Source organism: Trachinotus anak, unplaced genomic scaffold, assembly GCF_046630095.1.
Source record: "Trachinotus anak isolate AG129_WGS33_773 ecotype Australia unplaced genomic scaffold, CSIRO_AGI_Tana_v1 ptg000002l, whole genome shotgun sequence".
NCBI classification, from domain to species: domain Eukaryota; kingdom Metazoa; phylum Chordata; class Actinopteri; order Carangiformes; family Carangidae; genus Trachinotus; species Trachinotus anak.
Window position 1 is genome coordinate 22,251,166 of NW_027273853.1, and position 288,358 is coordinate 22,539,523.

The 288,358-nt window shown below is 39.8% G+C and overlaps 5 protein-coding genes and 1 long non-coding RNA gene across 9 annotated transcripts; 4 read left to right on the top strand and 2 right to left on the bottom strand.

Moving 5' to 3' along the window:
* The first annotated feature begins 26,544 nt into the window (after window positions 1-26,544).
* On the top strand, window positions 26,545-119,217 carry spon1b (spondin 1b). Of its 2 annotated transcripts, none has more exons than XM_071506282.1 (16): window positions 26,545-27,096; window positions 28,330-28,436; window positions 44,402-44,535; window positions 60,166-60,239; window positions 61,226-61,348; window positions 62,382-62,530; window positions 99,546-99,610; window positions 102,528-102,729; window positions 107,286-107,426; window positions 107,832-107,907; window positions 110,192-110,374; window positions 114,190-114,360; window positions 115,262-115,429; window positions 115,513-115,671; window positions 116,249-116,506; window positions 116,598-119,217. In XM_071506282.1, exons 1-16 carry the CDS (start codon window positions 26,871-26,873, stop codon window positions 116,762-116,764), a joined length of 2,403 nt encoding a protein of 800 aa, XP_071362383.1. In that variant the 5' UTR covers window positions 26,545-26,870; the 3' UTR covers window positions 116,765-119,217. The 2 variants fall into 2 exon arrangements, with proteins under 2 accessions (XP_071362383.1, XP_071362395.1); XM_071506294.1 differs by having other exon boundaries at window positions 26,727-27,096; window positions 116,601-116,868.
* A 17,160-nt stretch (window positions 119,218-136,377) lies between these two features.
* Window positions 136,378-185,764, bottom strand: syt9b (synaptotagmin IXb). Its single transcript, XM_071506328.1, has 8 exons — window positions 185,033-185,764; window positions 169,934-170,109; window positions 168,722-168,939; window positions 167,946-168,486; window positions 156,341-156,461; window positions 155,999-156,170; window positions 155,775-155,904; window positions 136,378-137,615 (listed from the first exon to the last, which is right to left on the bottom strand). The coding sequence occupies exons 1-8, from the start codon at window positions 185,178-185,180 to the stop codon at window positions 137,538-137,540; spliced, it is 1,584 nt and encodes a 527-aa protein (XP_071362429.1). The 5' UTR covers window positions 185,181-185,764; the 3' UTR covers window positions 136,378-137,537.
* LOC139637526 (uncharacterized) lies at window positions 144,719-151,489 on the top strand. 2 transcript variants are annotated; one of them, XM_071506308.1, is made up of 10 exons: window positions 144,719-144,837; window positions 145,591-145,696; window positions 146,498-146,611; window positions 146,882-148,175; window positions 148,257-148,395; window positions 148,484-148,564; window positions 148,772-148,834; window positions 149,211-149,273; window positions 149,773-149,835; window positions 150,926-151,489. In XM_071506308.1, the coding sequence occupies exons 4-10, from the start codon at window positions 147,105-147,107 to the stop codon at window positions 151,147-151,149; spliced, it is 1,704 nt and encodes a 567-aa protein (XP_071362409.1). In that variant the 5' UTR covers window positions 144,719-144,837; window positions 145,591-145,696; window positions 146,498-146,611; window positions 146,882-147,104; the 3' UTR covers window positions 151,150-151,489. The 2 variants fall into 2 exon arrangements, with proteins under 2 accessions (XP_071362409.1, XP_071362417.1); XM_071506316.1 differs by having other exon boundaries at window positions 148,484-148,569; window positions 150,926-151,062.
* A 24,853-nt stretch (window positions 185,765-210,617) lies between the features above and the next one.
* Window positions 210,618-216,074, top strand: olfml1 (olfactomedin-like 1). The gene is made up of 8 exons (XM_071506364.1): window positions 210,618-211,102; window positions 212,197-212,300; window positions 212,456-212,646; window positions 212,906-213,009; window positions 214,127-214,318; window positions 215,037-215,217; window positions 215,303-215,462; window positions 215,658-216,074. The coding sequence occupies exons 1-8, from the start codon at window positions 210,974-210,976 to the stop codon at window positions 215,812-215,814; spliced, it is 1,218 nt and encodes a 405-aa protein (XP_071362465.1). The 5' UTR covers window positions 210,618-210,973; the 3' UTR covers window positions 215,815-216,074.
* LOC139637560 (uncharacterized) lies at window positions 215,881-216,789 on the bottom strand. Its single transcript, XR_011694622.1, has 2 exons — window positions 216,680-216,789; window positions 215,881-216,329 (listed from the first exon to the last, which is right to left on the bottom strand). It is a non-coding gene; the product is annotated as an uncharacterized lncRNA (long non-coding RNA).
* Window positions 216,790-216,811: 22 nt separating this feature from the next.
* On the top strand, window positions 216,812-268,198 carry LOC139637541 (carabin). 2 transcript variants are annotated; one of them, XM_071506341.1, is made up of 15 exons: window positions 216,813-217,066; window positions 218,165-218,252; window positions 218,339-218,446; window positions 218,825-219,017; window positions 219,489-219,614; window positions 220,861-220,984; window positions 221,451-221,520; window positions 223,560-223,674; window positions 223,986-224,103; window positions 227,508-227,620; window positions 248,260-248,364; window positions 250,005-250,189; window positions 251,198-251,310; window positions 255,238-255,519; window positions 267,913-268,198. In XM_071506341.1, exons 1-15 carry the CDS (start codon window positions 216,921-216,923, stop codon window positions 267,977-267,979), a joined length of 1,953 nt encoding a protein of 650 aa, XP_071362442.1. In that variant the 5' UTR covers window positions 216,813-216,920; the 3' UTR covers window positions 267,980-268,198. The 2 variants fall into 2 exon arrangements, with proteins under 2 accessions (XP_071362451.1, XP_071362442.1); XM_071506350.1 differs by lacking the exon at window positions 267,913-268,198 and having other exon boundaries at window positions 216,812-217,066; window positions 251,163-251,310; window positions 255,238-255,375.
* Window positions 268,199-288,358: the final 20,160 nt, after the last annotated feature.

Sequence of the window (288,358 nt, forward strand, 5' to 3'; positions counted from 1 at the left end):
AAGATATGACATAGGAAACAGGAAATGTACTGCAAGGGGTTGGCTTGGAGTATATTGTGAACAAATGTTAATACCTGCTGGCTTAAAACACAAAAAAAGGACAAAACCCATTATGGCTACAGCAAAACCCACCAGTTCTCCATAGCAGTGATAACGACTTCAACACTGATGACAGGATGTACGAGTGAAAACAGAGAAAAAGAGAGTGTGAGCTTTGCTAACGACTGCCTTCTCCCTGACAACACCACCACCTGTGTTGGGTATTTTCATCTTGGCCAACCATTTTTAGCTCATTACATTAATGTGCCTCCATATTGCAACATGCTAAGAGAATAAACACCTTGAACAAAGCACAAAACTCACCACCTGTTCTCAGCACAGTGGTGGTTCCACCGCAGGGTCACATTGACTTGTCTTATTATTATTTGTTAATTACCCTCACTAGCTCCGTCTATTCCTGGAACACTTTCTTTTTAATGCTCAGTTGCTGGGTCCTTAACTCATTCAACCAGTTTCTTCTGTAACAGTATCTGACAGTGTCCAGGTTGCTGATACTGGGAGCTCGTGTTTATTGATTTCATTATTTCTAAGTATTACTTTGCTCATGTAAGATAGATGCCAGTTGAAGATGTACACACTCAACTTAATTTACCAGTGAATTTACTGCTTCGTTTGCTGTCGCAACTGTTGCAGGCAGGGTAACGACCCAAATGCAGATGCTTATTCAGTCAAAAGGACCAAAGGCTTTGGTGGTGCAGTGGTCAGCGCTGTCACTTCCCAGCAAGAAGGTTCTGGGTTCGAGGCCTGGGGCCTTTCTGTGACATTCACGTGAGGTTGAATATCAGTGTGTGGTTGTTTGTCTCTATGTGTCAGCCCTGTGATAGACTGGTGCCCTCGCCCAGTGGCAGCTGGGTTTGGCTCAAGCCCCCCCGCGACCCAGTTCGGATAAACGGTATAGTAAATGGATGGATGATCATTACCAAGATATAAATGATCATAAAGACTGGTTCAGTGAGTGCAGTTCAGGATACTGAAAGCTTTATGGCACTCAAAGAATTCCAGATGAGTGTTTTTTTGGGTAAAGTTTTATCCACTTTATTCATGTTTTTGAAGTCAATAAATATCTTTATTTAATGGCCCATTAATCTTTATGAAAACTACTTATTTTAAATCCAAAATGGATAGTTAATTGGTACTGTTTTGTATTTTTAACAAGTACTTTTTAACATGTTCCATGAAAAAAACAAGCCAACAATTGACAGTTAGTTCAGACAGGCCACAAAGTTGACCTCAGTCTGATCCCAGTACATCAGCTGATAGCAGCTGATCTTCTGCCAGCCCACATCAGCTGATGGCTCGGCCGAATCCCTTATCTGAATCCCATTGGCTGATCTCATACAGGGCATCCTGCCTTGACTTGCCTACACCTTCCTCTGCAACCTGCCTCCATCCAAGCTCATCCTCTTCATGCTGCGTCTGACTTCACCAGTGACATGTCTGCTGCCATTGATACCTGCTCTGTTCTGTACCTGAGGGCAGGGCTCTCTGCTGCTGCTCTCCCTGCCTCAGGCTTTCCACGTGTGCACTTGGATGGCAGGGAGATCTGAGAATGGAGCCATTTGCCTTTGACCAAAGTGGTCGTGGCTGTAATTAGCTTGCCATGCTTTCCATCTTCACTGTTCTGCCTGTGGCTTTCAATTTTTAAAAATGACTAAATAATTTCCTAAAACAGCCGAGTACTGAAGTTGTTAGCGAAACTTAGTATAACAGGAGAAAATCGTGCATTTGTTGGTGTTTTCAGCTGTGGATTATCCACATTTTGTGTGCCAGTGATTACTTCCTGTGTGTGTATTTATTTGCTCAAAAAAGATAAACACAAAATCATATGATGGTTGACAAATTTACCATGTCCTCCAGCCTGTTCCTGAGGAGGTGCTGTGGTGCTAAAAACATCAGGCACTTTTCTTACTTTGCTTCTGACGTACAGAAGTCATACATCACATGACCACAAGAGGTCTGCAAAAATAGATCATTCTGGATTTGAACATTTTTTTCTGAGGAGATCAGTCTCCAAGATGACGTGTACTTTTAGTGGAGGCCAATGTAAATCCAGCCACAGCGATGCTACAGCTTATTTTAATGACTCCATCTTAGTTTCAGCAGAAGCCTTCCTTGTGTAAAGTTAAGGAGCAGCATGAAGCTGCTGATGTCTTAGAGACTGTTCAGTTCTTGTCAACACATGAGTAGCAGCCAGGGAAGGTGAGAATAACAACCTGCTGGCAAATACAAGATGCATGACATCTCCAATTTGTTTCTTGTCCTCCATGTCTCTATGAGAGTGTGTGTTTGGGTTCACAATATGTTTACAGCATGCTCTTATAGAAATCCAATTCCTGACTGAAACAACATGATGAAGAGAAGAGAACAACAAAATCCTGAAGGGTTTGTGGAGGACTGAGTGTTGCATTATTGAGTCCTGCGCCTGGATTTGTTCCAGACAGGCATCACCCATATGTGGTTTGTACTTTGCATTAACATGCATGCACGTCTGTTTTGTGTGTGTGTGTGTACTGTATGTGTCAGAGCATGTTGTGGAAGACCTGGTTTCCTGGCAACCAGCTGACTCCGCCCTGATTGCGTCATGAGTTTCTACTCACCTGCTGCTCATCTCCAATCAAGCCTTCCTGTATATATACCCTGGACCTACTCACCACTTCTTCCCAGATTGTTGTCTCTGCTATGTTGTTAGAATTAATCTGGGCCTCTGAAGAGAACTTGTGTTTTTGTTTTTCTGCCTGTGATTTTTTTTTTTTTCTTTCCCAGTGTAATTTTACTCTGCTTCTGCCTCAGGTCCAAACTCACTCACCACACCGTTCCTGATCTGCCTGCATGTTCTTCCTCTGTCCTCCAGTCTCCTGCTCGCACTCACCTGAACACCTCCACTTCTGTCTTGATGCCTTGGACAACATCTGGATTCCCAGGCGAACTCTGAGAACGCACGTGCCCCTCACCTCTATTGGATTTGTTTGGACTTGGTCTCCTCTAGGAATATTTCTCTGCAGCCTTTTGACTGTACACAATAAACTCTGCTCACTTTATCCTGCTAGCCACTGCCTGTTTACTGCATTTGGGTCCAGTAGTATTCACATTATCCTTCACACAGTATCAGCAATGAAAACCGGTTGCTCTTCCCCCAGCAAATGCACAAAAGTACTTTGAGCATAGCAGACTTCTCTCACCTCTGATGTTAATTTTCACTTTCATCAAGCTTTTTGAAAGATCTTGTAATCATTGGATGGATGGGACACTACAAGCAGCTTTCCTTAAACTTGTGTCACTGATCAGTACACTTCAGGTACTGCGATAAACTGGTCACTCAGCCTGAGCTTTTTTCTTGTTATGCTAAAGAAAACACTAAAATTAGCACACCACTCAATCTGACATGCTGAATCTGGGGAATAACAAAGCTTGAGCTCAACGTTTGAAAAATATCATGAATGAAAATAAATCTTTCCAACAAAACACAAACTGTCTTACAACGATGACACTTTGAATCATGACACAGCAAGGTAGGTTGATCAGTGGAAGAGGAAGCATTCAGATCCTCAGCCACTTATCAACACACCACTACACCTCTACCTCTACCACATACTATATTTCTTGTTGCCTAGGAGCAATGACTTGCCATATGGGTACGAGGAAAGAAAGAAGAAAAAAATGTGAAAATACTGAAAGTAATGTGCAAAGCGACCATCCTCCGAGCATCAGTTATTTCAACGAATGTCTGCAAACAGCCGATGGTTACATTCAAATGACTACGTCCTTTAGAGGTTGTAGGAATGATGGCTGTAGAGACCTAAGTCTTCGTCTTCTTATCTTTCTGTGTGGAAGCTCAGAAAACAGTTGCTCTTTATCATGAAAATGAGGCAGGCATCACATTTTCTGTCCTGTCTTTTGCACAAGTTTGTGTGGCTACATGCAAGTCTCCTTTTCTCGATACCTCCAGTCTATTCCACCCTGCACTTCACCACACACAGTTTGTACTGTGATAAGGTGAATGTCAAATATGGATGTTTCTCGGTTTGATAAATATCTAATTTTAAAAGGAACAAACGTGTGTATTCTTTGTGTTGGTTGTAGAGAGGTGGAGCTGATGTCCCCCACCATCACATCAGAAAAGAGGCATCATGATTATGTTGTTCTCTTTCCACAGCTGAAACATTTTACATAATAATTCCCATCACCGAGTAAAGTTACTTTGAGGCAATGAATAGAAGTGCGGGTTGTGAACAGATGTAAAAATAAGATTATAAATTATCCTTCTTCAGAGATTTATGCACATGCTTGTATTTTCTTCCACTTTTAATAGTGTTAAATCATCATTCATCCAGTGGATCTTTCTCATTTCTGGCTCTGTGCCACATGTGGCTCTGCTTCTCACCCCAAAGTGCAACATTAAACCTACTTCAGCTTCTTAATTGGATCATCAGAAACATAAAGTATATAATGGTACAACCTGTGCCAATTAAAATATTTATAAACAGGAAGGTGCGATGGTCCAAAAGACTTTCTGATGCCTCAGGGCGATGATATGAAGAAGAGGGTTAAATTGTTAAATTTATATATGAATTCTACTCATACTCATACATCTCTGTGTGCTTAAGGAAATCTTCACAAGGAAAGACACACACACATACACACACACACACAGTTCCCAGTGAGGCCGCTGGCTACTGTCATACATGGTTCATTATCTTGAAGGATCATCATTCCTCTCCCTGTGGTTACCGTACAGGCTGCAGACCTCAGCAGATGTAGAGTATGTGCATGTGTTAACACAAGTGTGTTTTTGCGGGCATGTGTGAGGAGCAGGTTTGTAATTTTGACCTGATTCATCAGACCTCTCATTCACTCTTTTGTTTCTGGAGGTGCTGTTTGCTCCTGCAGAACCTAATGCAAACGCCTGCTCAGTGAAATTACAGCGCACACACAGAGGACTTCACCACCTCAAAAGGCCCCAATGATACGAGGAACACAATGCGCTTTTACCCTGTCAGCACTCTGTGATGCTATAAAAATCGTTTTGAATAGAGAGGAGCACCGAGGTAGTCATTCATAATGGATAATGAACCTTCCCATTTATCTCTCTTTCACTGTCCCATGCCCATCTTCTGCCTTTCTTTCTCTCTCCCTTCTTTTTCCGTAATGGATAAAATACTGTTGGGATGAATATTTGTAGTGTTATTCTTGTTTTATTGAGCAGAAACGGTGGAGTTGGGCAAGAATTGTGCTGCCTCAGCTCTCTGCAACACGGTGTGTAAATCAGAGCTTACAGCAGGAGGAGCTCATTAATGGGGATGAAGCAGGACAGATACACTACATGAGGCCTGGAAGAGTGTGGAGACAGAGACAGAGCATGAGAACTTGTTAACGGAGGCTGTAACTAAGCAAGAAAATGCAATTTGGTGAGCTGGAAGGAAATAAATGATTACTTCCTGAAAGTGGACAAAGATTCCTCAAGAGGTTCAGCCACAAATCAGTACAGTGATATAGTTTTGCTTATGTATACTTTACCAGCAAGCTTTAAGTGCATGTTACAAGCAAGGAATAATCCACGCAGTGGAGTGTACACCCCCACCTTGTCTATTCTTTTGCATCTGCAGGCAACTTTTACTGTGTTACACAGTGCATGTGGAGCTCCAACCAGGCTCAGAGGAATTTGAGCCACTAACAACATGAAATGGGAGGCTGTGTTGAAATTGTCATTACAATATTAATATTACAAAGTATGTTTGCAGTTTCATGGTCACACTAACTTCAATAGTGAGTTAAGTAAGCTTTAATAAAAAAAGACAATGTCCTGATAAATGAAAGTAATGGATAGCATGCCCATTTTATAGTTCAAATGATCACATATATAAAAATGTTTTAATGCATTTTAACAATTTCTGGGGGCCACTTGGAGTCACACTGTAAACAGTGCTAACATATTGTTATCACCATATACAGTTGTTATGGCGAATGTTAGCAAATAATTTCCTACTAGCACATCCAGCAGTGGAGTTGTGAATCTGCCCACAGGACAAATGTCAAGTCTAATATTTACACTCCTTCTAGTTTTGTTATGTGCAGTGGGTTTATCAGGGCTTCTTCAGTGGAAACAGCTGGAAATGAGTGGTGTGAGTAGGCCGGCGAACCAATAAGCTGAAAGAAGCTCTCATGGACATTAAGAGTTGGGCGGTTAATCTCTGAAGATCTGTCACTATGAGTGAGCCCTGTCACTTTACACATTGTTATTCAATTTGATGCAAACACAACTGATGCAGATTGAACTTTTAGATTTGTTTCACTGGTGAAAGTGAACTGTTGTATGAAGCAGAGTTTTGGTTGCTATGGTTACCTGCAGCGTATTGCACCTTGTGCACTGATGTCGAATGTGGCTAAACTTGTCCAGGTATGTTTGAGACGCCCTCAGTGAACACAGTCAGGTTTATAAATCAGGTTGAAGTAAACTCAACAGGAAACTGTTATTGAGATGAAAAAAAGAAATGAGCACATGGAAAGAGACAAGCTTCAGAGGAGAACATGCTCTGGCTGTTGGCTTCATACATTGTCAGATGTCAATATTCAAGCTCATCATTAGCACCAGTTTCCAAGTGATGCGAAGTGATGATGAATCTCTTTTTTTTAGCCCACAGTCATAGCAACCATGTGGCTGTAGTGGAGCTCTTTTTCCCACATATGCCTCTGTCCTATAAGCATATTTCTGCAGTTACAGAACTTTGACGTGACAGACCCTTTACAGGAAGTGACCACTGGATGTCCACTTAACTCCCAGCATCTGAGTGCTGTAACCTAGCAACACCTCGCTTGACCGAATGCTGTTCAGGGAAAATTTTAGGAGTGCTGTGAAACTTTGCCAAATTTCCATTTGAGTTTTCGCAAGAGTGCTCGGAGAGAGCTTCAACGACACTAAAAACTGAGAACGGTTGGATGATAGCTGACATTATCCCACATTCAAAAAGATATTCAAGCTATGCTGCTTTTTCGTTGAGTATCCGGGAAATGAGTGAGTGGTTTGACACCAGCTTCTCTAAAAAAGCCCACTGTTACAGAGACCTTAAATTAGCACCAGGAGCAGCACTATAGTAACAATAGAATCTCATTTCTGGACTGTAACTATAAGGAATACACTCAAACATAGCAATAAAACGCTGCTGCTTCCTAATATAATAACGCTGGATTAACAAGGCAAGCCAAATTACTTGCAGCCCGTTTATTGTGTTTCTGCTGCACCCTAAGAAGCATCATTACAGACGGGCAGAAAATACCCCTGGAGAGGAGGCGTATACACATGTACTGTGCGTCAGTTTGTCTTATTATTCCACTGACAGACCACTGATTGGGGATTAGGCTGATGCTGGTTTCCTCTGTGTGTGTTTGTGTGTGTGTGTGTGTGTGTGTGTTCATGGCTGCTTTTATGAGAAACAAATATAATGGCAGCTGTAATTGGTTTTTTGGTTTACTTTGATTTGAGTACATGGCCACTTTGGGTCAGATATGAGCCAGTTACAAACAGCAGCCTCTACAATGTGCTTTCTAGAGAAAAAGAAACATGAATAGACCTTTGAGGGAACTGAAATTCAGATTGTCATTGTGATTCCTGGGGCAACTGAGTCACCTCATTTACTTATTTAAACACACACGTCCAGATACAGTGTCAGCTGCTGAGGTTCAAACTGCAGGGACTTTGAGAGAGAGAGTTTGAGATTGAGCTAATGAGAGTGACCCACTGTGACTTCCACATATGTAGCTATGTGGTATTATTAACTCACTGTATGGCTGTGGAACTAATTAAAAATATGACTCTTCACATCATTAAAGACTCCTTACTTTTCATTTCTCTGTAATCTTGGTGTTTCTCATATGCTCTGTATCCTTTCTCAGCCTCTGTCTCTCTCTGCAGTAATCGTGAATCCTCCCTTGTGATTTAACACCCATCATTTGCCCAGCCTTTGGGAAAGGTGAGGTAACACCGACAGTATGTTCTTGTTGTCACAGTATGTGGTTGGCTTTCATTCCAGCTTGTGAATGTAGATGTTAAGCTTTTGTGAAGTTATGTTCTCTTACAGAGAAAGTTATATATATATATATATATGTGTGTGTGTGTATATATATATATATATATATATATAGAATAAAGATTTTTTATGTGTATATAGTTTCAATACATTTACATATCTAAATTCAATTACTATCATTAACCTATATGGTTGCGACATTATACCATATAAAAATTAATAATATTTTACTATGGGTTTTTCATATATATTATAAACTTATATCGTCATATACCCAGAGGATGTATATATGTGATAATAATATATCCCTTTGTAGGTGACATACAGTATATGGCAACATCACTCTTGATATTGGGACATATACGTCATATGGTACATTTCTGTATGGGACAGATGATACACATGTTACACACCATTCAGTGGCCAAACCGCTTCATATCCCCACTGACTTTTTTTTCCCATGGTGTTATTGAGTTTTGCCCTGCGGATGTTTACGGACAAGAGTCAAGGTATTGGCTGAACTTCATAAGTAACATCCATCACTTTCACCTCACAACCCTGGGGGGATCTTTACTACTGACAGACCCGGTTTATGTCCACCTCACCTCAGACCCCATGTGACTCTCTGACATCATGTCTGCCTTAGTTTATTTCACTGTTTTTTACAGTCACTGTCCTGTCTTTCTGTTTGCTGTTTTATGCTGTTTCTCTCTCTGTCTTGCCTTTTCAACTACCACTTCTGGCTACTATATTCTCTTCATAAACACTATCACAATTGTTTCATCACTTCTAATTGACTTGTTTACTTTTCTTTAGTACAAATATAATGGCCATAATGATGATGAGGCACTGTGAAAAATCTGCCTATTTCCTGCAGATTGAGACACACCCACAATGTAATGAAGCTCTTGAGTTTAAGGCCCAAGTCACATTCGCATACATGTCATGTAAAATATAATATGCACAGTGCTACAGCCCTCCTTTAACAAGAAAAAAAAATTTAAATAGCATAAAGCAGCACTGACGTTCTTTCATTCCCTGATATTACACGTGATGAATGGATGACGGAACAGAAGAGGGCCATTAATAATCCCTCACCAGATTACGTTGTGGTGGACAGTGAAGGAACAGAAGTAGCCAGAGAAAAGTCCTTTGTTAGCTTGTTTTTCATTACCATTCACAAAAAAGCCTTGATAGTGATTCCCTCTATTGGTGTCATCCACAAGACAAACATGAGCATCATCAGGATGCAATACTCGAATCAAGTCTTTTTGTCTTGGGATAAAAAAATGTGCATATCCATCTGCAGCAATGTATACCCAAATCTTAGGCAAACAGCTGCTTAATTTGATGCTTTTGAATTGGCGGACAACCAACAGCTGTACTGCAGCAGATGAAGCAATGCATAAAGACAAGAGCTTTCACAAGGGATTGTGGGTAGATAACATTCTATTCAATGGTTCTGGTTGCTCATAAACAATCACTTAATCAACCTCAAGTAATTTCCTGCCTTGCGCTCCTTTTCTCTTGCCCTCTCCTTTTCTCCTCGTTTTTCCTGCTGTGTTTATCACTAATTAAAAAGTAATCAGTAGTATGAAGCTCCTGCATTTAAAACATCCCAAACTTTATCTATTTCCTTGAAGGGATCAATGAATCAATCTTAAAGGATTAGTTGTTTATTAGGACTGGGAATACGACTACAACACTGCCAGGACAAGACAAGCAAGCCACTATATTTAAACCACTTTATTTGGAGGTCATTTAAAAGGAGAACTGTTTGTCTGGGTACTTCTTAACATTTACCTGAGTTTGTGTGGGTTTGTTGAAAGTGTGTATGATTGTTCGAACCCTCGTGGTCGCATTCCCCTGTGTGACTATTCTTCAGTGCAGTGATGATGCCACATTCCCAGATCTCAATTGTTAACTTAACGAGTAGAATGACGGCCAATGGACACAGCATCCGGCTCCATCGTGTTCCAGCTTCGTCCCAGACAATCTGCTGCTATTCTAGCTTCTGTTGGTTTTTGTCCAGCTGGATCCATTTTTGACATGTGGCTCTTTTCCCCCGCTCTGCTTCCTTTACATGTTGAGTCTATTTTCGCCACACATCTCTGAGATTCACTTGTGAATGAAAATGGAGGCCTATATTTATGGGCAGTTGACTTAAAATTAATTAATCTTCAATGGTACACTTCATTTTATCTTCTCACATACACAAATATAAAATTTTCCTGTGTTTTTGGTAAGTTAGCAGTGTCCTGCTCTCTGTCACCAACTACAATGCTTTTCAGTGCAGCGGAATTCACATTACATTTGGTCTCGTTTACATATTTTTCTGTTGTCACACAACTGAACAACAATAAAATTTGATCACAGTTCATAGTTCTGGGGACTTTTCCACTGACCAGAAGTCATTACTGTGACATTGATAAAATCATTATTTTATGGTCACTGCACTTATAAAGCACTTTTCTAGTCTTATGAACCACTCAAAGCATTTTACAATTCACACACACTCACAATTTCCTTAAACTTTACTCTTTTCTAGACGTACATTTGCACACGGATGATACAGGGGGCAGTTTTGACTTCAGTATCTTGCCTTGGACATGCAGACTGGAGGAGCCAGGAATTTAATTTTCGTTCTAACTCCTGGGTGCCCCATGATTTATGATCATGACAATATCAGACAAAGTAAACATAAATGCAAGTTAATGATAGCAGCTGATGACACTGAATGTGACATCAACTGAATGAACCAACCAAAGGCTGTAATGCTCAGTAGAGCCAAAAAGCATCTGTTACCATCAGCAATTATAGATTTTATGCTTGTGAAACACAAAAAAATCTAAGCAAACCTACTCTATACTGTATATATTGTAAAATTCAGCAGCTAAAGAACAGAAGCTCTACTTTTGAAATGTTGGTTTAAATTTAAAATCAAACCAAACCTAAGAGCTAATGGGTCACAAAACACTCCACAGAACAGGTCATAAGAGTCAGGTCATAATTTACATTAAACAAGGTCATTTGAACCAATGCTAATATATAATATTGCTTAGTGATGCTTTAATACACTCAATTAACACACTCTTCAACCTGTGACATATGGAACATGTTCAGTTTAGAGCAATTGCACCAGACCTTTAAATTAATTTGTGTCTGCGGTCCCTGAGTCACTTCCAGGTGTGAGAGAGAGGCTGGGACTGCAGTTTGTAGCCAGAGGATGCTATTGAAAAGTATCACTAAATGTCTTACTGTCTGCATCCATATGAATGAGTGAAATCTCAAAGACGTTGCTGTATTTCTGCCTGATAACAAGTTTCCCTCAAAACTTTTCTTCACTGAATGATAAGATGAAAATGTGCTTAGCTGGCATTATGCAGAATCTGCTGCTCATGGGGTCAGGTGTCAGTCACATTGAAGACAAAGCTCACACACCAACAAGCATATGATAATCTGCATCCATTCACTTACAGTTACAAAATACACATTGCCTTGGGCTGATGCTGTGGACAAAGCCCGTTGTTGCAAATGCTGACTTGAGGAATGAAACCGTCCGTCTTAAAATTACATCAACATCAGACCGGTACAGAAAGGGGAGACATGTCTTGGAAGGGGAATCTCTTGGGGCAGTGAGATTCATTCAGAGCCTCTGGTCTTTAAACTCTGCTACTGCTGAGGGTGGGTTTTGCTGAGACAGTGATTCATTTACATACATATGAGGGGTGTCTGCTCACCAGAGAATTTGGAAGATTTGACTTTAGGACTCTATAAGGCTTCAGCAGGTCTGTGCATGTGTGTGTATGTGTGTATGAGCATGCGTATATGTGTTTTTGAGGCTTTACTGGGAGTGTTCACAGAAATTAGATGAGGGGGGTTCCTGTTTGTCCTTGATGCCTCATTTCCAGAGAAAGTGGTCTATTAGTTCCGAAAGTGTATCAGATGGATTTAGAAATATGATAATACATGCAGCAAAATGGATGAGTTTGCTCAGGGATGCCGCCAGGCAATTTAGGGCTGAGCAGCTATTGCAACTGCAATGCAACTGCTGGTACTTGTGAGCAGGGATCTTAAAAGATTTCACTGCTCCTACAATATTTAAAAAACAATGGTATCTGACTGTGTTACTGTCTTTACACATTAGGAATGATGTGAATAAATGATACAAAATGGGAATTTTTTCTAATTTTATTGCATCACATCAAATGCAATGTGAGATTAGCTTCTAAAAAATGTGAAAATCAAGCGATAATGACATCCATGCTGATATATTAACAACATAACTTGTCTTCATGCTCATTGTCTTCTTGATTTACCTCCATTTTATTGTAAAAATAACAATTTGATTTTTTTTGTTTAACAAAAACAATCAGATTATCTGTCATGTTGAATGTTTTTGTGTGATGTCCAAGCTGCGTCGTGAATGGTCAGATGCTTGGGACAAAAAACATAAATGCAATTTTTATGCAAAGCAAAATTCTGTGTTGAGATTTTAAATGAGCTATAGTAAGTTTAGCTATTGTTACATAACCAGTGTTAGCATTAACAGCTGTTAACATACCAGTCTAGAGGAAATGTTGCGAGTTCAGCATCAAACTTAATTCCTTTTCTGACCAAGAACTGTCTCCAGCAGTGGAGTCCAACGCCAATGTCAACTTTTGCCTTTATCACTCCTTTTCTTTTACTGAAGCACATGCTGACCAGCTAGCCGATAGTGACTCACTGTAGCCTCCAATCTGCCCTGAAGACGAAATGCTGCTCAGACGGCATATTTTATCCTCTTGTTTGTAAATGCAACGATGGCCAAAGTTCTTGTCAAGTGACAAACACCACCACACATCCCCAGCAAAAAAATCAAGTTCAGTGGCAGAGAAAACTTAAAAGGAACCCCATTAAGGCTATGGAAGTGGCTTTGTGAGGCTGTACCAAGGTAAATATATTCTTTGAGCTAAATGCTAATGGTAGAATACTAACATACTCAATGTTAGTACCATCTTTGGTGAGCATGTTAAACTGCTAAATGTTAAACTGCTAAATGACAAAAATGACTTTACAAGATATTGTGGCAATGCATAAAGTAGGTGGTAAGTTATTCACTGGGTAAGTGAAACATTTTACCTGCTGGTGGTGAATCATGACTATCTGCACCAAATCCCAGGGCAATTCAGCTAATAGTTGTCACCATGGTCCAAAGCAGTGGACAGACTGACCAACAGACAATCAAACGACACTGTTTTCCTTAGAGCCACACTGTTAAAGCAACTAAAAACGAGTTAAAAATCCAAACAACCTAAAGCAACAACTTTTACATGTGAAGTAATATAAAGATGTTGTCGGGCCATGGATAAACTGATTTGGAGTTTGTTAGCAAAACAAAGCTTTTGAAATTTGGTAATAATAGAAAAAGGGTAAAAGTCAAAAATAAAAATGACAAAGGCTTGCAGTGGAGTTGATAATACAGTAGTGCAAGTTTGGTTTAAGCTGACCCGCCCAATTCATTAGCCAAGACAACAGCAGGAGCGAAGCCAACATGCAACCATCTGCTGCAACCATGAGCACATCACCTGTAGGCAATGCTGTGCTGTCAGTGGCAAATAGTTGTCCTTTAATCAAGGTGAAGGACTGCCAATTAAAAGCCTTGTGAGACTATAATGGCCGACAGCAAGAGGGGCAACAGCTGGTGTGACAGCAAGATGAGGCTAAACCCCAGCTAGCTTCTCCTACGAACCATGTTCATTACAGAAAAGTGAACAAACAACATACTGATGATTTTTTTAAATTCTTATCTTTGATAAAGTTATGCAATCCTTAAAACCACAGGGGTTTATATCATCAAGTTTCACTGCAATACATCAGTTTAATTATGGGACATCTTGTGTGCAAAGATGGCGTTTTGACCTGATGGAGTGTCTATAATGAAGGCAAGGTTTATACTATGGGAAGCACCAATGTGCTCAGTAAATGCACATGATAATCTGCTCATTTCATTTAGATATTTCTTGCGTACAAGTGAAAAACGTGGTGGCACAAGAAGAAAGACAAGGAGGTCACCCAATATGTCATGTAATCGGATTCATCATCTGGTGATCATGAATCTCCACAGTAAATATAATTTAAGTTCCAACATCATTTGTACCAAGTTGTTGATAAAAAAAAGAACCTTTGATCTAATGACAAAAGATCAAGAGGACAACAAGAATTAGAAATAGTTTTAGGGCTAACGTGTACCAGGAAACTTGGATTCATGAACTCAGTATTTCTAAAATCCGGGCTACGACTCTGTGAGCATCCTCAGTTTTACATCTCCTCTCTCAGGCTCCTCTCTGGACCTCAATGAGCCAATCAGAAAAGAGGCCACGAATCTCTCTTCTGATTGGCATTTTTAATTAAACATATTTCAGGTAAACACTTAAAGAAGCCAAATCCTATAAGGCTGGAGGGTGGGCTGGGCTCAGCATGACTGAGAGCAGTGACTGCTTTGATGTGACATCACAAAGTTACAGAAATCCTGATGGCTTGTTTTAAGGCTCAGTTTCTGAATACAGGCTGTGTGCATTTCTTTGTTGACTAAGCGCTTTAATACTTTAACAGTATTAATATAGAACCTAGACCTGGTTTATAATCAAAAAAGACAGGGAAATTTCACTTAATACAATATTGGACCTTTAACTAATACAAGGATCACCTTTCAAGACATGATAGCATCATCTTGCATAGTCCATTCTGATTGTTATTGTTTTCTGTTTTTCCCAAATCATCATGGTGCATACAACCTGCTATCACTCATTCTTCACACACATTATTTTCAAATTGCAAAAAGAGTTTCCATCCCATAAAAACCAAAACCTATGTTGTTCTGCCACTTTAGTGAGGTTTTGTCCCATGCATAGAACTTCACTGGACTGATTCATATGATTCACATATTTTGTAAATTGTCAAATCCAAAAATTTAAGTCCTCCTCCTTTCAAAAATGTGTTTTACTTATTGTTACTTCACTTGGATGTTTGAGCTTCACTGTGCAGAATGATGTCTGTGCAGTTTGATACTAGAAGACTGTTTTCATTTTATCTGCTGAAAGGGGAAAGTTTCTCTGTGCTCAACTTAAATCTGAGTTTAATGTCTACGCACAAGCAGGATTTTGTGACATCATTAGTAGCTTAGAAGCCAATTGTTGTCCAACACACAATTTACCCTAGTGTGAGGTGGAGATGTGAAACCTCCTGTGCACATACGCTGAGAATGACTGAAAATGGACTCAGTCAAGTATGACAGAGCAGTTATTAAACTCCAAGTGGTTAGTGCACATACCATGTGGTTTCCCTGAGCAGCAAGTTCCTGGTTTAACTCTTGACTGGCTAGACTCTGCCATTCCTCTGCTCTTTGCCCCACATTTTTGTCTGTCTTCACTCTCCTATCAAATGAAGGCCTTAAAATGCCCAAAACAGAAGTTTTTGTGTTAAATAATATCAGCCCTAAATTATTTTTCAAAGAACAGTCTAAAAAATATCAGGAGAGCAACTTTAATGTCTTTAACGGGTGTCGTTTTGAACTTGAGAGCACTTGAGATCTACTCAAACTGACCAGTTTCGGATATACAGTAAGTATCCTTTTGCTTCACACAGCATACCAGCCACAGTAATAATGTTACTTGACCCAGCGACCCAACAGAATCTCTGCCAAAGCTGCTGCCAGTTGCCTCTTTCTGCCCCTTTCCAGTTAGTGTTTTTGTCAAACAAGAGATAAGGCAGAAAAAGCCAACGTGGGAAAGTTTCCTTCTTCTTACAGATTGCTGACCCGGTCCTTCTCTGAATTATTTTCAAGCATCGCTCTCCAGAATCTGTCCCCCTCGGGATGATGCTGCTGCAACATTTGTCTGATAGAGAGGCTCAGCCTGGCTAACAAATCAAGAGATATTAAAGGATACATACAGCTGTTTCCTTTGAAGCTTAGTTTTTTTGATAACACATATTAATCCATGATGAGACAAGCAAAGTTTATTGTTTTATAAGCGACTCTCATGGACTCCTGACAGCCTGAAACATCAGCTTGCAAAATTGCAAACTTCTGCAGATGACTTCCACAGTTTTAGTACAAAATGCAACTGCAGCATATTTGCAATATGTTCTTCAGACACCCCCAACAATGTTTACTTTTGATGTTTCTACTTCTATATGTTAGCAACTTTTCTGTTTTTGTAAGAGGTAATTTTCCCCCCCATTCATCATGTAATGATCCCAAGGAACTTTCTCCAATTCCTGCAACAATGGTTTGTGAAACCTTTAACTGAACTGCGACAAACATGACCTTGAATCCCATAAACTTATTATGTGCTGTTAGTAGTAAAATCTTTACGTGCACTCTTGCAGGAAACGTATATTATAAACTCATGACCAAGCAGAAAGAAATGCAACTTCGCATTACATTTTTAAATGAGACATGCAACAAGAATTGTAAATCTAAATGTGGGTGTGTATGTGTTTTGTTAGTGTGTGAGAGAGGAAATGTGCTATAAATGTGTGTGTCCACATGTCCAGATCTGGATGTGTGTGTATTGGCCTGCTGATGAGAGACACAAAAAATTTGTTCTGGACTCAGAAACTGTGCTGTGAACTTTCCAGTTTTATATTCATATCAGTTCCCACTGGATGGACTCAGCCGCACTTTGCTACCCAGACAAACCCATGGTGAAAAGTACTCGAGAGACACTGACCCACCTGTTGAACAGCATCATTTCCCCCTGACCATTTTCAATCATTCATTACATCACTTCGTGAGGCACAAAGATCAAAAGTCCATCCAATATTCTGAAGCATGCTGACGGCATGAAAGATGTAATCTGAAAAACTCACTGTGGTCATGGGCTGCAGGCCGTTTTAATGTCATTAATGTCATGTTAATGGCTTTTTTAAAGGATTTTCTTTTTAGTCCATTGTCTCAGCTTTCTTTCCAGGTCAGTAAAGACACAACAGTGTGAAGAATACAAAAAAGTAATGAATGAACAGCCTGCTGACACTGGGAAAACTGAGGTGCAGAAAATTTGATTTTGAAACTTTAATGTTTAGTTGCTAAAACCATTGAAAACATTTAGGGTGTATGGTGACCATGGGAAGCCCAGCATAACAAATAAAGCATTAGCATTAACTCGGGCAGAGAACTAAAGTTGAACTTGAATCTGATTTTCATTATCAGGTTTCACTATAAGTCACTGGCTCAGTTGTCCAGCTAATTACCAACATTTAACCATACTCATACAGATGTGCAACATAGTGTTACATCTGGAACAGGATTTTTGCTTCTTGACTTCCTGTACATTTCCAACTCATGTCAACACCATGCATCTCAAATTCTGTAAAGTAGCATATTGCTGCATTTCAGTGTTTCATTCAGAGTTTTCTTTTCCCTACTTGCCTGCATGTACATTTTTGGAAAAATACAGCTTTGAATAGATCTCAGAAGATCTCATTAGGTCTAACTAACAAGGCGAAAAACATCCTTTTTTAAACCTTATCATGTCCTTAAAGTAGGGTGAGAATGAAGAGAAAAGGGGGGGAGGCTTACAAAAAGAAGAAAATGAGAAAGAAAAGTGGAAAATAAGGAAGAGAAGGATCAAAAGAATCAGAATAACATTTTCATGGGCTCTGATTCATTCGGCCGGCTGTCTGTTATGATGTAAAGTCTCAGTACAACCACTGAATGAAAAAGTCTAAGCGATGTTCCAGACATGGCTGTGCTAAAATCAAAGTTGTATTCAGAGTTGAGCAGCAGTGAAGTCACTGATACTCAGTCCTAAAGAAACTGACACAGTGGAGCAACTAACGATAATGATGTTTTTCAATTAGGTGATGCAATGTTTGCAGAAAGATGGCACATTTCTCAATCAGCCAGGCAGACGATTTTTGCTCTGAATGGCTTTACTGGAGCCAAAGTGTAATCAGGATGTTAACAGGCCAAAATTGCTTCCAGGGTGTTGCTTCTCCAAAATGTCATCTAATGTACAATTATGTGATACTGAGATTAGCTGTGGTCCTAAACACAAGCAGGATTAGCCCACCCCTTTGGTCCAGACTGAAATATCTCAGCAACTATTGGATGGCTTGCCATGAAATTTTGTATAGACATCATGGTCCCTATAGGATGAGTCCTACAGACTTTGATGATGCCCTACTTTTCCTCTAGGGCCATTACAAGGTTTTTGAGTTAAATGTCTCAACCACTACTTAATGGACTGCTTTGAGATTTGAAACAGACTCTCATGCTCTTGTCAGGATGAATTGCAACAACTCAGACAATCCCGTAATGTTTCCCCTAGCACCTTTTCTAAAGATGTTTAGTTAGCAAATATCTAGGGCTTAGGAGAAATGATTTTTGTTTAATACCACTAAAAACATTAACACAAGATAAACAATGATAGTAGATTGTTTTTCAAAGAATTCCTTGTTCTTATCCAGACATACGAGGGAAGCCACACAACCTGCTCTTAAGAAAGGTTCTGTATTTCAAGTTATTAGCAGAGTTACAACACTTAGTGGGATTTTAATGAGAACTCTTTAGGAATAGAACCAGGAAGTTCCAGTTTCAATTCAGCTCTATATACCTCCTAAACATTAGCATGTAAGCGTGCTGAAATTTCTCATAAAAGATTAGCTCTGTGAGGCTTACTTTAGCCACAGTAGTCCTTCAAACTAAATGATAAAGAGAATGACAAAGCTGACATGTAGCAACATGCTACATATCAGCACAGCTAACATGTGCTGATATGTAGCACGTTCTCAGTCATGTTGTGTGTTGTTAACATGCAAACATTTTCCAATTAGCACTAAATGCAATGTACAGCTGAGGCCGACAGGAATTTCATTAGTTTCTCAGGTATTCAGAAAAAATTGGACCAAATAAATTAAACCACAGGTGTATCAACCTCATAGCGGCACTAGAGGAAAATCTCATGTGAAAAGTCATTAGGCTTCATCCTCCCACGCTCCTCTGAATGTCAGTACAAAATGCCATGACGATCTATCTAATAGATGTTGAGATATTTCTGTCTGGACCAAAAAAGTGGACGTACAGATCGACCCACCGCTCAACGTTGCCATCCCAATAGCCACACTGCTAGCATGGCTGATAAGAACATTTAGACAGAAGTGTGAGGTGAGACAAAAGGATGAGAATATGGAGGAGCAAAGAAAGAACCACCTGCAGCCAGAATACATTAAATACAAGTGTAGATTAGTTGGACGTCAGACACAGCGGATAGAACAGAGCCAAGCTGATCACCTCCTCCCTATCCAAATGTCAGCTCAATTATTCTGTCCTGTGGTGTGGATATACAGGGCTGATACTGATTCAGTATTTGAAATATAGTTTTTTCTTCTCTTTAGAACAGTGATTATTTTTTCTCCACCCCCTCTCAACATTTATTACCATACTATAAAATGACTCCTGGCTGTCCTTAATTGGCAATCAGAAGGACTGGGCAACTTGAAGTGAAACAATTGGTGGTACGAACAAACAATGAATGCAGCCTACTGTCAATATACACTGCTCTACCTGTGGTTACTTAAATTCAGTTTCCTGTCAACCTCGCCAACCGCCCCACCCCCACCCCCATCCCCAACACAGCCTCCCCCCATCTATAGCTTGTTAAATTTGATTGACAGAACCAGATATTTGTGGTGAGTGTCAGGGCAGCGAGGGTTTGGAAATGGGACAGAAATGTCCCTACACTGGGACAGCATGAAAGTAATATCCATATACGTGCGTTCACATTATTATATCTTGACCAATTTGTCATGAATGATTTATTTAGCTTCAGGAGGTACGAGTGCATGCAAATTATGCTTCATGCTCTAAAATTATTTTGGATAAGTGTGGTAGACTGACACTCTGTAATAGATGTTTAGACCCTATAATTTGTTGGCAGACACTCTTTTGCATGGCCATCAGTCATTATGGGGTGGTGATTTCCACTGGGCCCGAACTGCAGTGAGAAAAGAAAGCGAATAGCAAAGAGGCTCACTGTGTGTGAGACTGTGGGACTGTGTGCGTCTGGTCTTTTCAGTGGAACAGACTTGTATGTCATTAGCATGCTATCATCTTCCACCATTCCACCATCAGTCAGCTCCAAATCATTTCCATTTTATTTTCTTTCAATCTTATTCATGAAACCCATTGCAGCACACAGCAGCTCATGGAGATATACATGAGACTAAATAACAATGGCAAACTTTGCTTCAAAAGTGAGTCCAGTTAGGTTGCACGAGAGCAGTATCTTCTAGCCTCCACGGAGTTAGTTTTGGGACAGTGAAATAAGCAGTAAGAGGCACCTACTTACAGTTGGAGGCTTTACTTACAGTCACTGGGTTTTGATGTCCAGTATTCAGTCTCATTTACAGTGCATTTAGAAAGTATTTAGTAAGCCCTGGTAAACTGTAGATAACTGGTCAGTTTGAATCCTTGCAAACCTAAGGGTGAAGATAATTTAGATCCTTCCCTCCTTTGCCTCAGAGCTGATTTAATTGCAGCACCTCTAGCTTACATTTTCAACTTATCAATTGCGAAAGATTTTGAAAATGAGGAATTTTGCACACTGGGACTAATCCATTTCATAAAGATGGTGATCCTAGCAACTTAAATGTTTATTGATCCCAATTTCTAACTGTATTTTCCCGCTAAACAAAAATCCTAGAGTCAAATAACATATTACTGCCTGAGCAGTTAGGAGTTAGATCATGTCCTAGTGCAGCAACAGCTGCATTATTGGTACCTAACAGCATTATTAAAGCCCTGCAGAGTCATCAACCTTGTGCAACACTTTTCACAGAGCTATCTAAAGCATTTGATCCAATTAATCATGGGATTCTAATGGTGTAGATGAACACTCATAGAACTCAGACAGTTGTGGCCAAAAATTCCAGTCCTCTTAGCGTTAACATAGGTGTTCCACAAGGGTCCATTCTTAGTCCTCATTTATTCACAGTGTACATTAACAATAAAATTTCTGCTACTCCAAACTGTTATGGGCATTTTTATGCAGATGACACCATTTTATACATCACTGGCTCTTCTCTACAATTCTACAGTCTGCTACATTTCACATTTCTCTAATCAAAAATAAGCTTTTAATAAGTTTTAAATTCTGGTAGAACTTAATGTATGCTATTATATCTAGGTCCCTAAGAATATCCACCTTACTCCCAACATCCAAACCCTTCACAGTTATGAAACCGAATCTGTCAAATGTTATAAATACTTACGACTCTGGCTGGATTCCAGACTCACTTTTAAGACCCATGTGGAAAACATTGGATTTTTGCGTAGTAACAAATAATGTTTATCCTTTGCTAGTTAGCCTCTTGACTTTGGATATCACAGTGCCCTGCGCTTCATCACAGCTAATACTTTTCTCACACACCATTGCATCTCATGTGAAAAGGTGGGATGGTATTCTGTTATTTCAATGAAACATTTTTAAAAGGACGTATTGACAATCACACTTGCACATTCTTTTTTAAATGATTTAAATGAAAAGTAAAAAAATAAAAAATCCTGATCTCAATGACACCTTTTTTAACAAAAATAAGACTCCTGAGAGAAATATCTGGCTCTAGCTGCTAGACTATGCTCACCAGCTAGCTGCTAGCTTTGTCAGTGTGCTGGGCAGGTAGGGTACCTACAAAACAGCTGTAAAACAGCTGTAAAACAGCTGCCTGCTGCGACGATAATGGTGATTCTAGACCAAAACAGAGACCATAAAACCAAACGATGAGGTAAAAGATGGTAAAAAGCTCTGTAGAGCTGAGAAAAACTGCTGTGTCTGGTGATAATTGCAGGTACGCTATAATGAGCAGTGATTTTCAGGTTATATTGAAAAAACTGTGTGGATTTGCCACTATGAATGACATATTTTACATTGTACATAGTCATCTGATCCACGGTTTTTACAAAAATATTGGTTAGAGCAGCTTTAAGTTGTTTTTTTTCGTGAGTGTTAAGATATTTTTGTCCATGCTGTATAAATTGCAACAAAGCTACTTTATGTCTGTAGAGTACAGAATAATTACAGCACAGCTGCACTTGTTTACATGTGCAGATAGTCACACAGAGACACACTCATACATGCGCAACAACAGAACACGTGTTTTACACACACACACACACAGTCTGTTGAAATTTATTTTTGGTGATCAGTGTTGATTGCACTTCTTGGATGTTCTCTCATTAGTGATCCTTTGCCAGTGTGATGGTGGTGTTAGTGGTGAAATAGTGTGTACTGTATGTGTGTGCCTGCACTCCTCAGCTTGCTGTCTTTAACAAAGACATGATGACACGCCTGATGGATGTCTCCTTAATTTAACACAGATAACAAAGTTTGCCGCTTGGCCTTGCGGCCAAAAGGTTACAAATCACTACTTTACACTAACTAACTTTACAAGAAAGCCAATATACGTACACATTCCTGAACTTTCAGTTTTTTATTTTTATTTTTGGGTTTTTTTTTTTTTACTTAATTCAGTGTTTGTTTGCATTTAGTGTCACATACAGTGGATCTCATTAAATGCTTTTATTTGATATATAGATCTAATTTGTCTCTGGTTGCTACCTGGCTCTGAGGAGTCCACTGTTAAATGGATAATGTAGAAAGCTGATATCCCATATTACAGTAGGAAAAATCATTAAAAAAATTCAAGTTTAAATAGCAACCAGCCTCCTACACTGCTTTAACAGCTTCCTACTTTGATATGAGTGCTTATGCATGTGACTAGATTTTATTTTTAGATATGATGGTTTAAACACTTAAGATCCTACATTGCTGCCCAGTGAAAGTCATTTGTAGCCTATGTAAGACCCTTAAAGAGCATTTATTTTCCTTCAGGTTATCTTCAGTTCTAAAAGTTACCAATTATGAAGATGTTTTTCTGGTTGGCAATTATTGATATGCCTTATAAAGAATTTTAACCATGATATGTCAGAATCATCTCCTTGCTGTCTTGTGCACATCCAAAAACTAAAATACATTATATACAACATCAACCTATCATTAATCAAGTGTCTAGCATTGTCTAAAGTTATTTTACAGACAACCAACAGAACAGTGTGGCTGTGAAAATCAAGCAGACCATTTCCCACAAGATACATATTATTTGGCCTTATTGTGGCAGGAGAAGCCCAGGTGTACCTAGTTATATTAATGACGGTTCTGTTACATTTAGATGTGCCAGTAAGCCTTGTCAGTGAGCCAGTATGCAAAATAGCAGTAGCACTGGCACACCTAAATGGGATGCATTAATTATAAAAGCTATTAGATACACCTGTGTTTAACAAGTCAAAATATCTGCTGTGAGACCTGTCTATTATGTGTGAGGTATTGCATGTAAGAGATGCATTCATTATGTTGGGAACCCATTGTCAAGTCTGTCAATTTGAGTTGCGGTGATTAAAACTAACTCTCATTCAGCCTTAGAGCTGCCAAAATTCATATTTTCTCATGTTTAGGTCCTCACTGCGGGCAGCTGGTGCTCCTATAATAGTGCTAATTGTGTACAGCCAGGTTTACTTGGCAAGTTTGTGGATATTCATTGGAGGGACATGGTAGTGTTTTGGAAGAGGAGGAAGAGTTTGAAGAGATAAGGCTAAAATGCAGGTCTGTGCAAGCAGCTCAGCACACTAGGGGAGGTAAGCTAGATAAATATCACAACTTTGAAGTTAGTGGAGGGCATATTTCTCTTCTGTTGGTGGAGACTCCAGCTCCTGCACCAAGCTAACTTGTACCGGGCTAGCCTTTGTACCGAACATGCACAGACTTGACATTGACCCACCCAACACCTGGTGGGACAACAAACAAGCTTTGTGTTTCCCCTACACTTCTCACTAAAGTGTTAGCATGGACACTGAACATGAGAGATGACTGCATTTTTGTACCAGTCATCTAGTCACACAAGTGCACAATTGACCTCAATGCAATTAACCTTTATTTGAAGCCTCTCCTGTTGTGTTTATCTTCCAGACTCACACTCTTACTTGAGTCAAACTGTAAAAAAAATATGTAGTGGTGGCACTTCTACCTCAGTGAAATATGTCTCCTTCACCATTTATGGAAATACAAGACAAAATGAAGAATATGTTCTTTCAACAATGAGCACTTAGCCTATACAATTTGATACATTCAATCCATCTTCATTACTTGAGAAAGAAAAAAAGGACCTAAATGAAGAAAATGCCTTCTATGAACAGAATAAAAAAAAAAAAAAAAAAACCCTTGTAAAATGATTAAAAATTCTATTACACACTTGAGCACAGTATCTCAGGCTTTTTTCAAACTCTTATAGCCCATTAGAGGAAATGACTTCCACACACTAAGATCGGAGCAATTTTCATATTTAATACACCCTTTTGGCCCATGCTTCCTGCATCAGAACCTTATTACTCTCATGAAAGTCTTATTTAAACAGGCAAGTTGACTAAAGACAAATGCATTTATTACGAGAATGGCTGCATTTTGCACTTTGAAAAAGGAAGGATCTTTTATACAAAGACATCAATGTCATACTGGTACTCTAGTCAATTCTTTTAACATGTATGTATAAGAGTATAACAGAAAGCCCGAGCCTGCAAGATGAATGCAAATGTAAAAACAAATTCAACACATGAAGTTCAAGAGGACAGACTTGAAGATTTCACACCAACACTGATTTCCTCAAGCTGGAGAAAATAGCTGGATGTTTTAATGCAGGAATGTTACTGGCTGGTGTGCAAACAGGTTGTTTTCATTTTGAAAGGTCAGTGGGTTGTTCCTGAATCCAAGTCTTGGTCAAGGGTACGCTCCAGACGTCAGCCATCCGTCAGACCGTTTATAGTGCAGAGTCACTCCAGATGGGATCTATCATGCTGTGACATCCAGCCTGATGTTGTTTAGCTTAACCATCTCCAGCCCTAAGAAGTGCTTTCAGCTAACACACAGGTAACACTCCCCTGCTTAGGCACCCACACACACACACACACACACACACACACACATAAATTTGGCATGTGGACACAAACCCATGAAATCTCGAACAAATCTGTTTGCTGCAAACTCATTTGATTAAGCTTATTTCAGTGAGGTTTTATTATTTGCACACATTTGTAACCTAAAGGCAGACAGTGATCATAATTGTAGTGTTTTAGATAAACAAGGAAAGCTGGTTAATTGCAGTTGTGCATGTTTCTTTTCGTAATTCAGCCAGAATAACAGGAAGATTACAAAATTTTGTAAAGGAACAAGATAAATAAAAAAAAAAGAAAAGGAAATGGATCAAAATATCATCAAATCTCAATTTATTGCTTCAGCTGAGTCCAAACTACACATTTAATATGAGACCTTAAACCTCTGCATTTCCATAATCCCCCATACTTTCCTCTACACTATAATAAAACACGAGGAGATGGAAGAGTAAAGGGGCGCAGTGATTAGAAGAGTGACAAATTTACCAAGTAGCTGTTGAGAACCTGAATGCGCAAACATACTCTGGCGACACCTGCTGGTTAAGAAACACCTTCTCCTTTAGTGTCTTGTAGAAGCATTTACAAGGGATGATGGTCTGTGTGTGAGGAGATGTGAGGAAAACTGAGGGCGCCTCACATACAACAGATCTCTATATAGAAAAGTCTATCAATGAAAATGACAGGAGGATGTAATAGAGCAAAAATGATCACACTGTTTAGTATGTGTAAAGTTTATTAAGTTTGAAATTATTCATCCTTAAGAAAGCAATTCAGTTAATTAAACTTTAATCATCATTCGGGGTTGCTTGTTGTCCCTATCAGAGGTGCTGGTAGCAGAGAGTGTATCTGCTTAGCTGTACTTGAATGTGTTGTATCCGGAAAACACACCAAATGCTTTATATTCCTAACATCAAATATTTCTCTGTGCTTGTGCCTGAGTGATACTTACTGAGGTTCATTACTGGTTTTCTTTAATCTTGCACCAGAAAGTGCCTGAATATGCACAGGAAAGGACAAATGAATAACATTTTAGTCAAACTATTTGTGTCATTGAGTTCAAACTGATGTTATCTTACTTCACTGTGTCATTCGGTTAAATGAAATGATTGTTTTTGTTGATTTGTGCATGAAACGTGGAAATTTAACGTAAACTTGGAGCAAATATGCGTAAATGCGCACAGGAGATGAGGATGAATAAAGTCAATTTTGTTCCTTATTTACTTTGTAAATGTAACTATGCGACTCCCTGATGAATTTCTAATGCATTTCCCATGCAGCCAGCAGTGCATAGAGAGTCTGAAATGTGTTGTCGTATTTGAACAGAAGGCACAACATTTGTATTTTTCCCCCAAAAGGCGGCTCCATGTGTGACATTCCCATAGACAGCGTGTGCACCGTATGCTTGTGAGTGTGACGCTGTGTATGCGTGTGTTAGTGGAGGGCTGGCTCTTATTAAAGTGCGGGGCTCCAGGCTGGACCTTCCCTCGCTTCAAGTCAAGGAGACAGCTGCGTGCACCCTGCTGCTTCCAGGCTCTGTCAACACCACGGACTGATCCGGAAACAGCAGCAGCAGTTCCTCTCTCTGCTTCACCGTGGTGCGCTCCAGACGCGCTTTTTCTAGTTCGGGATGGACTCGTCTCCGTCTCCTTGTCTTCACCTTTAGCACCGACTGTGACGCTGCTGTAGTTTGGTGGGAGTTTGGTGTGGAAGGAGCTGATCCTCTCTCAGCTGCTTCGCCTTTCCACTACTGTCTTTTTCTTTTTGATTGGACTGCCACTGTACTCTCATCTCTGGGCTGCAGTTCCGAGATGGGGATGTATTTGCATCTGCTGCTTTTGCAGTACTATTTCGTCACGAGTTTTGTGTGCAACGCCGTCGCCTTCGTGGAGGAGCCCTCCGGAGGCAGGTCGGACGGGTACTGCGGGCGGATCCTCCGGGCGCCGACCCATGGGACCCGGAAGGATGGACACCATGAGTTCAGGCTCAGAGTCGAGGGGGACCCGGAAACCTACCAACCTGGCAAGACCTACAGAGGTAGAGTTTGTTTTCGGAGTTCATTTGCGCGCGTAAACCTGCTCAAAATTTGTGTGAACTGTTTATTTTAGTTGCAAAAAAGTGTACTCTAAAATTTCTTCCCTCTGTCTTTATTTTACTTAGTCTTTCCAGCCACCATGTACTCACTAACAGTACAAGTAGTGGGCATAATAAACCAAAATTTTTATGAGAGATTGCAGCCTGGAGAACGCAATTTCCAAATATCCAGTCTTCCTACTCTGCAGGGAGAAAAGTGGTTTGATAGGCTACTTAATGTTATAATGTCTGACCTATATTCACTCTCCTCCTTATCCTGCAAGCAAGTGGACACACACGCGCACACACACACACACACACACACATATATATATATATATATATGGCTCCAATTAAGCTGACCCCTATCCTGTCAGGTGGATTTGGCCACTTAAAAAAAGTAAAAACCTTTGGACTACTCATGGAGATTCTTGATGAGTTTAGAAATGAGCGCTCAAAATCAAAAAAGTTTGACCCTTTCTGTGTTTTAAATCCAAAGTTTATCCATAAAGACTGAAATAAATCCATCGGGAGGATGGTGGGATTTTACAGTAATAGAATACAAAGCACCTGGTGTGCTACACTTTTGATACAGGCATCAAAAACAAGGATTAAAATCAAAGGTCACCTTGTCTTAAAGTCTTCCCACTGAGATCATACTCCTGATCTTGCAATTTTTTTTTGGCTGTGACACAATATTTTAGCAATCCAGGGCTAAATTTGAATCAGCTACCATGGACCTGTGAAGGACAAGTTATTTTCCCAAGCGTTCACTGCCTTTATGTGACGAATAAGTTAAGTTTTTAGAACCAGATGAGATTGAAAATATTGACATCTTTCTTCTCAGCACTGAGGGCAAGTTTTAAGATAAATGGGCTGGTATGATAATTTGCCAGGTTAGGGCATGAAGGTGAGTCGAATGAAATCTCACCCACATCTCATTATGTGGCTCCCATTCCTGGCCTGTTCCCAGCACTAAACTCCCTGCGTGAGATTTATAGCATCTTTTTAATTTTTAGTGTTGTAGATGCTAAGCCTTTGTTTACAGCTCTCACTCTTCCACATAACGCTGAAAAACGCTCGCAGCTTTCATGAGTTTCTCTAACATCGTCTTAGGTGACCCTGTGTCAGTGTAAAGCCTCTTTACTGCTCGTTTTCTCCGTGGAGTGAATACACACACTCTCTCCTCCTTTACAGTGGTCCTCCTGGCAGCCAGTCCGGCTTATTTCAGAGGATTCACCCTCATCGCGCTGAAGGAGGGCAGAGAGGGCACCACAGATGACGACTACGCCGGCCAGTTCCAGGTAAGGTTCAGCAGGTGTGGAGCGGGGGGAAAAAGACAGATACTTTGCATACTGAATGTGCTCTGAGCTTTCTGGGAAAGTTCGCAAAAGATGAGCTCATTTGCATGCTTTAATGCACATGGGAGTCGACGTAGCTGCTCCCTCGCCGTCTTCTGATATGGAGGTTAAAGGAGGTGTTGCTGACAGATGCAACACGGCTCCCCTGGATGAAGCTGGGAAACAGAGCTCTGGTGTTGTTCTGGAGAAGAAAAGAGAATCCAGTTGCCTCTTTGGTGCAGCTCTTCCAGGGGGAGGCTGACATGGCATCCCTCCTGCTAAGCAGCAGTTATTTTCTCCCGCGTATGAAGGAGTGAGGGAAGGAGGAGGCAGAGGAGGAGAGAGAGAAAAGAGATAAACACAGGGAGTTCGGGAGAAAGCAGGAGAGAGATGTGAGATGTTAAGTTCAGTGGTAACGCAACTCCTGCTGAGCAACAGAGAGCTCCTGAGGAGAGAGCCAGACTTCCTCAATTACCTCCCGCTCCGTGTAAACAGGAACACACATCTGTAGGTGTGTTTCCGCATGCTCACCTTAACTAGGCTCTTACTGAACAGAGCAGGAGGCTGATTTATTGTAGCCAACACTGAGAGGACTGAGAGGATTTTTCTACGTGGGATCCACCAGACCTCTGATTGCAGAGATTTTGTAGCAATGCTGCTTTCCCTACATGCAGCCTGAACAGTGAGTGTGAGGTATCTACCCGACTCTTTATCCTAAACTGTGCCTTGAACCTCTTTTTTCATGATGATGACATCTGTCTTTGCCGACACTCCTACTCTTAAGTCAGTCAGTGATATTGTGACTTGAAACAGTCTCTCATGAGTGGGATAAATGTCATCATTTCTACCACCACAAGAGGGCTTTTTCACTTGAAGGTTACCGTGTTGTTTTAGGGCTAGATGTCGCTTAACAAAAACACCAACCTATGAGTTGGAATAAGCTAATTTAGGTTCGAATGAGCGCAAGGTTAAATCAACACCTCTCCAAAACTGTGTGGACAAGCTAAACATTATAACCTTCATTGATCCAGGATTTTTTGCAGAACTGTATGACATGAATTAACCTGCATTAGTCGGAGTGTAATTAACACCATATGTCCACTTGAACATTACACCCACTCCTAAACCATAGGCATTGATCTGCTGCTTTAACAACCTCAACTCCTCATTCAGCCACTGGAGCATTAGTTCGATCGGCCTCTCAGTCTGGGAGATAAGGCCTGTGTCACTGTAGCTGTTTCCATCCTGAAAGCCAGTCAAGTTCGGTCACACTGAAGGACTGGGCATACAGTGCCTGGTGGACCTGGCTTTGTGCAGGGAGGGTCTATCATGTTGAAATAGAAACTTTTCCAAACTGTTGCCACAAAGTTGGAAGCATACTATGGTCTAAAATATCGTATCGAGTATCCCTTAGACCTGGAACTTTGGCAGATGCTTTTATCCAGTGTGACTTACAAGGGAGGCGCAACACTAAAGCTTCAGTAGAAGACATAGGTGGAAGTACTAATAAGTGCAAGGAGATAAAGTAAAGGAGTGCAGCAAAAGTGCTTCCACATCTCAGCCACAGTGCTCAGCATCAGTTTTAGATGAAAAGTATGTAATGAATCCTAAAGGTAACTAAGTCCTTCACCATTGATGTTTTCAGCTGCAGTTCTTTTTTTTCCCTTTTAAATAAAAGTTCGACCACATTTCAATGAAGTTTGATAGAAAATTCAGCCACATGCAAAAGACTTTGTGAATCTGAAAATATTGGTAATTTTGCTTTATTTTCATAGTGACAGTAGAGATAGACAGGAAAGCCAAGGGAGAGAGCGAGAGAGAGGGAATGACATGCAGCGAAGGGCCCCGGCCAGACTCGAACCAGGGTCAGTCTAACCACATGGTGTGTGCTCTACCAAGTGAGCCACCGGATGCCCTGAATCTGACATTTTTTTTAATTTCTGAAAAACCTTGAACAATTTTTGCAGTTTTCTCAAATACAGCTGCACATTTTCACTGGAAGAATCAGCCATGCATGTCCCGTGATCGTTTCCCTACACTGCATGTTTACACAAATTCAAATTCAGATTTTATTTATGGCAAAAATCACAAACGGAGAGGACCATGCAGGAGGTGTCGGCTATCTCATTTATTCATTCGCTGTCAGTCCTTCAGCTCCATAGTAATCAGACATGTAACCAGAAGTTTTACTTCCTCTTGTCTAAAGTGAAGCCAATTAGTGGAGTGAGCTTTGTGTCTAACACTCACACTATATGTCCTCTTGAAAATGCATCACTTCTTTTGTTGTTAAAGCTTTTGGTCACACATCTATTCGGTTATTTTGCTCCTCTCGCTGGTGTATTTCTTTTTTAGGTGGTGTAAAGTCTGACCTCTGCATCTCACAGCAGCCTTGCCTGTGGGTCGACTTGCGACTTTTCCAACCATTAAATTATACTGAGCATCCTTTGTGTGTTTACACCCAGCTTTATGATAAAACAAATAACAATCATGGGATAAAGAATAAAAAAATTAGGCATCAATTAACCATAATGACACAGGAGAATAAACACCAATAATTAAAACAAATTGCGCAGCCGTCTGTAAAAATGCATTTTCATAAGTTGAGAGTGATTTTGTATGAGATCCTCAGGCAGATTAAAGAAAGTTGAGAAGTCTGGACTTTTTTTTTATTTTTTTGGAGTTTAGTGCAAAGAGTGTGATCCTGCCTGAAGATACAATAGGTTCTCACAGCAGGTGTGTTGCATGAAAACAAAGATACCAGAGAAACCTTATTGTTTTGTAGCTCACAGTAGGACTTTGGTTTTCCGGATCAAGGAAATTTTGAGACATCTGAGTCGGTGGAAATCAGCTGGGCAATCACGCAGTGCGGCTAACTTGCTTTTGGTTTTAACAGTTCAAACACAAACGTCTCAGCTCGCTCTCCTCTATTCGATTTCTGCTCCCTGCACAATAAACACCTTGCAGTCTCAACCTCAGTGTCCCAGCAGCGTCTGGAGTGAGACTGAAACCAGGGAGCAGAAACTGGAACAGTGTGTGCTGAGCCTGAACAAAATCAAATTTGACAATCTGGCTCTGAAATCTGTTAACGCATATTATATATATATAATATATATTGGCAAATCTATCAAGCACATTTTGTTCTGTAATTTACAGTTGTAATTGACATGTGTATCTGCACTGAGATGTCAAAACACTGTCAACTGTTGAAAGAATATATCTGAAAAGTTGACTGTTAAAGATTCAGTGGGGTCCAAACGTCCAGGGCCACATTCCCATTGTGTTCTCAGACTGTTGGACACCACATGTCCTGCATAATGTTACATTCAAACCACGCTATGTTATCTAAATGAAAACTTTACTTTGGATTCATTTAGTAGCAGAAATTAGCTTTAGAATGATTTCATTTATTAAATACGCCATCCTTTGAGTCCCATATTATATTAGTGGGTTGATAAGAGAAGATGCAGCATGACATTGATTCAGGCTTTTTATCTAAACGACCTCAATCCATCAAACTCAGCTTCTCTTTATCAGAGGGGTTTACATAATAAAGCTTATTTAAAATTAAGTTGAATACAACGATTCATGTCCCTGACAGTTTACTTTCCACAAGTTAATTATGCAGCCAGTTTTGCAATGTCACGATTGTTATTGTGCAGTGGAAGACGAGCCAAATGAACACAGTTGTGTTTCCCCGTACGGCTGTTCTCTCTGCTTGCTCTCTGGTACTCGGTTGTTTCTGGCAGCTGTCCTGGAATGTGCCCGCCTGCTGCTTTACTAAAACACCACAACGGAGAGTCGCTGCTCTTTGCTTTTTCCTTAAACAATAATCTGCTGTTTGTCCCTGTTACCGCCATTAAAAGACTTCTGTCTTAATGTGTCAGACCTTAGAGAGTATATCTGTGAGTGTGCATCATGTGGATGTGAGATGCTCGGTGTCCCACTGTGTCTGCAGCCATTGTCTGCTTGGAAATGTGTGTCTTTGTGCTTGTATATGCACCAAATGGGCATGTGGGTATACATGTGGGTCTACGTGTGTGTTTTTCCCAGCCCTCCTTGCATTAGTGTGGGACGTGGGTCATATTTATCTAGGCCAGCAGTGTGTTATTGCTCAGGGAGACAAACGGAGCTTGTTTGGATAAGGGGAGAGATGAGCAGACAAGAGATATTATCTTCTTTTTTTCTGCACAGATTATCAAGGGTTCTGAGTTTAGCCGGGGATAAACAAACCCAATCAGTTTAAAGTGCCATAGCTAAGTCATAGGTTTTAGATAGAGACAATTATGTAAGTCAAGCAGAGCTTAGAGGGCTTTAAAGAAAAGGACATATAGGATGTGTGCAGGGCTGTAATTATAGTGACCGGATATGCAGTATAATCACACTGAAATGTGATCCTAAAGTAATTATTGCCTCTCTAAGTATCAAAAGATAGATACATGGTGCAGGAGCAGGAGTTTTGCACCCCTCCCTGTTTTGTAATTAACAGGAGTTTGCAAGGACAACTGGACGCTTGTTTACTTCCAGTTGTGCCAGAGAATAGTATACACAACTTTTTTATTTATTATGCTTGACAAGCTGGTTGGTGCAGATGCTTGAGGTTTGCATAAGTAATGTTGTACTCTGCACTGATTACAACTTATTAAATACATAATGCATCAAGACTATGAGAGAGAGGCCAATTTTTTTCACTTCGTACTTACTGCACTCTATGATTCTCAAGGGATTCAGTTGTAATTCTTCAAGTGTCGGAGAAAATGATGTTCTCACACAGAGGACAAATCTTTTTGGTTAGTATTGTGAACTGATGTAAAATGGATGTTGACAGTCATCCAAAACATTTTTATGTAGATAAGTGCTCATTATGCTAATCTGTTTATTCAAGCTTTACTTTTACTGTAATAAAAGCAAAAAGTGTTTGTTTAATTTGTTAAAACCAGTAATGACTGACCATCGCTGAAAAAACTTAAACGCTAATTATGTAACTTCTTGCGTTGGGGATCTCTCAATGAAAACAATGACAAAAGATGGCTCTGGGTGACATCATGAAGTAGCTTGGGCTCATAGGAGTTACAGTCCACCAGTTATTGTTATTGTAGACCACGTGATTATAACCAGTAAAAACACTGAATGAAGCAGTTTCACATTCAAAGTCAGTGATTCCCTGATGTTGTTTAGCGAACACAGGACGTCTCGGAGAGGCTCGGAGCTGAGCTGCTTAACATTTGTTTGGCTTTTTTCTCTGATAACTTAAGATCCAGACGTCTGATGACTAAAATCCCTCATCTGGTTTAAACACATAGTTGAAAATGAGCGAGGTGTAAAAAGTGTATTTTAAAGATGTGTCTTAAAACAGGATAAAAGTCCATTTTTAGTCTGTGGGAGGCGCCCATGACGCTGACACTTGTGTATAGGTGATAGGACGTCATAGACAGGTGACCAAATGAAACGGACTGTTATCATAATTAAAATCACGTATTTTGATAGATTAGAGAATTGCTGGAAACATTTGGGATAATGTACACCGATCAGCCATAACGTTATGACCAACCAGCTGATATTGAGTAGGTCCCCCTTTTGCAGGTAAAATAGCCCTGAACCATCGAGGCATGGACTCCACGAGACCTCTGAAGGAATGCTGTGGTATCTGACACCAAGCTGTCAGTAGCAGATCCTTTAAGCCCTGCCTCCATGGATCAGACCTGTTTTTCCAGCACATCCCACAGATGCTCGATGCTTGATTGGATCGAGATCTGGAGAACTTGGAGGCCAAGTCAACACCTTGAACTCGTTGCTGTGTTCCTCAAACCATTCTTGAACCTTTTTTGCAATGTGGCAGGACGTAAGGTTTCCCAGCAGAACATTGCCCAAAGCATCACACTGCCTTCTTCCCATAGTGCATCCTGGTGCCAAGTCTTCCCCAGGTAAGGAACGCACCTGGCCGGCAACATGATGTAAAAGAAAACATGATTCATCAGACCAGGTCACCTTCTTCCATTGCTCCCTTGGTCTAGTTCTGATGCACACATGTCCATTGTAGGTGCTTTTTTGCAGTGGACACGGGTCAGCATGGGCACCTTGACCGGTCTGCGGCTACGAAGCCCCATACGCAACAAACTGCGATGCACTGTGTGTTCTGACACCTTTCTACCACAACCAGCATTAACTTGTTCAGCAATTTGAGCTACAGTAGCTCTTCTAGTGGATTGGACAACATGGGCCAGCCTTTGCTCTCAGCATACATCAATGACCCTTGGCTGCCCATGACCCTGTCGTCGGTCAGTTGATTTTCCTTCCTTGGAACACTTTTGGTAGGTCCTGACCACTGCAGACTGGGAACATCCCACAAGAACTACAGTTTTGGAGATGCTCTGACCCAGTCGTCTAGCCATCACAATTTGGCCCTTGTCAAAGGCGCTCAAATCCTTTCTCTTGCCCATTTTTTCTTCCTCCAACTCATCATCTTCAAGGACAAAATGTTCACTTGCTGCCTAATATATCCCACCCACTGCCAGGTGCCATTGTAATGAGATAATAAATGTTATTCACTTCACCTGTCAGTGGTCATAATGTTATGGCTGATCGGTGTAAGTGCAAATGCCAGCAGGGCCTGACACCTTCATGTAGTCCCAGAGAAAAATCACAAATGCAGCAACAAGGACTGATCCCTGACTGGCTTCCCACCCATGAACATTCATTTTTAGAACACAAGCGTAGAGGAGCGAGGATAGCTCTATCGATAATTGATGGGTTTCTGTATTGGACAAAAATATTACCCCTGTAGGACTCATCCGCATTATTAACCACACTGTTTGACTGACAGCTGATCTGTGGGAAGTCGAGTGCAAAAATGCCACAATTTAAACTTTTCAACAGCAGCAAATAGTGGTAGTTTGATATAATTGGGATGATAGCCACCATTTCCATCTGAATACAAACATCATTATGAAGCATGCTTAATTATATTGTGTAAATGGTGTAATGTGCGCTACCGGAATAAAAGGTCGAGCAAAACTACCATTGTTTGGTGTCATAGAAAATGTTACCACTTATGTTTTAGTGTTTGGAAGCCAATAGCGATGGCTGCAGCTCTGTGACTCAGCTCTGGTCTGAGCTGGAGCCTGTCTAGTTTATTCATGCTGTTTCTCATTGACAATAGCCTAAACAAACTGAGTAGGCAAGAGTGTGGAAAACAGACACACATGCACACACAAAGTCAACCATTTTCATACGCTCATGTAGCCTCATACACAATAGCCATGTTTATTTATTCAGAAGAATATTAGTTATGGTTAAACAGTTAACATGAACCCATGATACCCTCTGAGTGAGGTTTCCTGATACTCCTCAAAAATGTATAAAACTGTTTGCTTTGAGCTACTGCATTTGTTTTTGATTAGCCACACTAGCAAGTCAAAACAAGGTCAACCACCCAGTAACTGACAGGGGCAACTAATTTACTGATTTAAAAAAGAACTCTATTTGTACAAAACCTGGGTCTGGGAGAAAGTCCGGAGTTGTGTTTTGCAATTGGACATATTTTATATCCATTTGTCCCAACCCTCTGATACAATCCAGAGGAGCATCAGGAGATATGCCACAGATAAACTATTAAAACTACTGTTGAAAAATAAATAATTAACCCTTTTATGATGTGACGAAGCTATGGCAAAGGTTTGGTTAGGTGCAGGAAAAATATTGCTATATTGCTACATAGAAAACGTTTTTTGCTAGCACAGTCTGTGATAGCGGTTGGAAATAAGAAACAGGTCAGGTAAAAACACAGGTGCTTGTAGATGGCTAGTCTGTGTCATAGAAAGTCTTTCTCTTTAATACATTGCCTTTGTATATCTCTGTGTAGTCTGAGTGCGCTCTTAAGTCAAGGTGACAGACTTGTCTGTTGTTGTCAGAGCTTTTCACACCTTAGCTCCGATAATGTCACAGCTTTCGCACAAGAAAAACAGAGATGAGAAAAGAACATGACAGACTTAAAAAAAGGGCGAGAAAGAATGATTTAAGCTCCATTTACAAGTAGGACACACTGTCACACATTTACGTATTTAGCCTGCATGAACACAGACAACACCCAAACGCTCCTTGGCTTGGCAGCTATGACGGCAATACAGCTTATAGAAATGTTTCGAATTTCCTTTAAATTGACCTCTACAAAGCAATGCGACACTGAAAATGTAGCTATAACTGAAAAAAGTGGAAGAGCTTTGGGGTCATTTTATATTAAACAGACCCAATGATAAATATGGTCCCACTTCTCCAATTTTGTTTTGTGTAATTGAATGCCAAAAGCCACAGAATCAGCTCCATTTGCTAGGAAATAACCTAAACACACACACACACAGTCAGTTTTTACAGAGTAGCTGAGTCTGTGACACTGCTGCTATGGTTGGGTGGCTCAGACACAAAATGTAATATGATGCAATGCTGTTGATACCCCCAAGATCCAAGCGGTATTCTGCAGTAATAGTACAGCTTTGATTGATGGAAAGCTCAAGGCTAAATGTCGGCGCCTCCAAGGTCTTCATCGAGACAAGAGAACTCTGTTACTCCCTGAAATAAGCTCATCTTCAAGAGCTGACGTGACATTTCAATCTATCCATCTGTCTGTCTGTGTTTTTCACCCGAAAAAGTTTCATCTCTGCACGCAAATCCCAAAGGTTTTAACTGTATGCACTCTTTCGTAACTGCTTTGCATTTCATTACAAACCTGCAATCCGTGTGTACACACTGACCAACAAACACACACACGCACACTAATATCACTCTTATTGTCAGTTTTCTCCAGGGATCCTGGCTGTTTGTTAAATCCTGGGTTTGCCTTGTCTGTCTCCTGCTCTGTCTCTTTGTGTGTGTTTGTGTGTGTGTGTGTGTGTGTGTGTGTGTGTGCGTGCGCGTTTGTTTGAATAGAGCTATGCATTTGCTTGTGCAGGCACTCTGAAGCATCTGTGTTTACCGTCTCAACAGAGAGCGAGAGATGGAGAGAGAGAGAGATTGAGATAGACAAACCGTGGACACACACAGACATGCCAGCCTCTGCAATGAAAACAAACGCTCCTTTGCCAGTCTTCCCACACTCGCTCCCTTCCTCTCTCTGTCTGTCTCTCTTTCCATCTGTCCTTCCATCTCTCACATGTTCCCCTGTTAGAAGTGATGCCCTTAAACTTTAATATGCCCAACTTGTTCCTAGTTTGATTGTTTAAATAGAAATCAGAACTTGGGACTTGCTGTCTTCAGATTGAACTTGGCTGCTTTGACGTTGAACCCAGTTTTCAGACTTTTGGACTCACCTGTCCTGACTTGACTGTCTTACTTTCAAACATGCATGACTTAGCTTGGCTCTTGACTTGTAACTTGTCTGTCTTGAATGTAACCATTAAAAAATAGTAAATTTGGATTTAAAAAAAGGGGGAAACAAGGACAAAAGTTTGGGACTTGGGACTTGTCTTTCTTGTTGTAGGGCTTGACTTTCTGGACATGTGAGATAACTGCTGGGTTGTAGGACTGTAAGGCACCAGTCGTATCTATCACTGCTCTCGACCTGGAGTTGCAGCTAGAACACTACCTGAGGCTGGGATGCACTTTCTGTAGCACAAGCACAGGCATAGACTTCACACAGGGAAGGGGAATAAAAGGCGGAGATGAAAAATGGCTCAATGTGATTGTATTCAGAGTGAATGTGTGTGTGGTTTTCTGCCAAAAAACAAAGAAATTAAAGCAATAAATTACAATACTGTTCAAATATTGTTGCAAACACACACCATGCAGCACAGGATTACGCAGCCTAACATACAACTTAAAGTGGGAGCAAATATAAACAGCACACCTTCGGCTAATGCTTCACTTAGCAGCTTAGCATACATTTAGTTAGTTGTTTGCTATAGCCCCAACATAAATCTCAAGGGAACTACACAGTGGACACACACACTTGTACACAGGTATACAACCAAACATATCCAGCTTGAGGCATACCTGATAACTAGGAATAAATGTTCTTTGGCTGGCTTAATACAGAGCAACAGATTTACTCATAGCATTTGAGTTACATCCAGCATTTGGCCACGCTTGAGAACATAATTAACGCACAAATTAACATGAACTTACTTCTGTCACTGACGCATAATTTTCAAGGAGAACAACACGTTGTCCGTAGTGGGTAATATCATGACTGGCCAGCATAACGAGCGCACATCTTAACGAGGACAATCCAGACTTTTAAAGGAAATTCCGTGTTGATTACGTCAACCCGACCACCACTGCCCTGCATCAACTAAGGAACACAAAGGTGCAAAACAAACTTAAAATTGATGTCTATCTTGTATAAGTACAGAACATTAACAAGTCATTGGCTGTCTTCATGCTGGACTGTCATGAATCTGGTCTTTATTTAGGACTTTGTTTTATTATGGTTTTAATTAAAGGGACTGCGGTACTGTTCGGTAGACAGATGTAGCCTGATAGAACATAATGATCGACACAGACTCTGCCCCTGTTGTGTGATTGCTCTAGATGTGAAGTGTGTACGTATACATCTGAGCTGACAGCATCATTGTAGAAAATAAGCTGTGTTTTTCATGTCTAGACAGCAGCTCTGTGTATAAGTATTATTATTGTGCAATTTCTTTAAATGTATCGTTTTAGTCCTAATCTATATACATATTCTTCTCTCTCACAAAACTGTCTTTTCCTCTTTTACTTATGTCTTTGCTTTCCTGTTCTTTTATATTTCTCTTTCTTATTTTTTCCTTTATCTATTTTTTGCCTCCCTCCCTGCTCTGTCTCCCTTTCTCTTCCTGTCTTTTAGCCAGTTGTTTGTGTCTGCTTTTGACTGACAGACCTTCAGTCTCAGTGACACAAAGTAAACCAAACTGTGCGTAAGACGGAAACAGCTAAAGAATTTCAAAAAAAATAAAAGAAAGAAAGAAAAAAAGAAAGAAATGAAAGGGCTGTCTGTGACTTTGGCGCCCATCGTAATGTCCTATCAAGAGTTTGGGACTCATTGTTATTGTTGAGCTGAGGCAGCTGGAGAACACTAGCTACAAGGTCATAGGCCGTGGGTTCATGTGTGTGTCTGTCTCTGTGTGTGTTTAGTCTTAAAAATTTCTGACAAGGGCCAAGTACTGAGGAGACTGGGCTAGACATGTCGTGAAAACACAAGACTGTTATTATCCGGAGCCCCACTTAGGGACTTTGAGAGTTGCCCTCTTTCACACAACTTTGCCTTCAGATGTGTTTTTAAAAAAAAAAAAAAAAAAAAAAAAAAAAAAAAACCCAAAAAACCAAAACAATTATTTGCAACATCATCAAATCAGAATCAAAGATCATTCATGTTTCTCTTACTCCTGGTCTTAAGAGTTTATTTAATGAGTCCAATATATGCCATATATGTCATCTGTAAAGGGAAATGTTATTATCACATATAAACATCCTGAAGATATAACTTCATAACATATATGAAATACCTATAGTAAAAGTGTATGTGTACACTTATTAAAAATATATTTATGATGGTTTTGGTTTATATTACTGTATAATATGTTTTGACCATGCATGTTAAAGGTATATAACTTATATACGTGACTTGATTGCATATATAAGTTGCATGTGCGATTTAATTAAAACTAAACTAAAACAAACTGTATATATTGACATATGTCAATATATGAAATTGTTCCAATTTCTGATAGGTTTCATGTATAAATTTTACAAATATGTTTTTATTTTATAAGTAGACATATTTCATGTATTGAAAGTCAGCATATGTACATATATTTACATATACATTTGCGTATGGGTGCAATCTGCAGCTCCCACCCTAGCACAGAGGACAAAACTCTGAACACTGATGAAGACTACTTCCTCTGTGCAACCATGACACATTAATGAGGACATTTCTCCTACAGGGTATTATATGTTTAGTTTAGTCATTTTTAATAAAGATTGGATTAGCTCAGGTGTTTGGAGCAGAAATGTTCAACACAGTGAATTAATATTAAATGTGCAGCTAGGTGCAGTACATAGGCCCTGTTCAGACCTGGCATTGACCTGGTGTGTGGACAAGTACGTCAGTTCACACCGGAAATTAGAATGCGTCTCGAGTCTCGAGTGACATTTGTGATTGGATCTCATTTCCCTGCTCTGTATGAAAATAGACAAGTACATTATTTCTGTTTGCAAAGACAAAGTTTTTTTGTCAGTTTGACTGTGACAGACAGGTCTGCTGTCAATGTGTTTGTGTGTGTGTGTGTGTGAGAGAGAGAGAGCAGGACATGGAAGGATTGAGGGAATCAATACACTGCGCACAGCTCTACAGTGAAATAAGATTCTACGCATTTGAAATAGTAAAAGAAAATAGAAAGTCAATATGTGGAGGTCAATGCTGAAATTGTGGCAGGTTGCCACAGTATATGTATGGGAAACAGTGTAGAAATACAAATCAGACTGTGGCAGAGGACGTCTGTTCAGTAGGTTGTCCTTCAGTGTGGCCCAGGACACATTTGCTTTCACACTCCTAAAAGAATGCAGCCACAGCTGTGCTTTTGTGATTGGATCAATGAAGACAGATGTTAAAGCCAGGTCTGAGCAGCGCCAAAGGGAGAAATGACAGTGGACTTGCAGTAGTGTTCTACAAAATTGCATAAACCCAGTTGTAAACCCAGTCTAAACCTTTGTCGGTTGGTCAGTCCTAACTTTTAGTCCAGCTTGAGATTTCTCAATTACTATTCAGTTGATTGCCTTTGGCATTCCAGGGTCCCAGTGGCTGAGTCTCAGTTACATTTGTGATCCCTCGATTTTCCCCCTAGTGCCAACAGCAGTTTTACAATTACAGTTTGGAGTAAAATATCTTGGCAAATATTATTTGAAATTTGCCACATACGTTCATGGTCCCTACAAGAGGTATTCTAATGATTTTTTTCTTTAGCGCCACCAGCAGGTTTGGGTTTTACGCAGTGAAACTAGAAGAGAATGTTGAAGTGAAGAGCTACTTGATGGATGGGCACCAAATTTTGTATTCATGGTTGACATTCATGGTTTCCATAAAGATGTCTCCTAAAGACTTTTGGGATCCCGTCACTTTTAGCACTTTTAGACCACAACTGTGTGAAGAATACAGATGTTTCATATGCTACTTGAAATAACATCTGTCTCAAGCAAATAATATTGAGCCCTGGTAGCCTCCTGAGACCCTGCGTCATCATATGGGGGACATTGCATTTTGGCTTCCCTGCACCATGATATTTTATTCTGTTCAACTTGGACCTGTTGTCCTCATTCAGGGACACTTGCTTTGCCAGCTAGTGGTCAGAAAAGTACAATACACAAAATAATAAGAAAACAAGATGGTTGCAATATCAACAAAATGCTTCTATGGTGCGTCCAGAAACAAAAGTAGACAAGGTACTAATCCTCATCCAGTTTTGTGGTTGAAACTTGTGTATTTATACTTATAAGTTTCTGTAGCTTGAAATGGCATAAGAATTTGACGGGTATTAGCAATAGTAACAAGCTAAGATGCTACTAAAGTTGAAGTACTCATATGAGGACATTGGGACTTAGTAATTAACATTACTGCTAATCAGGAAGTATTTGTATGAGGACATTGGGACTTTGTTCATGCAAACTGAACCTTTGTAAAAGTAAGGAAACAGCTTGTGAAGATTTGGGAAGAAACCAGTTAGAGTATAAATAACTATCACTTGTGGTTCAAATTAGTCTACATTGTTGTTTAGTTTTTATTCTTATGTAATTCATTTATTATTTGAATGCAATAGTAGGAGACATCTCTGAGGTGGAGGATTTGTCTGATGTCTGAGATCCAGAAGATGTGGGCATACACGCCAGTGTGCTAAAAGTGTTGTTGATTATGAGGTAGGAGCTAGTGGACGACACTGTGTGGGATCAAGAGGACATGGGCGTAAATTCCAGCAAGTTAAAAGTTTTGATGTTGAGCCAGGCACAAGTGGAGGTAATGCTGTGGGATCCAAAGGACGTGGGCATAAACATCAGCGTGGTAATCCTGATGTGCAACAGCCAAGTCATGAGGAGCCAGAACCTGATCTTGATTATGATCCTGATGTGGAACAACTAAGTGATGAGGAACTAAGTGATGAGGATTACTATCCATCTGATACACCAAAATATGATCAGCAGAGCAGGGATGATGAGCCATCACTCCATCCACATACGTCTGAACCCAGGGCAAAACCAAGCAAACTTGGACGTGGAGATGGCTGGAAACGGAGTGTATTTTCTCCAGACTTGGTTCAATTTGAGGCTTAAAATGAATGGCGAGAAGAGTGAGATGACTGGCAGCCACTGGACTATGTGGAGCAGTACATCGACACAGAGTTGATGAAACTCATTGCTGACTGTACAAACGCTATGTCACTAACCACCAATGGTACATCTCTTAATACTTCCACTGATGAGATTTATCATTTTTTTGGGGCATCAAATTTGTTGTCTTGCGTGCCTTACCCACATGTGAGGCAGTTCTGGTCCAGTGCCTTCCGAATTCCTGCCATTAGCGACAGAATCACACTTGACAGATTCTTCAAACTCAGGCAATATCTGAAAGTAGTCATTGATTATGACATTTCAGAAGAAATGAGAAGAGCTGACAGGATCTGGAAGACAAGGCCTTTCATGGATCGCATTCTCAATGGCTGCTTGTGTCAGACTCGACGCGAATGTGTGTCAATCAATGAACAGATGATCCCATTCACAGGAGCTTGTCCATTCTGACAGTATGCACCAGCAAAGCCTAACCCAGTTGGCATGAAGAAACCTCAGCGTCAGTTACCAGAGTGGAGGGTAAGGTATGTGTTGTGAAGTGGTATGACAACAAACCAGTTTTGATGTTTTCCGCTGTTCATACTGAAGAGCCATTAGACACCTGCTGGTGATGGTGCAAGGAGGAGAAGCGATATGTGGCAGTCACATGACCAGACATTGTGTGCGAGTACAACTCCAAGATGGGTGGGGTTGACTTGAATGACAGGATGATGAGTTACTAGTGAATGAGCATCCGAACCAGGTAGTGGACAGTGATGCACTTCACTGATCTCGCTTTAGCCAACAGCTGGTTATTGTATCGCCAGGACAATCATGAACGAGGTACAGCAAGAAAGGACGTGATGCAGTTCCTTGAGTTTCGCATGACAGTGGCTCAGGCATACTTGACCGGCAAGTGAGACACTGATGTCCAACATGTACAGGAAGAGGATGCACACCCTTCACAAGAAGGCCACAAACGTCAGGTCACTCCAGTACCCCCTGTCTCAGTCTGCACAACCTCTGCTGCACATCTTTTGGAGATGGTCAACCTGAAAAACCCAATGCGTTGCAGTGAAAAAGGCTGCTCTGGGAAATCTTGTGTGCAGTGTTTGACATGCAATGTGTTCCTCTGCTGTTTTGCAGCATTTTACACAAGTAAATAGGTATGGCAGACTGTGCCTACTAATAAAAAGTTCAAAAGTCAAAAGAAACCACACCGTAGAATCCACACAGGAATATAAGGAGTGAATGACTTATTCTTAAGAATCCACATAGGAGAGAGGCCATGTAAGTGTTAGGAATGTAGAGAAATGTTTTGCAGTATTTGCAATTTGTTTGGAAATTTCTTTGATCAGTTTAGGCATTGAAATATACAGTTTTATACTTTGTTACACAATGGTGACCTTATTGTGTTTTATAGTAAACTAAGTCCTCATATAAGGACATAATTTTTTGTGAATACCACTAATTGTTCAAAAACAATGTTTGTTTTTTATGTTTATGAGGTCTTGGGATGGTTTGGACACTCATTATCAGGGAAAACTAGGAAGACATTCTGTTTTTGAATTCAATAACCATTTTTAAAATCAGTGTCATTTGTTTCTCATATGTTAATTCAAAATATTCCATTCTTTTGTTTATAGATCATTGATGAGGACGACACGCAGTTCATGACCAACTGTCCCCCTGCAGTGACGGAGAGCACACCTCGCAGACGCACCAGGATACAGGTTTTCTGGACAGCGCCGCCGACTGGTACTGGCTGTGTTATACTGAAGTGAGTGAACTGACTTTTGTCTAATTATGTACCTACATTTAAATAAGATTATACTTCTGACATCACAGTGAGGGTTTAACACATTTGGTGTTATTTCTTTACATCATGGTATTACAGTTGCAAGCAGGAGCAGTTCTGAAAAGTGGACAGTTTCAAAGGCTTTTAAAGTCACTTACTAAAAATCCTGATATTAACGAGCTACACTCATGAACGGAGGGAAAATAAGAAGCTGCCTAAAAGAAAGATCTAAATCCATATGGTGTGCTTCAACTAATTGATAATATTATAAACCACAGGTATAATTTGTGCAGTTATATATGTTTTTTTTTCAACAGCACAAACACTTGATCTACAATTTTTACTTTTTTACTTGCACAAAGCAAAACACCTGAAATCTGGACTTCTACACCACCCACGAAAACTGCACCCTGGCGCGGTCATTGTTGTTTTTACAGATAGTCATTACTGGTTATGGGGAACACAATAAGTAAGCTATTGCCAGGTGTTTCTCAAGAAGCTATGACACACTGTGTGGCTGGTTTGAAGGGACCGACCCTACGAGAAAGAGACAGATGACAATTACAGGGGGGCAATTTGTGGTCTGAAGCAGGTGTGACTCAAAACCTGCACTGTGTTATTTCAAGAGTGGTGTGTGTTTGTGTTCTTGTGCGTGTGTGTGTGTGTCTGTGTTTGTGTTTGTGTGTGAGACATTAGTTTTTTGTCACTGTGTGAAATGGCAGCGACAACTCCAAGAAAACTGTGAAACTCTGAATTCCTGAAAAATGTCGATCAGACTGTATGGGATGAGAAAGCTGTGTTATCTAATTCGGACATATTTAGAGCATTTTCAGTGATTTTCAGTGTTGAGTCACAAAGAAGGATAGAAGGAAGGGTGATGGTGTTACAAGCGGTGGAGTGGTAACTGAGGATATATGTAAGCTATAAACATTAATAATAGGAAGGACATGAGCCTGACCAATGATTCTGCCAGGCTGATACATCAAAAAAGAAAGACATGTTTGAAGTTATTAAGAATGTATCCTTATTACATAAGGGTTTGTCCACCTGAGAGAACTAATAAGGTTATTTAACTGTAATAGTAATATCATATTGTGTACATATTATATGCACATTTAAAGTATCCTTATCAAAATGTTTATGTTATGGGTTTCCAATAAAAAAAGAAGAAGCAGAAATTACAGATTTTTTTGCAACTTAGTGGCATGTTGTAAACAGAACATTCACACCTTAAAACACCTTATGAAGCTGATATGGCAAACGTGTTAGCAAACAGTAGCCACATTCAATAATAATTATAATAATAAACTTTGTTTGTGTAGCACTTTTCATACATAGAATGCAGCTCAAAGTGCTTTGACAAATAGAAAAAAGACAGGGAGTTAAAACAGGGAAATCATTAAAGAAAAAGAATAAAAAATAAAATGAACAACTCTAAGAGCTAATTAAAAGCTAAATTGAACAGGTATGTTTTCAGTCATCGTTTTAAACTGTCCACTGAGCCTGCCTCTCTAATATTTCTTGGTAGGGTGTTCCACCGTTGATGTGTATTAAGGAATGAAGGCCCCTTTCCCAGTTCTGTTATCGGCGACACAGCATTTATTTGGAGTTATGTTTGTGTCCACCTGTTACTTCTGTGTTTGTCTCCATTAATTCCTGAGAAAAATATTTGTCTATTTAGCTGGTAAATGAGCCACTATGTTCCCCAGCTAGTTGCTAACTGTGTCTGCATTGTGCTGGGCATGAAGTGCACAAAGCTGAAAAACAAGCTTGATGAGAGCAAGGCGGTGAATTCAAATAAACGGTATAGCTGTGGGCTGTCAAACCAAAACAGTGAGCTGTAAGACATTAAAATGTGGCACAGAGGTGACGGAAACTCTAGAGTTAGGTGTGTTGCAGTCTTTTGTCACATTATTGATAAAAAAATATTGATTAGTACAGCTTTAAATATGTATGTCAGTATCTGCCTCCTGGTTGGGCCAATGATTACCAAGTAGACACTGACACGATCACTCCATGGTAGAGGGCCAGTAGTCATCTGTCCCACATGTTAAGAGGATATTCTTTTATTCCAGACATCAAAGCATATGTCATTTTGTCTTTTAGTGTTGGTTATGCTCCACACTTCCAATACACACTGCCAACTTGTTCCTGAAATTGGTTAAACGGTAAGGGGAGAACCTGCACACCTGCAGGAATGTGAGAGAATTGCACAATGGATAGAACTTTACTTTAAATGGCCAAGAATAGCAACAAGATGCATTAGAGAAAAAAAGGTCATATATTTTAAAAATGCATGTAACAAGATACCTATAGTTCATCATATATGGTAAATATGAATAGAACACATTACTACCAGAGATGCAAAAAAGTACAATTGGCTTCTGAGGTAAATGTGCTAATTATCACTTCTATGAGTCTAATGAACAACATGTAGTCAACAGAAGAGATGTGAAGCTATTCGGGAGTTGGTGCGAGACAAGTTGGATGATTATCTGGTGACTTTAATGATGTTTTGCTTCATCTCTAATTGCCCTCACAGACTCAAAGACTTTGAAAAGTTGAATATCCCTCCAGTAAGAAACAAAACTTTAAACAAGACAAAACTACATTTTTTAATTTTAATCAAAAAGGCACTTTCACAATGAATCATAATTAGAAGTTGTTTCTGCTGCTACACCTCTACCAGACTTTCTGATTAATATATTTACAGTAGCTATAATGTCATCCAGAGTTGCATATTTCTGTTTGTGGCATCGCTTCAACCATGCTTGGTTTATAAAAGTTTATAAAAGTGTTTAGCCCCTGGACTAAAACACTTTGATGCTAATGTTATGATGAACACATTAATTGGTAATGCTGTTCTTACAAAAGCCATAGGTTGCTGTGGAATTACGAGAAAATGGTTAGATAGAAAGCCAAAGAGGGCTGGAAGACAGGAGACTGAGTTAAGTGAAAGAAATAAAGGAATCGTTTTTACTCATGACTATGATTTATGCCTCTACAAAATGATAACAAATAGCTCTGACAATTAATACATGACGAGAGTAAAGTTTAATTCACGCCAGCTGCGTGAGCACAAACACATTTTATGTGGGCTCGTACAGCTACAGTGAGTTGTGACAGCTATGTTATGTAGCTGTGAGCTACTTTCTGACAAATGGAGAACACAAATGATAAACAGCTGATAACTCAGAGTGAACATGGCTCCGAAAATGTTTCTCCCTCTGTCTGCTTACCTCCCTGTTTTTCTACAGTTCTACCTTTTCCCTCTCTCTCTCTCTCTCTGTCTCTCTCTCTCTCGTGCCCATCTCCTCCCTGACATGCATCTCTTCCTCCTTTGCTGTAACTTGCCCTTACCTCATCAGTATACTCACAGCTGTTACTTTTAATTTATCTGCGGCTGCTGTATGACAGATGGCACGTAGCCATCCCAATGTTTGTTAGTTCAATAAATCTAGCCCTGCGTAGGGGAACATCTGCTATGCAAATTCACCTCGTATTACTGTCACTTTTGTCTGTCAGCAGTGAGATAGTAATTTAGCATTACTTCATCTAACGTGTATGCCTTTGTGTCTTCTCCCTTAACTGCCCACTCTTCTCTGTTCTAACTTGCCCTTCACCTAATCTTTGTTCAGACTGATTTTCTGCTTTTCCAATTGTACTACTGGCATTGTCGTCAGAAGCAAATTCATAACAGTCAGTGAGACACTTAGCAGTAGGTCTTTGCTGTAAAATATCACTTTAATGGACAACAACAGCGACGGTCTCAAGTGACTCATTTCTCTTTGTACTAGCCAGTGTTAAGACAAAAGAAAAAAGATGGAACTTTAACAATGAATCTTCACAACAAATTGCACGTTTTCCCTCACCGTAGGAATATTCTTCGTCCTCTCCTCTCTTTATCTTGCAGTCTCTTTACTACCCAGTGCTCTGTTATATACTGTATGTTGCCAGTCTGGGACGTCAAGCACATGTCTCTCAGCTCATTCCAAGAAGCTTCAAAAACAACTCCTCACAGTTGGGAGTGTTCCAGTACTTTTCCTGCTTTATGGGAATCTCACTGGTCCTTTCAATAGTGAAGCAGGCCTCTGGGATTGGTGTTTCAATTTGATGCCAACTTCAACACCTGCTATTTTAAAATCAGTGCAATTATATTTTGGTTGGATGGGTGACAAAGCTCTTAGTGACAGCTGTACCGCTTAAACAGAGGGACTAGTTTTTAATTACAACATTAGCTAGAGTTTTTTTTTTTAATAGTTTTGATTTTTATATTCGTTAATGCTTTTATTATACTTATTCACTTTCTTGCTGAGAATGAGATCAGAGTGATATCACTCCCATACCTCTATGTAAAAGGCTACAACCAGCAGCTAGTTATCTTAGCTTGTCATAAAGAGTGGAAACAGGGATAAGCATCTAGCTCAGACTTGCTTGCAGGCTAATAAATCTTCCAATTATTGCTACAGGGTATGAGAGTGAAAGACTGGACTGTTACTAGTTAGTTGTTGCACTGAGTAGCAGGGAGAGAGTGTTTGACAAATTGTTTTGCTGTGTGCCCGTTGCATCTTGGTTTGTGGTAGGTCTATGCCCAGTTTTTTGGGTAAGGTGATAGCTTATTCAAGCCTGTCATTGATATCAGTGACTTTAGTCTCTATTGGCCATGAGACGTTTTCCCAACTGAGACATCTGTTTGTAAATCCTGCAGAATGCTGCTAACCTGATATTTCCTGCATAGCCTTCTTCAAAGTATCTCAAATCCCACTTGGCCAGTGGCCCATCAATTTTTCAGTTGTTAAATTCTTTACCAGCTCCATCAGTATTTTTGCCTGCTCCTTCAGTGTCATTCGTGTGACCGTGGTCCCACTGGATAAGTCCAAGGCTGAATTTCTTTCCCAGCCAATACTGGTCTGGCTTTACCAAGATGGAGAACCCTACGAGCTGGTAAAGGGCTCCATCTTGACTCACACTGGCTTTTCTTTCACCCCATGTGTAACTCAAAGGCAACATAATGTTACATGTCTGTTTTCATTAGTGACTGCCTACAGAAAGCGCGATACTGTTAGCTAACTTTCTGTTACTCATCTCAGTAATACTGTCAGTATTGCCATGGAGCATGTCATGGAAGAGCAGACGTCAAAGGTGTGGTTGATGAAGCGTTTGTTTTGGTCTCAGATGCTGGTGGTCTAGTGCAACATCTAGTGGCAGTGATGATCTATACAGAACCTTTAAATAGGTGAAAGCAACAAACAAGGCCTGTTATACAATAGGTAGCATCAATAGGGGTGTAACAAGATTTGACAGGATGTTCCTGGTAGCCAGCTGTCATTGACAATGGTCCCCAAATGAAAACAGTTTAATAATTGATTGTTTAAATAATTATTTAAGCGAAAATACTAAAATTCCAGCATTTTTTAGTGTTTTAGGATAGTAAATCTGGTATCTTTACATTTTGGGTTGGTTGAACAAAACATGCAATTTTATCAAGTTATCATGAGCTTGGAGAATTTCATAGGCATTTTCCCTATTTTCTGACATTTTATAAAATAAGCAATTAATTGATATGCAGATTAATCCTTAAGGAACTGTAGTTAGCTGTAGCTGTAGTAAAGACTATACTTTTTTATGATCTCATACTGTGAAAATCCACTGAACTTCTTTTGCTTTTAAAAGTTCACACAGTGAAGTGATGTGAAAGCTGAACACCTGAAAGAAGTCAGCTGTTAAACACACTCATCAGTTTCTTGGCAAGCAGAACATGTCAGCAGCTTTTAAATAGCACTCGCAAACATGTGCTATCTCTGCTCGTCTCAGCCGTTACTGGCACTGGAACTAACAACACCTTCAAGATACAATGTGCAACTTCTCTCCTCGAGGCAGGAAGTGTACTGTCAGGCCTGTCCTCCTCCTCCCCCTCACTTAGTCAAGTTTTCACCCCAACTCTTGTCATTCAACCTGTAGAGCTGTCTGCCTTGAAACAACATGTAGCCTGAGGCTGAGGGAAACAGCAACTGTAAAGCCTCCACAGGCACTGAAGATGTCCACTCTGATGTTGACCATGTTTTAACTTTTCTGACACATATTTAGCTTTGCTGCATTTATTTCTGATACTGTGTTTCTCCATTCTTGCTATTGTTGTACCATACTGAAGTTTGAGTTTGTATCTAAAGCAATGGATGGAAACTTGTACATACTATTTACTTATTGTTTAATACAACAGTCTTTTATGATATATTAGTGTATTATCTTTTATTAGAGTTTTATAGAGTTGTTTAGAGTCTGTTCAACTTATCTATCCATCCATGTGCTTATCTGCGGTCGGGCCGCAGTGGCAGCAGGCTAAGCAGGGAGTTCAAGACATCCCTCTCTCCAGCAACACTCTCCAGCTCCTCCTGGGGGATGCCAAGGCGTTTCCAGGCCAGATGTAATATATAATCCCTCCAGCGATTTCTGGGGCTACCACAGGGCCTCCTCCTAGGGGGACAGGCCCAGAAAACCTCCAAGGGTAGCCACCTGGGAGGCATCCTTCATATGCCCAAACCACCTCAATTGGCTCCTTTTGACGTGAAGGAGCAATGATTCTACTCAGAGCTTCCTCTGGATGTCCGAGCTTCTCACCCTATCTCTGAGGTTGAGCCCAGCCACCCTACGGAGGAAGCCCATTTCAGGTGCTTGTATCAGTGATCTAATTCTTTCGGTAACTACCCAGAGCTCATGATCATAGGTGAGAAGGTTAGAGGGAAGATTGACTGGTAAATCGAGAGCTTTGTCTTCCTGTGATTGGGTTAATGTTGCCAGTGAATAAGGTTGGTTTAGATTAGCCTTTCGCAAACAGTGGTCTGTGGCTCATCAGTGGCTCATGAGTGTCTACAAAATATGTTTTAAATTAAGTGTTTCTCAAACTGTCTGTGAGTTACCACAAAGCCTTGCGAGTACTGTATATATGTTGTTTTCAACATCAAATCAACCTGTATGTCATTTCAGACATGATTATCTGAATTCACTCTGCTGCAGTTTTGTTGGACTTCACTCTGACTGTTTTGCAACACTGCTTACATTCGTAGATACTTTAACTATACTTTAACTTTAACTCAAAGTTTCAAAGAGTAAAAAACATAGTTGTCTGAACAAGCAGAAACACTGCAGTTTTTAATGACAGCCTGATCAGTGTTCACTGCCTGAAATGAGCAGCAGAAAATATGAAATGCTGGTAAAATATATGATGTATAGGGAAAAAACAGGTGTAGCAGACACTAGTTTTACACTTTATTTTTCATACTTGATGCAATAAGTCATTTTTCTATTGCTAACCTTTCAGCAGTGGATGGTCAATTGAGCAGGACTATGTTTTTTTATAGAATATCAAAAGACTTCTTGTCAGCCAGTGAGAAACAACAATTTTCTGTAGATTTCAAAATATATTGTGTCTTCTTTTAGTAGTAAATTAACCTCTTAATAAAGCAAAAAGCAAAGTTGTTTATATGCAAACACTGATATGTGATTCTGTCTATAGACATTATCACAGTATCAAGAGAAAACAACTGACACTCACACAAACACAGATCTTTTATATTATCTTCCAATCTCAGGTTTGACAACCTCTGTAGATGAAAACAGTTGATATTAGAAAATTGAGATGATATAGTAAAAACTCCTTGATTACATTTATGTTTTCATGGGAAAACTATCAAATTGTTGCTTTAATAACGGTGAGTCACCAACACAACTTCCCTCCGTCCTCCATCTTCAAAGCATCGTTCAGTTTCAACTGCCACACGCCAGAGGAGGATTTTCAGCAGAAAGGCTTTTATATTTCTGCCTTGTTTTGACTTTTATCTTGGGCGAGCGTGACGTGTCTGTATACGCGAACTCTTCGGCTGTGACGGTGTGTTCGTCCATGTGAGATTGTGTTCGTGTCAGTGTGAAAGATTCTGTGTTTGTGTGTTTTCCACCTCAGGTCACCAAGGTCCTTGTGGTTGTTGTGATGAGCTCAGCCCAAATCTGTTCTTTAATCTCCAGAAACTCCTGAAAAGTCTTTTGGTGTCTGGAAACGTTTGCACCCGAAGCTAGAACTTACACAGAGAGATGAGAGAAGAGTGAGCAGAAAGAGGGCGAGGCAGACTGTTTTACAATCCAAGTTTTGCTGTCCTCGTGATCACTTCTCATCTCGTTATCAAGTTTACTCTTACATTTCTCCTTTCACTGCCCTTTGGCTGTCTGTTCATCACATTTTCACCTCACATCGACCTCCCACTCAATCTTCCCATCAATATTCTGGTGCTGTAACTAGGAGGAAGAGGGGGGGCGGCGCACGTCGTCTGCTCGCTCAGTGACAACACAGATCTGACTGTGAGGACTCTGAAGCTTTGTGAGAGCTGGATCGAAGCTCTTATGTCTTGATATAGTCACAGACAAAAACAAGCCTTGTAACCTAATCCTTTATTAGGTTTTATTTATTTTTCAGGTGAGAAAACAATCATTTACATTTGGAATATGTGGTCAGTTAATTGTTACTGTTTGGAAATTAGCTCTGACATTTGTATGAGATGTGAGGACCTGCCAGTTGAGGGAGATCATCTCAGCAACTTGCAGTCCGGCTCCTAAGGTGACTGGCTGGTCAAAGTGTGGGAATTAGCAGCTGGCTCTGTTGTCTGGGGAATTTTTAATATGTTAGGCAAAATCATATCCACTGACAAAACCAAGAATTGCAGGTGGTGGTGCTTCATACAAACTATGATTAAAGGAAACAGCATGTTTTAAAAACGTGTTTATCCCCTGGCTTGTGTTTCATTTATGCATCATTTAGGCAGTGCTCCTGTTGGTCTTCCTTTTTTTCCAGCTCAGATTCCAATTCAATCATAAAATGGCAGCGGCTGTTGAAGCAGAATGTGAATGTAAAATACCAGGAAAGCCTGGAGGGAATTTCATTACACCTGGCACAAATGTTCACTTGGACTCAAGAGCTGTGTCTTAAGTCAGGGGCTGCATCCTTCAAAGGACACAGTCTATGAAGGCGTAGCATTTGTAGTCATTGAACTGAAATGAGATGGTCTGGCCTAAGAAGGATTTCCTATTTATCTTCGGCCGCTATTTTATTTGTGGAGCCCACTATATTCTCTTTTTGAAAAGTAATTCCAAAGTGATTCATCACCAGCACGTGATGGGTTTTGAAGAAGGACGCATTTCTCTGCTGCATTTCAAGGAGCCTATGAAATGGTCCTCAAATGCAGCCTTCGAAAGGATCGAAAGGTAAACCAGGAGGAGGAGGAGGCCACTAGTGGTCTCAGTCCTCGCTCAGTGACAACACAATTCTTCTGTGTGAGAGCTGGATCTAAACTCTTATATCCTAATAACCTCAGTAAATATGGCCACAACTCCAGACTTCATATGCTCATTTTGACTAAATTTAACACAAATATCTAATAAATGAAAATAAAAAAAATATGAAGTGATAACATTTTACATCCAAACTTCACTGTGACATCATAATGTTCATAATGCCATTACTCAACACGGTAGCTCAGGAACAGAAAAACAGTAGTTCTGGTTTAAGATGGCACTGTGCGTGTTTATTGAAGAGCAACATTGAATAGTTTGTACAAACAATCATGTTGTAAACATAAAATTCTCAGAGAGCAGTTGTTAAAGGAAGAACCAGACATATCCTCTCATACTTGTTGCAGCTGAATATATCTTTGTGTCACTTTCATGTGTCGGCATTTACTCCTCAAACCCTTAAGCAAACTTTGGTAAAACACAATTTACTTATTTGTTTATGCTTTCAATTTTTAACATAAATAACCAACTGATTTGCACTTTAATTGGTCAGTATTGATTCCTGCTTTCTTTTGTACCTAAGACAGTTTCTGCTTGGTTTATTACAAACTCTAGTATTTATTCTCTTTCTACAAACTCTCCTGGATGATTTGGTCAAATTCTCTTTTAGATACAAAGGAAATATTTTATGGAGTGAATGTCCATTCTTGTCAATCAATGAACAGTCAATTAATGAACAGTTGTTGGAGGTCCTCCAAAGTGACAACCCCACTAAGGCTAAATACCTCGGATTCCCCCATCAGCTTTTAGAACTGAAGAAGCCTTACGGATGAGAAGTGAAACATCTTCAAGGAACCTCGAAGAAGTCCAGTTGCCTTCGACTCTAGCACTTTAGCCTACTATGACTACTATGAGAACCTACACAGACAATTAATGAGCAGTCTACCATTTGTAATCATCAATATCCCTTTGCACGTGTTCAGTTTTGTTACTGGCCGGTCCTGCTGGCTTATGCATGTATCATATTTTTCCTCAAAAGGCTCAGTACATGTGTAAATAAACAAACAAAATAAAAGTAAATTGCATAATCTGGTTTGGTTATTCCGGGAACCTTGCGTTGGATTTCCTCCACTTACCTCTGTGATGTTTATTATTGCAGTCAAGAACACCTGTCTTAGAGTGGAAACATTATGAACAGTCACACAGTTGTGTGTTAGGAGCAGCTCTCTGGGGAGCTCCCCGCAGGAATCCAAACATCATGCTGGAGTCTCAGCAGGGAGCAGCGTCCAATCCTCCAGGGTACACAGACGAGATGTCAACAGACGTGTCGCTGAGATGTGGAATATATATAATGCATGAGGCATGAGATGCCATTGGAAGTATGATTAATAAGAAAGCTGAGCAAAAAGATGAGTGAGCAGAGGGGGAAAAAAATCAGTCAGTAGCTGTATGGAAGGTTGGAAACATTAAAAAAAAAATTTATTTGTAAACATTAATATGCTCAATAAATGCAGTTTATTGATATTGGACTAATTAGTTTGTAAAATAACAGTAATGTACAGTAACAGCTCAGCTTTGCCATGGTCCTTGTGGATTTTTTGGAGTGGATTCATATTTTTTGAAGTGGACTAAGACGTGGAGACTCATTAGCTAAGGCTTAATTCATTGCAAACCTACACTCTGTTTGCAGTGTAGTCAGACATGGTTTTGTTGTTTAGTTTAGTGTCAGAGGCACAGTTTTGTAGCCACAGCAGCTAAAGGGGAGTGCTATTTGACAGAAGAGTCAAAGAGAGAGGGTATCTGCAGAGAGACGCTGGATGTGGGAGGCCAGCACTAAAGGGAGAAAGCTCAGTGCTGGATCCCACAGTCAGAGCGGCTGTAGCAAATCAAGTCTTACTGTTTGATGGGGTGTTAGGGGGAAATGTTGTAGATTAGATGGCAGTCCCATTACTTACCTCACAACTCCTCAAACTGTGATTTATCTCATGATCCAGTTTATAAAGAGTTTAGGATATTATAATATGCATACTAACAAAGCGGCAGAGGGAGAGCGTATGCTTGCCACAAACCGGCATGCACCAAAGTCTTTTCACCCATTTTTTCGATTAGCTGGGAGTAGCCGTGACAGAGGCTTCATCCATGATCTATGATACTGACTACTTCTCTTAATGAGTTGCTGCTCAGCTGCTAATAACAGCTAGTCTCATTTTTTTAATCATAAGGTGTAACGGGTTAAATTGTAGCCTTTGATTTACATATTCAGGAACTACTCAGTAGCTGTTATTTCAAGAAGTTATTTCCTGACTTGTTACTTTCTTTTTCCAACTTATTCAGGAGTTTTAGGAGTTATGGTTATTTGAAATGCCATGATGTGAGTTCAGAACTGAACTCTAGTTGCAGAACTTCAAGGTAAATGTACAGAAGATATTTATTTTTCACGCCTCCACTTATTCACTACCGGAAATTATATACTAAGCACTCTCTTCGGGCCAGAGGGAAATGCAGCAACAGTGTTTGAACTTGTTTCCTCCTACATATCTCTAGAGCACTCACTCTTCTTGGAGGTGCAGCGGCCCGTAATTGACAAATTTTCAAAATAGAGATGAGTAAACTGATGCACAGATTGAACAGATACATATAGCAAAGAGGAGATATCTCAAAGGAAGACAGGAAGTACATGTAACTGTAGGCATGAATACAGAAAGATGACAGTGGAAAGATGTAAGAACCAACCTTTCCAAATGATCAGATTTATAGTTGGATTGACTGATGAAGTCATTTGATCAATAATCCAATTGACCGTTATCATCATTGAAACTATTAGAGAATTAACGTAAAAACTATGAAGGACAGCTCAGTAATAGTCTGTATATTTCACTTTTGTTTTTCAATTTCATGCCCAAGCAGTCAACCCATGTTGCAGGGTATATTGCACCATTCAGTCTGTGTAAGATTTATAGGAGCAATATAACCACTAACTCCTACTTAATGTCACCAGTCCCTCCTCTGTCTGCACACTCAGTATCATTCAGCTCACTTTCATATCTCGGTTTTATGTACCTCCACTGTATTAGGTGACACACAAGGTGAGCACCTTGCTGCTGCGACTGCTTTTCGAAAAGTAGTTTTATTATTGATTGATTTATTTCCATGTATATAATATAATTACGTAATAAATTTTGGGGGTATTTTCTTAAACAAAAATCTGAGGTGGGTTATTTGCTGTCCAAAAACTTTGCTTCTACTAAACTCTGAAACATAACATGGGGACAGGTCATTAATTTCTTTGAAAATGATACAGTGAAAATTAAGATTATCTGAATGTCTATGGTAATATCTATCGTGAACAGGGCTGAACAATTAATCGAATTATTGTTGAAATCACAATGTGGCCAAATGCAGTCTATATCGCATACCATAAATGAAGCACTGTGGTGCTACAGGTATAAAAGAACATACCCCAACAAAAATCGCATCATCATCGTTTATGTATATTTTTTTCAGTGAGAGTCGAATGATAAAATGACCAGTCTAGCTGAAATTGTGACTCATACCACAATTGCAATATCTTCCAAAGTAATTGCAATTAGATTTTTTTTTTTCTTATCGTTCAGCTGTACTTATCAACCGCCCAGCAGCAGCAGCGACTGGGACACGCAGCCCTTTAAAGCAATTAATGTACTTTAAGACCCAGTTGCTGCAATTTGCCTCAAAATCATACTCCTTCTCCGAGTCATAACTCAGTCAAATCTGAATATATGGTCATAACACACATAATGTTTCATTCAAAGTGTCACACTTTCTGAGGAAGTCGTTCACTCCACGTTCATCACAAATAGCTGGCAATAGATCTGCCTAGAAATTGAAGAAAAAAAAGACACTCCGTATAACATCAGAATCTGGTTGACAGCCATGAAATTTAAAAGTTTTCTTCAATATCACAGTAATAAATGATAATCAGCAGGAACTGCTAATAGTTAATTCAGTGTGAGCAAATGTGAGCAAATATAGGCAAAAAAGTTTTTTTTCTTTTCTTTTTTTTTCTTAGATTTATTTTTGATTTATAATCATGTATTTCTCTTTGCATGCATTCTTGCCTGTCAATCACTCGCCTGATTGACATCTGTTGATTCACCGTCAGTGTGAGTTACATTCAAATGCCCAAATGTTCACATTTGTTCCTGTTCTTGCACCACGACAGCTTCTTTTCCTGGTATACGGAACAACGACACAACAATTTATGAGAATAATCAAACATAACAGATTTTATACATATTCATAATGATATTCACATACATACATAAACAAATGAATACGACAAATTGCAGTAACAGCCTGTAATATAATCGGCAGTACTGAAGCAAGCAATCCACAATCCAATGCCCGTGACTACACAATCCAGTACACTACACTTCCCCTTCATATCCTATAACAAACTATATAAACCCTATATCAGTCCGAATTGCTTTAAATCTGTGAAAATCAAACTTAACCACAGCACTTTGATAACGTCATTGTGATTTTTATTTTGAGTGAACAACGCGTTTCACCTGTGGCTTCTTCATTTTCACTCAGTAGAATTACAATAGCGTTCACAGTTGTGATAAACAATACACATAGGCCACATGACCAATTATCATCGTCTTCATATAAATGCAGTCCATTTACAGCGTTATTAATATTACTTAGAGATACAAAAGTTACACTATTTTACACAATATTAACAAGAACAAGGGAAATAACTGCTATATACACAACTGATAAAGAAAAGTCAAATTTCTTTATAGAGGTAGACTGTGGTTCCTGTTCCTCCCACCTGAGATTGAGCTTTGTTTAAAGCTTTAAATCTATATTTAAATCTGTATCTATATAGCTATATAAATCCATGTATGACTAGAAATCTCTTTAGCTGTTTCTTAGAAGAAAATTTTCAGTTAGATTATGGTAAACTATTCCAATTGATGGATGTCCTTTTGATTGCACTAACTGTCTATTTCTGTAATAATACTTATTTCCAATGAAGGTTTTTCTTGAGAAAGTACAGTTTTTCTCTTTAATAACACATATTTCTCAGATGAAGGCTAGAAACCTACACATCAGCCTTTGCTCCACCTTCAGCCGGGACAGACCAGTGTTCATCCCCTCAACCTCCTGTCTAGTCCAGGACCACATGTGTTGCTTGAGTGTGTACAATCTAAAGCTTCTGCAGATCCTTTTCTTGCTGCAGTGCATCATATCACAGTAGTCGACATGTATCAAAACCAAGCATTGTACAACCAGTTTAATGTGTTGAAGTTATGTCAGAATGTAAATATAAAAGATGTAATGTGAAATGATTTATTCCAGGTCTGTTAATTAAAGCATCTCTGTGAATATTTCTAGGCTTAATAGAAATGATGCATTCATGAGCCTGGGTCCATGTGGCACAGTAATCTTCAGTTTCAGGTCCTTAGTTAAAAAAAGTTGAAGAATCCCTTTCTATCAGTCACATTGGTGTAAACTATACTTGGTTTCTATGGGTTGACAGTGTATTTAAGACAAAAAAAATCACATAATCTTCAAGTTTGTAGCAAAATTTAAATCATCCAATATTTTATGATGGCATAGTAGTAAAAGTACAGGAAGGGAATTCAAAGGGAATGTATTCCCTTAATGTAAAAGTATTGGGAGTTTATGCAACTCTTTTGCTATGGAATATAAAACCACTGCAAATCTGTTTTAAGTGTTGCATGGCCAACACACTTTATTGTATCTCTGACATTTTTTTTGCCCTATTTGTCACCCTGGACTATAAAGGCACCTTACAGAAAGTTACAGCTTTATATGTGCAATATGAGGAATGCATTTCATTTTGACTAAAGGGGGAATGCAAATGGCTCTGGTAAAGCAACTTATTTTCATTGGGACAGTTTCATTTTCAGCCAGTATTAAGTCATAAGTTAGGTCCTGGCTCTGTCCATGGCCTGTGTAAAGATCTATATTCTTACCTTCCGACTGTAATTCCAGCTCTCTCTTCTTCATGTCCGTGGGCATGATTGCTCTGTTATATTTCACATTGCAGCAGTGTGATTGTGTTGTGATGTTTAGAGAGTACAGCGCTGTTTCTGTGAAAAGATGTGTACTCTGTCTATCCATTAGGAAACCTTGGGGTACCCATTACCTTCCCCGACTCATGAGGATTACACAGATCAGATGCTGAAAAAAAACCACTATAGTATTATTCGTATAATGCCCCTTTTGCACCCTTTACTATCCAACTTTTTCTCCCTTTTCTTTCTCTCATGTCTCAGTTTTATGTCCCTTTTTTTTATCATTTCTCTGTCTTTGTGTACTCAGGGCCAGTATTGTCCAGAAGAAAATCATCTATTTCCAGGAAGAGGGCTCTCTCACCATTCGGCTTTGTGAGAAAGGTAATGACAGCTGCCCATCATCTCCTCCTCTCCCTCGTTGGCAGCTCATCTTTTCATCCTCGACCGCTCATCATGGTGCCATTATCCCTTGTTTTATCTGCTTTTTTTTCCCGCCCCTTTTGGAGCAGAACAGCTCCCAGTCTTTTATACCATGTTAAAAAAATATGAAGCCAGCAGAGACAGCACGGAGAACTGTGAGGACAGTGATTTGTAGATCTCATGGGAGTCTGCGTGGAATTTAAATATTCCTTTGTATGTCACCGCAGAGCAGCGCCATAGCTTTTATGTTACCTGTCATTTCACTGCAGAGAAAAACAGCAAGCCAGTTTTGGAAATCTGTCAGCACCCTAAATAAACACTAAACCCTTGTGAGATAGTGAGGCGACAGGACTCTCTTAGCTCTGATGCACACGTTTATTGTGCAATAAAAATCAGAGTCTGAACAAATAGTTTCTCAAACTTTATCTCAGGGGAATTTCACTTTCATGAAATCTTCCCCTCCTCAACAAAATCTAATTTTCCAGGCTATTATGCAAGCCAATCAAGCCACACCGTTTCCATTTGCTGACATACGTAAGGCTTCTTCGATGTTTGACTTATCCTGCTATAACTTAGATGTCAAGTGAGGATTTCTTCCGAATAATTTGGCAGCTCATACATATTCAAGTGCTCCCCTTGACCTATCTTTGCAAAACATTGGTCCAGTGCAATATCTGAATATTTATGAGTCTGTATCAAGGCTAATGTGTTATTTAAATACCAGTTTATTCCATGGATGTAATTTTGTGACATTCTTCCTGTTCAAATTGTAGTCATTCATCTGGTAATTTATGCAGGTGTGCATTTGTGTCAAAGTTTACACACCAGCTGGTCTCTGTTTGTGTGTTAAATCCTGAACTGTGTATAATTTATAAGGTGTGAGCATCTGTTCTACCCTTAAATCTTGACATATGAGTGTATGTGTATCACGTCCTGTCTTCCTGCAGAGCGTGTGTTTGGTGAAGCCACAGGAGCTCCTGCCATGGAGTGCTGCGCCTGTGGAACAGCCAAGTACAGACTCACCTTCTATGGCAACTGGTCGGAGAAAGTGCATCCTAAAGACTATCCGAGTGAGTTCAAAGCGTGGGCCTGCACTAATGCCATCATGTACACTGCGCTCAAGTAGAGAGCACACTGCAGATCAGCATGAAATTTTATAAACACTCAAGCATGTGTATATCCATCATGATAATGGTTAGACTAAAAGAGTTTTGGTGGAAAATTATCCTGAAATAGAGAAGAAATACTGAGATAAAAAAATTGTGACAAGTGTGTATCAGATCAACGCAGCTGCACAGTTTAAGGGTCAACTTACTGACAAAATAGTTTGTCATTCTGTTTGTTCACTTTCTTGGCGGGAGTTAGCACAATATCTCTTTCAAGTAATAAATAAATAAAGAGCTACAGTCAGCAGCCAGTTAGCTTAGCTTAGCGTAATGACTAGAAACAGAAAAAGCTGCTAGCCTGACCCTGTCTAATGCTGCCAAATAAACATATTGTATCTCTTCTGTTTAAGCTGTACAAAAACCAAAGTGTAAAAACAGCAGGTGGTGGTTTGATGGGGCGTTATATCCTGGCCTATTTCTTAGCCAGAAGCATCCTTCAAATTTCCACTCGTTGCCTGGCAACATCACAGTAATGAGATGTTTCTGCACCCCGCCATTCAATAGCCCCACAGATAACTCCCCAAAACACAATAAGGTAACTCCCCCAAGCAGCCACGACTTCTGTGTCACCTGAATCTGAAGCCGGTGGGATGGTTATGTCACTCGCTACTGATAGTAGCAATGAATGGGCTAATAACATTAGCACAATGTCAGGCTAATTATCTATAATCAGTGTTATAGGCTTTAATGTATTATCTAATTACATGGAGTGTTCTGTGTATAAGCTGTAACAGTGCTCGGTAAATCAAGAACATCTATAATAGCCACAGAAAAAACACGACACGCCAAGTGGAAAATACAGTTTATATCTGAAAACAATGAAAAAGTCAGTCAGTCAGCCTGCTGCTACTACTACTACTACGACTACTACTACTACTACAGTCAGCTAGTGTTCATTTAAGCCACACTCCTTTTTTCTCCTGCTCCTGTCTTCCAGGACGAGCCAACCACTGGTCCGCTCTGATTGGTGCGTCCCACTCCAGAGGCTACGTGCTGTGGGAGTACGGGGGCTACGCCAGCGAGGGAGTCCGTCAGGTTGCTGAGCTCGGATCTCCGATCAAGATGGAGGAAGAGATTCGACAGAAGGTAGAATTGACATCAGATGGAGGCTCTGTGGGTCTCTTGTCAGTCTTTTTCTGATGTAACAGCACTTTTTCCATGTCTTTCCATTTGTTTGCCTGACCTTAGTGTTGGACTAAACCTACACAAAAAATGGGATCTATCCATGAGTATCCAAAAAAAATCCAAGTACACTCAAACTGCAACATTCACCAGTGCATATACAGTAGAGTGAAGATTCACCCTTGCATTTGATGGGGCCTATTACAGGGTCGGGTAATAAGAATCCGAAGTGACATAAACAAACACACAAACAAATTTTCCTGTGTCACAATGGCAGCTGATGAATGTGCAGTATAGTGAAAGTCCCATTTCCACATCAGACAAAGCATTAACATAGCAACACTATGCTTACCCTCTCATCATGCTGGACTGGAAAACTTCAGCACACTGCTTCTGAGTGAACTATGCCTTTAGGGGATCAGATATTTTTGGAAGGCATCCATTGGACAGTACCCCAAGAGGACAGGCTGTTGCGTTAGCTCTTCAAGATTGTGTGCGTGTGTGTGTGTGTGTGTGTTGTTGAGTGATCCGGGAAATTGAAACGGCACAGACAGGGAGGAGTGCATGACTGGACACAGCTGAGAGGTGTGCTTGAGCATACTTGTGAGTGTGTGTGTATTTGTAGGTGAGTCAAATGGCTATTCACATCCATACATGGCTGGTTAATGTGACAATATAGTATACTGCATTTTGTGAGATCATAGAAATTGGCCAACTGTTCTACATAGCTTTTCCTTTAAACTGTTTAACTGTTTCAGCTTCATCAAACCTTCACCTATATCCCACGTCCACTGACAGTCCCACCCCCTCACAACTCTGTCTCAGGCTAAGTTTAAACAAATGAAAAGGAACAAGCTAAGTTTTCATTATGAAGAGAATTTAAGTGTCACAGTATAAAGCCCTACATGTTACATGTATGATGCTCCTGTGTGGTGTTGGACTCAGGCCTACAGTATATGGCTGTCTCTGTGCATCCTCTTTGTGCCACTCTCTCTCTCTCTCTGGGCATGAAAGGTGTGTCCTGGCCATTTGCGGGGGAACAATAGTGTGTTGTTAGTGGGCTGTCATTGTGGTTTGTGCCTGTCAGTTTAGGTTTGGCTGTTGTGTGGAGACATTAGAGGCTGACGGACAGCCCTAACTCCTCTCTTGGCTGGCTCTGTCTGTCTCTGGGGCTAATAACTACCCTGACACAATGGAAACTTCAGCCTGTTTCATAGCGGAATGAGATGGCTTGATTGTGTACTGTAGACTGGAATGTTAGCTATTGAGCTGTAGAATGAAACAGCTTGATTGTACAATGTACTCTGGAATGTCAGCTATTGAGTTTTTGGACTTTGTAACAGGGAGTCTTCAAACTTTTTTCTAATCCACGAATCAAATGAAAGTTTTGTGGCCTGCCCTATGTCTCAACAATTCAATGAAAGCTGCGCTTTTCATTTCAAATCATAGTTGGTGGTACGGTGGGCTTTATTTTCTATTTTAGTGGCAATATTAACCCACAAGTACAAAAATAAAACAAAGTAAAATAAAATGATAGATACTGGCATTAAAAGAAAATCCACTGTAACACATTACACGTATTGAGAATGGTCCAAAGTCTTAACAGAATTACCAATTACTCAAATGAAAAGGTCTCAGCAGTGGCACAGTGACTGTCAACACCCTCAAGGCGGTGTAACTTTCATGATACCTGCTGGAGCTTCTTGATGGCAGCTGAGTCCAGAGTATATACAAGAATTAGTTCAGATCTTTTTTGCGGCAGACAAGCTACATGAGAAAATTACTAAGTGAAAATCACTGCTCTTTCACTTAACATGGTTTACTTTTGATTATTTGATTAATTGCTAATAGTCTACATAGTCTAAGGCATGTCTAAAAATAGTAAAAAAGAAACATCCATTGATTTTTCTCAGTGCCCAATTACAATTTCTAGTTTTGTCTGAGCAACAGTACAAAATTTTAAATAATATAAAACACCACATCGTCAGCAAATTGTAACATTTGAGAAGCTGGAACAGTTGAATATTTTTACAAAATTTACTTAACAATCATTTTTTTATCAAAACTGATCAACTGAATAATAGTTTTTGCCCTCAAGGACATTAATTGAACTTTATTGGACTACGTTGAAAGTGTGAAAATCAGCCAGCAACTTTGTCTCTAGCATAGTCTTATTTAATAGTGTAACAAATAGGGCTTGGCAATGACTAAAATCAAATCAATATCATGATATATCCATCCAAGTTTTCAAACTAAAACAGGTTCAGCAGTGTTTCCAAAAGTCTCCATTTAATTTGTTATGTGTGCGTTATAAAGCAGATTACAGACATAGGATTAACTAGTGTACCACAGCTGTAAAATTCTCATTGTTTGATATCTTGAGAACATTGAATTCATGTTAAATACTGCAGTTGAGATGTAATTGTGTGATAAATAAATTCGGCAAAAGTGAGATGACACTGTGCCAGATGGCCTGTAAAAGATCAGCAGCAGTCAGTTACATAAATGGAACCAAGCTAAGTGTATTCATCAGCATACTAGAGTGACTAATGACATTATATTTTCCTTCAGGTTCGTGTCAGTGTTTGTAAGTACTTGTACACACACTTTACCTTGTAGATGAAACAGCTTTCTGTTGTTGTTGAAAAAAAAAAGATATTAAGGTTATCTTTTCAAGGTTTTAGATACAAACTAAAGCACACAAATACACGCTCTTTTCAGTTCTCTGGGGAATCCAAGTTCAGACTGGGTGAACATCGAAGTGGCTGCTGTAAAGGTGGGAAGCTGACATGGGTCAGTAATCCCTGTCTTAGCTGAGAATCCCAACCATCCAGAGGAGCAATCAGCTGTGGTGATGTGTGGACAAAGACTTAAGACCAACCTCTCCAGCCCAGTGCTGACCTACGCTCCCCTAACTAACACAGGACAGGCAGACTGGCAGACAGAGACAGAGACAGATGGGCAGGGAAGACGAGACCTGAGAGCTCTCACTGTGATGATTTGAGTACAAGCCAGAACATCTCTGTCAGAACCTGTGCACTGCAGGAAGACATCATGTTGCTCAGAAAGCCATGAGGCAGCATTTAATAACCGATCAGAAATTACAGACAAGTTTGCTCTGTTAGCAAATATTGAGTGTAGATGTTGACACAACAGCCTGCTCTGTCTTACTAGTTTAAACCTTCCAAGCCGAAGTTGAGAATTGCTGCTACATACATTACACAATCTCGACCTAAATTTGAATCTCTCCTGCTTGTTTGTTGAAGTTGAACTTGGCCATCATGTCGTCCATCAGATGCTCCCTGCTAAGCATGTGAGCACAAAGGCTTGCTGGACAGGACCTGACATGCGTGAGTCTGTGGAAAATATGTGTGATAAAGCTCATTTTGAAAAGCTTCAGGCACATAAAAGCTCACACCGCAGCTCCAACAACACACACCAGCTGAGAGCCCCAGCTACCTTTTGAAAATGGGTCTCTCTAAATGCAATTAGCAACAGGTTAAAACGTGCAAAGATCCTAAAGCGATTTTTGTCACTTCACTGAAGCTGTCTGAGTAAGGTACGCATCCTTCCTAGACAAACAGAGCTGCACTGTGAGGAAAGTTTAAGATTCATTTCACTTAACCCAAGAAAATGCGTGCATTTAATCCTAAACCTGTCTTACTTTTTGGATGACACTTGCTCATACAAGTGCTCCAGGTCGGCTTTAGCATTCCGTCTCTACTGAACAAAAAACTAGCTGTGAATTGCTTGTTTGAACTTGGTTTCAGCTCATCTGTGCACGAGTACAAATAAGTGATAACAGTTATGATTAGCATTATTAATGCCCCTAAGTTGTGAGCAAGGTTCGTTGTTAAAAATGGCACCCAGGAGTTGAGAGTGCTTAATATGGTCACATTTTTGAAAATCAGCAGAGGAAAAATAAGAAATGTAAAGCTGTGGTAGTATTTGAGGACCCAAAAAAAAACTTTTTTAGCAGGTCAAAGTTCTGGTTTTAAAGGGAGTTGAGAAATAAAACAGAATGTAAGCTGTAACTACCCAGAAGACCACAAGTTCATTATTCATGAACTAACTAAACATGCATGTACAATATTATATATGAGATCTATTGGAAATTGGAACAATGCCATATATTGACATATATGTCTAGCCCATACAAATATGTACTGTATGTTTATGTATGTATGCTTATATTGTACACATATGTTATCCATCCCAAAGCCTGTTAATATATGTTGATATTATATACAGTGGGGTCCAAAAGTCTGAGCTATCCCAGAATGGGAAGATAAACATGTTTAAAATGATTGTTATATAATTATATAGACTTGTTATATGCAAGCTCTTTTAATAAACGTACATATTTTAATTGATTATACTGTATAATGTTAACATATATGCTTGCAACATGTAATACCATATAAAAGTTCATCATAGATCATTTTAATTATATGTATATATACAAATTTTTTCTATGGGTATTTCATATATGTTATAAGCTAATATCCTCTTACATCCAGAGAACTTATATATGTGATAATAATATAGGTGTCATACAGTATATGGCAACATCACTCTTGATATAGGGACATATATGTCATATATGAGAGAGCCAGGCTAGCTGCTTCCCCCCGTTTCCAGTCTTTATGCTAGGCTAAGCTAACCAGCTAGTGGTTGTGGCTGCATATTCAGAGAATGTTATCAAACTTCTCATCAAAAAAAGAAAAAGTCCCAGAACTTTGGTAATTTCTAAATTTGGAATATATACACACCCCGCACACAATCCGTCTGGTCTTCATTAAGTGATTAAAAGTTGACTGATTTTGAACTAGTGTCAGAAGGGCAAGATCAGACATGAACTAAAAGCATCCCTTTAATGCCACCACTCTCTTACTACAGAAACTAAATTACACGGCACATCTAATAAGTGATTTCTTGGAAATGTCACATGCAGCTTAGAGTGTATAACAATCACACAAGTGGAGGTTGTAAAATGTGAAAAGCTACTGGCCAAGGAGTAAATCCTCAACCTTTTCAATGCCACAGTGCGCCAATATGGGACCAAAAAATAAAAAATAAATCTGCAGCTACCTAATTATAACTCGCTGTGAAATGCCACACGCTCTATGCCAGGTGTGATCACACAGCAAAATGTCAAGAGCTGCTGGCCAACAAGCCATTTGTATCAAATTTAAAGAGGATACTGTGATCACAGGCCCAGTCAATTACATTTTAATTAAGTTAATACAATTCTCTGCCTCCTTAGTGATTCCCACATCCGAAATCTCAAGGTCCACCGCAGCCAGCTTGGCTCCGCGGTGCACTCTTGCTCACCTCTAAAAGGATTTGTCAGTTGGGTTCCCTCTCTCTCTGCATGCATTGCTCAGCAGTCACTTGGAGGCATTGCTTGTCAGGGCTACATCTGTTGTGAAAAGCTATTTGATGTGTGATTCTTTTATGTGGAAGCTTTGCGTGTTTTTTAAAGACTGTTTCAGACCTTAGCACTGTAGGGAGCAGTCAGCAGCTCACCTTCTCCTTTTAAAGCAGAGAGACACAAAGGATTCAGGAGAATAAAGGCAGGTGGACACACAGCCTCAGAGTTTCCCTCCAAACGGTGTCTTGAGCCAAAGGCCTGGCCATATATTGCCCTGGGCTAGCACCTATCAGGCCTCCCTGGGGAAAGCTGCAGCTGATATTTCTTCTGTACAAAGTGAAACTTCTTTACATTACAAAGTCTCAGTCTGACAAAAAGTTTGACTCTCAGAAATGTGGAATGTGTCACCGTGACTTTCTGTGTGCCCGGAGAGATCGGTCATGGCGGGAGGTGCATTCACAGGTTTCTGCTGTTGGTCTGACGCTGCTTCACTTACACAACCTTCTTCTCTGCAGATGCTATTAAAGTCATTTTGTATTTATTCACATGTCTTTATTAATGTTCCTTACTGATATCGTCTCTCTTTCCCTCCCTCCTTGCTTTAAGATTTTTTTTGTCATCCTTTTTTGACATCATCTGTCTCAGTAGTTGTTTTTCCATGCATAATTTTCTCTCTCTTCCTGTTTCCTGTCTATTCCACTCTGCCCTCATGGCTCCTTCCTTTCTTTGTAACTGATTTTATTCAGTTATAATTTAATGTATTTATTTCCTTTCTCTCATCCTTCCTTCCTCTTCCATGAGAATCCATCAATTTGAATGAAAAAAACTCTATTTTTAGATACAGGAAACTTTTTTCCATTCTCGTTTCCACTATTCCAGCTGTCTTTCTTCCGTTGCCTGGTACATATTTCCTTTCCTTATTCCTTTCTTCCATAGTTGAATCATTTTTCTTCCATCCATCCATGCTTTCTCTCCTATTTCTGAATTTTCTCCAAACACCTCACTGACTAACTGATTGACATCTCTTCATGAACATTCCCAAGACGCCTATTTTTCTCTTCTCTTGCTGTTATGAGCATATCAGTTTCCCTCTTTTCTTGACTGTCTCATCTTTCAGTTATCATTTTCTCTCTCTATCCTTTCTTTCTCTGTTTTCTCATCATGTTTTTTTTTTTGGTTCACAATTTTCTCTCTGTTTTGAAAAGCCTCATTTCAGATAAATTGTCAGAGAAGGTCGGAGGGGTGAGATGAAAGAGAGGAGACAGGGTAGGAGCAGAGACCCAAGAGAACTATCCTTCACTTTCATCTGTCTACTCAAAACACCGCACAGGAAATTGCTGCACAGATAGACATAAAGGCCAACTGGCAAACACACACACACACACACACACACACACACACAAACTAACTCCCTATATCTTTATTGCTCATCGTAGATGTCCGGATTGCACCACTAAATAGAGCGCTCCAAAGTTTCCCTCCAGTTCTTTTCTTACAGCTGACACCTGTCAGATTAAGAGCGAAGGAAGTAATGCTAAGTGATTTACTTTCTCTTTCTGAGTATATGTCTGTGTGCGTGTACACAAACCGTCACTGCTTTCTGATATGTTTAGTCAAGCCGTCACAGCATCTCCTCTCAGAGAGAAATGTTCTTGTGCTGCTGCTCAGAATCCCTCAGCAGGGAAATTCTCTCTGCGTCGGTTTGGTGGTTAGCCAGAATTGCTGTTCGACATGCGTGCTGTGAAGGGGAGCAGTCAGCTCCAGACTCCGCAGCTCTTTTTCTCCCTCTCTCTGTGATCGTAGTGAAAGTCATTCTGGCTACAGAGAATCTGTAGTTTTTGTTATACCATGCAAAGCTCTGCAAACACCAAAATATATATGTAAAATCAGATTTTTCATTTATTTGACATAGTCTTTTCGATGGCAAAGATATTAGTTTAAGTGACCTTATAGTCTTTTGATCTTTGTTAGTTTTAGTCAAGTTTTAGCAACACAACTAAAAGTGATAAATCTTGAGACAAACTTGAAGACCATTAACTAGCCTAATTGTAATGCTAACACTTGCATCCTTTGCTAATCTTATGTCAGCAATAGCTCACTGTTTTATAAATAATTTCAGTGGTTTTTCCTGGCTATTTTATTGTCATTTCATGCTTTCAGTCCATAAATTTGTTACTGTTTCTGTAACTCAATGCTATCTCTAATTTAGCATTTTTTTCATTTGTCTTTTTGAAAAAAATTAACATGTACGTGAGGTTTACTTCCCATATACTAAGACCAATTAGCATTCACTGCAGGAGTTATAAGAAATCTTGATGTAACTAAACAACAAATACTTTGAGAGCACAGAAAAAAAACTCCTAAAAAAAACTACAAGTGCAGTAGTGTGGGTGCATATGTAAATGTCACTTGGTTTCATCCACATCCATAAAATACTGCAGTTTTCTTACTGGAACCTGGAGCCACTTTGGCTCTCTATATGTGATTCTGCAAATACATGGAGGGCATTTAATAAAGGCTTTGCATTAAAACATTAATTGATTTATTTGTCCAGTTTTCTATCTTTCACATATTTTTATAGTTTTTATTCCTTGTTGAAAATTGTAATGCACTTCGTCGTAAATTACTTTTTATTTCGTCATGGAAAACAGATTGTCAACAAATAGGTTTTTTTCATAAACTTTACACACAAACACCTCCAGCAGTTCTCACTTTTAGAGGAATAAAAAGAAAAAAAGGTGAAGGTGGGTGTCTGCAGTAATACAATGTTTATGAATCTCTTCCCTGAAAACACTCGCTCACTCACGGGTGGACATAATTACTTTGTGTGACTAGATAGTTACTGTGTCACATCATGTTGTCCCCTTGGGAAACAGTAATAATGACACACTGACGCCAACAGCGTTTCTTGATGGAAACATGGAGAATCATTTGTTTTTCATTTGTGTGCTTGTTATTCATCATATCTTGATTCTTATTGGTTGGAGGTGTCTTGATGAATTCACGCGGCTGCCTTACATCAGCCTGACACCTTGCACTTCTCTGCCTCCAGGCATCTCCTTTTTAATCAGATACATGTCGTCTTCGATACACACTGAAGAGAATATATTACCCTTCTAACCCCACTTCTGCTGTTGTATTGAAGACATTGCTTTGCTTGTTTGCTTGCATAGTTCACATATTTTGTTTGTACATTTCATGCATTTAATGCAGCATGTCTACACTGTGCATACATTTGATCAGGCCTTGGTTTGATTTGACAGCATTTGTCAAGCTGGTCATACAGTAAGTAATATGAGGGTGTTGTCTGCGACACTATATTTGGACTTCACTTGTCTCCGAGAGCGAGAGGTGGGTGGAAAATGAAAGACAGCTCAGCCCAGAACTGGTTTTTGTGTGTGTGTGTGTGTGTGTGTGTGTCTGAGTGTGTTCGTGTTTTTTCCTCTTTGTGTACTTTGTGATTTGTGCACACGTAGGAGTAGTATTATGCAGCGCTATCTTGAGTTCTCACTGTGAGAGAGTGAGAGGTAGTTAAGTCAGGGAGCAGCTGATGACAATGGGACACACTCATTCTCTCTCAGACACACACACACACACACACACACACACACACACACACTCCTGGGGGATTTTTAGAAAGCTTTTGGCGGCTGACAGAAGGACAGCATCTCACAACTGACTCTAATTGGCTGAGAGTTTCAGGAGGAAGACAACTGGACGAATGAAGCAGAGGATGGAGACAGTGACAGCCGAGATATATCCTCCCTACTTTTAACGATTATTTCATTTCATTTTCCCCTCACACCTCAGCTTTCTATTACCAATTATTGACTACATCTCCTGCTACTGTGAAAAAAAAAATCCAGGTAAAAAAAAATCTGGTGATCATTTAATGGAGACCTTTTATGTTGTAACATGAAAGATATTGTTGAGGTGCTATCTGAAAGCTTCTTCAGGCTGAGTGTGAATTTTTGAGGCTGCATGACTGCAGATGCATTCAATGGAAAGATGCAAGTGGATGGGAACGAATGTGTGACTGGTCTCAGTCGCATAAATTTAGGCGAAGACACATTTGTGCAAGTGCAGAATGTTTCAGTGTGAGAGGAAAAATATCACTTATCCCAAAAGCTGTTAGAGTGTAAATTGAAGTAAATGGCAAGACAGAGTTATGGTGTGAAAAAGCTTTGCCTAATTTTACACACAGCCCTGTTTACCAACAATAGCAGATCTTTTGTGTTAAAATCAGTAATTTTAGTCCAGTATTTCAACTTGTTGAGGATGTGCAGTTGAATTTCTGCTCCACATGGCTCTGATCGAAAAAGGGATTGTAGACTTCATCTACAAATTAATTATAACATCTCTGATATTGTACATGCTGATTATACTAATTACTGCCTGACCCATCACTGATGTGAAGTGTGGTGAAGATGTGGGTTTTTATAGTTCTATCTGCGATCATCACAGATAAGTGAGAGTGAGAACAGGTGTGCATGACTAGAAGTGGCGTTCTTTAGTAAATGATGTACTGTTGTAGTTGGTGTACTCAAGGGTGGTGGTGATATGTGAATTGGAGACTGTCCTGTAAATAATGAGGCTGAAGGCGAAGGCTGAGAAGGTAAAATGCTAGTCGCTGATTAGAGAAAGAGGAAAAAATATCTTCTTATAATTTAAAGCAGTGTACACTTTTTTGTCACATGGGCACATAAAGACTCAATACCCATCCTCTTGAAAAAAAAAAAGCCTTTAGCTGGTATGTTAGACTTTCTCTAACAGCTGGCAGCTAACATTAGCTTTGTCTGTCTACCATGTGGTGTTGAGCAGGAAGTGCACAGTTTTTTTGAGCTTTTTAGATAATAATGGATCCTCTAGATTTTATAAAGGGGGTTTAGTGAGAACATAAGGACTCAACCAGGTAGTCTCGAGAAGTACAAAACAGTCGACTAAGCTGTGGAGTTGGATCATTCTCAGTAGGTTCAGACCTACAACAGTTCCACTAGAGACATATATAAAAACTTTCTCTCAGTGGTTTCTAAGACAGACCTGGAAGCGATAATTATACAGGTGATGTTCTCACTGAGTATAGGACTCAAAGCTGGGAGATCTCTGAATGGGGATATCAATTCTATCAGCACCATGGGGAAACACTGGAAACTGAGGTTTTCCCTTGAAATCTCTCTCTTCATCTTCTTCCCTGTAAAACACTCTGGGCAATTTACAGATTATCATGAAGAGATCTATAATATTTATGGTAAAAGGCCTTCAAGGATATATAGGAGTTAAGATAAAAGTGGTTTATTGTGTGTATTTATCGTGATTGTTTCCCTAAGAATCACATTTAGCAGCCAGAATCAATACTGCATTTGTTTTAGAGAACAACATAATATCTTCACATTAATATATTAGCAGTTATAATCAATGTGAGATTGGCTGAGGAGAAAATGTCATTTCAATGCTGTCTTGTTTGTTGTTTGTTGTTTGCATGAAAGGAAAGGGAGGTACACAAAAGATAAAATGTTTTTACCAGAGCTTTCTTTATTATTCAGTGACCTTACATGTGTAAGACTGAGAACATAAACATTACATGGCCATGAGAATTTATTAGATGTAGCAGGGAAATTATTCCTCCTTTTAAATTGCAACGTGATGGCTCCAGTAAATGTGTAGGTGTGTTATCAGGTCGACAATCTGCACTCTCGCTAATGCAGCTTCCCTATGAAGCAGAAATAATGTTTTCCCTGCAGTATTCAGCTGCTATACTTCTATTGGTCATTATACAAAGAGGATAACACCCTTGGCCTGGTACCATTATTACCGTCTGCTGCTGATGACGTTTGTGTCGTGATTCTCAGAAAAGGATCCCAAGAGCACGACTCAGGAGCCAGATGTTAAAAGAAAAGAGTTAAGAGTTAAAAAGTCTTTACTCATAGAAAAATAATGTAATATAAAATAAAATATGAAGGGTCAGTCTGAGGGGGAAAAAAAAAAGGCAAGGTCAAAAACACGGGAAACAAGAAACGGACTGGTGTGGATACTGGGGTGCTATTGAGGGACTGGAGAACAGGTGAGCAGGTGAGTGAGGAGCAGCACTACTCAGTGGTGGGAGGCAGGGTCTGATATGAAAGCAGAAGGAGGAGGGAGGCATCAGAAGTACTGGTTTATAGAGACATCTTAATGAATGATAGCTGTAGTCGTAGTGATGGCAAGTCTGAATATGACAGGTGAAAGCTTTTTCTTGATCTTGAAGAATAAATGAAGTTGTTTTCACACAGAAAATTGAAAAAAATGATTTGCTGAAGGTGATGAGTGAGCTGCCCACAACAAGTTGCAGAATGTCAGTTTTTTTTTTCTGTGTAGTAGTAGTGCATTTGTCACACAACAGCAGGATTGATGTGTGTGTTTCATCTACGGTGTTTGAAGGGAGTGTGTATAATTTTACACATGGATGACACAGCTGCGACACGACAACAAGACCAGTCAGTATCTAATAGCGGATAATGTTCTGTTTTTCCAAATATCAGACTAGAAAGCTTTTACTCCCAAGTTCAACACTGAAATGATCACAGCTGTCATCAGGGTGAGTCCTGAACATCAAATCTGTCGGGACATTTTTGTTAAAAGCAAACTCAGGAGAGAAATATTTTTTCTGTCACGTGAAAAGGATTATCTGCAGTGTTATGCTTAGAGAAGTATATCCATATAATCAATATAATCAGTAATCTAAATGATCCTTCATGCTGTGAAGAAATGAAACATGTTATAAAGGGGGTTTAAAACTATTTTTACACACGTGAGGTTGGTTTTTTTGCAATGGTCCAGTTTGCAAATCTGTTCCAACAGCGAAGCTCAACCCCACCCAGTGTGGTACCTGCAGTGCCCCTGACTCAACCCATTAATATAAGACCTGAAGACCAGAATTAAATACATGTATCTGGACAGTGAACGCAAAAGCTCAGGGCACATGATATTGTCAGGATACACAATGTTAAAAGGCATAAATGATAAGGATAAACGCACTGATAATGCAGGTTGAGGAGGCAGAAACAACCTGTGTTAACTTTTTTTCCCTTTTGCTCAGAGCCAACTCAGTGGCACAAGTGCACACTCACACCTCTCTAAAATCCTAAAAATCAAAATCATACGTTTCACACTGCTGGCACAGCGTGAATACCAGATGAATTCAATGTTTTTATGAGACACTGGGATCTAATATTACCTGACCTTGTGAAATTGTCTAATCACTAAATAGCAAATCTCCAAACCCTTACTGTGTGTTCGAAGATGGAAGGACTGGGATCCACAAATAAGGACTCATATGTTTGACTGTTTTTCAAGTTTGCAGAGGAGGTAAAGAGCAGCACAGTTTAAATTCATTCACCTGTAACATAATTGCCATCTTCCAGCAGCTGCCTGTTAATTCGACCATATTGGAGGCAACATATAGTAAATGCTTTTTTCTTTTTTTTTGGGGGGGGGGGGGGGGGGGGGCAACACTTGGAGCTTCATTTTTAGTCGTTCAGGGAGAATCTTTTTTTTTTTCTCTCTCTCTCTCAGAGACCTCAGCCAGCCTCCCTGCTGCTTTTAAAGGGGATGAGAGGAGCTTGTGCGGTTGGTCATTATGAAGTCCATCCGCTGATTCTGTATTCCTGTTAACCATGCTCCAAAACATGCTCTGTGTGCACAAATTGAATCCTGGTGTCTGGGATGTTTCTGCCTCAGGAAGAAGTGACAAATCCAAACTTGAAAAGTGAAATGCAACCTGTCATAAACAGCAGTGAGCAGCTGGACTCACCAACGTGAGATATTTCTTTCCTTTATCCTCCTTCGGTTTGAAACAGCCACGCATCAGCTAGGTTGGCAAACATTCATGTGCAGCTTATGGATATCACCACGGTTTTTGAGGTACTGGAATTCAAACTTGCTAGTTATCAGTTTCCTTACAGCCACACAAAGCTTCCAACATGAAAAGTTGCCAGTAAAGCTTTTAAAATGCTTTCAGTGCAGAATCCTGAGACTACCTGAGACAAATATATTTATTTTTCAGCATATAACCCAAATAAGTCTTCACAGCATGTGCTTTTTCCAGGGGGCTGAGAGGGTTTACAAGTCAATTATATTCTAGTGTTAAACAGGATGATGACATCTCTCATTGCACGTCTCAGGCCTCGTCTGTCTTTCAGCCTGTGTTGAAAGACTTCACTTTGTAGTGAGACTTCATTTAAGCTCAGTGCTCAGATGCTTTCACAAGTTGTATCATATCCTCTTTACTGTGGAGATGACTGCTGGCTTTATTCCTTAATGACATATGTGTCTGTTGAATTATGTGCTGTCAAATATTATAATGTTGTCTTTGACTGCATGTGATCCAATGATCTTATTGAGTGTGTTTTTTAAAAGGCCACAGTGAAACTCTGTGTGTAAAGAGAATGTGACAGCAGAGCTAAATGGATAAACCGGTATAAGTGATGAATTAGATTAACAGAATTGTGGTTGTAATAACTCTTGCCCAGTCATAAATATTTAATAAGGTTTTTCAAAATGCACAGCGCTGACAGAAAGTGGTGTCAAGTATGGATCGTTTTTACTCAGGGCTAAAGATCCCCTGTCAGCAAATCAATGGAGGAGATTGAAGCTGTAGCGAGACAGTTTGTTTGGCTGGCTGGCACCGCAGGGCCTGTCTTGTCCTTGGCATGTCTTACTTTGTTTTATTTTGTGTGGTTATTTTACTTCTCTGTCAGGATTTCCTTTTCCTTTTTTGGGGGGAAAGGGTGGTAAGAGGATCTTGCCTAAGCCCAACTGAAAAGGGAAAAAGTTGAAAACGGGAGAGTAGGAGAACAAAGGACACTGAATTCTGAGTTGCCAGCTTGATAATGAAGTGAGCACAATCCTGTTTGACAGGAGTGTAAACCTAAAGCAGAGCTTTACCCTAATTCCCCAAGGACACTGACTGGACACATCATTTTCACTGGCACATCCCCCTCACTTTTCCAAACCCCTGATTTGTCTCTCCAAGTTTCTGCTCGATTTACTTGATTTATTTCTCTAGGTCTTCTTCTTCAGCTGTCATAACCAAGATGTAAGAATCTCAGAGTTTTTCAAAAGTTGAAACACTTATCTGTATCTCATTCAGTAGTTCTTCTTTCAATTAATTCAATTCAGAAACCCAACAGTTCTTACAAAGAGCAAGCACTTGGTGACAGGAGGGAGGAAATACTCAGTTTTCAGTTAGACAACATGAAGGTGTTTTCAGATTGAATGTTGCTCTGCCTCTCTGGAAAAGTGTATGGCAGGCTGCTGGAAGATATTGGATCCATGCACGTCAGAGCAACGCAGATTCCATCTTGGTCATGGAGCAGTAAAGCAGCTGTCTGCCTGTGCAAGGAGACTGCAGGGATTGTGGGAGTTTGTCCATCCATATGTGTATGACCATAACTGGTGGGCAATCTGGCAAACAGATCATATCACAATCTCTTTGGGTAGAATCACAATCCACAATCAGAGTCACGATCTGCATCCTGTTTCCGCCATGATTTTATTGTGAAAGTCCTGACTGGAATTTGTGATTTGTATCTTTCTGTTGCTTTGTTGGCTCTTTTGAATGATTCTTCTCCCACAAGGTTGTCTTTTGTTTTCCCACTGTGTCACAACCAATCACACATTTTGCTTAGTTCATTTGGAGTATTTGTTTTTACAGCACTATTAATTATTTATGAGGTGCTATATATAAGTGTTGCTTCCACAGCTCGTCCCGCCACAGGTTGTCCTGCCGACAGGCAGATCTCTTGTTACTTGGACGGACTGTAACTCCACTGTGCAGCTGCAGTCACGGGCTCGCTGCTCAACAGTTGACGGTGGGCAGGATAAAAATATAATATATTAAATATCTAATATGGCGGCTGTTAAAAATGCAATCTGTATGCAGTCTTGTCCAAGATATAAGATCATCACATCGCACAACCCTAACGAACATGTGTATTTGGATACAGTGTGTGGGGTCCTGTTAGAGGCTGAAAATTCTCCGAAGCAGCGCTGTCACATCCCTAAATGTTTTGACTGACACATAACAAACCCACATCGTTTAATCCATATGCGACTTGGAGACTGTTGCTGGTTGATGCTACAGAACCTAGCATGAATTAAATTATTCAGATTAATTAATACGGTAATATATGGTAATAAGATAGTAATAACTACGGTAACAAATGGTTATTGTGATAATTAAAATTTAACCTGTAATACTAACTGTTGGGTTAGCTGTGATTTAGCTTGAAACCAGAAACTGTTTCATCTCAAACAAACTGGAATATATTTATTAGCCTCTATTTACACACACTACCGAGTGTTGTCCAATCAGAACCAACACACCAAGGTAACGTTACCCTCAGAACAAAGCAAACCTTTTAATATTAAACTACATCAATAATATGTGTTGTGGAGTAGAACTGGATGAGTCCTAATAACTTCTGATTAGTATTGCTAAACTGCGATGTGGGCGCAGGCCAGCGTGAGAGGACACTTCAGCAGGACATAAGGCAACCGTGCTTATAATGTCCGCCTGCCCTAATCCTGAAACAGTGGTGGCAATAATTGTGTGGCAGCCACCAGCTGTGATCTAAAAACGTACCAGGAAGTCCTGTTCTCTTGTCTCTTTGTTTCCTTCTTGTGGCAGTGCATAATGAATTGAAGTGATAAGTCCAAATATTGTGCTCTATTTGAAAAGCTGTTAATTTTTGTGAACATTTCTTCAGTCCAGGGCTAATTTTGTGTGTTTCCATTGACTGTGTTTGTGTTATGACCCGGCTCAAGTGACCGCAACAAAAGTGAGACACACCATGATTGGTTAATTAAGAATATTTTTATTAAACCAAGATGCCAAATTAAATGTTCACAGCATGAGGTGTGGTGATCAGTAAAGTCAGCAGTGTGTGGTGTGCATGAATGAGGGATGTGAGTGCGCATGTTGTAACTATAACTATAACTATACATCAAGACTGGACTAAGGCAACGTAACCAAACCCAAAATGTGGAGTGCCTGCAGAGAAGAGCAGGGAGAGAGAGAGAGAGAAAGATTCATTTTCAGCCAGGACGTATATATCCTGGAACATACTGGGCGCCACAGGTGTTCCAGAATGACCAATCAGCTACCTGAGAGACAGAGACAGATTAGTATGGGACAACCAAACCAAGAGGACCCCAGGGGTCGTGACAGTATGGAATTGCGCTCTCTCTAAAAGTTGCATAAGTCTGAATGTGTCTTTAGAGGAAGATCTGCAAATACAATTCAGGATGAAAAAAAAGACCTCCTCTGCATGTAAGTAGAAAAATATAGAGTATTCTACATCTACGTTGTAGTAGCTGGCAGTAGCAGTCGTAGTTGTCCAGTATAATATATATTATATACAGTATATAATACTCTCCCACATCTGTCAGCCAAATGAAATGCTTTTTAACATAGATATTGTGCTTTCATAATTAAGTAGTTCACAGAACATTTCTAATGTTTTGTCGGGTGACAACCAAATGGATGAGTGGAAACATGGATATCTCCAGCTCCATGACAAATGTGCATATGACTGAAAGACACAATTGACAGCTCCAGAGAAGCTACTTCCTGTAGTATGATTGTTTTCTGAAGAGTTTTCTTCCAAGGTCAAGAATGAAACGTTCAATCTCAGCATTCATATAGTCTCATTGTGTCCACTTGTGACATCATTTCTACATTTTCCATAGTCAATATTGAACCTGTGGGAATGTGTAGAGAAATGATTGCATACCTTCACTCCCCCTTTGTTACTCAAGCACATCGCTCTGTGTTCCTTTTCCACAGGGAACACTATTGCAATTCTCCATCTGTGTGTGTGTGTGTGTGTGTGTGTGTGTGAGACTCCATCCTTTCCTAATTGGGAATTTGTATTCATTAAAAGCTCTGGATGAGCACTAAGATGCGAGTCCACACCTGTTGTTTATGTCAGTGGCGGCTCTGTTGGAGGCGGATCAGGATTAACAGCGGCCAACCATCCCATCCTTTCTCTCATCAATAATCACAATCACATCATGAATCCCCAATTATCTCCCGAGCTGCTGCCCTCAGGCCAGATCTGACTCTGTCTTCCAGTTTCAAAATAATGAAAGGATTTTTTTTTTCTTAAGGTATTGTTGTGTTTCCTGCCATCCTGATTATTCTTTTTCTTTGCATCTCATTAGAGTGGAGAGAAGAGATTAAGTGTTGATCAAAAGTGGGTTTTCGGGTGTGTGGGCTTTCACATGAATGAGAGACAGAGAAGGAAAGATTAGTTCTCTTGGAGTTAGTTGGTAACAGAAATGCACAGATGCGTGACAGAAAACAGGGCATGTACAGTAGCTTGTTAGCTTCAGACGCCTACCAGGTAGCAATGTGTTCCTTTATAATGAGGCTGCTTCTTTCATGTGGACCTTTAATCCCCAACACATCAGCATTGTCACATGCTGTATGGTGAACAGTGCATGGTTTGTCGCTTACACACCTTTTTTTTTTTGGTACATTTCATTCTTATTTCCTTCACTTTCCTCTGCTCCTTTCCTCCTTACTCAGCACCTGCACCTCTCTTCTCTCTTTTGTTCCCTCCTTTTCCTTCCTTCACCAAGATTTTTTCTCCATCTTGCTTTCCCTTCTTTTTTTCTAACTAATGCAGCCATCATCATTATTTTGTCTTTCTTTCCTCATTCTTTCTTTGGTTTGGAGATAAACTCCAAATGAAAGGTATGATGAGCTGCATTCGGTTTCGATTGCTGCTGTGTGTGTGGGCTGCTCAGCAGAACTTCTCAACATTTTCTTACAGCCTTGTTCGTCGCCCTCGTGAATACCCTCACCTACCAGTTGTTTGCTTTCTTTTCAGAGTTGTTTCAGTGTAAATGAGTGTCCACCCGTCTTTCAGGAAGCTTGCATGTTGTGTCTAACTAGAGTAAGGGACAGATTTACTGAGACTTTTGCACCTGTTTTTCAGCTGCAGATGTCTAACACACACGTGGTGTATTTTTTCAAACAGGTAACTTCCTCGAGTGATTAAGAGATGCCTCTCTGGTTGTTGTATTCCACCCTTTCCACTAAACATACCATGGGCGGGATTAATTAATTTAAATCCTTTTGTGTTGAAGATTGTTGTAGGAAAATAAAAGTGAATAAAACTTAGGTCTGTATGTAACTAAAGACTGATTCTTAGAAAAGAAATTGATCAGTGAAGATTAATTAAAACAATATTTCATTACTGTCACAGTAATTGAATAGGGGGCAGGGTTTGTTTTCAATTAATTAAAACTTGATCAGCAATAAACTGTGAAAACACTACAGATTAGCAACTGTACATTTCTTTCTCCTGATAAGGTATTAACATTATGTGTTAATATATGTGCATATATGTTATTATTAACATTTATATCACCATCACCATCTGCTTCTGCCTGAGCTGCTGCCACATCCTTGTTTCTCTCTCTCCACCAATGAATTGTGGGTGGTGTCTTGTGCGTTTTGTGCATCTGAAATTATTCTTTTTATATCACTGCATCCCCTCTTGTTTGCCATGAACATGTTTAATGCCTCCTACTGCTTTGCTTTCATTAGTAATATTTTGAGTAATTGTACATCTTTTCTCAGATGGAGTTAAAAATGGGGCTGAAGCAAATATTTTGCAGTCAAGATCACTATATTATAGTTTAGTTTCAGTGCTTGCTATAGAAATTCCACCAATGAACTGAGCCTGTGGGCTCCCCTTCACTGCCAGCGTGTGTTCCAGACACAGGCCAAAGGCTGACCACATAATGAGCTGCTAAATACATTGAGATTGCAATTACACAGTGCACTACACAATTTTCTTGACCTGAAGAGTCTGTAGCTCTGTGAGGCACAGGAATGCCATCCATCCATTTAGATGCCAGTTGTCTTGTGGCTAAGCAAGGTAGTGTAGATGTTCCAGTCCCCAGCATGGGATCCCAAGGAATTAACAATCCAGATGAGATACAGTCCAGACTGTGAGTATTTGGATCCATTTTTGGCCTTCAGGTTATGTGCTTCAGCCTATTTAATTTGAAATTAAATAATGAATGCTACATTAACATGCTCAAGGTTTAGGGGTTCAAAATTAATTGTGCAGATACACATGTAGTGGAACAAAATCATCATATTAAATGTTTTGTGGAAGATCTTTTGCAGTCAATGACTGCCTGAAGTCTTCTTCCCATAGATATCACCGTATGCTTTGTATCTTCCCTGCTGATGCTCTCTCAGATCTTCACTGCAGCCACCTTCTGCTCTTGATTGTTGTGGGGTCTCTCAGCCTTTAGTCTGGTCTGTAGCAAGAAAAATGTATCCTCACTTGGATTGTGATCAGGGGAATGACATGGCCAGTCAAGTATATGATCCTGACTTGAACCCAATCAAACATGGCCATTGAAAGCTTGAGAGGTTCTACAGAGAAGAATGTCAGAAAATCAACTTGTATCTCATTCTTTTGGTCACTACAAAGGTCATGACAATAGGTGAGGGTTGGAATATAGATCAACCGATATATCAAAAGCTATGCCTTACAGTTCAGCTTCCTCTTCACCACTACAGCTGGTACAGTGGCCACATTAGTGCTGACACTGCACCAATCCTTCTGTTGACCTCACTTCATTTTACAGGAGCCTGAAATAACTGGACCTCTTCACTCAGTGCATGAAGTCACTCCCAACCTTGAGAGAGCAGTCCACCTATTCACAGTTTTGCTTTGAGTTGGTGACCATATTTTCAAACCCCCAAACTTGGGACCGTTAAGTGTACCGCACATTCATGCATGCGCATCTGTATCCACTTACGCACTCAACGTAAGTGCTTTCCTCTGGATGGGGGGCAATTGTTTCAGCACTTAACACATGGATGCTATGGACGCCATGAAAGCAGCATTTTTGTTGCCGGGAGTGAGCCTCCTGAAGCTCTTTAGAAAATACCAAATGTCTCCTTGGCATGATGCTTCTGTCAGGAAGAGCTGCCAGCGTCATAGGCTATGGTGCTTGCCTATGAGTCATAAGTCCCTTTTCCACTGCTGAAAAAGCTGCTAAGACTTGCTAACATCAGGCTCTTGTCAGCTGTGGAAAACAGTACAATAACCATTCACACCCAGGTCAAATGACTGCAGTAGATGTAGGTATTTATTGGCTCCAGCTCCGATCAGCAATAATGTAAACAAAACACCCTTGTGAACAACCCCTATCGCCCCTATTCTTGTTGTAACGTCATTCCAAGCACACAGACACTGTAGACCGACCTGTGATCTGCCCAGCACAGTGCTGTCAAACCTGCAGTTACACTGCAGTTGAGGATGAAAGAGTGAGCTGCAGCCCTGAAATAAGTTTTAAAAAAATACCATCACCAATTAAAGCGTCTCACACGGAGGCTTCAACACTTGGATGGGACTTGACAGATGCTACCAGCTCACTCTTTCTCCCCTGCATCTTTGTGTGTGCTCTGTGGGTGCATGTGATGACATCACTCCATGCAATTGAGTGTGTCTTCAGTCCAAATAGAAAGGCAAACTCGACTGGCAGTGGAAAATTTGTCAATTGGCAGGTTTACCAGCATTTCAGAAACCTGATTATATGTGCTAATTTTGGTGGAATAAGGGTGATAAGCTAGCAACAGCCTTGACGATGACACATTGATTGATTGACACACATACAGTCCAATGAGTGTTAAATGCAGACACATGGTGCATTGTTTATGTTTTTATTTTGGGTTAGGTAATAATGAGTTGGACTGAAGGGGACATCTATTTAACCACTGAAAAAATGTATAAAATTACAATTATCATTTTAACTGTGGTGAATCATTTTAACTGTGGTGAAGACTGGGAAATTTTAGTGTTTTACAAATATTTATCAGGACTCAGCAGCTTGAAACTGGGACAATCCTTCAACGAAGTCATCATTGTAACATCAGGATATATCCTCTGGGGACCATTGTGATATGTCTACATTGTTGACAGAAAAAAAGTGTCTCATAAACCTCATAAGGCACCAGAGGAATCAAGGGATCAGTCAGAGGATCACCAAAATCTGCAGGATTCATCATTTGTGGATCCAAATGTCCACATCCAATAGCTGTTATAATTTTTCAGTCTTGACCAAAGTTGTGGGCCAACTCAATGACATTGACATCAGTAGCTGCCCTCCACTACAGTGAGCAAAAACTTTGGCAAACTCCATAATATGAGGTAGAATCAATTAAACAAACAGACCAGGGGTTGACATGAGTGGTATTTGCTTCGATGCACCATACACAGTCTCAGAAAATGCCAAATTCAGTTTTGTTTACTTCTCTGTCTGTCTTCACTCACAAACATTTTGTCATTATCTCTCCATGCTGCACTTTGTCCCTGCTGTCCTTTATTTCTCCTTTCATTCCCCCCACAGTTTCCACAGCTCTGTTATTCTTGTCACTCCACTGCTGTTTAACACTTACCAGTCGGATATTGGATGATAAGGCGCAATCAGTGCCCCCCAACTCAACCTCAATGCCTGTGTCAGCGCTGACATGTGGGTTGGCATTTACTGTGCGACAGCAGCTTGACACCAGTTCACATCCCTCTTCATCAGGGACGCTAGAGCCAGTTATTTTTTGCGCCAATCAGCCTTGGTGTAATCAGTTGTGTTCAACACACCAATCTAGCCCAATGACAAGATAATTACCATGGGTTCCCGAGGGAGGCGTGTAGTGGGGAGCACCACAGAACTCAAGTGAAAGTTGTAGCTGCAGTTGCACCATTAGGATTAGTTTAATTAGGGGTTTTTCTGTTGCTGTTTTTAGAAATGCCTGTTGTCCACAATCTGCCGCCCCTAGCTGCTTTATACTATGTAAAAAGTTTCTTCATCAGCTCATTAAAACTCTACAGCCGTCTGAAGGCAGCAGAACACATATGGTGATAAGTCTGCACCCTCTGATTTGAGAAGTGCTGCTTCAATATCAAGTGCCATTACGCACAACCGTCCACAGTGTTTACCTTTTCCCTTGAACATTTTTCCATTATCTAGAAATAAAAATAAAGTTGGATTCACATGGTCATAAAAATTCCTTCATCAACCTTTTTTTAAAATATTTATTTTCTAATGTCTTTACAAGTCAAATATCAAATAAAATTCACAAATAAAATCCACACCATCTGCCTCTGGTTGCAGATACAAGGTGCTTTGTGTTCAGGTCGCACCCCTCCTATTTTCCTGGAGAAGCCTAGTATATAATGCTGTGATTGGCACAGCTGCTTCAGAGCAATAAGACTAGTGATGTGACTGAATTAATTAATCACCACTCCCTCCGATTTGTATTCTACCCAAGCCAGTCCTTGAGCACTTTGCACCACTGCAGCTACATGAACCAAAATAGCAGATTAGCTTTCATCCACTGCTTTGCACTTGTCATTGTACTCTGGCAATTACAACGATTCTAATTGAATAAATGACATTTCAAATTTTTAAGTTCAAAGGATCTCAACCCTTCCTCTACCCCTGAAAAAATATGTGACATGTTTTGGGTGCCCAAAACAGCATGACAAAAATAAAATGCAAGGCTCATAAAAGATCATTTTCTATAGAGTGGGTTACATGGTGAAAGCCATTTCAGAATATGACATATTTTCCTGTAGCTGCTACAAGCCTTATGAAAGTTTAATGAGCAGGAAAAACCTGTTAATGTATTCTTAGCTGGAAAACTGAGCTGCTGCAACCTAATAGAGAGGAGCACAAAGAAAAGCAGTGTGAGTGCTTCTCTGTCCAAGTCCGTCTCCAGTTTTCAGTCTATCAGTGGTCATAAATATCTTCCGGCTGACAGGACACACAGACCACAATCCATCTGCCTCAGCTGTGTTACAAATATTTCTACTGCGGTCTCTCTTGTTCCTCCAGCCTTTAAGGATCCCCTCCAGTCCACCTTTTCTATTTAACAGTTTCCCCAGGAGGCTGTGAAACCCGCCTGTCTCAGTCTCTCCTTTAGCCAATCTTCTGTCCACCCTCTATGTTTTTTCCGAATGGTCATAAACAAAAATCCCTGCGAGCAGTGACTTTATTCCTGCGACTGGGCCGAGGGCATGGAATTCATCACTCGCTTTGACTGAGTTACACCTCAGCTCTGCTCAAGGTCAAAGCAATTACTGGACTTTCACTCCCATTCTGACCTTTCGCCTTCCCCTTTTCTCTGCTCTTCTCTTCACAAAACCCTACTTTCTCTTACTCCCTCCTGACCCCACTTCCCTCTCCCTCACCACCCTGCCCGGTCCGTCTCTCTGACACCCATGCTTTCTTGTGTTTTTTTCTTTCTTTTTACTTAACTTTGTGAACTTACTTGCCTTTCTTCCTCCCTTTGTAATGTCTTTCTATTTGACATGTTGCTCAATTTATTCTGATTTTTCTTTCTTTCTTTCTTTCTTTTGAACATTATTGTCCATTAATGTGTAACGTGCTTTAAATAGTAGACTCTCTGAGATTGCTTAAAGTAAGTACAACAGCAGTAACCCAGTGTCCTGAGTGTAAATCAGTCCCTGATTTGATACCTACCATTAGAGCCCAGCAGACTGGTTTGGTTGGGGATCACTGCAATACAGGATTTCCAAGTGCCTGATCTCACAGACTTAGTGGTGGTTACAAAGTAAGTCTGCAGCTCTGATTATCTTCATATCAAAGTAGTCATTCATTTTGTTTTCAATAAGGAAGAGATCTGAGCACCACAAATTGATATTGAATTTGTATAATGCTGCATTGGTAACCTGCTACACTCTAGTTATTAGACTTTATTGAACTGATAAATTCATTCATGGATTCTGCATGAAGGATGCTGAAGACCTTTCTTAAAAAGCACAACACAACCACAGACAGGAATATACTTTTAAGGAGGGAAAGATAAACCACAACTTGTGCTTAGTCAACAACATGATTTGGGACTTTTGCAACAATGCATTGTTCTTTATCAAGACACTTTATCACACTTTATCAATAAAAGGAAATGTGACATAAGACAGAGGGGCAACAGACAATAGAAAGACACATGAAGAGGTTTATAAAACGTTTCTATAATACATTGTTGTCTTTGACAACAGTCTGGGCTTTTTTGTTTCTCTTAGATGTAAGTCCCTCAAGTGTGCCCCTGAAGATGAAAGGCCCTGTGTACTGTTCTTTATTAGAGGTGTGGAAGTAACTTCATATACTTCAAGTTTCACTTTTGTGGGTTTTCAAGTCTTGAGTCCCCTTTGCCTCATTTAAGCTTACCAAACTGGAGTCGTCTGATTATTTCCCCCCTGTTATTGATGAGGGGAAAACACCCTAGGGAAGCGCAGTATCTCCCTTACAGTGAGTGAATGTTAATTAACATAATCACAAAGGGTTGACTGCATTATCCCAGATGCAGCTGAGACTAATGGAAATGCCAATTTGGTCATAAACCAAATTACTGGACAAAGTGAAAACTTGACCTGATGGTGGTGATTGATGAAAAATCTGTGATATTCTCTGGAAACCATATATACCATCTATACAAGGTTTAATGTCAATCCATTCATTAATTGTGAATATATTTACCTAAATGCTAAAAATATCAACCTGCAGGTGTCGCTAGATGAAAAGTCAGGGGATCACCCAAGTTTGAAGAATTCATCCTCTGGGAACCACGATTCTCTGTATAAAATTCAAGGCAATCAACCCAGCAGGCGTTGAGATATTTGAATCTGGACCAGTGTGGTCGACCAACTGACAGACGGACAGTCCGAACAACATTGCCATTCCCTAGAGCCATGCCATGCCGAGCATGGCTAAAAGGGTTTTTTCTTCCTATTTAAAGAGCCATTTTAGCATAAAGTGATTAGATCTGTTTATTTGGTTTTTATTTTTTCACAAAGAGGTTTTCTTAGGCCAGCCTATCTAGTACAATATAATACAAAATGAAACTGCCTGGGGTAATTTCAAAATCATCACCTCAGCTCCCAGAGGCAAAGATCCAGTCCTCAGTTGAGCACATAATGACCTTTGCCTTCTTCCAAAATTACAGCTAAAGAAAGGTTCAAGACTACAGTTTTATCAATTATCTGTAGAAAAGGCTACATTCATAACCCCAGAAAAAGGTGTCAGAACCTTTCTTTTCCCAAATGCCTAAATAACAGAGGCAGTTATGGTTTACTTGACCTGAGTGGAAATGGACAGATAGGACACAGGAGGGGATGAGTACCCCGTCTAATGGTACAAGAACCTCATAATATTAGACAAGGCATTAAATTACACAGATTAATAAGATTAAATTATCCATTCTTCTCTTCTCTTCTCTTCTCTTCTCTTCTCTTCTCTTCTCTTCTCTTCTCTTCTCTTCTCTTCTCTTCTCTTCTCTTCTCTTCTCTCACATCCTCAGGAAGATTTCAGTGATAATGATGTTTTAGACTTAAACCCAAGCACTTGGTCCAAAAGCCTTTGAGGTGTCTTGGATGAGAGGCTGCAGTCTGCTGGGTAGCAGTCTGTAAAACATCATCTACATTTCCAGATCCACTTCAAACACGAACTCGAAAGGCTTACCGCCGAAGCTTCCACATGTCTTCTATAGCGAAACCTTGGTTTTCAAAAGAGCTTTCATGCCAGTTGATTTATTTTCATTGTAATGACACCGTATAATTTCTTATCACAGCTTTATTTTTCTGTTTTTTCATCTGTCATAACATGATTTTATATTTTCCTCTTTTCTTTTTTTTTTTTTTGATGAAATTACTTACTTCTTTGCTCAATCATTAATAAAATCTTCCATTTATACCAGTAAGAAGTATAAAGAGGATTTAATATAGTTTAATCTGTGGTTTTGCTGTCACTCACAATTTTCTCATGTAAATACAAATAATTTTGCACATCCTGGCCTGTATGGCATAGTCTTGTGACCTGATGTATTCACTGTATAAAAGCCCATATCTCTGCATCATTCCTCTGCCTTTATTGATCGCAGCTGTTTGGTTCTAAGTAACAAACAGAGAAGTTTGCCAAGATAAACGCAACAGAGTGATCCATGCTGACTAATGTGTCAGTGTTTTCCTCAGGTGACTGTGCCACATGTTATACCTGAACCTGGTCTGATGGATTACATGTCCCTCAGGTTATAATATCTTTGAGGCAATGCACACATGAATGGACAGACACGTACACAAACACACACACATACACACACAAAAAAAGAATCATTTTGGTACTGAGTGTGTGTGTGTGTGTGTCTACTTTTTCACTGAGTGTCTTACTTGGAGCATCTGTGATGTTAAGTATGATGATAGTTGTTGGTTGTTTATTTCAGGGCCAGTACAGTACAGTGATGTTTGCCAGGGTTTGCCTTTCTATTTTCTTAGACCCAAGACAAAAATCCTCAAGTGGTTACAAAAACCGTGCTCTGTGTTTGATCTCATTGTAGCCAGACACAAGTTGCACTTACAGTCAGGGCACAATCAGTCTCCAATCAGAGCGCACAAGGAAACATGGGGCTCTGAGCTGTCCAAAACAAAACAAATGGATGAATACAGAGAGAAAGAAAATGGGAACTAGTGTCCTTGTGTAAACACAAGACCTGGAGGGGAAGGTCACTGAATGCTGGCCCTCCTCAAACTCCATCACTAGATGGACATAAACAAATTGGATATCTTTTCCTGGGAGACACTCATCAGTGATTTTGGGTGCTTTGAGTCTTTCCATATCAGACACCCTGGCCAGGAGATCCAGTCAGGGTTAATCAGGCCCCAGCTTGTGCCCAAGTAGTGTGTGGTCTTTGGGTCAGTCCACTTGATCCACAGCCGTCCTGATGCCTTTCACTGATGATCACGATGACTCTCTTCCTGTGCAGTCCTGTTATGTCAATAGCTTGAGGGCCCTGCATAGCAACTGGCTGGCAAAGCCTCTGCAGTCTCCTTCCTCGATGGGCACTAACCGTGCACGCCATGCTCACCTTCGGAATTCGGCTATCAGGTCCTTCTTTTGCCTTCCTACAGGACATTCAATGCTGGCCGGACAACCTGCCCTGCTGTTTCAACCTTTAGTTGCCTGTCCCAAGTGGTGACAAGAAGCCCACTTGATGATCTTGGATGCTGCTGCGTCCTCTTCCCTTTCTTTACAAAGCCATGCATTTTACTTGTTGGGTGTCAGTGTTTGTTGCCGACAATCCCTGTGCAGATGACATCTGTTATTCCTCGCAGCACCTGAGGGACTCAGATAGTACCCCTTTCCCAGGGCCCAGGGCCCCAGGACAACAACATGGGTTATGCTCCTGGGATCCCTTTCCTCTGACACAGTGAGCGCAACAATGTTACTGACATCAAGAGGTTGAATGAGCTGTGGAGGATGTCATAGAGTGACTCAGACTTCCACAGATCTGTAATGATGTCAGTCTCTTACTCCAGTTAGGTACACATGGTTCGTTTGCACATCCCCACCATCCTGCTGGCATGTATCCTCCGGCCCTGCTTATACCTCTTCTTGAACCACACGATACCTCTCCACCCTTTGGGTTGTATTGAGGTTTTGGAATCCTACCCATCTAATGGCACACTGTCCCAAAGCAGAGATTCATCCTTCTTGTCTCCTCTGCATTCACTTCCTCACAGTCCTGACCCATGAATACTTGTTGTAAAGAAATATTGATACCAGATACCAGATACTTTAATAAGAATTGGGTTCAGAAATAGTGGGTGTATTTTTTGCTGTTGCAGCAGATATGATAAGTATAACTCCTAAACCATCAAGGAAATATTCTTCTACACAAACACCAGGACTTCAATTGGTTGCATTCAATAAAACAGCTTGTTTTTATACCCTGATATTACTACCTTTGCCAGTAGCATCATTGCTGCCATCATTATAATAGGAAGCACAGTAGTGAAAGTCTCATAAAAACGTGGTCCTAAATGTTGTGGTGTGTATTGTTTTGAACACTGGAGCTCTAAGTGTGTGTTTAATGTGAAATATTACAATTTAACACAACTTCCTGTAATGTGAGCTATCATGGGCCACACTGAGACAAGAACAAACACCATATCTCCTGTAAACACATTATTGAATATTGATTGAATTTGATTTGAAACTAGCAAGCTTTCAGGGGAAAGAAGATATGGGCTGTTGAACCTGTTTTGCTTTAAGGGAACACAGGTTCCTATTTTGTACAGTGCAATTACAGCAGCAAGCTTGAGGGACAAGTAAATTACAATGTAATTGGACAGATGATAGTAGCATGGCTCTTGGCTTCATATTCATGTCACAGGTGGTTGATAAATAACCTGCTGAGCTGAAATTGTTGTGTGCGTGTGTCTCTATGAAATAATACTTGACAAATGATCCAAGACATCTTGCTAGATGTGGGAAATTGCAGTTTATTTCCAAGAGGGCAGATTGTTTCATCATGTGTTACCTTTGGATAAAGCCTTATGGGTTTATCTGTGTGGCATGTTTCTAAGTCCATACTTACATGTGTCAGTGGATATGTGTGTGTGTGTGTGTGTTCCCACAGTTTGACCCAAGCTGAGAATTTTATCTGACTGAGTTACAACTTATTGGCCCAGTCATCCATCTGTTCCATGGCCCCTATGCAATTGTAATTGCATTAGTGCAGTGTTGATTTTTTATTAGACACCTTTTCCCAAAGTCCCCCGGCTCATTTTCCTTTATTAGACTGAGTCTGGAAAGACAATACAGAGCCTCACGCCACCACGCGCAGAGTCCCTCCAGGCAAAACTTCATTCCAAACTGAGCAAGTGATAAGTGGGCAGAACTGAGGCCACTGAGGGGATTTGGGTATGAGTGGTGCAGACTGTCTGTGTCTGGATCCTGTTCACACAAGTATGTTTCTATCCAGCTGTTAAGAAAAATCTTCTCCAAATTCTAGAAATGTCACACAAAAAGCAACATGGGAAATTTTCCAGTATGCAAATAAGTGGGCTTTCTGATTTGGCAGGTTTATGCTGATGTTGAGCATGCTCGTATCTAAAGACAAAGAAATGTCAAATTTTGAAACTTTACAATGCTACAAAAGCATACAGTACTGTGCATCTTAAAAATGGAAGCCAAAGTGTGTTTTTGAGCATGAAAGTTGAATATAAATCGCTGTTTAAAGTGCCAATAATCAATATTTTCTTTAATCAGAATGGAACAACCAATTATTGGTAATGTGAAAGAGGTCGCTTGTAATGATGAAAGAGAATTAGAGAATTATGACCAACTCTGCAGTTCCCCTCTGTGCTTTATAACATCTTTGAACTTATTGTTTGTTTTTCCGGGCTGCAAATTAAGTCTTTCAGTTCACTCTCACTTCTCCCATAGCAATGTCTTGGCCACACGATGTGCTGGATTCTACAGGCGGACACAAACATGACTCCAAATGAACGGGCAACTGTTTGCTAACAAGTTTGCCATATAAACCTTCACAGCTTGATTCTGCTGCTGAAGTTGCCTAATTCTCAGCTTTTGCAAATTTCACAAAGTTAATTTTAATAGCTTTTTCAAGGGATTTCAAACAGCCATTTTTTTGCAATATCTCAATTTCCAACTCCAACCACCACTTACAACATAAAAGCATGATGTAGAGGACCCTCCTACACAAGTACCAAGAGTGGATGATGGGAATCTGACCAGAATCATCTTGACTAACTCAACTGATATGACCAAAAGCATCCCAGTGGGTCTCCCTTACATGCACCTGGACTGTCTACTATTTAGCACTTAACCGCAAACCTTTTAAAACCTTTAAATAGCATCATTGTGACATCACATGGCAGTTGTATGGAGCACCACATACAGTGAAACAGTAAGGCCCCATCCAAAACAGAGCAGAGACAGAGGCTAACACCCTGCATGTACCCCCACATATACCAACTCCTGTTACCACATGACTGAAGATCTTTACTTAGGGCATGTGCACAATTAAGCAAACTCCATACACTGAAGAAGACCATGATATGAGGTCGAAGGCTAAAAAAAAAAACTAGTAAGTCTGCACTGTGACATTACACTGTCAAACATGTTTTATATTCACAAAAGGACCTCAAAGATCCCCAAACCTTTTGTACAGTGAGACTGACGGAATAATTCAATTGCAATTAGCAGAACAGGCAGATTAAAATATAGCTGATGTTTGGGTGTGTTTCAATCTCTCGTCTTCTGTGCATCACTCTCTGTATCTCTCTCACACACTGTGTCACCATCTTCCTATCCATCAGCCTGATGGTCTAGAAATAGATTTCACATTTGTTGTCATGGCTCATATGCTGTTAGGAGTAATGGCAGCAGAAGTGAGTCACTCCACAGTTTTACAGGCCCTAACATCAGCACCATTTACCTGAGTTTTGGCCAGCAGAGTCACTTACTAATTTTTGTCATTTCTCTCCTCTTTATTTTCACTTCTGTCTCACATGCTGCTGTAAAGTCTGACAGAACATGAATGGCAGCAGATCTCTGACAGAAAGTCACTCAGATAAGAGACAAGTCTCTGTAGCAGGAGCTCAAACACATTCGGTGGTAAATAAATGTATAAATAAAATTAGTCATACAGTTAAATATAATTTTATTTATGGTTATTTAAAGGACCCATATTTTACAGTTTTTACTGTGTTTTTTTCAAAGTTTATAGATATATTTGTGGCTTTAAGAACTTAATGTAGTTTTACATCTCCTCTCTCAGGCTTCTCTCTGGAGCTCTAGCAGCGACAGGTTGATGAGCCAAACAGAGGAGATGGTCTGAACCTCTGATCTGATTGGCTGACTGTTTTCTGAGTGATCAAATACAAGCACAGCAAATTTCTAAAAAAACACTCAGAGAAACCAAATCCTGCAAGGCTGGACAGTTGGCCCAGGTGGGATGGGCTTGGGGCATGGCTGAGGGTGGTGACTGCTTTGTTGTGACATCATAAAGTTACAGAAGTCCTGATGACTCGTTTTATGGCTCAGTTTCTGAGTACAGGCTGTGTGCATTTGTCTGTGGACTGAGCACTTTGATACTTTTACAGTATTAATATAGAACCTAGATCTGCTTTATAATAAAAGAACACATGGATAACTCACTTTATACAATATCGGACCTTTAATTAAATTGAATTATCATTAATGTGAAGTTTTTTAATCATGCTAACACCTTGCTTCTATAGGGATGACTGTCAGTTTGTGGGTCTGTCAGTTGGTCCACTACTTTAGTTCATCTATTGGATAGATTGTCATGGAATTTAGTACACATATCCACAGTGCCCAGATAATGACCTCCAATGATTGTGGTGACTCCATCACATTTCTTGATGAGCAGCAGTTTATCCATTCACCCAGCACTTTTGCCCCTGGCAACATCAATATGAAGAAGATTCTGGGAATTCAGTTAACCCTGATGTTCTCCAACAAATAGTAAAAAAGTTCACATTGTTCAAGCAATTTCAAATTTGAGAATTTGAAAAGTTGGAACCAGGAAATGTTTTAATTTATTTTTCTCCTTAAATGAAGCTACAAATGAAGAGCACAATTGTTCAATCAATTGCTTTTTGTATATAACTGGACTAAATCAATTGATTACCTAATAATTAGAAATTGTCTTGGTGTGGATATTGATTATGTGCACTTGAGGGGAAAGGAAAAGGAGGTAGGGAAAGATGGAACAAGAGGCCAAGTGAGGGTATGAAGGAAGTATTATCATGCTAGGAAGTCTGGACTGAATGTTATCAGTGTCAGCAGGTTATTTTAACTGGAAGTGTGAGTGTGTGAGTGTGTGTGTGTGTGTGTGTGTGTGTGTGTGTGTGGGGGGGGGGGGGGGGGGGGTTTGTGAGGGTTTGTGTGTGTGTCTTCTAACCCCTGCTCTTTTATCTGCTCCTTTTTTAACCTCCATCCTTCCACATATTGTTACACTCTCTTTCCATTAAGTGCAATGTTGTCATTTTTTGTGGTCTCGTCTGTTCCCACCTCTTATTGAGTGGTCTCTTTCTCAGTCCTTATTTTAACGTTTTATTCCTTTTGTCTTCATGCCACCCACATCTTTTCTTGCTATCCCCTCCCACTGTCACATATCACTTTCCCTGTTCAACCTCACCGCTCCTCCTAGTTTCACTTTGTTTCTCTTCTTCTGTCTGTCCTTCACACTCTCCTCTTCCGTTTTGGCTGGACCAGCGTGAGTGAGTGAGTGAGTGAGTAATGAAGTTATTGGTTTGCAGATTGTTGGACTTTTCAGATTGGCCATTGCTCTTTCAAAATGATTTGGTGCAGTTTCTACTTATTAATTTTTTTCTGTATTTTCATCAATAGTGATTAAGTGATTTAATTCTCTCAGCTGTTAAAGGTAACAGGCCTTTATTTGAAGCAGGCTTCTATTAGAGGCAGATCTTAATTTCTACTTCCCTCTGTTTGACATGTATCAGCAACAGCTTGGGTCACATCGGTGAGGGTTGATAACATATGTGAGCCCAAAATGTGCATGCAGCACGCTCTCAACGAATGAATAACAGGCACAAAAAATCCATAGAGTTTTTTTTTCCATAGTCGCACTGGCCATCGGGGTTACCACAAGGAAGGTGCCCTGATGGCCAGTGCGACTATGGAACAGTCTGTTGTGCAAACAACAATAAAATCTGAAATAGACTTTCACTGTTAGTGCTTGTGCTCCTGTGACAATAGACAATATTTATTTTCATGTTGGCAGCACATTGTGCTATTGGATTTTGAGATTATATTCTATAAATAATGAAGTTTATAAATAAGTGTTTTGGCTGAGTGGTGGTATCATGGCACTGAAAGGGGGATTTAATTCTCACAAATTGTTCACTGCATACACCCATACACCGTCCAGCCATTTGTACCTATTGTTGTTGTTCTTACCTGACCAGCTTCTCTCATTCCATCTCCTTCTCCCTCTCTTCTGTTCTTTCTCTCCTTAAAATCATTCATGAAAATGTAATGTGCCCGTAAACATTAGTAAATCACAGTCATTGCCATGTGCCATTACAATAATTACCATAAACAAACAAACCCATTACAGGAAGATTTGCATCTCCTACTGGCCTCCATGAAGCATTGTGCATTGGCTGTGGGCTGCCATAAAACGTGCAGGGTTGTTTCACAGGAATAAGATGCTTCTTCTTCTGTCTAAATTGAACCAAAGCACTGAGAGTTGCTGTTGATGGCAGATGGTGAATGGAGTGAAAGAATGATTGAGAAAATTACCTCTAACATGTTTATCCTTTCAACATGTTTATCTGGAAACGTTTAACAATGGCCTTCGGTGTATTTGAGCTATCGAGGTTGGAAAAACAAGAGCTATTGTGTGTTGTGTTTCGTCGTCTCTAACTGCGATTTGAGTATGTAGCGCATCACTGTGACAAAATTAAGTGGCCTACATGAGCAAAATTACTCAATTTTCACTGATCTGCAGTGTTCTGTGTGAAATGTTGTATTGCTGTGGCACAATGTATAAGAGACTTCTTTCATTGAAGTGATTATACCGGATTAAAGGGCCGTCCACACAAAGAACAATAACTACGTCAACAACCATAACGATAACGATGTGAACATCCACACGAATTAACAATAACGTTCTGTAAACAGTAGAGCCAGAGACACGCTGCGCACTCCAGCTGTGTTGGAGCAGAACACAAAACACTTGATCATTGATTCTGAGGATGAGCTTTATGATTGCATCGCAGATCTCCTTCTTCTCGTTAGTGTCTTTATAAATACTGTTTGGGTGGGTCAGAGGCATATTGTTTTCAGTACTTCAGTCTCATTCTCATGGACACAATATCTTGGTAACGCCCCAACAGGACCTCTTGAAATTTGGCGCAAACATTCACCCGGACTCAAGGATGAACTGATTAGATTTTGGTGGCTAAAGGTCAAAGGTCAAGATCACGGTGACCTCACAAACACGTTTTTGGCCTTGTGAACGCAATATCTCAAGAGCTCCTCAAGGTAATTCTTTCAAACTTGGCACAAATGTCCACTTGCACTGAAGGATGAACTGATTCGATTTTGGTGGTCAAAGGTCAAAGGTCAGTGTCACCTTTTTGCAATAACCCAACACTTCACACAGCTCTGCTGCTAGGATATAATTTCACACAAACGGTTAATATTTTATATGACTGGGATGTAATCTGAAATAAGTCTGAGTCGCGGAGGCATACAGCCACGAGGTGGTAATTCTACTTTGAACCTCCCTCTCCAGTGTCGTCTGCCATGGTGTATGTGACGTGTTGAATTGTCAGGCTGAAGCGGCTCCGGTAGGTTCAGCAGGCTGGCAGAAATGATCCAATAACATTATCATTAAAGAGCAGAACATACCCTTTAATAATAATTAAAGAGTATGTAATAATAATGATCTGTGTGGGTGAGAGAGTGGGGTGGGTCTGCCTGTGCATTCATATGTATTTTGTTTTGCTGTCAGTGTCGTTCATCAAATCGTGATTCCAACGCCATCATTCACCAGTCGTTGTTGTTGTAGTTGTGGTGTGGACTCCGCCATCCCCCTCAGTTAAAATGATTTTTAAAGTTATGTATTCATAGTTGTTGTTCTTGGTGTGGACGGACCTTTAGTTTAATGGAGTAAATCAACATCGGATACTTGTTGACACTTCCAATATTAATTACCTTTTCAAATCTTATTATCTTATTATTTCCCTGTTTTTCTTCATGTGCTTAGATTTCCTGCCCAGGATTTCCATTATCTGCTGACAAAGCTTGTGCTGCAGTGGGAACCATTGCAGATGTTGGCCTGTAAAGCCCAATGAGTCAATGTGGCATGTGATGGGTTATAAAGTTCACTTGGCATGACTTTTAACATCTGTAAATCTTGTTTGTTATTACTTTCCAGAATGAGCCATATGTGCGTTTTCTGATCTGATGCCCCTTCTGGCAGAACCCCGTTTAGAATTCATCCATCTCGGGCAGATTGTATGGCTATTTGTTCTCAGAAAAGCCATTTAAATGTATCCGTAAGCGTTCAAGATGGTTTGAAATCTGATCACTCGAACCGCCTGTGGAGGAAATTTGAGCTGCATGCCAGCCAGATGTTGAAAAGGCATAAATGAATAATTACCTCCAAGACAAATACATAATCTTGTCACCTCCCATAGTGTAACTATATCAGTCAGCAGTCTGTGGACATGTCCTCTCACTGTTGGATTTTCTCAACACATCCATGTTCTGTCTCCTCTATCTGTGTGATAACAGCAACTAAAGTTACAGTAGAATTACAATGAAATGAGCCGTTGCTCTCTGTCTCATTAAAGCAACGAGGAAAAACGGCTCCAGCAATTTCTATACAAGCACTACTGTGGCGTTTATCTGATCTCTGATCAGTTTACCCGCTGAATGATCTGTGTGCATGAGAGTATTGATCTGTGTGGGTGAGAGAGTGGGGTGAGTTAGAGCCCATGAAAACTTATGTCTCACTTGTAGTTCATGAATACATTAAGTACAGGCAATGCAAGATGCATTTGTTTGCATTTCACATTGTTGCTGTTTGTCATAATTTTGAATAATAGTGACTTTGTGTAGCAGTTTGTGTTGGTTGGTGTGCGATTCCACATTTTTTTCTGTTTCAATAAAGAAACATTATAATTTCTCGACTCCATGCCAGCTTGTGTGTTTCTATCCCTTTGGCTGTCTACATTCAAATACAAATTTGTCTGCATGCGTTGACCTTTGTCCATCTGTGTGTGTCTGTGGGTTTATGTGTGCATGTGTGGGTTTGTTTGTGTATATGAGAGGATGGCGTGCGGTCTGAGGCCAGAGACGCTGCAGAACCCCAGGCTGCTCTGAAGAGAAGATGGACACTGACTTGTAAACACACACACACATACACACACAAACGCACAAATACACATGCAGACACCCACCCAACCACCCACCAACGCACACACTTGTGTTTCTCCACACTGCCCCAGGGAAGAGAGGAGGCTTTCAAGGCAACTCAGGAATCTTCAGTCAACCAGAAAAAAATGATTTTTTTTCAGCATATCCCAAACTGAGGCTGTTGTTTGTGGTTGTGTGTGTATGAATTTATAGGGGTGTGTGTGTGTGTGTGTGTGTGTGTGTGTGTGTGTGCGTGTGTGTTTAAAAGAGAAAGAGACAAAAAGAAGAAGCTCTTATTAAACCAGAAAAGGCACATTTGAACTTTCCACTTCAGTTCTAATCAACTGCTGCACCAAACTAAATCCATCATTTGTTCCCCTGCTTTTGGCTGGAATAATTACATCCGATGCACTGTGATAGATAATGCGTTGGTCAGTCCATAAAGTGGCTGTAATGCTACAGAGAGACTATAGAGAGTGCTGGGTGCTGTGCGGAGTGCTGAATGAGGCTCCCCACTAAAGTGAGAGACGGCTTTTATAAAACAGCACAGAGCCTATTTGTCCTGATAAGAGACACTTTGTCCAGGTTCTTAAGCCTTTGAAAAGTGGAATACACTTTACTCTCCCTGGATGAGAGCACTCACCCTTAGTCATGTCAATTTGTCAATTTTGGTCTTTTCTCTGTAAATGTTTCTTTTTTCTCTCTTTATTAGTGACAGATTACTTCTTCTATCTCCATGTTCCTCTCTCTCTCTCTCGCTCTCTCTCTCACTCTCTCTCTGCCTCTGTCTCTCTACAGGGAGATGAGGTACTGACTGTCATTAAAACTAAGGCTCAGTGGCCAGCGTGGCAGCCGCTCAACCTGTAAGTATCATTCAGTGTCAGTTTTACTAAATGGAAAAGGCACCTCTGTGAGAGATATGATTGAAAATTTATAGAATGTGAAACAGCACTAGTGGAATGGAAATTAAAATACATTTTTGCCTGGTATATATATTCTTGTTTGTTTGTATTTATTTGGTTGCAACTGTAATAATGAAAAGGTAGAAATGTAAGTTTTATTTATTTTTCAACCATCTCCAGGTTTTTAAATAATTTTGTTGGTACTGGTAATTTGATTGAGTCAGTATAAGTGTGTGTGGGCAGACATATTCATATCACTTCAATTTCAATGGCTGCACAGAGTTAGCCAGTTTGGAATCACTGCTAACATTAGCAACTTTGGCTAACAAGCTTCACTTTCCAATACAAGCATAGCAGTATGAGGGGTCCTCCATAATGTTTAATTGAGAATGGCCTGCACTTATATAGCGCTTTTCTACCACTGACCTGATTAGTGAACAACCTGCTCTAAAACCTGAGCCACAGCTGCCAATGTTGTAGGCAGCTTAAATAACTAATACAAATACTGTATAATATAAGCAGAGTCAGGTTGTCATAGAATTTGACTGATAGAAATAACACGATCGGACAGAAAAGAGTGGACGCGAGGGAGAAATAAAAACAGATTTAATTTTTCAAAATATAATCTATAGCCTAATTAGTTTGTGAAAGCCCACAGGTATTATAAGCCTGATTTACATTTCAGGCTCTGTATTATAGAAGTAATAATAATAACATTCACAGTGCATCTGTATCGGGCTGTAAATCTGTAGCCTATGTTTTTCCTGAATGAGCTTAGAATTTGGCAAGTGGCAGAAAACACTTGTAGTGGAGAAGGAGGGGATATACAAGTAACCTTAAAAAATCTGAGAGAAGGCCTTTAAAAGCAGTGGGAGAGATAAATGGCCAATTTTAGTGATTTTTGTAACAAAATGAATGAGAATGGAGATTAAGAAAAGAGGTGAGCTGACCAATCACAGAATTTGAAGGGATGTTGCCATCTGGTAAAAATCTTCTATATAGGAGACACCTGTGGGTCCTCCTCTCTCTCCTCTCTTTCTCTCCTCTGAGATAGCATCTCAGACAGTCATCACGATGTTGAGCCCAGCATCGTGAACTGTAGACATTGTCAAATGCCAGTTCGGTAGACATCGAGGGATTTGAGCATCCTTGATGCTGGTGGACTTTGATCAGTTTCCGAGTAACAGGCCGGAGGATGGAGGAGCGAGGAAGGAAGGAAGCGTAATTAGTAGAGTGGAAAGCCCCCCCGTATCCCTTAGTGCACCACAGAAGTTGACAGCGCATCTCCTAGCAACGCCAGCGCTCAGATGTCAGTCAGATGCTCCGATTGGAGACAAACACAGAGGCCTGAAGTTTAGAGCGTATTTCCAGAAATTTGGTCTTCTTTTGAAAAAGATGAACTTAAGATGCAATATCATATAATTTACATTTTCCACCAGAAGAAAAGACAATTCAAATTTCAATTTCACTTAAAATCATTTCTCTCTAGATGTGTTACATTTTACCTCAAGTTCAAGTGTATTATACTGTATTTTCTTACTGGATGAAAACCTTCTATTTTGGTTGAGGAAATAAGTTCAGGCAACTGTACAACCTTGGATTTATAAAGAGTTTTGGTCTGATGGCCAAGCTAAAAACAAGGCTGTTTTTCTCTCTTCATGAAAAGTTAATATTTTGGATGCCCAAAGAACAATATGCCATTATTTTCTCTCTGTTGAGAAGCTGCATGAGCATTTCTTCAAGCCAAGATTATAATAGATTTTTTTTTCTAAAGCATAATGTTTGTCATGAAGTAAACAAAGATATATAAAACTGTATATTACAATATAAGATATAAAAAACACCACATTTACATAATTTAAGACATACAAGATTATCCACAGAAACAATAAGAGATGCATACTGGTTTCTTTATAGCCGCTATCTTTGATAATGCAAACTCCACATCAATCACTACGTCTACAACCTCATTATGCAGTATCAAATTCTTGACTAGCAGGAAAAGTTAGAAAAAAAGTTTCATTTCTGACCTGATGAGGGAATTGTAAATTATAATTAAAATTCTGATAGTATTGTATGAATTTTAATGAGCTAATTCTTAATTGTTTCAGGATTCCTTCCCATATACACCTCTTAAAAGCCAGGCTGACTTGTCTGAATAGTCACACGCTCTGGCATCGTGTGCACTCTTTGGAATTAGTTCAAGAGCAATTAGAAACTTATCACAATTCTAGCCCTCAGCACGGCATAGCCACACACACACACACACACACACACACACACACACTAATGTACTGTATCTTTCACCAAACATCTGTTTAATTAGCCCTCCTAGCATTGTCTGTCATTTGCAATATATTGTGCCACTATTATTTTTACTAATGAGAACATTCATACACACATGTGCGCACCCGCACAGTCACACACTCACACTGTGGGTATGAAATACTAGCTCCATTTTGTTTTGTCCATTTTTGAATGCAAAGTTGTCAAGTTGTTCTAAAAGAGTTGTTTTTGCATTTATGGTTTGGTTAAGACATGATAATTAAGACCCCAAACACAGTTTTCTGCAAAGAAACTTCAAATTAGCTTATTATTATGTTCACAATGCACTATTATATTCAGTGGGTTTTAGACATGCAAAAAGAATATCTCATTATGAGCCATTGTCTGCCTCTAATTGGATATTTTGGAGCTTCAATTATCCAGTAATTAATAGAGTGTGACACAGGTCAGAGGTCCTGACATCAGAAGTGAACTGTAAAATATTTCTAGTGAGATGATTATGTTAAAAACACACTCTGTCTCATTAAATCAATATTTAGGATTCTTCTCCTTTGCTCTTTTTTTTCATTATATTCCCCATCACTGTTACCAGGCGAGCAGCTCCATCAGCAGAGTTTTCTGTGGACCGGACGCGTCACCTGATGTCCTTCCTCACCATGCTCGGGCCCAGTCCGGATTGGAACGTGGGGCTGTCAGGAGAGGACCTCTGTACCAAGGAGTGTGGCTGGGTGCAGAGGCTGGTGACAGACCTCATCCCCTGGGATGCAGGCACTGATGGTGGTGTCACATATGAGGTAGTCTGCCCTAATTTACCTAATGTTTGCTGACAGTGGCAGAAAGCTAGGAGGTGTAACAGCTAGTCAAGGCATTGCAGTTGTGCCAGTTTTCTAAAGTTGTTGCCATCATGGAGGATCATAGGGACATGATGGCCAAATAAGCTATAAGAAAAATAGTTTGTGGCCATAGGTCACATCATATGTTGGCAGTGTCTCGTCAGCAGCTCTTGTAGTGAAAGCAGCTCGTCAGGTGAACAGCAGGAGCAAGTTCAGTGCCATCTTTGAGAGTAAAACATGAGATGTTACACGTCCTGTGCTGACAGCTGTATAATTCAAATAGAAACGTATCTGTTCTGTCAGATGTGCATGATAAGGATGACTGAAAAAGCCTGAGATTGTCCAACAACCGACCTCAGAGTGGAAATCCCTGGTCTGCGAGCCAATGGGAAGAGAGTAGAGTCCCCACACAAGCTGTGTCACATGAGAGGGTGGTGCATAACATAAACATAAAACCAGTTCAGCAAAGTGGTTCGAGAAAAGGTTAATTTATTGATGATTCATATTACCAGAGCAACCTCTACTGGCCACAATGTAAAAATGGGGAATACAATGTTTGTACATTAAGTTGGTTTCCCTTATACATCAGTAAAAGGGAAACCATGATTGTGTTTTTTTTATCTTAGCATAACTTGTTGTCTTAAGTTACGCATTTGTAGAGAAGTTTACCAGCTTAAGATAGCTCAAGATAGTTAGCTAACCAGCTACAAAAGATCTTTGAGTTGGTCACACTTTGTCATTCACTGCTAATAATTAAAGACCTCCAAAATAGCTGCCATTGTTACATCAATATTGTAGGCTACTGTGTGCGAGACACTTGTGTTACCTATGCCTCATTTGAGAATGATGATCTGTGATGAATGATGAATCTGTTGCTTTGGTGACAGTTGACTGTTAAAGTAGATTGCATATTATTATAAGGTTTATAGCTCACTAGCTGTTGGCAGGAAGCAGCATTTATATTAAATTGCAGCACACTCGACTTCCACCTGTCTCTGACTGTGTTTCACTCCTCTGAATTAAAGGTGCTCATCCATATTCACCCACTGTTTGGAGACTACAGCAATTTATTTATAGTTTACAAGCTCATGAATAAACAAGGAGCTTATCCCACTGAGGAGAGGTGGTAAATATCTTTCAAACACCTTATATAATACGAGATCTCTCTCAGCTTCTGTTACTTCTTAGATGTGGAATTGAGTGTTTTGGGCCTATGTCAAAAAGTCTCTTTATTGAGTCTCCTTAGCTGTACATTATGTCCAGATTTTGTATGTGTATTCTAAATTATTGAATGTATTGTAAAAGGGGACAATAATTAAGGCAGTCAGCGGTGTATTGAGCATGTTTAATAGAAACATAGATTAGACAGTGGCATTTATTTTCCCTATGTAAATGTTCCCATATGCAAATATAGTATATTGTTCGAATGTTGAATTCCCATGTATGAGGCATATGTACATATGAAGCAAAAGTGTATATGTGCATATATTGTAGACATATGTTACATTAATATATATCAATCCCAAAGCCTGCCAGTATATGTTGATTTTACAACCTATATGTAAATACAAAAGACAGACATTATAACATAAAACCTATTCAAAACTTATTTAAAATGAATGATAAATTGAAAAAAAAAACATTGAGTTTTATATGCATGTTGTTTAATAAACTTATGTATCATTAACAAGTATGGTTGCAACATGTTATACCATACAACTTTTACTATGGGCATTTCATATGTTACAAATATATTCAGAGGATGTGTATATATGATAATATATCCCCTTATAGGAAACATATATGGCAAGATCACTTTATATATTGGGGCATATAGGTCATATAATACATTTCTGCATGGGTTGTTTCATGTGTATTGTTTTCTATGTGTGAATTATGTGTATAAAATCTGGAATATAACATAATTAACTCTGCACTGCCTTAATGTTCCTGTTGCCTTGGGAGATATTTAAAGTACTGTCTCTAAGCTTACGCTGTGCTTCCACTCCTTTTACTCTGGAAAGTGTCCCCCTAAAAATACAATATATAGTTATCTAAAGTTCACCACCAGATCTCGTATTCATTCTACTGCACAGGTGGCATTGCCACCTACAGGCACAGACATGACATTACACATCTTCCAGACGCTCTCATTTTTACTGCATGAAAAGTAAAATCTTTAGAGATTCTTTTTGTTTGCAGACAAAGTTTTCATTTCTAATTGTCTCCAACAAGCGAAAGATGTCTTCTGTCTGGTCTCACACAAGATCTGTTCCACCAAAAAGTCAGACAAGAAAACTTTAAATGAACTTGCAAACTACAAAGAGAATTGTTGACATTGTTAGAGCACTATAGATGAGGATACAACTTCAGTGCTGCTGCATGTATTAAATCAAAAGTTGGTTTAAAATTTTAAACAACAAAGTTGATTTAACCTGAAAGAAGAAAGAGAATGATTCATTTTTGTCACATTTTTCTGTTCTCACTCTCTGGAGGGTTTTTGAATGATATGGTATCACACACACTGAGAAACAATGCCTCGAAATCTCTTATTAAAGAGGTGTTTAAACAGATAAAATAATGCATACTGAGATCAAAGAGAAAAGAGGCTCCAGACCAGATGGCTGATGGGAGAAATGGCCACTGTAGGTGCCTCTGTCAGGCCCATGACAGCTACCCACCTCTCCATTTTTGGTAAGAATGGAGAATAAAACCAGTGAAGCTATTGTAGAACTTTTACTTTTTATTAGTTCTGCTTTGAATTACTGCTGCTCTGCTGTTCCTTGCCTCAAGAGAAATTATGTTGTTCTTGTTTTAAAAGCCTGTTTCACAGACATGCATACGCTATATGCTGCTATTGGATTAGTATTCTCTGTCCCACAAATAAATCCCATGCCCTAAATTTCGGCTGTTTAACTTTCATTATTCTAACCATCCCTCAGTGGAAGACTCAGACTCTGTCCCCTCAGGCATATTTGATAACCAATATTAGAGGTCGACCAATTAGTCGGTTTGGAAGTCAATTGGAAGTTAATGTCATTGTGTAGTTGAGATAATAAAGAAATAAAGAAAGTTAACTTTATATAAAATGGCTGTATGAGCACGATGAGGTTGCTGGTTATAGTGTGGCATTATTAATGCATTAGACTGAAGATTACTGCTGAAAGCATCCTATCTCTGTTTGGCTAGCAAGCATGGTTCGCCATAAGTGTTAGCCGAGCACAACTATGGGCCAAAACAAATGTATGCATCAGCCGATTGATCCACTATTGGCTTTTTCCTGCGCCAAACTATCATTATTATATCAGCCTTTTAAAAAAAATAATGGTCGACCTCTTGCCAATAAAAGAGCAGATGTTTTCCTCCAGGACACCAACCAGTTCACCACAGACTGCTTGATGATTTGCACAACGCCTAAAGTGGGAGGGTGGGAATATTTCCCCTTCTAATCTTGACCTGATCTTCACCTGTAGCATCTTATTTGCTCATGTACATTTTCCCTGATTGTTAAAGAGCCGTCAGAACTAATTCACCTTTATATTCACATTGAGAACTTAAGGAGGCATCTACCTGGGGAGATGCCTCCTTAAAAGCCCTTGTAATGCTAAAAAAAATCCTGATGTGACGTTCAGTACAGCAGGGGCCTGCCCTCTGCTGGGAGTTAAATTCATGCCCACCTGATGTCCCCATTTTACTGGGGGCTCAAAGTGTTCCAGAGGCATCATCTTTTATGTATAAGATATGTAAAGCTGCATTGATTGACTTTTTGGGCTACCTGGGGGCAACACAACTAGCTGTAAACAAAGCATTGACATATTAACACCTCACTATCTCTTCTGCACATCAAGCAGACATGGAGCAACATTAGCATCCATTTGGAGACGTGTTTGTGTCCAATATTCCCTCTTCGTTTTAGCTTTGTTTTGGTCTCCACTAAGTCCAATGAAAAATATTTGGTTGCTTAGTACTAGTAAGTTAGTGGGTTTAAAGGACAATTGTGTTGCAGAAGTGAATATCTTCCCCTCACCCTTCCCTTTCCAATTGTGTAGGGGAACCTACAGTGGCCTTCAGGTAGCCTTTTTACTGTAAAAACATGGTGGTAGCACATGGCGTCTCTGTGGAATAGAATCTATATAGATATGAAGGGCTTGTTCTAACCTAACAGAAACACTTAGTTTCAGGTGATTATGCACTAATGAAAAAAAAATTATTATTGTATTCAATTTCTGCAAATAGATCCAGCTAAATCCTACACACTGGGCCCTTAAAAAACCTATTGCAGCTGGAAGATTATGCAAATGAGAATAGTTGGACTGAACCAAAACAGTCAAGTTGTGGGCCATGAAACCAAAACAACCAACTGAAAGATGCTAAAAGACTTCAAAGAGCTGAGGGGAATTGCAGAGTCAGATTATGATTTTCTGTGGTATAAACAACACCTTTCATATTAAACATCATCATTTCTATTGCTGTTGTCATATTTGCTCACTTTGCCCCCTTATTTCACCCTCTTTCAGTCACCAAACAAGCCCACCATCCCTCAGGAGAAGATCCGACCACTGACCAGTTTGGACCACCCACAGAGCCCTTTCTATGACCCTGAGGGAGGGGCAATTACCCCTGTGGCAAGGGTGATTGTGGAGCGCATCGCTAGGAAGGTAAAATATAACCTATACTATGTGAGAGTGTAAATAATAATGTAAAGTTTCTCATTATTTTGAGATCCTAAGTCATTACTTTGAGATGCTGGGCTAAAGTGCAGGCGCAAAAAAAAAACAGTCTGTGTGCCAGGCTCATCATGGTTCAAAAGGGTTGTAAGAGGTTGTTCCTCCACTGATGAAGACCATAAGATTTGGTTGAAAGTTCCGGAAAAAGCTCTTAACTGCACCTTGAGATTGTATTTTTGTTTTCTGGTCTGGGTTGTTTTTTTACTACTATTTTCAAGGTCAGGAATGAAGTCTCACTTTCAAAGATTGCTTCATCTTGTAAGAAGCCTTTGGATACTTTTTGAGTGTGTGTTAGTGAATGCTGGTGTGTGACCCCAGTTTTCTTCGTGTGCACAGGGAGAGCAATGTAATGTGGTCCCAGACAACATAGATGACATCGTAGCTGATATTGGGCAGGAGGAGAAGGAGGAAGGTACAGTACACGCACTACCACATCATCTTTTCCTGATTACAGACTCCAGCCACGATACGGCAGATTAACTTGAAGGGCTTGATCAGTATTTAACTAATTATTCAGTCCCTGTCATTACCTGATATAGCATTCTTTCATGTTCTTTGAACTTTGGCCAGTTCTTCAGTTCGCTGTTTGCTAAACATTCACTTAAACTATCAAGTCATGTAGCCCACAGACTGAGCAGACTGTGGAGGGATTCAGTGTCCACTGATGCTCAAGGACACACACTAAGCTCATTAAAGACACAGCTGGTTTAAGTTGAGTCTCAGATGGGAGGTCAAATAGTCAGAAAACACATCTGGCAGGGCCTTGTCGTCAGCCTGCTGTGAGAAAGTGGTCGCCTCACTGCTGCAGAGCAACACGAGTTCGTCTGGAGCAGCTCCTGTCTTTATCAAACATACTTAATATTCTGTGATGCACCTCAGATGCTGTCACTCTGGGCAACTATATTTCAGGAGTACTGCACATGAAATCTCGTCGTGGCCAATAGTTTTCTCTTTCTATGTAATTTTATTTTTCGTTTTTTTCACATAAATGTTTAAGATTTAAGTTTTTTTCAAGCCCTTCTGGAAAATGTTCTCCGTCATTTCTTTAGTTTCCCCACAGTTTCTACATCTGGAAACTAAAGCATGATTTTGTGTTCAGGAAATTCCAAGCAATTCATTAAAGAAATAGTTTGACATTTTTTGATTGTGTGTTTAGTGACTTTATCGCTGATTGAGATGAAAAGATCAAAGTCATTCTTGTATATGTTCATTATGTAACTAGAGCCAGGAGGCAGTTAGCTTAGCATAAAGACAGAAAGCAAGAGGAAGGAACTAACCTGGGTATCCCCAGAGTAAAAAAATATGCCAATATCTCTAAGGCTCACAGATTATAATATTGTGTCTCATTTGCTTTGTGCTGTAACTATTTCTTGGTGAGTGTAGTGACTTCCTAGAGTCTCCACAGTGAGGTTGGAGATCAGGAACTCACTCTATCCAGTGGCTGTTCACCAAGAAATAGTTCTAGCATTTAACCAACATGGACAAACAATATACAACACATTACTTGTAGAGCTTTAAAGGTGTTTTGATAGGTATATTTTTTCACCTTTGGACAGAACCAGACTATTCATTTCCCCATGTTTCCAGTCTTCATGCTAAGCTAAGCTGCATTAGCTGCACCATGACACAAACATTTCTGTGTAACACTATGACTGCCCTCACAGACAGACTGCCTGAAAATGTTTGTCCGTGTGGCCATTCTGATCAGGTATAAACACTTCTGATGTGACATGTCTCACAAACCAGTTCTTTTCTGGTATAACCCAGCCCTTACACAGATCAGTGCTGTGACCTTAGTTAGACAGGCTAAATGGGCAGACCGGTGCATGACAGTGCTGGTGCTGTACATGGCTGCTCTGTGCCTCTTCTTACTCTGAGTGGCCCTGGGGAGATTGCAGGATTTTGCCCAAGCAGCAGAATTCTTAACAAGGATCTCCTGCCGCCTAATAAATGTCTTCCTCAGTCAGTCATGAACATTTGCTTCTTTCCCTCCTCCCTACTCCTCCTCCCTTAACTCCACTTGTCCTCTCCTTCTCCGTCTTCGCTGTGTGAGATCACACACCTGCAGCTTCATTGCTTTCACTTACACATCAACCTAACGCTCCTCTTCCCTTCGTCTCTACTTTTCCAGGTTCTCTTCTTCCCTCAGTCTCCTCCTCTGTCATTACATGTTATCCCAGAGAATTGGACCCGCTCAGGTTCCTCCCTGAGGCCTGATTGTATATTCTTTCTCTCCTCTCCTCTCCTCTCATCTCCTCTCCTCTCATTTTCTCTGCCTCTCTGAACTCCCAAGAGAGCATTATTAATTGAAGCCAGCACCCTTGCTACTTCGTGTAGTTGTGCTACCACTGATAATTGGACAAGACATTCACAAATCACACTCTTCTCATTCCCTCCAACTCCATCCCTCAACTCCTACCTCTCCCCCTCAGATGTCACTCTGTGGCCACTTGAGGTACTCTACCTGCGGTGATAACCTTTGGGTACGATGTTGGATAATCAATGTTAGCCTAGTCCCCAATCCTTCACCCCTCCCCCTCCATCTGACAAATGAGTTCACCTGCTTTAGAGAAATTAAGTTGAAAAGTAAGTTTTGCAAAACAGCGATCTCTCCAAATCACTGAATTAGCAGAATAATTAAATTAAATTAGTCTTCTCCGTCACCCACATACCATTCCTCTGTTTTTCTCTCTCAGATGACACTCCGGAGACATGTATCTACTCAGGCTGGTCTCCCTGGTCGGCGTGTAGCAGTGCTACATGTGAAAAAGGCCGCAGGATGAGGCAGAGGATGCTGAAGGCCCAGCTGGACCTCAGTGTGCCATGTCCCCACACTCAGGATTTCCAGCCCTGCATGGGCCCAGGATGCAGTATGGAGGGTAAGCACTCACAAACAAACACAGATATATGTTATTAGACTGGAATCTAGAAAATCCCAATCCCTGCACTCACTGGAGAAATACAGGTTTAGAAAGTGAATAGCGCTTTCAGTTAGTAGTTATCTGTGATTGCAGAGGTTCATTTATAGTACCACATATAGCCTGTATAAATAATGGAGGATTTGGAAGAGAACAAGCATTCTCAGCCAGTTTCCCTTCAATAAATAACATTTATTTGGTTGTGTGGAAGCACTTCCAGTCGCATCACCAAAGTGCAAATGCAGATAATTCTCTATTTCCCTCATTACATTGAAAGTAACAGCTCTTTAATTTCCCCTGAACTGGGCCAAAAAGGGAAGCCCTATTTCTCTAAAGACTATCAACACTATGAAAACCTGGAACATCATTTGTTAGATGTAAATCTTAGGTGTTAATCCAGCAGCTAGCGAAGTGACTCCCAGCTGCTGTCAACAACAGCAGAGATACTTTCAAAGTACTGCAAAGCATTCTGCAAGTATGCGTGGTTTATGTGTAACAGTCGTGCCAGTTTTGCATGTTAACATGCTAAATTAAGATGGTGAACATGTTAAACATCACACCTACTAAGCATTAGCATGCTAACATTGTGTGCATGTACAAGTGTGCATGGTTGTGGGAGTGAATGTTAGCGTGCTGAGATTGGCCTATATGTATTTTCTACCGATGATTTTAACTTTCTGTGACTTTATTACACAAAAAGCATCAAAAACAACAGTTTTCATTTCTTACAGAGTTTAAGAGTTTGGGGCGTTCATGTCCCATCAACATGAGGGTGAACGTTCAAAATAAGCAGATTAAAGCTTAGTTATTCATCTCATGCTGACTTAGACTCAGTGAATGTGGGTGGTTCGTTTTGGCTTAAACCGATGGAATCTGGTGAAAACACAAGCTGCTGTCTCATTTATGTTTCACAGCCTCGTGGTATTATTTTATTCAGAACTTTAATTGTGCAGCCATTCGATGACAATTGGGGTTATTGTTGTGACGGATTAGGCTGCTGTGTGTGAAAAGAAACAGGTGAATCAGAAGGAAACAGGTGGCAACTCATCAGATCAGAATGTGGAACCAGGAGCTGATTGTGGAAGCAGCTGCTGGCTGCTAAAGACAGTGACGCCCACACATATCTGAAGTTGATATGGTTACATCAACAGAGTATGTCAGAAAATACAGTTAATCCCTAATTACACAGAGTAAACATTGATGATTGGATACCCTAATTACTTCACTGAAACATAAAAGATTATGTGGATTAGCCGTTAATGCTGAGCAGCCTCCTGCTTCCAGGATGCTTACACCAGGATTTGACTGTGTTTATCTTTGACTAAAAGAAATCAACTCACCATGCTCTCATTGTTGTGTTAAAGATAATAGGAATGACAGGAGGATTGTGTACGTAAAGGATCCTAATTAGGATTCAGAGACTCGTAGATGCAAAGACACAAACATATTCACGGTTCACAGTAATCCAAGCATCAGAGCTGATGACAGATGTCTTTTAAGTAAATTGGCATCGACTTTTTCCTACGCCTCTCTGTTGTTGTCAAAGGAGAAACTTTTCTCACTGATTTCCATCAGAGTTGTCAATTTGTTGCTCTTTTACTGCAAAGTGACAACACACCCATCCTGCTACAAACACACACATAAGCACAAAAATCCCAGGACTCTGCTTTTGTCCAATTCCCAGTGAAGTTGTCAGCTTGGAACAAATGCTGAGAGGCAGCACAGTCGGCATCTGTCTCCTCCTTCCTCACTCTTCCTCCCTCGCTCCCAGGATGTCTACCAGTCATCAGACAAGTGAAGCTCAGGCTGTTCAAGGCTAAAGGAGCTTCTCTCTCTCTCTCTCACACACACACACACACTGGCACCATTCGCTGCTCCTCTTATCGATTGTCAGACAGCAACACAGATAGCTTTTTGTTCCTAAGCACCTCTCCTTTGTTTTCATTTAGCGCTCCGTTAGTGTGCGGTGGGAGATTGATAATTGTGAGGTTCATGCTGGGGCTGGACCGGGGCTGACGCCAAGGGTGATTAATATTCCCAGGAAACACTTTGGTTCTCTGGGGACCCCAACTGAGCCAGACATACCTGTATCTTTTATTAATGATTCACTTAGCTCTGCTTTATTAGGCCACAGCCAGCAAGCAATGCTGCTCTCAGTTTGTTGGAAGGTGGGGAGTGTACGAGAGTCAAGTGTTGCAAGTCAAAGAAAAATCCATGCTAAGTTGTTTAAAGTTCATTCGTCATTTTTAGAAAACATCCTGTTTACAAGGTCTGTTCTCATATAATCGTTTCTTCTCGACAGACTTTTTATCACTTTTAATACACTACTGCACCACGGCCTCTCTCAGAAGAGGGGTTTCAAGGAGACGTCAGTAAAGGGAAGGCGAATCGTACAGAGACTCTCTGTAATTGAAGAATAGGAGGAACTTGAACCGCCATGCTGGCTATTAGTGACAAAACACCCCAGAGTGGACCTTGTTAAGCCAGACACGCTGCTGTTCACTTTTCAGCCGATGCAGGCCGGGATCACTTCTACTGACTTTCGCTCCCTCAGGCCCAAGCTTTGAAAAGGACTGTCCCTCAGGCTACTTGACTTATTAAAAGAGAGTTGAAGCAGTTTGTGAGGAAGAGCTTTTTGAGAATGGCACCTTCAACTTTGAGACAGAGAGAATCCTGGTTTAGTGTGAGGGGAGAGTGTCTGGGTTCACATATTCCTGTCAAGTATCACTGCTCGACTCTGAAGCTGAAATATCTCAGCTGGGAGAGAATTAGACTGAAGATCTGAAGGCCTGTGGTTCGATCGTGGCTGGGGGCACAAGTCCTCGACAGCTCTGCTGTTGTTTCAAAGTTACCTGTGTGTGCCTGTAGAGCCTCGTTTGGAGCTTCCTGTGTGGAGGTTGAAAGTCGTCCTACATATCTCCTCATGGGTTTCCTTCCACACTTCATGCATAGTCGCTCTATAATTAATTTAATTACCTCTAATTAATTACTTCTAGTTTTTCCTGCAGATACAGGTCAGTTCACATTCACTTAAAACATCAGGATGGGTAAGAATCCGATCTCAGTGACTTTGACTGGCAGGATTGTTGGTGCCAGACAGGCCGGTTTGAGTGTTTCTGAAACTGCTGCTCTCCTGGGATTTTCACTCACATCAGACTCTTGAGTTTTTACTCAGAAAAAAACAAAAAAACATCCAGTGAGCAGCAGCTCTGTGTTGATGAAAGAGGTCAGAGGAGAATGGTCAGACTGGTTGGAGCTGACAGAAAGGCTATGGTGATTCAGATAACCACTCTTTGCCACAGTGGTGAGCAGGAGTGCACAGGTCAAACCCTGAGGTGGGTCGGCTACAACTTTTTGTCTCATATTAAGACTTATCACTGTGATAAGTCAATAATAGGAACCATTATGTTGTCGCCAGCTGGACCACATCATGTACTTTTGCTATCACAACTTTTTGCTGTGGCAGCCAGAATTATTATAATTTGACCAAAGCTATCTTGTTGATATTACTCACTGAAATAAATGCTCAACTCCAGCAGCGGACCTACTATTGGACTGGTTGTGATGAGGAATGGCAACAAAGCTAATGCACCTGCAAATTTTTCAGAAACAAGGCATTTTTAAAATAGCTCAAGTATAAACACAGAACTTTTCCTAATAATAACCTGGGAGAGAGAAATGTAAAAAAAATAAAACATAAAATGCTGAGATGTCCTTCTAATTCTATCTGTTGCTAAGTAGCCCTTGTTGTATTTTTTTCCTCTCCTGGTGGACAGAAACTTCAACGTGCATGATGTCGGAGTGGATCAGTTGGTCAGCCTGCAGTGTGTCCTGTGGGATGGGGATGAGGTCCAGAGAGCGATATGTCAAACAGTATCCTGAGGACGGCTCGCTCTGCCAGCTCCACACTGAGGAGACCGAGAAGTGTGTTGTCAACGATGAATGCTGTGAGTCTTTGTTAATTAATGCTGGAGTTCTGTACATGTGTGAATGTGTGTTGTTGTTTTTTCTGTTAAGAAATTAAAATTAAAAAGGTCAACAAATCAAAGACGCACTCACAAAAATTTACAGTTTTCTAAATTACATGAATTTCTCTCTGTGATGTGGCCAAATCAACAGTCCTTTCATTTCATTCAGCTTTATAAAAAAAAGAGCAAAATGAATCAACTGTCTAATTAGTTCTAGTTCCATACAGAGTTGTGTTTACTTCCACAGGTGTTAGGGGTGAAGTGCATTTTTAATTTTCCTCTGAACTACAATATTGAAGCTTCCATTTATTTGGAGCCTTTTGATCCAGAAGCTATTAGAATATTTATAATTGCAAGTCACCATGTGTTTCAATGTGAATATTAGCTTTAATAATCATAATAATTTTTATGTTAATAGAATTAATATGTGGGTTTATAATAAAATAATTAATTAATATGACTACTAATAATAATTGTATATGTATAAAAGATATATATATATATATATACATATACATATAATCTAATAAAAACTGCATTTAAAAGAATGTAGGAACTACATTTAAAAATAACAAATAAACACAATCTGCCTCTTTTCTGCAGATCTAATATGTGACTGATGACGTGTGGTTTTGAGTTAAATGATTGCAGTGAAATCTGATCCATGATATTTGCTCTGTTCTGTTTGAGGGTTTGTATGGTGAGAAACGAGTCATTTGATATCATTAACTCTGTGATGTAAAAGAGAAAAAAATGACAAAACAGATGATGATGTTGTCGACCATTCTCCCAAAATCAAACAATCAGTTTGACAGTGACAGTCAAACCAGATCTTTTGTTGGGGAAATTTGCATTAATTGACATATTGACTGTCCCACAGCACCCAGCAGCTGTGTGGTGACTGAGTGGGGGGAGTGGGACCCCTGCAGCGTCACCTGTGGGATGGGCATGAGAAGACGCGAGCGCATGGTGAAGATGCCTCCAATAGATGGATCAATGTGTAAAACTGAGGTGGCTGAAGTGGAGAAATGCATGATGCCAGAATGCCGTGAGTTAACAATTACTTATTTATTTATGTTTATATTATCTATAGTTCACATAACAAAGTTGTACTTGTGTGTGTGTCTGCAGATACCATCCCATGCATGCTGTCTCCCTGGTCGGACTGGAGTGAGTGTAGTGTGACGTGTGGGCGTGGTGTGCGAATGCGTCAGAGGATGCTGAAGTCAGATCCTGCAGAGTGCAGCGAGGAGCTGGAGCAGACGGAGAAGTGCATGCTGCCCGAGTGCCGTAAGTGACTCAAGAAAAAACTTCACTTTCTGTTTAACACAAACTCTGTTTTTCACTGCCTGGATCTGATGTTAATAGTTTTGGCCATCATTTCTTACTGTTTCAGTAACATTTCAGATGACCTGCCAGTCTCCATTTGACCTTTTTTAAAAGAGAGTGGACAATTATAACTGCTGCTGAGTCCTGCTGCTGAGTCCCGCTCCACACAAGTGTCCTCCTGGAATATGTATTAGTTTGTGCGTTGTGGCAATATGCCTCTATTTGTTTTCTGCTCCTGTCTGATTTTCTGATCTAGCTATTAATAAAGTAATCTAGTGTAATCTAATTGAATGTAATCAAATGTAAGATAAAATAATCTCATCCCTTCAAATCTAATCAAATCTAATCAAATCTGATCAAATCAAATCTTGTCTAATGTAATGTAATCTGATCTGATCTGATCTGATAAATGTGGACTTAAATATCTACTGAAATCAGTGATAAACATTAAGTCTATCAGCCAATAGTTTCCCTGGATTTTCACCATTTTCCTTTGCTGCTCCTTCCATCTTTCCTTCCTTCACCTCCCTCCATCCAGCTGTCGACTGCATGGTCTCAGAGTGGTCGGAGTGGTCAGAGTGCAACAAGTCCTGCGGTAAAGGACACACCATCCGAACCCGCATGGTCAAGCTGGAGCCGCAGTTCGGAGGCAGCACTTGTCCAGAGACCATCCAGAGGAAGAAATGCAAGATCAGGAAGTGCCGGACTAAAGCGAAGGAGGAGAGAGGGGGAGGTGGAGGAAAGAGGAGGAGGCGGGGTAAACAAGGTAGAGATGCAGCGTTGGAGGAACAGCCAGGTTAGTGGACACAATCTGTGTGAATGTCATTATTATTAAAGCAGCTATATGAGACTACTGTTGAAATGCTGCCGTCTTTCATCTGTTCCAGCAGGTTGCAGGATGCAGCCGTGGACCAGCTGGACAGACTGTACCAAACCGTGCGGTGGGGGGATCCAAGAGCGTTTCATGATGGTAAAGAAAAGACCAAAGGGCGCTCAGGTGGCCAGCTGTAAGGAGCGGAAAGAGATCCGTGCCTGTAATGTTCATCCTTGCTAGGGGGACCTACTGAGCTGCAGAGGAGGGGAGGGGAAGTGAGTGGTAAATACATGAGATATGAAAATATGGGATTATTTGATAAAGATAATGGGGCGGGGGGCGGGGGTTGGATTTTTTTTGTGTGCAGAGAGGTGAGGTGAGGGTGAGATGATGGGTTTGACACCGAGGACAAAGAATGGTTTGAGCAAGTAGAAGAGAGAAGGAAAAGAGAGAGACGGAGATGATGCGCTGTTTAGTGAAGCCATTGTAGACATTTAGTTAACAGGGCTGACTTTTACTTTAGACCACAATGGAAGTATTAGAGAGTCATTTATCTGTGTCCTGCAAAAAAAAAAAAAAGTCGTCTTTCCAGGAATTTGTAGTTTTGCAATTGACACAAACTTTTCTTTCTGGCCCCTGGGACATGAAACAAGTTTGAATTCTGGTCAAAATCAGCTCCTGTTTTCAGAAATAAACGTAACGGGATCAGCGTATTAGTTTCAGCAGGTCCTTCTGATTCAAATTCATGCTAAACTTGCAGCCTGCTGTGTGAGAGAAGCTGAATAATCTGTAAATGAAAATTATGCAGACATTTCATCTGTCTTAATCAGATGTGCAAGTTTTAGGCTCCCAGAGGTGTAGTGGTGTGTATAAATCATACACCCACCTCTGCGCAGGGGGATTTGCAACATACCTGCTTAAAAATAGCAATAGGAAAATCATCTTATAATCTTTCATGTGATCCATGGTGTTTACTGCGCTTGCCACACTTTCGTTCCCTGACTTTACCCTTTAAAGCAGAAAAACATCCTTAAAACAGCACCGACCCTGGGGAGAAACACCATTAAGGTTAAGGTCAGACTGGAGGAGCAAATGTCTCTTTCTCCGGTGCTGTTCCATAACCTGCAAGCTTCGTGGTGGCGTGTGAGATGGATGAATATTGTTAAAACCAAAGTAAGAAGCGAGCAGACAAATGTGACGTCAACATGAAGACAAAAAATATTAAACATTAGGGTGAAAAAAAAATGGACAGAGGTCTATTCAAGTCCTTCACATCAGTAAAAGTAGCAATACTGCAATATAAAATGACCTATAGACCTATTGTGATCTATTATAAAATGATCTTTTACAAGTAGAAGTTCTGCATTGAAAAAGTTGCTCATTGGCAAAATGTTCTTAACACTACTAATGCATCAGTATGTAAAGTCTTTTAGTAGAGCTACTTTTAACTATTCTATATACTGCTGGGTGATTTAAACTCAGCATATGTCACCATGTTTAACTCTGAATTGTAGCAGATGTTAAGTACAAAGAGGCTTGAAACGGGACTATTCAAATAAAGCAGCCACGGTGTACCCACTCACCAAAACACCACCACACCACCACCAGCTCCGTGCCCAAATCAGACTGCAGCATATTCCTCAATATGCTTTTTGTCCACCGTAAAGATAGTTCACCTCTAAGAGGACTTGCTGTTCTACTACCACATAAACTGACAATGGTCTGACATCAGAAACATTTAATAAAAACCTCCTTCTTGATGAATTTTCTGCAGTTTTCTGTGTTTAAAATTAAACTTCATGTATGGCAAGAGGTCCATGGAAAAGTGTAATATATTCCCAGGAAGTTGTCATTTTAAAATCACAGACAAACTTTCACCCCTAGTTTTAAATACTTAAAGTTGGCAACTGTCATTTAATTGAGAAAAAAACATAAAGAAACTAAACCAAACCGATTTTTTTCCCTTTTTTTTTGCAAGACATAGATGCTCATGTCTCTAACGTCTTATGGATGTACTGTATACCTACTATCTAACCAACACTACTATGTAATTACTAAAAACACTTTCCCTGGTAAACAGATACATTTAAATGGAGATGTTTTATACTGTTAAAATTAGTCTTTATATACTGTACTGCTGTTTCTCTGTTGTTTCAGCTGATGTAGCATTAAACCTGCGATAGCTCTCAGTCTGTCAGAGGATTTCACTTTAGCATGTGTACAAATAATTTTTTTTTTGGTTGGACATGATGCTTTATCGGCTGTAGGTGTTGTCTTAAAACAGATGAATGACTGTATCTGCCTTTGCTGGTTCCTGGTGGAGCCTTAGTCTTGCAGCCTGCAGTATTTAAATCTGTAGGACAGCTCAGCAAACAGAAGACTGTTTCTGGGGGCCTTGGTTAAAACATACATTATTTCAATGTATTGTTTTTTATTGCGCTTTTCTCTTGTATTGCCATGATGACAGTGGTGGGTAAAATGTTTTTTTATTATTACTTAGCAGATCATGTCGCAGTTTGATTCTGTTTTAATGAGAATATCATCACCAAAGTTCTCTGTAGAATTTCTGTAGATGTTTTCTTGTCCTCACTCTTTTCTGTTTTCAGGCTTCCTTCTTTTATTTCTTTGCCTCTGTATCATGTGACTATTTTGTAAGAAACCACCTTTACAATAAAAAACTGTTAATGTGAAAACCATGAAATGGTTTTGATAAAGCTTAATGTCCTGTAGTTCCCTTTTCACAGCAAAACACCACACTTGACATTGCTTTTTCTACTTTTATGAGAATCAGTCCTCAGTCCTCTTTGTTTGGAATATAATTTCCAAACATAATGAATTATCTCATGCTTCATGCAAAGCCTATAACAGAGCATATGACAGAGGAGATTATAATACAACAAATTAACAATCATCTCCTCTGTCATCATCATCAAATGTCAAACGGATGGTTTACCACCTTAATACTCCTCATATTGGTCTTTAATAAGGTCAGAAGAAAAGAATAATATTTTATGTGAAAACACTGGTTGATTTTGTAATTAAAAATAATATTATTTTTATTTATACCACATTGGAGTCTGTGGGATCCTGAACAATGAGGAATTGAAGCCAATGACAATAAAATATGAGGGTGAATTTAAGACAGATAAAAGGATTTTAATGTTCATGATGCTCTTTATCAACTATAACTTAAGCATTTACATTATTTGCTTGATAAAAAAATTGTAACCATTAACCAATAATTAATTAGCATTGATTCCTGTAGTAACTGCTTCCTCACATCTGGGAATGTACTGACAAATTCACTCCACTAGATGGTGATAGAAGAATGGAAAATCTTTTAACTTGTGAGCTGTTCTGGTCAATATGATACTGAGAGTAGAATTCACTTTGTATTTTAATCATCAACATAATGTAATTGAACACAGTTTTTGCTTAGTAGCACATCTTATTATTACTTTTTTTGGACTAGACTTAAATTATTTATTCAGTTTTGCTTGATATACTTGATTTAACTCTTACAGATATGAACACAACCACACATCAAAACCAGAGGCAGGATAAAAACACATGATTCATTATGCATAAAGAGCATCATGTACATGCATTTAAAGGGTCTATTCAGCAATTAAGTCTTGCAGGTCAATAAACTTGACAACCTTGTAAGTGACAAATCACTTAGAACAGTCAAAATCAGTGCAGCAGACAGAGGTTTCTTCACTCAGTTGTGCAGTTGAACTTTCCTTGTATAGCATCTCTCATACATCCCTGATGACATCATTACGACATTGTTGGGGTCTTTATTTCAGACTTGATGAACCTCCTGCAGAGAGGAGCCATTACACAACTGTTCTCAAAGCCACTCACCAGTGGAGCTCCTCATTAACAATACAGATGATTCAAAAGTCCAACTTTCAAGCTGCATTCACTGCATTTATCCTGTAAATCTAATGATCTGAAGTTGTGCGTTGCACCTCTGCCAACTGTATAACACAATTAGACTTTAGGTGTTATGAAGTAAGCCCACATATCAAGAGTAAAGGGTGCTCATGAATTATAAACACTAGATGAAGCACAATAGCTTTTTATCTACTAATGATCAATATTGAATGATGTTTTGCTGCAGTTGGTTTGTAGCCTTGGTGTCTCTCATACAGTGAGAGCAGCGATTAGATGTGCTCTCAGCTTCAAACAGGGCAGAAGCACTTTGTGACAGTCCCCATGACAATGACTACACTCCATTTCTCTTAAAACCTCCGACCCAGACAAATCTATCTGAGGATGTGTAGCAGTGGAGAAAATATTGTTCAGACATTCAATAATTTATCCCCCAAGACTCACGTTGCCCAGACTTTAAGTCTTGTTTTTAAAGTCTCAGCAAGATTCCTGTTTCCAAGTATGATTTGTTGTACAAGAGTATTTGAAAATGTGAAAAAAGAAAAAAACAAAACAAAACAAAACAATGCATAAGATGTTTATGGTGCTCATGAAATGTGACTTCTTCAATGTGAATGTTTTGTTGGACATTGATGTCATGTATTCTCAGTGAAGCAACAAGCTGACACAGTACAAGTTATTTTTTATGCCTCTTCCATATCAATCCTTAAGCAGAAATACCATAAAAACAAAGTTTGCTTTCCAAAAAAAATACCAGGCGTTCAGTGGCATGTTCACCCAGGAAAGTTTTATTAATTACTAGTTTTTGCTGAATCTTTGTACCAATTTCTGAAACACACTTTACAAATGATTTGTGGTTTCATAAAATGCAACAATAAGTATTAATGGTTAATCAATTATTCATTGAAGCTTCATGTATGAGTAATGTACCATTAATCAGAACACATTCTGGGTTGCCAGGCTCGTATTTCATCACAAAAAACCTCCCAGTGACCACCTACTGGAAAGAACAGCGGAAGCAAAAGCTATTTGTGTACATCAACATGATGGATTATTAGAATGTGAGTGAGTCATATTATTAAAGGCCAATTTGCACTTAAATAAACATCATAAATATATATTATAAATATCTGACTTATATATCAGCAATCCACTTACAAAGGATCCTCTCACAACCACAATCCTTCCAGATCTGCAACTCAGAAACTCATCAGACCCTACTTTGAGTCTGAATATGACTGATATCTCCATCAGGACCCATCATGTTCCTGTAATGGTACATCTGAGAAAGTACAAAATGTTCCTCTATACCTCTGTTTTGAGTCCGCTGGAGTAGCACACACACACACACGCAAACAAAAGCACAAGTTTGACACCTTTAAATATTTGTTTTTTGTTCTGTTTTGTTTCCAGTTTTCCAATTCCAGTTGTTTGAGGTGTTTAGTCCTGCTCTGCCCTCAGGTAGTGCAGGACCGCTGTGAACTCTGGGAGACCCCACCTCCATCTCACTCTACTCAAAATGTTACCTGCAGAGATTTGACGTGGTGGTAAAAGGTTTGGAATATACTCTTTCACCAAGAATAGAGGCTGTGGTGAGCATGGATTAAGAGTAGTTACACTGGATTTCTGTAATGCTGCAATCTCGTGTCAAGTAAACGTCTGAAACCTGCAGTGTGATCCACTTCTTCTTTGAATGTTCGGTGTGTTAGAGGAGTTTAGGACATGAAAGAGTAGCTCTTAAAAGGGAATAGTCTGACTTTTCAGGAAATATGCTTATCCACTGTCTAGCCACGAGTTAGATGAAGAGAGTGACGCTATTCTCAAATATGCAGCTATCTCCAGCAGCCAATTATCTCAGCTCAGCACAAAGACTGGAGACGGGGAAATGGCTTAAAATCAGTAAATGGCAGCAAATGTGTAGATCTCAGTAATTCGAAGCAACATTATAATCCCAACAAATATCAGAAACAATTGGAGAATAATTACAGATGTAACTGTTAACTCAGTGTGGATGTATACGATATCTATGATAGGATAGGCCTCAAGAAATTCATAAAAATCTGGTTATTAGTTTGTGCAATGTTAAATATTAGAATCAGGCATCACTTTAGTGACAATCAGCTGGTCGGAGTGCGGGTGTGAGTCTGGTTGTGTTTGTAAATATCACAGAGATCTTAGTGAAAAAAATGTTCATCATATCAGCAAAATCTTTACACCTCCACCACTGCAAGACCTTGCTTCACACATCTGTGTTGTAGTGTTCCCAGAGTCAAAAATGTGGAAAATTGAGCAAGTTTATGAATAAAGTGTTTTCAGTTTTTCTTAAAAAATCTGCTTCTCAGTTTGTACTGCAGTCTATCGGTCAGTTTGATGGTACTCCTGTTACTCAGAGGCCCTTAGTTCAAATTCTCTAAGTCTCTGTGCCCTCTAGTCACATAGTGTGAAAGACAATAAATTTGCCTACGTTCTAGCAAAAAATGGTGCGTGAAGAGTGAAACTTGTGGCTGTGAAGACGAGTTAAACAGAAGTTTTACTGGACATTTTATCAACTTTTCCCTACTCTGTTGATGATGTCTTCCTCTCTAACCTCTGAACATTGCAGCCATAGAAATCCACTATAAACTGAAACACTGTCTGAAAACAGTGCTGCTTGACTAAATGCTTAATCAGCATTCACACATAATGAAGATTTGGATGACAATAGTGTTAATGATGATTCAGTTCATGGTGCTCAGATTGTTGCTGAAATTGTAGAAGAGTCTCACCACTGAGCTTCAGCTCAAGGCCGCTGAGACGCAGAAGATGCTGCTGAATCTACAGGAGGAAAACTCCAAACGCTGAATAGAGAACAGATCATGTCCGGAGGAGATGGAGGTCGACAAGCAGGAGGTGGGTGATGAGAAGACGGAGGCGGAAGAAGTCAGGGCTGAAGCAGCACCACAGCTTCCTGCCATACCCATTAACTTCTTCATGCCCGGCACCACAGCACAAGTCAGACAAGTGTCAGCTCACTGTGACCTCACGGTCATGTCAATGTGACATCACGGTGACGTGACACCAACCCTCCTCCCCCATTTCTCTCCCCAAACCCCCACCCCCTCATCCAACACCCTGCCCCTCCCCCCAGTCTTTCTCTCTCTTCACTTTGCAGGTGTGTTAGACTGTAGAGCTGCAGAATCTAGTTCTGACACCCCCCCATTTCTCTCCCTTCAACCCATCCTAACATCCCATCCTCTTTCCCTCTCCCTCTTCATTATGTTATGTTATGTTATGTTATGTTATGTTATGTCTTGCTATGTCTTGCTATTTTATCATTTTCTTTGTCTTTATCTTGTTTCACCAAAAAAAAAAAACAAACAAAACAAAAAACAGAAGAGGCACTGGAAATCCAGACATTAGTTTTAAAGCAATTGACAAACTCTGGGGCTAAATAATAAAGCCAACATGAAAGTGCCAAGAACTGCCATTCCTTGAATGCCTTTGTGACAAGGCTGCGTCCATCTTTATATGCTTTGAACATACGTCAACCTTACCAAAAATAGTGTGTTGGGGAAATTTTTCACTGATGGTGTAAGACTAATTGTTGAGGGAATCAACAAGAACATTAATTATATTTTAGGGAATCCTGTAATATATGTTATCCAATATCTGTCTCCTTCTAGCTGCTATAGACTCCGCTTTTATATGGCACAGAATGAGATTACATAACATGTCATGTTCGCTACACTGCACACCTTTTCTTGTCTTTCTCCATTGGTGTATGTACACTTCTTCCGGGTGTGTCTCTCTTTCCTCTCTATTACGATAATTCCATCACATGCTTATGGTCCTGGAGCTAATGCATTGCTGCCCCTGCATCCTAAACTGCATTACCAGGAAGTTTTCCAGGGAATACAGAGGGCAGTGCCAGGAAAATGACCCATGGGATAAGAACCCTTCCTGAGAGGTGAGGGGGCTTACGAGATGTGGGCATGTAGGATAAGTATAGTGTCAGTATTCCTATACATGAGTGTGTGTAGAGAAGGGGAGCGGCCGAGCTCACAGGTGTTCTGCGCTGTGAGAAGCTCTAACCATGCACAAGTGAAAAACACCTGTGTACTCATAGGTGTACATTGGTCAGGTTCAACCCTTAATTCTACACAGGTGCTATGGAGAATGACCTGATAGGAGCCCATCACACTTTTTGAGTCACAGTCTTCTATATTTCTATTGTCCTTATGAAATGTTCAAAAATTGCATGTTTTATGAAAAATAAATGTTATTTCACTCTACCAATTATTTAATTTAGTGAATTTCAATATCAAATAAAGGCACACAAGCCCAAAAAAAAAAAAAAAAAAAATCCTACTCTGACCAAAGAGCTTGCTCCATGTCGTTTCTAATAACTTGCCTGAGTTGTTTTTTTTCTCAACCTTTTAGCAGGATGGGAGTTCTTCAAATGTGCGATTCCGTCAGCGGCAAAATATTTAACAAGCGGCGCTCAGAAGAGGAAGAATAGAAGAGAACAGGAGGAGTTTACTGCTAAACTGACCGCATTAAGTTTTTACTCATGCTACAAGTTCATCGAAAGTTAGCATCGTTGTCGAGCAGCTAACGGCTAAAGTTAGCAAGATTGTCTACACTGAATAGAGAAAAGCAGAGCAGGAATCTGGACTGGAGCTAACGGCTAAAGTTAGCAAGATTGTCTACACTGAATAGAGAAAAGCAGAGCAGGAATCTGGACTGGAGCTAACGGCTAACGTTAGCAAGATTGTCTACACTGAATAGAGAAAAGCAGAACAGGAATCTGGACTGGAGCTAACGGCTAACGTTAGCAAGATTGTCTACACTGAATAGAGAAAAGCAGAACAGGAATCTGGACTGGAGCAGTGTCGTTAATGAGGGGTGAACTTCCAACAGGTGAGTACACGTTTCTCTTTATGGAGCGGGATCAGGGATTTAAATCTAAAGCTACGTGATTGTTACCTCATATGTTGGACAGCTACACTCTCTGTGTGTCTGACAACTTGTGGCCGCTGTGTCATTAATGGTGAATGATATAAATGCAGTGATTGCGTGAACAGGTGTTATCATCCATCCATTCATCCATCCATTCATCCATTCATTCATTCATGTGTGGACCAATAAAGAGTTGTTGTGTTGGAGTAGAGTTGATAAGGTTGGCACTAAGGCTGCTGTCTGATTTGCTGATCAAAGACTTGTTGGCAGGATGAGAGTAAAGTGGTGAGCATCTCCATGGTGACAAGGCCTGCAGTGGTTGTACGCACACAAACATATTTGCAAACGCAATTATGTTGTGCGACTGGGATGAAATAGTGATTACTGTCAGGTGGAAGAAAAATGTCCTGCCCGGGTACATCAGGTTTGCAGGAAACCAAATATTCATCAGAAATAATTGGCCGAGTTCAGAGATGTGGTGGTGTAGTAGAGGGTAAGCACCTTGCCAGCGACTGAGAGCGTTTGAGGCTCCATTCACCAAGTCAAGGTAATGTCATTGCTACTTTTATATAAATGAAAATTAACTCCATATAAAACTGATTTGTTTGTAAATCATGAGCGTGATGAGGTTGTTTATTATGGTGTGGCATTATTGATGCATTAGACTGAAGATAATCTGATGAAAGCATATTGCCTCTGTTTTGCTAGCTAGCTTGGTCAATTGAATTTGGCCAACCATGAGTGCCGGCCTACATCAGAGACAATTTTTTCAGAAAGCAAGAAACAAACTTTTAAACACACTATTGGTTTTCTCTGCCAGGAGAGGGTGGCGGTTGTTGGTTGACAAGAGCTTCAGCCATTGTTGCGTTTACAAAAGAGAGGTTATAATACTTCCTCTGAGCAACGCTAGGTCTTCAGAGCAGATTGGAGGCTACAGCGAGTTGATATTGCAAAGTATCAAGATGGGCCGGGTTGAGTTGTGTCTTTAGAATTATATTGTGTTTTTTCATTTTTCTCCAAATATAGGCCTAATGACCTAGAAAACTTCTTGTGATGGCTATCTGATTTTTTTTTTCTGCTCCCAACTATTGCTTTATTGACCTATAAGAATCCACTATCAGTTGACCTTTAATAAGTTTATCATGATATAAGTTGGATGTTAGGTAAGGATGGTTATTTAAAGACTGTTATCAGTGTACACAATAAGGGTCAGAATTACTTTATTAGGTGCAGATTTATAGACAAATGTATCAAATAATATTCATGCATATATAGCCGGACTAATATATAAAATTCTTGCTATTATCAGCCAAACTTAGGTCATAACGGATATATTGATATTGGTGTATATGCTGAACAATAAGTAATGAGAAATTGTAGTAGAGAATGGTCAACATTACATTGCTGTAAAATGTCTGACTCAGTACATATTTTATTTATTTTTAAAAAATTATAGTGGTAGATGTATTGTTATAAGATTGTTTTTTTTCCTTCTAATCTAGAATGGGTTGGGTGTTTGTTCTCTACTATCTAATGAAAGAAATATTGGTATTTGCATTACTCGTTTCCTTCGCTACTGCATTTGCTTGAATCACCTGTTTCTTTGCTCTTCTACTCCCACTTTGGCTCCATGTGTACTTGCGCTGGGCATGACAACACTGAAGGGACAGACAAGAGGTGATAGACGAATAAATGAATGGACAGATGGAGGACAGTGCTACAGCCATGTAACAACACGTCACTTCCTGACTCATGCTCTGATTTAATAGTGTCCCCTAATAGTGTGCCTGCTTAGTGTTTCCCTGTTTTGCCTGTGAAGAGAAGAGGAAACTTGTGTGGTGCTCATGGAGAAACTGGGACATTGCAGCATCAATAGTAAGATGATACAGCAAAGAAAAAAATAGAACACAAACTTAAAAATAGCATGTACACATCTGAGGTTATACAAGCTGATGCAACGGATTCAACGCTCAACTTGTGAGAACCTACTGACAAATGATGGTAATGTTGTGCTGAGAGCCAGTAACATATCACTGAAGACACTTTCAATGAGTTTGTCACTCAAACAAGTCAAGTTAAAGTAACAGTATAAATGGATTCTAGTTGAGATACACCAGTCCAATAGATACTGGCTTTACTATGTGAAGTGGATTGAGATTCAGCCATGACCTGTCACATTAAATAGCCTGCAGCTTCTTCGTCAAAATTTGGTGTTTCTGCTATCAGTTACCTTTATTAATTTACAGCACAGCAGTTTACAGTTCTACAGCAATCCAATCCGAAGCTTCATGTTTCCGTTGATAAAAAGACTTTGAGTCCACAGCCACGTGTGAGGCTTTACTACCATATACACTCACTGAGCACTTTATCAGGAACACCTCTACACCTGCTTTTTCATAATATTATTCAATCAGCCAATCATATGACTGCAGTGCATAAAATGATGCAGATACAAGTCAGAAGTCATTTTAATCCTTTAGTGTTAGTTCTTTTAAAAACATCACAGCTTCAGAAAATGTATCTTAAACTTTGTTGGGTAATTTTGCACAGCACCCTCCTGTAGAAGTGGGACGTGACTGTTTCAGTTGTTTAAGGTTTAGAGCATTTGCAATCTAGTGCCGTTTTCAACCCATTACTAATAGGGTTATTGGTTGCAGCTGAAGGAACATACAAATCAAAACCACAGTTCCCTGAGTAGACCATGTTCAATCAATTGATCTGTACATGCACATACTGTAAAGCACATTCATGTAAATATGTAGGTCATATAACCTCCTGTGTTGCCTCCTGCAGATAATTTCTTGAAGTCCCTGCTTTATTCTGGGGTTCCTTCCCAGCATACTCTCTGTTGTCAGTCAGCCTGTCCCTGGGGGTTCAGCTGTATCTAGTTAAGTTTCCCAGCTCTGGTGGACAGCTGAAAGCCAACTGGGAGCTCAAAGTCCAGAGCAGCGCTCCAGTTTGCCAGCAGATGTGAAATATTCAGGATCTCATCTACATAAGTAAATTTATTCTCAACACCAGTCATAGCATGTTCTAAAAATACACATACATGTCTCCATGCTCCTTTTTGGTGCTAAAACATCCATGAATCAATGATGAATGAATCAATGCATAGACTGGTGAATGTGTAAATTATTTGTTTGGTAAATCACAGTTTGCCTCCGTCATTGTCAGTACATATTTGAACTGGAGAGTGTCACTCTGCAAAGATAGAAACAGAAGAAAGCAGGGTCCAGTGTCCACTTGATTGACATTGCTTCGTGACAGGAACTGTTGGTGGAGTACAGAGATGAGGTGGGTGCAGGTAAAAGGCTCCATCTCCTATTGATTCCTTCATTAAATCAATACAAAGGAGGAGAGGGTGATGATGTGGATTTCTTTGTCTTGAGAAAACTGAGAATTGCTAATGATTCCTAATATTTAGTGCATTGATTAAGGAATTTTTGGCGACACTTTCGAAAAGGACATGAAAGACAGATAAAATCCAGCTGATGTGTTGACTGGAGTTACTCTTGTACTTGAACTCATACAGTCAGAGCAAAACTGCTAATGCAAACAAGCAGGCTAAAACACAGTTAATACTATGGACAGGGCACATTTCTATTTTGGCCTAAAACTCAGACCTGAATCTTGCCTGTATCTGGATCTTTAAAGGGACAATGTTTAAGTTTTCTCAGCTGCCAAATGTGGTTTCTTGCTGGGAGCTGATGGTGGTGATTGTCGCTTGACAAGAGCTTTAGCCACCATTGTCTTTTTGATAGAAGAGGTTATAATACACCCTCTGAGCAGTGCTACGTCTTCAGGGCAGTTTGGAGGCTGCAGTGAGTCGCTATCTGTAACTAACAAGGCTAGCTAACTTCAGTAGGAGAAAAGACGTGATAGAGACAAGCGTTAACATTGGCGTTGGTTTCCTCCGCTGTAGACAACCAGTCAAACTTTACAAGCTATTTTGTCTCACACTATGATGCTGCCACATTTGTCGAATGCGCATTTTTCCATGCACTTGATATTTGATATTGTTCCATAACAATGTCTGTGTGTCTGTGTTTGGGTGTGTTCTCATTGGTGGTGGTGGTGGTGTAGTGACCTCATTTACTAAGTGATTCTTAGTGATGGGATGATCTCAGTACCACCTTCCGAACCCCCTTTTTCTCTCTCTCTTTTTCCTTGTTCTTTCTGAGATCAAACACACACACGCATGCACGCAGGCACACACATGCACATTGGGAGCAGTGTCTCCATTTAGATAAGATGGTGAAAATTGAGCAGCATTTCCCCCATCCTCTGATAACGAGCCTGTGATTGAAAATACAATGTTCGTTCATTCATTAATTCATTCATTTATTCATTCATTCATTCAATCCCTGCTTAACAGTCTCACACAAAAAGCTAATTATGTTTTGGTTTTAGAGGTTTTTGAGGTTAATTTAAACTCTTATTTGAGCAACCAAGCACAGTGGTAGCCAGGGGGACCACTTGGGAAAGGGTCTGACACACACACACACACACACACACACACACACACACACTCTTTTAAAAAAAAAGAAAAAAGGCAGTAGTTTCATTAAATGTTTTGTGCATTCAAAGTTTGAGTGAAACAGTCTCTTAGATAATTAAAGTTTTAAATAAAGAGTTTTTTTCGTCATCAGATATTTGCCTCCAAATGTTTGACTGAATGAATTGCAGCTCTCTCACGGTTTGAACCTGGTATCCTTAGTGATCTGTTAAAATGGTTAAAATGGGAACAGGGAGATAAACAGCACAAAGCACCAGTGTGTGGGAGGGTATTCAAATTAAGCTGTAGCTCAACACCTACACGTCTGCATAAGCAGAATTAACAACAAGCCTAACTGTAACTGACAGCATGTATGATGCATCCAAATACTTCTCGATCAAACTCCAATACACTCATACATTTTAATTTGAGATGCATTTTTGGTTAATGTTAGAAATATATTTCATCTTGCATTTTCAAAAACACCTTAAAGAGGAAAGGTCCATGTTCTTACAGAGCAAAAAGCTCATGAGGAAACTAGATGACCAGAGGGCTGAAGCGAGCGCTCATATTTACTCGTGTATTTACTTAACATCTACTGAACTGCAGGGGTCTGCTGAGATTGAAATCTGCTCTGAGAGAGTCCTGGGCAAAACGGGCAACACAGTGAATTACATGAGCCAAATTACAACCAAGATTTAGAGAGGGAAGAAGAGTAAGGAAAGGAGAAGATGAGTCTAAAGCCAGGCTGGTAGCTCTGTCAGGCTGGAACATCAATGCTTTGAGCTTGCTGATTAGACTAATGCTGCATTAGCACAGAATGAGCAGAACTGAAAGAAAATAAAAACCTCCCTTATTCCCACTAAGGACTGTTCACGTTGACCACCATTTCCAGTCTGTTGTAGTCACACCATAAAACTGGCCTTTTCTGGGTTCTTTAAAATGTGTCTGTTTTCACCAAGTTACAGAAAAAAAGCTATTGGAGCAGGCAGGAATTCCTGTCATCTTTACAATCAAAACTAGGAAGGTTGACATGAAGGTTTTTTCCAACTTGGCTGCTCTTCACTTAAGTGTTGCCAGAACCTGCGCAATTATCATAAAAGTAGCTTAATTTTTAATTTTCATTTAGGAGACAGGTTTTTCATCAATCCCATCATATTATGCTGCCGTGGATTCAGTGAGTTATAATGTGGGCTGCAACTTGACCCCCATTTCTTTTAGCCTATATTTGTTTACATTTAGGAAGATTCAGCATGCCAAAGTCTCTGTTAACAGTTCCTCTTTTCTATGTGCAGCTGGATGTCTTGCTGGTTGTGTTCAATCAAATAGCTTCAAACTAACTAAGACACATATTGAATATAACATCCGAAACTACAATAAAATATCTCTGCGAATCATTAGCAGTTGTACTTGTTTCCACTGCCACCAAAAATATTTTAGAGAGACCAATAAGCAATATGACACAATTAACTCAGCAAGTTTAGCTAACTAATGTCTGGAAGTTTTCACTGGTCTGGATATTCAAACTGGGGTGGATGTTGCTCCAAGACTGTTTTTAAATGAATGTTTGTTCACTGCTGGTGAGGAGGTTTTCTGCTGATTTCTGTGGTTGCCATGGTCACACTGCGAGCTGTGATGGCAAGTCAAAAACCATTCAATCATGATCAACCATCATGTGATGGCAACGGCTAATAGCTGTGTGATTTCAATCGAGCAGTATCTACCCTCTCTCTTCTTGCCGCTTCAGTGTGGCCTAGGCGAGTAACGTGTCTCTGGGTTCTTGGTTTCCTTTTCAGTAGCTCACTGATGAACCAAATTTCAACTGACAAAATACAGAACAGCCTGTGGCAAAGCTGCACCACCCTGTCTTGGGACATTTTTGGGATGTTTTCATGAGGCTCATCTTGCTCTGAGCATCCACAGCAGCCATCAAAAGAAGAGTACAAAATATCCACGGAGCAATACACACCTCTTCAAAAGGGCTTTGCAGCAGCTTTGCAGCAGAGTCCAAGAGGGATAAATTAGGTGGACAAATACGCACCATATGCAGCCTGAAGGTGCCTCAGTGTTGAATTACTGCTACTGCCTGTTGATAAGTTGGGTTACATCCAAGATGTACTTTATCTTCCCATAATAATAATGATAATAATAATGATAATAATAATGGTAGTGTCCCAGATTCCTCAGTGATCTGTGCCCTGGAATTGTGAATCAGTAAATGACTGAATGTTGTTTCCATCAGCATGAATAGTGTCAGCATTCTGCCTAGTTGGTTTTATCTGTAGCAGACTCATCATGGAAGCACTTTTAACTTCCCCTTGTGCCTTCGTAGATTCTGAAATTGAAGTGTCATCCCATTGTATTTGTATCACAGGAAGCCTCAGACAGAATATTATCCCAAACATCACTCAGACCACACATCACTGCTGCTGCTGCTTCATACTCCCGCTGTTTTCTCAGCTATCTCCCACCTAGAGATTCATGTTCCTGTCCTCCCTGCATTTTCATACTTTCAACCACAAGACAATGAGGGAAATCTTGTGGAATGGCTTAATATATATTTTTCAGAATATTTTCTTCTCATTTTTGGCAAAGGTATTCCATAGGGACAAAATGACAGACAGTGAGAGGGTTATTACAAGTCAAACAGCAAAATGCCTCTTCAGCACAGCTGTAGGAGGCTGTGAAGATAAACTCAAGGTGATTCACACCAAAAAAAATTGTTAAAATGTATAGGAACCACCTTTTAGTGTGTGTAAAATTAATGATTTGGTACACATCACTATATATGTTCCGTCCCTCCTCTATCTGCAGCAGCCTTTTCTGGAATCTGTGGTTCACTGATGTCATGCAGCAACTTCTCAGCATGCCACTTGTCTTATTAAACTCAGTAAATGAGATGAAGAGCTCACTAGTGTTGCAGTGTGCCTTTCTTTATCATACTGCACATATCTTAGCAACAGAACATCTTGTTCTCTATGAGAAATACTTTATATGTGACAAAGATACATCTGACTGTGTTGACCAAACAGCAGGCAGAAGCATGATTGAGTAAATGTGTATTTAAAGGTCCTGTAAACGAGATTTTAAACAATAATATACCAGCAAACAAATATTAACTAACATAATTTGTATGCACTTCAGCCTTGTGTAATATTGTCTTCAACGACACCATCACCTCAAGTAAACACAGATATTGAGTGAAAGTCCAGTCATCCCAGAAATGAGCTGAGTCTAAGTGTGAGGGGCGTCACAGGAAACTCGTGTGCTGCACTAACAAGCTGTAACTCAGTTACTTCAGGTTGTTCTTGCCTGCAGCCGTTTGTGAAGCACAGGCGGTTAATCACATTGGGCTGAAAAGAAATGGCTGCCATTGGTCAGACCACGCAGTTTATCTTTAAGAGGGGACTTTTGGTTTGATGTACCACAGTAGACAGGTTACGTCCACACTGTTACGTTTTTGTTTTAAAAACAGTGTTTTAAAATGAAAGTGAACTCCTTCCAGACAAGTGTTTTAGCTTTGTATCAGAAACGATCTGCGTCCATACAACACACCTGAAAACGCAAACATACATCACCATTCACAGACACTGGGCAAGTGTGAGCTGGTAAACAGGAAGCAGATTGTTTACTCTTCCTTTGATTAGTCGCAAAAAATACTACGAACGAGAAACAGAAAAGTCAGTTGTGACATTGAAATGCAAGACAACGTCAGTAATGCTTGTTATTCATTACTCATGTTCCTTTACCACTGGTAATCGATAAGAGCCAATCAGGGAGCGATTGGGTGTGACTACATATTCATTTCCAAAGGTCTTCGTTTTTGCATGTCCAGTAATACTAAAACATTCCAAATTGCTCTAAATTGTCTGATCCATCGCAATCTGATGATAAGTTGATAATACTGGTTATTTATTCACAAGTTTGAAACCTAATATTATATATTTGGCAATATTTTTACTCATTCAAATATGGCCAGGGGTTTGATGGCCCATTTTTCTGTAGTGTGGCAAACTCCAAACTCATATGTTTTTCTGCTTTACAGAATCTTTAACTTAAGTTATAGTTAAAATACACAGTAGTTAAAATGATGTCATGTGACCACTTCAAAGGGCAAGAGTGTTTGTGGCTGTTCCCAATGGCCACATTGTGAGGTGGGGCAAAAAGGTGGAGATGCAATCATACTTGTGCCGATTACGGCAAACATTTGGACAATCTTTCCTTGAAGGTATTCGTAGTGTTGCATTTGTTTGTACATACAAAATGTGACAGAAGTAGTTGTGCAAGGAATGAGCTTTTCTCTCACCTTGACACTCATTGCTTATTGCTGTTTCAAACGGATGTGCTGTTTGAATGTTTGGTTTCAGAAAGTTACATCAGTTCTGACATTGGAAAGGTGTGGGAGGAGGGGGCCTGGGAGCCTTTACAGAACCTGAGGTCAAAATAGGAAACAGGAGTTTTGATGGACTTGCCTCTTAGATTCACACTTAAGAGGGTAGCAGACGGCAGCATAAATCAGCCTGGCTTTGGAGAACACATTCATAACCATCCCCACCCTAAAATTAGAATGAACTCACCTTGAGTTATTGTGGAAAACAGATTACTTTTGCAGAAAATGTGAATGCAGATCGAGAATCTTGATACTATTATGATTGTAGGGAGCTGCAGAAGTTTGCAGACACGAGCCGTGTGTTTTGAAAAAGAAGAGCCATCACAAGCGGAATACTGAAAAATAGTTTTTGTGTGTTTTAGTTAACTGTTTTGGTTTTATGACCCATAGCTTCATTTATTTATTATCGCTCTCATCCTCCTTGTTTCTGGACACAGCAGGCAGGTGTTACATAATAATAATAATAACAATAAACTCACCTTATACCATCTGCCTATAATCAAATGCCAGATGATAAAATGCCAGATGATAAAATTTGCAATTTGATGGTGAATGTAGAGACTTAATGGTATATTGGCACTATATTTGGTAGGTGGACAGAAACATGACTGCAAAAAAAGAAAAACAAACAAAAGAAGACTTAAAGTTCCTGTGTGTAGGATAGAATTATATTCATAATTATGTTTTCATTAATGTAAAATCCCCTAATAACTAAGAATCGTGTTTTCATTAGCTTAAAATGAGCCCTTCAGGGAGCGGATCCATTTCCATGAAGCTGCCACAGCCATGTTTCTACAGTAGCCCATAACAGACAAGCACTGGGACAGGAGGTGTTTATATGTGTCTGTCTCATTCTGAAACATTTTCTCTCTGTATCTCACTAGCCCCCCCCCAAAAAAAAATAAAAATAAATAAATCCATGCTATATATAGAAATATTTATTAATAACATCTGAACAATTAACATAGTCTGCCTTAGGTTTATCATACATCTTGTGTTTACAATATGATTAGTATCTCACAACAAAAGAGAGATTTAAAAATGACACACAGAAAAAATGATGCATGCATTGTACCTACAAACACAGAAGAAAATTGTCATTGTTATTTGTGACAGTGTCCAATACAAAGACATAAACAATACTGGTATTAATCCGAATTTCAAAAAACAAACACTGATTTATTAAAACAACTACAGGGTGTGGTCCCAATTAAAGAAGAGAACATGAGGTCCCATTGCAGTAGAGGGCAATTGTGTTTTCAGAGTGGATACAATCCAGTCGCTCATTTCCTGGTAACAGAAAGACTAATCGCTTTGATTTGACAACATGATTCTGAGTGATCAACTTCAATATTTGTTGCACTTGTTTTTTAAATGGGAGCCCTTCTATGATGACAAAGCCCCCATCAAAAAGGCACAAGGGATTTCCCACTGGTTTTATAAGAGGAATGCTAGTGATACAAGGCTCTTGTAGGAATATGGAACTGCAGCTAAGACATCGTTGTGAAAAGATACTTCTGGTTTATTACAACTCCTGTATTATTTTTGTACATCTGGCCAATATTTCTATTGGTTATGATAACCAACTGACCCCCCACCCCATGGACCTGTGCAATAACCATAGACTGTATATAAAAATGGATGAAAAGGGAAGCCAATATGGAAGTGCCTTAAACCTGCATTCTATCTAATGACCATCAGGGGGTGACTCCACTGGTTGCAAAAAGAGGTCCTGATTCTACTGAAGTCAATGGGAAAACGTCTCTACTTCTCATGGGATTTATTACCTCGGTAAACGTTTTCCTAATGAGTTTATGGTCTCAATCTCTATTTTCAAGTCTTCTTCAATACAACATGATGTTCATGTTTTAAATTATGGTCAGGGTATGCATTACCATTGTGTGATTGACACACTGTACCACACACAGCGACCTGCCTGACAATCAGGATAGAGTACAGAGCGGATGAGATCTACCATCTCCTCAATATTAGTTTTTTCTGGTTTCAAGAAACCAAGACGGCGACGGCTAAATTGCAAACTCAAAAGTTTCAAAATGGTAGTTCAAACCAGTGGGTGATGTCATGGTGGGTTGCCACTTGGCAATAACACATCATTGTTTTGTTTACAACTTCTACAACTTCTACAACTGCCCTAAAGTGGCCAAAAAAAACTGTAAGACCTTCAGTATTTTAGCTTATATTATGTTTACATGGGTAAATATTCCTAAGTGAAGATGTGTTCAATCAAAACACTTCCAGCATAAGAGCACTGGTTGGTTTCATAACGTGAATATGGTCAGATGATTACTATAGATATAATGGCCAAAACTACAGAAATAATAAACATGCTCTAACAAACCTGAAGGCCCAGAATATCACTGAGAAACATTTACAGTCATACATAGAGATTAGCAATGATGCTACCTTGGAGGAGGTCAGTGGACTGCCCCTTTTTAACAGGAGATCAGGTCTATTTCATGGCCGCCACCAACACTGATAACTGTTAAGCTTCTGTTTCCTTTATTTTGACCACACCCCGTTAACAAAGTATGACAATTTAACATGCAGTAAATAAAACTCTGTATGTTCCATCTGTCAACTGCTTTACACATTGTGCACAAGCAGATCCTCTTCAGTTTACATCATTACAGGAAGAGCTCTGCAAGAAAGTCACCCATAGCAGTAAAACTAAGGTTTACACTAAGGCAGTCTCATTCTTCATGCCTGCCCTGGCTTTAGGCCACATTCAGAAGTTTCAATGTCCAACACAACTAAGAGCTGAAACTTGGGAACAGGAATACGCTCTCATTTCTAATGCCTGTCTAACTCTTACTGTATCAATGATAGCTGATCAAACACAAATCAATAGTCACAGCTTCACACATTCACCTAAAAAATGAATGATATTGGTCCACAAACTGCAAATTTGCTATAAAAGCTTGACCTGTAAGATAATCTCAACCTGTTAATACTGTCAATAACAACTCAAAATGATGAATGAAAGTACTGTAGTAGCTCAGTTGGAATGTAGTTAAGTGTTTTTTGGTTGTGAAGACACATGAGGAAGTAAGAGGTGGGGATTAGCCTTTGTAGCAGCACATGAAAGCCTAGTTCAATCTAATGACACATCAGTTTGAGTAATGGCTTATAGCTGTTGCTACTACTGTAGTCACTTGTTAGTCATACCTTGAACATTATGTCCTAGCATTTTAGTAGGACTATCTGCAGATCCATCATCCATCATTCTACCACCCTGAGGCTCCGTGTGTGTGTGAGTGTGTTTGTGTGTGTGGTCACGGTGATGGTGGTGTCTTCAGTGAATTGGTGGATCCTCCTTGGCTTCCGCTCCCTGTCGCTCCCTGTCCGACCCACTGGACAACAACAAGGAACGAGAAAGAGCGAGGATGATACAGTTGGTTACAGACAGAAGTGAGACAAAAGTGAACTGAGAGAAAACCCTGCTGATGTTTACCAGGCGTGACAGCGGGGCTGGTATTGTTTTCACCTCGTGTGTGTGTGTGTGTGTGTGTGATCCTAGCAAAATGTGCTCCTGGAGACACCTGTTATGGGAACTACCACAGAGTCAGTTTGGAGTACTTTATATGTCTGTCTGTAAGTGGACAGAATGATGGTGTGATAGTGTCACAACAACACGTCTGGATTACCAGATGGGCAAACCAGTGACCACTGGACCCTAAAAGCCCGAGCTTCACTGCATGTTAATCAGTTACACATCATTTGTATAGGAATTTGCACCACTGAAAGCTGTACTAATATGTATTTTTATATTAGCAATGGGTCAAATGACTATATTTGATGTCAAAGAGGTCATTTAAAGTGGCACACTCACACTGAGTGACCATGCGACTGTGCTGCTCCCTTCAGCTCTACAGAGCCTTGTAGTGTCTTTCAGCTGATGTTGAGCCCTGTTTTGGTTTTACAGTTCAAAACTTCATTCTTTTTCATTCACTCTCATTATCTAGCTGCAGCAGGAAGCTGTTTTTAGAGAAAAAAAGATATTTCAGTCCATGTTTGCTACATTCCTAGCACCAAACAGCCGACAAAGCTGCGACTAGAGCTGTGTTCACAGTTTCTTTGGCTGCATCCTAGTGGCAAAAAAAATAAATAAATAAGTGAATACAGCTTTAAGTACAATATCAAGTGATGCTGGCACTAATCAGTCATAATAGCTCCCTCAGCTACCATCCATTTTTTCTGCACTGGGCTGTTTATTACCATCTTGCATTTTCTTTTTAGGATTATACACTATTTCATTAAGTAAAGAGTTTTATCAGAAGAAGCTCTTTAAAGTAATGAGCTTACTGAGTGTCAGTTTGCAGTAAGTAAGTTCAAACATTTTATTACAACATTTAGATTTACGTTTACTCATTTGGTGGAAGCTTTCATCCTAAGTGACTTACAAGTGATTACAAATTCATACGTGTACTATCCACTCCTGTCTTGGTAACTGTCTGCAAACCATTCTGCTTTTGTGGAGCAGTTTTTATTCCAACAGAGGAGATTAAATAAATGTTTATGGAGCATCATGGCTGTTAAGCTAAGATATCTGCCTCAATCGTAGATGGTCCTCCTTTCCCTTTAATGTTTAGATTTTGCTATCAGTCAGTATTGCACATTTTCAGGTCAAAGTTCACGAAAGTTGAACTGGATGCAAAAAGTACACAGATTTATTATGAATTTTAATAGAATATTAACAAATACCTGACTGTTTTAAATGTAGTTATGACCAGGCCTTAAGACAAGTTAGATTGTCTGTGAAAAAGCTATACTGAATCTGTGGAGCAGAAAAGATTCAGTGCAACCAAGATGACAGTAAACACAGTGACCTGCTATTTTTTTTCTTTTATCAGGATTCTGTTGAAAAGTTTTGATCTGATCTGAACTGAACCCACCCTGCAGTGGGTTGACCGTGCAGGTTACCGTGACGACATGTTTGAATGTGAGCCAGCCCCGCGAGAGTGACAAGCCAGAGATATAAACTCGGAGATGGCTTTGGATCACACTAACCTTGCTTCATGAGAGCGGCCCCTGTGGTGGGCCTCTCTGTTATTCACTCATTCATTCATGTGACAAAGTGGAGCCAACTGAGTTATTCCTTTACTTTCCACTCAATAGCACCAAAACTGGCTTCACACGACTCTGGAGAATTCAAGAGCAATTCTGTTGCTGGTCTTTGTGTGTGTGTGTGTGTGTGTGTGTGTGTGTGTGTTTGTTTTTCTATCCTGGTGAGGACCCTGACCTGACATATCACTCACCCCGTGGGGACCAGTTTTACCCGTGGGGACCAAATCTCGGTCCCCACAGGCACGAGCATTGCAACCAATAGAAAACAGCCTCCTGATATGCCTGGTGCAGTTTTTTTGAAAAAAAAAAATGGACCCCACGAAGTCAATTTTCAAGACATGGTGTGTGTCGGACTTGACCCCCGGAGGCCACTGATGGTATTGCAGTGTGTAAATTTGCACCCGTGGGGACATTTTCCTGAGAGTGTGTAAAAGTGTGTATATCAGTAAAATTCATATTTCATGAAGAAATATGTGATCAAACTTTAATTTTATCAAATGACTATGTCTAAAATCAACAGGGGAACCCTTTCAATCACTATAACTTCTTTCAAAGCTTTTTTATTTTTGAAAAAAAAATAGATAATATAAATTGTGGTCACCAGAAGTATACAAAATGTAAATTAATACTTATGAAAAAATAATAAATAAAAAAAAATTATATTCATGTAATAATAAAACTAGTCGACCTTGTAAATACAATATCTCAGGAACTCCTCAAAGGAATCCCTTACAATTTACAACTCGGACTGATAGATTAACTGATTTAGATTTTGGTGGTCAAAGGTCAAAGGTCAAGGTCACTGTGATCTCACAGACCACATTTTTGTCCTATTGAATGTGATATCTTAAGACTGTCTTGAGGGATTTTTTAAAGATTAAAGATTCACTTGGACTTAAACATTAACTGATTAGGTTTTGGCGGTCAAAGGTCAAAGTTCAAGGTCATGGTGAACTCTCATTCTTGTGAATGTGATATATCAGGAACGCTCAAAAGGAATTTCACTACATTACAGCACAAATATTCGCTTGGATTCAAGGATGAAGGGATCAGATTTTGGTGGTCAAAGGTCAAAGATCACTGTGACCTTATAAAACACAATTTTGGCCATAACTCAAGAATGCATGTGCTAATTATGATAAAATTTAACACAAATGTCCAATAGGATGAAATGATAAAGTGATGACATTTTATATCCAAAAGGTCAAAGGTCATCTTCACTGTGCCATGATAATGTTCTATGAAAACAACCGTAACCCTAATCATATTTTGTAATACTTGGCTAGCTGGTTGCCATGGCCGCGGGCATTATATTTTCAGCTTGTCTGTCTCTCTCATTCTTGTGAATTCAATATTTCAGGAACACACAGAGGGAATTTCACTACATTTGGCACAAACATTCATTTGCACTCAAAGATGAACTGATCAGTATTAGGTGGTCAAAGGTTATTGTAACTTCATAAAACACGTTTGTGGCCATAGCTCAAGAATACTTATGATCAAATTGAACATAAATGCAGAGTATGATTGTATGATAATGATGAAATGATGACAATAATGATAGTATATTCAAAAGGTCAGTCACATTCTCATGAACACAATATATCAGGAACACCTAACACCTTCAAAGTTGGTATGAATGTCCACTTGGACCAACGGATGAACTCATTAAATCTTTGTGCTCAAAGGTCAAGGTCACTGTGACCTCACAAAAAATATTTTTGGCCATAATTTGGAATTGATTGGATTAGGACAGAATTTAACAAAAATGTCTAATAGGATAAAACATGACATGGAGCCTGAATACCTCACACTTGGTCAAGAAGGCCTGGTAGCACCTTTCTTTATCTGAGGACCCTGAAGTGCATCGGACATCCCAAACCGCTACCAATGCACAATAGAGAACATCCTTATGTATGGCTGTACAAGTCATGTACTCCAGTCGCACCACAACAGACAAGAAAGACCTGCAGTGACCTGAAATTTGACTTGAGTTTTTTGTTTCTCTTGAACTTACATACTGTTACTGAAGACATACAGCAGAACAAGAACAGCAAAGCTGAACAAAGGTAAGGTCAGGTAAAATAAATTTTATTTCTATATTCCTATATCACAAATTTTCCTCAGAGATATTTGAAGTCAGTTATATATTTTAGTTTGTGTATTCTGTTTGCAGTCAATTCTTGGTAAATTTTCATTGTCAGTCTGGAATCCAAAGGGACTGTTTGATGTGAGGAAATGTTTTAACTCAACAAATATTTAAAGACTGTCCAATTAAAACAAGTGTTTCACCTTGTTAACATGTTCATATGATATTTTTATATGATACTAGACATATGATGGGTGAAACACCATGACTGAGTGTTTCAACCTTGAACTGCAGTGAACCAATGACAGTCTCATAAAAACAGATTCAGACAGCTTACTTCCACGTCATAGAACCTAAGGAACCAATCCTGTCAACTTGTGGGGACGGGGGCTAAATACACCTTAAACCTTGTCAGTACAGAGAGCCAGAGTTAGCATTAGCACAACCGCAAACACTATGTCAGCCACTGCTAACAAACAAATAAAAGATGCTACCTATGCTAACCATTCTGATGTGTCTGCTAGTCTCTGATTCTGGTCTCAACAGACTCCTCATCTGAGTCTGCTCTAACACTGACAATCTTGATACGCACTGCTCCTTCAGCATGTATCCTTGTCAGTACAGAGAGCTAGAGTTAGCATTAGCACAGCCACTAACACTAAGTCAGCCACTGCCAGCTGCAAGCTAACAAACAACATAACCAATTACCTATGCTTACCGTTCTGATATGTCTTCTAGCCGCTGATTTCAGTGCACATTAAACTCCTCAAAAACTCTTGAGTCTGGGTCTGACTGAGGCTCAAACATGTGGCTGAGTCTCTTTGATGTGGGCGGGGCCAAGGCCTGATAGAGATTTTTTAAAATGAGAAAATCAGAGTAGATGAACTTATAGCACAATCCTTTTATTTATTTTTTTTACTTTTCATGTGGGAAAACCATCTTCAACAAAATATTTATCATAGCAGACTATTTTTACAGAGTTTAAAACATATCTGGAGGATGCTTAACTATTTATATTGTGATATACTGTACAAAGAGGAAGTCCAGAGGGGACTGGCAGACCAGTCAGGACAATGCCAGTCGTCCCTCAGCCATGCCACTCCAGCAGTATGGGACAATGATGTTAACCCGGCCTACATTAAAGCACAATTTATAGCCAGCCCAATGTAATCAGACTGATCCACGACACAACACAATGTGCAAATATGTGATGCACAAATTGACTGACTAATTTAGTTGCAAGGTGTACTGATTCAAGCAGTGATTCACTTATGATAACCAATATCAGGAAAAGGCTACAAGCTGGCAGGGTGTGCGGTGGGTGTTAAACAATGAATTTCTAAGTTAAATTAATTTAAAATCAACTCTTCTCAAGCCCATGGGAACACATACATCCCGAAATATCATGTATGTGATATACATAGAGTATCCTTACTCCTCAATGGTTTAAGCTAGAGACTTACTGTTTTTCCTGTTAAACTAGAGAATACTTTCCAACAAGCCTGTTAGTCTGTGCGAGTCATTTATGTCCATCGATAAACTAATGTATCAAGTTGGAAAAGATTTGGATAGCCTGACCTTTCGCCTGATGCATAACTGGTTTCAACATGTATATTGAAAATAGTGCATGGTGGACATAAATACAGTAGTATGTGAAATAAACCAAATACAAGGTTCATGCATACTTCAACACAAGGCTTTGTTTAAAATGAGGCCCCAGGTCTATAATTTATAGAGGCTGGATCTGGATAAAATTAGGTGATTGTTGCAAATAGGCTTAGTCTAAACTGGTTCCTGGTTTTAAAAAACAACAGAGTTACTATTGTATTAGGTGTTCTAGAAACTTGAGTTTTATTAAATATGCATGTACCAACTAGCTAGCTAGCTAGCTAGCTTATCATCTGACAGTACACTGTTGTTTAAGTGGCAGTTAGCTGTTATAATTTAGCGTAATTAGCCTTTGTCCGCAAACTGTGGTTGTGATGCTAACTTTGCTAATGTTTGCAGGAAGCTGGTATGAAAGTGGTACTGAGATGTCAATGCTACACCTTATTCACTCCATCAAAATTGAACGGCTGAGGAAAACTGATGAAACATATTTGAAATGGCTGTGTATATGTTGTGTTAGAGAAATTTAGTGTTATGCACTTGCATTGTGCAGCTCTGATTTACAACAGGAGCTTTAACAGTCATTTAGACCTAGATTTAGATTTAAAGTGTCTCATTATGCCTGATAAGAGAAGAGAATGGGTGGGGGGTGCGAATGACTTGGTTTTTTCCAACTGTGAAGCAAATGGATCTAGCCTGCTGATCTTCCTTCTGAGGTTTATATTGAGCAACCAGAAAATAGGTTTTCAAAATAATCAAACAGATCTTGATTCAAACTGATCTGCAGAACAAACAACGTATTAAGTCCATATCTGGTTAATTGGACCTGTTTTTATTGAAGAAATGCACCACTAATAATCTCTGCTAACTTTGTGACAAACATATTACATTTCCTATTGTCTTCTTCACAATAAAAGCATCATGCACATTTGCCGATGCAATACTTTTAATGTGAAGGAGCGCAAACAGGAAATGTTGGGTTTTCATCCACAGAAACTTGGAACAGCTCAACCAGGAACAGGAGGGAAATGCGCTGCTACCTGCAGCTTCAGGTAGAGGCTTCCACTTTGAACTCAGTTAGTAATCTTTATTAGTTAGATAAATAAATAAATAATAATCTTCCAGTCATACAGTCAAACACCTGTTAAATCCATGTCACCACAGGCATGCTTGTTTATTTATAAATAATATGCATGATAATTAACATGAATTAAGCATTTAGAATTGAATAAAAACCCATATTTATAAAATATTTTACTTTCGTATGTCTTTTATTTTAGTAAAACAGTTTCCGCAGTGCAATAAACTGGCTGCACTGACCTGAGCAGGTGAGGAGGTGAGGGAGGAACACACCTCTCCTGACTTTGGCGGTCCCCAGCGCTACCTCGCCCCCCCACCCTGTGATGTTAGGGGCCCCTCCCTCGGTCAGTGGCAGCAGGTGAGGGCGGAACACACCTCTCCTGACTTTGGCGGTCCCCAGCGCTACCTCGCCCCCCCCCTGTGACGTTAGGGGCCCCTCCCTCGGTCAGTGGCAGCAGGTGAGGGCGGAACACACCTCTCCTGACTTTGGCGGTCCCCAGCGCTACCTCGCCCCCCCACCCTGTGACGTTAGGGGCCCCTCCCTCGGTCAGTGGCAGCAGGTGATGGAGGAACACACCTCTCCTGACTTTGGCGGTCCCCAGCGCTACCTCGCCCCCCCCCCCCTGTGACGGACCTTATCGAGCCGCTGCGGGTGTGAGGGGGAAACAAGACGGCGACGGACGGCGACGAGAGGAGTCATGGCCGCGGAAGGAAAACTTGATGGAAACTGAGTGAGTACATCAAACTAAAGCTTTAATGAGCGTTAATGTTCGGAGGCTTGAGTTTTATCGTGTTTTATCGTGTTTTATCGTGTTTGCAGCCTCCTTCTCCGCCACTTTTTACTGATTTAATGCTGTTATTAGCATCGCACGGGTCGCGGATGCTAACGCTACCTAGCTTGTCACTGGCGGCTGTTGAACGATATTATTTTTAGCAAACTACGACTTTGAGCTGTCGTTTCACTGTGTTTTTTGCAACGGGCTGTCGTTTGTCTCGGTGTTTACTGTGTACCTGCCTCAGGTTCAGTTTGAAGGCAGGTAGCTAGTCTGATATTCAGGTGTGAGAGCATCTGAACCCGCTACGGTGCTCCTGACTGCGGCCTCCTCACATGTTCATGAACTTACAGCGAAGTTTAAGGTCTTGATTCAGCTACAGGCCCGGAGGCTTTACACAGCTAAATGAGTGAGAACATCTTAATAAAGAATGAGCTAATTAGTCTTCCCTTTGCCATTTGAAGGTCATGTAAGAGCTTCTGGAAAGTTTGAGTTTGTTAATTTTTTCTTTTCTCAGTTTAAGCATGGATTTGATTTCTTTTATCTCCATATGATGTAGAAATAATAAAGTTTTATTGGCTAACCTATAACTAAGTTAACTGTTAAGTAACTCCTAAAATTATAAATATTTTCATCAGATTTTTTTAATGTTGTATTTCCGGGTCCGATGTTACATCAAGTAGATGAACCTTTATGTTTAACCTCCTGCAGATGCAGTGAGCAGCTCACTGGGTTCAGGGCACGCCTGGATCACCTGAGGAAGCATCATAGTAAATCCTTATCCAGGCACATGGAATGCATAAAATCCCAAACACAGGTAATGTTGCTGGGGCCACTGTCGTTATTTGACAGCACAATTTTCAGTTATGATACAATATTCAAACTGCAATATTCTAATATGATTTTAGTGAAACACTGGAGATTATGTGAATAGCTGGAATATGGAATGCCCAAATCTTAGCTCTCTGGATAAAAGGAAATTGTAGATATTTTGATGGAAATAGATTTATGTTAAATTTTACCTTATGTACTGAATAAACTGTTTTATAGGATTATTTATTTCATTTGTCTGTTTAGGTAATTATTTAGATCATCAAATAAATCTGGAAAAGCATAGCCAAACCTTACTTGTGTTACTGTATTGCAAAACTACATAAACCATACATAGACTATGATTTGCTGCTTCTTATACATTAAGTTTTAATTTTTGATTAAGAAAAGATGTGTGAGGAGGCACAGGTTTGGTCTTTTAAAAGTGTCTAAAACACATTTTTCCTGCTGACCCTGAACACAGCAGTTGATCACTCTGCTTCTGTCCCAGTGCTTCTGCTGCTTTACTAAACTGGCAGCACGGTGATCTGAATCTACTGCTTGTAACACACTGACTATCCACGACTACCTCACAGAACCGCACATCACATAATCACAACTATCACTTTAAGATTTTAGCTAAGTCATCAATCCAACACACACAGAAAAACTACCAAACATTGGTCCCAACTGTACATTCACCACAGAGTTCTTTACACCACCTCATAGGCCCAGGCTGCTTTTAAAACAGTGGCAGTGTAGAAAATTGGTCCTGACGTCACAAATGTGCTTGTGTTTTTTACCACAGGAGTCAAGCCCAGATTGTGACAGCTGCGCAGGTACATGCATGCCTGCTAGCTCACTTTCCGATGTTGGTGATGACCCAGATGTACCACAGCTGAGAAGATTTGACACCATAATTGTAAGTTTGCACTCTGAAATCAGGACCCTTTACTCTTATAAGAGGAAACAAAGTTCACACTAATTTCAGATTAATCCTTCTGTAAATAAAATAGTCAGTAGAAGTAAGCTCTGTGGCTCTCTATTAAACTTGTAGCTCTTAACACAACTCTGACAGTGTTCAGTTACCCAGGTTTTAAAGGTGTCTCATAGGCAACTTAACATTTCCACATATAGTTAATGTTTCCTGCAGATAATTTAGCTATAAGCTTCTTGTATATGCCATTTTCAGATTACCAAAGCATACCTCGAACAGATCTCCAGGGTGTCTGATGGATCAGAAGCTTCTTTAAGCTGCACTGAAAGCTGTAGTTTTGAATATGTTCCATCAAAAGACTCAGTACATGAAAGCACTTCAGAGAAACCTGATGGTCTTATGAGCGAAGTTCCACTGGTGAAACACAAGACATCACAGAAGACTTGCAGGAGAGGGAGACGGTCCAGAACCTATCCAGATGAAGACAGCAAAAATAACTCCTGTCTGTGCTGTCCTATCTGTTAAAAGAAAGGTTTGGGAGCTGGCGAATGCTATGCACCAAGATGAAGTCACAAACATTATCAAACAGGAGAAAAGCATTTTGAGACTTGGAGAACATTTGTATGCTAAGCATGGACATGACAAGACCAAACATGAGTACATAAGACAGAAGATGCGAGAAATAGGACGATTAATTGAACTGTCACAGAAAGCTGGCAGACTGAAACAAATTGAGGATTTCTATGTACCTTCCAACTTCAACTTTGTGGTTGAAGCAGTTAAGGGTGTTGCTGGTTTTGATGAAGAAAAAAACCTCTACAAAACTCCATCCTTGGCTCTGAAGCTGGGCCATGCACTTAAGAAGATTGCAGATATTCTTGAAGGTGTAGCACAGATGGCCGAGTCTGATAATGAGGAATTTCTCAAGAACGTGAAGACAACCCGGAATCTTGATGAGAAAAAGTGGGATGTGTGTGTGTCATCACGTGCCCTACAGACTCTAAAAGAGGGGAAATGGAACACTCCTCAGCTCCTTCCTTTCACAGAAGATGTGAAAAAAATGCACATGCACCTTGACAAGTGCAGGGAGGAATACAAGGGCAAGCTGGAGAATCTTCCAAATAAGAAGAACTTGTCTAAGCTGGCCAACGTGACTCTCTGTGAGGTGATCTTGTTTAATCGCAGAAGAGAGGGTGAAGTTTCAAAGATGCCGCTCAGTGCATTTACCCTAAGAGACACTTCAGGAGTCCATTCAGATGTTGCACTAGGACTGTCTGAGTTAGAGCAAAAACATTTTCAGCGCATTGAAATAAGGGGGAAAAGAAACAGGAAAGTTCCCATCCTTCTTACACCAGACATGATGTCCTCAATGGAGACCTTGGTTGCACATCGGCGGACCTGTGGTGTGCCTGATGACAGTCCCTTTTTCTTCGCCAGACCTGAAGCAGAGACTCATTTGAGGGGATCAGATGCCATCAGACAGCTTGCAAGGCAATGTGGGGCCAAGCATCCTGAAACTCTCAACTCCTCAACCAAACTGAGAAAGCAGGTATCATCACTGTCCACAGTCCTCAACCTGAGAGATAATGAGATGGACACACTGGTAAATTTTCTTGGTCACAACATCCAGGTCCATAGACAGTACTACAGACTGCCTGAAGGAACATTGGAGTTAGCCAAAGTCAGCAAAGTGCTGCTTGCCCTCGAACAAGGACGGCTATCAGACTTCCAGGGAATGAGCCTGGACCAAATCCAAATTGATGCCAATGGTAAAGACAACTTACACTTAAGTAAGTTTGGTTTATTTAAGAGTAAATATCTGTTTACATCATATTAAGCTTTGTTATCCATGTCCAGAGGACGTCCCAGAAGCTATGGACAGGGACCTCTCAGAGACGGAAGGAGAGAGGGACTCATCTCTCTGCTCTCAGTCATCAGGTGGGGTACATGTCAGTTGTTTTTACCTTCCAACACCAATAGTGAGTGCACGTAAAGATCATCCATATGCCAGTTTCCTTGATTTTACAAATATTGACAAATTAGACAGATAATAACTGACTTATTATTTTAACTTTCATTCAGATAGTGAGGTGTGTTGCTGTAGCTGTCACTTTCATGTATTAATGTACTCATTCATTATAACAGGACCTTCAGGGTCTAACAAAGGACAACAACCTGTTGAGTCTGACATTGATGACCCTAAACCAGGTATTTCACACAATATATATTCACTCTGAGCTCTTTGTTAGTAACCTGTCTTTACAAAAATAATGGAATTAAAACACAATTTGCAGAATTTTCCTGCTCAGTGAAGAGCAGGAAAATTTGCCCCCTCTTTATTTTCGTAAAGAGGAAGAGAAATGAGATGAGACCTTCAATAACAGTCATGTTTTGGGTCCAAACACAGATTTACAGCAGTCCCTAAATTTAGTTTGTCTTTAACATATCACATCAGTGATAGATTAGGATCCTACATCCACTCTGTTCTTACAGAAGAGCCACTCTCTTATACCTTGTACTGCATAACCTTTAATAGGCCCTGGGCCGTTGGTTACAATGCACTCATCATTTCTTATTCTAACAGAATCCTCAAGATCTAAGAAAAGACGGCAGCCTGATGAGTCTGACAGTGATGACCCTAAAACAGGTATTTCACACCTTTCATGCAATATTTAACCACCTATGGAATATGTTGGCCCACACATTAGTTTAATTTCATTTCATGAAATGGTTTCAGTTGTATAAATGTCAATTGTTTGCTTTAATTTTATGAACATCTATTTGCATGACTGTCATTCTCAATGACAATACACCACCAGTCTTCATACTGGAACAAAAACATATATAAATAATTGTCACAAAGCAGCTAATAAGTACTAATCTTTGAATCAGTTTAACTGTGGACACATTAGTACAGAAATTAATATGTTATATGAAAGTCACTGCTTCTTTCTGTGGATTATTGATTATTGGATATGATTGGATTCATCAAGGAGCACCAGTGTTGAAGAAACTAGGGTGGAGCCCTGCTTTACTCTGATCTGTTTTTAGTGGTAATATTTGTCTTACTATAGATGCCTTTCATTCAGACAGTGAGGGTGTCTTGTCAATTAGCTACCATTTTATATCTTTCATTATTTTAACAGGATCCTCAAGAGCTAAGATAAGACAGCATTCTGTTGAGACTGACATCAATGACCCCAAAACAGGTATATCTGATCACTGGAGACACATATCAAAGCAGATGTGAACTGACTTACTCAGAGCTGACCACTTGTGATCATATCAGTGAAGATGCATATTAATACCAGGTCTGAGCAGGGCCAGAGAGAGAGCGGTGGTGCTGGCAACTGGAGCAGAGAGTTAACTAGTTAGTTAGAAGTTAGCAGTTTAGTATATGCAGACAGCCAATCCAAGATGCAAGGACTGCTACAGAGACACTTTCAAAGCAACCTGAGATTTTGACAGCAGCATGAGTAAAAAGGCCATGGTGGCCATAGGGCGTACATTTTTGGGGGGGGGCATAATGCCCAGAGGGAGGGGGCCACTGTGAAATTTGTACTCTGCCTCTTACTGAGACTCTAAAAAAATCCTGATCTGACCTGCAGTTGCTATAGACGTCTCTTTTTTCTGCAGCCTACCATATATGGTTATTTCCAGCTCAGCCTTTTTTTAAGCAAACTCAAGTTGATGTGTTATTTCCATACATATAAATGCTTTCACTTGAAGATCATTGTTCTGCCAGGTTATGAATGGACTGCACAGCGCCTGAGGTTTTGATCCTTACAAATTTCATATGTGTAGCTACAGGGAAATAAATACATCTTGGTCGGGTAAAGTTAAGACTGATAAGTTTATTTGACCACTTAGCTGCACTCCACTTGCTCACTGACAAAAAGCCTCCACCATACCTAGTCACTGGTTTTAGTGAAACAAGGTTTATGAATAAAAACAAATGGTTCAGCAAGAACCTGCTGACCTCAACTGATCTGCTGGGCTCTCAGTATATAAACTCAGGTGGGACAAGGCCTCAATAGGACAGTAATCAGGAAAATCACTAAATGGGTAAATTACAAATCATATTAAATACATCCAATGCTAACCTTAGGAGTTCAGCTGAGAAAAAGCAGAACCTAATAATAACATAATCTCTGTTTATTTTTAAAATAAGTATCTCTGTCTCAAATTACACGTGAACAATAAAGGGTAAAGCTGATTACTGAAGAATGAATTAACTGGTAATCAAATTGTTAGTATCCAACTCTGATTTTCTTTTTTTCCCTGTCTTTCCATTCACAGACACCTCAAAGAAGAGAGGCTGGTCCACGCTAGAAGTCCGTGCTGTGGAAAAGACACTGAGCACTTTCATAGATTGTGGTAAAGTACCTGGAAAAGTGGACTGTGATGGCTGTATTGAGGCTTCACCAGAGGCTCTTAAAAACAGAACTTGGAAAGCAGTAAAGGTCTGTGTTAAAAATCGCATCACTGCCATACGTCGTGGAAGTGCAAAGAGAAACTACTGAAAAAGTTGCAATTGTTCTTACATGTGTTGATACACATTAGTCTTTGCACTTGTTCCAATTGTGCATGTTTTGTTGATACATGCATTGATCTTACAGGCCAAGTATACAGTTACGGTCTTTACAATAATATGCATTCTTACACATGTATTGAATACTTGTATTTCCGTACGGGTTACATTCAGTTGAGCTGGTCATATAACCAGCTGTCTAAGTGTACATAACGTCATGTATTCTGAGAGCAGGAGCTCTTATTGTATAATGACTGGATATGTCTCGGTCATCATGATAGTTACACATGGGTTACATGTGAGATGTTAATAAAACAGTTGACGAATAATAACAGTGAGATGCGATGCTGTTCTTTCTGGTTCTGTCAGTGTTGCAGACCTGCCAGCCTCTATGCATTTTGACATTTAAGTACACTGGTACGACTTGTCACTCTAAAGACTGCAAAAACTAGTGCTGCCCTGCGAGTTTGTCCAGTTCTACAGTATGAAGGCTATGCCAACATGTGTCTACATGAATGACAGACCTTTGACTTTTAGTTCTCCCAATTCATGGCTGACTTTTGTGTTGTACCCTACTGGCATGACTTTGTTGTTGTGTTGTGTTTAAGTAAAAGAGCATCAATGAATACAGAAAAGCAGCAGCAGCAAGAGAAAAGGTCCAAAATTCCATTTGGGCATCATGCTCAACTTCTTTTATGTTGAAATATGTGAGTCTGCAGGAGAAGCATCAAGACTAATGTTCTTAAAGAGGCCAAATATATTATCCATTATATTAACTGTATATATATCACTGTTCAATCCTATATTTGCTTAATAACTAGATTTTAGAATCAGAATCTGATGTTTTTCAGTGCACAATGTATCCCTGGTACTCTAGATTATTGTATTTATTCCTTATACAATGTAATATTAATATATATATTTCATTAACACCACTCAGCAGTGCTGTTTACCATATGCCAATAGACATAGCATCACAGACCCCAGGAGGGGGTGGTGAGTCAGGACTGGTCCCCATCTGGAGAAAAATTCAGGTTTAAAATTTATGTAAGAGTGTTTGATGTTTCAAGTCATTTTCATCTAAACAAAAAATTATAATGAATTTAGCAGTTAAAATCATGTCTCTAGACCATTCAGAAAGGGTGGATCCCACCAGTACCCTCTCAGTCATTGGTCCCTACGGGGAAATAAAAACGGGTATGTGTGTGTGTGTGTGTGTGTGTGTGTGTGTGTTTACAGCACTAGCTGAAGAGATCATGTGAATTATTAATGCTCTCCGTCTGTGGTCACAGGGTCAGCGAGGTTTACTCCAACACTTCAGAAAAGCCAGAAAAGCGGATAAGAAACTTGTGAGTGTGTGTGTGTCAGAGAGAGTATGTGCATTTTCTTAAAATGTCCTATGTCCTATGTCTTTTGTCTTTTTTATGTTGGAATGCATCACTTTGAGGGTCACAACCAATTTACTTGCTAAATTTAATCAGTTTTTTATGTGTGAATACTTGTGTGCATATCCCTGTAGATACATACAGTATATGTGCATTACTGCCTGTGTTGTGAGACATGTCCTCTTGACTGGGTCTCCTCAGGGCTTCTGCGTAGACCTTTTTAAAGAAACACAGATAAGCCATTAGCCTGGATCTCAGGCCCTGCTGCTGTAGTCCACTGCTGTGGCTAATGGCCTCAGATATGACACTGTTACTGGAAACTGTCTGACGGAGCCTCAGTGTGTGTGTGTGTGTGTGTGTGTGTGTGTGTGTGTGCGTGCGTGCGTGCGTGTGCGTGTGTTTTAGTGCTATACAAATGGCACTTGAGACAGTAAGAGAGCTCCTCTAGCTTCACCACAGTTGCATGGTCACTGACCTCCAACAAGTCATGCAAATCCTCTAGTAAACACAGTGTGACTACTAGTACTTTATTTCCTTCAGTTAGATATTCAGTGGTTAACTGGGAGAAGTGGGAGGAATCCTGGTGTTAAAATGCAACTAAATGCAATATGATGGTGAAGAGCTGTAACAGTCTGAACACTTTTCAAAATCACAGCAACAGCCATAAAGGCCTTCTGTTGCTCCTTGCACTAACTCAGTCACATGCAGACAAAGTGGAGGTAGAGCATTCACAAGTAACATCTACTCTGGCTCAATCTTAGCCAACTACATGAGGAGAAAACATTCGCAACTTAAACTGCCCTCAAAAGCTCAGTTCACTTGTGTTGTTGACATATGATCAAAATGAAACAGCGTCTCTGATGAAAAGCACCTGAAAGTGGAGGTAAGTGCTGCACAGCTCCACAAGATTCAGATCTGCAGTTTAGATTCAGCCCTGCCAATAAGAAAAGTAACCTGCAGCAGTTTGACCAGCTTTCAGTTTACGACTGTAGTTTTTTACCTCCAGATGAATTATCTGTGTGTATGTTTGTTTACACTTACCATACACTTAAAAATCTGCTGGTCACAAATTGAGGCAGGTCTGATTTTGTCAAAATCAGACAAAATGTTATTCACTAACTTTTAAATATTAAATGATATTCATGTTTTCTGGATTTTTCATGGCGTGAGTTGAATTTTCTCTGGTAAATAAAACACTTGTAGCAGCCATTTTTGTCGAAGCAGCACACGTAACTGAAGTCAGTGAAATAATCTACTCAGATGCTCATTATACATTAGTTGACCTGATTTCAGATGGAAATATTATTTGGGTAGCCGAAAAAATCATTGATATGTTCATTCGAGATGAATAACAATCCTATGCTCTCATAATGAGCATCACCTGAATAAAAAATAATGATGTCCAGAGAAGGCATGTCAGCAGTCCCTGTGATGACCAGTGTTAATCGCTAACAATTTAGCTTTCAGCTAGCTGCTGTCCATTATATTTTAGGAATGCTGAAAATACCAAGACATGTCTAAGTAAAGCAGAAGTGAATATTTAAATTCTTTCAAAGAGAGAAAAAGATAAAGATGCTAATGTGTGTCATAGCTGATGCTAGGCGTAACATTTACCCGGACAGCAATCCATTTTGAAGCGTTTTATCTTCTGACCCCTTCCAGCTGAATACCAGTAGATTTAGCTTTGACAACTCCGTATGAATTTGCATGAATCAGTCCAGCATCTGTTTTAACATGCTCTGTTTTTTTAATGAGTGTGGGCTGGGAATTCAGAAATAGAAACAGCTCAGTGAATTTAGCCGCCTCTGTCTGTGTCTCTCTCTCTCTGTAAGCTAGGTGCCTCTGTTGTGGCAATCAAAGCAAAACAAGTCAAGTACACATGAGGGTTATGCAGTCTTTTTTGTTATGTAATTGTTTTCTTTATTTTTTTTTTTTTTACTGTACCTCAAAATGGAATACACAAAATGCTAGCATGGCATATGAAAACTCATTTAGATTCAATTTATGTATATTTCTGGAGTTAGTTCTTTACTGAGTTAAGCCGAACACAGATACAGTATGGTTTCACTTAAATATTCTGATTTCTTGGCCTGATGATCAGTGTGAGTTGTCGTTTTGTTTCATTTCACTCATCTGTTTGAATGGCTGAACAAATGGGGCATGTGGGTGCCGATTCAGAGGTCAGGAACCGTGTTACTGCTGTCTTACATTTGAAATTAAAGCCATTACAGCTAGCACATTATGGACTTAAGCTGGAGAAAACAATCCTGCTGTCATGTTGATTATGTCCCTAAGTTTTCGTGGCAGTGCAAGTCGATCAGTCAACCACATCGGTCTAGACTAAAATATCTCAACAACTACTGGATAGTTGTCATGAAATCATGTACAGACACTGATGATCACCATAAAATCCTCAATTCACATTTGCCATTTTGAGTGAAATCTCTTAACCATTCGCTGGATTGCCACGGAATTGGGTTGAAATTAATGAATTTATGATTAATGGTGCACAAAGGATTTTGTGCAGTACAGGGTTAGGGTTATCCCTTACTCATGAGATTCCCATCAGCCGTACTTGTATCAGTTTGCATCATCGGCAAACAAAGTAACTCTCTATGTTTTGAAAGTCTTACATATATAATTCATGTGCAAATTTCACAATAATGGGCCTAACACTAAGCCTTGAGGAATCCTACAAGAATTAATAAAATTATCTAAATTAAGTAATTCACAAATTACTTAAAAAAAATTGAATTAATTGTATTTACCTGAACATAGCTTACCCAGCTGGCACTAGTCGTCAGCTGACTCTGACAACTCTAGCATCTGATGGACATTCAATTTTAGACAGAAATGAAAATCAGGTTGACGTCAATACCCAGCGTTGACCATTGTGGCATTTAGCAGATGGTTTGCGTGGACTTCGGATTGGGGTTAGTATGTGTGTTTAGTACTAATTGTCAGATGTTAGCATCCTAACACCATTAATATGGTAACCGTGTGAAATATTACCTGCTAATCATCAGCATGTAACATTGTCACTGTGATCATAGCATGTTGACATTAGCATTTAGCTCAAAGCACCACTGTGCATAAGTGTAGCCTCACAAAAATTGTTAGCATGGCTGGAGATTGTCTTGTTTTCTCAATGAGTCTGGTGTCACCTCTTATAGTTACTTAGTTTAAAACATTTGTAGACAAATCCTGTACCAATGCACAAATTTGCACATACCTCCATGAGTGGGTGCCAGTGTGCAATGGGTTTCCGTGGATACGTCAGCATTTCATTCCAGTGGTCCCGTCCCAGACTCTCGGCCTCATTGCCCACCCTGCAGACTCCGATCACTTCATTATGTCCAACCCTGTAGGACAGCCAAGAACAACACAAGGAGATGCCAAAAAGTTGCATCAGTTAATGTTACAGATGAAATTAATATATTAATGTAACTTACTAACCGATCATAGTCCATGACGGCTATGAGCAAGCTGATCTGGTCGATGTTCTCAGGAGGAACATCAAACACAATGGCTTCATTGTACACCGGGTTCAAAGTGTTGCGCTTGGTTGACGTCTTCCTCTTCTTCAGCCTCCGGCCTTCACACATCAGGGACACTTTCACATATGGATCTGGGGACAGGTAACGTGGCTTTCAACGACTTCAAAATGTATTCACACAAAGAGCCATTCAAAAAACACTGACTAACTGTTTAACAATAATAAGGCACTTAAACACCTTCTGTGCACATTTGACTACCCGATCTCAGAGCAGAAACTCTACGTTGTCAGTCAGCACTCACCCGAGGCTCCAGTGATGTCCATGGCTTTGAGATTTCTGGCTTTGATCATAGTGATGGTAAGCCTCCCAGCCGTGGGGAGATAGCACAATGAGAACATCAGCTCTCCCAGGTCCACGTTGTCCTGCAAATCAAGATATTGCATTTTCTTATTAGTACTATTTATTGTTCTTTCATTTTAATAACAAACTTTAACTCAGAGTTAAATCCTCATTTGAATGAACCCCTCTCTTGCAAGAGTGGGGAGACACATCTGAGGTCTGAGAAATCCTCATTCTAGGCACCATATGAAAAAGATCAATTTCACCAGGGTAAATATTTAATAAATAACGATACAGTCATTAGTAGCAAATTACGCGCTGAAATCTGTGTTGTACATACAGACAGGTGACAAATTAAAGGAAAAACCAATAGTGTCTTAGTATCTCCCATAAGTTGAGATCTGGTGACTGTGAAGGCCATAGCATACAATATGATTCACGTCATTTCAGTGACCCCTTGTGTTTCTGTGTGGAGGTAACTGCATTTGCTATGTTAATCCACTCATTTATGAAGTTTTTCCCTTTTATTTGTCACCTGTCTGTATATGTTGTCTCAGCTTTTCCCACCAAATTGAGAAGGTTTAGGGCCTTTTGGAGTTTTTATGGTGTAACATCATAAGATTAGAAGGCTGAGTGATTAAAAAATTGAAAACTAGATCATGAAATGCATGACTCTGGTACATGACCATGGCCAGAGAGAAAACAAAAGAATACAAGCCAAAACAATGGTGCAGTACTGTGGCCGGCCACAACAGAACATTGGTCCCTGGTTTTAATCCATTTTGGTGAGCAAGTAGTTTTCCTCCCTGTAGTTTGTTGGCACATTGCTACACATCTCGGTGCACGATCCCCAGTGGGTGTAGATCAGATGAATAGTCTGAAACTGATGGCAGTAAAGTGTATTCCGTGGATCTGCTCTCATGCGCAGACTTGCACGTGTTGCAAAAAAAATGACTATAGTGCTACTAGTAGACAAACTAGGGTACACAGGGTACCTTTTAAGTAGCATTGAACTCAAGAACTTTATTGCAAGCTACAACATATATTGCTTGTATTTGCTGAAGAAAATTCAGAAAATTGTTTACAAAAATCTCAGCTGATGCCAAATCCACACAAAAAGATATGTATGGATGGAACATATGTAGTTTGTTAAATGACTGATACAAGTCTTTGCACCTCAGGTGAGGATCAAACCTACGACTCCTTCGGTTAATAAAAATCATGGAAATCTGTCTAATCACATCTGCAATGTGCAGCAATGGTGTGACTCACGATGAATCATGAATCGGCATATTTCATATTTCATAATAAAGGAATGTCATGCCCTGAGCATTTAAATGATATGTAACCTGGTTTTGGATGTTAGTTTCATCTCAGTGTTTTTTGGAACCTGTTGAATCTGCCATCACATTTAACTACGTCTGTTTTCCCATGAAAATACCCCTGCTTTCACAGTGTGTCTACATTCATGCACATGCCAAGCTCTTTTTCCAATTAACACATCTAAAAATAACATATGAAGGTGAAAATAACATGTGAGAGTGACTGCTATGTTTATAAGACACAAGCACATTAGGTTCCTTACAGGGAAAACTCTGATTTCAAGTTCTGTCTTTAACACACTGGGCTGACATTTAGCTCCCTGTTACAAATCTTAATCAGTTAATTTGTACTTAACTTTGGTTTTATGTTTCACCGGACACAAAGCAGGTTAACACAGCCATCTGTTGTGTCTTAATGCCTTCTGTCCAATCAGGGATTAATACACAGGATGTTAATGATTTTGTACTTTGTCTTTGCCTATTAGCTATAAAGCCTAGTTAAAGGTCAGAGGCAGTGGTTATACTGGAAAATCATTATTTCATTCAAACATCAATAACCGCCCTGCCTCATGCTGATTAAGATTAATTGGAGTCAGGTTATGAAGGCAACACACACACACACACACACACATACACACATACACATACACATTAAAACGCTGCTGCTCTGGGTCTTCTGCTCAAAATCACTGAAAATCAAATTGAACAAAATGAGATGATTCATCATGGAAGACAGCATCTACACACCCGCAAGCATGTAAACACACCTACCCTCACGCATATGCACACATGCACACACGCAAAGAGTGTTGTCTGGGATCCATGACATTCTGTGCGATGAGTCACCTCTTGACACTGCATCATCACCGCTGCTCTGAGCCCCGGGTGTTAATGATGTACAGCTTGTGATGTCTCCGTGGTGTAACGCACGCAAAGACACGCACATGCTGACACACACAAACAGGCAGGCATATACACAGACTGTAGCCCTCCAGCTCTCTGCAGATAATGTGATAACCTTCTCCCATGATACACACACACACACACACACACACACACACACACACACACACACACACAGAGTCATGAAGCACTCTTAAGTTTTCAGAGTATAGAGTGCTGGTCACTACTCTTATGAGCACTCAAATCAAGCCTGCGGTCAGGATTATGGTCACTTGTTCTCAGTCAATGAAATTAGACTGGTGCTCTAAAGCGCTCCAATAAAGCAGGGAGAGAGTGTGGACAGTCCATCTTCTCCAATTATAAAACTAGCACCTTCTCTCCCTCAGGATCAGCCAGGCTTTCTCTACAAGCCTTTCTACTGCTGTGTCTTTAACAATCACTGGCTCCGTCTAAATCCATCTCTCCTCTTTTTTCTCCCTCTGTCTTTTTTTTTTTTTTTTCCTGCAGAGGGCTTCTTAAAAGTGTTATATTTAGCATGTGTCACTATGAAATGAACTGCTTTATTAAACATTCATCATTCATTAGACCATTGAAGACAGTGACTGCTGTTTTCCAATAAATCTTGATGATTCCACTCTTGTGTGACAGAAAAGGAAACTTGTGTTGTTTAATGTAAACGCAGTGATTCACAAGTTTTGGAGCACCCAAATTATTATACTTATTTGTACAAATGTATGCACTGGTAAGGTGGCGTTTGTGGTCAAAATGAAACTGCAAACAGTTGTAATGTTTTGGTAAAGTTTTTTTTTCTATGTTAATAATGCAGTTTGATTTACAGTAGAACTGAAATGTGTTGACTCAGTTCAAGGACAAAAAACACGCATGACAATTTGTTCAGCTCACTTAAACATCGGAGATCCTGTTATAACACAGCCAATCAACAGTATAATATATCAGCCTGGATGAACATGGTGGAAGTAAATAAATCACTGCCTAGGCTGAACTTCAGCTGTATAGATGAATATACCCTGGCAGAATCAGGTTAGGCTGAAGGATCCTTCATAACTCTCAGTAAAGAATAGTGAGACAGTGCAGATACTGCCTGGGTAGAGCTGATTTACTGAAGTACAGAGGAGATTGAATAGGTTGCAGCCTTGAAAAAAAATGTTTCAAGACTGCAAATTTAGAAGTCTGTCTCATATGTCTCCTGCATGGGCCAGTAATTTAGGTGTGTTTTACCAAAGAAAAAGAGTCTGATGTATCCTACATTTAGCATCTCAATGAATAAACATTTTGTCAGTGGTCATAGATCTTTACTAAAACGACATAACATGTTAAAAAGTGTTTTCAGATTTAGCAGGTTTAGCATAGATGTAGCTAAAGAGCTTACAAACGGGCGACTTGCTAGTGCTCGCTGACATTAACTACCAGTAACTTCAGTACTATAAACATTGTAACGTGATTTCCAGATTCGATTACAGCAAAGTTCAGTTCACACAGATTAAATTTAACTAATTTGTTAATAGCTCACAATTTTAAAATAAATTCATGGCTCCAAAAAATGAACTAGTTCAACTTTATTTCTTCAGTTTTTTGTTTTTTTGTTTTTTTTAAATGAGCCGCTCTGAGTTCTTGTTTTTCAGTATAACCTCCTGTTACCCATATATGTTTGATTGAAAATAGTTTTGGGTTGCAGTTTATGTTGGTTGGTCCACATTTCTTTGTGTTTTTATGAATGGACAAACCTTGGTTACCTTTTTCTTGAAACTATAAAAAGAGCCAGGTTACCTGTTTGCCCAAGGCCTCCAGTCTTTGTACTAAGCTACCTGCCTCAGCTCCAGCGTCTTGGTAGCACAGACATGAGAGTAGTATCATCTTCTTCTATCTCTTGACAAGAATTTAAACCAATTGTCAAATGTTTTTTTTTTTTAAAAAGAAGAAATGTACAGTTGGGTCCCAAAGTCTGACACCACTTTTGGTCCCCACTGTGCATGTTTACCCCTGTAATATATTCAGGATCCTTCAGTGACTCAATTGACCATAAGCATCTAGAGAATCAAATTTCGCACTTGTCAATAAGGGCAAATGGGAGTGCTTGTTATATGGTTCCATTTATCAATGCTGGGAAATGGGAACCTCCTTTACTGAATTAACCACACACACACATAAACACTCGCACTGTGTATGCACATGCTGACCCCATTTATCAAGGTCCTAATTACAGGCCAACCAGACTGCAGTCAATAGTATTGACTGGCCCTGCAGGAGCTGCAGGTTACAGTGTCTTTAACGTCGTCATTGTCTTTGTCTTCAAAAGATCTTCACCTGAGGAGAAAGAAGGCAGGGACGCACATGTACCAACGTGATAGATTTCCAAAAGCAAATTGAATCTTGTGACTTATAAACAAGCTTCTCCTGCTGCTTAATTGGTACAAAGGCCTTGTGACCCTGGAGGGGGAAATTCATTTTTGTGTCTTGGTGAAATATGAGATTCAAGACCCTTTGTTGACGTAGTTACTACTCCTGGGGCTAGTTGTTTAACTACTATAGCTGTTCAGAACTAACCACTAACAACGGCTTAGACATAGCACTTGGTCATTGGGAGGAGGGGTCATCATCATCGAGAGTAGAAGTTGTTCAGTGCATCAGGAAGGAAGGCTGTGTTTTTTGGGCATGTTTGGGCTTTGCCGCTCTGATGGTCCAGAACCGGAAGGGTCTTGCTGTCCTTAGAGCTGCCTTGTTACCTGTTCTTCAGGTGGTGTCTCAGATCCTCAGCAGCACACCCACCTTTGCAGTCATCCACAGCCTCCAATACAGAGCATGTAGTTATGGTTTTGGAGACAGTGATGTTATTGATGCGCTTGCTGATGTAGCTGATCACTGATGCCGTGAATTGCCCCAAGTTGGTGGAGTCACCTTCAGTTGAATATGTGCCAGCCACTGAGCTCAAACAGTCCTGAAGGAGAGATGGCTCCTGCTGACAGTGTTGGACGAGCGGTCTGTGTGCTGGGATCAGCATCACAGAGATGTTTGCGTAAACAAGATCTAGAATGTTTTCGATATGCTGATGGAATTCAGGGAGCATTGACTTGAAATTTGCATGCTTGAAATCTCCAGTGACAAAAAGCAGTCCACGAGGGTTAGTGTTCTGCATTTTGCAAATATCCCTGAGCAGTTCACAGAGCACCAGTCAGTGTTGACTTATACATACAGCCTCACTGCACACAGCTGTGTTCCCTGTCAGCGTGAGTTGGATGTTGTTTGTTCTTAGCCTAGCATGGACCCCAGCCCTCTTGACGTGCTTCCTCTTCCTTGCACACACCTTATCTAGAGGCTTGAACCCGACAGACAGCTGCATGTTAATTCCCCTTCTTTATCGTGTCCCCTTGACAACACAGTACCGCATATCGAAGGTTCCTACCCATTTATTTCACCTAATACAACACTTTCTCTTTACTTTGTCAGTTATTGTCACTTGGCATTTGGCTCTGATGACTTTACATTATTTCATTCAATAAAGAGTCATTGAAGACAGACTGATAAGCTTGTTATCTGCTGTAAGTTAGCAACCTCCTTAGCTTGGTCACTTACTGGACAATAATGCAAAAGTTTACATTTGCCATTTCAAATGGTTCTATTGTTTACATCTTTTATGCGTCTTTGACTGTGGGACAACACACATGCTAAAGGAATATGAAAAGGCTGTGGGGATCCAGAGAGCTAAGATCATATTCATACAGAATGATCATTTTATATGTATTTTTTTAATGTCACAGAAGACATTATGGTACTGAGGAGCGAAGGACACACACAGGGCAGAGACAAGCCAGATTGATTCTGAGCCAGCAGAGGTATGGTTTCCAGAGAAGGAAATTCATTTTTGTTTCAGTAATTAATGGTGTGTGGATTAACAGTGAGACACTATAGCATCAACATGAATCCACGCTGTAGAGGACTCTTGCTATGGCAATCTTGAATTTAATTAAAACTCACAAAAGGGATGAGCCAGTTTTAAAACTACAAACACTAATCAACTTCCCTAATTACATAAAAAGTAACAGGTTCAAGCCCCCAGATTATACTGGGACTGTGTGAGTGCTCCCATGGCTGACCCTATAATATAGACCTTGCAGGATGAACCTCATTTATTTTTCTGTAAGCTCAGAAATATGTGTATGTTATAGTCCAGTGCATATGGCCAGGGATGGTTAGAAGCCTGTTCTGTGCCTGCAGCCATGATTAATGCACACGGACTGGAGACTGGACCAGCGCACGGTCCCTCCCCATAATCCCAAGGGAGGTAACCTAGTTCTGCTGGGGCCAATGAGGGAGAGAGAGAAAGTAGAAATTTCACATCTCTATATTTCTTTAGACCTCCCTCACTGATGCAAAACACTGGGACATAAACACAGACACTCACACACAAATGCACAGACAAATCAAGGGAAAGAAACACAAACGGCAAATGTTCACTTTTGTATGGGCACATATGGTAAATGCCTTAGTCAAACATTGTAAACAATGATATCACTGTATAACTCAATTATCTATAGATTTTTATCATATCTTTTAATGCATTTGCACATGTAAAGACTAGTCTGATTTTATTTAGAGTTTTGCAACAGAAACCAACCACATAAACAACTACAAAATGCACTTAGTAGAGCCAATGTCAAACAACATATTCCAGGGGAGGAGTGGGAATAAAATTAATTCCTGGGCTTTTGGCCCACCAAAGCCCATCTGGAGACACATCACATCTGGGCTGTGTCAAACTTTACAAGAATCATATAATAAACACAGGATGAATTCATTAGGATGACAATATATGAAATAGAAACACCTGCACCTTCAGCTGTAGTTCTTTTTCTAACTTTCCCATGTGTGTTAGTTGTTATACAGAGTGTGAGACTGGACAGGATGAATTTATGCTGAAACAACAGCAGAAAACAAAGTTATACGACATTATCCTGCTAAATAAATTCAGACTAGATTCCTGTTGTCTTCTGTCTACAGCTTATTCTGTAAAACTGGACTCCTGGTGGTCCTGAACTCACTCTGCTGCTCTGCTCCTATCTGTTGCCTCGCATACCTGAACTGAACGTACTTTGCTTAGGGGGAGACAGACATGAGGGAGACGACGGCCACACAGAACCACTGCTCTGCTGGGCTGATTACCACACACAGCTCTATAAATCTCTCTCCCTCTTTCTGTCTCTCACGCTTGCAGCCCAACAACCAGCACAGCCCAACAGGAATCTTCCTGCGCGTCCCAATTAGACACTCCATGCCAGACATACACCAGACTTCATAGAAAGATCCAGATTTGCCCCAAAATTCAGTGCAGATCAGTTCAATTCTTTGTTCATAATCCTGCTGACAAATAAACAGACACAGATGAAACCATAACCTACTTGGTAAGAAAACAAAGGTTGCTTATGAGTCCCAAGTCTGAGTCGAGTTATCAAATTATCAAACACTTTAAGGAAATAACTTTATCACATTATATTATATATTCACTGTAAATGTAAATGTATGATATGAAAATGTTGGTGAAGGGGACAGGTGGGGAGGGATGAGGACTGGCATCCAGAGCCCCTCCTGGAGTTAGGGTCTTTGGTTAAGGATTCTGGTTTTGCTCTAGACTTGTGTCTCAACTCACTATGAACATTTTCTGTAATAAAACAGAATCACAATCTTTCTTTTAATTATTTTTTGGGCATTTTACACCTTTATTAGATAGGAGATTGTAGAGTGACAGGAAACAAGGGGAGGCCAGTCAGGAGTTGAAACGGCGACTCGACTGCTCAGCGCACATACACGTGTGTTGTGCACCCCAACCATTCAGCTATCAGCTCATCTTTCCCTAACTCACAAAGCACTGCCTAAACATAACCATATAACAGTTAAATAATGCTGTGGTCACTACACGTCTTGTTCACTAAGTTCAGCATCAACACATTTGTGACTTGCAGAATTTATAAATGACCAACATTTCCTCAATATGCTCATAGAAATCGTAATCTGGTCATAATTAAGTTTCTTGAAAAACATATTTACTTTTGCAAATTTGCAAATTAGGAGACAGGGTTGGTACAAATTCTCAATCAGCTACAATTACGAAAAAAAAAAAATCGGCAAAGGAAAATACCTATTCACATCATTCAGAAACATTCCTAACCAAAGGCTATAATATTTATTAAAATAAATTATCTTGTCCTGTAAGATATGTCATTCATTCAAGTTACAAAAGTGAATTTGTGATAACTATATTTTCTTGCTTTGGGAGAAAAAGTTTTTCAGAGTTGCTTAAGATAAACCCATTATATCCCAAGCTAGAAAAGGCCTGTTGTTTGTTGTAGTCAGTGTTGGGTAAATGGATGATTAATAAGGGATTATATTTAGAAAGTGGACCCCTCTGTCTTGGACGCAGGAGACAGGACAGCTATAGTTCACAAGTTGGATGCCACAGAGGAGGTTCTAACCCATTTATCCTGACCTTATTTAGCTGGGTTACTGTTAGAGCCTGAAAGGTGATAAAACAATATTTGTGAACCAACAAGATTAGTGTGTGTTTGTGTGTATATGTGCGTGTTAATAGGTGGAAGAGGCATCCCGCTGGGTCTTGGCACTACCGTAGTTAGCAGTGCAATAACAGGCCAGAACTGGGTTTGTGCTGACCCAGCTAAAGATCAGTTTCTGGTTTTGAACTTAATTACATGATGAGGAGCAGCTGTGTCGTTCAAAGCGTCTCAAAATATGAGGCTGAGCGGTGGCTTCACTCCAGACACCAGGGGTAGGTTCCTGAAACACTCTGAGACGCTGAATGTCTGGTCCTTTTGTGCAATTTTTCTGTTTCCTAGCAGAGACAACTGACAAAGCCTCCTACATACTGTATATATAGTTTAATAGTTCAACTACTACAACTTAAGTTTTATACTGAGTATGTAAAGCCTATATACACTATTGATAATCTACAGTAGATGTTAATATCAATAGAAAGTGATAAAAATGATGCATCTGTGAGAAACTATGAGACTTCGCCATCAGCAACTAAACACCCACAAAATTCATTGGGAATATTGTGTATTTTGTCATCTAATGAAATTACAAAAGTTCCCCACATTTTCAAAGGCACTCACACAGAGTCAGCAAAATGAGAAGAGCAGAGAATTCTTCTGTTATTCTGATTGGGGGTGTTCACACATTATTCTTAGATTGGTTATCCCTACTGCTATCCTGTAATCACAACAGATGAACAACCTAAATGAGGTACTTTTGCTGTTTTACTTATTTGAAATTTGTTAACAAGTCAAACCAGCTAAAAAAAATTTAAAAAATGTGTAGGTCCTTTAACATTTGTTGAATTGATTGCAATAGTGTTAACATTAGGTTTTATTTTGCAGCCTAGCTACCAGTGATGGTGCCTTTGCAGCCATTTTATCTGTTGACATTCTCTAGTTCTTTTAACCAAAAAGGAGCTTATACAGTAAGGACATCCCTTATTGTATTCTATTACTGTATACTCCGACTTGGAATTACTAGTTGGAAGCTATTTTCCCATGTTTTTTTATTTTTCTGACTCGGCTGCTCATGATTCTGGACATGAATGAGTCTACAGTTGTGCTGGCAGCTCTGTGAAGCTATTCATTAGCACTGCAGTGCTTGAGCTAAATGCTAACAATAGCATTTGAACATGTTCGCAGCTGACAAATGCCAATGTTCATCAGGTATTTTTTTTTTTTTGCCATGGTCACGATGGCTCTTTCGCGTGTTTAGAATGCTAACATTTAATCATTAGTCCTAAACACAAGTTACATCCGAGGCTGATGGGAATGCCTCAGTTTTACAGGTATTTGATCATAAACCAAAGTACTGGACATATTAAATAATAGTGTTTGAATAAAAGTCAGGTGATCAGTAAAGTCAAGGATACCATCTGAAAAACATAAAAGATTGACAGGGAAAAGAAAGCAGGATGAAAAATAGCATGGAGGTAGTTGTAATAAAAAAATAAAAACCACAGATTACATATAACCTGATTGGCTGCAGCCCAATGATAGAGTTGCTAAAGCGAGCCAACATACCAGTCTCCGGCAGAAAGATCAAACCTGAACTTCTTCAGGAACCTGCTTTCACTGCCAGCACACAAAAAGCCTTAACCACCTTATTAATGGAAAGAGCTTTTTTTCATGATTAGTGATTAAGGATTTCTTTTTTAAATGTTCTTAAATATTTCAAAATCCCTTATTTATGTGTTTCTATAATCATCTTATTGATGGTTTCTTTTTTATGTTTTATTATTTTTAGACCCTTTCAGTTAGTATATGTATGACTTTGTCAAGTGTTTTTAAGAGGCGGTGTCCATTGTTGGGCAAACCCCTTACCTCTGTACCAGACTAGGACTATTGTTGGCCCGACACTACAGCACATGACAATGTACCAAACCCATCCATGTGTAAAAAACTTCTTGGCTGATGTTTATAATGTGTTGTAAGATGGTGACCCTAATGGAGAGCAAAGACCACAGGCTGGAACATGCTGGTCCCATAATTAAGTTATTCCAAATGTTACTTTGGGTGAAATCTTGGACATATCATGCATAAACTATAAAAAATCCAGTAAATTCTCTTTCCAGAAAGTAATTGTAATCATAGTCAAAAGCACTATATACAATCTTCTGACTTGATAAATGTGCTGTCTAACTACTTGGCCTTTCTGTCACTGCTCATAAACCAGAGGGGATGTCTTTCTATCCCAAATGGAAGCACACTCGTCTGTAATCCTGAATCAAAAAGACAGGCAAACCATGAGGATTTCCCTGGCAGGAGGATGTAACTTTCTTACTGAGTTACTCTGTGCACTCTGTGTTTTAGATTTATCCAAGTGAATAATGTAATATAGACAATGTCGCTGTATCTCTGGCAATCCATCTCCTGTCTTATGTCAGTGTAGATCTGGGTCACCACCCCCAAGTGTTTCCTACTGCTTTCATTAAACATTAACTGTGTCTAAGTATATTTCTATGTCTCAGCCTCTTGAAACCACAGATGAGTTCCACTTGGATGGGAAATTAGATACAAGTCCACTGATATATCTCCTTCCCTCTGCTGTTGTAACAGGGCTTTACAGGACATCTTGCTCTTTTTGATTGTTTGAGCAGATTTTGAATGAAAAAAGGACATGGGATTCAGGCTGGTGCAGGTACTTTGGCCCTGGGAGACCTACATCTGTATCCAGCTGGAAATATGCTGCAATGCATGATGTAAATATGAGTTAAACACATTCAGAAGAGAGAGACAGAGACGGAATATAAAGAAATGGATGAAAGTTGTATCTCACCGAGGTCACATATTGTATGTCTCGGCACAGTTTTGTCTCCCGGGGAAAGTCGGCAAGATCCAGGAAGTTGTCCACCACCACTTGGCCAATCAAATCATGGCGTGAGAACCTGTCAAAGTCGTACACGCTGAAATGCAGCTTTCGGCTTGACAACTCGGCGTACGCCACAGGAAAGAGAAACACCTCATCGAACACTGGGTTGAGTGTCTTGCGGTGCACCTTGGTCTGGTGCTTGGTTTTGCGGTCAGGCAGTAGGTAGATCTTGACGTAAGGATCGGAGGTCCCTGAGAAGTCCTTGGCGGGAAGGTCCTGGGCCTTGTGGATCTTGACAATCAGCTGCTCCAGGTCAAAGTCAAACTTCAGGATGAAATGGAGACGCCCGCAGCTGTCGGTGTGACGCCCGTCTTCTGCATCCACTGAACGCTGCTTGTAAAGTTCTGGTTTGATTCGACCCAAACCAGACAGAGAATCCTGGCGCTGGAACTGAGCAGGGTTGAAGTCCGGATTGGACAAGTTCATCTGACGACGGATGGAGTTGTGTCTGCAACAAAAGATAAAAATAAAACATATGAAATAATTGAAAAAATGTTTTACTCTTCAGTTCCCGTTGCTGTGAGGCAAATGTTGAAGCCACTGTGTTCCCGATGTATTATGCTGTCAGCTGTGTGATAAAGTATCTCTGAAACCAGAGGTCTAGATACTGTGTGTGTCCATCTGTGTTTAACCTGCCAACACCAAAAGTTGGACAGTAGGTTCAGGGATTGATGTGTGCTGACCGTACAGACGAGGTAGGCTCAGTAATCTGTCTCTGGACCCTGTCCCTGGCCAGAGTGTGGACCTGGTTTGTCTCCACCTTGGTCTGGGTCTCCAGTGGGATGTCAGGCGATGTGTGGCTTATCTTTAGGGTTGACTCCGGGACAGCCACAGTCGATGGCAGCCCTGATGGCTCCTTCACACAGCCATCCTCACTGTATTCCCTTTCCTCCCCGTCCACCTGCACAGCAGACATCAATGTTGATATTAGAAACGCTATTTTATGTTGGGGGATTTTAGGACAGAGCTGCAGTGATAAAAGGATTGGCATAATTTGCAGCAGAAGTTATATAATGGCTTGGTAAAGTTTTGTTAAGATAGTTTAGGTTGATTAGAAATGCTTTTATTTTGTATGACCTACTCTTTGGCAGCCATATTGGAAGCTGTGGTAAAACTAACCTATTGAATGATAACTTAAAAGATGTGATGAATAATGTCTGTGTGACTGGTAAGTGGTCATCTGGCTGATAATATACTACATCAAATAATCTCATAAAGATATCCCCAAATGAAAGCTTTAAACTAACCAATCTACTTGGTTATCATGCTGTTGCAGCCACATGCAATTTGCAAACAAGCTAATATCTATGTGACGCTAACATCAGTATACTATTTGAAACATTAACATCTGTTACTTTGCTAAAAGCACCATGTGCAAAGTGACAAAGATTAAAGGCAATTTTCAGTGTCTAACTTTGGGCTGCAGTGGCAGGTGTTGTCTGTGCAGCAGGGTTTGAATATTTTGAATACCTACATTCTCCTTTGTTTTTATCATTTTAAATTGAAGCGATATGAAATGCACTCATATATGAAACATTGTGTGCTAGTAGCACTGCAGCCAAACTGCAGATATTGTGGAACAGTTTTGGGAAATAGGCGCATTTACTTTCCTGCAGAGAATGAGAAGATCGATACCACCCTAATGTCTGTATTTTAAGTGTTTAGGTTGGATGATTATCTTAGGTCAGTGTAAAGACTGGAAGTAGTGATAAACAGCTATCTCGAGGAATTGTGTGCATCCATCTAATAAAGGCAAAGTGCAAAAGACATAATCTTTTAAAAAATTAAAAAATTTAAGGATTAGTACTTAACTTTAGTCTGTGTTCAGTTCTATTCAGGAAATATAAATTAGTTTCTGACTGTAACAGCACTTTGACAGTGAGCTTCCTCTTTACCTCTGTGAGCACGGGCTGTTGGTCTCCACCCAGGAAGTGCGCCCCCTTGAGGACATCTGGGAGGAAACGGCCACTCAGTGGCACCCAGCACAGCTTCCATGAGACAAACAGGGACACGCTGAAGAGAGCGAGACCACAGGTGGTCACCAGCAGGGACAACAGGCTCACCGATACATCTAGAGATGGAGGAGAGAGAGAGATACTCAGTGAACAGTGAGCACAGCTTTGCCAGTGAAAATGCTGGCACAGACGAACCTGCCTCCCCACGGAGGACAGACTGTGTTTGTTCAGAATGCCTAATGAGAAGGAAAAATAATCACATTTCCTCACTGAAGGCAAAAGTTAAAGAACAAAAAATTAATTACTCCCATGGATTATCCAACTATATCAACAATTAGAGACAGCAACACATTACCTTGATGATGAGGTGCTGAATGCAGCATAGCAGCACTGAAACTCCAAACAGCTTTTAAAAAGAACAATCACTGGAGAGACACTGATTTGGCTTTTTAGGAGCCCATGTTCACAGGGAGTTTGGCAAAATCCTTTTTGCATGTTAATTGTTTTCGGTTTCTGTAAAGGCTTATATTTCATCTCAAGCTTTGCAAAACATCTCACACACAGTGAACAGAAGGAGAAAAAGAAAACAAGCCAGCTCGAGCCTCAGATGTCATTTGGTTTCTTTACTTTGTGTCTGCCACATGTGAAACTTTTTTTATATTATGTTTGGGTTTAGAAGATAAATGATCAACGCACAGGTCCACCAGACCTTTGACAAGAAAACCAGGCAGTTTGGATTTTTCACAGTGACACACTTGACCCACTATGTTGTGTACATGGTAACTGGTAAATTCAGTGTGCTATCACTCTGTGTTTCACCCCCCCCACTGCTCCACCTGCAGACAGGAGACTCCCAGACCTCATGACTCATTTCAGCCAAACAAGATGGATTATCATCCGACCACAGTCCCCTCGGCTCTACAGAGCATTTTAGTGTCTTTCAGCTCGTTGTTTTGGTTTGATGCCTACTTTACTGTTTATTGGTTCACTCTCACTAATCTCATCAGTGTCACTTCCAGCTCCAACACGCACTCTTAAGAGTTATTGGACTTAAATTTGACTAATGTTGCTCTGTGTCTATTTGATGTGTAACTATACAACTGTTATAGTTAATGCAGATTTTACACTGTGATTCCTACTTTTTCTGTCATTTGACTTGGATTGCAGATTCAGTGTAGCCCAATAATTCTCTGCACTTTGATATATTCGTTATTTTCATGTCATTATTTTCAATTATTCTTTAATTTTCCTTCTTTGTTTTTCTTGGTCTTTGTTGGAACAATGTGTAATTGACTATTATAATAAAATGTCCTAAAAATCAAAAATATAATCATGCTATTACACGTTCAATGCAATATTGCATATTTCTTAACAATTATACAAATATACATATAATATATTACAACCTGCTAGATGCTGACATGTTGAAAAGAAGATGGGACTTTGCTCTTATCTTTATCACATTTACTGACAGAGTACTTAGGTAAAAATGTGATCTAGTGTCTTTGACCGTGGCAGGATTGTTGGTGCCAGACAGGCTGGGTTGAAACTGCTGATCTCCTGGGATTTTCACACACAACAGACTCCAGAGTTTTTACTCAGAATGGTGTGAAAAACAAAAAGCGGCAGTCCTGCAGACAGAAATACTTTGTTGATGAGAGAGTTCAGAGGAGAATGACCAGACTGATTGGAGCTGACAGAAAGGCTACAGTAACTCTGATAACCACTCTTTACAACTGTGGTGAGCAGAAAATCCTCAGAATGAATAACACGTCCAACCTTGAGGTGGATGGTCTACAACCACGGAAGACCACGTCAGCTTCCACCAAGAACAGAAATCTGAGGCTGCAGTGGACACAGGTTCAAGAGAAATTGCTGAGGCAGCAGATGGTCAGGTCAGAATTTGATGTCAGCAGCATGAATCCATGAACCCAACCTGTGTCGCTACCTGGTGTGGGGAATGTTTTATTGGCTCCTTAATACCAGTCAATCATGGTCTGAATGCCACAGTCTATCTGAGTATTGTTGTTGACCATGTTCATCGCTTTATGGCCACAGTTTACCATCTTCTAATATCTACTATAATAATGATAATAATAATGCTCCATGTCACAAAGCAAAAGTCGACTGGTTTCATGATCATAACAGTGAGTTCAGTGAACTCCAGTGACCTCCCCAGTCTCCAGATCTGAATCCAGTAGAACACCTCTGGGATGTGGTAGAACATCAGATGAATGTGCAGCTGACAAATCTGCAGAAATGATGTGAAGCATTCATGTCAACACGGAGCTGAATCTCAGAGGAAAGGGAGGCTCTACTCTTCCTAATAAAGTGCTTTGTCAGTGAATACTTTACTTGCATCTCAAAAAGAGATATGGATGGATGTTTAGTTCTCATCTATTAGTATAATCTCTCCTTTGCAGATGTTATGGGCTTGTTTCTCTTTTTCCTTACATCTGGACCATATGTAGTATACATCCATGACCAGACTCGAGGGATGATTCAGAGACATCTGAGACCGAAGGACAATAGTGTTGTTGTCCATTATCAGAGGAGAGAGTTTCTCCCTTTAACTGCTGGCTAATAGCAGGTTGTAGTCGGACAGATAGTGTTCGTCGATAGTGGATACCTCTTTCTTGCAAAGCAACTCAACTAAAAGCATGGCTCAGACTGTCTGCTGAGTTAAGATGCTTTCAGAGAGGACGAGGTAGAGAGATGACTGTGCGTTCTGTATCTTCCTCTATCACTGCTTTCCTCTTCACTTTTCTTTCTTGTTAGTTCTGAATCAGGCCCAACACAGAGAAAGACTGTCTGAATCTTTTGAGTGTCATTGTTCAGTACAATACCCTGCAGACTCCATAACACCCTGATAATATCATTAATGCACTAACATAATGCCACAAGGTGTGTTATTCACTTATGAAAAGATGCCAAATGATCAAAAAGGTTTTGAACAGCTGTTCAATGTCATATTCATATTGAATTAACTCTGGTTTGAACAGTGTTTTCCTTTTTCAGTGTTTACTTGTCAGTCCTGCTGATAGAGCTGAGAGGATCTCTTAATGGGGCAGTGGAGAGTGCTTTGGCCAGTTCAACAGAAGCTAATTTATGGTTGCCATTAGAGTCCTTCAGTTCGAAAGATAATAATTTTCCCATCTTTATTATGAAACTAAAGGGTGCAGATCCAGAGTTTTGCTGTGAAACTAAATGCGTGAAAACTGTAGAGAAAGAGTGTTTTACATTGAGTTATAGGACTGCAGCGCTGTGAATACAAAGGAAATAAATTCAGATATCACTGTAACACTCCCGCTTTCTCTTTCTGTCTCTCTAACACAAACACAAACACACATATATTCATTGCTTTGACACAATATAAAGTCTTTCTAAACACCTTCCAATTTTTTTTTTTTTTGTTTTCTCACTCAAACTCAACGACCTCTGAAACTCTGCGCATTAACACTTTCAAACTACTATTTTACACGCGTTTACATATTATTCTCAAAACTGGTACATTTACATTCAATACCTAAAAACACAACACAAAATGACTGTAAACCAGACTACGCTTTACTACGTTCTCCTACATCTACGTCAGTACCAACCACCGCCTCCACAACATCCTGTCAGGCCGGAGAAGCAGCTACAGGCGTCTCATCTCGCTGCACTGCAGGACTGAGCGGTTCAGGAAATCCTTCGTCCCCGACTGCCATCAGACTGTATAACACCTCAGCCAAAGGGAGCGGCTCATGAACTGGCTATTGATATAAACTGTTACAGTTGAATTTCCCCTAGGGGAAGAAAAAAGTGTTGATGTCCCATCCTATCCAAAAATACATGAAAGAATAACTAGAGACCCATGAGTACTCAGTGGTTGTGCGTTGGACCACGCCCATCTTCAAACCTGGCCTTATTCAATACCACCTGCAGTAGTTTCTGCTACAGTAGGTGTCTCCTGGACCACACACACACACACACACCCCCACCAAGGTGTGAAAACAATACCAGCCCTGCTGCTGCAGCTGGTTGAGATGCAGAGTCCCTTAATAGGGCAAACAAACACTAAGCACCACGTTTCATTCCTTGATGATCTCTATGAAAGACTCGTGCCAGGTGAGGAAATCCAGAATATTTTGTATTTGTATGAGACAATGCGGTGTATCACTGTTCTCTTCCAGTCAGATAGCGGTTTACAGTCCATCCCAGGATGATCTCACTTTTCAATCCACCGCATTGTCCATCCCTCATCCCAACAGAGCAGCTCTTTTCCATGTGGAGGTGGCCTGTTTATGACCACCAACCACACGATCAGGCGTCCCTCTTGGATGAAATTAATGCTGGATGACTGGAGATATCTGCAGAAGACTGCCGGGGATGGATCAGGCTGCAATAAGATTATTTCCCATGTGCCTTTTGAATGTTAGAATAACTCTTGTGTTGAGCTCCACGTCGGTACAGAGAACTGACTCAGTGAACTCAGTATACAAAATAAAAAGGGGTCACCAATTGAAAAAAGAAAAACTAATTCTTCACACAAAAACCACCGAATTTCTTCAAAAAATGAAATATCTTTAGTACACAAGTTCAAATTCAGAGATTGCCAAAAACGTGTATTTAATCCATTTTAGTTTCATCTATTTTAGTTTAATCAACACATAACGTTATACAACCAATGGAAAGACATACCCATAAAGATAACACTTAAATCAACTGTAGGTGTAGAACATGCAGTTAAATGGCTCAAGATGTGCCAAGTAGTGTTGAATGGTATCCATAGCAACAACTATCAATGGCTTCTTTAGCAAAGCAGGAGACTGTAAACATGGAGGTGGTGTGCTCACAATCTTTTCTCTGCCCATCTAATTGATGTTTTCATTCATGTTGCACTTCTGGCCACCACGATGCCATCAGCTGCCGACATCGCTGATTCAGGTGCGACCAACACAGACAGCAGCAGTTCTGCTCCGTGATTCCATGTGGATTTACCGTCTCAGTTTTCAAGTTTTTTTTATCTTGCTATCTCAAGATAACAAGACATTATGTTAGGGGAAAATTATTTTTTTGTTTTCTAGAGATAACAGAATAAAAATTATTATTATCTTGAGAAAACAGATAGTCAACAGATAAGAGATTGAGATAACAGGATAAAAAAGTATTTGCGAGTATGACCTTTCTTGGCTTCCCTACCAGTCTGAGGTCAGGCTGCAAACCAGGTTCAGATAACCTGGCCAAAGCCAAGCAGAGTAACTGCTTAAGAATAGTGCAGTTGTTTGTCAGTTTATAGCTTTGTCACCATGAGCAACCAGTTTCATACCACACAGTCATTCGATCTGTCGTCCATACGCCATCATAAAATATTGATTGGTGCAGCTCTGGGTTCTAAATTATTTTGTCACAGAGGAGTGAGGAGATTGGAAAGCTGAATCACTTTTGGTAAAAGAAACATCACAGATGCACAGTAGCCACTGTTCAGAGGAGCTTCATGGAATCAGATCTCAGTAACATCAAAAATGCGATGAGCTAATATGAAATTTTCACACGTATGAAAAACAAAATCGATTTAGTATTGAAATTTTATTTCTCCGCTTCTTTAAAGCTGGGTTGGGCAGTAATTGTATGGTGTCATTGAAAAAAACTAATCATTGTAATTCAAGCTGTCTGAGTGAGAACTAGACATCTGCTCCTCCTCTCGGCTCTGTTTTCACTTTAGAAAATCAAGCCCATGATGGGAGACTTTGGCCAATCACAGGTCTTTTCAGAGAGAGAGTGTTCGTATTGGCTGTTCCACAAAAGCAGATGTGTGTGCACATTCCTTCAGATGGACACGCGTCAACATCAGTGAGGTGTTTCAGTGATTGAGAGAGCTTGCTGCACATCTCTTGGACAGGAAACAGGTGTTAGTGGTTGGTTGTGTTGTGTAACTGAAAGTGGCTACGTTGAATGCTGCTAATAGTTTAGCCTTGTGCTAACTAGAGCCAAAAGCCCACAGCTGCAGCGTGCACATATGCCTGTGAGAGCAGCTTTAAGTTCTTTAAGTAATGTCTTATTTTAATGTACTATATCACAGTAGAATAAAAACCAAAGGAGTGTGATACGCTTGCACCGTGCTGTGCAGTATGTTCATTAGAATTAGAGCACAGTCAGCGCTATTCTTGGTGAAATGAGGCAGGTCCTCTTGTGTGCGGCTCTGAACTGGGCACCAGCTGGGATGAATTGAAAGCAGTGGAGAGATGATATGCAGCGTGTGTGTCCCGGCACAGAGCGGGGCTCGTGTTCTCAGCTGGCACAGATAGAGAGTGTGCAGCTTGTGCAGCTCTGGCTTTGATGTGCCAAATAGTTCATGCATTTGTTTCACGAAAAATAGAAATATTTCACGTCCAGAATTAAGCTTTTAAAGGACACTACAGTCCGAATATTAGTAATTTCTCTTTATTGTAACCTTGTTTGCATCAAAAGCTAATCATTTTCTCTTGAAACCACCTTCCCTTTTAAATATCTGAGTCAAAAACTGAATATTGAAAACATTGTTGCTGTGTTTTTGATAAGTTTTGCTTTTAAGAAGAGTGAAACAGCCCAGACAACCCTGTGGCTTCATTCAATTACTTTTGTTAGAGCCTTTTCTAAAGCAACAGGGTGTCTCTGCTTTTCATGTCCTCTTGCAGGGTGCAATCAAGGCAGCAAGGCCTAAACACCATACAGCCGGTGGCAATTAATTGGATTCAGGAGCTCCAATAATCAGTAAGCTCACTCCTCTCTAAAGGAAGTCGACAATTATAATTAAAAAAGGTTAGACGGGTTTTGATTAGTGTAATTGTCTGTGGTGGGGTTGCTTAAGTTTATGTGAATATGCCTGACAGAATAACTGTAAAGTATAAAGAGTTGAATACTGAGGTATTAGTGGTGACTTATATTAAAGCCCAAGTGGTCAATTAAGCTCTGAAGTAAAAAACCTTTTTGGTACAAACAAACATACTTGTCCACATTATTAAACTGTAATTTCACAAGCATTCAGCACATTGACCAAATACATTACATTACATTTAGTCATTTGGCAGACGATTTTATCCAAAGTGACTTATAAGTGAAGGACATTAGTGAAGCTATAGTGCATACTCATGTTCTATTTTAAGGATGTGACCATTATTCTCACAAGCATTAAACAATGAAATAGTGATTAAATTGACCATTAGCTTAACCCTTGCTGAAGTGTATGCTGCTGTGAGAGTTTAGAGGGTGGTGTCTTTTTTAGCTTTTAAAGACCAAAAACACCAGCAGAAGTGTAATACCCCCTTTCCATGAAAATTAGTGGGTATAAGCAGGTTTTTTTTTTTTTTTAAACAGAAACCCGCTCATAAAAGCTGATTGAGCCTTTTTCCACTGCCAGTCGAGTTTGCCTTTCTGTACGGACTGAGGACACAACTGCAAGGATGTCATCACATGCAGAGCACACACAGGGGGGAGAGAGAGTGAGCTGGTGTCCGCCATGCAAACTGGTAGAACGGATCTGTCAAGTCTCATCCCCTGATTGGTGCTCCTCTGTGTTAGACGCTTTGATTTGTGTTTGATTTTGAAACTTATTTCGGGGCTGCACTCATGTATTTATCCCCAAATGCAGTGTGGCCAGTGTTTCTGGTTTAACATACCATGCTGGACAGCTGAGAGGTCTCTTTACAGTGTCTGTGCTCTGAAAGACATTACACTATATAAAGGGGCAAAAATCAGCATGTTTACCCAGATGTTGTGTTTACATCAATGCCAATCAGACTCCGACAAATACCAGACCTGTGATTGAATGCTGATTGTAGCCTTTTCGATTGCTGGCAAAAGCCTGATATTAGCAGGTCTTAGTGGGTTTTTTGACCAGTGGCAAAGGGGCTTAAGAAACAAATTAAACTCTGCTCTAATGTACAGTGGCAGCAGGTCAAGTCCAGATGTCCCTCTCCCCAACAACATTTCCCAGATCCTCCTGGGTGAACGCAAAGCTTTCCCAGGCCAGAAAAGATATATAATCATTCCAGCGTGTTCTGGGTCTACTCCGAGGCCAACCAGTTGGATGTACCTGGAAGACCTTCAATGGAAGGTGTCCAGGAGGCATCCTCACCAGATGCCCTAACCACCTCAGCTGGCTCCTTTTGACATGCAGGAGCAGTGGCTGTACTCCGAGCTCCCTCCGGATGTCAGAGCTCCTCACCCTGTCTCTAAGGCTGAGCCCAGACACCCTGTGGAGCAAACTCATTTCAGCTAATTGTATCTGCATCACAACCCTCACCTGCAGTCATGAGCTTTGGGTAGTGACTGAAAGAATGAGATTGTGAATGTACTGTTGTTTAAAAAGTAAATAAAAACATTCATAACTTGCACATTTACTGTGAACTAATTCCTACTTAACGTTTTAACGGTATTTGCTGTTGTAGTTGAACAAACGTAATTTCTAGGACACAGGGTTGTAATCCAGACGATCTGGGGGTCTGTTTTCAACAATACATCATTGACACAGTTAGCATACGATCAATAATCAGGCTGGTTCCCAATCAATGCCATTACACTCTAGTTGAAAAAACTATGAAATTTAGGGGTTATTCAATTTTATGACTGTATATCAGGCAAAGTGCTAAATTATTGTAAACATATGATAATTATTGTGAACCTGGCATCACTGATGGAAAGCACAACTATATCCGAGGGGGACACGGTTAAGCAAACAGTCAAATTGGCCTTGATAATATGTTCAGGTGTGAGGATAACACTGCAGTGCACCTTATTTCAGTCACCAATAAGACCCAAGCCATTTGCGCAAATCCTATCAATCAATTGTTGTGTAGGAAATTCAGAAAAGCATTTCAGGTTTTGAACCCACTGGGTCACATCAGTGGAAGACATCAGAGACAGATTTCCATTGTCCAACAATGCCAATGGATTTCCCTGATAGAGGGCAGAGGGCAGAGGCATTCTCCTGCCTCTGAAGTGAATCAAGCTTAAAACCCCAAAGTGAGCAGACACACAGATGGCTGCTTTTATTGATTTGGACTAAATCTCCTTTTGATGAGGCCTTGTGTAAATCAACAACATGCTCTAGGCTGCCTGATTATCCAGCTATGCTGCAGAAAGGCTTATTGCCACTGAACCTCACAAAAAAGTCGCAGCTGAAAGGGAAAAAGACTCAACTGCACTAACTATGAAATTCAAATGTTCCTGCCAGCTCCACATGTTTAATTTAGCCTGTGTGTTATTGTGACAGGCACTCACTCTCACACAAGCAGACATACCATCACATTTGTCTCCTGTCAGGGACTAGGAGACTCATCAAACAGGGATAAGAATTTATCCATTAACCTCTGTGTGTGTGTGTGTTGTGTGTCTTGTGTGTGTATTGCATGTCCATCTGTCTTGTGTATGTGTGCAGTCTCTACTCTGTGTCGATTCACAGTGTCCTGAGGTTTCTAACTGTTTAATTCTCCGCATCCGACTGAGTCATGACTCATTTAACTCAGAACACAGACATTATGGAAATAGCACAGGGATCAGTGTGAGTCTCTCTTCCTCTGACTGTCTTATTACAACAAACATCCATAAATTACTTTAGAAATTATGTTACAACTTCAGATCATGTTTCATAACCATCAAATTTAGACAATTTTATCACTTATCACAAGTAATCTGGAAAAAAAATAGATCACTATTTCCTGTTCGCACTTGCCAGCAGCTAATTCAGTGGGATGTTTTACTCTGAAACAAAACAATATAATATATCATTGTTTTTCATTTTGCACCATCAATACTCAAACCAAGTTTGGTGAGTTTGGCCAGATGTATATTGCTATCTGGGATGTTTCTTACCATGTCTTCCCACTGACAGGAAGGGAATATATGTCATCTCACAATTACTGAATTATGTTGTGTTTTCACATTACCCGCTGGTCTCCATCCCTCTCTGTCAACGCTCCCTCTCATTTATTTTGTATGAGACCCCCGTTATCATCAGCAGTGAAAATATATTTCCCTGGAACACACGCTGCAGTTTCGAGGAAATGTTTGGTGAACTCAAATCAAACACGAAGGGCATGTAAAACACCCACAAAACCTTCCAACAATCTCAACCAATTCCATTTGAAATACAGCAACTAGCAACACTGAATTCCAAACCTGAAAACAAGTCAAAAATTCTCACAGATATCCGAAGTAATTCCACTTCGTTACCTGTTAGTCCTCTCCCCTAATAGCAAAACCCCAGGATGTTTCCACTTGTTTAAAGAATAGCAAAATCTAAAGAACCAATATCAGATTGAATCGTTTTAAAGATTTAGCCTGCAAGGTGGTAAAAGATGTAAGTAGTTGCCAGAAGCAGAAATAAATGCAATCACAAAAATCAATGCAAAACTACTGGTTGAAAAAAAGAAAGGTTGAAAAAGGCATAATACTGTCCTAAAGAGCTAAAGAGCATCAGATCTCCCACTCTTAGATATGGACATTAGAGAAACTGTGAGAAGCTGAGAGGATATTCCAAAGTACTGACTGAACGTTTAGTGCATCCTCCTGCCAGCGTTACCAATGGCTCCTAAGACAGTGGAAGCAACAAGCAGCCAATCTACACAACAGTGCTGATCATCATGTATCTGTCCAGGCTGATGAAAAGACTAAATGATGAAGACCTTTGAACCATTTCTCCAGATGATTTTAACACCAATCAAAGATGAAGTCAAGCATGGTGGCCTAAGGCAGGAAGTCCACAAGGTGACGGTGGCGATAGCTATCATAAATCCAGGTCTAAGACTCCAAACATCTGAACCACAACACAAGTTGAGGTCAAGCAGACTCATCTGAAATAGGACACCAAGCACAGTCAATAAAACATCATCACCAATAAAATAATAAATTCGCTCAAAAAGTAAAAATATCCCTTGCAGTATTTTTTTAAGCGCAGGACAAATGAATGACCCCGAAAGGACAACAAGGTGAATTAGTCTATCAGAGTCAATGCGGCCAAGTTTCCTGCTTTATTTTCATGAACAGAAATGTGTTTGTATGCTTGGTTCACCCTAACGTCTGTCTGTGTGTGCATGTAGGCGAGAAGGGTAAGGTCACTGGCCAACTCCATTCAGCGTGACAACAGGAGAGAGCTAAGAATATCTCCGAACACACACATATGCCTGACATATCAACCTCACACCCAGATAGATGGATAGATGGATACATACGTGCTTCCTTATATTTCTTATTATTAACTCCTTATGTCATGACAATAAACACTAATATCAGGCTATAACTTCAGTCAGTCGAACGCGCCAGGCCGGCCTGTTTTATTGTTCCTTTTATTTTTGTTACCTCAGCATCATCTCTGTGGTTGCAGACATTAGTAATGATGGGTGGGTACTGAGGTCACTGTGCCTCTGAAGGAGGTTCATTATAGGTCCATCACACCCTCTGTTTAGTCCCAGAGCAGGGCAGACACCGACCAGAGACACACAACACTTGCTATAATGGCAGTTTATTCCTGTTTACTATCCAGTACACCTACACAGTTAATAAACTGCAATTAAACTGCTGTAAATGTGTAAACATCGCAGCTGAATGGCTGATACATTGGGACTGCAACTCTTATTTTTTCCATCCCACACATGAGCTTGGTATTTCCATAAATGACTGACATAATCTCTTATAAAGATATAGGACATGGCTGTAATGTGAAGGATCTAGGGATGGCAACTGTAGGTCGTTACCATCCTAAATGTGGTCAGAACTGAAATATCTCAAGATAACAAGATAAAAAAAAACTACAACAATTGGATAAACTGTCTCCATTTCTGCCCATCCAGGCTATAGCACAACCCCAGCGTTTTCAAATTAAATCAGGACCAGCAGCGTTTCCAAAAATCTCTTTTTTAAAAATCTCTTTACCAGGCGTAAATGAAGCAAAAGTGATGTTCTAAAACTGAAATGTGTTTGTGTGGATGTGGCCTGGAGCCCAGTGTTTACACTCGTGTCATGTGACTGAACAGGGGGTAGTATTTTTTTAACAGTTCATGAATGCATGCATTGGGTGAAGTATTGATCAAATTAATTGACATGAGCAAGATTAAGTCTGTTGGTTTTAATAATTGCTCAGCCCTACAATGCATATATCTTAGGAAAAATCAATTATATTGACAGGTATATGAAAATGTATACATCTTAATATCCATAAGATGACACAACTTGCTTGTTAATACAATTATTAAGAGAAGATTAAGCAGAGAAATGAATATGGCCAAGTTATTGTTTGCGGCAGAGTCCAATGCCTGCTACTGGCACAGAGCTAGCGTCAGGCTGAAGCTAACTCATTAAACTCTGCACTGTGCAGGAGTCCAACCTCCGAGGAGCCCAGCATCGAGAACAGTTCAATAAGCAGCGCCAGCCAAGTCAGCGGTGGGTCATTGAGACATTAGTTTGGGTGAAAAGGTATTGGAGTGTGGGTATAAGGGGAAGAATGGAGATAATGCCCTGGAGATGACTTTTACAGTGCAGAGTAAAGAAGGATAACACATGGAGAAATGTGCATTTTCAAAAGATAGTTGTGGAAATCTGAATTTCAAGTCAAGAGAAGGAGAAGGGGAAAGGAAGGAAAAGAGAAGAGACATTAACTTTATTGGGCTCATTGAAAAGTATCACCAGAGGCTCGAAGATTTCAGAACCAAATACCCAATGTTATGTTGCCTGGCAACAATACTTTGAAAATGCAATCAAGGGTGTAATGGAACCTAATCTATTTCCCCCACCATTTAATCAATCCCTCATCTTGGAGACCAAGATATGAAAGTACTTTGTGTGTTTCAACTTTCTGATGGAACATTGTTCCCATGACTATGACTTGCATCAGTCTCTTCTGGTAAGATTATCAAACCATCATGTTCCATTCAGAGGCGGCCATTGTTGTCTGACACAAAAAAACTTGTTAGAATAGGTCACTGCGTGTTGCCAAGTTTGAGTTGGAACAGCCGAGGCGAGAAAGGCATTGAAATTTTATTTTATTCTGTTACTGTGGGATAAAACTTTCCAACCAGTCCTCCAACCTGAACAACCGTATACCGTTTTTTTCATCCCTCTGATACAACCAATAGGAGTGTCTCCTGAAAGAGCGGACCTTGGTTGTCATGGTTACCGTAATAAAGATGCCCATTGCATCAAGAGCAAAGTACCTAGCTTTGTCACCATGGTTACTATAATAACAGTCATGGCTTGGCTTTGTAAAACGGAGCCTGAGCCAATAAGCAGGAGTTCCTAGTGTATCTATAATGACATGATCCCTCACTGGCTTTCCTCCTCTGAACAACGGTAAATTACAAGTAAATGTAACACTGATATCTGCAGAGGTTGCCATTGAGTTTACCACGTCATCTAACTTTAATTACTGATTTCAGTGGGGGTGCAATAAAAATTTGGATTACACATTACATGTTAAAACTGGCCTCTGTAATCGGGTAAAACTGATCTGAAAGAAGTTTTCAAGGCTGATTTTTCAGTTGACAGTGCATCTACAACCCCTTGGTAATAGCCTACTATAGCATGCTGGGAAGATTACTACTATATGTTTAATTCAGGATGGAAGTAGAAAAACTGGGTGTGAAACCACTTGTTTGTCCACTGGTTGTGGACTTTTAGAAATTGTAAAATCAACAAAACTTAAGAGTACCAGAGAGCAGTAGCCCCACTCCAGTCTCGCCCACTCAGCTCGGAGGAGTAGTTGTTTGTTGTGGATCAAACTGTGTGTGTGTGCATTCACAGCAGCCTAATACAAGAGGAAGTGGGTCACAGCTTCTCAGGGGAACCAGTCTGGTAGCTTGAACTTCCTCTTCATCATACATGTTTAATGAGGAATTGTAACATATTTAAAGGCAACAAAGAAAGACCAACATGTAAACACCCGCCACACACACACACACACAGGGAGAAATAAATCCACATCCATATGTACACTGTAGATCCTATATGCATGGTAAATATAATCTACCAGCCTACATGCTATGCATGAAATGTATGTATGATATGTATGCACACATACATATCATCCTCTAGCATCGCCCAAACCACACACACACACACACAAACACACACATGCTGGTACTGAAGATTTTTAGAGAAGAATTGACTGGTTTTGTGGAACCGTCCCTAAAGAAAATAAGTCTATAATTTTCCATCACACCGTGGTCTCCCTGTAGACTTCCCACACATTTCCTGAGCATTTTTGTAGTAAAATGTCTCCACTGTCCTAAAACACATTATTTTACAATGTAGATGGAACCTTTTAAGGAGTTTCAAAGAGTCAGATGGACCTTCCACCTCCGACTTAGAAAATTGTCTCTTCTGCATATACTGAAGAAATTCAAGCCAACTAGTTTAAAATAATTGTTTTAAAGATCACCCCCATTATTTTAGCTGGAGCCTGTCAGAAAGCGATGCAGTGGGGAATGTTGGGTGGGGCTCTCTCTCTCTCTCTCTCTCTCTCTCTCTCTCTCTCCAGTCCATCAGGGTAAAAGAGAAACCAAAGCAACACACTCACGCAGTCTTCATGCGAGCCTGATGCTGGATGCTGCGCTGGACACACACACACACACTGTCCAGATGTGTACTGAACACACACACTGTCCAGATGCGTAATGCTTGGTGGGTTCTGCAACAGTTTGCTGTGTGTTTGTGCACTTTTTATTTGCTTTTGTCAGAAGACTGGCAACAAAGCAAACCATCTGTTCATGTCTGCACACACACTAAACTGTGTGTAAACCAGTGATCCATTCAATCTAACAAGTGTCTCCGTTTTCAAAACAAGTGGAGAGATTTCATCGCAAGGACAGAACCGGATCAAAATCAGCTCTTTGTCCATTAAATTCCATATTTCTGTTTGATTCCTGCTCGGAAAGTTTAAAAGTGGAGGTACGCTGCCTCGTAGCTGCTGGATAAAAAGACTAAATATTTGTGGATTAAAGTCTGCTCAGTGCTTTTCTAAAAATAACTTACGTCTTACTCAGCCTCGTAATAAAAATAAACTAAGCACACACTGTGCAGCCTGACCTGAGTCCGTGTAGCGCGGTCTGGCCAGGTCCCTGAAGTAGTAGATGAAATCCAGGCAGCTGTCGTCCTGCACCTCTCCCCTGGAGCACAGGTCCGACAGCAGTTCCAGCGCCTTTCGACAAATCTCATCCTCTCTTTCTGCAGGCATTGCCCTCCAGCATCCTTCTGACTGGTCGGCCAATCCGGCTGATCCTCCACCACCTCTCTCTCTCTCTCTCACACACACACACACACACTCTCTCACAGCCTCCACCGGCGCAAAGGCGCAGCAGGAGCACCGCCGCTGCTACACCCGTGGACAGGTCCGGTGCGCTCGACGCATCCGCGAAACCCGCGGGGAACCGAGGGAGTCGGTTTGTGTGGTTGTTTGCTGTCAGAAGGTTTTTAGCTGAGATGGAGAACTTTTATAAAAGCCTCCCCTGCATGGTTGTTTGTTGTTCAGCAGTTAAATGACGGCTCCAAAGCAGCGCGAAGCTCTCGCTCTTCTCCTTCTCCTCTTCTTTTTTTTCCCCCTTCCTCCCTTTCCTTCTCTTCTTTCCTTTCTTTTCTCTCTTTCCTCTTTGCTCCTCTGTCTCTGCTCCGCTGAATCACTTCGGAGGCTGCAGGTTTCACCAGTCAAGCTCCGTGAATGAATGCTCGGCTTTCACTGCGCTCACTTCGGTTTTTTTCTCAGTGCACTGAGATGCAGAGGGACAGACAGGAAGTTCTGCCTCCATTAACCCCCCCACCCCCACCCCCACCAGCATCACCACCTGCTATCCAAAGAGAAGTCTTCTGAGGAAAACCCAGCGGAGATTTCTGTACTTCACCTCTTTCCAAACACTGCAAAAAATGTCATGAAATCCCTTAGTGCCCTCCCCTCCCCATTTTCCCTTTTGTCTAATGAGTAACGCCAAGGATCTCACTCCTCTCACCAGGTAAACTCACGATGATGAAGTAATATCCCCTGTGCTGCTGGGTAGCAGATGTTTAAACAGTGGAAGGGGCCCAAACACCTGAGAGGGCCCACATACACGAGCCTGACCTTTACTGATGGAAATAATGAAGGGCGAGAGCGACAGATAAATGTCACATTAAAGCCCTGCTGAAGGAGCGAATAACAGCCTCCCTGCCTCAGCCGCTCTGTTTGTGGAGCATCAGGAGAGGACCTTTAAGCCCATCGACTAATAGCTCCAAGCAACATAAAAAGAACTCGCTCATGAAGCTTTTTTTTTTTTTATTTTAAACACTTCTTTGGGAAGTGTTTTCAGGGCTGTTCACCAAACTGATGTCAATAGTCTGTCATGTAACACCCTGTAAAGCAGCTGAAAACACAGACAGCTTTCATTTCTGGCAGAAAGCAGTGAAGCAATGTTAAACACTTTGAAACACTGACACAACGTTGTGTCAGGCAGTGGCACCGGCAGGATTATATTTTATTATATGCACAGGGACCACCTGTCCGCTTGTGGGCTCCGTTTAGGTTCCCACACATGCACAAATATCTGCCGAGTGAGGGAGAGAGAGATTTATTCATGTTTTTCGCTCTTAAATTATGACACAACACCTCCATAAAACTCTTGATTATCCTACCACATGCATTTTAAAGACCAAACAACAGGCCAGAAAAACAGCAGCCGGCTGAGTGATAAGCTACAATATACTGTTATATACTTCACTGAATATGCCAGAGAAACATGCAGTAAAAGTTGGCATTAAGCAGGGAACAGATTTCCTCATTTAGCTAAATAAACAAACAAAATTAAATTAAATTAAAAAAAAAACTGTAGCACAGTGAGTTCAGGATTACAGCTGTCAGCAACCACTGGTGTCAGGTACAGTAACAGACAAGGGCCAATCCCAAAACTGAGGCAAGCATTGTTCATTGGCCTGTGTTAGGCGTGTAAAAACACTAACACAAGGCTAAACAGAGCTGATTACATCACCTTGTTTTATCATGACTGTTTAGCCTTGTATTGGTAAATATAGTGTTATCGCCGTAGTAGTTGTAATTATAGTGTTTTTACACGCCTAACACACGTCAATAAACTGCTTACCTCATGTTTGGGATTGGCTCTTGTCTGTCAGTCTTACAGTGTTGTGTCAGTGTTGTACAGTAATAAAGACCTGCACTGAAAACTGTTGTGAATATTATTAAATCTTGTTAAAGCTGCATCACCAAATGGCACCATGTGTATTTTGAGGTCAGGGGTCACTCACTGCTGACCTGCTCCTCTGTGATACAGCGGATGCTTCCAGCTAAATCACTGATGTGATATCTCAGGCTCATAATAGGCTCATACAGGTCAGACAAGGGTCAGAGGTGAGCTCCGCTCCACTCCAGGTAACCACGACAACCAGATGAAGAGGTTTTTTCTTTAAACAATAATTTCACTTAAGCAAAAGGATTTTTGACTGGAGAAAAAAATCAGCATCAGCAGCTCCATCATTTAGTCTCTCCAGAAGTGGATCCAGTTGTCTGTTATTAATAATAGCATTAGTGGAACAGACTTCAGCATTCAGCGCCTCTCTTTAGCAGATCCACAAAGGATTCATCAGAGCAGACGTGGTTCATTCACACTTTTGAATGAAGCTCGCCAGCTGAGGAGGCTTTTATAATGAAACAGCGTTATTTCATTTTTTCACTGTCTGAAAAAAAGATGTTTTATTTTAAATGATCAGTTGACAGATTATGTTAAGGGTGAGGATATATTATTATCTAGAGCACAATTGATGCTGCTGATGCTGACACGTCAGTGTAAAGACGAGACGACAGAGCAGCTGCTTTTGAAAGTGCTCCCATGTGACGCCACTCACCCTTTGATTTTTTGCAAACAAACTGGGGTCATGTGGACTTTTTTCAATACTAAATACCTCAGCACGAAGACATATTACCTCTATTGTCCACACACACACACACACACACACACGCACACACACACACACACACACACACACACTGATTCCTCTATGTGATTTGGCAAACCATAATGTGCAATAAAAACAGCTCTTCCACTGAAATGATCACTCAAGATGTTATCTCCTTAAGAGCCAGATGATGTAATCCTGTCAGCTTTAGTGGTCAGCAGCTCCAAAATATCAGTACATCATCAAAAAGAAATTGCTGTGCATGATGATGTGGAGCTGTTGGTTTCAAACCAACAGTGTGTGTGTGTGGGAGTGTGTGTGGGCGCCTCTGCCCTTGTGTTTGTTTGCATCTCTGCACACATGTGAGTGTTTATTTGTTCATTGTAGGTGACTGACCTCCTTTATACTAGTGTGCATGTGGAGACATTGGGTTATCTGTGTGTGTGTGTGTGAGTGTGTGTGTGTGTGTGTGTGTGTGTGTGTGTGTGTCTTCTGGATGTGGGTACGTTTGATTTAGCATTATTTGGGAGGATGCAGCCAGGCTGGCAGCCAGGCCAGCTGCCTCAGAGGAACAGGGGGCATCTGTTCAGCCTCCACACCGGTCGCTCTGTTTTTAAATGCTTCTCAGAAAGCAGCATCCACATATGAACTCCCAGCTGAGGCTGAAAGACTAATAGGTATGATTTTCACTATCTCCTGGCTCAAAATGGTAACCTTAATATCTTACCTTAGAATCTCCTGGGGTTTGGTAGGTTTATTTTCTCTCAATAAGAGTATTTCCATCTAAGTCTGATGTGTGATGTGATGTTACTAAAAGGTATTTCCTGGACCGGGGTTTACCTGTCCCAGCAGGCACAGATGAAACTTCAGAAATGTGTTGGGCTCTAATGATGCGAATGTTGGACAGACGTTAAAGTTTGGTTGGAAGTGAGAATCAGGTTGACGTCAACACCCAACGTTGGCTAACTGACATCATGACGTTTAGCAGACGTTGGTTTTTCTCATGACTAGAATGTCGGGATGGCGTTGGCATTAGACATTGGAAGATGTTGGATTTTAGTTACATAAAACAACACAACTGACAGCTCAAAATTCCAATTTCTTCTATTCTACGTCAAATTGACCATGGTATTAGAAATGAAACACACGCACAAACTTGAATTTCTCATGCACATTTATTTTACAGGTCCACAAAGGTTGAATTTCAACTACAAACTTTGGCATTATTTGTGAACATCACTTTACAAGCTAAAAATCTTTTTGGTTACGCTTTATTTTGAATATTATCACCAGGTCTGATCATCAGGTTTTTGTGGATAGATAAATACCTCACATAACCCCACGTCAAATAACCAGACACTCCCACTTTAAGACATTACAAGAAGTTCTGATGTCAACAGATAAAGGAAGAACACACTCAAAGCATTCCCAAATAAATGAAGTGGAGTATGGATGCAAATTTCCTCAGTGAGCGGTTAATCACTGGTCAGATGGTATGAGCATGGAAATTTCACCATGTTCTGGGGTCTAAACTGGTCCCACAGCAGCTGTTCCTCACCCATTGAGCACTCAAAACCTCGACACAGACAGAGAAGATAAATACTGTCAGCTGTTTTCCAGCTCTTTCTGTGCTTTAGCTTCACATCACCTCCCATAAAGAGAATCAATGAAACACATCTGGGGGCACAGCCTTGAGTCCAATCTGCATACTAAGTGAATTGAACAGAGCAGCTCTGTTGTCTCAAACACTCTGTTGTCAGATACTTCATGTAAAAGCTTCAGTCAGATCAATTCAGTGACATGGATTTGAATAAGTGCCAGTGCTACCTCAGCTCACTGTGAGTGAACGGAAAACAGTTTCTTCTGTATTGTCTGCATTTGGTTATTTATTTAAGTGCTGATATCTTAATTTTATTCACTCATCCGGTGTGAGTCAGGAGGAGAAGACGGACGTGAAGGTAGGACAAAGGACGAAGGACTGAAGAAGAGAACAGTGAGGCAATAGTTAAAGGAGGGCAAGAGTCAAGGCGCTCCATGAACAAACAAGTGAGTGTTTGAGGACTTTGGCTTTTGACAGCAGGATGTGAGCTGGGAGAGAGAAAGATGTGAAGGGAAAAGTCAGAGTTAATCTAGTTTTTACAATGGAGATAAAGTCGTGCAGGGGGGGCGCTTAGACCTTTACCAACCATTCATCAGTCTGGAGCCTTTACCAGAGAAAACATCAACAAAGACTGGCTGACATATTACAAAGCACATAATATTACAAAGTTTACAAAAGCAGGCTGAAATAAAAAGTTTGGTTTTGTCACAGGGCCATGGACACCTAGACACAAAGCAATTAACAAGACAATCATTTTCATATTTGTCTGTGAAGAATCCCAGTCATGTAGGTTAGGCTTACCCAGTAAAAGTTTAATCCGAGGTAACTGGATTTGGTTTAGATACTTGAATATGTTTCACTTTTTATCCAAGAGTCTTCTTCAGTTCTGACTCAGGCTACATCAACACTACTGCATTTTCATTGATTTGTGAACTGCCATTTTGAAGCCTCAAGTTTTCAATATGGCTGTCGCCATTTTGGTTTTTTGAAACCAGAAGAAAGCATATCTGGACGCGAAGGTGCAGCTGAGGAGGAGTGAGGGGTGGATCTGACCTGCTCTGTACTCTGTCCTGATTGTCAGGCAGGTTGCTGTATGTGGTACAGTCTGTCAATCACACAGTAGCCCCGCCCTAAGTCATACCCTGCTTTATCTTCTATTTTCCTTTAAATGGGACCATAATTTAAAACATGAACATCATGTTGTATTGAAGAAGTGATTGAGACCATAAATTCAGGAAAAAGTTCACTGAGGTAGTGAGAAGTAGGGCCATTTTCCCATAGACTTCAATACAATCAGACTTCTTTTTGCAGCCAAGACAATTTAGCAGAACAACAACTGCTGGCAAAGACACCAACGCTTATAATTCATTATCCATGTTGCTTTAACCACTGGTAGTCGAGGCTGATAAGGCCCAATCACAGAGCAATTGTGGGCGTTTATGTCATTTCCACAGGTCTCAGTTTCTGCCCATTGAGACTACAACGCAACCCTGGAGTTTTCAAACTCAAACAAAGCCAGCATTGTTTCCATAAGTCTCCGTTGTAGGGGCTTGCAAACTCCAGGGATAGTGTGGATGCCAGGCGTGAACGTCGCAAAAGTGATATGTTTTTAAACTAAAACCTAGTAGTGTGGATGTAGCCTCAGGTATTCTACCTCTGTGGGGTCAATCATTAGTGGAACTGCTTGTTGTAACAACACCTGGTGATATAGACCTCCTCCTCTGTTGGTTTCTCTACTTTGACAAATATGGCCTCCTACACTCCTCTTTCAAACCAAACTGCCCCCCTCCATCTGAATTATGTACATGGTTGTCATTGGAGTGTGTCCCGTATCCTTCAGGTTTAGATAAGCTGCTGGGTCCTGGCTCAAGATACTGGCCCTCCTGTCCTGCCTTTGTTTAGTGTTTGTTTGGTTTCACAGATGTATAGGTCTGTACATTCCTCGTTGGCACCGGACTGCACACACTAGATTGCTTTTCTGGGTGTGCAGTGTGCGTTCCTTTGGATGAACCAGTTTTTGCTTATTGTGTTGCTGGGTTTGAAAGACAAAAAAAAACATTTCTTCTTCAGCATAACTCAGAAAAGTAATTTCTAGGAGATAGGCACCAGATAGGCACCAGTAGAAAGATGCCAGGAAATGAGGAAGTTGCAACAAAGATTTCCAGCCAGACTAAAACCAGGGACACGACTTGGTTTATGGTTGGTTAACCCATGGGCCTCTAGGGGGTAGGGGGTCAAGACAGGGTTGGTCTGTAGTAGGGTTATTGTTTCCAAATATAGTTTTCAAACTTTCTTTATGCTGGTTTGTACTAATAGGTTGGATATCCCAGAATTGATGAATTTAATGTAATTACCATAAGCAATCTGAGGCAATCTGCAGTATACCAGCATATAAGGCTAGGGGCCCGGCAGCTTATTATTGCTTGTAGGGCACCTCAGACCATGCTCTCCATGGAGTTTTTAATGCATTTCTCAGCAGAATCATTGGTAACTTGAACCATATAAGACGAAAGAGAAATAAGGAATTAGCATTAGCAGCAGCAGTGCGACTGAGCAATCAACAAAGTAAAAAACTGCAGCAACTCATCAACTCAAGCTTCTTAACAAAGAAAAATGCTCAAGAAAAAAGGCATGGTTGTATATGCACACACAGCCAAAACATAAACAAACAATAGTATTATAGCAGTGCTCTACATGTATATTGTTCTCATTGTGCTTTAAATATTTTAGGATGGAAGAAAGGCTCCATCAGAGAGACATCCAACAGGCAGACAGTGTTGTCTCTATGAAATATAACCTGGCAAGGCGGCTCACATGAACTCAGATGAACTGAGGAGAAACAGAGACAGAGCTGCTCGTTGGTTTTTATCATCTCTACGTTGAAGTGCCTGCTTTTTAAAGTTCCATACTCAGTTGTGTTGTTGTGTGCGGTTGCATAAGCATGAAAACAGGCATTCAGAAATAAAGCAGGAAAAAGCTTTTAATGAGAATCGAACGACTCTTTCCTGTTTTCTCCTTTTTTTTGTGGAACTGATAAAAAATGCTTTCAGCTAAATCTTCATAGTAACTTGACAGCGTTAGACCTGCAGTAAATTTAGAACAAAGCATTGCTGTGAGACTGAGAGCAAATATTTGGGTTTTACATTGGTGAATTGTATGTGTTAATAGTGAAGAGCTGCAAAGTGCAAGTTATGTTGACTTTATTAAAGTAGCTTTAGTTGCCTGACTTTAAAAGAAGTACTGCTGGTATATCCTTGTGCAACTGATAGTGAAACCAGCAAATCGCTCATATGGGCTGTTGGAGTGACCTATTTTATCATTTGGCCGTGATGACTCCTGACACCCCCCCCCCCCCCCCCCGACCCGGTTCAGATGGTATAGATAATGGATGGATGGACTCCTGACACAGTCCTCTGATCCTCCAGCAGATGAGCAAATGCATCACTTGTGCACAGCCAACTGAGAAGTGGAGCTGTTGATAGGAGACTTGTGATGCAGCTGCAGAGGTTGACTGTAAATAAACAAATAATAATCTGCCCCTGCTGCATGAATGGACTTTTTAATGTTTTATTTTTTTTTTAGTGGATGAATCTGAGTAAATTGCCTCTACTCAGCAGACATACTTGTGTGTTTGGCCACCTGATGAATATATTCACTCTGTCTCTGTTTTCCACCGACTCCTTAGGTGGAGCACCACCATAACTTTGGGGATGGGACGCTGATTGTCACAGACCTTGGGCCACAGTATAGTAGTTTGACTTGGCATGAAGTTGGTTCATTCATCTTAGCTCTCTACACTTTCCAAGTAACTTGCCCAACTCCGGAAATCATCCAGTATATGATCCCTCGCTGCGAAAGCATCATAACATTGAGCATACATGCATACACAATGCTGCCATCCTCCTCTTCGGTTCTTAGATTAGTATTACAGTAGAGTGCTGTGTGCCACATTAATGCCCTTGGTCAGTACTGGAGCATTAAATTATTAAAGGGAAATTTATCAGGGAATGATAAATGGGAGAAAACTGTTGCACTGCACTATATGGATCAAGACTTTTAAGCATGACGTGGTTTCCATCATTTCCATGCACATTTTTCAGTGGCTGTCAGTGGGAAAGTAAAACACAACATTCATGGAAGTTTTAAATCGAAGGGGAGTACAGCAGCAGTTCCCCTAGCTTTCTATCTATAATGAAGAAATATGCTGCAACGACAGAAATGGGTGTACAGAGACCTGCTCAGACCCCACATAAACAAAACAAACAGACTCTAGAGTTTTCTATTTACTTTAAAGGTCCCATATTTTTCACTTTCTCCTCTCTCAGGCTTTGTTCTGGAGCTGTAGCAACAAGTCAATGAGCCAATCAGAAGAGAGGCTGACTGTTTTCTGAGTAACCTAATAAAAAATATAGCATATTTCAGGTTAAAAAATGCTTCCAAATCCTAAAAAAAACAAAAAACCTAAACCAAATCCTGTGGATTGGATGGTGGGTCTGGGTGGGCTGGGCTTGTGACATCACAAAGTTACAGAAGTCCTGACAGCTTGTTTTATGGCCCCGTTTCTGAATACAGGCTTTGTGTATTTCTTTGTGGACTGAAGCTTTGATTCTTTCACAGTATTTATGTATTTCTTGAAGTATTCTGACCTCTGAAAGAGATTTATTTCTAATAGTTTACTTCAAAGACGAAATGATGACATCACCATATCCCTAAAGGTAATTGTTGCTCATCTGGGAACATCTTAGTTCAGTTCTTCCTTCCTTAGAAGTTGAACAAATGAAATCTGAAATTAAAGGACCAGAAGAGTGTGTTTTGAAGGTTTGTGTCCTTAAAATGTTTATAACCGATATTTGGTATCAACCCTGTGCCGATAAGGGGCATAGAAAATGGATGGGTGGGTGGATTTTGTATCAAATGAATGTGAAAATAATGTGACAGTGGGAAGGGAGTCAGTCGTAGTAATGAACAGAGAATAATCACCTGACTTTTCAGTTCTGGTGAACCAAATAAATAAATGAAAAGAAAATAGAAAGAAAACATGTGAAGACTTCTCTGAAATGTCTTTGCTGTGGCTGGAAATGAGGTTGGTGAGGGGTTGGTTACAGGTCAGAAAACCAAAAAATTCTCTGAAAGGAACTGCAGAGCCAAAAGATTACAAATCTCACCATGAACTCTGCCTTCACTTTACAATTCAATAGTAATATTAAGTTGTTCAGATGAAAATACTGAGTAGTGCCACTGTAAATATTAGCTTCTTATTTTAAGTTTATGTGAAACATAGTGAATTTACATTGGGAATTTAAATGACGATGTAGAAAAAGATTGCTAAAAAGTCTCTTCCAGAGTAGACTCGCAGTTTGATAGAAGCTACCTTGTCATTTTTTACTGTTTTAATGAAAAAAATACTGAAAATAAGTGTTTCCATTGTAACTGTGAAGCTCGTGTGCTGGCAGGTACAGGGCCTATGGCATCAAGGCCGAGGAGAAAACCTCTGACTACAGCACATTGTCCTGTGGAGACTGCTGTGTAGTTACCCTTTATTGAAATCTTTATTTAAGTTATCCTAGAGCTGGAGAGCTGCATAGTTATCCTGCTCATATGAGATGACCTTCAGTGTGATCAAAAGCTATCAATGCCTCCTTTTATCCCCTCAGACTCCAGACTGATTTGGACAATAGCCACAGAATATCTATTCAATAGCTATTGAACAATCTCTCTGCTTACGTCTTTTGTGTGTGTATGTGTGTGTGTGTGTGTGTGTGTGTGTATGTGTGTGTGTGTGTATGTGTGTGTGTGTGTGTGTGTGTGTGTGTGTGTGTGTGTGTGTGTGTGTTCACTGGTGACTCTAAAAATTGTTTTTGAGAGTGACCATTGCATAGATAGAGTAAAAATAATTTCCTTGTCACTTACAATTCAGCCCAGAAGACCAAAGAATTCATTAGAATAAGCTGGAATCCTTTTTATAAATATAATTTAGCATTTCTGGGAAAAGCTCCAGCTCATCCAGACATTATCTCAACTGTCTGCCACACCCCATGAATTGAAAGGTTTTTTTTATGGCCTGGAGTGAATATATAATGTAATCTGGGGAGGATTTGAATTAGATTTTCCTATTAGCCATTCTCTGACTGATCCAAGACATCTGCTTTGAATCTGGTCTAATACAATAGAACTATCTCTGAGTCTGTGCAGTCAGTGTCTTCCTGTCCCGTCTGTCTCTCAAGCACTGCTCTCCTTTGTGATCGTCCACTCGTACTTCTCTTCATTAGGCTTTAATACCTACCAGGGCTCAAGTTTAGATGATCTTCTGTTGTGGAGAATAACGAGGGTAATATTTACTGGAACAAATTGTGTTAGTATGAGGAGGAAACATCATGACATTGTGCGGTTACATTTTCTTCTTCTATCAGTTTATCCAGCCAAGGATCTTTTTCTCTGTCTCCAGACATAATGTGCTTGGTGCTCTAACATATCCTCTTTAAATTCATAGTATCATCTGTTTCTTGTTTCTTCTCTTTCTTATCATGTATATTTCATTGGTAAGACTTCAGTTAATTTTCTTGCCACAAATGTTATTCCTCTCATATAAGAACATGTGAGAAGTCGAGGGCTTTTAAACCATTTAAATCTTTAACATCCTGCACTGTGAGCATACACATGAGAATTTAGGGCTTTTTTTTCTTTAACGACATGTAAACACTCAGAATAAAAACTTCCTGCCGTTATTCGGAGAGCACTTTCTAAATTAAAACATCATCAATAATTCAGCATGCTGTATGCCTTGCTCGTGGGCACACAACCATTTACTGACTTATTAAAATATTGCCAAAACTGCAAGAGGGACTAATGAGCATATTACATACTGTACATTTTTGACAGTAATGTTGTTCAGACACTCATTATGACTACTCGGGGAGAATTAGGGTAAATGTTGCTCTCTGTGTGAACATAACAACATTCATAAATTTCACTCAGGACAGCTTTTTATGTTTTTTATCTCTGATGATTTTATGTTTTGCACAACCTTAAGTGCTTCCCAACAAACACAGACACGTTAGGTGTGAGGCAGGGGGGGTGGGGTGTGTATTTATGCAGATAAAATCACATCGTTCCATAATACATATGTGATCTTAGGAGCATATTTGCATTAACATCATTAGAGTATGGTCTTGACATAGTTTCTGCTTCGTGAGCTTCAGCAGCGTACATGGTCTTTCAGATGCAGAACTGTGTTTAATAGTTATACAAACTACAGCTACAGTTATACGACCTTCGTTGTCATGGTTACAATAAGGTTAAGGCACAAAAACAACGTGGTCAGGTTAAGGTATGGAAACTACTAGGTTGGATCATGGTTAAGGTTAAAGTAAGTACTTTGTTAAGTTTAAAGCATCTTCATCGTCGTGGTTGCAGTCCCTTAACAACACCACATAAAGCTGTTCATTTTTATGTAGGGAGGCAGGGAACAGTGAGGGAAACTGAGGATGACATCTATATAGTTAAAATTTGACCAATATAAGCTGCATTTTTTTCTCAGGTCGCCATATGTCCTGCCATATGCCTGAGCTCAACTGTGGTTATATGAAAGCTTCTTTAGCATCACTGCTAACAAAGGCGTCAGCTGTGTTTGCAGCACTGTGGACTATGTTCATCCAGTTGTCATGCAACTGTTAGCTAACCCAAAGTAAGAATCTGGGAAATCAAATTAAATGAGAGAGGAGATAAATATAGAGATAATATATATCGAGATGACACACAGTGGCCAGATTCAGGGACCTTTCAGTTGCACAGTCTTCTTCTTACAGTGTGTTCACACGGTTGAAAAAGTTTCATATTGGGAAAAATATTTTCCTTTCACAAAGGGCTTTATGAATAAGTTTATAGACATATAGAGATGAGAGTGGACTGGTGTGCAGAGAGATCGGGAGTCCCTAGTGCCTTCTGAGTTCAGTCGGTCTGAGATGAATACAAACACATGGGCACACTCCAACAGACACAGTTGGTGCGTCCGGCTATCTTACAGCTAATGTACATATGGTGCCTGGGGTCTGGAGTCTGGGGTGAGTCAACATGTACTGTGCAAACTGTCCAGAAGTCACTGTGTGAAATGATCCATGGCAAAAATGTGCTTCCTTAACTTTGTCTGTCCACTGTGTGATGTTAGGAAGGCCATGCACAGTGGGTTTATCAGAGATCTATCAGATGGGAACGAGCAGTGAGCCTGAACAGAAACGAAAGATGAAAGCATTCTGTAGAGATGGACGACACCAAAACTCTGTGGGTTTGTCACTACAAGCGACACCTTTTGCGTTTCACAGTCATTTGACTTATTGTTTGTATATAAATATTGATTGGTGCAGCTTTAAGCAAAATTTGTTATGTTTTCCCACCTCTGTCCTCTGCCCCTCACAGTTTAAAGGACTATCAGCGCCTGAGGATCATGGTCCATGTTACAATGAATCGAATCCTTTACCTGGGGCCTGTACCATGAAGTGAGATTAGTGGGTTTAACCAACTATCTATGAGCTTAACTCAGGTTTTCCAATTTGGCTCACTTTTACAACCAGGATACATCACCATGGTAACCCATGCTTCACAGATAATCTGCTCTGGAGCAGGTTAACTTCAGAAGATCAAATAAAAACCTGCCAACAGCCCATCATTCCTGCAGGATCCCGACACAGACAACACAGTTTGCAGTAAAGTGACAAATAATAAAGAGAAACAGAGATTTTTATTTATCAGTCACATCATTTTGCTGCTCCAAACTTTCCATGTGTCCGAAACAGAAGGAGAGTTTACCACATCACATAACTAGGTGCATTTTAATTGTGCAAAGTTTCTTTAAGAGTGTTCCTCACAGCGTTGCTGCTTTTCTACTCTGGATGTTTGGATATAGAAACCATGTCTTCTGTTGTCTTTTACAAGGAAAAAAAGATTTTCCATCATTATAAATGCAACATTTCAGTCAGAAAGACCTTATTAGGCATTATCTGCTTTTCTCCTCCTCTCTCCTCTCCTCAGTGTCTGTCAGTTTGGCAGCAGGAACAGTCTTACAGCACGCGCCTCATCAGTGCCACTGACATTAAGTAATTACAAATCCTGTCCATTTTAATGCGGACCAACTTATTAACAAAAGTCAGAGAAATTAAATTTTTTCATTCTTTAATATTTTGTTTGTCTACCTATCATCTATTATCAGATTCGATCCTCCTGATAATAGATGATATCAGTCTGTGGACAGATGTTCAGCCAGTCTTCACAAATGATTATTTTCAGCTGCTCTTTGCTGGCGGGGGTTTTGTTACTGTATTTTCCACTTTAAAGTATGTGCAAAGACTTTCTGTTAGATTCAAGTCAGCTCGAAGTTTTCACTTTTTTCATCTTTAAAAATGCTTGTGTGATTTTTGTCATGTCGGAAAACTCCTCTTCTGCCAAGCGTCTTCGTTTCATTCGGTATCTGTGTAAACAAACTTGCGGTCATAGTTCCATCTCTAGATATCATCAAGACACGGATGAAAAGATAACCTGTAAGGTGGTATTAAATATATGCAGGAGGTGTGATGAAACAGAAGATGCAATCCTGCTGTTTTACTGTGGTACATATAAAAAAAGAGGCTGAGGTTGGAGAGGTTACAGGGGGTGTTGCATAAATGTGAATTGAAAGGAACAATGAGAGTTGATTACACAAGGAAATGAATGGGCCACTTTTCAGTTTTTGGTTTGACAGAAGATTAGAGAATAGAAAACAGCTCACCCATTAAAGAGTGGATCCCATAGCACCTAATGTTACTGTGAATGTTCAGTTGTCACATTTTCCTTTTTACAGTGAGCGTGCTCTTTCATAATATTCACTGTGTACTGACAACAGCCTTCTTACAAACTTCCCTGAAACAATACTAGAGAGCAAAAAGCACATTTTAGATTTTTTTTTTCTGACTTCAGTTCATAAAATTAAAAGAACATCTGTTCTGAGATATTCTCCCACTGAAACACTCAGAAGGGATCAATGGCTACACCTGGATGCACAGCACACTTCAGTGAGCTGCACTCCCTGCTGATCATGCGGTTGTTTGTCCTTGAATGAATAAGAGCATTTGCTCATTAGCAGGGTGTGGTTTCCTGCATATCCACAGTGGAAATGAACTCCTGACAGCAGCACTTTACTGGGAGTGCTGCGATGGCTGAGCTACACTAGCAGACCCTCATTGAGCTGTGTGCATTCAAGAAATGTAAGTGAATGGGTATGGCTCTGTTTGCTTCCATGTTGCTATTTATACAGTAACCAGCCAGTTAAAATAACAGGCATACAGTGCAAGTCTGCTGAGGCACATAATGCAGTTATGAACTCATAAGTTATTATATTATCTTGTAAAAACATATCCCCTTATAGATCGTTGCTTTAAGTATCTTAATATATGACTGTAAGAACGACAGAGTATACTTCATCTACACGCGGACCTTCTTTGCCCAGAATAATACTTGGGTTGATTGGAATACTATACCTGCCTGTATGTGCCTATGTCTATGTATTCCTGTTAATTTGGCCCTGTGATCTGGGAACAGGGTAACATTGCAACAACAGAGTCAGAAGGAGCAGAAACCGATCAAAGGGGTTGGGAACAAGCCAGCAGTTTAGCCAGATTATCAAAACCACTTCATTTGCAGGCAAAATTGAACATAAGTGCAACCAAACTGTGAAATCATTCATTTCACAGAAAAAAAATGCTTTAGTTTTAATGGAGAGCAGATCTCAAAATAAAATCAAAGATTAGAGTACTCTTTATTCATATTGGCCCCTTTCAAAGTTTTTAATCATGGACCCCACCAGCATAGGCAAATAAGGAAAAGAAATCCGGGCCATACCAGTGCCACATGTTTTCTTCTGGTCCAGTATATGTTTGGTTCCATGGCCCAAATCTGGCCAACACACAGAATAATTGTAAGATGCCACTTTCACATCTGGACCAATTCTAGTGCACGCAGAAATTCTTGTTAGTCAATACCAGAGGATAACAGCTTGAATCTGCCCAGATATGGAAGTACATGGGCCAGACTCTTGCCGAGGACCAGAAGTTTCATTTTGCTATTTGAGAAGGTCCTGAAGAAAATATGCACAGAAGAAAATATGTCACATGCAACTTTATATCATTCTTATGGGTGACTTCATTGAAATCCCAGCAGAGCTCATTGCATTATGCTGCTTTCATGCCAAATGGTCATTAGCAAAGGTTAGCATGCTAATATGCTAACATGTAGCATGCTAACTGAGACAGCCCATGACATTCTACTTCCTAGGGTGTTTATCAAGGTTGATATTGTCACTATGAGCATTTTAATCTGCTTATGTTAGCAGTTAGCTCAAAGCACTGCTGTGCAAATGTACAGCCTCAGAGATGTTAGCATGTCAGCAGAATCTTAGTATGTTATATGAGAGGTATGTTTTAATAATGACGATATGTTCTTAGCTCTCATCAGTTGTAATTAACCAGAATTATCTTTTAAATGTTTTTCATAAACATTTTTCAGATAACAGAATATCTAAGTGAACATGTCAGTGTAATGAATGCAAGTTGGTGTTCTGTAAGGTGGGAAAAAAAAAAAAAAAAGCTTTCCGTTCCCAATGACATGTTAAACCACTGAAGCAACCTCTTCCTCCTCTGCACAGGAAGGTGTTCTGTCTCTCACAATGTGTTTTGCAGCTGAAAAGGTCACCCAATGAAGTTCAGGCTCCCGTGTGTGTCTCCATACCAGTGGCTCTGTGGCTGCTTTTGTGTGTCTGTGTGTGTGCATGTGGGCTGTGGACGTTACCAATACATTGCTTCACCTGTACACCTATGCACCTCAGTCTAATCTCTATAGCAACTAATGTCCTTCATCACCGCAGCGACAGTGAAATTCTTTGTTGTTCAGAGTTGTTCAGCTACAGAACACAAATATCCGCTCTCATGTAAAAACTTACATCACAACCTCTGCTCTGTGTTTAATCATGTTTATCAACTGATTAAACACAATTTCTGACAGTATTTCAAAGGCACTGCACTGTGCAGAAGGTTTCTAATATTAATAGCCATGTGACATAATCCTAATGCTTATCTGATGTCTCCTGTGCTTTTAGAGCCTGCTCTCTGTAGAGCCTGCGATTGAAGGTGTTGCTTCAAACCATCTCACATTTGGGGAAATGGATGGAGAAAACAAAGGGGGGAGAAAGAGTGAGGCGCGGTAACATCATTTGGTCAGGGATAATGTAAAAGGAGACTGCTCACAGACGCATAGACATGATGGAAATTCTGTTGTTTGCAAAAAAAGAAAATTAAGCTTTTCATTTACACCAATTACTCACTCCTCTAGACAGTAAAAACGCGCAGAAGTAAACTTTTGAATGGACGCGAGATATTATATAAAAAACACTGAGGATGTTGTTGCCACTGGTGCCAGATGCACTATTTGTAAAGTCCTAGAACTTCCTGTGATTTTAGCAGCACAGTTTCAAGAAAGCTTTCAAGAAGGAAAAAAATACCTCATTGGTGTGGAATAGATAATAGGTCTGTAATAATTAATGACTTTGAATGTGTTGTATAGGTCATCTCATTTAATTCAGACACCTCTGGAGACAGTGTCTCAGAGATATTAACCACAGGTTTTCTTTAACCTGAGTTCAGCCTTGCAGGCAGCTCTTTCTCTCAGGCCGTGTAAAAAATGATAACTCCTTTGCTAGCATTAGTGAACCCAAACAAGCCGTGGCTCTTACCTTGTCAGCATGTGAGTCTCTTGTTTCCAAACAAGTTTTTGCATGACTAATGTATAATAAAGCCTGTTTCATTTTTCACTGTGTCCCCTTGTCTGGCCCAACAGATGGCTGCATTAAAATATTAAAGTGTAATGACAAATGATCCCATTGGTGATTTCTTCTAGACAAGTACCGAATGAGTTACCTGTCAAACAAGGTTTATGCCTTCTCTTCTCTGCCTGGTGTAAACAGCTATATTTCCTGTCTGAAAGTGTTTGTGTACTGTATTTCTGATTCAGTTAAGATGCCTTAGGCACTAATTATTCTGGAGATAAGGAGATTACCCATAATACTCCTTTCAGCATGTGGCACCTTATTGGCTCAATGGTGTATTTTGGGGAAATATTAGGTTTTTCTTCAAAGCTGCATTAATAAATAAAATTTTCTTTATAACTCTGTCCTCAAATTAGTGTTAAATGATTTTGAGCTTGTATAGTGATGTTTACAAAGTTTGCAGTTTCCCACACATGCTTCTCTACACATGTACAAACCTGAATACTCATGCAGATTTATGTAACAGGTATACAAAGGTTGATTTACAACTTCTTTAAGACTCTTCAGTTCTTTAGCTTTGCCCTTTTTAAATGTTTCTGCAAAAGTATGAAAAAGGTTAAGTAGAACACAGACACAGTCATGCGAGGGCTTGATTTCAGAGGAGGAACTTTTCTCTCGGGGTTTGGGGGGGGTTGGGGTTGTGCCCCTTTTAAGACGAGTGAAACAATGATGTCCACTGTCTCCATATTTATTTATAATGACCACAAAATTGGGATATAGAAGGGCTTAAAACTGGGAATATACAGGGAAAAAAATGATACAAGTGAGTTTAGTCTGATATTTCAGTTGTTTCTTTTTAATAAAAAACTTCTTAAATTCTGTTATTGAGGGTATTGGGTATTGAGTGTAGATTGATGAGGGGAAATATGACTTTAATTTACTTCAAGTTCACTGTAGCTGAGAATTCATAAATGTGTATTTCTTATTAACACACGAGTCTATTTTCCATTTTAATACTGAGAGTATTTATTTATCCATTCATTTTTCTTTTTGTTATTAGGTTTGGTTGTACATGTTGGCCATTTATGTCTGAGTTAATGTTTTATGTCTGATTTGTGTCATTAATTTGTTCTTCTGCATGTGGTGATTTTTATCTATTTATTTGTTTTTCTAATGTGTTGTATAAGCGTATACAGGGAGACAGGAGAAGTAGACTATATACAGTATCTTGCATCTTAAATCTATGCATCTTAAACCCAGTTTTGGCCTTGTTGTCTTTGCTCCAGTGGTTGCGGTATTTTTTTAAAATAAATTTAGAACTTGTATGGAAAACATTCCAGCAAGTGCAAATACAGATGAGACTAATGAATGTTCCTAACAATGGAAATGCTACTGTGAGATAGCAATGAATACTTGAATTGAACCTAATTAATTTCTATACCATGGCGTTCTCCTTGACTTGCAGCGCCAGGGAGCGTCCTGGTAATTAAATTTTTAAGAGTGGAGCCATAGGAAGTCAGACAACCCACAGGGAGAGCAAGCAAGACACAAATGAAGTGAAGGAGTGAGGGAGAGAATAGAGAGGGAAGGTCAGAGAGAAATTGTGTAACAATGTTAGGAAGGAGGGGACACTTTGGCACACAGCGGATAATATACATGTAGCTGTGTGTAGGGGGAAAGATGAGGTGATTTATACAGAGTATGATGAGAAGATGTGAGTGGAGAGGATAGCAGGGAGAGAAGAGAAGCAAGAGTCAGACTCTACAGCCATGCTAATGGCTCTGTGAGGCCGTGCTGAAGCAAAGCGGTCATTTCAGCTAATTGCTAATATCAGCATGCTAACGTACTCACCATGACATAACATGCTGATGTTTAGCAGACATAATGTTGCCCACATTCCTTAAATTAGTTTAGCATGTTAGCATGCTAACATTCACTAATAGCACTGAACACCAAGTACAGATGCAGCTGATGGGCATGTCATTGTGGCTCTGGAGGGAAAGTGTATTTAGTATTTCCACAAAAAACACTTGCTTTCTTTTCTGAGTGTTAATGCAACCAGCAGCTAGTTAGCTTAGCTTAGCACAGAAACTGGAAACAGGAGGAACAAGTGGCATGGCTGTAACCAAAGGTAACAAAATCCACCCACCAGCACCTCTAAAGCTCACTGCCATGCAACCTTGTGATTATCTACATTCTTTTGCTTATATCCTTGTTTTTTTCTGCTAATAATTATGAACAGCGACTCCTGAATACTTATGAATCACTGGGACATTAATTCATGAACATGTATTTCCTCATCGTAGGCTCCTACACTAGCATTTTCCAGTTTCCAGTTACTGTACTGAACTACAGTAACTGGAAACCTGGGATTAGCTGATGCTAGTTAGCAGCAACTTTCACAAACAAAAAATTGCAGTACTTGAAACTAAAACCCATCAATAAGAGTGAATAGACTGTGTGGGAAAGATGCCACCTTACCATGGACTCAGGCAAGAGAATGCTAATGAATGGCTATTAAGAGACAGGAGGGCAATAAATCAGCAAGTAGTTCTCCTCTCTGGAACTGTGTTGGTAGAAAATGTGATGCTACTGGATGGCCCGCACTATCATCCTTGCAAAGTGTCTAATCAACCCCTTTGCTTAGTAGGACACAGCCATGGACAGCAGTAAAGGGGGAAGTTGGCGACAAACCTCTCCAGCAACAGAGCACACAACTTGAGAACAGATTTATACAGCTGCTGCAGGACGCTGGATCCCTGTCAGATGTAATGAGGACTGAGATAATTGTGAAAACAAAAGGCTGCAGGGAAAGCTAATGACTGGGCCTCACACTTAGACTGTGGCTGATTCTGCTGTAAGAGATGTAAAAGTCATTAGCATTAAGAACAGCAGAGTATAATGCTTTCCAAAGGATATGGTCTCTGGAAAAATGCCAATGACCAGTGATATTCTGAAATGACAATCAGCAGGACTGAAAGAAGGTTTAATTGACCTATCCAACACATTCATTGAATAATGAAGTGTTCATGAAGTGATCCTCTACAATCAGTCAGAGGAGAAGTCAAGAGATTCAACAGACTGTGTGCCTTCAAATGTAGCCTCCTTTCAGGGGACTATATTGACAATAGCAACTTTTTCTGGGACAGACGTCTCAGTAAGACAGAGTGTCTTAACAATTCATGAGTAAAATTGATGACCTCCAACCTATACCTCTGCTAAGGACAAGAGACAAGAGGAGTAAAGCTTTTTGTACCCCACTACACACTGCCCATCTGTGCAGTTGCTACAGAAAAGGCATTTTGCGGAGACCCACAGTGGCTTGTAACGGTAGTATGAGGCTGAGGGACACCGGTGCTGACACGATGATTCTCCACCCCATATGCCATCTGCCACCAGTTAGGATTTACCTTTTTCACCCCCCCCCCAAACTGCATCTAGGTCCCTCTCATCCCTCTCCCTGTCCTCTCCCCTCCTGGTGTTCCCTGACCAGATGAAAGAGCTGCTCACTACTGGGACCAAACTTACCTCTCTCCCTTTCCCTCACCCTAGCCCCCCATTTCATCTCCCCTAACACCTCCTCAACATCCACACCATCACTGGCTTTAAGTCCCTTCCCAGTCTATTCCCAGGACTAGCCCGGACCCAGTTTACTGATAGCTCTCTCTATCTTTGTCTTGATAGGTTATAGAAAAACAATGGTGCACACTTCTCAATTAGCCAATCTGGTTAATCTGTTACAGGACGCATTCAATCAATTCTGCAAATTCAGCAAATTGACATCCACTCCCAAATATTGAAAAAAAGATTAGATGAAATTGAAACACTAAGACACTAAAACAACCAGCTGAAGACTGAAGTGGCAAGCTGCTGGAGCAAAACAGCATCACTTGGCTGTGTAGACACACAATAAAATCAGTAACCAAACACTGGACTGATTAGTGTTTTAGATCAGGCTAAAACTGCCCAGCTGGATAGAGGTTAAGGCCACAGCTTGGGGCTTGAAAGATAAGTGCCTGAGTGAAGTGGCAGAAAAAATAACTCTGTACCTTTTTAAGATTTTGCCTGAAATTCACAAACTTTTATGGAAATTGCTTTAGTAAAACGTCACCTCACACCAGCCCAGATGCTGTGAAACTTTGACAACATGACTCTGCCCCAATCCAAACCTAATTTCTTGCAGACAATCCCAGCCCTGTTTGTTATCCAGTCCCTCTATTGGCAGCTGGACCCACTCACAGTGGTGATCTTGGACCCACTCCCATGTTAAAAGCAGACCCCACCACCACCAACCCCTGTGTTTCCCTATATTTACAGCAGTTCCTGCCCCAAGTGGTGATTCCAGCCCTTTTCTAGTGGGAATTTCCACCCCTGTGGTCCTGGCCCAACCCAACACACTGGCCCCTAACTGTAGATACAGAGTCCTCGCTTCCTGTAGTGTCTAATACCCCTTTAGTAAATACCACTTTCCTAAAACTCCTGCTTTTGTCTCAACACTGACAGAGGTGTTGTTTGTTATTAACAGCCATTTTAAGGCAGTATATGCTGTCGTTTTCTCAACATCAGGGTTATATATTTGACTGAGAGAGTGTACTTGCAACCACTGTTCTTTTTCCCTGTTTGACAGATGTTATATGATTTTAAAGACATCTCTCCTTGCTACAGTACATGATTCTCACTGCTCCAGCTCAGGCAGGGACAATCTGTCATCTTCATACATTTTCTCGTGCTTAATGGAAAAAGACAAAACAAAAGTAGTGTCAGGTATCTATTAAAGCTTCACAGACTCACTTGTACTGTAATATAAGGTCAGAACGTTTCTGTCTGTTTTGCTGATGGATAAGTCACAAATTCACTGTAATATTTGGTGGTTAATGGGTCAAGGAGAGAAGTTTCTCATATTGACTGGGTTTCAGATTTTTTAGAGGCAGTGTGATTGAAGAGTCAAATAAAAAATGCAAAAGGAAGCAAACAGTCAAAAACACATCTGCACTAGTCTCCAAAATGACCACTGGAGGACAGCACTGTCACCTGAAATCTCACTTTTTGATTTAAAAAAAAAATCTATTGAATTAACTTGAGCAAAGACATATATACAAGAAACCCATTTTGAGGACTGTGAGTGACATGGAGGACATGTCTTTTTTCACTTCCTGTCCCACACACCATTTGGCCTTTACAGATTCAGCTGTCTTCAGGCAGAACCTGTCTGCACTGGCTGGCATTAAATCCTCATCATCTGCCAAACACAAAGACTGGCAGGAAAGGTCAAGAGACAGAGGGTGGTGGGAAACTCACTCAGCACATACAAAAACACACACACACATCCTAGTGCACACAAATCTACTATTAAACACACATATGCATTAATACACACAGAGATTTGTATATATATGTACATATACAGACAATCATATGCCGACATAAAGTAAACACATGTAAAACCTTGGCCTCATAACAGATAAACACACAAAAGTGCATATAGAAGGAAACACACATACAATAAAAAATTCAATCATATGTGCACACACAGATAAACAAACAAACACATACAAGTACACAGTAAATATATGCAAACAACCAAACATACTGGAAACATACTCATAAATACAAAATACTGCACAAACCTACATGCATACACACACACACACACACACAGCCCTGGGGATTACCCCTGTCGGTTCTGAATGTGAAACCAGTCAGATGTCTTGCTGAGACACTATGGATATTTTATAGGTCTCCTCCACAAATTGTAATGAATCTTTCATGAGGTTACATTTCATTGTGGGTATGTGTAGTTGGGGTGTGTGTGTGTGTGCCCAACAGCTAGAAGGTTACAGTAATTCGCTCACCTGATACAAAATCCTTACCTTACCTTAATGTTCCCTTGGTGCTTTCTAGTGGGATAAATATTGTATAGCAGTGAACCAGCATACAGGTGTTTTATTGTGAAACCTAACACACAGTTATATGTACCTTGATGTGAGAACAGACTATATTCTTGCTTTTGAGATGGTCACTGTGTCAGATTGGGGAATCATAAATAAATGTACAGAGGTACAATGTAAAATGTACTTAAAGTCTCAAAAGTACTACTGTATGTAGAATGGCAGCTGCAGTGTTATATTCTTAAGTTTTTGATCATTATTATCAATGTATCAACATGTAAGCAGCACTTTAACATTACATTTGAATGAGGTTGAGCTAATTTTAAATGGTTCAGGTGCAACCTGGTAAAAATGCATCATATATATATTTTATCCTATGTAACATCTTAATTTGAAAACAATATATATGGCTATCAAAGTGAAAAGTACAATATTTCCCTCTGAATTGTTGTGAGGTAGAGGTAAAAAGTAGCATAAAATATATAAATGGTGTAAAATAGAAATAATAACCTTAGATTATACTTTAGCACAGAACTTGAATAAATGTATTTTCACCTAAGGTCATAGTAGAACACAACCCATGCCATATACTAAAAGATTAGCATGTCAGCAACAGAGGAATATGCTATATTTAATTTCAGTAAAATTGTAACAATTTGACTATCACTCTCAGGAGATCTATAATAAATTAATCACACCTGTGGGCGTGAAGTCACCCTCTGCACGCATGCTTCACAGCCACACACTCATCTTCTTTCTGCAACACGTGAAGGAAAGATGCCGGAGGATGATGAACGGTTCAAGGGTTGCATTAATTACAAAAACTGATATTGAAACACAAGAGTTATGATTGGTTGGGCCCAACATGTAGTCTCTCATGTCTCTCAAGAATTTATGAAAAACTGAATACAGGACTTGAACATGTAATTTTTAAATTGTAGTATTGCTACATTTAGCTATAGCTTTATGATCAGCGGACCACCAATAACTCTTCCATTTTATCTTGTGATGTAGAGGATATTTTTATCCCTTTGGATCATTTGAGATTTGTCAAATCAAACTTTTTCAGAAGGGAAAATCACTTTGTTTGAACTTTTCGTGACTCAATGAACCTCAGACTTGGAGTCACACATAGACATTGTTTTGTTCTGAAGGGATCCAAGTCAAAAAGGTTTGAAAACCACAGCAGCAGATTATATTTCAGCTTGTGAACTATAGGCTTACTGTTCCATCTTGCTTTCCTGCTGCCTTATTATTACCACTGGGCCAACCAGAGGATTTAGCAGTAGGCTATAATTACAGACCACAGGTAAGGTGGTTGGGGGTTAGTGGGTGGCTGGTTTGGGGTGATGTGGTGAGGCCCATTATTGTAAGGTTTTTAGTATGTGATGTGGTAGTATTCTTGCTGTGATATGGCGCCATCTCATGGTAGCAGTCTGATTTAACTTCAGAGTCCTGATAACAGAGGTGAGCTTAACAGAAGATGTTAAGAAGATAAAACCAGTGTTACTTTGTGAGCATGTTAGTGTCCTATTCTCCTTGTATTATACTTGTGTTGTTCAAAAAGAGTTGCTAGCTCTGTGTTGAATATGCACCAGATCCAGTACAGTGCTGAAAGCTGACAACCAGATGTCGTCTTTCAACAAAAAAGAAAAAAGAAAAGAAAAAAAAAAGCCCAGGAAACAGGCCCCAGGTGGCTCTAAACAGCACCAGATGGAGATAAGACAGCAGCTAACCACAAATTTCCCATGATGGTATAGTGGCAACTTTTGGACATAAATCAGTCAGAATATCATCTGGATCACCAGGAATAGTAATAAGGCCAGACACCACACTGCCAAAATGTCCACACTGAGGATTTACAGAGTCAGATATGCCTTTATGCCATCTTTTAGATCAGGATAACTATTACTTTGGGAGGTTATGATGATATTAGATAATAACATGTCTTTTATACCATGGTCTAGAATTAGGGGCAAAGAAATGACCAACTGTATAATTCATGCTTTGTGAGTATGGGATCAAAATAAAACCAATAATCCTGCCAGTGGACACTTTTGTGTCTAACAAAACATTGATGTTGTCTTGTGCAGACTGAGTGTGTTTTATAAGGTAATGGAGACAGTTTTATCTGCCTGGTAATGTTAGCGTGTCACACAGGATCAGGTATTGCTTATCCCTTTACTTTATATAGCCTAGTTAACACTTTTTATTGAACATCCTCAGCTTTGAGAACTGAGGACGTGTCAGTGGGCCATCTGGAGAGTATTACAGTATAAAACTGCTCGATTGACCAATAGGGTATAAACTGTCTTAGTTGTTTGGAGCTCTCACTGTCTCTCTCTCTCTCTCTCTCTCTCTCTCCCCCTCCTCTGTTGGTTCTCTCTCTCATACCTCAAATGCACAAGCTCCAGAGAGGGGAAGGGTGGGAGAGACACACACACACACACACAGGCTAGGAGAGAGAGGGGCTGGGAGGGACTGTGGGTGAGGTCACTTGGATCCAAAAGCCTCTGGAGCAACGGCTGATTAAAGAAACAAGGCAGAAAGTTCTGGAGCCACTACTCAAACAGGACTAAAAAATTTAGCAGGAGAAAAAGAAATATTCAGCTACTAAAGCAACATCAAAGATTCCTTTCAACACAGCACGACTGCTGTAAACTGTGACTGAAACCATATGGATTAATCTCTTTCTTTCTTTTGCAAGGCTGCTTTGTTTCCAGCTGCAGGAGCGCTACAGTAAGAAATACTGGACAACGTCACTGACAGAGTTTTTTATTGCTGTAGTAGTTTCAGTGCTGAGTTATTAAGAAGCACTAGTAATGGCAGGCAGAGTGGTTCCTGCCCTTCTCTTATCTTTGTGTCTGACTGTGGCTCCAGTCCAGAGCCAGGGTTCATCTCAGGATGCCTTTATAATCCAGTACCTGGAGAGAAGGTTGGCTCAGATGGAGGTAGGCGGCTGTTCCTTTTCCATACGACATCAAATGTCTGTATCCATGAAGGACATCCCAGTGTGATAACCTTAATCCTTGCAGTCATTGCAATGTTAAGTATACATGCGTTTATATAGAGAGATTCTACTGTCTTCTGCTGTTCTATACCACACCAGGCCTTAAAATGAGCATATTAGTACATTAACAAATGAGAAGTATGTTCACACCATACTCAGATCATCTGGCTGTAATATTGTTGGCTTCCAATCAGGTGAACCGATTTTTATAATGTCTTCTTGTCATCGGTAACTGGCTGAGTCAACAGATCTCTAGAAAACATTTAGCAATAGTCAGATAAAGTGCACTGTATGCTTCACGTAAGGTGCTATATTGTACTTGTTTTCAGAGACTTCTCAGGCACGTAATATCACTAACATTGGTGATTAATGCCTTTGAGTTGGACTATGTAACTTTTCCTGACAATTAGGGAGTAATGGTAAATGCTAAGGTGTAATGTAACATTGCACAAGTAGAAAAAAAGTCATAAAGTCAATGAACTGACACAATGTAAGTTACACAGCAAAACACTATAGTTTTTGAATATTAGATAACATTAGCCACCATAAGCTGCTACTCAAACCAAAACACCTGAGTGTATTAAATTGACTAAGGGTGTTTCTCATTGCTTATGAGTTCAACATTTAATTATTTCTTATTTGTTTTTTCTTTCTAACAGTCAAAAGAGAATTTCCTGTTTTTTCTCAAATGTAGCTCATATTGAACAGAAGACATTATGTGACATTAAATGCCAAAATGTGGTGTGACAACAGCAGAGAAAAATTCCACCCAAGTTGGTAGACTTATTCACAGTGCCTGTCATATCACATTATCCACTTAAAGTGTAGCAGCTTGTGTTTTATTGCTTATGTGAGATCTAAAGCCAGTTATTTGACTCTGTCTCTTAATATCTAGCTAAAGTTTGCTAGCATTAGCTAAGGTTAACCACCATAAGCTAGTAGTCAATTGAACAAGGGTGTGTTTTATTGAATGAATTCACCTCTCCATTTGTAAGATGTTCCATGTATTTCCTCTTCATTCATAACACTTTTCAGGAACGTCTGAATCTGTGTGAGCAAAAAACAGTGAGCGTCACCCAGAAGACCTATGACCTCTCCTCTGAACTAAGGGGTTATCTGTCCTCTCTAAATGTTCTGAGGTAGGCCTGTTTGAAAGACCTTCTTTGAACAGTTATCCTAAATGGACGATATAACAAGAATGAAATAACTGAAACATTAGTAAGTTACAAAATGAAAGAACCACAGCAGTTACTCAGAGGAATGTGCATGAGACAACTAGTGTTTTGCTCCACAGATCAGAGGTGAAGAGTCAGGTGGACAGCGTGTCTGTGCGTGTAGACCGGATGGAGAGAGAGCTGGAGTATCTAGAAAACAAGATCCCCACCCAGTCTGATATTGAGATGGAGGAGGCTCTGCTGGAGCAACAGATAAAGGCTGCTGAACTGGACCAGTTAAAGAAGAAAGCCAAGATCAAAGTGGAGAATGGTGGGAAGTACGCCTGTAAGGTGTATAGTGTACAGTGTGCATGTGTGGGGTACTGATTATAATTAGCATTTATCTGTTTAGTGGTCGACGCTTAAGTATCAGAGCAGGGGAATGCGAGAGAGGAAAAAAGCATTAAGCATTAAAAGTATTAAAAGTGGAAGGACAGATTATCCAAGCCAGACACATAGAAACAGACACAAAATGCACAGGATGTTTTGAAACAACAATCGAGTCATAGTCTTCTCTCCAACACATCCAGACTGCAGCACAGCCCTGAGTCAAATCAAGTCTCTCAAGATTGTGAAGAAGGCAGGAGACACCTATGGTTCCTGGTTCAAGGACCCCTCAGAGCGATCAGCTAAGGTCTGTTCTTTTTGAAGTGGATGATTACAGTAACAGTGGTGTGTTTGCATTGGACAGCTGCTTTTCTTTCTTGCCGGCAGACTGTGCTTATCTTGCTTTCAGTGTAGCGCTGCGGATGAATGATCATTTTCTCATTACACTCAAAATGAATTTTTTGAGGATAATTAATTTAATTCTAAAATTCTTATTTTATGTCAAATGGCTTGATCATATTGATAAATGAACTGAGAAATTCCACACAGCTCTTCCAAGCATGTTAGCATCTTTCAGCTAATTCTTTTGGTCTTGCAGCCTGCAACTTTACTGTTTTGATTCACTCTCACCTCTCTCCTCAACCCTGTTTCCAGATGTAGCAAATACTTGTTTAATGCTAAAAAAAAAGGACTAAATAGGACTAAATATAGGACTAAACGGTAGACACAAAGTTAGCGACTATCTGGTAAATTGTAGCATTTAGCTGGTGGAGCACTTGGCATTTAGCTCTGCAGTAGAGCCAGATATTTCCATCAAGAATCTGTGACCAAAATAGCTTGAAGTAGAGTAAATATTTGACTTACACTTGTCAGGTGGCCAGAAACACAAGTCCAGAAGAATGCTAATGTTGCTAACGTTTGCTGGATATCTAAATAGGTAACTTGTTACAAATATGTTAGTCATATCAGCTTAACATGAAGTCTGAATGTTGTGTTTACAGCTTTACAGATGATGGCCAATAATTTAACTAATAGTGCTTTAAAAACTACATTGTGATGGGGGTTTTGTGATTCTGCTTCATTTACACACAACTTACACTTTAGATAAAAACTAAAATCATCCCCCACTCAATCCATTTTTATAGCTCAGCAGGATATTTTTTGTATTCCTGTGGCAAGCTCAGAAACAGTTTTGATTTGTTGAATTGTGGCAAGGTCTTCTTTTTAACCTCAGCATTTCACATCAGTGACACATCAGCCAGGGAGATATCTCGAAAGAAGAAGATTAACATGCCACTTAAGCACCACAATTTAAGGAATTTCATCAAATCACTATATTTTAACCAAGAATGCAAAGTAAAGGCTGAGCTGTACATTAATGTTCTTACTCACTTCTCAGCTGGTCACACATGTGAATCTTTCAGGTTTACCTGCTCAGTGGAATTCGTAACAACACTCTGCTGGAGTATGTTTCCTTGCAAAGCTTCACAGAAAGGACCACCACTCCCCCACCCAGGGTGGTGCAGCTGTCTACTGAATGGCAGGGGACAGGCCATGTGGTCTACAATGGATTCCTCTACTACCACAAGGCAGATACACCCAACCAGATACTGAAGGTGGGTGACTGAATAAGGCGTCGGAGAGCCAAATACTGTGCATATGTTCCTATGAATACATTTTTGTTGATTTCCACTGTGTTTGTGAAATAATTCGAGAATTCACATTGTTTGGCAACAGTTACTGAGAATAACTGCAGATTCCCATCCTCAGATGGTAGACTCTGATTTCATATCCCTGTTGTGTACACTTGCTGTGCAGCTTTGGGGACTGACTTCAGATCACTTCAAGGATCTTACTCATCGGGGTGTTGATTTTTGTCCTGTTTCCTTTGCTGTTCTGTGTTAGCTGAGGTCAGTAAGCTAATAATGCCAAAAGAAACAATTTTGTTCCTGTAAACTTAGCTGACTTTTCTCAAGATCCTTTGAGTGTTTTGGAGCAGACCTAACTGCTACAGAGGTTTACTGGGGAAAAAAGCATGTTTCCCAAAAAAACAAGATAGAATAAATTAACAATTAATATCCTGCACAACTAAAAGTACTGTGTGCTACATCCACATAGCCTAACTATAGCATTTTATTTTATTTTTTTACCAGAATTGTAACAGAATTGTCTGAAAAATCTCAACAACTATTGAATAAATTTCTATGAAATTTCTGTACAGACATTTCTAGTTGCTGACATTCCCATCGTTGACATATGGGGTTAAAAGTGAAAAGTCATTGTCTTGTCTTGTTTATTAATTTGTCTATCTCCACTGGTTTCCATCACATATAGGTAGAACTGTTGAATGGTACAGTGGTGGATAGCACACTTCTTCCAGGAGCAGGTCGCCTCCCAGTCTACAGTCTGAACACCAACACCTATCTGGACATGGCTGTGGATGAACTTGGCCTCTGGGTCATTCATGCTGACCCTGAGTATGGTGGAAACCTGGTCATTACCAAACTGGATAAAGGTAGAGTTTACCACCCCTATGCATATATATGTGTTTATAAAACTTAATCTATACTTAGGACTTTTGTTTTCTTTTTATACCTCAGGAACTTTGGCGGTAGAATATACCTGGGATACTCAATGTAGAAGTCGTGATGCTGAAGGAGCTTTCCTAATATGTGGGACCCTCTATGTGGTCTACAACACACGCTTTGGAGGACGTTCCACCGTACAGTGTCTCTATGACATCCATGACACTATCCACAGGTTGGTTTATACACGAACACAAATTATACTGCCACACATTCATGTTCACATAGACACACCGTGAAAATACATTTATCAATAATCAGCCATAGTTTCCCTGATTTTAGTCTTCTAAAAACATATCATTTCTTTCTCAAGTGAACCTGTTTCCTGAGTAATTCAACATTTTCTCTCTTCTGTGCCATGCATCTGCAGCAATGAGAGTCCTGTGTTGTTCTTCCCAAAGCGCTACACCAGCCACAGCAGCATCCACTACCACCCTGGAGAGAAACAGCTGTATGCCTGGGACGACGGCTACCAGACGATATACAAAGTGGAGACACGCAGAAATGACCATGTCATTGCAGAATGAAGATAATCTACAGTGTTTATCCTCTAAAAACATGTGTTTTCGCTTCACAAATATTCACAATTATGCAACACACATCACTTATAAAAGCATCAGTTTAGGAAAGATGTTTAGCTTATAATCTACTGTTTTTCAGTATAGTGGTCCTTTGCTGGCAATGGATGCTGCCTTTATCACTGTGAATCATTACAGACATAAAGATCGTGTTGACAGAAAGGCATTTTATGCATATGCATGTACCATAATAAAGAGCATTCAAGTGTCATGTGTATTTTCATTAAATTGTCCTGAATGAATGAAAATATTTACAGTAAGACAGGCAAGAAAAGTTATTTTAGTTTTTTATTGTAAACTGGTCCAGATGTCCCTGTGATAGACTGGCGACCTGTCCAGAGTGTACACTGCCCTCACCCAATGTCGGCTGGGATTTGCTGCCCCCCTGCAACCCGGTTCAGATAAGCGATATAGAAAATGGATGGATGGATGGTCCAGATGTGGGGGTACAGTTGAAAATTTTTCTGAAAAAAATGACAAATTACATAAGCTGTTATCACAATTTAAACATACTTTCAGCATTTGATGTGTTCTGGTAGCCCATCAAGGAAAATGAACACGTTAATGACCCACACACATACATACCTGTGCACATATGCATAAGAGAGTGATTAACATTTAGTGTATTTTACAAATAGACACACACAAACATGCAATAAGTCCTGCAAAGATCAGGGAAAACATGCAGCATTAGTGAAGTAGTTCTTGTGTAGTTGTAAATGATGGAAATGTAAAAAGAATATATGCAGAGAGCAACGATGAGCACAATGTTTGTCATGGTGGTAAAGCCCCACACTGCTGAAGTATAAGTCACCGTTTTGGAGCCGTTCCCATCCTGTAAAGCATCTTTCCCTTTTTATTCCCGTCCCAGTGCAGTGATCTCAAACCCACTCTTCTTTGTTTTGCCTCTGATTCATCCCGCCCATTTTGAGTTGGTAGTGACGTCAGAAAGGGGCGGTCCTAGTGCGACCGTTGACAGCAGGGACCGACTTCACCGGGCACCGTTGACCGTGGGGATTTGTTTTTGAAACGGGCGAAACTGTGTTTAAACGACCATGAGGAAGAGGAGCAGTAGCAACGCCAGCAGGAGAAGCTCGACAAACAGAAGACGGAGTGAGAAGTTGCGTTTCGATGAATTCGGCTTTGCTGTTCTTACCAAAAGAAAGGACCAAAAACTTCATCATCGATGTCATGAGTACAGGTGCGTTACCGTAGCTACCTCCTGAAAACTAGTTAGCTTGGCACAGCTAGTTAACCTGACTACCTAGCTTTATCTTTAACCTCCTGTCGTAACTCAGGGTATTTATTTCAACTTCTTGGGGATATTTAAATTAGTATCCACTTAAAACAAATGCGTGTGTCTCTAGTTTTGACTTTGTGCTGACGTTACAACAACATGTTGGTTGGTTACTCATGTAGTGTATCTGAAAGCTTTATGCGAATGTATCGCCAACATTATTCCTACTTTTGGTCGGTGATGGGTTTGATGAAGTTAATTTTCTCACCATAAAATAAAATGAATAAATAAATAAGAATTGTTTTGTTCGTAGACGAACCAACAGAACAGCATTTATTATACAAAGCAACACAAATTGATTATTTTATTTGGACAATTGTAATTCTAATTGCAGGTTTTCAATACCAGCAACTAAGGGAGCAAGAAACAGTTATTTTCATTATCAATTAATATGTCCATTATTTTCTTGATGAATCATTTGACTTACAAAACAAAACAAAAAATAAATAAATAAATACATTTAAATGAAGGAAATGCCAATCACAGTATCCCAGAGCACAATGTGATGTCTAAAGATGTCTTCTTTTGTTCAACCAACAATCCAAAGTCTGAAAATATTCAATTGACAATAATGTGAGGCAAAGACAAGCAGCATATTCCAACATTTGAGAACTCGAAACTGTCAAATGACATTTTTGCCTGGAAAATTACTTAAATAATGAATCGATAATCAGGATACTTTAATCCACTAACCCACTTAATTTCCCCATACTACACTGGTATGATTTCACCAGTCACATGTAAATAAAAACAATAGTAGTGAGACGGCTATGACTACTTGCTAGAATCGGTATTACATTACATCAGCAGGTGCTTGCTCAGGCAGCGCATGAATCATGTCAGCATAGATGCATCAACTCAAACCAGCTGAAGTCACCAATGATCATCCTTCTTGGAATCAGATGTTGAACACTCAATGGCCAGTGTTTGTTTTTTCAGAAAATACCGATATCCACCTAATTCCAAACAACTGAGCTCACTTTGTTGTGTTTTCTCTGCCAGCTACCCCCAGCTGAGCTCACTGAGGGTCAAAGAGCTGTGTGAACTGCTCAGCTACTGGAATGGAGCCAGCTTTATCTGCAAGAGCCAGGTGAGACTTGAGTAAACTACAAAAAAAATAATCTGCTGTAATGTTTTATCATGCGGTGAGTGTTCACACTGTTGTTGTTTTTTCAGATTGAGCGATTCATCAGAATGGGTATTCCTCCAAGTCTGCGAGGTAGAGTGTGGAAGTGTCTTCTCTCCATTGACAGTCTGAAAGAAAGCAGTGACTTCAACTACCAGGTAAAACTAGAGCTTGAACTAGAAAAGCTTGTGAAACAGGACATTCCCACAACTAGTGATTTTGTGCTCAAGACAAACTACACAACACAGTATCAATCTCTCAAAGTAGGGGTTTAGCAACAGTGAGAACACTTTTGTTGTGGCCCACAGCATCATGTCTTTCATTCAAAAGTAACACCAGAGGTTGTCCAGCAGATGTCGCTATTTTGACTGTAGCAAATGCTTAGAAATAATTAACCATCTTCAGTGCAGTGCATGAGTGACAATCCCTCCCCCTTCTCTGTTATTCATTCATAGCAGCACTTGTGTCTTAATCCTTTGTCTATCCTGTGTCTTAAAAAATTTTTAACAAGGGAATGTTTTGCTTTTCACCTACAGAAGTGCTTGTCAGAGGTTCGAGGGCCCCTGGTGGACTTGGGTGTCAGTGAGTATGGGATCCTGTCAGCAATAGCAACCCTCAGTGACACACAGAATGATCTGGGCTTGAACCATCAGCAGCCCTCCAGCTGTTCTGATCCCTGCTACTCTGCAGATGACATCACGCTGTTTCGACAGATCGCGTTGGACCTGCGTGAGTTCAAACAGGGCGATGAGATTATGAGCTTAGTGTGTATGTTGAAGATTGTTTTGCCTCTCTGTTGACAACAAGGTTTTAGTTGTATTTAATGTGGGGATATTGTGGATGGTTTTCAGGGTGACTGCAGGTCCTTGTTGTCCCTGTGATGTAATCAGTCTTAAAAAACACAATTCTTCAAACTGAGAATCTTTTATGGTCCTCAAAATGCTCTAAACATGGTTCAATATTGACTAAGTATTGTATAAGTCAAATTTCTGGTACCACATCATGCATTGCGCTTCTTTTCTAGTGCTGCACCATGTCGAGGGTTAAGGTGGAAGTTGTGGGATGATCAGGATAGAGCATGACAAATGCAAATGAAAAAGACAAAAACTATGCATGTACACCAGGCAGAAACAGACTTTAGGTCTGTTGTTTGAGGAAAAATGGAAGCGTACTTCATATTAATTTGACCTGTTTTCATAGAGCGTTCCTTTCCAACCCACCGCTCTCTGATGGGGGAGAGCCCAGAGGCCATTGAGGGTCAGGCCAAGCTCTTCAGGGTCCTCATTGCCTATGCCAAGTACAACCCACAGGTTGGATACAGCCAAGGTAACCGACTCAACAATAAACATTTGAATAGATGATGGAAAAACCATTGACAGGGAAGGAAAGAAGAACTCTTCATGCTAATTAAACAAACATGTCAATGTCAAATATAAAGAAACTTATCTTCATTTTGAGCTCACTGTCAATATAGAGAAGCATGTGTGAAAAGGAGTATTCTAGTTCTAATATTAGTGCTAATATTAGTACTAGAATGCTATAATTGCTAGTGTTTGATTAAAATGCAGTCACTAAGCATCAGGTGGCCGTCATGAGAGTGTTTAGGGGTCAGTTGGGGAGTTATTTGCTACAGATAGCTACAGTACATGACATGACCACTTGATGGAAGCAGAGGACCATTAATATGTAGGGTTGCTTCATCGTGCAGGACCATCCCTGTTTTATGCTCAGTTAAATGAAATGTGACCCTCTGCATTTCTACATAATTACAAGTTCCCATGTCATAAAATATACCTCAGGCTTCTTGTCTTTTTTTTATGTGGAATATTTGAGTTTATATAAAGTATTTGATGATAGGAATTGGATTAAGAAATCAATAGGCTAAAATCTGATTGAAATTACTTAAGGGAAATTATAATTGAAAGGACAGTATTTTTTTTATTGCTGGGACTCTGGATGAACAGCAGTATTTATATCTCCATTTTCCTCTTAAAGTATTAGGGTCATATCAGAAATATTATGAAATATCTTCATCTTATAAGAACCCCCTCAAATAGACTGACACATTTGTATATCTTTTGCCTTTGTCACTGGAAAATAGTGTTTCATAATATCATAATTGTGACGGCATGACATACCATTTAGTGTAAAATCCTGTTAAAATGAAACTTCCCTTCTCTTCCTGGCTAATATCCCATTCATGTTTGAGAGTATGGTGCATTAACTCTGCATTCCAGTTAAGATGACGGCAGATATCCATAGTTTGCTGTACAGAGCATAATGTGGTCACACACAGTCATCCTGCTCAGCATTGTGCCCTGCTGCTGCTTCCTCTGAACAAATTTTCATTGTCTCAGGCGTTTGATAAAACATGTTCCTGTACCTTTAATATTTTAAATGTGGTGCATCAAACACCTACACTTCATACTGTAGGAAATGCAGTATCAATGTGTTTATTTGAGGAAAAACGTGTGTGTGTGTGTGTGTGTGTGTGTGTGTGTGTGTGTGTGTGTGTGTGTGTGTGTGTGTGTGTGTGTGTGTGTGTGTGTGTGTGTGTGTGTGTGTGTCATAGGGATGTCCTACATAGCTGCTGTGCTGCTGATGCAGTTGGGAGAGGAGGAGGCGTTTTGGGCTCTGACAGCCTTGTTGGATAAACCCAGATATCTGGCTGAACTGTTTGACCTCAACCTCACCAAGTAAGAATGAGCTAACAATATATAACAATGAAATAACATTTAAAAACTTATAATATAGGAGGTTAGGAGGGAGTGGTTAGTATACACCTTTTAAACACATCATACAGTGATTGGTGCAAAATTAATGAAAAAGACAAGCAAAGCCAACTCAAAGTCACTGTTGAAATATTTATTTAGTCCAGAGAAACAGTAGCACTACATATAGCAATACATGTTTTACATTAGGATGTGGGAAAGTAATGTCTTTTCATTTCAATATTTAAAGTTTTGATTTGAATCCCTAAAAGTAAAACACGAGAGAAATGATACAAAGATTACTTCAATTGAGGCCTTAATATGCAATAATATGTATTCATATTTAAAATTCCAAAAATGTTCCTCCAATTACTCAGATTTGGCTCAGATCTGGTGATCTGTGGAACAGCTGCATGAAGCTAAACTATACTGTTATTTGTGGTGTGATCAGGGTCCAGCATCAGGTGAAGGTGTTTGACCAGTTCCTGAAACACAGAAAGCCAAAACTCTCTCAGCACATGGTGAGTGTCTCTGGATTTTCATTTTGACTCAGATTTTCACCCACTGTGTTTTGTAGTGTATAAAGACTGAAAGCCTAATGATGATTGATGCCAAAATTATGCACTGACTAAGAAACATGCAGTTATGAATTTCAAATGATTATGAGCAGATTTTGAAAACTGGCTTCTGTTTGCACTGGAATGGTTTGACTTGCCTCAGAGGGTAAATGCTCTAAAAAAACGAAACAAAAAAACTTGATGTCAAGAAAAGTGTGTGTGTGTGTGTGTGTGTGTGTGTGTGTGTGTGTTTGCTTGTATGAATGCATATATGTGCATTTGTGTTTGAGGCCAGATATGGCCAAGTGATGAGTAGCGAAGGAGGGGCCCACTGTAATGTATCTGTCATCAGTTGGGCCTCTTCTGTCATTAACTCTCTCAGGCTCCAGGCTTGTCACGGTGACATCGGTTGTACTAGGAGGCACAAACCTACAACAAAAAATACAGTTTTGAGACGCAGCTAATGGTGTTTTATTGATTTTGGCATAAAGGGTCTAGACTTAGATGTTTAACAGCATTATTGTTAGATCCCATGATTCTGTCATATACTTAATACTTATTTTATTTCAAGGGCTGTGAAAGATTGAAATGTGTGTTCAGACAAAAAAAATAACACTGGTTTGTTATGTTCTGGTAAAATCTACTAAAGTCTGAAATTTTCCCCAGAATAACGGAGCGTATTTTTAGTAAGACTCAGTGTTTGGTTTTTACAGATCCAAAATTTGTTTTGCTCCAAAACTGTTCACTGTATTTTACAGAACACAAGGTATTGTGATGAGGTTTGCTCAGAAAAAGCTACTGTAACTAAAAACAGGGAATGAAGTGCTACTGAAATATAACTGAGCTGCAAATTATTTGTCGTTAATAAAAAAAAAAAAATTAAAAAAAAATGGCTGATGCTAATTTTCTAGTTTGTCTGTTGGGTTTGGAAGGTACCCTGGTTCAGACTGAAATGTCTTTAGAACTATCAGATGGATTGAAAGGAAATTAGGTATTATCTTAAAGTTTCATTTGGCATCATCATCAGGTCAATGTTTAAATTTGTTTGGTTTGGTTTAAGATTAAGTACCTGCAAAACCAATGATATTCCCATCAGCTTTTGTCTCATGCTACCAAAAAATTACCAAAAGCCAGCATGCTAACATGCTAAGCTAAAGAGGTCATGGTAAACATTATACCTTCTAAACATAAACAGATTAGCATTTCCATTGTGAGCATGGTAGCATGCTTATTTTAGCATTTAGCTCAAAGTACTGCTGTGTGCAGTCCCACAGTGCTGATAGCAGGGCTGTAGAGTCTTAGTCTTGTTCAAGTATGAGTTTCTTAATTTCAGTTTTGAAAACAGTGAGTCTTCTTGTTCAATCATGTTTCAGTTGAAATCTTACTCGTTCAAAGTCTTCAGTCTTAGTGTGTGCACACTCTCACACTGATACATTCACTGCCACCATTTATACTGCTGTGTCTTTGAAGGGATTGTTATACTTCACGTTGACTCAGCAGGTCTGGGAAACTGCCCCCTTTGGAGCCAAAACACACACACACGTACACACACAACAGAGCCTTATTATCGGCACAATTCTTTCCCCCTCTTACAGAAAATCTTATTAGAGACCAGAGGTCAGCGTTTCCTTTGTAATAGAGCTCTCCAGCACGGTGAAGGCAAGCAACAAACAAACAAGTGTTTGGACTCGTGCTGTACCCTCCAGATCAGAGTAAACACGGGTGCTGAGCTTAAACATGAGGGATGCATAATATTTTAATTTAAGGCATATGTTCACTGTTACAAGCAGTGATAATTACACACCACATTTTTTTTTAAATGTTACAAACACACTCTGATGGTTCTTAATTAGTCTGTAGCACTGCTATATTGTATGCACCCTGGGAGAACATTTCATTTAGGAGTTTATTTGCTAGAAACTGGCAGAGAAACAAGTCTTGAATACATTTTTTTTTTTATTATGTCAAAATCAACGTTCCCTGCTTTCCCAACCTCCCTGCAGGAGTCAGTGGGAGTCTTATCAGTCCACTTTGTGATGCCATGGTTCCTCACTCTCTTCACTTCCTTACCATGCTGGGACTCTGTCCTTGCTGTCTGGGATCTCATTTTTCTGCATGGTATTTACACACACACACAAATGTACAAGCAAGCAGACATTATTGTGGATTTATCATTTGTTCATATTCACTCAGTGGGAAGGGAGAAATAATAAATGGTCTTAAATGTCCATTACTTCAGTCTTTACTGTGACTTTTTCTTTATTAATGTGGGCATAACATAATGGGGCCAGAAAAAGCTTAGTGGGCTAATCAGACTGGTGTAATATGTTAATACTTGTTACCGTATGTCATCTCTTTTACTTTGTAATAACAAAGTATTACTGTATATTAGAGCAGTCATGTTTGGAAATCCCCGTGTTTCTCCTCAGGCCTGTCAGCTGTGTTTCGTATCGCTCTGACCATCATTGAGCTCCTGGAGCCTCAACTGATGGATCTGCATGATGAAGGAGCAGTGTTACCCCTGCTGTTGAGAGTCCCTGTTGATGTGTAAGTAAAGTGAAGTGAAGCTGTACATGGGGCAGCATTATTAATGTACGCTATCTGGTGTGTAGACGTAATGTTGCTTCTGTGCTTATAAACAAAATAATATATGTTGTCTGAGACCCACATTTCTAAATAATGTCCCAGACCACCCTCATGAATATACTGAAAACGAAGGGTCCTACTGAAGAATGTGCAGCACATTTCTCAGAGCTGAGAGTTCAGTTTATAGATTTGGGCCCCAGGCAGCTCATGAATATCAATCGGCCCATCAGGAATGGACATGTTTTGACACTGAGCGTTCCAGGAAAAGTAGAGTGTCATTGTTTTGCTGTGGTTGATTTTGTACATGTTTGGATTAAACATCCTTTATGCTAAATTAGTTTCGTCAATGGCAGCCCACGCTGCTTTCAGTCAGACCCTTCTGTCTCTCTTTCACTATATTCAATATAAACGTCACATGCTGGCGGACATGTTTTGTTGACATGGAGCTGTAGTTATGGCAACTCAGCAGGGTCACTGGGTTTGTGCATACAGCCAGTATGTGTGTGACGGGCTGGTGCACAGTGATTATTAAAATCTAGTTTATCATATTTGTTTTAATAGATAAACTCCCCTTAGCTACTTAAATCTCATGTCTGCTTCTAATTGTAGAAACGGTCCCACTACTTGGACTTAAGTTTGTTGACCTTGGACAGAGATCTGTAGAGCAGATTCTGGATAAATGGGGCTGTTTCCATAAACGTAGCTGTGTCACCAGCAGTGATAAAGCACTTTATCATGAGCTAGGAGAAGGTGTGCTAGGTACGCACCAACAATTTGCAAAGTGGATTATGAAGGACAAATCTTTAGTATTACTGTGGAGAACAGCTACACAACTGTTTAACTGACTGTTTAATGGGTTATTGCAAGGTTTTTAAAGCTAGCTTTCATGTGAACTTAATAACACAGACAGGTTCCTGCATTAATTTGTGTTTTCTGTGCTACAGGAAAAGAAACAGCACATTTTGATCCATGTGTGAACAACCTCTGCTGTTTGCATATGCATACATCAAGGGCAGCACTGACAGTCCCATTTTGTTCTAGCTCTGGTGTTCAGTGGGCACCCTGCCATCACATCACATTGAGAAGTCCTTGTTGGCTGCTTGGCATCATTATGAAAGCCTGGTCAGAAGTCAACACTAAGTGGTCTGACTGTCTCCCAGGACGGGATCCCCTTACGCTGGGAAGATACTGCTGAAGAAAGAGGGAAGGGGAGAGCAAGTGGGGTAAAAGAGAGAGAGGAAAATTAAGGGAGTGGAATGGTCATAGAGAGAAGCAGCGAGAGAAAATGGTATACTAACTGAGGGGAGAAATGACGGAGGGGGAGCGAGGCAAGGCCTTCAACCTCTCTTCATTTTCTTTAAGGATCTCTGCTCTGTTACTCAGTGTGAATGGTATAAATGGGAGTTGTCATGCAGCCATATAGGCCATTCTGATTAATGATTGGTTGAGAGGCTCATCCATCTAATGTGACTGTCTGTCTACACTTGGCTGTCAATCAGTTGTCATCTCAGTCACAGGTTGCAACAATGGCTCCCAAAACACCCTACATCACCAGTCAAAGAGCAGATTCATTCTGTGGAAGGGTTCATATGGTTTCTGTCTCACCATGCCCACTTACATATGACGAAAGCCTCGACAGAACGACCAAAGTCTCGACCCTAATCCTAACCCTACACTGAAGTGGGTGGCGTATCAGTTGCAACTTTACCACTGTTAGTTTACCACAGCAAATAAACAGAGCTGAATTAAAATCAAGGTCAATATCTACACTGATTCCACATTCCCCTCTCCTCCCCAAACCTTTTTGAGCACACCACTTGTTATGAGCTACTATATTAGCCCTCTCCTTTTTGTGTATAAGAGCTATAATATCAATTACTGCCAGAAATAAATTAGGAATGTTTATAAACTTGATATAAAATGTATATTCTGCACCAGGAGTTAAATCACAATTTAAAGTTTTTTGTCATCAGTTGCAAGTTTTCTTGCTGTCTGGCTTAAACACAATACTTCGATAAATAGATTTATCTAAACCAGTCACGGTAAAACTGATTAAAACCATAAGAAGAAACTTTCCATGTTACAATTTTATTTGATGATATATAGTTGAAGTATGTTTTACAGTAACCTATGACACATATTTTTTAAATAGGAGCTCCCTCACAGCTAACAACCTTCACTACCCCTTGTGACTCATTTACCTCTTTCTCTTTCTCCTAGTGCCTCCTTTTGTCTCCCTTCAGAGTCCATATCTCCTGTCCCCAGCCCTGTCTCTCTCTGTCTCCCCCTCTATACCCCCTCCTACTCACTTCCCATACACACTGTTTTTCTCCGTGCCCTCCACCAGCCCTATCTCTGTCTCTTTTGTTTACTCCCCTCCTTCGCAATAGTCAATTCCCATAAACCTCTCTGGGCTGTCCTGACTCCCCTGTGTTCTCGTTTTTTTTTCTGCCCCCCCTCTTCTCCTCTATACCTCCTTTCATTCATTAATTTATCCTCATTGACGCATTGACGCCCTCATTCAGCTATAGGAGCTGACAAATCATTTGTTTACTTCACATTGACAGGGCTGGTTTCTATAAAGTCTCTGCTTTAGTTTTTTCCCCTTCTCTATTAACTGTTTGAAAATTCTCTCCCTTTTTGACATGAACACATTTTTCCAGTTTTTATTGAGATTTCAGCAGCTCAAATCAGTGAAAAACCTTAAATGATACAAAATTGAGCGATAATCTGACCAAGGGGGGAAAAAAAAAAGATTTCGTCATCAAAAACTAAAACATCATGGAAAATTGCATTGTAAACAGGCCTTTTTAGAGATTATAAAATGCTTAACTTCCAACGTTACTGCAGCTATGGAAGTAAATGAAGCCTTGAAAGTTAATGCAAATTTTTCCTACAGGTGATGCCTTACAAACCCCCTGTCTACACAAAAGCAGTGATGGAACAAACTGTTACTACACCCTCTGATGCATTAAAGGACAGTACTGCAGTGCAGTGAGAAAGACTGTATATTGCTGTTAGAATAGAGAGAAAAAGACAAGTAACAGCAGAAGACAGACTGGTTGGTCAGGGCTTCATCCTACAGCAAGACTTGAAGCAAGGCTTCACATGATGTTAAGCAGCACAGTCTCCAGACTGAAACCACACTGAGCAGGTTTGGATGAATGGCCCGCAAGTGCGACACATTTGTGGGAACTTCTTTCTATCCACATGCATTTACTTTCTTTTGAGAGTGAGATGAGATCATTATCAATATAAGGTCAAATCAAGCATGGAGCTGGAGTCAAGAGACATAATGTTCAAAATTATTAGATTATATAACCTGTTTTTTCCATCCTCTTTCCCTTGCCCACTTCCATCCACAGGGCCCAGTATACCGTTTTGATTCCTGCCCTGTGGGATACTGAGGTCCAGGACTGGGAGCTTAAATGTATGAACAGTCTGGTGATGGATGAGAGCCACCATGGATCCAAAGCAGGTACCAACCACATACTCACACACTCACTCACTCACTTACTCAAAGCAGTTGTTCTTAAGCAGAAGCTAATAATACAGAGACACTGGGGACAACTGTGCACACAGTCACTCAAACTTTGGTAACTCATTCAGCCCACATCACTTAACCTTCAGTGGCACCCTTCCTGATCATGTTACACACAGTTTTGTTGTCTGGTCTTAGCATCACTGTGCATGGTGGTTGGACCTTGGGGAGGAGATCTCCAGCTTGTTCCTGAGAACCCTGTTACAAAAGGGCGAAACAATCACCCCTTGTTCACCTCCTTCCCTTATTTTCTCCAGTTTACAAGTTGTTAAATGTTGGTTTGTCGTCTTGGTAGAATGCTAAACTCTAATATTACCATCCTTTTTCCTTCATTTACCATCTTTCCATGATGGTTTTTCATTTCAGTTTTATCATTTCATTGTTTAGATCACAACAAGGGAAATAATGTGCTTATCAGTAAACGTTTAAAAAGAACTACACTTAACTACCTTAAATCTGGTACCATATATCAAATGTTTTAAACAAATCATTATCACTTGTATTGCAATCTCTTAGTTCAGAAATTAGCTGTGAGTAAATTGTCATGAAATGATTTGACTGATGTCCTTCTGCACAGTTAAAGACAATTGTTGTAACAAATTGATCTGCGTTTGCAAGTTTAATGAGGTTTATTGTTTGTAAGGTAGCCTCTAGAGTGCACCAATAAATCGGCCAGTCTGATATATCAGCCAATATAAGCTTATTGTAGATATAGTACCAGCGTATATGTAAGCCAGTAAGTAAAAAGAACTTTCATTAAAGAAATGTCAAACTAAGTTTTTTGCTAATGTAGAAACAGTGTTGCCATTACATAATTCAACAGAGAACATGAGGTATTTGTTTATGTTTATGTTTATGTTAGTTTGTTAAAAACAATTATTTCAGCACATATGTATCATGAATCACTGCTAAGCTCATTGTAACTATAAATTTGTGCAAGATAATTTTCAAATTGGGTTAAAACAGGTTTATTGTGCTTTTTTGGCACTTCCTCTTTAAATAGTAAATAAAATGTAATTACCACAAAATGCGCCAAGACTACTGTTGCAGCCTGAACAGTGTGGTATACGTGAAGTTATTTCTTTCTGGCTCCCATATGATAGATGGCCCTTAAAGAAACTGCCTTTACTCTGTGTGTGGTAGCAAGCGACACTCTCTAAATGACAGAGTTCATGTAAGCGACTGTGTGTGTGTGTGTGTGTGTGTGTGTGTGTGTGTGTGTGTGTGTGTGTGTGTGTGTGTGTGTGTGTGTGTGTGTGTGTGTGTGTGTGTGTGTGTGTGTGTGTGTGTGTGCGCATGCCTACTATAACTTGACAGATCAAAAGAGCTTTTACCTTTTGAAGGTTGTTCAGATATCACCTCCACAAGATCTGGAAACCCACCAGAGCCTCATCCTCACAAAAGACAGACAGATTGGAATGCAGACCTGATGTGCATGTGTGTGTGTTCATGGTTGTGAGTGTGCACATGTGCGTGCATCCTGAGAAGAGGCGATAAGGATGAGTCACAGGTTAGTGGCTACAGGGCTATGTTTGTCAATGCAGCTGGCAAGGCAGAAAGAAGAGAGGTAGGGGAGAGAGACTGTGCGTGCGCGTGTGTGTGTGTGTGTGTGTGTGTGTGCGTGCGTGCGTGCGTGCGTGCGTGCGTGTGTGTGTGTGTGTGCATGACAGAGAGTGCACATGATCGAATGAGTTGTTAATGAGAGAGTATTTGCGGAAAGGGCAGAAGAATCTGAGAGAGCATGAGAAGTTTCCTTTCAGGGCAACTGAAAGCCACAAAAGCATGTTTTATGGTGGGGATAATCCATCACCCCATGTTTGTGTATGTGTGCCCACCTGTGTGTGTGTGTGTGCGCATGTGTGTGTGAGTGTGTGTGTGTGGCTATGCGTGACTCAGGATGAGTCATCCTTATTTGCTGGCCTGTCAGACTGTCTAGCCCTCAAGGCAGCAGGAGAAACGAGCTGATTCATTTGCTGCTTCTCTGACATTACTGTACTCTCTTTCCGTCATACACTTTCACTCACTTTTCTGTGTCACTGACACCCAGCACTGTCATGTTGTTTTTACAAATATTGTGGCATGTATTACAGACTTCCATTACCAGTTCAGGACCTCTAGTCCTGAAAATAAATGTATGTTCTTGGCAGCTCACTTTAAGAGCTGTTGCTGGAAAACATTTCTGTTTGTGTGGCATTTAGAGCTGAAAGATAAGTGGTTCTAAAGACAGGGGGTGTTGTCTGCGATAGCAAATTAGACTGTTGAAACAAAATTGGCTTAAATTAGACGAATCCACTATAAAGAGATGTGAAATGGCATCATAACCTGTCATAACATATCAAACTCAGTGCGTTTAGGCATGTACATGGTCAAGACGATCTGCTCAAGTTCAAACCGAACATCAGAATGGGGAAGAAAGGTGATTTAAGTGACTTTGAATGTGCCATGGTTGTTGGTGCCAGATGGGCTGGTCTGAGTATTTCATAAACTGCTGATCTACAGGGATTTCCCCACACAACCATCTTTAGGGTTTACAGAGAATGGTCCATAAAAGAGAAAATATCCAGTGAGTGGCAGTTCTCTGGGCGAAAATGCCTTGTTGATTCCAGAGGTCAGGAGAATGGCCAGACTGCTTCGAGCCGTAACTAAAAGAGTAAAAGCATGGTCACCTTTTGTTTTAAGCCTGGATCGTGGAACTTGTAACAACATTTCTCTGATCTGCAAGGTGTGAATAGGAAGAGCTCTGATATGTAGAGCAGAGCCAGTCAATTTTGTGATTCAAAAGTAATCAGTAGATTTTTAGATTTAATTTTGTAACAAATGGGAAGCCAGTGTAACTTGTCCAGGACTGAAGTGATGAATTCCCTCCATCAAGTGTTTGTGAGAAGTCTTGCTGTGTTTAGCACCAACTGCAAATGGGCAACTGCTCCATTATTAAGGCAAACAAATAATAAGTCCAGGCAGGATGAAATAAAAGTGTGGGTGAGTTGTTCAACCGTGTTTTTGGGTGCATTGGTTTGACTTGTTGACTGATTTCTAATTTGTAAATAGCAGGATTGAACAAGACTGCTGGTTGAAGTTTAGCTAAATATCAAAAACAACTCTCAAATTTCCAGCTGAGTGCTTTGTGCTAATCGTTATTGATCCAAGGTGGGGAGGTTACACTGCTAGAAACATGATCAAGACCAATAACCAGAACCTGTGTTCAGTTGCAGGAAGTTAGAAGCCATCCAGTCTCCTGTGTCTCTGTATTATTTCCTTCCATTATCTGTTAAAATTGCTTAGAAATACCCTTTTAACAAATTTTGAATGCAAAGGTAATTTGGATATAGGACAGTAGTTACGGGGAGTGGGAGAGGCTGGATACAGGCCTGTTTGAAATAATCCGGGACCACACCAGATTGAAGAGATTCGTTGACAATTCAAAGAAGCCAAGGGCTGATGATTCCAAAAGTCTCTTTGAACAACTTGGAAGGGATAATATCAAATTTACAATGCCGACCAAATCCCTAAGGGCAATGGGGGTAAATGCATCTAACAGCATGGTGGAGGGTGAGGGCTCAGGTAAGGGTAGTGAGCCGCAAAAGTCATGCTTTGATGTTTTTTTTATCTTCTCAACAAAATACTTCAGGAACTCCTCACAGTTCTCCACAGATGTGGCACAAACAGTGGCTGGGGCAGGGTTTACTAGACTGTTGATGGTATTGAAGAGAAAAAACTACTGTTGGGTTTAAGGAAAATAAAAATACAGCACACAGGGATATCAGGTTTGATAATTCTAGTTATTCCCTTTTGCTTGAATGTTTGGTATTTATTGGCTGATTTCTTTTCAAGCTTGTCTCAATCAGCTGGAACATCAACTTGAAATTCTAGATATCCAAAACTCAACCTGTGGAAGAAGATTTGGTTATTGAAATATCAGCAGCAGTTCAGGCTACATATATTTTAAGCTTTTATGGTGGCACAAGTGAAAGGTTTCTTGTGGTGCACTGCCCCAGTGAGAATCAGTGATCTGAATGATATTGTTGTGGAGTGTTTCAGCTGTGACTGTAGGGTCCCTGGGGCCTTTCCAACACCAGGCTGAGTCAGCAGAGTGGATTTCATGTTATGCTGAGTCAGGTTGAGAAGAAGGTAGATGTGTCCCTCTGTCCTTCAATACAGGCTGCGTCCCTATTGCATTCTGCTGGTTTTCCTCTTTGACACCTTTTCTTCTCCTTTGCCTTTCACTTAACACCTTTCTCTCCCCTCTCCATCAACCTAGGTCTCTACCTTATATTGCTTTTTATTCAATTTTCTTTTGCCTTGTTTTCACCTTTTCCTCCTTTCCTGCCCTCCATTATATTCTGCCTCTCATTTTTTCCATTCCCTCTCCTGTCTCCTTACGTCTCCTTTTTTCTGTGACTCCTCCGGTATAATAACAGATGCCAGAGTCCTGTTCTCCTCAGCAGGCTCCCATGATACCTAGACTATTTTCTTCCTGCTCACCCACTGCTCAAGCGGTGAAGTGACTCAGCATTCATTTTATTCAGTGCCCCCAAACAACCTCCTACTGCCAGTGCTGATTTCATACTTCAATAGATTTTTACTTGGTAATCATTTATAATGTAATATAATGTATATGCTTTATATGACAGTCCTGGCTTTGTAGGATTTGCACAGTGTAATTTATTGACGTATTGGGTCAGCACGGTGACCATATACTGCAAAAGAAACACTTTAAGTCAGCATCAAATCCAGTTAAATATTTTAGCAAAAATTGCAATTGTAATTCGTGTTTTGCATGACATACTGTATAGATGTGTTTCTTAACCCTCCCCTCAGTGAACTCCATTCCCATCTGTTCTCTAAATCTCTGTTTTATCCCCTTATTCACACCATTTTTTGACCTCGCTGTCCATCTGTTATTTGGCTCCAGCAGAGCTGCCGTAGTTTATGTATATTCATATGCGCGTGTGTGTGTGTGTGTGTGTGTGTGTGTGTGTGTGTGTGTGTGTGTGTGTGTGTGTGTGTGTGTGTGTGTGTGGTTGGGAGGGGCAAGACTGCATCAAAATCTGTTCAACGCTTTGTGAAAACAATGACAACACCATATGATGTATGGCTCAGTCACAAAATACTAACTTAGTGTTTTAGTGTCTTGCACCTTTCAGCTTTTGCTTTCATTTTTGTTTCAGATAAACTCAACAACTGAGGAAGTTATTATTAAAGTGCATGTTTTGTCTTGGACAAAGAAATGAGAACATGTCCTAAGGGTATTTGAAATGCAGCAGATAGTCCATGTTGGAACAAGCAAGGTCAGGTTAAAATCAAGGGTCAAAATAAATTGGCCTTAGTTCAGAGCTGGAGTGACCACACACACAAACAAACAGATCACAAGAGAGGTAATGGAGAATGCTTTGAGGGACAGAATGTGAAGTTTATGACATACGTGAACAAGAAAGTGTTCTCTTTACAACACTACTGTTGGCTCCCTAAGGGTTGGTGCTAGGGTCATGCACACACAGACACATAGGTCACAGTTGACTGACACAAAAACAGAGTATCCAAAATGAGAAGCTCTTTTAAGTTCAGCTGAGGTTATACATTTTTGGACCTTGCAAGGCTTGTCACAGCTCCCTTAGAGCCTTTTAATCAATGGCCTCAGCATCAAAGTAAAGTGTGTTTTGGAATAAAGAGCACAGTGTCAGTGAAGTAAAAATACTTTAACGATGAAATAAATTACTTTCAACATTCTTTATAGGTGTCTTTGAGAACTTTAATCTATCATGTAATCATTACTCTGCAGAGATGTTTAAGACATAACAATATCCACAAGATTCCCAACAGTGCTCCTTGATTCTATGGCATGTTTCAGCCAACTTTGAATTGTTAGAATAGATCTAAACTATTGATCAGATAGTTGAAGACATCTTGGTTATATACTCAATTACCAGTTTTTAGGTCCACTGAGCTAAAGCTCATATTGGGCGCCGAGGTTTGTGGTGCTGTTGAACCTGTGTTGCATCATACCAACAGGTGTTTCTGTTATCTTATAATCTCATTTGAGGCTAAGCTAACAAAGTGATATTACACCTCACTAAAACAGTTTGAACAAAAACCCCTGTAAGTTTTAACCTTCATTCAGTACATATGAGCTCTCATTAAGGTAGAGTCAGATTTAGTTTTAGCTAGGTGTACCTAAGAAACATGAGCAGCGATCACATGAGATGGACCTGTGTTTGCATGATAGCCCGTTACTACAACAAAAGTAATATAAACTGCAGATTTTGCAATGACACTGGTAATTTTTTTGGATAAAAGATGTTACCAGTGGTAGAAATCCTGTATTTCACTAGCTTGTCCTGAACAATGTAGAGGTTAAATGTAGGTTGTAGAAAAGTATCAGGGTCATCTTTATTGGTCTGAGGCTAGTGTGGAGGTTGGATTGCTTCTATTAGCCCCACAAGAATGTTACCTCCCTAACCTGGATAAGGATTCTTAGCTGCAGGCACTTACCCTACTTATGACCCCTTAATTGGGGCCTGCTTTCTAGTAAGCTTTGCTCTTTGTATGAGTTTGTTGTAATCCGCCCTCCCTCTCCATCTCCATTTGTTTCTGCTGGTTGAAGTGAATGCCACCTGCTTGATCAGCCCTGGTCAAACCTCCTACCCTCATTAGATACCACACCTGTGAATATGGCATCTATCATCTAATCTGGCGTCTTAAAGCGCAAGGCCTTTAATTTTGTGACACATTCAATACAATAGGAGAGCCTCTGTCTCTGTATAAGCTGGAATTATTTGGTTAGGCTTCCAGCAGAAAGAGAGGGTCAGGGTTCCTGTTTGTGTAGGTCTGTGATGGTAAATGACCTTTTTCACTAACCTCTCTCTTGAACTCCTGTGGGACAGAGGGGTTATATAGTAAGTTAAGCTTGTTTGTGTACTATCCACCTCCAGTGACCTAGATATTTTCTGCAAGTTCTTTTGCTCAACTTCTAGTTAAATAGTAGGTTGCAGGATATGGAATTGTGAAATACTGGTGAAATATGACTGAAACAAATAAGCAGAAGAATTTGTTACCTAATTTTTCTTTATATTTAGACCCCTTCACTTTTTGCTCACTTTATTTTGTATTAGATTTAATTTTAAGTGAAGAAAAACTGCAATAGTTTCCTGACACTCTACGCTCAATAATCTATAATGACAAAGTAGAAACATGTTTTTAGACACTTACACTTATTTAGACATATTACACATATTTAGAACCATCAAAAATCAAAACCTAAAACTCTTTACTCTGGCACCACACACTGAAGTCCACCTGTGGCAAATTAAGTTGATTGGACACAGTCTAAAAAGGCACATAACTGTGTATGTAAGGGCCCACAATTTACACTACATGTCAGGACAAACACAAAGAACTGAAGTCAAAGGAAGTGACGCATAGATCAGGGCAAGGGTATAAAACCATTTCTAAAGCTCTGAGTGGCCCCAGGAGCAGAGTGGCCTTAATAATTATGAAAAGGAAGAAGTTTGGAATCAACAGGACTCTCCCTAGAGCTGGCCGTCCAGCCAAACTGAGTAACCGGGCAAGAAGGGGCTTGGTCAGGGAGGTGAAAAAGAATAAAGCAAGAGAACAACAGTAATGTCCTCATCTTCCCTCATAAAAGTAGAATAACATTAGGGACTCTGTGCTTGTTTACACATATGGTCCTTAATTAGATAAAATTAGGAAAAGAATGAATTATTTGTGATTTGTGTATAAATGTGTTAGATGATCGGATGAGAAGCCGCAGGTAGAAGAGGAGATGGGAGGGTAAGAAGATAATCTTTTACAGGAAAAGAAAGGAAAGCAGTGTTGGCTCAGATCCTGCTGAGCCCCTGAAAACTTTCCTCCAGGGCTGGACCCTGAAGGCTTTCCTGCCAGCCTGCTTTCCCCTGTGCATGTGTGTGTGTCACACACTCCAGCTCTTGCCTTATAAGTTTTCCAACACTCCCCTCTCTTCCTCTCGCCCTGTTAGGCTGTTACACCCTGTGGAGCCCCTGTGGCTATTCTTGCTTCTGTGTGTATTGTTGAGGTAAAAGGAGAAATGGTGTGTGTGTGTGTGTGCGTGTGAGAAAAAGAGGGAAACATGCACTGTTTTGTGCTCATGCATTTGAATAAAGAGCTTTGTTTGTATTCTGTACACTGCTCTCAAACTCAAGCACTGGAGGTGTGAACTCAATAATTAATAGGATTTTCTTAATTATGTTTACTTCCATTAAAATCTGGGGCATAATTTGTTAAAGAGGTTATGATGATTTGCATACACTTAAATTTGCACTTTTTCATGTATGATACTGAAAAAGTAAAAAGACATGCATGCATGGGAAAGAAGGCACATTGTTAAAATTTAGAGAAAGTGTGAGTACATAGAGGAATGACAACAAGTCACAAAGACAAAGTGAGAAATCGATGTGAAGATAATTAGTTTAAGAGAGGAGGAAAAGCGGGGGACAAGGCTAGAGCTCTCATAGTCAAACGTACACACTCAAATGGCAGCCAGTGTCTAGAATCACACACACGTACACACTGACCCACAGAGAAACTGGAGGGCTGGTCTGAAAGACGATCACAGAGACACTTAACTTCACCTATGTTTTCCATCAACATAAACTGACACAATGACATATGAAACTTGTGGAGTTTAAATTAGAAGCCCCAGACTCAGTTAGAATCCTCATCGTTTTAGTTTTGTCAGCTGTAATTGCAGGATCGAGATAAAGATCTGGGTTTTTTTCTTGTGCTCCCACTCTCCTCCTCTACCCTCTATTTAGCCCTCCTTTTCTTTGCCCTCTTTTATTTTTTAATCACTTCTCCCTTTCTCTTTCTCTCACTCTTTCTATCTTAAGAGTGTTAAAACTGTGCTGATGTCAGCAGTTACCCTACCCAGTCTTGCATTATGTGTTACTTATTGCTCAGAGCCCAACTTCATGTACCCCAGCCCCTAGAGTCTGTGTTGGACCTTTGCCCTCTGGGAGTGAACTTTGACTTTGCAGCAGGCCTGAAGGCGCATTAGGAGGCAGGCTCTGAATGACAGGGTGTGGTAGGGGTCAAAACTCACAGGTCAGTGGGGATCAGGGGCGAACAGACCCACTCCCTTCCATTATACGCCTTTCCTCTGTGATGTCTCTTTCTCCAGAATCCCTCCTTCAGTCCCCATCCTATTTTCTCTTTTATTTTATTCCTTTTCTCTATTGCACCATTCAGCTCTTTGTCATTTTTTCTTTGCTTCCTTTTCTCTCTTTTCTCATTTTCTGTGTTTGTATTTTAAGTGAACAGATTAGACAAACAATTTTTTTTGAATTGAAGTTATGATGTTATGATTTTAATTCCTGGTTGATTTGATTGATGGGGCCTGCTCCTTACTGCTCATTATTCTTTGTCAAAGAATGCCGACAGTTTCCCTATTCTTCCTTTGGAGACACATTTTTGATGTCCAGTCACTGTCAGCACTGGCATTTGTGAGAAATACACTGCATTTCCTGTGACTGTTTCACAATAAAAGCCATTCCATGTTGAATGCATTTAATCTGAACTAGTATATAAGCGAGATGAAATTGCAAACTCTAAAGCTGGATTACTTGTGTATCATTTCCTATGAAACTCCTGTACATTTGAAGTCAATTTAAAACCAACATGGAAAATGAGGACTCAGCAACTAACAAACAAAACTACTTTGTAGAATTGTTATGACTGAATTTAAATACACTATAAAAAAGCCAACTGTAATAGAATCAAAACTGGGTTTGATTTTATAACAGTCTTAAGCAAATTAACTTAAGTTTAGCTGAAAATAAAAGTTAACAGCTTTCACTGTAGTTTTTGTTTTCAACAGATCATATGAAATTTTCTTTCCACAGAATCAAAAAAAAATGTTTCACTGACAATATCTTTCTTTTACTCTATATTTTCTCCATATTTTAATTTATCAGAAATTCAAACAGCCTTATGCCAGACCTGATGGGTTGCTAACTTAATTTGTTTTGCTAACTTAACTTCTGGACCTACTGCCTTTTCTGTCTTTTTTTGCTCTTATTTGTTCCACCACCCTTCTTAAATCCACATTTCCTCCCTGCTCCTGCCCATGCCCCCTGGTCCTCTCACCTTTTAGCCCTTGATTTACCAACAAACTAAGGAGACTTTTCTTTGAGGCTTTGTGTGTGTTTGAGTGACTGAATTTGTGCATTGTCTTCAGACACAAGACTGCCCTGTTTATTCCAATATTCCAACTACCAATTAATACCACACTCCTTAGACAGCTTTTCCTGTCTGTCAGTTTCACGCACACATGCGAAGTGGCACAGACTCAAAAACAAACAGCAGGAATAATTTAGCTGCTCTCTGCTATCTGATTAATGAGCCCTTACAGGCTGCAAGATGAGATGTTGATCCCCTTGGGTGCTAAAGTATTATATGAGTATGTGACCGTGGGTGTTTGACTGTAATCCGCTTGTGTGTTTGCTCTTTCTGAGGACATGGGTGTTTGAACAAAATTGCTTTGAAGCCGTCATAATAGTTATGAGTGATGATTGAGCGCTTTTGTGGTCTGATGCTCTTGAAGTCAGATTGGATATTGTAAACAGCTGCTGGATACAAGTGACTAAAAGTTAAACTCATGCTGGGAACTGAACAGGTTGAGGCTTTGCTTGGACCTAATGACTAATGGACTTGGGAATTTATAGTAAGCAGTTAAAAGTCATATTTTATCATATTGTATTTTATTGAGTATGTCCAAGTTCTTTATGATATAAATATGACTCTTACATTAAAATTACATTATCATCTGCATAATTGCATCACTGATTTGCGGATAGGCATTACTGTGTTTAAAGAACACATCTTTGTCAGGAAGTGCCAATTTTGGAAAAAAAGAAATAATCTTTTTGACCGTTTAAACCATTCATCTGTCCAGTTTTTGCTGTATATCTGGTCCAGGTCATGTTGATTTCATTATTATTTGTGAATTTTAGTTATATAGTAATGAGAAGCAGAGATCCTCACAAGTCCAGTGCAAGGTTTTAATGGGCATTCTATCATCTCCTCGTCATCCAGTCTGCTTAGAATGCTGCTTTTCCACTGGTCTGATTGAATTTGATAAAATTAGGATGATCTTCACACATGTATAAGAATAAAAAAACATTCCCTGAAGACTACTGGTTGACTGTTGCTAGTTAACATTGTTGTAAAACTGTCTCTCCAGCTGATGTCATTTTTCTGTGTGTGTGTGTGTGTGTGTGTGTGTGTGTGTGTGTGTGTGTGTGTGTGTGTGTGTGTGTGTGTGTGTGTGTGTGTGTGTGTGTGTGTGTGTGTGTGTGTGTGTGTGTGTGTTTTTGTTTGTGTCTGGCTCCATCCCTGGCTGTGTTTCTTTAACCTCTTCTTTAACCTACTTTTCTCTAACCGTTGGCTGTTAACCTTTCTCCAACCTAATGCTGATTATTATTGGCACATGTGAATATGTGCCAGTGAAATAAGTAACAAGCCTTTGAGCAGCCTGACAATATCCCCCAGATCCTAGAAGGATCATGTAATAGAGAAGGGTTACAAATGTGGTATGAGTGAGACAGAGGAGGTTTTTTTCTGTGTAAGTGGACCATGGCCTCTCTGTGGAAATCCCCTTCCTCCCACTAATCTCTGCCTTCATATTTTATCTTACTTCTTTTTTGTCTTCATCCTCCCTGGTGTATTTGCTCATGTTTACTCTTTCTGTCTTTCCATCTTAGCATAAGCTAAATAAATGGGTTCATCACTCTCAAACTGCTGCATGAATATTGATATTTAATTAGACTCATGTCTGCAGCCCTGTTGTGAGTCACCACAACCTAATGAATACACATATGACCTACTATATCCATAAAGCAAAAATCCTAACTTTAATTCTCAGAGAAGCAAACTAAGTTGTTCTTTAAGCCCACTCACATCAAATACAACATGCTGGTTCATTCACCACTATAATAGCCTTTATTTAACCTCTGTGAGTTTGGGGGAATCAGAAGACGGCTGCTGAGGGCTTTGAAGTATAAACAACTTTGATGTTTGTGATGGGTTAGCCTGATAAAATGACTACATGTTCTCACCTCCTGCCTACATCCCAGATTAACCTTGTTAAGACCAACTGAATAAGAAACAAATGCCTTTGTTCAGCTTCCAGTTGCACTAACACACACTAATAAAAAGTCAGTAGAAGCAGAATTAATTTGCACAGAGGAATAAGAGAATTCTTAACTTTACTAAGATTTCACTTTAAAAATCCTGGGTTGAAAACTAGAATTTAATCTAATATAGGTGTAGTGTAATTGTGTATCTAATTGAATAGATGAGTGTGTAGGTTAGAATAATAATAATAAATCTCGCGTCATCACTGATCTAATACACACATTTGTGGATACTTGAGTGCCTGTTTACTAAAGTGTGTGGATAATGTCATTATCTCAGTCAAAGAGGTCCTGCTAATTTCCCTTTTTCCAACTTATCTTATCTATAAACACATAAGGCACCTGGGTATCATTGCACCATTTTTCTTAGAGGAAAAGTGAAACCCTTCCTTCTTGTCTCTTTCTGTCTCTCCTATCTTTTATAGAATCCTTTCTTTTTTCCTGTGTTAGTCTTTTCTCTGTACTGTACCCTGCAGGAAAAGATTAAACAGTCCTTTGTGTTTTGTGCAGAGAAGGGACATGGAACGACTGGAGGTTCACCACAGTCCTGTCCAGTAGGCTAAAATAACAGCTCTCGTTACCGTCCATTGTTCTGTGATAAGGACCAACCAGGAGATTATGACCTCTAATTTAACAGTAGCGAATTGCATGTTTTCAATCTGCCCTTAGTGTGGTTGCTGTTTATGTCTGACTTTGTTAATGTTCATGCCTACATGCATAAATACTGCTTATTATTAGTTGATCTATAAATGTGAATTTCTGTGACTGACTGAATGAGAGACAGAGTTAACTGAGTCATATGTTACAACATTGGTTGGCTGGCGTTGGTCGGCCGGTCTAGTATTGGAGTTTTCTCATAGGTCAGTGCTGGTTCAAAATGATTTAGCACAAACAAGGAGCATTTCCCTCCTGATTTATGCAGGAAATATGAAGAGGAGAGGAGGGCAATTATCGCATTGCTATAGAAACTAGGACGAGTAGAGACCAGCATCAAGTATGTCCTTGAGTGTGGGGACACAGTAGAGGGGAAAAATGTACATGTAGGTACATGTAGGACAAATCTGGTGACTTTTTGGACAAACTTAGCTACTCTCTGTAGAAGCGTTGTCAGTGTTGAGCCTGCGAGCACAATGTCAGGCTGATGACATGTAAACATACCTGAAATCACAGCAGAGCAGTTGTATTTTATTTATTTGTTTGGTGATTTTGTGAGACGATGTCACAGTTATAAAATCAGGATTTTAGAGCAGCAGCTTGGAAATGTGGTTAACATGTAGTCTTAATGGGCCGTGTTTCAGTCACTATTTTGTACTTGTTCCGTTGTCTTACAACAGAAACAGAAAAACATGTAAATGATAACAGCTTTATTGGAAATTGGAAGTTTTGCTAAAAACAGCTGCTGCCGGAAATAGTTGGGCGGGAGTAAAGCAAACAGATACAGTTTTTCTGTACTTTTTTTAAATAGCTTGTAGCATTTATCCTGACATTGTGACATAGTTCATCTTGTCATCAGTTGAGATTTGATGAAGGTTTAAACAATGACATTTGCTTTGTGGTGTGGCACCCCTGTTCATTTTGCCAGAAGCTTAACATAAAATTTTATGTAGCAGTAATTCCTTGGAACTGAATCATGGGCTTGCTGTATCATCACACCTGTAATATTTACCCAAACTAGAATAACTGGTTACTAATATTGTCTTTTTTGCCCTGCGGACATGTCCTCTTTTTTGAGGTCATGCTGGTGGCAATCCTGACAAAACAAATCTGATTTCAGTCCATATAACCTAAGGTCAGCATGATGAACTTTCCATGGTGTTAATTCCAGTGAAGGACACATCAAACAATGCTTCATAGAGACATCACACTAAATTGAGGTTTGCCCTTAGGTTATTATGTTACGAAGGTTTTCCAATCTCAAGAACAGCTGCTATATGCATATTTTGTCCTTACTCCTATAAAACCCTAGGTTTTCTGTCTTGTCTTTTGTATTCAGCTCAGATTACATTTCTATTCCATATAAAGTTTCTATAGGAGAGCAAAGAGAGTCTCATTTCAGCTGTCACATTTGAGTTACAAGCACCTCTGCTATGAATGCAACCCACGTTTTATTGTCTCTGTTCCTGTTGGTTCAGCTAATACAGGAGTGGAATCTTTCAAAGTGTCTCCATCTTTATCTTTATTTTCTTTTTTCCTCCCTCAAGAGATTTTCTTTGTCGATTACTTAGTTTTTATTTCCAGTTTTCCCCCTCTGTAAATAATCAGCACTTCAAAGCTGCCAGTGAGCAGTGTCAGTGATCTCCCAGGCTACAGGATCTGCTGAGGCCAGCCTTACATTAGAGCTTATTCAATCCCAGTTACAGGTGTGCTGCTCCGCCAACTCCCAGAGGACAGCAGACGCTTCAAATACACCAAAACACAACCTTCAAAAGGCTGTGTGTCATCAGCATTAATTCCTGAACACTGAGGAATCAGCAGAGTACTCTGTTATCTGAAACTGACTTTGACAGAGGGAGGGAGAGAGAGATGGGGAAAGAGAGGTAAAGGGAGAGAGAGTGGGCAGTAAAACACACACTGTCATTCATACCTTCTCATTATTTCCTTGAGTCACAGAGAAACCCCGGAGCTGAGCTCACCAGTACCAACATTCTCAACTGTTTGTGTGTGCGAGTTGTGAGTTTGACCATATGTGTTAATTTAATAGCTTGTTTTCATATATCTATGTGTATGTTTGTGTACATACATGGGTATGGCTGCTGGGTGTGACTTAAAACAGACTTTGAGGCCAACAGTTAACACCCACAATTATAGTTTACACTCCAACTTGATCCTCTGTTATGAATGAGTGAAATCCAGTATTTAGAGGGTACATATTAGACCACGTCCTTGTGATGGCCTGCTAGTAGCTGTTCGCATAGTGTATTAATGAACAGTTCAGATATAATTTTCATATTTGAGGTTGAGGATCTTATTGTTGTTGTTTTCGCATATGTGATTAATCGTGTATCTCGGACAACAATTTTGTTATTTTTCTGGACAAATCTTAAACAGAAGAGGGGAAAAAATGGGACTGAGGGCGCTTAACTCCCTTAAAACACTTACCGTTTTACATTGGTCAAAAAACAGAAACTGCTGAAACCCATGAAGCATTTGATGAAAGTAAAACCTTGCCAACTGTTAAGCATGGGGTTGGGCACTTGTAGCTGTAACATTTTACTGTAAACCAAAAAAGTTCAGACCACTTTGGTCCAGTCAACCAACAACGTACCAACACTAACCCTCCTGGAGATTAAGCTCTTATCTCACCTTTATGAATTAGTCCATGTGATGCTATATTGTCAATGGCTTTGCCAAGATGTCTTCAGACCTGTCATTACTGTATTGTATGAGAAAAGTGTGTGTGTGTGTGTGTGTGTGTGTGTGTGTGTGTGTGTGTGTGTGTGCGTGCGTGTGTGTGCGTGTTTTGGCATCTGTTATTATAGCATTAGCCTAAATCTTTATTTTGGCTTCAGCTGTTTAAAGTGAGAGGTTGAGGACTTCTTTGATAGACTTAAATAGTCTGACAGCTGTCATGGAAAGACTGCGATATATTGCTCTGTTAATTATTCCAAAGACATCGTTAGAAGTGAAATATGTTCAGATCTTCACCTAAGTTACATTTATGAACAAATACAACCTATTTTAATTAATAACTCACACAAATGATCATATTGCTGTTGTCCACATACAACGCATTATTCAAACATTCACAGTGTAGCTTAGAAAAGTATGTGAACCATCAGTTAATTACATCAACAAATTCATAATTGTTTAGGAAGAACATGCAGCACGTCCTATGGCATAAAAATGGCAATGCATACCAACATGTAACACCACCCCAAAGGTGAAGTAGGGTGAAGGATCATGATTTCTGGTCCAGACAGCCTGCCATCATCAGTGAAAATGAAATCCCAAGTTTATGCTGAAGCTCACTATAAGTTGGGTGATGCAGCAGGACAATAACCTAAATGTCAAAGTAAATTTACTACAGAATGACTTTGGCCTTTTGCAGTCAGAGCACAGATCTTAATCCAACAGCAAAGCTGTGGAATGACCCCAAGAGTAATGTTCACACTAGACATCCTAAGAATTTGGCAGAGCTGCACACACAAACCTTGGTAATTGTTTGTGTTATTGGCTTAAGCACATTGTGTTTGTCTATACCTGTGACATAGAGGAATCAGATTTTATGAGAAATGCTGAAAACCAGGTTATTCCAAAGGGTTCACAGACTTCTTCTTGCCACTGTATTTGACCCATAATATCAATTTAAAAGCCTAGATGGATATATTTCACTTTTCTACTCAGGAAAGCAGTGTTACTTGATCTTTTCAGACCAGTGGCTCCCTTCAGTGTGGTAGAACAACCTGTGCTACAACAAGCTACTGTTTGTTTGGAATACCCAGTTAAAGGCCAGGCCGGTTATGTTACACTGGTAACAATTAAGGCTGAACAGGATTCAAGATTCATTAATTTGGAGCAATTTCTTTGATCCTGAATCAATTTCCGTTTAATTGTAATGAGTTTAAATAACTGGTTCTGTCAAGCTTTTATTTGACATTTCAAAGTAAAAAAGACAGTCAACTGTGAAGTAGAGCATGAAAAAAAGTTTTCTGCTGGCAAAACTTATCAGTTTTAAGTCACACCAACTTTGGGCCTCAGTATTTGATATTACAGTAAGTTAAAAAGGACATTATGTTAATTTCAGGTTCATATTTTTGTTTCTGGGGGTCTTCTAGAAAATGTTAACATGCTTTAATATTCATAAAACACATTATTTTCATTATTTCTGTCTTTGCTTCAGCCCTGAGCAGGGAGCTGTGTTTCCAGTAATTTGCATCCACTCCACTAGCATCTTTGCAGCCAGGAGAATAAACTGTCCAAACCAAAACACTAAACAATGAGTGAAACATGAGTCTAATCCAAACTTGGGAAGAAATGAACAACATCGACATCCAAGAGTACCATAACATTTTCTTCAGGTAAATACTGCTATATGAATCTCTCTGTCACGTTATGTTGGGTTAGTATGTATTTATGCCTAAACATTCACACTGTTAACACACACACTGTTTTATGTTTGTTACACTGGGTTCAATATTCAATATTCTATTCTACATCTGTCATACACAAATCTTCAATTGGATACTTGAACATAAACATGGTATCATGCCTTACCTAACTCACATTGAGGATCTTCCTTGACTTTTTTCCTAATAAGGACAATGCGTACAATCTGTCCCTGGCACTCTAAGGAGCCTCTTACTCTCCCTCTAATGTTTACATCTTCATACACTTGCTATCAATAAGAGCTCTACTGTAACCTTGGTTACTATGGCTACTGCCGATGGGTGTGGAGCAGCTGCACACTCACCAGACAAGAGATAAACCATGGACTATGGTGACCTGTGACTGACCTTGTGTGTAGAAAAAATTCCTTTACAGGTCTTACAAGGACTGTGACCAGGTTTTAAAACTTCTGCTGTGTTAACATGGACACGTAACATCCTAATAATATACAAATGAAAGAAAATCACAAAAAGAACTGTAAAACTTGTGATAGATTTTGAAATCAGCTGAGATCACAAATTTTATATTCTCAAATCCAACTACAAAGTTAAATCAGCAGTGCATCACACACTGCTGTAACTACAGTTTTACCTGCTCGTTAGCCTCAGCAGTCTAAAAGCCACATTCCCACTTAACTTTGTCCTTGAACCTTTCCCATAAACTCGTTAGCAACACAAAATTCAAGAGTCCTCGCTCTTCTTGCTCGTGATGGTCTTAACTGTGGGTCCATTCCAGCTCCTCAGACCACTCACTCACATCACCAGATATGCAATGGTGAATGACTGACCAAAGCCATAATCTTTTTTTTTTAATCACATTTGCATTTCCGAGAATTAGGGTAGGTCAATAAGACAAATACAGGTAACTACCTTATACTGTATTACTGGCTACATTCATGCTTCCAATGTGATGCAAAAAATTTACCTCCAAAAACACAATTTATGGGCCATCACAGGTTTCATTGCAACTGGCAATAGGCCGCACTGGTAGCCCATGCCAGCATGCCAGTACAGTGACCTCACCTGGAAAACAGGTATTTGCCATTTCTGAAATGTTGAATTGAAGGTATTGAACTATGGCATGCGACAGAATTTCATTTTCTTTCCCTTTCTTAAATGAAAATGTCAATTATTAAACTAAAAAACTTAAATCCACCCTCCATACTGCAGAGATATATTATATTTAAGATATATATGGATTTTTGTAAAGATATATAACGATTATTATTGGTTATCATGCTCACCTGACAGCAAGAATGTGGGTTCAGATCCACTGGCTCCAGATTATCTCTCACCCAATATGTCCTGTGATAGTCTCCAGCTCCCATGAGCCTCCATGGGTCTACACAAAATTCATACATAATTATCAGCTTTTATTAGATAGCTAACTTGCACATACTGTGCAATGTGAGTTCCCAAAGGCCTTTTAAAAGTTGCATTGAGACTGTGTGAGACTGAAACTGTTGACTGTTGGGTGGCAGCTCCAGACGCGCTAGAAATACCTCCACAAAGCCTAGTTTCAGCAGTAAATCACACACACAGTCATTCAGACCTTCTCATTACAACTCTGAGTCATACAGAACCTGTGCAGGTGAGCTCACCAGTGTGAATGCTTTCGTAATGCAACCAAGGAGCTCCTGGCTTCTGCAGCCTCAGCAAGCTCACAATACAACGTTCACCTGGAATAACGAAGAAGAGAGTGCTACATAGGGTGTCAAGAGAAAAGGAGTCAGAGATGAGCTAGATGAACAAAAAGGTCCTGCGACATCCTGCAAAAAAGACGCAGGTCAACTAGCAGAGCAGGCAGAGAAATTTGGGAAAATCTGGACTGTTAATGGCCCAACTGATCACTAATTCCCGCACCCTCAGGAGTAATAAAAACACATAGAGCTAGTGCAAACTGAAAAATTGTTGGAACGCAAAGCAACTGAAGCGTGAGTGAGTGAGTGAGTGAGTGAGTGAGTGAGTGAGTGAGTGAAAGGGAGAGAGACTGTTACTGTTGTTATTACTTTTGATAAACTGTGCCAACTCAATTTATTGTCTTGAGCTTTGTTCCTTCCCGGCCTATCTGAATTCTGTGGTATTTATACAATGGACCATAGAAGTTAGTACAGACCACGATTGTTACATTTTGCAAACTCATTCAAATCAGTGTATAGTAAATATAAGTCAAAGTGTGCTACAGTCTTAAAATTTGTCTTAAATATATAAAAAGTGTTGAATTTAACTTCAGGATTCCTGCATATACCCTACAAGGGTTACATACGGACATAAACAGAGTATACATGTGATGTCAGACACACAATACCTGACTAATTTCCCACCTTAATTTGTTTCAAAGAGTGGATGAGCTAATTCCGTATGTTCCTATCCAGTTAGCCCTTGGGTGGCTAAGAGAAGACGTGCTGTGACACGTTGGTGTTTTGAAGCTGGCATTTGGCTGTGGAGGGGAACCTCTCCTTAACCGATGTCTGACAGTGATTGAGATAGATCGGAGGGAGGGAAGGAAGGGGGGAAGACATATGAGGCAGAGGGAGAGAGCCATAGGGTATAGGAGAGGGGAGGGTGTGTCTGGGAAATTGAGTTGCTTTAACATCAAAGATAACCCCTCTCAGGACTCTACACAAAGCTTGCACTAGGCCGGGAGACACTGCACTTTATCAGTGTCTCTTCCTGTTTGGACGGAAGCCTTATCCTTGAAGCTTGAGTTAAATACTGATATACACAAGAAGAATTAGACGTCAACATCACCTGCTCTCTGACATGACCAAACCCACACATCCTGAAAACTAGCAATAGCAGCAACGCAGTAGACATGTTGTCAGTGTGAACATGCACGCATGCTTCTTTGTAGCAGGTCAGTAACGGCAGCCACCACACACACACACGCACACACACACACAATGCAGGCAGTGTGTTCTTGGCCTAAGATTTGCAGTAATGGATCAACAAAGGTAGTAAAGCCAGTAAACAATATCTTCATAAATAGGTTTTGAAGGAAATACATTCAACGTGTTGTTAAGATACACACAGTGCATTTAGTGAGTAAAACTTTTATTTATTATTTAAGAAAACAACTGGGCATTTTGAAGTGAATTCATTTAAAAAAAAAAAAGTGTTTCATTCCGTGTTAACTGGCACAGGCAGAAAGTGGACATGCAGAGTACCTGTCAAAAGCTGTCAGAAAAAAATATGTTACACACAACCAAAAGAAGACAGACTCCAACTGCAACTTTTGCTCCAGCGCATATAATAGTGTAAACCATGTTATTGTGTAATGAATTTGGGAACGTCTCTTTTTCAGAACAGTGTGAAAAGGAGCAGGACTCACTGCCCAGCCAAATTAGAGGAGGTAAGGAGGAAGGAAATGTATCAGCACCAGCAGAAGGAGAAAAAAATACTGAGAAAGGTGAGTGTGTGTATTGTGTGCTTCTGTATGGGTGCGTTTGCATTTTTAACAAGTGTCTCCTTCTGTTTTTCATGTGTGTTACTACAGAACAGAGTAAGTCTACACAACAGGTCTAGACCTCCCATGTCCATATATCTTAGCCTGACCGGTGAATGGTCTCAGCTACTAGATAAAAAGCCCTCAGTGGAACTAAATCACTATTAATTCAGCAGGTTCAACTTAGGGCTGAGTCATAAAAGAGAAAAGTTGACAAGTACAATCCTGCCTAACATTGGAATTAAATCACAGATCTGTTACAAAATGTTCTCTGGCAATATTTTAGCTGAACTATTTGTAATTGGATAATTTAAAGACTTAAAGAAATGCTAAAAATATTTATAGCTGTAATAGTGACATGGCTCTAGGGATGGTAATGTTGTTCTGCCAGTTGGCTCACCACTTTAGTCCAAGCTCAACAGTTTGATGAATTGCCATGAAATTTTGTACAGATAATTATGGTGCCGAGAGGATGATGTCTAATAAATTTAGTGGTCCAAATTCAGTGAACATTTCCTCTAGCGCCACCAGCAGGTTGGCATTTTTTCATTTCATTCATACAAATAAATCAACAACTATTGGATGGATTGCCATGAAATGTTTTACTTATATTCATGGTGCTCAGATGATGAATCCTATCCAGCACTTATTCTTCACCATAAAATTTTGTACATATATTAAATGCCTCATTAAGAGGATAAATTGTAGATCTTTCCAATGTCACCATGAGGTTGACATTATACTTCTCAGTAAAAGATTTTGAAGACTAAAAGATTGATTGCAATTAAATTTGATTCAGCCATTCATGGTTTCATCAGGAAGAATTTTAATAAATTTAATGAACCTCTGACTCTTTATCTAGTACCAACAGCAGGCCAACATTTCCGTTTTTCCATTACTTTCATTTATGACCAAATACCTGCAAAACTAGCAAAATGACCAACAAAGGCTCTACTTCATGTTTAGTGCCAATTAGCAAATGTTAGCATGCTAACATAGCAAACAAAAGTGGTGAACATGTTAAGCATTGTACCTGTTTAGCATTACTTCTCTTTTCAATGCACAGAACATAGTAAATCACTGTTTAAATCTCATGCACTCCTTGTGTTATAAACATTAGATACAGCTTCAGTGTATGTGTGTGTGATTGTATGCATGAGTGTGATTGCACACAAACACAGACAGTACATTGTATAAGTGGGTCTTTGTGTTCACAGCTTGCCTAAGCAGGCAGATTCTGCCCTCTGAGTAAATATGGTGAGCCACTGATAACATTCATTTGTGTATAACAAGGACACATTCACACAGCAAATCACACACACACACACACACACACACACGTATTTTAATAGGGGTATGCCTGTAATGGAATGATAACTTATTTTGGTACTCCAACATTCACCAGAGTATTATCACAGGGTTGTCCCCAGGATTTTGTAATTGAGTGTTGCTCAAGCTTTGGATGTCTACATAAAGAGAATGTGATTATCATAAGTTGGGGTGTACAAATTTTTATACCAGCTTAAATGTTATTCTCTATATTATAGCCTTAAAAGACAAAAAAGATATTGAATCATTGTTTTTTTTTTCCCCCCCGGACTCAGTTGCTGGGGCTAAAAGTGTCCTGACCCGGGTGATGCGTCTGGCCCAGCGGTACTTGTTAGACCCAATGGGCCGACAGAGGGCTGAAGACAGGAGTTCACAAACACAAGCCAAGCCCAGACAGCGCAGTCCTGCACCTGGACGAGTTTTCAGGGGTCGGACCTCAACTTCACTAACACAAGCACAGGTAAAGCTCGACTTGTTTCTATAGCAGTAATCTGTAAAAGTAGGCCTCTGTTGTTGGGCTGTAGCATGTGGTTGGCATTTTTATTAGCCATAACAACTCATCCAAAAGATCAAATAGCCAGCAATTCACCTCTCAAAAACATGCACCCATATGAACACCACATGAGTACCTATGTCTCTAGTTGTATTGTTTTGAGATCATTCTGAACCATCAGTAATTTGATTTTAAGCCTTTTTTAAAATTTCAGTTCATTTTTCTTGTCCTCATGGCTTCAAGTCATAAAATACACAAATCAGCCACAGCATTAAAACCAGTTGCTTGTTTTAATATTGTGGCTGATCAGTGTATAGCTCCATTCAGACACAAAGCAATTCAAAGTACTTTAAAGAGGCACAGAAATACATTAAAATAAACACAAAGCATTTCAAAGACAGCAAAAACAGAAACAGAAGCGAAAACAAGCAAAGATGAATAATAAAAAGAGGTTATATATTTAAATTGGACCTCTGGACTAGAGCAAGGTTTGATTTTTGGGAAAAGATTTTAATCCAAATATGTTCTCTTTTGTCTTCTCCCTTTTCACATTTCTAATTTCAATCACCCATTCATCATCATATTCTGGCAGTATCTAAATATCAGTATGATTTCCAGGCCCACATAAAAATCAAAACAAAAGAGCAAATAAAGAAATGCAGTGGGCTAAGTTCTTTTCAAGAGAATTAAGTGGGACTGGAACTAAGCCTCTTATGTGTAGCTCCAATTTTCCATCACACACACACACTGGGCCATGTCCAAAAAGTGATTAAGACATATCTTTTCAACTGCACCTTGTTGTTGCTGGTTAACCACACAAACTAAGGAGGGTGGTGACTGTGGTTAAGGAGCCAAAACAAGACACACCTCTTCAGTATGATGGAGCATCCAGTCATCTGGGTTTTAGTCAGATAAAAATCTATCTCTGTTCTTATTCCAGCTCCTTCACCTTCCCTGTGTTTCCCCCACCTTCAGATCAGATCCAAGAGGCAGAGCCAGCAGAGAGGCAGAGCCCACCAGCTGGTGGTGCAGGGGGGTAGTGGTGATGTCACTGTGACAGATACAGCTGGATGTGGGAAAACTGACAGGTGAGGACAAAGGTTAAACTTTGCAAACAAAACATGACATGCCTGTACTCATGCATTTTTCCATACAGATCACTCATCTAATTAGTCTCCTAGTGTACAAACTATAGGACATTTAGGCACATCAACCTGGAGGATCTCTGTTTGTTACCACTGACCAGGAGTTCACTGGAGGGCATTCCCACACACAGTGTATCAGGGTGCCTCTTTCACCTCTTCATTTTATTGGTCTTATTCAATTAGCCTTTGATCTTTTAGGAAATTTGCTCCGATCATTTCAGAGATTTTCCCTTACATAACTGAAAGCACATATGCAGACAAATGAGCCTGCACATTAAACAATTAACAATTTATCATATGGCACACACACATTTGAACATGCAAGTCCAGAAGTGCCTGTTTTAGCTTGTTTCTTCTCATGCAACTATAATGTAAATGCATAAGATGAAAAAGTCAGAAAGACAAGTTGTATTACCATTGCTCTGTTCTTTACATCCTGTTTGTCACCTTGTGTTTGCCCACCACAATCACCTCACATATTTGCATGTCTGTTGAAGTACCTGCATTCACACACTGTCCTCTGTGTGTGACATCTGCATCTTTTATGGAGCTGAATTCATTAATATTCCAGCTGAAAGTTTCACTTGTCCATGATGTCTTCAGGTACTGACTCTTTTCAACAAAACTTGGTCTTCCAGCAGCATATAGAATTTCACAATAGTCCTCTAATCCTCTCATTGTAATGTTGTTTTTTCCTCTGACAAGCACACTGCTTCAGACAAAAGGGTGTCACTCGTGTTAGTGCCGAGTGTGTGTGTGTGTGTGTGTGTGTGTGTGTGTGTGTGTGTGTGTGTGTGTGTGTGTGTCTGTCTGTCTGTCTGTCTGTCTGTCTGTCTGTCTATGCATGCATGTGTATGTGCATGTTTCAAGCATACTTGTCATTCCTCACTCTTTAGTCTTTGTGTCAAGTGGTTTAGGTTGTTTTAACCAGGCTGTGGGTCACCAGGGTCGTCAGGGGTCACCACAAGGATTATTGTAATTGGGTGACAAATTACTGGTTGAGGGTGGAACTGAACAATGCTCTCTGTCAGGTTTTGAGAACTCACATCATCTTAACAAGAATAAAACCAAACATGATGATCATCAAGACAAGTTGTGGAACATAAGGGAGGGAGAGGGAGAAATATACTGATTCTCCTGCTCAAACACAAATGCACATTTTGGATGGTGTTTTATTTTTCAGTTCTGCCTTCATCAGCAGAATGGAAGGAAAAAATGAGAATTCACACATTGTTTCAAGGTGGATTGAATGATATTGAGTAATTGTCAGTGTAGAAAGTCTGCAAAAATGAACCAAAATAAACCTGGACTCCAGAGAGTTAAACATTTAAGCTTCCCTACACGTTTACGTAATAAGATGCATGTCTAAAAGGGGCTCAGGTCATAAATGACCTCTGGTCACGCCATCCCAGTGTGAAATGTTGGAAAACAAAAGCAGTGAGGAAAGTCCCCTGCAGAACCCACTCGCTGCAATTTTGCATAATTTAAGCCAGTTTTTGTTTGTTCTTTTACTTCCTGCTAAGTCTTGAATGCTTCAAGTCCACTTCAGTATTGTTTTGCTTAAAGATTTTTTTCTAAAATCTTGTCTTTAGTATGAACAGTTTATATCATAGAGACATTGAACACTGCTGTTTTTCCCTAGGGCAAAGAAATAGGAACAGTTGAGATCCATGTTTGACTATATTCAGCAACCTTTTACATATGTTATATACAAACATGCTAACCACAGGTGTACAATATTCTTCCCATGGTTGTAAAAGTCATTTAGCTATGTTTCTTATCTGGGGTGAATCCTACCAGGGCATTTAAACATTTAAACTCTGGTCTTGTCTTTCATTAATAATTTAAATGTGGTTTTCCTGGTAGACAGGATTACATTGAGCTCTGCCCAACTAGGCACAGCTCATATTTATTTTAAACTAAAATATATGTTTGAAATGATTTTTGTCTTTGTCATATAAACTGTAGATGCTATTGTGCTTGTAAATGAATATTATTTTATTATTATCTATTTGCATTGCCTTGCATTTATTTGAGATGGGTTGGAACAGGATTTGAGAGCTAACATGGCTGCCACAGCAAACATCAAAGAATCAAATCATGTTGAGAACTCAGATTATATCTGACATGGCTAAGTAGATCCTGCTTTTGAGGGGTCAAAGTTCAAGGATTGGTGCCCTTACTTAGCCGTAAGGGTCACACTATCTGAATACCACGGTGACTTGACATTATACCATGACCATGTGACATATCTCTTGTGTGCTGTATTGTCTAAGTATCTTGACGGTCTCTATGTCTTTGTCACTGAGGAATCTTGTCTTGAATTATTTGTCAGACATGTTGAATTTGTTAAGAAACCAGCAGACAAAACATGAAGCGAGCTACAGGAGGAGAACATTCAAACAATAGGAGGAATGCTCTCCGTTCCTTTGTGGCATTTGTTTCTCAGAATTCCCCCTGCTCTCCTTCCTGTCTCAGCAGGTTCATATACACACTTACACTTAGATAGCTTTTATCTTCAGGACAGGACCCAAAGTCAGTCTTAAGATCTTGGATCAGCATCATTTCAGCAAGAGGACATACACTTAGCTCTCATGTTTACCTCCAGATATTATGTTACAAACTCAGCCATGATAAAACATGAAACTATGTATGTCCTCACACACCTTTGAATGCCACTTTGCCATAAATCCCTTAACCTCAATTCCACAACCATCAACCCAGGCCAAATAATCCAGCACTGTATAGAAAGTACATCAACAGAGCAGCAGTTTGTGTTGTGTGCACAGGAACAACCACTGACACAGAAATGCACAGAGGAAAAACTTCAACTTTATTTTGAGTGTGTGTATTTTTTGTGTAAGTTTTATGCATCTTTGTTTTTACTGGCCAACTTTTGACATTGGTTGCTGTGTATGTAAAAGCCTCTGAGTTCTGCTTGCTTTTTATGTATTTTATATGTTATTACCTTTGTAAGACGTTATAGTTTCATTACATATTGTAACACAGAATGGTTTGTGACTGAATTGAATTTGAAGTATTGTTTTACTTCAGCATAGAAGATACTGTGTATTTTTAATCCAGACTTGTCATGCATTGTGTGTATGTGTATAGTGTGCATTCATTTACATGTAACACTATATATGGGTGGAAGCCTGCCAACCTTAGAGTGGTTGGTGTAGTGAACGTACTTTTACCTTGTACATGAAATACAAAACGTTCCATCTTCATGAATTCAGAATACAAGCTGTGTCACTGCCTCTTCTTCATCATTTCCTGCTTCAAATTCTTACAGAATTAGCAATGCTCCCACCCTGTGGTGTGTTTCACTGAGCGTTACCCTACCCCTGAACCCTGCTCCACAATGCAGTAGCCACTATGCAGGTGGTATGATGGCAGGCCTTCATCTGAGGATAAAGAGCGTATCACAACACTGTAGAAATGGATTTGTAATCCCATCTGAGAGTTTGAAGGAGGTGATGATGGAGGGAAACTAGTGATTCTCCTGATCCCGCTGCTCTTTCTTTATTCATTAGTGAGGTGATTTTAAATTATGAAACATTTAACAAGGCTGGAATTTTAATGTGATTAATTTCTATTTTTAACTGTCCTTATGTGTATTATCCATATGATCAATAAAAATACAACTTTAGGATAGTAAGTAAAAGGTGCCCCAGCTAATGAAGAAAAGAAAGCTATAAGAAACATATATACCTTATCTTATACCTACGGTGTAAATTAATTTATAATCTGATGCATTTATTGATACAAGCCTTTAATAATTGTCCAGCTACCCTTCAATTAATAAATTGAAATAAATGACTTTAAAAGTTAATTTTTTTCACTATAAATTTGTCTTTTTGTTTCCAGATCAGAGCAAACCTTCAAGAGGGCAGGCACAGGACCTATTGGCAAGGTGGCCCGCCATCATAGTAACCACAGCATCAGAGTCAAGTCCCTCCGTCTTCTACGAAATGGAAAGAACCCGTTACACCAGACCCCTCCCTCCTCCTCTATCCTCCCTTCATCGCTCCGTTCCTCTACCCTTCCTCCATTGTTCTCCATCCCGTCTTCAAGTGCTCCATCATCCAGTGCCTCTCAAAGCGGAGAACAACACAAGAATCAAAACACAACCAGGATGGCTTTCATCAAGTAAGTATCAGAGCTCCAAATGAATTTTATCCCTCACATAGATCCAATCAAATAGCCCGAATAAGAGCTGTGTGAACTGCACAAAGTTCCACATGACACTGTCAGAGGTTCAGAACAAGGCAGAAAGCTGAGCAGGCAGGCAGCCATCAGGGGCCCTGCTCTACTCAGCCATGTCACTCACCCCACTTCATGTAAACTCTTTAATTCCTCATGACAGATTTGGGAACCAAAACAGGAAGTTGTTTGAAAGTGGTGACAGTGGTGGGTATTAAGAACTACCCACACAGCCCAAGGGCATAAAATTAATAGTTTAATTCCAATACTACTTTGGCATTTTCATTTAAATCTCCGCCCATGGGACTAAACAAATTTATCCTAGATTATGTTTTCAAACACTTGAGATGATTTTTGACTGAATGCATCACTGAACCGCAAATGCGTCTGCTGCATACTAATGTGTGCTCTGATTGAAGTGCACAGCACAATTAATGCCCACAAAACATAGTTATTCAAACTGAAAATGCTACAGGAAACAATTCAGATCAGTCAAAACCTTAAAGTACTCGTATGCATTGGATGTAAAAGCTCGTCAAACGAGTGCATCCCAGCCCATATCCCAGTAACTGTAATGTCCCCATTTACCTTTACACTAGCTGATGGTTCAGCTAGACCTGGAACTAACTGTGTGGTTCTAGTTCTATGTATCTAGAATGAATACTTTAAACGCTAATAATTGACTCAGGAAGGAAGTTTGTAATACTGTAGTCAATGAAAACACATATTTCTAAGGCTATTATTCCAACAATACAGGAAAGCATTTTTGAAATTACACAAAAAAATGTTTTTGTCTATTAAAATCCCTAAAAATCATTATGCCGTCACTAAAATCATTTTTTGCTTTATCACATAAAATCAATTTGTTAGATTTTTTGATGGATTTGCTGAATTGTCACAGGAGATAGGAAGTAGGGAGCTGGGATTTCACTGGTAATTAACGAGATCAAACTTGCCAAATAAGCCCTTTTATTGACTGATGGCGGATGTAGAAGAAAGCTGTGGTCCGGCTCAAAGTAAGTATATTAAGCAGAGCAAACCACATCACAGATCATGTCAAGTTTCACATTATCAAACGAGCAACAGTCTGTGTTAATCTGGTTTGAGGATGTGCTGGTAGGAAGTGTTTTTGTTTTATAGACAGTGGCACTCCACATCAAGCCTCTTCCCACTGATCAGTCCAAGAGCTGCCAGAGGAACTTTTAGTTTCCTCTTAGCTTTTGTTAAACAATGAAATTCCAAGCTAACTAATTAGCATCTGTTGTGTCAATTTGTAAGAAGTAAGTTTTTATGTCCATGAAATTCCAAACATTTGATCCATACCCATTCTCCACAAAACACTGCACTGCATGTCAGCATTTTTGCCTGTGTGTATTATTTGGAAACACAGAGTAAATAAATAGCACCATCTGAAAAACAAGGCTGGTAAATAACTCACCAATGATATCCATTTTCTTTTCATAATATTTTTGACTATGATGAATGTTTGTTGCAAAAGCAAAAACTCATCTCCATCTTGGCTCCACCCACATGCCCCAGCAAATCACAGCCAGATTCTCAAGTGCTTATCAGACTCACTGGTTTGTGTTTTGCCTCTGTGTAATCACTAATGGTAAATGGATGGCACTGATGTATTTATGGTCTTGTAATGGGTTTATAAGATGAGTGTGTGTGTGAGAGACAGAAAGAGATGGTGTGTTTTCCATAGCATTTTACAGCAGGGCAGGGTGGGACACCAGCACTAAAATAGACCTGCAGTTTCCTGTTTAGTAAGTTACACACCTTCTGCACAATGTGCCCCTCCCAAGAATCTCATGGGAGGAACATGTCTCCACTATTGACAGAACGATGTATATGCACATGCCTCTTGTTATATATATATATTAACAGATTAGTTGGTGGCTGAGTCTGTGATGTGAAGGTGTTCCTTGTATGTGTGGGAAATAAGGAAATACAAGTGACATGTACAGGAAGATGAGCTAAGCTGTCCTGTCTTCACCACCTCAGCGACAGACAGTATCTGCTCGCCAGAAGTCCTGACACACACAGCCTGAAATTACTTTTCCTCTCTGTGACTTCCCTCATGCAGCAGGTGTTTTAAGTTCATCCAAAGTACAGGGGGAGGTTGGGGGGTTGTGGGGGGGCGATTAATATTTGTTGTACATTAAATGTGGGATACCTACAAGGAAGGTATGGAAGTATTTATGTGATAGATCCAGTTTTCAGTTAGTAATCACAGTAGGTACAGCTTGCATTCTGTCTGATATAGAGCTGCAACTAATGATTATTTTCATTATCAGTTTAATCTGATGATTTGTTTATTGATGAATTATTTAGTCTATAAAATTCTAAGAAATAGTGAAATACTAGTTACAATTTTGACACTGCCTATTTTGTATGATCAACAGTTCAAAACCCAAACAAAAAATAGTTGCAGAAGATTTTTTTTTTTTTTTATTCGACTACTCATACATCTCTAATCTGCTTTACAAAATACAATTGGAGTTCCTATATCTTTTCATGTTCATCAATTGACTGAGTAAGACAGGATGACACGTTACAAAGGTCAAGTTCAAAACCACAGTATGATGTGACACATGGCATTGTTACCTTAGCTGACTTTGCTATGAGGCTACAAACCAGTTTCATTGTTACTTTCTGATTTTTAGATTGGAATTGAATTTCACTTTAAGCAGCATTAGTCTAGTGCAACATGCTACATCTCATCCAGATTATTTAATTTCTACTAAATTAGCCACAAAAAAAAAAAAAGAAAAAGCCTGCTCTTGCTTTGTCGTCATGGGGTATGGAGTGTAGATTGGTGATGGGGAAAAAACTGAATGTGAAAAATTGAAAAGATCTGATCACACTGTGAACGCACAGTGCCAAACATAGGTTGGCAGGGAGGAAAACATATTTTCCAGATGAGAATCACATGACTGACACAGTGCACAGGTAACTAGCTCAACCAGTATTCTTCCAGTCACAGAGACACACATGCACAGTCTTTCACACTGGAACACAAACTAGCACTCTCCTAACATAAACAACTTTTACATAGTATGCAGTGTTTCTTGCTGCATGTATTTTATATTTTGTATATTTTTGCACCTTGTCTTTTAACTGCTCTTTTAACATTCTTCAAATTGATACATGAAACAAACGGAAATTGCATTGTTTTTCAACAATCTGAGGTTTGATTGGCCCTCATTTAATGACATAATCTTGGTCTTCCTCAGTAGTTTAGTAAGAAATGCCACCAGCTAATTATCTTGATAAGCCTAGTCCTAATATTTGCAAAATAGTAGTGGATGGAAACATGCATTAATTTTTCTTTGTCAAAATCTAGTTAAAATTTTAATAAAAACCCACTTACTGACATACAAAAACGCACACACACTCATACTGTCTCCCTATGGCATCTTTTGACAGAAACAGTATGTGTAAGATAATTCCTGAGCTTTCAAACTTTGTAATTGAGACATCTGCTTTGGGAATTATCTGGTTAATAAATGTTCAATATCTAGAATGGCAATGGGCAATGCCGCGACGGAAAGTAGTTGTCTGGTACCCGTGTGCATGAAGACACCAATAGGGGTTGATCATTACACACAGATACTAACGGATAAAGTCACTGAAGCAATTAGAGCCATAGTTTTTCCCATGATAGAGCAGCAGAACATATGTGACCCCTGCAGCCTGTGAGTGGTGTAGGGGGCTTAAAAAAAGTGATTGAAGTCTGTGCATACTGCATGAGCTTGTGTGTGCTGGCTGAAGCTTGTCATCTGATCCACTGGTGTTATTGGCTGTATGTTCAGCAGTGTGGGAGCCACTCTCCTGTCCTGTACTCACCTCTCATCTCCTCTCCCTGGGGAAGTGTGTGTGTGTGTGTGTGTGTGTGTGTGTGTGTGTGTGTGTGTGTGTGTGTGTGTACACACGTTTTATGTACATGTGCGCACTTTCAGTTTGTACCGACATTAGCCACATTCAATATGAGATCATGTGTTCTTGTACCCTGGTTGGTCATGTGCTGATGTTCCTTTGAGCTGTGCATGCTGCATGTGATGAAACACAATGCAATATAAATCCAGATAATGGTCATATACATGAATGATTTTAAATCATTCAGGTTAGTATAAGCACATGCATGAAAATACTATATACACATATGTACCCCCTCTGCCATTGTTAAAGGAATTGTTAAGATACAGGTGTAGTGGTGTTATGTAACAGGGTAGTGAGGATACGGGACGGATGACTGATCACACACACACACACACACACACACACACACACACACACACACACACACACACACACACACAGCTCATCCTATTTAAAGAAACAAAGGGGCAGTGGAGGCCTTACTGCAGTGTTGGTTGCTTAGACCAGCACAGTGACGCTATAATTCCCCCAGCAACCACAAACAAATCAAGCATGGCTTTAGTCACTGTTTAATGTGCCATAGTTTAATATAAAAATATTAAAAACAACAATCATTGACAATGTTTTGTCCTTGTATTACATAATCTCTTAAAGTCCCTTTTACACCACACATGACTGATGGTCTCATTCACTGTTTCAAAATGTGTAACCACAAAGAGAATGATAAATATATAAACACTTTACATAATATACAGTTCATGCAATGGACTTAAGTTCAGACTTATTAAAATAATTGACTTCACTCCTGCTTTTTGACTCTAAAATTAGTCAATGTATTGATACTCATGAGATATAATAAATAGTCGAGGCCTAATTACCTGACCTACCTATGCTACTAAGACCCTCAGTTAAGATACAGGCACCTGGTGGGTTGTTCACTCCAGACTTTTCTGTCTGCATTGTGTCAGCTTTTAGATTGCATTAAGGCAGACACTAAAGATATAGCATGTATTTGTATTTCCTTTTTTTTTTCATGAAGACAGAGTGTAATTGTCTCTGTCGCACTGGCAATGTAATTATATTAAACACAGTGTGTGGTACACACTGTTCTTAAAACTAGTTGCGTAATGTGACAGGCTCAACAGACATAACTTAAAAACATGTTTATGTCTGGTCTCAACTTGTCTGTTATTCCTATGACATAAAACAAGTAAGCAGTAATCATGTCATGCTCACCTCTTGTGAAATGCGACTGGTTTAATTGATAATAACAGTCTATATCATCAGTTCCCTAAAATGTCCAAGTGCTCAGTTAATTTTTTTCAGATTTCAGCATGTCTGCTTCCACTTTGTTCCCGTGACACACAACACTACACTAATCTTAATCATTCATTACATCACTCCAGATTTGTCAGCGATGCCCAGCTGCTGTTTGGTGTGCATGTGTGTTTAAGCCGACTGTAACTGCAGCAGGCTTTACCTGTGTGAATGATAGCATTTTTCAGGTCACACACTAGTGAAAAGGCCAAGACTCACAATGATATCCCACACCATGGTGTATGTTTGATCAAAGCATCAGCCTTAAGCCCTACAGAAACTCACACTCTACAATTCTGAGAAAGTGTCAACACTAAGACTTAAAGGTTTGCAAGAGAAATACAATAGTACAGGTGAATTAGATGTTTGAACTCTGGCTGAACTTAATTTCCCATTTAGTTTCCGCTCATACATCAACTACAGTTTGTAGTCTAAATGTCCATTTCTTCTTTTTATGTTTTGATGTATAAGCACAAAACCAAGGTAACCTCTTGTTTTACTGTAGCTCTTAATAAATCATCATTATATGCCCTACAGGGAAGTCTTAAGCTCTTAACAGTTTAAACCTCAGTATTTCTAATTTAACTCAAACATGACGACTTTGGATAAAGCCTTATTTTGCCTATCACATAATTACAGCAAAACCTGTACATGTACACACAGTTTTAGACTGAGGGAGGCAGCCACAAGGCAGAGGTTCAGCAAAAGTGAGTGGCAGTTTTGGCCCACGCCTTGCTGTTTATTTGTAAGGTGAACAAAAGCTAACAGGTATAAATGTAAAAGTGAGTGAGCCATGAATGGACCACACCTCACTGTTTTTCTAAAAGCTGAATGGAGAGGGCCCCCCATGCCTGCAGTGAAGGGAAGTGAGAAACTGAATAGACTGAAAATAAATTGCTCTATGAGGTACGTTCATTGTTTTACCTCCAGTGTAACAAAGGGAACTGTCAGTCCTGATAAAAAAACTGGAAAAGTATATTGTTGAGTTTTCACCAAGATGTATGTCATAAGTTATTGCATATCTAAAATCTTCATGAAAGGGTTGCTTTGAATGCTAGTCACTGCATTGAATGGGAAATGTCAAAGTTAATGACTGTCAGGTAAAAGGCCTTAAAGGTTAAAAGTACAGAAGTGAACAAAGCCATGATAAAGGACAATGCAAAGTCCTCTGATGCTCTGGGAATGAGGATGTTTTGTTTTGTTTTGTTTGATTGATTCGTCAAATACTCATATTTAACAATATGTGCAAGGGTGGTATTTGCTAAAAGGAAGGTGTGCAGGTTGAGTTTCCCCATTGGTTGTTGCTCTTTCTAAATGATTTAGCACCAACAAGCAGTGTTGACAACACAACAAGATTTTTCAGACCCCTTTAGTGACTCTTTTTTGTCCTACTTACAAATCCATACCTAAGTACAGCCTTGTAGAGCTACTAGCATGGCTGTAGACTTTTAGTCTTGCTTCTGATATAATGTTTTGTGTTTGTGGCTCTACCAAGACCAAAGGTTTATTTGGATGAAATAGCACAACTGCCAGTTGGTACTGGCTGTAATTGCCTCAATGACTGAACAGACAAAGAGCACCAACAACAAAATCTCAAATATTTTCAATGGAAAATCCAGTGAAAAGTTCTGTGATTTATATGTGGCTAGCAAAACTGATCAGCAAAGAGAAATTCAAGTTGATTTGACCAAAAATCATCTCTTTGTTTAACCACTGTAAGAATACAGGAATCCCCCTCAGACCTCTAGAGTTCATGACAGAAAATAAATGGGAAAAGTGAAGGTGCTCCTAAAGCCTAGATCTCTTTGTGTTTATGTAAGAATCTGATAAAATACTGCCCTGTGGAAGCAGTGGGAAATGGAAAAGAGAGCTTGCTTGTATAATGTCAAGCCTACAGGCATAAAGAAGCAACATAGGAAATGTAGTAAATTTTGAATAAAACTGCTATCATTGATATCCAGTTAAGGGACAGCGGAAGCTGTCACTCTGTTCCTACCCTGATCTACATTCCACTTGCTTTAAATGAACTGTCATACTAGAAGTCTTCAGTAACTTCCCAGTACTTCCTATAGCCCGTATCTAAGATTGTATCTGATATCTGCTGTGTCTTACTATGAACACCTGCTGAGGACAGGATGAGGGAGATGAGGCTGTAAAGGTTTGTGGTGAATGGCTGAGTCTATTGTCTATGGGAAAGGAGCTTGTCACTGAGTTGTTAGATGGCCATTCATGAAAACATAGGCCAGGTCAGAAAACCTTGAAAAAACATCAAAAAAGGTCTCCCCCTCTTACGAATCCCAGTTGTTTACATTTCCGGTCCCCTTCCCCCGTCTCGCAGGAGGGGCAGAGGTGTGTTTCACAGAAGATGTTAGAGTTTATTCCTCACCTTGTCATCCAAATGCACCTGCCACCCACCCTGAACAAATTATTTTCCCGATCACACATTATCAGTAGTTCTCCATGGGATGTTATACACAATTATATAGTAATAGTCAGCTGGTTTTAAATAAATAAAGTAAAAGTTTGTTGTTTTGGGTTTTTTTTTTTTGTTTGTTTTTTTTTTTCGGTAAAATGAAAATGGCAACAGGTATTTCCACAATAGCCTGAACACAGCCTGACATTTGTAATCCATTCAAACTTAAATTCTCAATGTTACTGCTACTTCCCCAACAAACAATTTAAAACCTCATAACATTTGGCCGCTGATCACATTTTTTAGAATGTAATTAATATTTTTCCTCATATATTGTATATTATTTCATCAACCTCCAACCCATCTGCTGTTAATCAGAATGTAAACTATGAATGTAAGACTATGCATCAACATGTTGTACATGATGCACAGAAACTGGCTTGCGTTTGAAGAGTAGTCAGAATGTGCACAGCTAGCAAAAGCACCTTCACAATCATCCGCCATCGTATGTCCGTGAAGGTTCTCAGTCATTCAGGTCATCGTAGTCGTTGAGTGACAGGATTGTAGTTTGAAAGTATCTCCTTTAAGCACGGACATGTATGTTATATGTCACACTGGATACAGACGTGTTGGTGCCATACATCACGTCTCTGGTTCTGTAACAGCGGCGTGCACATGTTGCCTTTGTTTACCTCAGTGTCAACACGAAAATGCAGCATAATGGAGTGTGTCCTTGTCTGCAATACAGAGGGATTTCTGTGTAAAATGGACTACTGAGTCACTGCAAAGGAAATGGGTTTACTGCTGCAGCACATTTAGCTTCCTGTGCTTCTATCTACATTTCCCTCTTTTTCTTACAGTGTAATTGAATTTAAATTATAGATGATGTATGTCTGCTGGAGCAGAGAGGTAATAATCATTCCCTTTGTTCAGGTGTTTGTGTGTTTGTGTGTGCTGCCCATACCTGTCTATGGATATATTAACATACATGTACAAAATATGCATGTTGTTGTATGTGATGTCCATGCTGTACATCTTTTATGTGTGTAACCACTTACTTTTTTGTACACTAATGTACATGTGCACACACTCTCACAAAGCCTCTAAGAAACAGAAGCAACCTGAGCTCAGTTCACCTGACTGATGTTACCTGGCTAACACTTTCCCATTACTGTACCAGGCACACAATAGACTTCACGTGTGTGTGTGTGTGTGTGTGTGTGTGTGTGTGTGTGTGTGTGTGTGTGTGTGTGTGTGTGTGTGTGTGTGTGTGTGTGTGTGTGTGTGTGTGTGTGTGTGTGTGTGTGTGTGTGTGTGTGTGTGTGTGTGTGTGTAAGAGAGAGAGAGACAGAGCTCCATTGACCTGACTATATTACTCAGCCACCTCAGTCTAAATTATTCCCACCCCAGTGTAGCATGGTCCCAACTTGACACCCAGTCTAAATGTTTTAGTAGCTCCATTATGGTCCTTTAAGAATGGAAACTATATTAACAAAGCAATTTTGTATGACAGGTGGGCAAACTACTGTGTTGTGAACTCTACATCAGTGACAAATGTAGGGCCAGTAGGGTTACACAAGTTTGTCTGTCAGGCCCCAACATGTCAAGAGAGCTCACTGTGCTCAGTTTTAGTTCAACAGCCCCTGATAGACATGAACGATATCATCTTCATTGTTTTTCTATGGAGGTCTCAGGTTGGAGGATGTTTTTGACAGATGCATAGCAGACAGGAACTGTGGCTCCAATCTCAGTAGAGCTGAAGCTGAACTGTATCTGTGGTTTATGATTGTTATCAAATGTTGTCAAGGCCCAGAGACTAATCGGTGGACAACATCTTCAAGATGCAGTTTGTATGAATGCTAGAGTGTAAACAGGGTGGTCACACTCTTCTCGGAGTGCCTTGTGTTATCTGAAGCTTACTGTATTTGACATGCAGCCGAAATAGTAAGCGCAGCAACACTGAGCTGAGGCTTTTTAATTTTTTATTGGTTCATAATTTCCTAAGAGGATTTCTGGAAATTGATTATAGAGGAGTAAATAGATAAAGTGTTCAATTAGACTTAAGACTTGATTAACTCCAATTAATTGCTGGTGTTACCTAGAGAGTCGGTGTACAGCAGGTCAGCTTGCAAACAATGTGAAACATGTCTACATGCAAACAGACAAACCACAGTAGATGAAGAATGAAGTTTTACTTGCTGCTGTTTATCAACTCAAAACAACTGATTAAACTGAATGTAATTGATAATTTATAAGTAGTAGCAAATTACACAGTTTCTAGGACATTATTATGAAATTGCAAGTGTTGCCGTAATTTGCCCTTAAGCAACAGAGATGAGATCGACTTAATGGATAATACCTGTCATTTCCAACCTGGGGTTTAGTTTTAATTATAAACTTTTTTGTGAAATACAATGAATGGAGGAAACAGCTCCTGTTTCATGCACACTCGTAACAGGTCCTTTTCCACTGTGTGAGGCCATTTCTTTGTGGTGGTGACAAAGGTGTTTTTTTCAGTAGCGTTTCTCTGTGGGTGGCAGAGTCTGTACTATTCTCCAACTGGTCAATTTTGAGTTTTGTTTGAGCCATATGTTATTTCTGTGCTGTTCTGTCTACTTGGAGGCCGTCTGTTGCGTTACATACACCTTCGTTTTTTCACAGACTCTCTTTTGGCATAAAAGTGATTATTCAGGTTCATTTAAAGGCTGTGGGCTGAATAGCCTGGGGCCCTCCTCACTGTTTGCTCCATGGACATGTGCTGCCTAGTGGCAGTGACAGACTTGGCCATACGCTTGTGTCGTGGGGGCTGGTGTCAAGGAGCACCATTACCATAGTGTCAATTCTTCCATTGAATAACCTCCATAGACTTGTATTGTGGGACGGCCAGACTGAGGGCAGGCCGCAGTGAATGGCTGTTTACCACCAGGTTGGGTCTGTCTCCAGTCACATGCAGCTAAAGCCACCGTAGCTAACCTGCTCAGGGTAATCACTCCACACACACTGACTCCAACACACAATAAAAACCAGGCCAAACAACACTAACTCAATCAAACACACTCAAAAAGAGACACACTCCCACAGAAACACTTATATCTCTCTCTCAGCCACATGTACTCCCTCACACACCCTCACACCACAGTCTAAATCAGACATTTTAATCTGAGGAACAGAAGTGGTGTTTGTCTTGTGGAATGAAGGCAGGCTGTGCTATAAGCTGTGCTATAAGCTCTGGCAGTAAAGATGGGGTCACACTGAGTCCAAAAAAGCTGTCATATATTACAGAAAAAGTTTGATCTGTGGTGCATTGTGCTGATTTTTAATCCCCCATGGTCAGAATCAGGGTCCTGCAAGCACACACACCAACTCACACTTCATGGTCAAAGCTTTTAGATAACAATCAAGTCTTTATCTGAAATCTAGGAATAGGAACTCTACCTGTTTTCTGCCTGAGAGGTGCAGAGACTGTTCAGCTGTGGGGAGTTTTTGTGTGAAAAACTTAAAACAAGGAGGTGGGAAGAAGGGAAGGACAGATGGGCCCCGAAATATTTCAGAGCATTCATCTGTTTTGACCCAACATATTGAGTTCATATGTGCCTTCTTTCAGGATGTTTGTATGTGATTCCACTTTGCTGTTTTCTTACTAATGAAATCAGTCAGCTGGATGAAAGGTGTGTTCACAAATCTCGTATAAACATCTCGTATTTACTGGTTTTATTTGGCACATTAGCAAAAAGTCTGGGTCCAGTTTCAGAGAAACTGTGGTGTTATTAGGAGAGAGAATATCATCTGAAATAAATGAGTGGAAACTGTAACCAAGAACTGAATGAACCAATGCAGCTATTTTCTCGTGGTAGAAGTAAGATTATTGTCTGTGCTTTACTCTGGGTTACCATCTGCAAATTCCTCCTCCAAATACTGAATAACAGTTTTTTTTTTATTTTCAGTATTTCCCTTATATTTAGTACTTGATTTGTGTGGGCTTTTATTAGAAATACTGTAGTAATTTACAGCTAAATACCAGCTCATCTTAGAAAATTATGAGTTTCCAAGAAATTAGCTGGAAAACACAAGACCTGTAAAATAAGCATTACTAGTCTTTATTTTTTTATTTTAATCATTTAAATGAGAGGAAACACAAAATACGTTTTCATCTCGTGAGAAAATTGTTTAGTTTATTTGCTTTTAACTTGACTTTTGGCTATTTTTGTTTGTTTGTTTTTGTTTTTTTAATGCCTCCAAGCCTGTTACAGCCGGTGTATTGTTTTCAGGTTGTCCATCCAATCCTATTGTCGTGGACACAATATCTCCCTTTACACTTTGCACAAATGTTAACTTGGAGTCACGGATGAACTGATTAGAATTTGGTGATTAAAGGTCAAAGGTTAAGGTCACGTTGACCTCACAAAGCCCTTTTTAGCCATTACTGAAGACTTCACACAGCGATTATTACAAAATTTCACACAAATTTTGGGATAAACAGGAATGTAATCTGAGTGGTGGAGGCATACAATCACAAGGCAGTAAGTCTAGTTTTTTTTACTCAAATTGTATTGGTAAGAATCTGAACCAGGGTTCAATTAAAATCAGAATCAGCATATCAGAATGTGTTAACAATTCTTTGTCAAGTTGCTTTTGCTGTGTTGTTGTTTGTGCTGTGATTTGTTCTGTATTTCTTCTTTGACTTTTTTTATTTATTTGTCCTCCTCTCCGTCTTTCTCTTTCAGGGAATTGTCGTCCAGACATCAGATCAGTGTCCCACTCAGGAATGTCAGGGAGTCGACGCTGATCTGACCCTGAAGAAATGTCGGGAAAAAATCCACTACATGTTTACATTATTACATGTTTACATTATGGAGACACATGCATGTGCGCATGTGCATGTACACCCAAATCTATTTGAGCTAGTCTAAGCTCTATTTTTCCACTTGACTCATTAATGCGTAAGTTTGACTCTGTTTTTATTGTCTCACATATTTGGCACTAATAAAATAATGATATTTCACTTTTAAATGGAGACTTATTTATTTATTTAGGAGGATGTCTTCCTGGACTGTTGCCTTGCTTAAAGTTGGAGTGTGGCGACATCCCTGTGTGTCTGTGTCTGTTTGTGTCTGTATGTGTCTGTGTTAGTGTTCAGCTGACCTCTGGCTGATCTCAGAACTCCCCAGGAACCCCAAATCCTTGTTATGTCATCCAGTCCCTCTCTTTCTTCCTCTCATATAGAAACATAAAAGTCTCAAATTAAATTGCAAATATTTTTGCTGGAGTTGGGCAGTCTCATCTGTTTGTCCCAGTCTTGTCTTTCCACTAACTGAGTTTAGAAATTCATTCTCTGTGCTGTCTGAAGTCACCTGCAGAGCAGTTATGTGGATTGTTTCAGAAGACATTTAAGGTAAGAGGACTTCTTCTTTTACTTCACATACCGGGTGTGTTAGTTTTCATCATCTCAATGATCTAGGGCTCTGTTCCAACAGTCCAAAGCGAATGGTCTTAAGCACATGGCGCAAATGCATTTAGGACATGTCCATGTTGCTTTTTCGATCTCAACAGCAGAAAATACAGTTGCTGTGTTTTGGGTGTAACATGCAGTAAACCACACAGCAGCTCCGTGCACACTGAGGGGCTGAGCGAATCAGCTCCACAGCTCTACAAAGAAACATTAGACATCTTTTGTGTTTTATGATGAGATATGTGAGTACTTTTTTTTTTTCATTATGAAACATGTTGTAGACAAATTTCGGTGATGAATGGGAAACACTGGCGGATTTACCAGGTAGTAAGAAAGAACGCTTCTCTGCAGAGTCTTGTGCGTCATGGATGTCGCTTGGAAATCCATGACAGTAACGTGCAACACAATATGCCACAAAGAATTTCTGTGTGGTGTATTTAATGTTCCACTTGACTTATCCAAACATCTGAAGCACATTTTCGGCTCACTCTGCTTGTGCACACACACGTTGTGCACCCGCCTATGTAGGTGCATACTAGCTACTCCCTTGATAATGCGTGATGAAAATAACAGTGAAATACTGCACCACTGACTTAAGACCAGGTTTTTTTTCGGTCAATCACGCAACCACTTTCCGCTGCCTCAAGATAGCAATGCACCAACAATGCATCTGACCACACCTAATTTTAAGACCAACATCCCCATGGCCTCTCAGATGGGTGCAAGTGTATTTGCTATTTAAACAACATGGATGTTGGACAGGAAAGAGACACGTGTTGGGCCTTGCGTCTCTTTGCGCCAGGTGTAAGATAGGGCCCTTAGTGTTTACACTAGTTTAGATCACATACACTGTGTCGTCACTGCTTGTGTTGAAACTGTTACATTATATTTAACCGTCCCCTCTGTTTATTTATTATCAGTGAATCCAAATGTCTTCCTGTTTGTGAACACTCATCTGCAGTGTCATGATATGAGAGCTTGATTTAATAATAGTATTAATCGGTCACACCAGGAGAGAAAACACAGTTAACTGGATTTGCAGCAGATGGAGGGAGGGTGCAGGCTGAACCAAGAACACACTGATACTTGGCTCAGTGATACTACAGGCTGTTAGACAAGGTGGCTGCTGAACACTGAAGAAGGAACAGATTATGGGAACAGTTTTATCCCCTTCTCTCCTTTCCTACAACTTCGTCACCTGTCTCTCTTTCCAGCGTGAGGAATTTCAGTAGTGACCTATTAAAAGCTGTGGATTGCACAGAGCGGACTCTGACCTTGTAATGGTTTGACCTGGTAGTTCAGGATCAAAGACAAACTGCGAAACCTGGCCAGAAACGTGGGAGTGGACACAGGGGTCACATACCTCTGTTCACTTCGCCTGCACAGTTTCAGTGCGTCGGATCAGAACTCAGTGTCTGAGAAACATTAAGCTTTAACCTTCTACTTAGAGATTTTAATTAGTTGCAATGTGCATTTTGTAACCGGATTTACAGGAAACTCAATCTATTTCAAGACGAGGTTTATGTAAAACAAAACAGAAAGAGATCCAATTTCAGTCAAACATTAACATTCAGGTGTTTTACTCACATTTCCTTAAAGTCCCTAAAAATACTGTTATCCTGTGTTGCGGATTAGTGTTTATTTTACGAGGTCTTAACACTACAAAAACACGTCAAGCAGACCTACCTGTTTGAAGCATATGATAAACAAGTAAATATTTTCAGTGTTGTCTGTGATATTTCTTTCCAGGAGGATTTGTTGTGATGACAACTGTTTTGCCTTTGTGATGCTTCACATGGAGAATCATGAAAATTGCTGTTTGTTAAATGCAGGGAGCTCAAGGATATAAGGCAAATAACATATTATTATTAGATCTTGCATGGAAGTGATGTATTTGCTACTGTCTGTCTGCATGCTTGTCTTGAGTAAACATTTCCTCTATGTGCCCTTTACAGAGGGCCTCGCTTTTTCACAAAATACTCCGTAACAGGGAGGAAAATTATTAAATGATCTTCAGTTCTTTGATCTAACACTTGTCTGTCCATATTGGTCCCTCCATTTATGTCTCTATAGAACGTTTTCATCCAATCTTCACCAGATTAGGCATATAACATATTTGCATGAGTAAATCTATTTATTTTATGATATTCTTGATTCCATTTCCCAACAACCAGCTGCCAAATTCTTCCTCTTTGACATAAATTGATCCCTGAACATTGTTCCAACCAAGCTAAAAGACACATGCAACTGTTAAAGGAGCTATTTGTAAGTTTTGCTGTTGCTATATAACTAATGTTAGCATTAACTGGTTACTTACCAGTCCTGCCAAGAGCTTCAGCCATCGTTGCATTCATAGCACAATAGGTTATAATATGCCCTGTGACTCGCTGTCGGAAAGTGACGAGACGGTCCAACCAGGCTAGCTGGTTAGCATGCTAACTTCAGTTCAACAAAAGAAGTGATAGGAATAGAAGCAAAACAAGAGGGTTGCTTTAATGCTGTTAACACTTGGCTATGTAGCAATAGCAAAACTTACAAATAATGTCTTTAATTGTGAAATTTAAATTATTTATAGCACTGAAATATTTCACTAATCTGAATTTATGTATTTCCCCAGTAGCATATTTCAAGTTTGGAAACTTCAAGTGTCCATTATTCCAAAACAAAAAACTGTATATACTTTGCTCAAGTTAAATTAGTCATTTTCTGATCTAAAATTTCAAATGAATTTTTGAACAAAAAAGTGTTTTTGTTTTTGTTTTTTAATCCTACTGTACATATTTGAGAAGATGGCTGTTAAAATATTTAAATGTGATAAATTAAGCTGTATGCAGATTTCAACAGTATTGAGTAGTGATTAAATTTCATAATTACATTTTCAGATGCTTAAAAAAATTCAAATTATTTTGTTTCCTTATGAATGTTTTCTGGTTTCCACTGTGAACCAAATGTACATAGTAGTTAGGCTACGTTTTAATACTGACCTTCAGCCTTTCTGCCACTTACATTATCATGAGGGAAATGCAGTTTGTTGAACACCCGTCATCTTCTCACAGCCATATTGTACCACTTTTAACCTGTGTGTGCACAGAATATGCTGTATTAGATCAGCAGAGTATAAGACAAAGAGACAGGCAGTTAGCAAAAATACATGGATGGGAAAGGATTAATTACAGTTCCACTTATTGACAGGAGGAAAATGTAAGTGAGAGGATTCTTATCCATAGCGGGATAGCACCCTGAGGTTAATGATTGCCACCTGTTTCCTAACATCCTGCCTGTTGAGCTAATCTACCTTCACATTCTTTCATTCCAAAGGAAAATGGAGGAGAGTCCCTGCACCACAGTGGATGGGGAACTAACTTCAGAGCGTCTCATTTTCAGTTCAAAAACAATCACTTCAAATACATAGCATACATAATTAGTTCAAGCATTGGCGTGTCAAGACACGGAAATACAGAGTGGAAAGATAAAAATTACATGAAAAGAGAACCAAGAACCTCATTTGAATTTTAATGACAAATCGGCTCTGCGTGGATCATTCTAATGCTGGTCTTTCAAGCCACTCAACAGCAGTACTTACTTAATTATATTCCGCTTTTCATTACTTTCAGTCTCAGTTCTGGAGGTACAGTTCTTACTGACCTTCTAAAGCTGGCTTCGTATTTAACACACCATCCATTCCTTAAAGAGTTAGTGAATTACATGTGCAGTCACTTTCTTTGATTGACTGATTGACATTAAAAGAGCTGAAACACACTGGTTTAGACAGGTGGAAAGAAAAGAGTCACACTGGACCAGTGATCTAAGAGCTCCTCTTTTGGCAGTGGCTAACCACCTCCCCACACTCACACGTACCGGACCAGTCTGTCAACTGAAACCTTGGAGACCAGACTGATATTAACCCAAAGTCTTTCTAAAAGTATGACTTTGTTTAATTTACACTTACATTGAGAAATGTAAGTGTTTCATGCAGTAAGTAGTGTCCTCACAGTGTTGTTCATCCAGTTATTCTAACCTAACCAACCTCATTTGGTCTCCTGTTATTGACGTAACATTTGTAATTAAAATATTCCCAATTTACATTGATAGTAATAAGAATTTTAGGTGTATTGATCCCATCACCTCTCCAATTTAACAGGTTATATTTTAGCAGGCAAACATAAGCTCCGTCTATAAATTCAGTTTGTTACCAAGCAGATCTTTCTGGTAGTCACTTGGGGTAAATATTAAGTGACATCATCTCTATGTAAGACCTAGTTTGTGTCATACAGCCAGCTTTAATTTAGAGATGTATACATTTCCCCCTAATAAACAATCACATTTTAACAAGGCTAAGTTTAAACAGAGCAGCTGACGCAACTGGCTCCTGGTCTACTGAGGTAAAAGGGATCAGCAGAAAAAATTAAAAATAATTACTATACAACTGCTGCGTTAAGTGATGCCAGATTTAAGAGCATGATACATGGATTACCTGCTTAGAGGTAAAAGGGAGAAGTGATTCACAAAGCAGGAGGTCGTGTCAAAATGATCACATGCACACATTTGGCTGAACTAGAAATAAAAAATGGCAATAGGAACATTGGGTCTAGCATACAGTTTCAAACACGCCAACATTTCCAGCTGCTGACGAGAGCAAAAAAGGAAAGTCAAAATGCATTACACACTCACACAGGTCTTATATAAACACCCACGCTGCAGAGGTAATAGGAAGTGGCAGACAGGAAAGCGAAAGGCAGCATCTGTTTCCCTCTATTCATCTGTTGGTGACGACGATGATGAGGCTGGAGTCGGAGCGAGCATCCTGTGTGCCACTTGCCCTATTGCCTGGTCACTCTCTCATACACACATTGTGCAGCCTACACACTGCACGCCTCTCCAGATGTGCAGCCTTGCCGTATCTCTGTTTAGCATCATCTGTAAAATCACTCATGGTGCTTTGTGTCATTCCTCTAGAGATAAGCAACATCTAATGATGCTGGATGTGTGTTTGGTTCAGTGGAAACAAGTTACAGTTACAGCACAGTTTACGAAAATATCACATTTGAGCCTGAAATGCATTTTCTTTGGACCGAAAGTTAAAGTTAAAGGAATAATTTCAAATTTTAAAATATACACTTATTTGTGTTATTTGCCAAGGGTTAAATGAGAAAATGAATACCAGTCTCATGTCTGTACGCTCAACATGAAGCTGCAGCTTAGCATAAAAGGCTGAAGATAGTTTGACTATGTCCAAAGGTATCAAAATCCACCTACCAGCATATCTAAAGCTCAATGACACATTATGTTCAGTTTGTTTCATCCATAGACAACTTAAATAAAAGAATAACAAGCTGGATTTTACAGGTAGTTCTGTCACAGACTCTTATTTACCAGTTCGACTCCCAACCAGTCCGACTCTTTCCTGCATATCATTCCCCTCTCTCTACCCCCTTTCCTGTCAGTCTCCACTGTCCTGTCTGATAATAAAGGCACAAAAGCCCAAAAATAAAAATAATTTAAAAAAGAAATACTCCAGTACTTCACCCTCTATGAAAGAGAGTATAATTATGGATTAAAAGACTAAAATATATTGTGTTAAGTAGCGAGTTTTAGAGGTTTTAGAGGGTTGCTTTTCTGCCGTTTCGAGTTGTTATGCTAAGCTTCGCTACCCCACTGCTGGCTGCACTTTGGCCAATGTTGCGTTTACAAGAGGTTATAATACGTCCTCTGAACAGGGCAACATCATCAGGGCTGATTGGAAGCTACAGACTGTGAGTCGCTATCGGAAATTGTTGAGAGGGGGCCGGGGCTAGCTGACTTGCTAACTTCAGTAGAAGAAAAGACATGATAGAGACAGGAGTTAACATTGATGTTGGTTTCCATCTCTGGAAACAGCTGTTGGTGAGTGAAGTAATGAAGTTTGATGCTGAACTTGTAACGTTTTCTTCTAGACTGGTTCGTAAACAGCTGTTAATGCTAACTTTGACTGTAACAGCAAAACCTTCAGATAGCTCCTTTAAGTGATGAACTAACACATGATTGGTTTTGGTCTTTTCATGCGCTTTACTGGCAGTTGTACAAATTAATGTATTTGTTGATTTCTTTTGTTTTTGTAGCACGGCTCATTGGAGACGTGTTTTTCTCTCTGATTATTCTTTACAGAGTGAACGAGCCTGTTTGTGCTAATCAGGGTTTGTCACTACTGTGGTTGTAAACCCATCACAACAGCCTGCCCCTGGCCTTTCTAAATAATAAATGGTGTCATTGTGTAATTAGTTGCCAAATCTGAAGTTACAGTATATGTGGTAACCCCACCCATCCCTGACCTCTGTGCATGATGAGGACACACCCTGCTGCCTTGATTGTAAATGGGTGGGCTTGTTTTCTTGTCCAGAGAAGCCACATGCCACAATTTCAAATTAAAAGTAAAAAAGTATTCTAAATATGTAATCAAAATTATTTTTTAAAATCAGCAAAGGCAACTTCTTTTTTTCTTCTATCAGATCTGATAGTCATCAAACAGTTTTGCATTCTTTCAACCACAAGCTGCTTCATATCAAATTTCAATCAAGATTGTCTTCTGTCTCACATTACACTGTGGCATTACAACAAACATCTAAATAGTAAGATGTGAAGTGTCTTCGCTCTTAAAAAGAGGCATGTTTCTTGAATTTCACAGAACCCCAAATTAATTCTGTTTATTAGCAAGAGTCGTATGGAGGGTTGGAAGCCTAGGGGGAAAGGAGGACATTTTTCTGATAAATGAATGAAGGTGTGTGTGTGTGTGTGTGTGTGTGTGTGTGTGTGTGTGTGTGTGTGTGTGTGTGTGCGCGCGCGTGCGTGCGTGCGTGCGTGCGTGCGCGCGCGCCATATGTGTGTATGTTTGTGACAAGGTAATGATGCAGCCATCTCTTATTCCAGTGGAATATGACTGACAGGTTGTCAGCACTCAGCTCTGATGCCACCCACCTATGGGAACTCGTTTTAGTGCTAAAACACACACACACACACACACACACTGCTGTAGCCTGGCAGCTTGTTTCCTTGTGGGAGTGTTCGTCTGTCTGGTGAGAAAAGGATGTTATGCTGTCTCTTCTGCTGTTATCCCAGTTTTCCACAGAATACCTCACACACAGGCGTTCACAGGTCTGGTAGATTTCATATTCTTCACTGTAAAAAAAAAAAAACTAGCAGTTCTGTTTGCCTTCGACAGGTGTAAGGAACGTGAGGTCAAGGCAGTGTGTGTTGACTCCTGGTTGATGTTTAATCCAGAGTTTAACATTACTGCTCTGGGTGGAGCGCAGCACCTGTACCTCTCATCACAGCTCTGACCAGTGCAGGAACAACCTGACCAAACCGATAAACACAGCTGAAAACACACTGAAACACTGTTTGTGTAACAAATCAAAGCCACAAGTTTTATCTCAGTTTGGCTGAATTTAAAAACAGATATTTGTTTGTTTGGATTGAAACTAGGAGAGACAGGTATCAGATCATTTTAGCCAAGTGAAACAAAACAAGCAATAGATCAGTGCAATCCAGCTAAAATATAGTCTACATTCATCATGCAGTGGTATGAGTATTTGAAGGCTTTAATGTTCAGTGGGAAATATTTTGACCAAAATATAATTCTGCCGCTGGTCCAGCTAAACTAGCTGTCTACCAAACAGCCAAGCCCCCAGATCCACATACTATTAATCAAAGCTAAGATCCACTGAATATCTGATCAGTGAACTCCCTTAGAGGCAGTTTGGATCTTGGCTGGCTATAAGGGCCACACCCTGGATCTGCTCTTATCCACTGGTTGTGATGTAGAGAACTTATTTCATTTAATAACTCATTTTCCAGTACCAGTAGTTACAATGCACAAGTCACTCACAGTCTTTTTTCCCGGCGAACTTTGCCAAGCCCCTGCCTGAAGGTCTGCTCCTCAGTGTATGAGTTGCTCCTTTTAGGCGTAAAAAGCGTAAAATGTCTTCTTGGCCTTGGGTGAAGTAACTTCTGCTGCTAATGGTCTCTCAATCTAAACAATAACAAAAGACGGCGGTGACGTCATGAGATAGTGTGGGACGATGGGAGTTGTCTTCACAGCCATTGCCGTAAGCTTGTCTCAGTTAGGATTCCTAAGTATCAGTCATTCAGGAGTTTTTGCCGGGAGCTGAATTATCCACAGAGGTCTCCTCCTCTCCAGAGCCAATGGATAAAAACCATTAACCATGCTTTTTAAGAAAACCTGTCATAAAGCAGAACTTAAATGGAGGACTATAAGAAAACTTTCCACTTACCTTTTAAGGCTGAGGAAGTTGTAAAAGCCATGTACCAAGTATTTTTCTGATCTGATTGCTGAACACAACACCTCTTCGATATTCTTAGCCGCACCACGAACCCTCCCGCTGTTTTTATAATTTTTCTCTAATAAGGTTCAGGTTGTTAGGAGCACTTTTACCCTGCCCTCCCACACTCTCCCTGCCCTGTGTTGTAGCCCATCCTGAACCTTGGTGGCAGTTAAATAAGTCGTTACCAAGCATCTAACCAATATCTACTAAAATGAAATCACACTCCTGTTCACTGGACATTCTTCCAACTCAAACAAACATTTCATTCAGTCGCTCCATTTTTTCCTAGCCATCATCAACTCTTCACCCTCATCTGGTCAAGTACCTGAAAGATTTAAATCAGCATCAGTTCAACTGTTTCTCAAAAAGCCATTTCTTGACATCCATTTTAAATTACTTCTGCCCAATATCTGAATATACCCTCTTGGCCGAGGTCTTGGAAGAACTAGTTTTTGGAGCAGCTCATTGATTATGTGAATGACAACAGGCTCTTTGGTTAGTTTCAGTCTTGTTTTAGAGCAGGCCACAGCAGTGAGACAGCACTTCTTAGACTTATAATGATAATCTCTTAGCTTCCCACTGTGGCCATATTGTCACTGTTAGATCTCACTGCAGCCTGTGATACAGTTGACCATGTAAATTTATATTATCTTAAACACTGAACAGGTATATCTGGTACAGTTTTGGATTATCATTATAATTTTACATTTCTAATTGAAAATTCTGTGTGGCCATTGGTAATTGTAACTCAATCTTTGGCCTTTTACTGTTCTGTGATTACTGGTTATATAAAGATCTATTTCTCACTTGATTTCAACAACACAGCACAAATGGGCAAAAAATTATCTGTTTCTAAAAACTTTTTTTTTTTTTGCATTACAAAACAGTCCAGAAATCAGTGTTATCTTTGGTAACAAACTTGCTTTCCCAGTTAGATTACTGTACTCACTGTATTCTGATTTTAGCCAATACAATTTATCCAAACTGCTCCAGAATGCTGCTGCAGGACAACGCACTGAATCCACATAACACCAACTTTAAACATCACTATACTGGTCACCTGTATGTTTTAAAATTGGTTTAAAATTCTAATGATTACTACTAAAACATGCTTGAGGCTGGCCCCTGATTATGTCTCAGACATGCTAATCCCTTATGAGCCTGAATGCACTCTGCAGATCCAATCACAAGCGGTCACTCCAGATGCACGTGGAGACGCATTTTAAAGCCAGGTGAGAACAGATGTACTTAGAGCCAACCACTTGTGATCAGATCACTGAAGTCGCATGTTAACACCAGGTCTGAACAGGGCCTCTGTGGAGTCAGGCCCCTCTCCCCTCTGGAGCGACCTGTCGAAGATCGGCCTGTTTCCTCAATCAAACCAGTGAAAAACACATGTATTTAGTATTATCTCTTACATTTTAAACTCATTTATTGTATCTGTATTATTTCTACTTTTATTTAACATTATCTGGTAATTTTTCTTTTTTGCTTTCATGTCTTTGTAAAGCACTGTGAAACTTGTTTTTGAAAAAAGTTACAAATGAACGGTTGCTATATAAAAACATTATTATAATTATTATTATTATTATTATCCTCACAATAAAGGTTTTCTAACTTAATTCCAGTTGTGTCTAGCCACACAGGTAGTTCTGGGTTTAAAAGCTGAGGTTTTGAGAGCTGCAGTACAATGGAGATGAAAGGAATTTTGTTTGTGTTTCTCACAGCACTGAAAAACTCCACAGACAGTGAAGTGGTGGCTCTTGATAACCCACCGGCCTTGCTGTGAGCTGTTTGTTTTAGATGTGCTTTCTACTGAAGAAATAGTCTAAATATGAGATCTCAAATATGTCAAAACCTCATATGTAAGTGACTGTAACTGTCTCAAGGCTTAATACTTGTAAACACAGGGGAGAAAATCTGTGGGGTGGCTAACCACCTCCCCACACTCACACGTACCGGACCAGTCTGTCAACTGAAACCTTGGAGACCAGACTGATATTAACCCAAAGTCTTTCTAAAAGTATGACTTTGTTTAATTTACACTTACATTGAGAAATGTAAGTGTTTCATGCAGTAAGTAGTGTCCTCACAGTGTTGTTCATCCAGTTATTCTAACCTAACCAACCTCATTTGGTCTCCTGTTATTGACGTAACATTTGTAATTAAAATATTCCCAATTTACATTGATAGTAATAAGAATTTTAGGTGTATTGATCCCATCACCTCTCCAATTTAACAGGTTATATTTTAGCAGGCAAACATAAGCTCCGTCTATAAATTCAGTTTGTTACCAAGCAGATCTTTCTGGTAGTCACTTGGGGTAAATATTAAGTGACATCATCTCTATGTAAGACCTAGTTTGTGTCATACAGCCAGCTTTAATTTAGAGATGTATACATTTCCCCCTAATAAACAATCACATTTTAACAAGGCTAAGTTTAAACAGAGCAGCTGACGCAACTGGCTCCTGGTCTACTGAGGTAAAAGGGATCAGCAGAAAAAATTAAAAATAATTACTATACAACTGCTGCGTTAAGTGATGCCAGATTTAAGAGCATGATACATGGATTACCTGCTTAGAGGTAAAAGGGAGAAGTGATTCACAAAGCAGGAGGTCGTGTCAAAATGATCACATGCACACATTTGGCTGAACTAGAAATAAAAAATGGCAATAGGAACATTGGGTCTAGCATACAGTTTCAAACACGCCAACATTTCCAGCTGCTGACGAGAGCAAAAAAGGAAAGTCAAAATGCATTACACACTCACACAGGTCTTATATAAACACCCACGCTGCAGAGGTAATAGGAAGTGGCAGACAGGAAAGCGAAAGGCAGCATCTGTTTCCCTCTATTCATCTGTTGGTGACGACGATGATGAGGCTGGAGTCGGAGCGAGCATCCTGTGTGCCACTTGCCCTATTGCCTGGTCACTCTCTCATACACACATTGTGCAGCCTACACACTGCACGCCTCTCCAGATGTGCAGCCTTGCCGTATCTCTGTTTAGCATCATCTGTAAAATCACTCATGGTGCTTTGTGTCATTCCTCTAGAGATAAGCAACATCTAATGATGCTGGATGTGTGTTTGGTTCAGTGGAAACAAGTTACAGTTACAGCACAGTTTACGAAAATATCACATTTGAGCCTGAAATGCATTTTCTTTGGACCGAAAGTTAAAGTTAAAGGAATAATTTCAAATTTTAAAATATACACTTATTTGTGTTATTTGCCAAGGGTTAAATGAGAAAATGAATACCAGTCTCATGTCTGTACGCTCAACATGAAGCTGCAGCTTAGCATAAAAGGCTGAAGATAGTTTGACTATGTCCAAAGGTATCAAAATCCACCTACCAGCATATCTAAAGCTCAATGACACATTATGTTCAGTTTGTTTCATCCATAGACAACTTAAATAAAAGAATAACAAGCTGGATTTTACAGGTAGTTCTGTCACAGACTCTTATTTACCAGTTCGACTCCCAACCAGTCCGACTCTTTCCTGCATATCATTCCCCTCTCTCTACCCCCTTTCCTGTCAGTCTCCACTGTCCTGTCTGATAATAAAGGCACAAAAGCCCAAAAATAAAAATAATTTAAAAAAGAAATACTCCAGTACTTCACCCTCTATGAAAGAGAGTATAATTATGGATTAAAAGACTAAAATATATTGTGTTAAGTAGCGAGTTTTAGAGGTTTTAGAGGCTTGCTTTTCTGCCGTTTCGAGTTGTTATGCTAAGCTTCGCTACCCCACTGCTGGCTGCACTTTGGCCAATGTTGCGTTTACAAGAGGTTATAATACGTCCTCTGAACAGGGCAACATCATCAGGGCTGATTGGAAGCTACAGACTGTGAGTCGCTATCGGAAATTGTTGAGAGGGGGCCGGGGCTAGCTGACTTGCTAACTTCAGTAGAAGAAAAGACATGATAGAGACAGGAGTTAACATTGATGTTGGTTTCCATCTCTGGAAACAGCTGTTGGTGAGTGAAGTAATGAAGTTTGATGCTGAACTTGTAACGTTTTCTTCTAGACTGGTTCGTAAACAGCTGTTAATGCTAACTTTGACTGTAACAGCAAAACCTTCAGATAGCTCCTTTAAGTGATGAACTAACACATGATTGGTTTTGGTCTTTTCATGCGCTTTACTGGCAGTTGTACAAATTAATGTATTTGTTGATTTCTTTTGTTTTTGTAGCACGGCTCATTGGAGACGTGTTTTTCTCTCTGATTATTCTTTACAGAGTGAACGAGCCTGTTTGTGCTAATCAGGGTTTGTCACTACTGTGGTTGTAAACCCATCACAACAGCCTGCCCCTGGCCTTTCTAAATAATAAATGGTGTCATTGTGTAATTAGTTGCCAAATCTGAAGTTACAGTATATGTGGTAACCCCACCCATCCCTGACCTCTGTGCATGATGAGGACACACCCTGCTGCCTTGATTGTAAATGGGTGGGCTTGTTTTCTTGTCCAGAGAAGCCACATGCCACAATTTCAAATTAAAAGTAAAAAAGTATTCTAAATATGTAATCAAAATTATTTTTTAAAATCAGCAAAGGCAACTTCTTTTTTTCTTCTATCAGATCTGATAGTCATCAAACAGTTTTGCATTCTTTCAACCACAAGCTGCTTCATATCAAATTTCAATCAAGATTGTCTTCTGTCTCACATTACACTGTGGCATTACAACAAACATCTAAATAGTAAGATGTGAAGTGTCTTCGCTCTTAAAAAGAGGCATGTTTCTTGAATTTCACAGAACCCCAAATTAATTCTGTTTATTAGCAAGAGTCGTATGGAGGGTTGGAAGCCTAGGGGGAAAGGAGGACATTTTTCTGATAAATGAATGAAGGTGTGTGTGTGTGTGTGTGTGTGTGTGTGTGTGTGTGTGTGTGTGTGTGTGTGTGTGTGTGCGCGCGCGTGCGTGCGTGCGTGCGTGCGTGCGCGCGCGCCATATGTGTGTATGTTTGTGACAAGGTAATGATGCAGCCATCTCTTATTCCAGTGGAATATGACTGACAGGTTGTCAGCACTCAGCTCTGATGCCACCCACCTATGGGAACTCGTTTTAGTGCTAAAACACACACACACACACACACACACTGCTGTAGCCTGGCAGCTTGTTTCCTTGTGGGAGTGTTCGTCTGTCTGGTGAGAAAAGGATGTTATGCTGTCTCTTCTGCTGTTATCCCAGTTTTCCACAGAATACCTCACACACAGGCGTTCACAGGTCTGGTAGATTTCATATTCTTCACTGTAAAAAAAAAAAAACTAGCAGTTCTGTTTGCCTTCGACAGGTGTAAGGAACGTGAGGTCAAGGCAGTGTGTGTTGACTCCTGGTTGATGTTTAATCCAGAGTTTAACATTACTGCTCTGGGTGGAGCGCAGCACCTGTACCTCTCATCACAGCTCTGACCAGTGCAGGAACAACCTGACCAAACCGATAAACACAGCTGAAAACACACTGAAACACTGTTTGTGTAACAAATCAAAGCCACAAGTTTTATCTCAGTTTGGCTGAATTTAAAAACAGATATTTGTTTGTTTGGATTGAAACTAGGAGAGACAGGTATCAGATCATTTTAGCCAAGTGAAACAAAACAAGCAATAGATCAGTGCAATCCAGCTAAAATATAGTCTACATTCATCATGCAGTGGTATGAGTATTTGAAGGCTTTAATGTTCAGTGGGAAATATTTTGACCAAAATATAATTCTGCCGCTGGTCCAGCTAAACTAGCTGTCTACCAAACAGCCAAGCCCCCAGATCCACATACTATTAATCAAAGCTAAGATCCACTGAATATCTGATCAGTGAACTCCCTTAGAGGCAGTTTGGATCTTGGCTGGCTATAAGGGCCACACCCTGGATCTGCTCTTATCCACTGGTTGTGATGTAGAGAACTTATTTCATTTAATAACTCATTTTCCAGTACCAGTAGTTACAATGCACAAGTCACTCACAGTCTTTTTTCCCGGCGAACTTTGCCAAGCCCCTGCCTGAAGGTCTGCTCCTCAGTGTATGAGTTGCTCCTTTTAGGCGTAAAAAGCGTAAAATGTCTTCTTGGCCTTGGGTGAAGTAACTTCTGCTGCTAATGGTCTCTCAATCTAAACAATAACAAAAGACGGCGGTGACGTCATGAGATAGTGTGGGACGATGGGAGTTGTCTTCACAGCCATTGCCGTAAGCTTGTCTCAGTTAGGATTCCTAAGTATCAGTCATTCAGGAGTTTTTGCCGGGAGCTGAATTATCCACAGAGGTCTCCTCCTCTCCAGAGCCAATGGATAAAAACCATTAACCATGCTTTTTAAGAAAACCTGTCATAAAGCAGAACTTAAATGGAGGACTATAAGAAAACTTTCCACTTACCTTTTAAGGCTGAGGAAGTTGTAAAAGCCATGTACCAAGTATTTTTCTGATCTGATTGCTGAACACAACACCTCTTCGATATTCTTAGCCGCACCACGAACCCTCCCGCTGTTTTTATAATTTTTCTCTAATAAGGTTCAGGTTGTTAGGAGCACTTTTACCCTGCCCTCCCACACTCTCCCTGCCCTGTGTTGTAGCCCATCCTGAACCTTGGTGGCAGTTAAATAAGTCGTTACCAAGCATCTAACCAATATCTACTAAAATGAAATCACACTCCTGTTCACTGGACATTCTTCCAACTCAAACAAACATTTCATTCAGTCGCTCCATTTTTTCCTAGCCATCATCAACTCTTCACCCTCATCTGGTCAAGTACCTGAAAGATTTAAATCAGCATCAGTTCAACTGTTTCTCAAAAAGCCATTTCTTGACATCCATTTTAAATTACTTCTGCCCAATATCTGAATATACCCTCTTGGCCGAGGTCTTGGAAGAACTAGTTTTTGGAGCAGCTCATTGATTATGTGAATGACAACAGGCTCTTTGGTTAGTTTCAGTCTTGTTTTAGAGCAGGCCACAGCAGTGAGACAGCACTTCTTAGACTTATAATGATAATCTCTTAGCTTCCCACTGTGGCCATATTGTCACTGTTAGATCTCACTGCAGCCTGTGATACAGTTGACCATGTAAATTTATATTATCTTAAACACTGAACAGGTATATCTGGTACAGTTTTGGATTATCATTATAATTTTACATTTCTAATTGAAAATTCTGTGTGGCCATTGGTAATTGTAACTCAATCTTTGGCCTTTTACTGTTCTGTGATTACTGGTTATATAAAGATCTATTTCTCACTTGATTTCAACAACACAGCACAAATGGGCAAAAAATTATCTGTTTCTAAAAACTTTTTTTTTTTTTGCATTACAAAACAGTCCAGAAATCAGTGTTATCTTTGGTAACAAACTTGCTTTCCCAGTTAGATTACTGTACTCACTGTATTCTGATTTTAGCCAATACAATTTATCCAAACTGCTCCAGAATGCTGCTGCAGGACAACGCACTGAATCCACATAACACCAACTTTAAACATCACTATACTGGTCACCTGTATGTTTTAAAATTGGTTTAAAATTCTAATGATTACTACTAAAACATGCTTGAGGCTGGCCCCTGATTATGTCTCAGACATGCTAATCCCTTATGAGCCTGAATGCACTCTGCAGATCCAATCACAAGCGGTCACTCCAGATGCACGTGGAGACGCATTTTAAAGCCAGGTGAGAACAGATGTACTTAGAGCCAACCACTTGTGATCAGATCACTGAAGTCGCATGTTAACACCAGGTCTGAACAGGGCCTCTGTGGAGTCAGGCCCCTCTCCCCTCTGGAGCGACCTGTCGAAGATCGGCCTGTTTCCTCAATCAAACCAGTGAAAAACACATGTATTTAGTATTATCTCTTACATTTTAAACTCATTTATTGTATCTGTATTATTTCTACTTTTATTTAACATTATCTGGTAATTTTTCTTTTTTGCTTTCATGTCTTTGTAAAGCACTGTGAAACTTGTTTTTGAAAAAAGTTACAAATGAACGGTTGCTATATAAAAACATTATTATAATTATTATTATTATTATTATCCTCACAATAAAGGTTTTCTAACTTAATTCCAGTTGTGTCTAGCCACACAGGTAGTTCTGGGTTTAAAAGCTGAGGTTTTGAGAGCTGCAGTACAATGGAGATGAAAGGAATTTTGTTTGTGTTTCTCACAGCACTGAAAAACTCCACAGACAGTGAAGTGGTGGCTCTTGATAACCCACCGGCCTTGCTGTGAGCTGTTTGTTTTAGATGTGCTTTCTACTGAAGAAATAGTCTAAATATGAGATCTCAAATATGTCAAAACCTCATATGTAAGTGACTGTAACTGTCTCAAGGCTTAATACTTGTAAACACAGGGGAGAAAATCTGTTTTATGTGATTTGGGTGAACTGATGTTTTAAAAGAGACAAAGATTTATTTAATTAATTCTACGGGATTTTTTTTTTTCTGTACCACAAATCTGTTCCTGTCTATTAGGCTGATGGTAATGCGAACTGTTCCACTCCACTTGACCCGGCCCTACCCATCTGGAAAACTAACGACTAAAATAGATGAGTGCACTTCCTCTGTGACGGTAGTGATGTCAGGACAACATCAGATAAACTGTTCTCATGTTTGATGCCAGATTTCCAATATGCTTCTTTGTCTTTCATCTCTTGTTTTTCCAACAGATGATGCACCAGCGCTTCATCCGATTGCGTCCCCTCTGCCTCTGACACATGACCAGACCATTTAGAAACCAAGAGCCTTTGGCCTTTAACATCGTCACCCACACTACACTTCCTTCTCTGAATTTCACTGGCTGATGGATGAGCCTATAAGTTGTGTCCCATTCACCATAATTAGGATGTATTTTTATTATTGCCAACAAATTCCATTTAAATGCCAAAATCTGCATTTAATTTATCCTACTAAGAGGAGTCTGATACATCTTGTTCTTTTAAGTCATTCAGTTCAATTGTTGTCCAGAATCTATTAAAACACATCAGTGAGCCACACCCCGTCGCACTGCGTGAAATACTCTTTCACTACTGTATATGAGCGCACACTCACAGTAGGTTATTCGGAGTCAGTCCCACATACACTGAGCTGTTGCTGCTCAAAAGAGCAACAAATCTAAAACAGTTAAAAAGACCTCTAGAAAATCCAAATCCAAAAGTTCAGAGCTGACAAATAAATAAAACTTCAATTGTTTTCCTTTTTGCAGATTACAGTTGTGACTGTCCAAGAACAAATACAATAAATGTAAAACAAACACCAATGATGCAGATGCATGCAACAGTATGGGCAGCCCTGGGAAATTACAGATTCTGACATTTAAAATATGCTACTTTGTATTTCATCAACTTAACAGCAGATATCACAGCTGATACAGCCTGTTTGTAGCCAGGCTTCAGTGAGGCTTAAGCTTCAGTGTGTGTTTCTTGAAGTTATTCATGGTGAATTTTCATCACTGTCCTGGTGTAGAGGTCAGCCTCTTTTCACTTTATCTTTCCTGACTGCATCACATTGTGTTAAAATATATACATTTATGATCACACACAGACAGAATAGGGAGGTTGGGAAGTACTGAGAGACAGACAACACATTGTTGATTTTGGTTTTTCAAAGGGATTTGCAGGTAATAAGAAAATATGAAACAGCGGTTTAATGATGTTACTTCATTTCACTTGAGTCATTAAAAGTGTTTGTTGAGGAAATTATGCCAGTGCATAAAAAAGAAAATTATTCAAAAGCACTGAGGTCTATAGTTACTTTCAATGTAAAATGAATATGGTTTTGCACAAATTTCATGCCCCTTCCCATTAGAGTGATCGCATCCTTTTCCTACACATCACTGAGTCATTACTAACCAAGTTCTACTCTGTTTCTTTCCACTGTCTATGATGCAAATTTCACTTTTAACCTTTTTTAAACTACACAAAATCAGCTCCAACTCTAACACTCAAGTACAATAACAGCACTCAAGTCACATGTACCAAGTTGACAACTTTGACACATCTCTTTCGACTGCAATGACATCAAGAAACCAGTGGCTCGAGTCTAATAAATCCACTATATCTCTGAATGTTTTTCCACTCAGATGGTCTTTGTCCAGCTCTGGAGCTTTTTAGTCTTTGTCTTTGTGTCTCTGACATCACCACTGCCGCTCTCTCTGTCTGGCTGAGCTGCTTTTGTAAAATATTGATTATATCTCCGCCCTCCCTGCTGGCGTTTGCCTTAATTGACTTGCAGACGAGTGCAAGAACAGAGCCGGAGAAATGATTGAAGTGGCATAAGACAGAACAGAACTGGCTCATCAAGTTTGCAGACGTCGAGGTCTGACTCCCTCCCCTCTCTCTATAATTTACAGTCTTATTTCTCTTGTTTATCAGGTGTTCTCACACTCTGACTCTCACACTCTCACGCTTGTTTTGATCGCACTCCATCCATGTCTGCTTTTATGAAATGCAAGACTAAATCTGACAGCGTTTTGAGAACCCAATGCAAAGACAGTTGTGTTGAGTATGTGTATTTACAGTTGCACTTAACAGATTGTTTATCTAAAAAATACTCACATTTTATGAGCCTGAATCCCTGCACTAAAGGTGTCATATTCCTACTTCTACCGAAGTGAGGATTTGCTGTCCAGTCAAAGCACAAAGGAATAGCTCAAAATTTTTTGGTTATACTCTTTTTTCCTTTCTCTCCACGAGAAGAGAGCTGAAGTCAGGAATAGCAAAACCAAGCTTAGCCTGGCTAAAAATTTAACAAGATTAACAGGGTTCAGACCAAATGTGCAAAAGCAGTTTATAGATCAAAATGAAATGCATTATTCCTCAAAGCCACTAACTAGGAGACTGCGGATTATAATAAGATCTAAAAAATCATAGAATAATATTTCTAACCTATGATGGAGACATAAACATCTGTACGGAAAAAAAATGGCAATTTCCATTCAATAGTTATTTCAGGCATTGCATGCCTACAAAAAATATGCCAAAGCTAACAAATTAGCAACCAGAAATGTAAAAAGAACAATGTGTGGCTTTATGCAGAGAAATGTGTTGTATTAACTAGTTGATGAACAGACTGTATCTGACAGCCCTTGTTAAACCTAAAGACGCTGCACAGAAGTGACGGCTGAATGGATAAACAGTTGTTCTTCAAGAAATCGTCACAGCATGTAAACCACAAAAATTTCCACCTTTAAGTTTATTAAATGAAACAAAACCGAAAGAAACAAAATGTCAGCTTCAGTGGTGCTGGCAAGTGAATTTTTTGATTCTGGACATAACAAAGTAGTTTCCCCCCTGCTTCAGCCTTTATGCTAAGCTCGGCTACCAACATCCTGACCTCAGCTCCATACTTGACACAGAGATATGAGAATGATTATTTGCAACATTTAATTATCAGACTACACAAACAAGTTTTAATGCATTCTGG

Excerpts from the sequence above, each read along its gene's own strand:
- spon1b (XM_071506282.1), top strand. The coding sequence starts at position 26,871 with ATGGGGATGTATTTGCATCTGCTGCTTTTGCAGTACTATTTCGTCACG. Across the intron at positions 107,427-107,831 it reads TGGAGCGCATCGCTAGGAAG|GGAGAGCAATGTAATGTGGT; the intron begins GTAAAATATAAC and ends TCGTGTGCACAG. Across the intron at positions 110,375-114,189 it reads CCCAGGATGCAGTATGGAGG|AAACTTCAACGTGCATGATG; the intron begins GTAAGCACTCAC and ends CCTGGTGGACAG.
- LOC139637526 (XM_071506308.1), top strand. The coding sequence starts at position 147,105 with ATGAAGACAGCAAAAATAACTCCTGTCTGTGCTGTCCTATCTGTTAAA. Across the intron at positions 148,565-148,771 it reads TCTCTGCTCTCAGTCATCAG|GACCTTCAGGGTCTAACAAA; the intron begins GTGGGGTACATG and ends TCATTATAACAG. Across the intron at positions 148,835-149,210 it reads CATTGATGACCCTAAACCAG|AATCCTCAAGATCTAAGAAA; the intron begins GTATTTCACACA and ends TTATTCTAACAG.
- syt9b (XM_071506328.1), bottom strand. The coding sequence starts at position 185,180 with ATGCCTGCAGAAAGAGAGGATGAGATTTGTCGAAAGGCGCTGGAACTG. Across the intron at positions 155,905-155,998 it reads GCCGTCATGGACTATGATCG|GGTTGGACATAATGAAGTGA; the intron begins GTTAGTAAGTTA and ends GCTGTCCTACAG. Across the intron at positions 137,616-155,774 it reads ACTGGCACCCACTCATGGAG|TGGGTCGGACAGGGAGCGAC; the intron begins GTATGTGCAAAT and ends GTTGTTGTCCAG.
- olfml1 (XM_071506364.1), top strand. The coding sequence starts at position 210,974 with ATGGCAGGCAGAGTGGTTCCTGCCCTTCTCTTATCTTTGTGTCTGACT. Across the intron at positions 213,010-214,126 it reads CCTCAGAGCGATCAGCTAAG|GTTTACCTGCTCAGTGGAAT; the intron begins GTCTGTTCTTTT and ends TGAATCTTTCAG. Across the intron at positions 215,218-215,302 it reads CATTACCAAACTGGATAAAG|GAACTTTGGCGGTAGAATAT; the intron begins GTAGAGTTTACC and ends TTTATACCTCAG.
- LOC139637541 (XM_071506341.1), top strand. The coding sequence starts at position 216,921 with ATGAGGAAGAGGAGCAGTAGCAACGCCAGCAGGAGAAGCTCGACAAAC. Across the intron at positions 217,067-218,164 it reads CATCGATGTCATGAGTACAG|CTACCCCCAGCTGAGCTCAC; the intron begins GTGCGTTACCGT and ends TTTCTCTGCCAG. Across the intron at positions 218,447-218,824 it reads GCAGTGACTTCAACTACCAG|AAGTGCTTGTCAGAGGTTCG; the intron begins GTAAAACTAGAG and ends TTTCACCTACAG.